This window comes from Schistocerca cancellata, chromosome 1 (assembly GCF_023864275.1).
Source record: "Schistocerca cancellata isolate TAMUIC-IGC-003103 chromosome 1, iqSchCanc2.1, whole genome shotgun sequence".
In the NCBI taxonomy this organism is placed as follows: domain Eukaryota; kingdom Metazoa; phylum Arthropoda; class Insecta; order Orthoptera; family Acrididae; genus Schistocerca; species Schistocerca cancellata.
This window is the reverse complement of record NC_064626.1, coordinates 507,194,445-507,482,802: the sequence shown is the minus strand read 5'-3', so window position 1 is coordinate 507,482,802 and position 288,358 is coordinate 507,194,445.

The following is a 288,358-nucleotide window of genomic DNA, read 5'->3' as shown; positions in this document are numbered from 1 at the left end:
AAACAGTAGTAGAGCTAAAAGTAAGATACAGGGAAATGTAACTGGTTAACCACTTACAAAAAAAAAATGTCTGAGCCAGTCACCCTATTAACACTTTTAGAAATAAGTTGGACAGCACATAAAACGATAGGACTGTAACCACACTCATTTCAATGTAATTTAAAATAGAGGTTAAACTTGCCGGCAAATCTGTGCCTGCCCACTCGTCCTTAAATAACTCACACTCTAGTAAAATATGGACCACAGTGATCAGTATGCCGCAAGCATCAAACACTGGAGGGTAGCTTCCGACGTAGACGCTCGCTTTTATAAAAGGTGCAGTATTTTTTATGTTTGCATATTTTATGACAATATATTTGTTAAGTTCTGAAAGCGAATCATTGTATCTACCTTGTCCTAGACGTATTTATCGGTTTCAGCATTAATTTGAAACGAGGAGAAGGGGGAGTCTTGATAAGGTGATGCAATTGATAACTGTCCTTGTAGCTGTCTACACGCAGACTTGAACCAGTCTTCAATACCTTTTTATGACTTGCAAAGTCCGATTACAAATTGTTGGACACATTTTTATGCACGCCAGCATTGGGGATCCAAATTATTGTTAGCGATACACGATCTAGCATTGCCCTATTAACGACTGATTACCAAAACCAGCTATGTCGATTTTAAAGCAGAACTTTTATTCATTTCGTTATCTTTATCAGAACGTCTTATCTTTCCTTATAATTCTGATGTTCTCATCAATTCCTTTAGTAAATATTTTTAATCATTAACTTTGAACCGGAGCAGAAGTATTATACCCTGCACTACTGACGTAAGTACGGCAGTGAAGTAGTGAGGTGTTGTGGGCAGAGTTCATAGAACCTGCCAATTTACACCACACGAGACACATGTAGAATTACTGAGAAATAACAAAGAAGTGAATGACTGGATAAATTCCTTGCCGTGTCTGCCGGAAAATGAATCACTGTACGAAAAAACGTAACAGACAGACTAATGGGAATGGGAGAACGCGCTAGGATTCGAAATAAAGCACAGAATAAAGAGATAGTTCGATTTCAGCAAATACACTCTTTGAGAAACAGTTGTGCTAAGATGACATCTGAAATCTTCTGCACTGCATAAACGCAATAATAAATGGCAACTGCTCTACATTGACCCATATAAAAATGGCTCTGAGCACCATGGGACTTAACGGCTAAGGTCATCAGTCCCCTAGACTTAGAACTACTTAAACCTAACTAACCTAAGGACATCACACACATCCCTGCCCCAGGCAGGATTCTAACCTGCGACCGTAGCGGTCGCGCGGTTCCAGCCTGTAGCGCCTAGAACCGCTTGGCCACCCCGGCCGCCGACCCATATAAGATCATTAGTATAACTGACCCTGGAAGTTGGCTTTTGGCTTTTCCAAGATTGGAGGAAATGAAAGTTTTATATGCCCACTAGGATCTCAAGAGGTATATAAATAGCTATTCACAAAGTTTTAAAGTTGAGAAACATCATAAAACAATATATATATTTATTACCAGTAAATTGTGAAATGTCATGAGAGATTTAAGGTTTTGTACATGTAACTACATTCTGTGGAGAGTCATTAATGTAGGTAGACTGTTTATCCTTGATTGAAGAATTATTTGTATGAAAGACTAAAGAGCAATCTGATATCCAAACATCTATTCTGTAGGCTACTTCTATTATTTTGTTTAGCGTGAAAAGACATGAAATTACGTTCTGAGATAGCAATGTCAATTCGGCTGTTTATTTACGTTATACAGAAACTATCTGTTGTGAGATGTAAGATTTCTATGTGAAAAAGGTTTATTGTTTCCATGATACTAATGTATAACCAGTATGAACACTATGAGCAAGACAAGCAGTTTATCTGAATAATACATGACTCTTGTGCTCTATGAAAAAGTAAAACGCACAAGCTGTAGTCTTATTAGTGGTTACTATAAATTATTGGATATAGGTTCCGCCTTTTATGCAAAACACTGTTTTTTTCCTTGTTACCCAAACATGGTTCGGCACTTCTGAGCCATCATCAGTGGGTTTTGTTTATCAAAGAACTGTAAAAAGTGAAGGTATTTTAGGTTATAACTGATCTAACAAAATGAGGCCTAAAGGCAGTTTTTGTTCGTTTTCGTTCTTACCTTGATTTTACGTTATATGGTTTTGAACGACCATCTGTATGGTGTCCTGCACTGATAGCTTGTTATCTGCAAACCAAACGATGTAAATGTGAATTTCATCGGCGAGTTAACACATCCCCTGATTTGGTTTGCAGATGGCAAGCTATCACTGCAGAACACCATACAGATAGTTCCGCAAAACCATACAACGCCAGATCAAGATAAGAACAAAAATGAACGAAAACTGTCCTTAGGCCTCTTTGGGTAGATCAGTTGCAGCCTAAAATATGTTCACTTTTAACTGTTGTTCGATAAAAAAAGCCACTAATGATGCCAGAGGGGTGCCGAAACATGTCTAGGCAGCAAGAAAAAACTGTTTAGCGTAAAAGGTGGAACCTATATCAAAACTTTTAACGAAAAAATTTAATGAAGCTGCAGTTTAAAAGATGGCTACTAAGACTTTATATTGGTGAGTAACGTGAATAGGTATGTATCTAAGAAATTTTCTTTATGTAAATGTGTTATGTTAAAGCAGTATTCTAAATTTCTTAACTTTGTTTATGTGGTAATTAATGTGAGAAACTTCAAAGCCTATTTAAGGCATTATTCTGATAACTTTATGTAGAATATGAAACGACGAACGTTTTAGTGAAGATGATTGTCTGTACACTGTCCAGTGATGCTCCATGTTTGAGTTTTTCATTGCTTTGACTAATTTCAAGTGTGATGTTTTTTTTTTTTTTCGTCGCACGCAGGTGTTTTCCGCGTGGTCTTGTGGCCTTGTGTCTAAATTTTGAAATAGTATAGGTTCGATATCATAATGAGTATTTAGAACACCAGATCGGCTTGACTGCTATTTACTCACCTTTACATGGTGTAATGATATACAAATTAGCCGCGCAGAGTGGCCGTTTGGTTAGAGGAGCTATGTCACGGATTGCGCGGCCCCTCCCGCAGGAGGTTCGAGTCCTCCCTCGGGCATGTGTGTGTGTGTGTGTGTGTTGTTCTTAGCATAAGTCAGTTTAAGTTAGTTTAAGTAGTGTGTAAGTCTAGGGACCGATGGCCGCAGCAGTTTGTTCCCTTAGGAATTCACACACACACTTTATACAAATTAAACTCTTTTGTAAAGGAGAAGACTGGACACATATACGCAAAAGAAAACATTTGTCGTTTCTAATTAGAATGTACAGAATAATTAAAATTATTTCTTGCCGAGATCCGTAGGGGCAAATTGGAACTAATATTGAGATATGTAAGAAACTATAACAAGCTACAAAGTGAAGGACTATATGGAAACTACAGTGAAATCTATACAAAACCATTTTGCAACTATCAGCCGATACGTGTTCCGAAAGTAAGGATTTAAACATGAACAGGGTGGAGTGATTGGTAGAAGTTGCTACCTGTGAGCGGACTATTTCGTTGACACTCAAAGGAAGGACAAACATTTTGCTTATCTGAACTATGTTCTGTGGGCAGTTGACTACTTGTGGTTTATGGTGTGAGATGCTGGATCTGCATAATCTCTTCATAGCGGCGACATCTTCGCATTTCTCACACGGGAACGTGGCTGCAATTTTCTGACTCCTACGGCGCCTGTGCATGCACGGCGACAAACCTAACTACGTGCCACAGACTTGTCTGTCGAGCCGACTGCCGCGTAAGTAGTGCCGCTTCGTAATTTCAAATCACATTATGTGCCAGTGATCGTAAAGAGAAGGAATAACATGGAAACTAATACGCGATGCGTGTTACAAGCATTTACAGTGAACTGGGGTGATAATGACTGCATTGTCTTGAACCGGTATCGCAGAACTTGGGTGATTACACCGCGACAATCAATTCAATTGTCTCCAAGCAATATGAGACTTAACATCTGAGGTCATCAGTCCCCTAGACATAGAAATACTTCAACTTAACTAACCTAAGGACATCACACACGTCCATGCCCGAGGCAGGATTCGAACCTGCGACAGTAGCAGGAGCGCAGTTCCGGACTGAAGCGCCTAGAACCGCTCGGCCACAGCGGCCTACTACACCGTGACGAAAAGTAATAACCAAAATATGACAAAATAAACAGAACGACTCTGTACAGTAATTTTAGCCAGATTCCATTCCTCAGTCGCTTTACTTACTGTCGACCTCACGTTAATGAGGTATACGACACGTTCCTTCAGTGAGATCCCTTTGTATTTAAAGAATTGGGCATTAATTCCATCTACCCTGTCGCAAGTGTTCTCAAATTTTTGCACTCTTATATCGAATTCATTTATTTCGATGACGTCTATTTCTGTTGATGGGAAAAATTCATATACTGCTGACGCCTGAGCCCAGAGATTTTTATAATACTGTTTCCATCGTTCTAAAGGGGACACGCCGCTGAACGAGCTGAATTTTTAGCATTATCTTCACCCTCATAGTGCAACTGATATATAAATGAGAGATAGCTCAAAATTCTTACACACAATTAGGGTCATTATTAAACCATTCCACAAAAAATAATTGAGAAATTTATTATATTTTGGTACTGACAACAATATTTATAATAGTATAAAAAACGGAACACTATTTCACTGCGATACCATTTTCTTAGAAAACCTTTAACCAGTATCTTGCAGCTATGTATTTGATCGTGATATCTATGGGGAAATTTCGCGTCATCTTCGTGGTGTAGCAATTTTAATGACCAGTAGTGTATGTTACTTGGCTGTACACATCCTGCGAAAGTTAATTTCGTCCTTAGGTTTTGCACGCCAATGTATTATTAATAGATTTTGACTACTAACGTTGTATGGTTGTTGAATAAGGTGAGGCTCCAGATAGCCTCAGTAGGACACTTCTCTGCCCTCGTCTGACCGATGCTTTGTTGGTGACCACGTTCAGTCTATGTGCCCACGCGCTAGCTGCGAAGCTGAGTACTGATTCGAAGAGGGCACAAGCGGTATGTCCGTATGACTGGTAGAGGTAGTCTGTACTGATTTGAATTTAGCCTCACCAGTTATGTCTTCGCGGAAATTCAAATTTTCATCTATGTGTACCGCAAATTAGGGCGTAACGTGTGCTCGTTTGATGTTTGTGTCCCCAATTTTAACCGAAGGATTCCTTTGGAGTGGTCCTTTCTGTAAAGTCTTCGTTGATCCATTATGGACCGTGGGACAACGGCTGGCATGTATTTCTTGATGCAGTAATACATCATAATACAGCCGTATGGATTGTAGAAATTAATTTTAAGAACTTCTTATGTACTACCAGTTTCGGCATTACATTGATGCCATCTTCAGGCCCCACACGTCATAGTCGTAAAAACGCTATACATGGAAGAAGCCATGAGACTGGATCCGTGAATCAAATCGTTACGCAACACAAAGTCTGTTAGTGTATTTCGCTAAGACACCATTTGTTACGTAAGGATTGATCGTTTATATGGAACTATTATATCGAGGGTGAACAGAGGTAGCCACCACTTACAGCGAATGTTCAAGAAGAGACCACTGGAAATAATTTGGAGGAAAGGGTCATCGTAGTTAGAAGCCAACAAATGAAGATGTCCAGCTATGTGACACCATGGGTAAGGTTCAGATATAAAGTGGCGGTGTTTTTGTTTTAGTTATATGTGATTAGACTTTCGAGTAGGTTTTTCTATAAGGTATGAGTCACTCGTTGCTAGCCGCATACCGTTGACTGTATTCCGGAAGAATTAATAAAGCGCTTGGAAGGCGGGTATGTAAAAACTGAATTCTTGTTAAGAGATTCATTTGGTAGTTCGCATTGTAGGTAAGAGAATGAAATAACGTGGAAAGCGCCACTGAGTATCAGAGAGAGTACACGTTAAGAAAGTATATAGAGTACAAAAAAAGAACTGTAGCTAATTTTAAAAGTAGGAATTATAATGACAACGATAATAAATTAATATTTATGAACTTGGTGTGACTTCGGTAGAGAAAGAAGTTTCGGTAACTAAGAAGTCATTACAATTTAAAGTTCCCAGATTTTACTTATGGGGGTGGGTTTTGCAATAAAGTAAGTCTTTAAATAAAAATTACGTTATAAATGAAAAGTGTCCTGAGATGTAGGTATTGACGTTAACTTCAAATCTGATGTAATGTCGCACACGGCTGTTAGTAACGGTCTTTGATTAAACGGAGCTTTGTAACTGAGACAAAGAATAAAGCTTGTACAAGCATTTCGTGGTATAAATTTATAAATAACTCTAATGTAAATTGTGATTCAACGGTTTTGTAATGTCCATTGATACCTGACTGGTGAAATATTGGTGGAATCGGTCCTTGTGGCATGGATTTAGGGCAAGATAAAGGTTTGTTCTCTGAAATTTGATGCGAGCGATATACAGAACTACTGTCAAGTATTATGCTGTTTCTTTTTCAGCGAAATACTTATAGTTTAGCTTGACTGACGATGGTTATTCTGTTTACTAGTTATGAGACCAAGTGTGATAAACTGTGGAAAAAGATTTTAAGGAATCCACTGTTTGCTTGATTAATACTGGCAAGGCATATTGCACCGTTCGTGTTGTTAGTGCTGATCACTTTGAGAGCTCTTAAAAATACGTAGCAGTTCCACAGATAATAATACCAAGCTATACTAATAAGAGCTTTCCGCCGATGAGTAATAACGTGTAACTTGAATACTTTATCAGAACTTTGTTTTCTTGGAAAGAATTAACTCAAAGTGGTCAGTTTAAGTTCAATACTTGTGGTGTAGTTACGTTGTGTATCGTTTTTTGTGTGTTGTGCAGGGTGACCAAGGCGTTCTCTGCTACAGAGTAGGAACATTTATTTTATATCTGTTGCCATTTAGGTATCTACACTGCGCAACATAGTTAAAGGATAACATTTTCGAAACCTCCTAATTCCCTCCCATCGAAATTCGGCTCAAAGTTGCCTATATCCGGGCCGCTGAAACATATCCCTTCAAAGTCACTCCCCAAGCTCCGTAGAGTTGGTAATATAACTAACAAACAAGTGAGGAACACGAGGCGCTGCGTCTTCTGAACCAATAACAGCACCGAACAAAAGCCGGTTCCGAAGTCGACGCTGTCACGTTGCCGGCTTCCGTGTAAACATTGTATGTTAGTGCGCAAGCGCCTGCTGTTGTGTTGTGTTACCGTCTGGACTACAGTTTTTGTTTGTTAAAAAGTGTCACCAAAACGATATCGTTCACCAATCGACAATCCGTTGCGCCGTGGAGTACCATTAAATAGTCAGGCTGTGGAATTGCTACGGAGGACGCCTGAGTTTTACGAGCAAGAGAAAGAATTTGTCTCCGTTCTTTGAAATGCGTCGATTCCTGCCGATAAAGTTTTAGAGCGTACCTCTAAAACTCCAGGACTCAGTGAAAGAGCAGTTATAAGGAAAGGTGTGCTACTTCAAGACTTACAAGACAGTCTAGTAAACCGTGAGGAATAAATCCCCTATGGGAGAAACAGTGTGTTTTTAAGTACTCCGGAAAAGAAGAAATAGCAGCCTCGTCCTTTCCAGTCCGATGCAATTCGTCGGCACATATAAGGATACTATAAAAGGAAAGAATACCCCACAATAGCGAAGCTGCTAATTTCTTTAAAAGAAAGTGAACTTTTCTCAGGGGGGAAAACGTCACTTAAGGTGAAATTAAAAAGTATGGGCTTCCGTTTCAAAAGTTTGATGGACGGAAACTGTTACTTGAAAACGCTCATGTCGTTGCAGCTCGTACCATTTTCTTACACACAATTGTAGGAAAGGACATACATGCAGACATATGGTTAGACGAAACCTGGGTCAACACTGGAGAATCAGTTGAGAAACGCTGGACAGATGATACTCCGAATAGCAGCGGTTATCAGCCAACAGGAAGAGGATCCCGATTAATTGTGGCCCATTGGCCCATGCAGGATCTGCAAATGACTTTGTGCCTGAAGGACTTTTAGTTTTTCGATCGAAAAAAACCGGTGACTATCGTGAGGATATGGACCACCCACGGATTCTGCAGTGGTTAAAAAATTTGATGCTCCAGTTTAGTGTTCCGACAGTGTTTGTGATGGACAATGCACTGTACCATTCAGTGATTTTAGATAAAATTCCCACCACTAGTGACCGTAAAGAAACTATGGTGCAGTGGTTGCAGGCGAGAGACACTGCTGCGGACATGAGCATGACAAGGCTGCTGTTATACTCGCTCGTAAAACAAAATAAGCCTGTGACGCCTAAATACATTGTAGGTGAAATCGCAAGCAAACGGGGACACCTGGTAATTAGGCTACCGCCTTATCACTGCTATTTTGATCCAATTGAATTGGTTTGGTGTGAAATCAAGGCGTACATTAAAAGTAACAATAAGACTCTTACTATAACAGAAGTGGAAAGACTGCTACGTGAAAGTCTTGCAACTGTAGACGCTACCTCATGGAGTTAAAAAGTAGACCATGTAGCTTAACTCATAAGAGATGCACAGACTACAGACGGCATTATAAATGAAAACGAACAATTAATGATTTCTCTTAATAATGATGATGATGACGAAGACAACAGATTCGGCGCCGATTCCGATGGTAGTGAAGGAGAACTGGATGGAATTGCGCCATTGACATCGTAGATTGGTGAGTGTAAATGTATACAGAATTAATTCTTTCTCTCTGCAATCGGGTAGGTTATGCATGTTTTGCTTTATTTCTTTCTATGAGTGTGAATAGCGTATTATTTGGTATGCTTAGGTTTCCATTATTATACGGCGTGCAGCTATTACGATAACAATCTGGAGCGACTCTTCATAGATATTGTCTTTAACTTCGGGTGTTTTTATTTCCCGGTTTCGTATACTATCAAACGCTTAGTCTCCGTCGTCGTTCTCTCCACTGTTATAAAAACGTACTTTGTAGCACTTAACGTATAAACGTTGATTGTAGCCTACATTTACAAAACGTATTTCGGAGTTGTGGGCGTGTGCGGTGGCAGCTATTGCAACCTCGCAACCGCAGTATAGCCAACCACATGCGAGCTGTGAAGTGACAAGCTTCACCGGCCCGGGTGTACAATCTTTATCTTTCTTAGTCCATTAAATTTCGGGCATGCAGCCGCGCAAATAAAATTTCCTCCACTGATATTTCGCCCGTGTATCGTCCGGCCATCCTCAGAGTGAGTCACAAGACTGACGACAAGATGCCAAGCGTGGCGTTATATGCTCCACCGCGGCGGTACTGCGCATGAGGGTCACAGATGCTGGTCAGCGGCAGAGAAATACACTTACACATGCGCCGCCTGTGGCGAAGGAGTACAGACATTACATTCGCTTATCGATGTCTGATCGGCGGCGGTGACACCATGACGACTTCTCTGCAGTTAAATTTCCCCAAGAGCCGGATTCCATGCTTTGTCCAAATTAAAACCATTATCTCTATTTAATAAATTATTAGCTAATCTAATCTCTATAGCTTCCTTGAAGACAGATTCCCAATAAGAAGAGGTGGAGATTAAAATCTTCACATCACTGTAACTCATGGAATGCCCTATATCAAGACAATGTTCGGCCACAGCTGACTTGTCTGGCTGTAATAAGCGTGTGTATCTTCGATGCTCCACACACCTCTCACAAACGGTGCGTGTTGTTTGACCTATGTACGACTTCTCACAATTTCCGCAGGGAATCTGATACACACCCGCTTTACGAAGCGTCCTTCACAGAGCCGAGTAAAGCTGCAATCTTCGTGGGGGGCCGAAAGATCACCTTAACACAGTGTTTCTCAAGAATACGGCCTATCTTCGAGGAAAGAGCACCCACATAGGGTAAAAACGCACTAGATCTGAAGGAATTACTATCTTCTTCCACATCACATACCTGCATTTTAGGTTTTGCATCGAATGCTCTACGAATTTGTTGCGGAGAAAATCCATTCGATTTAAAAATGCTCTTGAGGTATGTGAGCTCTTCTTGCAAATTGTCTTTATCGGATATACAGTGCGCCCGATGCACTAAGGTCTTAAGGACACCTATGGTCTTTGAAGGGTGATGGCAGCTACTGGCATGAAGATATAGATTTGTGTACGCTGGTTTCCGACATACGGCATGTCCTAATGTGCCATCACCTTTACGGTGAACGACAACATCCAATAGGGGAGGCAGCCTGTTTCTTGGTGCAAAAGCATGGCGTCCTTCGACCTCGCCCTCCAGCTCGGTGAGGCTTCAAACAGCAAGGTGTCTAGACATGCGAGGAAAAGGCCGCAGCTCAGAAGTTCATGTCAACTGTAAAATAGGTCAGTGATGTCACGTTGGCACCAAAACCCACCACAATTCTGCTCAACGCCGCTGTGGACGAGTCACACGCTGTGAGGGTCGTCACTTTTCTAATTACTGACATTTCACCCCTTATTTTGACGCCTCTGCGAAGGAAGGAACCGCGACGCCCAGCGGTGAAACTACGCTGTTTTATTACGTGTATCTGAGTGAAACATTTCAGGCAGACCACCGCTTACAATCAACCCGGTAAGGCCAGTGGATTTGGGATAAAGTACATCAATGAAACCACTCCTTCTCTTGGGGTGTTGATTTCCACAAATTCCGCGTCCGAAAACGACAGTTCACAGTGCGATGAGCAACAGGACGACGTTCTCGACAAATCTGGCTGCTACTGCCACCCCTTGAGCGTTTCAACCATACTCTGTAGACGTAGTGGCCCTTCAGCCTCACTGAACGTGATCTCACCCCTTTTGAGTATCGCGTGACAGCAGTTTTTGTTATACCATACAGGCTGTAACCACCAGCGACCGGTCAAAACCATACGACGAATTGTGAACGTGATCCGATGCAGATAAGTGTTTTATGCTTTTTAAGCCCTTCTTGCTCAGAAGAATGTCGAAAATTAGATGGACTCATAAGGCAAGAAATAAGGAGGGTCTTCAGAGAACCGTTTAGCAAAGGAATATATCGAAAACACTGAAAAGAAGAAGGGACAGGATGATAGCACATCTGCTAAGACATCACGGAGTAACTTCCACGGTACTAGAGGGAGTTGTAGAGGGTAAAAGCTGTAGAGGATAACAGATTAGAATACATCCAGCAAAGTTGCAAGTGCTGCTCTGAGATGAAGAGGTTGGCACAGGAGAGGCAAGAAGATCGGCGATATCCTCGATGCCAACCACTCAACATTCTTGAGCGCGTTAAAAATGTAACTGTTAGAAACTTCGATACCAATTCAGACCCGCAGTCGCTCTAGCGCCTGAAGATAGGCAAACTCCATCTAAAGACGTGGAAGGTATTGGCTAAACCTTAGGCGCCAAAACAGCCGCTAGGCTGAATTGGTGTCGAAGTTGGCGACAGGTACATTTTTCCTCTCTCCCCACTTGTTGGTCTTAGACGGATACTTTGTAATTTTATTGAGACACGCGTCAATATCGAACTCTCCCTTGATTACGCCACAAGATGGCATGACAAAAGAGGGATGAAGAAGCATAAAAATACTTTTCTACTTCGGATCACGTTCTAACTTCGTCAAACAGTATTGAGTGGTTTTAGTGGCTCGAGCTGAAAGGCTGCTCATCTTCGCGGACCTTACGGGATTTTGGCTACGCAGCTCAAAGGCGGGGTTCCCGTTTGGAGTTCACCAATGCCAAGAAAATTGCAGAAGGATTTACGTGCAACTTCCGCCAGTATAAATAACGAGAAGTAAACCATTAACTGACATCCTAATTCCCACAATCGCTGAGGTTTCCACTTGTAAACGTTAGCATTCATCAACTAACATCACTTGAATAAAAAAAATGAATTTAAATAAAATATGAATATGAAACATGAGATGTGTCAGTTCAGCAATAGACTGTCGCCGGCCGTAGTGGCCGAGCGGTTCTAGGCGCTACAATCGAGAACCGCGCGACCGCTACGGTCGCAGGTTCGAATCCTGCCTCAGGCATGGATGTGTGTGAACTCCTTAGGTTAGTTAGGTTTAATTAGTTCTAAGTTCTAAGGGACTGATGACCTCAGAAGTTTAAGTCCCATAGTGATCAGAATCATTTGAACCATTTTTGATAGTTCGACTCTTTCCCTGTATGTGGAAAAATCTGGGAATCTTTCTAGCCATAGTAATGCCTCATGGGAGACACGTCCCGTACGTGGTGTTGTGTCGGAAAATGGCACCATAATACTGAAGCATGAGAAGTAGCACATGAGGTTGCAGGACGTCCGTTACATACTGCTATGTCGCCAGAGTTCCCTCAGCGACTACCACCTGTGACATGGAGCCACAAATGGGTTCTCACACTATTACGCAAGGAGTAATGCTATTGTGCCTCTTCAAGACGCTGGATGAAAGGGACTTGGCCCCATGCCGTTGGCACTTTCGCCGACGTTGGTCATCCGGGACAGTATAGAACTGTGATTCATCGCTGAACACAATGCAACGTCATTCATCTGCAGTCCACGTCTCCCACTCACAGCACCACTCCATATACGACTCTGTTTAGCGTTGACGGCAGCCTACACATGGGATGCTAATTCCTGTCAGGCTGCTGCTAGTTCCCAACCAATGGTGTGGGATGACACAGAATATTGCAGGATGGCAAGTGTGGGAAGTTCCATGCCCTCTTTTGCACGTCGTCTCTCATTTTCATCAATTTTATTAATGTTTTATATCATTGCACGGTGGTAACATGCCGAATAAGGTTATTGTAATGAGAGTATTTGTACTGAGAGCTCAAGATACTTTTCACTTGATTCCTGTGCATGATGGGTTACTTCCCTGGGTGGCCTGTGCGAGGTGAGCACCGGAAGACGTGGCACACTGCGGTTCCGGTTGGGGGCTGCACTTCCGCGAATATACTGAGAGGGTCGTACATCAATGGGCTTAAGCGCCTGGCGCCGCGACTAACGCCGGTCGAGTTTTGCCTATTGCATGCAGGGCAAAACGACATGCAGGACGTCCGAGTGTCACCGTACTTTATGTATTTACCGCTCCGACGCGTCCGGAACGAAGACGGCTGGAACCGACTGACTACATTGTCCTCATGATTCTGAGAATATTTGTGGACCGTGCCCTGCTGGGCACGATTCTCTGGTGCCGGATAGCCGGTGGTCCAGGCATGTTGTTGTCGTAGCCGGTCAAACTGGAAGTTCAGCGCCCTCAGCTGAATAGCAGACGCATGATTGGTCAACTTAAACTGAGGCTAATTGACGTCATAAAGCCCTGCTCGAAATTGGAGGGAATGGTAGCTAGTGGCGCGAATGATGTTCTGAGACAGTGGGGCGGGGACTTTGGAATCAACACTGAATGCTGGTTCACGGTGTTCGAGGATAGTAGGGAGTTGAGCAATGTTGGCTTCGCTCTTGCACTGCGCGGGCGCAGGGCGTTCGGGAACTGATCTTCGTGGGAGTCGGACGGTCTTGTGACTTAGTCACACTTTTTCGGCAGAATTTAGAATTCTCGGTCAGCCTTCGAGGCCACGGATTGAATCAGAGTTGCTGCACAGCAGAAATCGGCGCCTACATCATCAGAAAGCTGCGTACCGACGATCTGCTACAGATTTCAGGATTGGTAAAGTATTCTGCGGCTCAACAGCACGCGCGCTCGCTTTGCTACAAGTCCACCTTGCCTGTTTCTCCATGTGATCCAGTTTGAGATCTCACTACTAATTACGATACTGCAGTATAGTCGGGAGAGTAATATTTGATACATTAGGACCTCCAGTCATTATCGTCAATCTATTGCATCACACTGTGCAAAATTAATAATCACACGTTACACACTGTCCGGCGGCGTTGCTCTTTACGCTATCCCAAGCGCCACGTAACAGTGATTACAGAAACGTTGGCTTACGAGGATCTGTTCGATCATTGTACCCCATTCTCTTTAACTCCCTACGCAAAGTCATTGTCCTAGCTCGACTGTTGGTAGTACTTTGGAGCTCACGAGTGACTGTATCCGCTGATATCATGCGTTTGCTGACAGTCACTCTCCACAATAGTGGACGGTCGCTGGTCATGAGTGCATGATATCTACCTGCATTTGTTTCAGGTGTAGTTTTACCTTAGAGTTTGTACTTGACAGTCACATCACCAGTAGCCGATCTGGGCAATGCTGAAACGTCCCTGACGCATTTGTTATTTGGGTGACATCCGGTGACTAGTTCACGCTCGGCGTCAGTGAGCTCCTCTGTTACTGTTTACCTACTTGCAACGTAATACTGCGCACCGCCTTTTATACGACGGTAAGTCAATTATTATCCGCAAAGTAGTTATAAAATTTTATTGTAATCAAATAGGAAACTTACAAAAACATAATTTTTCGACATAGTCTCCTTGCGTTTCAGCGCACTTGGTCCATCGTGGTACATGCTTCCTGATTCCCTCATAAAAGAAGGTTCTCGGTTGAGCTGCGAGCCAGGAATGCACCGCTTCTTTCACTGCTTCGTCCGAGGCAAATCGACGGCCCCTTAATGCCTGTTTGAGTGGACTAAAAAAGTGATAGTCAGAAGGGGCAAGATCGGGACTATATGGAGGATGATCCAGTACTTCAAATTTTTGGAGCGTTTCAGCAGAGTGGGCGGGCAGCAGTATGCGGACGGACATTGTTGTGCAACATCTAAACACCTTGTGACAGCAATCCTCGGCGTTTCCTTCGAATTACAGGCTTTAGCCTGGCAGTAACCATCTGACTGTAACGTACACTGTTTATTGTTGCGCCCCTTCCCTCATAATGTTCCAGAACTGGATCTTGTGCGTCCCCGAAAACCTTAAGCATAATTTTTCCTACTGACGGTTGGGTCTTGAACTTTTCCTTGCACGGCGAATTTGGATGTTTCCATTCCGTACTCTGCCGTTTACGCTTCGTCTCCTAATAATGGATACCTGTTTCGCCACCAGTGTTGATACTGTCTAAGAACTTATCCCCTTCGTTACCATAGCGATCCAAATGTTTTTTGCAGACGTCTAAGCGCGTTTGTTTTTGCAACTTTGTGAGTTGTTTTGGGACCCATCTTGCCCAAACTTTATGAAACCCAAGTCTGTTGTGGATAATTTCGTAGGCAGAACCGTGACTAATTTGCAGACGATGTGCCACTTCGTCAATAGTTAATCGTCTGTCTAAAAGAATCATTTCACGTGAACGATCAATGGTTTATTCATCTGTGGCGGTAAACGATCGTCCGGATCCTTCATAGTGCATAACACTTGTGCGACCATTTCGAAATTTTTCAATTCATTCGTAGACACTCGATTAATTTCGGCCCCTGATACGCCTTCAGACCACAAAAAATGGATCACTGAACTTTGCTCTTCTTTGGTGCAAATAGACAGCGGAGCAGCCATGATTAACAGCACGGCAGCGATAACGAAACTAACGTAGCAGCTTGAAAATTTCAAAGATATAACAACAAATAAACTAAGCATGTGTCATCAAAGTAAAACGACACTACTACCAAAATAAAAATTCTTCCAATCCATATGTGGCATACAGCAAACCAGTGATTAACAGTATTGGTTAAAAACAGTCTTGGTTGCAATTTTCTTTTTAACGACGCGTTTCGCCTTATTTAGGCGTCTTCAGGTTATCTACATAGAAAAAAGAGAACAAATACATCTATTTAAGAATCGCGATCGCGTTGTGCAGACTTGGATAACCTATAAGCATGTATAAACAGACCACCTATTGAAAGAGCAAATACCTTAATTTGGTATTTCTTAGAAGAATCCTTTAGTCAGTGTAGCCAAAGGGCATCGTCAAATATATCAGGCCAACATCGCCTTCGTTAAACTCAGTAAAAAACTAGAAATATAAAATAGTAAAATCATTACCTTTTCTAGATGGACGCGAGAGGCACCAAGATCTGCATAACGCGTTCCCGTTCACAGGAGCGAGTAACAGACTACGATGGGGGCTCAGGTAGTAAGCATAATGCGCCACAGCGTCGTGTGCCAGTACTGAAGCGTAGTACAGAATCACCTCAAGAGGTGGCGCTGCGACGCAGCAGTGATAAAACTGAGAGATCGTAAACTGGATATACATACACACTAAAACTTAATAAATGCAATGCATATAAAACATTGATATGACGGAATTACCGGGGGCAACACCTGTGCATAACTTACCCTAAAATTTTGACGTAGTAAAATATAAATGAAGGCGGTAAATTTAAAAAGAGAAAACAAGATGTATAATACAACACACACATACAGTACATAAACAGATTTTTCGTATCATATGCCACTAGAACTAGAACATTAAAAACACAGGACTATAATTTCAGATAAAGAGGACGCCCATATAAACAAAAATATAACTAAATTGCGGATAATAATTGACTTGCCCTCTTGTTAGCGGACAATTCCCTCATGAAACCTTGTGGTCAGTTCTGCGTCACATAGGGCGTCCGGATACTTTTGATCAGGCAGTGCATACGAACCAATTCGCTGCCATGACTTACGTAAGCGGTGGATAGTGTCACATCACCACCTGGTAACAGTTCCATTCCGTCCCCATCGCTCCATCCCGACCAGTGTGATGCTGTAAGAAACTCCAGCCTCGGTAGGCTCAACGGTACCGAGCAAACACCGTGTCATCCTCAGCCGATAGGCGTCGCCAGATGCGGATACAGAGGGGCATATGGTCAGCACACCGCTCCCCCAGCTGCTGTTAGTTACCGTGGCTACAGCCCCTACGTCTCGAACAACTAGCTCCTAAGTTGGCCTCACAAGGGCTAAGTGCACCCCTCTTGCCAACAGCGCTCGGAAGACCCGGGCGGCCACCCATCCAAGCACTAGCGAAACCTCATAGCGCTTAACTTCGATGTTCTGACGGGAACCGTTGTTACGACTGAGGCAAGGCTTTTGGCGCTCTTGTAAAAGGATAACCAATATTCTGTTCGGTGATGCTATTTCTGTTTTCAAAAATGGTTCAAATGCTCTGAGCACTATGGGACTAAACTGCTGTGGTCATAAGTCCCCTAGAACTTAGAACTACTTAAACCTAACTAACCTAAGGACAGCACACAACACCCAGCCATCACGCGGCAGAGAAAATCCCTGACCCCGCCGGGAATCGAACCCGGGAACCCGGGCGTGGGAAGCGAGAACGCTACCGCACGACCACGAGATGCGGGCTATTTCTGTTTTATATATATATGTGCTTGGAATGACATGGTGTTTTATTAGAACCAAAAAAATACAAACGTTCAAAAAATGTCCGACAGATAACGCTTCATCTGAATAGAACAGCAATAATTAGCATAACAAAGTAAGACAAAGCAAAGATGATGTTCTTTACAGGAAATGCTCAATATGTCCACCATCATTCCTCAACAATAGCTGTAGTCGGGGAATAATGTTGTGAACAGCACTGTAAAGCATGTCCGGAGTTATGGTGAGGCATTGGCGTCGGATGTGTCTTTCAGCATCCCTAGAGATGTCGGTCGATCACGATACACTTGCGACTTCGGGTAACCTCAAAGCCAATAATCGCACGGGCTGAGATCTGGGGACCTGGGAGTCCAAGCATGACGAAAGTGGCGGCTGAGCACTCGATCATCACCAAACGACACGCGCAAGAGATCTTTCACGCGTCTATCAACATGGGGTGGAGCGCCATCGTGCATAAACATCGTACGTTCCAGCAGGTGTTTATCAGCCACGCTGGGGATGATGCAATTCTGTAACATATCGGCGTACCTCTCACCCGTCACGGTAGCAGCTTTTCTGTCCAGCGCCATCTGTCGGACATTTTGTGAACTTTTTTTTTTTTTTTGGTTCCTATAAAACCCCATGACAACCCAAGCATGTGTGTCAATTTTTACCCGTCTATCTACATTTTCCGTAATTTATTAAGTTTTCAAATTTGTACTGACTTTTTGATCACCCTGTATATTTCTGAAGCTGATGGGGAATCGGGTTTGTTATTGCACTCTGCCGGTGTAGTAAAGGACACTCGAGGGTCTATGGGTTCACACCTGACAGCTGAAAGTGCTAGGCAGGTGCTTTCCATCACGGGACATGCTTGTGTTTAACGGTGACACAATAAGCGTCAGGTAGGCCGCTGACCTCCCTGTCTGCCGCTTACCTCACTTTGGTGGGAAAACTATCCACTTTGCGGCCTTTGTTGGCGGCAGTCGGGACGCAGCAGGGGCGCGGCGCGCTGGCGGGCAGCGGGCGACAGTCCCGCGGTAATCCCCGGCCTATGGGACGGGGCGGGGCGGGGCGGGGCCGCTCGTGAGAAGTGGGAGCGGCTGAAGCCGAAGCTGAGGCGGCGGCTTACGGCAGACATATTGCATCGCTTCAGGACCACCGGCCCGGAAAATAGAGTTTCGGCTTTTGTGCGCGCGCCGCGCCGGGCTGCAGAGGGGTTCGAGGGACGCGGGACGCGCGCCGATGGGGACACGAGGAGCCGGGCCGCGCCGGGCGGCTGCCACCTGCGCAGTACGCACCGCCGCCGGCTACCGACCCGCGGCCAAATTGTAGTAAGGGTTTCGGGCATACGAAAACTGTGTCCAGAGAAATTTGCTCCCATTATTACTGGTCACTAGTCCACCTGCATAGCTGTGTGGACAGCGAGGGCGACCCGTGCGGGGCCAGCCAGTCGAACTCTGGGTACTGCCAGGGATTTTTGCTTGGCAGAAGAACTGGCACGGGTGCACTCCGCGAGGCCCAGTGACGTCCCGGTCGAGGTGGCCGAGCGGTTCTAGGCGCTACAGTCTGCCTCGGGCATGAATGTGTGTGATGTCCTTAGGTTAGTTAGGTTTAAGTAGTTCTAAGTTCTAGGTGACTGATGACCTTAGAAGTTAAGTCCCATAGTGCTCAGAGCCATTTGAACCAACCCAGTGATGAGCTATCAGCAGCAGTTCCAAGGTCAAGAAACCCAATAACGACCAGGACAACGACAGTATGCTGACAGCATGCCCCTCCATACCGGATGTGGTGACGCCACTGGAATAGCTATACACGGCAGTCGGTCTGTCCCGATTCGCAACTCTGGGGCCAGAAGGAGAAACGTTTTTAAATTAAATTAAAAACCACGGCCTACCTGCACCCTGACAGTCCTCGGCTACCGGGAATACCCCCCATTATTAACAGACTACCTGTCCTCCGTAAGTCCTCGTCCGCATATATGAAAATTGCGTCCAGTGAATTTGCGCTCATATAAACATATGAGTATTTTGCGCCCAGCATTGCTGGAAACTATCCGTTCATTACGTCATCATTTACCAGCAACCTGACGATGCTCGTCTACCAGAAATGCTCTGTGTGTCCGCAGTGAGAGCCTGTGCCGCCATGTCCGAGCTGTGTTGTCGGTGCCATGCAAATTTCAAGCAACGGAAAAAAAAATCACGCTACCGGAAGTAGAGAGCCGCCAACGTTAGACATACTTCTATGATACGCTCTCTTAAGTACGCATATTTACTTGCGTAGTGTTGCTTTAACGTCTAAATTGTACTATTACTTTTGGTATGATGCGTACTCTGTCCTATTCGTAATGCATTGTAACCTTAACCTCTTTTTTCATTTTCTATTCTGTGAGATATTTCATGATACATATTGTGTCTTTTTAAGCTATATCTGACTTAATATACAGTTCTATAATGTACATTTTCCACTTGGCAATAATGACGACAACGATGTGCAGAATTATAATTATGAAGAAAGTAAGAGGAGGGACTATGTATAGCGTATTTCACCTCTATAGTTGCATGATGCTTTCAGTTAGTATAGCACAGTATTTATGTACATCACATACGATTATATCATATGCTGATCCACGTATTTAAAGTCTGTTGTGAGGGCATCCGACAGAAAATAAAATAAATTGTAATCAGTACAGGTAGTAAAAACTATGGCTTTGAATTCTTGTTCGATCATCTTCAGTTCTCTTCGCCAACACACCATCAGAGAACCCTGGGCTCTTGGACTAAACGGCTAGTTGCGGAATTCGGATATGTGGGGATTTCTCGACCTCTTGTTGCAAATTTCACTGGCCGCAGTTCACAGTACACCTCGCACTCCACCCCAATGCATGACTGGTTGAACAATCACTCTTACTACTTAGTTCATTATTTCATCCATTAGAAAAGTCTGATGAAAGCCTGCGATTGTAAAAACAATGTGTCTCTTTATGAAGTAACTCCCGCTGTCAGTCACAATTCTCTTGCATTTATTTGTTGCGCAGGCGTTTCGGGAAATGATACCAATTTTCAGTTGCAGGAAATAGATACGAGACTATCATGACTGGCAGCACTAGAAGTTAAATCATTAAAAAACCCTTATTACGACTCTAAGGCTATTCGTTTCGTGCACCGTCTTTGTTTGTGTGCTTATAGGTTCAATATGGAAGTGTCAATGACCATCGACGGTCATCATTGTGGTCACTATGAAGGTTACTCATACATCGTAAAGAGAACAATAGTAGACGGGACTGTGATATTTCCAAACAGATGTTAACGAATTTCCGAGGAAGTGTTCAGTTCAAACAAGCATCAGTGCAGTGATTCGGATGACGCTGAATCAGACGAGAAAGAAGACACAGGGGTAAGACAGTTTAATTAATAAAATATATCCTGAAGAGTTAGGTGACCTGTATGGTGTGGTTACTGGAATGCCAGAACAGCAAGCAACGAAGAAGAAATAAATCCACCGGGCCAAATCACACGAAAATCAAAAAGAACCTGAATCACTGCAAAACGGTTATCTTCGAGAAGGAGTTGTAACTACGAGTAACGCTAGCAATTCTCTTTTAACCCTATCAGACCTGAATTTTTAGTGGAGGGAGGAAAATTTTTCTTTGTGTGGTAATGCTCTTAGGTGATTTTTACTGATTTTAGGTACATTATTTATACAATAATATGTACCCGTTTTCAAAACATACTTCGTACATTCAGCTTCATTTTATGGACTAAAATAACTTGAAATATTTTGTGTTGCAATAAATAGCAAAGTGGTCATTAATAATTACCATGTAAAGTACCAATATGAATATTCAACTGTAGAGTGCAATATAGCGAACCAACCACACCCCTGTATTCAGGTGGCCACGAGCTGCTGCATATTGCTACATTGATTTGCTGATATTATCGTAGTGATGTGCAACGGTTGGTAGCGCTTGCGCATAATAAAAAGGTTGAGCATCCACAAATGCAGGTTTCCATTGGAAAAAAATACTTCTGTTGCAAATAAGACACAGTAAAAGTTAACGTACACAATCGTAGCCAGAGGGACTGAAAGCGTTAAGTGACAGCAACACTGGAAATAGGACTATATTTTTTAGTGGAAATGTGGGAATGGAGGCTGAAATGCTGTAATAAGCAGTTTTCTAAAATATATACCATTTACACAAACGTTAAAAATTCAAAGAACGAGACAAACATCAACCTGATGGCCTCTGAATTCATACCAAACAAAAGAAAAGAGATGTAGATGGGTTGAAAAAAATGAAAACACCGTGAGAAATGCGTGCTTGAGCATAAATGCAGATGCTAGTCAAGCCTGGAAGTTTCGCTGTTGTGTTTGGCCACGAGTGGCACCTGTGCAATGTCCTCCGTACGTTGTATACGTCAGTCGTGATCAGAACAGTGTTCTTTGGAATTGCGAGTGCAATATGTCGAAGCTAAATGATTTCGAACTTGGTCAAATAGTTGGTGCACGTGTGAAGGGCGCTTCCATAACCAAGGAAGCCGAAGTGTTCGGTGTTCTAAGAGGCACCGTGTAGTATGTACGTAGCACACAGGGAAAGTGGGAAAAACATCATCCGCTAAGTTTCAACGCGGACGAAAGTGTGTGTTGAGCATTCATAACGGACGGTCATCGAAGATTATTGTGACGAAAAATGAGAGCACGACAGTTGCAAAAGTCTCTGCAGAACTGAATGTCGCACTTGCGAACCCTGACAGGACCAAAATAACATTTGCCTGAAGTTCTTTTGGGAAATTACGGAAGACCTAAATCAGGATGGCTGGTTTAGATCGTCGTTCTTCCGAATGCGCATCCATGTGCTAACCACTGCGCCACCTCGCTCGGTACAGGATCTTGTATTTATACAATTAGAGACCATTGGAAGCGGTTTTGAGTCTCAACAAGTTTCTTCACCGTATGAGGTACGTACGGTAAATGGTAGGACAGATTTATTGTGTCATGTAGACGACATCACAGTTCTAGCAGAATCACAGGAAGAGATGGCAGAAACTATAGAGGACCTAGCGCAAAATGCAAGTAATATCGGGTTACGGATTAATGCGGAAAAGACTGAGGTAATGGAGGTGTCAAGAGAAAGCCCCTAATGACATAAAAATGGCTCTGAGCACTATGGGACTTAACATCTGTGGTCATCAGTCTCCTAGAACTTAGAACTACTTAAACCTAACTAACCTAAGGACATCACACACATCCATGCCCGAGGCAGGATTCGAACCTGCGACCGTAGCGGTCTCGCGCTTCCAGACTGAAGCGCCTAGAACCGCATGGCCACACCGGCGGGCCCCTAATGACATCCCTTTACAGGTAGGGATATGGAAATTTGCTGAAGTAGAAAGTTTGAAATACCTTGGTACATGGTTAAACAGGCAAAATAATTTAAAAGAGGAAACAAACCAACGTATTGTGAATGGACCTAAAACTTATTTCAGTCTAAAGCAGATAATTTCATCCAAGAATCTGTCAAATAAGACCAAACTTAAAGCATACAATGCCGTCATAGTGCTAGTGTTGTATGGGACAGAAACCTTAAGCATAACAATGAAGGATGAAGAAAACTTGTTGGTCTCCGAAAGAAAAATAATGAGGATATCTGGGCCTGTCCAGGAAGGGAGCTCGTGGAGACGTATAAAAAACAAGAATTATATGAGCTGATGAGGCAACCGAACTTCGTCCAGCAACTGAAATCGCGGAGAATAAGCTTGGCAGGCCACATTGCTAGGAGACCAGGCACCTCTCGGACAAAAGCCGTACGTATGGGAAGAACTGATGGTACCTGTCCAATCGGAAGACCCAGACACCGATGGGAGGATGAACTATAGAAAGACCTTACCCAGCTAGGAGTCTGTGACAACTTGATCCAAAGTGCAGAAGATCGCCGCCCATGGAGGAGCATTGTGAGGTCGGCGCATGATCTACAGGGTCCTCGATGGCCGGTTTGATTGATTGATTATAAGATACGATAATGTGTGTTTGGTGTTTCCATATTTTTGTCCACGCTCTGTATATCCGTCTTCTTCGCAATGTAATCGATAATACACGAGAATGCTATCTTAAAAAAGTTTGTAATTTGGTTTTCATGTTCTCCATTGTTCTTTCCGAAGATTTGGTCATGTGCTAAAATTTTGTGATACCTTCACATAGGAAGTAAAATAAAGTATGATCGCTTTAGACTGTAGACATTTTGATTTAAAATACCACATAAGTGCACTCCGGTCCTATACTCACCGGGTAAATTGGGGATTTCATACAAAGGGATCTGTGGAGCTTTCCTCGACCTTTCATGGGCGCACATTTCACTGGTCTCATTTTACAGGACACTGTCTGCCTTGGCTTGAACGGTGTTTTGCTATATTATACCGGATAGCAATTACGAGAGGTAGTCCTAAGGTTCTAATTATCGCATCGATAATATCAACCTGCGATCGTACTTGGTGATGGTGTTTCTCCTGCCCTACGTCTTCACCCTACACGTAAATGGCAAAAGTTTCCCCATGGTGGATCACCTGACGGTGGACTTGGTTGTACAAGTCTGCATTTTGGCTATTCCACCTTGAAAATCAACTCATCGATGTTCTGGAATTATTTGCCTTGCAGTGGTTTCTTGATTCATTTGCGGAGTCTCGGTTGTGGTAGGAGTATACCCCTGTGATGCGCAGTGCCAAGCTCTGGTCACCAAGAGAATGATAAACCACCTGAAATCGTCATGCAAATTAATTAAAAAAAAGGGCACTGTCGCACAATAGAAAAGTCTCATTTAAATGAATATTAACAGATATGGCCCATTTAACGATGGAACGAATGAGTATCACACCGCTCACATAGATATTTTAATGGAACGAGATACATTCTAGCTGTGAAGGGAAACAAATGATCACTATAACAATTCCGTTTATTGTCTTTAAACATGGAAACTATCCACTGATATATCGGAAAGAACTATTAACAAATCGACAGTGGATTGTATCTCTAAAGCATAACCTTCGTACACGTTGATGGGGAGGAAGAAACACAGTTGTATTAATAATTTGCGGACATGGCCAACTAAATGCAGAAGTTGTTAGTTAAATTTGCGTAGTACATGGAGAGTTGGAAGCGAACAATGTAAGACTGCCAGAACGCGCACTAAGACAAATAAGGTGGATGTGTGACTGTAAAACTTCGTACTAGGCACCTGAAGGGAGCGAATTAACCTCGCGTCTGAATGGCATCGGCGAGTGCGATGATGGCGCATCTTACCAAACACGTGGAGCGTGAAAGACGAAGGTTGCAGTAGTAGCGGCTGGAGACTACGATTTCATCCCTCTCTTTGCACTTAACGTTCAGGTACAGACGTACTTATAGTGGCGGTAAGGCTCGACTCATCAGGCATCTTTTAGCAAGTGTCTTTCTTGTTCTAAATTCCGCAAAGGCCTTATATGAAGTCTTTACGCCACCGGAGCCTAACGTGAGGTGTAATTTTCAAAACCCTAACAACAAGCTGCTTACTGTGCGAAAACCTCAAGTCGAGCGTTCCTATCAGAAGACTCTGAAACTCGGCTGTCCTTCCGGTTGAGCGGGAACTCGCTACCCAATGCACGCAAAGACTGCGTGTTCCGACTGATGAAAGATATGTAACTGAGTCAAGCAATCTCCTATCCTTTTCTAGGTCAGTCGATTGGAAGTGTGAAAATGGTGCAAGGAGACTCCTCCCACTCCCTGATATGATTCTGAAACTGACGAATGGCTTTTAGGCCGCAACTCAAAAGCATGTGAAATCATGGGAAGGAGACGCTAAGCTAAAAGGAATTCTGTATTCCGATAATTTTGAACAAAACATTAGCCTGCATGGACGTGAGCTCAGCGGTGTTTCTCACGGAGGATTAAGACAAGCAACACCTGTACAGAAGTTTTTTATCCGTCCATGATGGGCCTCCTTGCAGAATGCTACGTCTTTCAGAGAAACCTACTTGGCCACCGCCCGTCATGCTAGGTTTGCGGGGAGCCCAGTGAATGCGATTCTGGACGCCAGCTGAAACCCACTCTGTGGTTAAACAAGTTTACGATTCTGCTGTGTTCTCTAAAGTAGGGCCTTATCTTTCGCTATCCAGCCTTGCTCTCGTCTTTTGGAAGCCTGCACCGTACTACAGAAAGAAGGGCAGAAAAACAGTGAAATGAAAACAACCACTGGCGTTACGGACCGGGATCTGCAGTGTAAGTGAAAGACTAATGAATCAAGGGAATTAGAATATCATCCGCAGAAGTATGTTCGTATTAGTGAACAGTTTCAGAGGGCCACCTAACACAATAAAACAGTAGGCAGTGACTAGGTGCCACGGTAAGATAGAACGGGGGTTAGGCGGGACTTGCCACTGCAAAGAAGCAGGATGTGTCACTCTCCTATTAAGACTGAGATGGGGCGTTCCTGCAGCATTCCTTATTGAGTGCCTCGCGTTTCCACGTCAGGAGATGTAGGCAGAACGCACGTGCGACAGTTTACACCTGACGAACATAATCTGTTACCATCACATAATGAAATCCCAAAGGACACTCAGCTTCACCTGGTCGGGTGCTGGTTTTCCAGGACACCTCACACCTGCTGTTACTCCAGCCTAACCATAGAGAGAGTACAAATTTAATAAATTAATTTAAAATATGATCACAGATTCAGAAATAAACTGAAATTACAAGTTCCAAGAACGCAATCACCGGACAAGTACTTTCATATTAAGTAAGATGATAAACGTAATATGAAAAGTTTGCATGTCAAATCAATTTTGCTAAAGGTTCTAGACCTGCCGATGTGTTGCAGAAGCTTCAAGCCAGCAGATGATACGTTTATTTCGTGGTCACGCTTTCATTGAAGAACACGGTTCGTACTAAGCACCATCGAGTTGTCAGCACAATGGAAGAGCTAACTTAAAGCCTTGAAAGACACGAAACGACCCACCACAGGGAAGTATCGGTAGAGATCAGCGGAGACTCCCATGCAAGGTTGACGGCGACGGCTATTTTTTGACGGTAGAGAGACTCATACTACACTACTGGCCATTAAAATTGCTACACCACGAAGATGACGTGCTACAGGCGCAAAATTTAACCGACAGGAAGATGATGCTGTGATACGCAAATGATTAGCTTTTCAGAGCATTCACACAAGGTTGGCGCCGATGGCGACACATACAACGTGCTGACATGAGGAAAGTTTACAACCGATTTCTCATACAAAAACAGCAGTTGACCTGCGTTGCCTGGTGAAACGTTGTTGTGATGCCTCGTGTAAGGAGGAGAAATGCGTACCACCACGTTACCGACTTTGATAAAGGTCCGATCGTAGCCTATCGCGATTGCTGTTTATCGTATCGCGACATTGCTGCTCGCGTTGGTCGAGATCCAATGACTGTTAGCAGAATATGGAATCGGTGGGTTCAGGAGGGTAATACGGATCGCCGTGCTGGATCCCAACGGCCCCGTATCACTAGCAGTCGAGATGACAGGCATCTTACCCGCATGGCTGTAACGGATCGTGCAGCCACGTCTCGATCCATGAGTCAACAGATAGGGACGTTTGCAAGACAACAATCAGCTGCACGAACAGTTCGACGACGTTTGCAGCAGCATGGACTATTGCAACGTCCCCTTAGAAAAATTATACGTGACTGTGCTTAAACTGACACACAATATTTTTTTAGCGCAACGCAATCTGACTTTCAGAAATCCCTACAAACGAATGGCCCTGACTAACATTAACCTGTACCTTTCACAAATCACTTACCTCACCAAAAATCTTCGTTACTCGAACTACTGCAATACAGCGAGCGCTACTACTGCCAGCTAAATAAAAGATTCAAACTACTGAAGGCACTAACTACTGTAAGGCATAGTTAGCAAATGAAAGACTTTAATAGAGAACAAATAATGTATTTCCCTTAATAATCATAATATATATGCCATCCAGTCTTACAAATTTCAAGTCTCCGCCATTTCTCTCCCCACATCCACCACTGCTGGCGGCTCACCTCCAACTGCGCAACGCTACGCGCTGTTATAGAGAACAAACAATGTATTTACCTTAATAATCATAATACACTCCTGGAAATTGAAATAAGAACACCGTGAATTCATTGTCCCAGGAAGGGGAAACTTTATTGACACATTCCTGGGGTCAGATACATCACATGATCACACTGACAGAACCACAGGCACATAGACACAGGCAACAGAGCATGCACAATGTCGGCACTAGTACAGTGTATATCCACCTTTCGCAGCAATGCAGGCTGCTATTCTCCCATGGAGACGATCGTAGAGATGCTGAATGTAGTCCTGTGGAACGGCTTGCCATGCCATTTCCACCTGGCGCCTCAGTTGGACCAGCGTTCGTGCAGGACGTGCAGACCGCGTGAGATGACGCTTCATCTAGTCCCAAACATGCTCAATGGGGGACAGATCCGGAGATCTTGCTGGCCAGGGTAGTTGACTTACACCTTCTAGAGCACGTTGGGTGACACGGGATACATGCGGACGTGCATTGTCCTGTTGGAACAGCAAGTTCCCTTGCCGGTCTAGGAATGGTAGAACGATGGGTTCGATGACGATTTGGATGTACCGTGCACTATTCAGTGTCCCCTCGACGATCACCAGTGGTGTACGGCCAGTGTAGGAGATCGCTCCCCACACCATGATGCCGGGTGTTGGCCCTGTGTGCCTCGGTCGTATGCAGTCCTGATTGTGGCGCTCACCTGCACGGCGCCAAACATGCATACGACCATCATTGGCACCAAGGCAGAAGCGACTCTCATCGCTGAAGACGACACGTCTCCATTCGTCCCTCCATTCACGCCTGTCGCGACACCACTAGAGGCGAGCTGCACGATGTTGGGGCGTGAGCGGAAGACGGCCTAACGGTGTGCGGGACCGTAGCCCAGCTTCATGGAGACGGTTGCGAATGGTCCTCGCCGATACCCCAGGAGCAACAGTGTCCCTAATTTGCTGGGAAGTGGCGGTGCGGTCCCCTACGGCACTGCGTAGGATCCTACGGTCTTGGCGTGCATCCGTGCGTCGCTGCGGTCCGGTCCCAGGTCGACGGGCACGTGCACCTTCCGCCGACCACTGGCGACAACATCGATGTACTGTGGAGACCACACGCCCCACGTGTTGAGCAATTCGGCGGTACGTCCACCCGGCCTCCCGCATGCCCACTATACGCCCTCGCTCAAAGTCCGTCAACTGCACATACGGTTCACGTCCACGCAGTCGCGGCATGCTACCAGTGTTAAAGACTGCGATGGAGCTCCGTATGCCACGGCAAACTGGCTGACACTGACGGCGGCGGTGCACAAATGCTGCGCAGCTAGCGCCATTCGACGGCCAACACCGCGATTCCTGGTGTGTCCGCTGTGCCGTGCGTGTGATCATTGCTTGTACAGCCCTCTCGCAGTGTCCGGAGCAAGTATGGTGGGTCTGACACACCGGTGTCAATGTGTTCTTTTTTCCATTTCCAGGAGTGTATATATGCCATCCAGTCTTACAAATTTCAAGTCTCCGCCATTTCTCTCCCCACATCCACCACTGCTGGCGGCTCTCCTCCAACTGCGCAACGCTACGCGCTGTTCACATCCAGCTGCCCAACACTACAATGGCAGACAACAATGCAAACTAGATACAGACTGCACACAGCACAGCCAGTGATTTTCATACAGAGAGCGCTACGTGGCGGCGGCGTTACCAATATAAGAACCTAAACAGCCTACTTACACTATCAGCTCGGAGACCTCGGCTGCAGTTACCCTTGACGCTGCATCACTGACAGGTGCGCCTGCGATGGTGTACTCAACGACGAACCTGGGTGCACGAATGGCAAAACGTCATTTTTTTCTGATGAATCCAGGTTCTGTTTACAGCACCATGATGGTTGCATCCGTGTTTGGTGACATCGCGGTGAACGCACATAGGATGCGTGTATTCGTCATCGCCATACTGGAGTATCACTCGGCGTGATGCTAGGGGTGCCATTGGTTACACGTCTCGGTCAACTCTTGTTCGCATTGACGGAACTTTGAACAGTGGACGTTACATTTGAGATGTGTTACGACCCGTGGTTCTACCCTTTATTCGATCCCTGCGAAACTCTACATTTCAGCAGGATAATGCACGACCGCATGTTGCAGGTCCTGTACGGGTCTTTCTGGATACAGAAAATGTTCGACTGCTGCCCTGGCCAGCACATTCTCCAGATCTGTCACCAATTGAAAGCGTCTGGTCAATGGTGGCCGAGCAACTGGCTCGTCACAATACTCTAGTCACTACTCTTGATGAACTGTGGTATCGTATTGAAGCCGCATGGGCAGCTGTACATGTACACGCCATCGAAGCTCTGTTTTACTCAATGCCCAGGCGTATCAAGGTCGTTATTACGGCCAGAGGTGGTTGTTCTGGGTACTGATTTCTCACGATCTATGCACCCAAATTGCGTGAAAATGTAATCCCATGTCAGTTCTAATATAATATATTTGTCCAATGAATACCCGTTTATCATCTGCGTTTCTTCTTGGTGTAGCAATTTTAATGGCCAGTAGTGTAGGTAATCAAACTAGCGGAGACACTCTTTCCTCCCCGCTCTTATGCAGTTCTCTTCTCGTCCGCTTGATGTTGATTGGCCGGCCTGTGTGACCGAGCGGTTCTAGGCGCTTCAGTCTGGAACCGCGTGACCGCTACGGTCGCAGGTTCGAATCGTGCCTTGGGCATGGATGTGTGTGATGTTCTTAGGTTAGTTCGGTTTAAGTAGTTCTAAGCTCTGGGGGACTGATGACCACAGATATTAAGTCCCATAGTGCTCAGAGCCATTTGAACCATTTTTTTATGTTGATTGTTCGTGAAGACTGGTGCAGAAGTCTGTTGCCATCTTGGTCAGTAGCATGTTCTGAACTCTATCACCGTGGAGGCAGAAGTGCAGAATTTAAATGCAGGCGCATCGTGAGCATATGTGCTGGGTTACTGCTGGTACAGCGACCATGTCCGCCCGTAGTCGGCGTTCGGAGACGACTGCAAACATCACTCTGAGACAGTTTTGGTAAGCTTGTTCCATATGTGGCCTTTGCAACGAGTTCCGATTACTCCCGTGGCCAAGCTGTTTCTTCCCTCTTTTTCTCGGAAAAGTTTTACGCGCTTTGTGTGCAATTAAAATTATCCATGGTCTGGAACGAACTTCTTCATTATCAATTAATTTAAAGAGATCCTCTTCAGCTGTATATTTGATGATTCGGACTACGACGGGTATCGGGATGTTAAAATCCCATCTTCAGGAGTATAAAGCTGCAGCATACAAAGATGAGGAGGGGAAAATATAATGCAATGTATGTGTAAAAGCCAAAAGACCAGACTACAAACAAGGCGACTCACTTTCAGTATGAGGTAACACATAACATGTTGTCGTGCCAGTCAGTGCAAGGGCTCCAGATCACTGCATCCTGGACGTTAGTATAAAAAAGGGCAGGGCCCACGAATCAAACGGACCTAAACATGTAACGTCTGGGCGGGTAAGACGAAGTAAATGCAACCGGGAGCGAACACTGTACTCACGCTGATGGCAGCTGCACGTTATGAACGCCAACCATGTCTAAGTGGAGGGCCACGCCGGACGTCTGGAGGTACGGTGTGGCATTTGTGTCACAGGGGAAAGCCTACTTCTCTAGACTCCCATTGGTTTATTAATTGTCTTGTCTTGATCGTATTCCCACATTAGTATTATTTTGTCTAATGACTGGCGCTCAACCTCACCATGTTAATTCGCCATTTCGCTGCTCACATCTCTATACTTACATTTAAGATTTTTATGATGGTTTTTGTCCGCAGCTCGTGGTCTCACGGTAGCGTTCTCGCTTCCCGAGCACAGGGTCCCGGCTTCGATTCCCGGCGGGATCAGGGATTATCACCTGCTCCGAGATGACTGGGTGTTGTTGTATCGTCTTCATCATCATCATCATTTATCCACATTACTGTCGGAGGAAGGCAACGGCACACCACCTCCTTTAGGACCCTGCCAAGTACGGCGGTGAGGGTCTCCCGCATCGTTCCCCTACGCTCTCAAGAAGCATGGGACTTCATTTCTATTCCATGATGGTTTTTATATTTTTATATATTTCATTTTAGTCACATGAGGACCTAATTTACCCTTCATTTATGATGATTCACTTAGTATAGTTTATCTTACCATTACTTTTTATCATAGGTTTTACTGTCTTATCCTCTGTTTACTCATTTGGCCTAGGTACCATTGCCCTGTTGGCCAATGTGGCACATATTCCCTCACCGCCACGCCACGCTGTCTTATCGTGCGGAAGGGGAAGAAGAGGAAACTGCGAACAAAATGGTTCAATTGGCTCTGAGCACTATAGGACTTAACTTCTGAGGTCATCAGTCCCCTAGAACTTAGAACTACTTAAACCTAACTAACCCAAGGACATCACACACATAAATGCCCGAGGCAGGATTCGAACCTGCGACCGTAGAGGTCGCGCAGTTCCAGACTGTAGCGCCTAGAACCGCTCGGTCACACCGGCCGGCAACTGCGAACGCGCCGCATTTAAATGTCACTGTAGGGGCACTGCATATTGCTTGATCCTGAACGTCACACTCCTCAACAACACAGGTCACAAACAAAACAAATTTTCAGTATTATTTAATTATTTTTGGCGCTCTGAAAACGTAATATAACTTTTATCAGGTACAAACTGACGGCATACGTAGAGATGAAAACAATTTCACAGAGTTTGACACTCAAGTTGTGAGGTAATTGTGAATTATCTACTTTCGTAATCGGGAAAAGGCCTTTCACACAGATATGTCGATCGAAACATTGTAGCAGTTTTGCAACCTCATTGTGGAGACTTGGAAACTCTACCTGAGGAAAGCAAATTCGACGATCTGGGCAATTTTCATGTAAACAGTTTTACCATTAAAACTGGAATTACCTTGCAGGTCAATTACTTACATCTTCACAAGCGCAGGACCGATTCAGCTGAAACGGCAAACGGTGTCATAAAAGCTACACAATATCGCTTTGTAAATTATTTTCATTACTCAGAGTACGTACTGATAAACCAAAACATTATGACCACCTGCTTAACAGCTTGTCTGTCCGTCTTTTTAACGGAATACGTCACTGAGTCTGCGTTTCAGGGATCCAATAGTTTCATGGCAGGTTTGTGGAGGTATGTGGCATTAGGTGTCTACACACAGATCACGTAATTCACCTAAATGACGGGCCGTTGATTTGCGTGCTCGGTTTTCGTGACCGATAGCGACCCAGACATACATCAGGTGAATTTGGTAGCCGAGATATCAAAGTGAATTCGTATAATGCTCTTCTAACTGCTGTAGCACGGTTCTGTCTCAGACACACGGACAGTTATATGCTGGAAGATGACACATCAAGCGTTAAAGAATGCAGGTGGTTTGCAGCTGTCAGTGTGTCTCCGATTATTACCAAAGGACCCATGCCAGCGCAGGAGAATGTCTCCCCATAGCGTAATACTGCTCCCACCAGCCTGCATCCGTGGCGCACTGCATGTTCCGAATCGCTGTTCACCTCAGTGACGGCGTTTGTGGAAACGACCATCGATCTAGTGTAGCAAAAATGTATTCACCTGAAGAGCCGGCACGTTTCCAGTGATAGAATCTCGACGATCTCGTGCCCACTGCTATCATAAATGACGGTGTCGTTGGGTCGACATGTGAACACTGAAGGGTGGTCTGCTGCAGCACTCCATTTTCAACAACGTACGATGAACCGTGTGATCCGGAACCCTTATGCGTGCACCAGCATGGTGTTCTTTCGGCAGAGATGTAACAGATTACCATCTACCCTACTTTACAGAGCAGACAAGGCTAAGTACACCACGTTCTGTGATGAGTCGTGGACGTCCAACCATTTAGCGCCCAGTGGTAGTTTCACTGTCCTTATATCTCTTTCCTTAGGTGCTCACGGCAGTAGCACCTGAACGTTCGACAAGCTTCGAGATTCTCGTTCACAGGCTCTGCGTAATAATAATCTGCCCTTTATCAAAGTCGCTTACCGCAATGGATTTCCCCATTTTGAGCCCATAGCTTCGCTAGGGTGATGCTCCGTCCGTGTCTGCTCCGTTTACATACGGACTTAGCCCGCGTCACGTGCCCGCATGGCTACCAGGCGACATCCAATGTCGCGATGGGCATTGGACACATTGTTCTGGCTTATCCGTCTGTAGAGGTAAAGACCCTTAGAAGGACGATACTGTACGGAAGCGAATGCTGTCGGTCGTGGCCTCTGCCTGACTGCCGGTGACAACACAACCATTGGTGGTGAACAACTGGCGTACGACAGCAGTAGGGGTCGCTCTGGACGGGATACCTAAAGTGCAAAACTGCTTGGTCGGAAGTCCCACAGCATCTGCGGCACCTATAAAAGGGTTGGGAATACTACAGTCGCAAACCCCACGTAACGCTGCCTCAATTCGGAGTATTAATAAACTAGTGCCTTAAGACTTTTCTTGATCTGGTATAAGAACACCCGCTTCCATGATTTCCAGGTTCAAAGGGTACAAATTCAAATCGACCAGTAATGCGTTGATTGTCGTTGTTACGAAGTAAGTGCTAATCTGGACCAGACATGGTATACTCATGTGAGTGCTGAAGCTGGTTTTGCTTGTTCAGATGTGTGACACCACATGCTTCCATGGTACTTCACAACAGAGATTAAGATTCTTAGTAAGCAGCACAGAACATATTATAGTGAGGACTTACCTGTATGAAACACGGACATGAATTGACTGATACAATGTGGCAAGTAGCCGCGATCGCGACTACTGCATGGATCACCAGTGCTTCTTTTGGCATCAATTGATGCCGCATTTATAGCGGCGTTTTTTGGGTTTCGACATTAGATTCGATCGGGATCAGGTGGGGAAATAGAGTTTTATAATGGAACTTAGATGTATCCCTGCGAAATAATCATCTTTTTTAGGCTGAAAACTCCTGTTAAAGTTTTTTCGTGTCTGCGAGTTAAATTTGTGTTGTTTAGGCTCCATCTTCTACAAAACACACTGCGATTCTTTTTTCTGTTTACCTAGACTTGTTTCGACACCTGCACGCCATTTTATGCGGGTTTCGATTTACTTTTTGAATTACATTAATTGTAAAGTGGATTAGTACACGTCGGCCTGTATTTAAGCTTTTCTTGTGATTTTACTTTTATTGAATGTCGTGCTTTCATGGTATGTTGCGTCACTGGTGTGTTTTGTTGTTTGATTTTAGGCCTAAATACGTATAGAGGAGTGTGCCCAAAATCGAATCCCCATTTAGTTTTTGATTTAAAAAAAGAAAATACTAAAAATTATATTTTAAAACACGTAATATTTACATTTCACTCTTATAAAGTATAATTGAAAGTTGTTTTGAAACAAAATTCATGTTGTTGTTGTTGTTGTGGTCTTCAGTCCTGAGACTGGTTTGATGCAGCTCTCCATGCTACTCTATCCTGTGCAAGCTTCTTCATCTCCCAGTACCTACTGCAACCTGCATCCTTCTGAATCTGTTTGGTGTATTCATCTCTTGGTCTCCCTCTACGATTTTTACCCTCCACGCTGCCCTCCAATACTAAATTGGTGATCCCTTAATGCCTCAGAACATGTCCTACCAACCGGTCCCTTCTTCTAATTAAGTTGTGCCACAAACGTCTCTTCTTCCCAATCCTATTCAATACCTCCTCATTAGTTATATAATCTACCCGTCTAGTCTTCAGCATTCTTCTGTAGCACCACATTTCGAAAGCTTCAATTCTCATCTTGTCCAAACTATTTATCGTCCATGTTTCACTTCCATACATGGCTACGCTCCATACAAATACTTTCAGAAACGACTTCCTGACGCTTAAATCAATACTCGATATTAACAAATTTCTTTTCTTCAGAAACGCTTTCCTTGCCATTGCCAGTCTACATTTGGTATCCTCTCTACTTCGACCATCATCAGTTATTTTGCTCTCCAAATAGCAAAACTCCTTTACTACTTTAAGTGTCTCATTTCCTAATCTAATTCCCTCAGCATCATCCGACTTAATTCGACTACATTCTATGATCCTCGTTTTGCTTTTGTTGATGTTCATCTTATACCCTCCTTTCATGACAGTCCATTACGTTCAACTGCTCTTCCAAGTCCTTTGCTGTCTCTGACAGAATTACAATGTCATCGGCGCACCTCAAATTTTTGGTTTCTTCTCCATGGATTATAATACCTACTCCGAATTTTTCTTTTGTTTCCTTCACTGTTTGCTCAATATACAGATTGAATAACATCGGGGATAGGCTACAACCCTGTCTCACTCCCATCCCAACCGCTGCTTCCCTTTCATGTCCCTCGACTCTTATAACTGCCATCTGCTTTCTGTACAAATTGTAAATGGCCTTTCGCTCCCTGTATTGTACCCCTGCCACCTTCAGAATTTGAAAGAGAGTATTCCAGTCAACATTGTCAAAAGCTTTCTCTAAGTCTAAAAATGCTAGAAACGTAGGTTTGCCTTTCCTTAATCTAGCTTCTAAGACAAGTCGTAGGGTCAGTATTGCCTCACGTGTTCCAATATTTCTACGGAATCCGAACTGATCTTCCCCGAGGTCAGCTTCTACCAGTTTTTCCATTCGTCTGTAGATAATACGCGTTAGTATTTTCCATCCGTGACTTATTAAATTCATAGACCTTAGCAAATGTGAAAAATAGTTGCCAAAATCGAATCCCTTCTAAAAATAATCAAAATAGCACTAAATATATGTGAAAAATGTATGAATCAGATAAAACATAATTTAGTTTCAAAGCAGGTATAGTATAATACCTAATAGAAAGTTATAGACTTTCTGTGTTTTCTTTGCTGAAACCCAGTGCCCTGCTTGTAGGATGTGTTTGTAGCATTTCTTTCTGGCAGTTTGGTTTTGTGATGTTTCAGAAACGGATGAACCCACTTTTTCCAGCAATTTCGTCTTTGAAAGTCTGTTCGACTTTATTTCTTTCTGCCAATTGCACGGCCATTCTTCATAAGTCATTATGAGTAAGCCCAAAGGAATAGGCTTCCATAGCAAGACAATACTAAACCAGCTCTTCTTCAAGATCCGTAGCGAAAATTGTAGGTCTGCCTCTTTTTCTCTTTTGGTGCTTCCTCAAGCATACTATACTTCGAATGGAACGACCTCATAAATTTTGTTTTTGTAACATTAAGCTGTTTCTGGCCTTCTTCCGACCCATCTTCTTTTTGTAAACTGCATCAATAGCTTTAGTCATTTTAGAATTCCAGTTCTTTTTTTTTCCGACTGTCCCCACACCAGAGAGTAAGCAAATAACATCTAAATGAAACGGTTTTGTCATAAACGTTAACCTTAAACCTTACTATTGAAGAACAGGCATAGACTGAAAGGCTTAACTATCAGTATGTAGGAGAAATGATGAACTCTCTAGTACAATGAAAAATTTTCATCCGTTGCCAAAACATGTAATGGCGAACTAATAGGTAGCAAGAGAAGAAGACGACCTGTTGGCGGCCATTTTCCTATACTATTTACATATCTTTTGCACTTCACCATCACCTAGTAACACGTTTCCATACATGGAAAGAGATTCGGAAGTAAACGTATGCCAACAAACTCGTCGAGAAACACAAAAGAAATACGCTACTGGACATTAAAATTGCTACACCACGAAGATGAAGTGCTACAGACGCGAAATTTAACCGACAGGAAGATGATGCTGTGATATGCAAATGATTAGTTTTTCAGTGCATTCACACAAGGTTGGTGCCGGTGGCGACACCTGCAACGTCCTGACATGAGGAAAGTTTACAACCGATCCCTCATACACAAACAGCAGTTGACCGGCGTTGCCTTGTGAAACGTTGTTGTGATGCCTCGTGTAAGGAGGAGAAATGCGTACCATCACGTTTCCGACTTTGATAAAGGTCGGATTGTAGCCTATCGCGATTGCGGTTTATCGTATCGCGACATTGCTGCTCGCGTTGGTCGAGATCCAATGACTGTTAGCAGAATATGGAATGGGTGGGTTCAGGAGGGTAATACAGAACGCCGGTCTGCATTCCAACGGCCTCCTATCACTAGCAGACGAGATGACAGGCATCTTATCCGCATGGCTGCAACGGATCGTGCAACCACGTCTCGATCCCTGAGTCAACAGATGGGGACGTTTGCAAGACAACAACCAGCTGCACGAACAGTGCGACGACGTTTGCAGCAGCATGGACTATCAGCTCGGAGGCGATGGCTGCGGTTACCCTTGGCGCTGCATCACAGACAGGAGCGCCTGCGATGGTGTACTCAACGACGAACCTGGGTGCACGAATAGCAGAACGTCATTCCTTTCGGATGAATCCAGGTTCTGTGTACAGCATCATGATGGTCGCATCCGTGTTTGGCGAGATCGCGGTGAACGCACATTGGAAGCGTGTATTCGTCATCGCCATACTGGCGTATCACCCGGCGTGATAATATGGGGTGCCATTGGTTACACATCTCGGTCACCTTTTGTTCGCATTGACGGCGCTTTGAACAGTGGACATTAAATTTCAGATGTGTTACGACCCGTGACTCTACTCTTCATTCGATCCCTGCGAAACCCTACATTTCAGCAGGATAATGCACGACCGCATATTGTAGGTCCCGTACGGGCCTTTCTGGATACAGGAAATGTTCGACTGCTGCGCTGCCCAGCACATTCTCCAGATCTCTCACCAACTGAAAACGTCTGGTCAATGGTGCCGAGCAACTGGCTCGTCACAATACTCCAGTCACTACTGTTGATGAACTGTGGTATCGTGTTGAAGCTGCATGGGCAACAGTACCTGTACACGCCGTGCAAGCTCTGTTTGACTCAATGCCCAGGCGTATCAAGGCCGTTATTACGGCCAGAGGTGGTTGTTCTGGGTACTGATTTCTCAGGATCCATGCACCCAAACTGCGTGAAAATGTAATCCCATGTCAGTTCTAATATAATATATTTGTCCAATGAATACCCGGCTATCATCTGCATTTCTTCTTGGTGTAGCAATTTTAATAGCCAGTAGTGTGGTAGCAGTATTCGGCCAGAATTCAGAAACCAACGTTGACGGAGCCTTAAATGTCCTGGCAACCTAAGACAGACGATCATCTGTGGCTTGACGATGTAGAACAAAGTTTTGAAGCCATGAACGGTCGTCTCAGCGCGTTCACGGCTCGCGAGGCAGCTACTTAGTGGAGTTGAGTCGATAAGCGTCTGAAAGCCGGAAGCGGCGAGTCCCCGCTGGAGTGTTTGCCTGTTGCGCCAGACTGCAGAGGGCGCAGCGGGGGTTGCGGACCTGAGTACACACGGGCCGGCCGCTTTGTTGCGCCAAATCCTCTCGGTCGCCAAACTGTCAGAGCAGGCGACCGTTGAGTGGCGGCCATTCACCAGGCCTACCTTCCGACCCCGTCCGTCCTCACTTTGCTCGCGTGGGCGTAATGGCGTCCCCGGCTCAGACGGGGATTTAGGGGGCGACAAACTTTGGGCCGGGGACAGTCAAAAGAGGAAATTACCGGCGGGAAGAGCAAGGTCAGTGAACGAGTGGGAACCTGCTTCTGCAAGCATGTTGCCACTGGCGGTATAAGAGTTTCACCCGAAGCGGACCTGCAAGATGAATGATCAGGTCCTGGACATCGCAAGAGAATCACTACTAAATAAGCGAAAAGGTGAGAGCATTCTCTTTCTATGTGCCCCAGCTCATGTGAGATTGGTCTCCAATGACAAGGTCAACTAGCCGGGGAAGGGGGACAGTGTTTCTTACACTGTCATGGACGCCAATTCATAATCCCCCGATTTCAAGTTATTGATGAGGTAACTGTTCTATCAGGAATGAGCAGAGGATTGCCGCCTCTCAGTCTGCCATAAGTGCAGTACTACACAGAGATCTAAGTGGTAATTGAAAGTACACCCTCGTTTAGAAAACTTTGGGCAAACAGGATGCCGGTAACTACCTTCACTAGAGTGCACACGAACCACGTTTCAAGTTCTTCCCATTTACATCGCATAAGATTCAACGATAATTATTTCTGCGACTCCCAGAGGAAATAATAAGGACATGACACTGCTTACTCTTTTCTTGCAGTTTCTTTGAGGCGCAACAGTTATTTATGTGAATAAATAACATTATTTCTGCAAGAATCACTCTGTATTTTGTACACAAAACGTGTTTGCAGCAAAATGGCACTTTGTACACAAAATGTCAGTTTGCAGCAAAGTAGCGCAACAATTCTCTGCAACACCTTGTGAATTTGAAGGTGCCAGTTCCAACAAGAGAGTGCTCCTGTTTCATTACGTACGTAGAGACCAACTTCAAATATACAAAACCCTATTTTGTTCTCTAAGAGACTGTGACGTGTATACATGAAATTCTTGTTCTGTCTGTAGTTGCATAAGCTAACCTCCAGCAGTATCATTTCCAATCCATGCTGGACTTATTTCTTTTCTACATTCTCTCAGTCAATAACTCAGGTTTCCTTAGCTTTACGTATTGTAGCTATGCGAACGTTGTGAAGTAATTTTAAATCATTGGTCCAACTTTTCATATTGTAATTTATCTGTATATAAGTTTTATGTTCGTGCCAAGGTGTTAGCAAAGTGATTTAACAAACCAAAATGAAGTAAAAAAAGCAAAAGTTGGATTTTTTTTACTCTCTAAAGAGATTTAGATCCTGGCTTTCAACATGAGGTATTCTATAGCCCATATTTATGTTGTTTATTGTCCATATTTTGACGTAGGACGTAGAGTGACGCTTTTGTTAGATGCAAAGTGTGGTTCTACATCTGAAGTGCATGCCAGAGTCTGCTACCCATTGTACCACGTCTCAGGGATTCTTTCTCTACATTCACGTTTCACATGAGGGAAGAATGCCTGCTTAAATGCCCACTGTAATTGCTCCCCGTACGAAGAAATGTGTGCAGAGGCAACGGAAAAAGCATGCGAAGTTCACAAGAACGCGAAATCCCGAAGATTGGCTAAAATTTACAGACGCGCGAAATTTGGCACGGACTTCAATGCGAGATGCCTTTAATAGGTTCCACAACGAAACATTGTCTCGAAGTTTGGTAGAAAATCCGAAGAAATTCCGATCGTATGTAAAGTACACAAGCGGCAAGAAGCAGTCCATACCTTCGCTGCGCAGTGCCGATGGTACTGTTACCGACGACTGTGCCGCTAAAGCGGAGTTATTGAACGCAGTTTTCCGGAATTCCTTCACCAGGGAAGACGAATGGAATATTCCAGAATTTGAAACACGAACAGCTGCTAGCATGAGTTTCTTAGAAGTAGGTATCTTAGGGGTTGCGAAGCAACTCAAATCGATTGATACGGGTAAGTCTTCAGGTCCAGATTGTATACCGATTAGGTTCCTTTCAGATTACGCTGATACAATAGCTCTATACTCAGCAATCATATACAACCGCTCGCTCACTGACAGATCTGTACCTACAGATTGGAAAATTGCGCAGGTCACACCAGTGTTTAGGAGTAATCCATCGAACTACAGACCTATATAATCGACGTCGGTTTGCAGTAGGGTTTTGGAGCATATACTGTATTCAAACATTATGAATCACCTCGAAGGGAACGATCTGTGGATACGTAATCAGCATGGTTTCAGAAAACATCGTTCTTGTGCAACGCAGCTAGCTCTTTATTCGAAGTAATGGTCGCTATCGACAGGGGATCTCAAGTTGATTCCGTATTTCTAGATTTCCGGAAAGCTTTTGACGCCGTTCCTCACAAGCGACTTCTAATCAAGCTGCAGGCCTATGGGGTATCGTCTCAGTTGTGCGACTGGATTCGTGATTTCCTGTCAGGAAGGTCGCAGTTCGTAGTAATAGACGGCAAATCATCGAGTAAAACTGAAGTGATATCAGGTGTTCCCCAGGGAAGCGTCCTGGGACCTCTGCTGTTCCTGATCTATATAAATGACCTGGGTGACAATCTGAGCAGTTCTCTTAGGTTGTTCGCAGATGATGCTGTAATTTATCGTCTAGTAAGGTCATCCGAAGACCAGTATCAGCTGCAAAGCGATTTAGAAAATATTGCTGTATGGTGTGGCAGGTGGCAGTTGACGCTAAATAACGAAAAGTGTGAGGTGATCCACATGAGTTCCAAAAGAAATCCGTTGGAATTCGATTACTCGATAAATAGTACAATTCTCAAGGCTGTCAATTCAACTAAGTACCTGGGTGTTAAAATTACGAACAACTTCAGTTGGAAAGACCACATAGATAATATTGTGGGGAAGGCGAGCCATAGGTTGCGTTTCATTGGCAGGACACTTAGAAGATGCAACAAGTCCACTAAAGAGACAGCTTACACTACACTCGTTTGTCCTCTGTTAGAATACTGCTGCGCAGTGTGGGATCCTTACCAGGTGGGATTGACGGAGGACATCGAAAGGGTGCAAAAAAGGGCAGCTCGTTTTGTATTATCACGTAATAGGGGAGAGAGTGTGGCAGATATGATACGCGAGATGGGATGGAAGTCATTAAAGCAAAGACGTTTTTCGTCGCGGCGAGATCTATTTACGAAGTTTGAGTCACCAACTTTCGCTTCCGAATGCGAAAATATTTTGTTGAGCCCAACCTACATAGGTAGGAATGATCATCAAAATAAAATAAGAGAAATCAGAGCTCGAACGGAAAGGTTTAGATGTTCGTTTTTCCCGCGCGCTGTTCGGGAGTGGAATGGTAAAGAGATAGTATGATTGTGGTTCGGTAAACCCTCTGCCAAGCACTTAAATGTGAATTGCAGAGTAGACATGTAGATGTAGATGTAGGAGGTGTAGTATATTCCCAGATTCCTCAATTAATGCTGATTCGTGAAATTTCGTAATCAGACTTTCGTGGAATCGTTACCGTTTATCTTCAACTATATGTAAGTCAGATTTCTTTTAGTAATTTTACTGAATTCTCCTAGGTCAAACAAATCCGCGACAACTTGTGGTGCCCTTCTTTGCGTATTTTCGATATCCTACTTCACTCGTGTTTGGTATAGATTCCACACAGTTGACAGTATTCTAAGTTGGATCTGACGAGTGTTTAGGGGGTGATCTCCTTCATAGACTGACTAGTTTCTCAGTATTCAACAAAATCGTCAGGGATACTTAACATGTTGAGCAAGTCATTGATTCTATTCAGTACATTCACGAAAAAATACTCGTTTACGAAACTAAGCTTACTGTTTTTGGACATATCCTTCCAGGTTTAAGATCAGTTCCAATCCCTCGGTTCTGAGGTTTTCTGGATGGTTACCTTGCTTCAAGGCTACTTCCGGAATTGTAAATATCCTCCCAAATATTCCCAAATGAGATTTGCCACGCCCCACTACCAGCTGGCCTAGTATCTGGCTGAAGAGTCCCTGACTCTTCGGTGGGTCATTACTCCAAGGGAACGCCCCTACCTTTAGAGATAGGGAATGAAAAATATTTTAAAAAATTAGAAATATCTTAGTAACCTACTAACGTATTGAGGCCTTTCACCTGTATTATCTACAACTGAGTCTATGTGATCATCCCGTTTAACACAACCACACATTGTTATACCCTCTTATTTGTATGATTTGACTGGGATCCGATTCACTGATATTTTGTCAGTCGTACTACTTTTTTTTATTTTAGGACCCAACTTTATACTACTGAACTGATAAAGGAAGCTGTCAGAATCTGCACCACTTTGAAACCTTATCGACATCCGACAATATTTGTATAGCTTTTCCGATTATACTTTAAGAAAGATGATTTCACGAACTGGAGAAAGTCTGAGGTTACAGTCAAAACTGGTTACCATGTCATTACTGTACAATATGAACAACAGTTTTCCCATCGCACTTCCTTGCGGCACCCCTCAAGTTACTTCCACATTATTCGATGACTTTGTACCCAAAATAACGTGCTGCGTCATTCCTTCCAAGAAATAATGCATTCAACAACGACTTCTTGTAATACTCCGTATGACTGGACTTTCGTTAACAAGCGTTGGTGCAGTATTGAACAAAAGGATTTTTGGAACTCACAAATTTTGTATATGTCTAACAACATGTTATTTCACAATAAAGTACAAGTGCAGCAAACTACAAGAAAACTCAAGTAAATTTCTGATATGAAGAAAAGAGATGTGCAACAGAGAAATAAATTGACAGGGTGGTGAGAAAACAGTGAGAAATGATAAAGTAACTCTTTTTAAGAATTGTATTTCGAGCTTGCTAAATCCTGTGGTCCGGCCAAACGGCGTAGAAAATTAATGTCGCATAACTTAGTGAACTTTAGCAGGATTTTATGATGCATCTGCATGCAACTGAATGGTTATTACGATGAATTTTGTATTATTTTAGACATGCCATGCCAGATGGATCGAGAAGTACTGATAGTGGTGGTATAAGCACGTGCTCCTTATCCTTATTCTGGATGGCAGTGGCAGAGGGATTCACGGCACATTGGATGAGCAGCTGTTACTGACCACAAGGTGGCTGTAGCAGAGACTAGTTCCATATCTCACCTACGGTTCCAGCTTTGTTCATCAGAAGTTACTTGTGGGATGCTTTGCCGTTCTCCTAGTCCGACCCCCCCTCTATCTCTCCCTCCCTCTTTCTCTCTCTCTCTCTCTCTCTCTCTCTCTCTCTCTCCCCCTCTTCACCGCACACTGCACAAACCACTTCCGGTAGTATACTGTAAAGCACTAACTGGAAGAATGGATAGAGGGAAGTAATGTTTAAGGGAAACTGCAGATTCTGCCTTGGCCACAGTGACGCTCTGATACGACTTCTTTGCCAATGTGGAATATCCCATCTACTGGAGTGTATCAAACAGACATATATAGGACCAACCTCGGGCAGCACGGTGTGGTCAGCGTTTTATTGTGAGCCCAAAAAGCTTGTAGATTTGAGCAAAATTTGTACGACTAAAGTACAGAAATTCTTAACTGAACTGAACTGTCTGATTTAGTTTAGTGAATAAGTTATCGATTACTGAATGCTAAAACTTTAATAAAGATTTTCGATGTATTCCTGAGACAAGAATAGGCGGAAGGCGAGTAATATTGTTCGCTAGCTACGGAAGTATATTTGGTACCATATATTTTAATTCTGATGTAACTCTTCTCAATTCGTGACTATTAACTTCCACCTAGATGGCAGTAAATGCCAAAGAAAGTTCCTTTCTCACGTGTTTTCTTGATGGGACTGTGTCTTTAAATAGAGCTAGCAGGACCATTCAGTCTCACTTTGGTCAGTCTCCTGAAGGAAAGCAACTAACGTCCTTGCCGTGTAGTCAATGTAAACCACAATGGAAATCGTACGAGGCGTCACTTTGCCGAAATTCTTGTTTCTAGAGCCCACGTATTTAGAGGGTTAATCAGAGCCCATGTTGTTAATAGTGACGTGTACTATTCAAGAGTTCTATAAAACGCCAGTAATAGACGCTATCGGAAGAAAAGCCTCTGATCCCCGATGTGCAGTTACACGCCGAAATGTGTGTTGGGTAACACGCCGTGATGTTCCAGTATCACTTCTCACTGTTCGCATATCTCTCTTTCTCGACCCTACAGTGCCACTGTAAACACATAAGATACTCATATTTCTACCTATCTGTCTAAAATTGATTGAAACAGCCTCACTGGGGCTAACATAATAAATTTCTGGAGGATAAAATGGCTCCAAAATGCCCTAGAAACATGTCAGCTGTTACTCTGTATTATTGAGACTATCCGTAGGTTTGATCAACCTCGCAAGATACAGTCAACTCGCAACCGACTGAGAACTGAACATGGAAGACGTGCAGACTCATCTTCTAAATGGTGAATGCTGTCCTAACCAACTTGCAACTGCAGCGTTCTGAGGCAGGACTGTCCAACAAATCAGGGAAGAATGTAGCAACAGAGCATATAAAGGCGGTTATGAGGAAGTTTTGATGGCAGTCCCAAATTCTATCGAATATACGAGGTGTGTTCAATAAGTAATGAAACCCATTTTTTTTTCTCAGATAATTTCAGTTGAAAAAAATGAAGAATTTTTTGTGGAACGTCGTGGAATATTACCGCTTTAGCCCTTATGATTTCATGAAGTTCCTGTGGGACTAAACGTAATCTTCAAAAGGGCGTCTGTAACGGGATGTACGTTCCAAGCGGAGAGATGTAATGGAGTTCCTTTTGGCGGAAAACCAGGTCATCGCAGATATTCATAGGCGCTTGCAAAATGTGTACGGAGGCCTGGTAGTGAACAAAAGCACGGTGAGTCGTTGGACGAGATGTCCGTCATCATCGCAACAAGGCCGTGTAAACCTGTCCGTTCTCCCACGTGGCGGCCGAACGCTTACAGCTGAGACTCTTGTAATGCTGGAATATGCTAACATTTTCGTTCGAGGTGATCGATGGATCATAATCGAACATCTCGCTGCCCAACGGGACGTCTCTGCTGGTAGTGCCAACACACTCGTCCAACAGTTGAGGTACTCAAAGGTGTGTACTCGCTAGTTACCTCACCGCATAACAGAAGACCATAAAGAACAACCAAGGACCGTCTGTGCTGAATTGCTTGCACTTTGCGTGGACAATCGAGACAATTTTTTGTCGAACATCGTCACAGGCGATGAAACATGGGTTCATTACTTTGAACAGGAAAGAAATCAGAATCCACCACATCTCATCCGAAGAAAAAGTTCGAAGCCGCATCCTTAGCCGATGAAGACATGACAACGGTCTGCTGCAACTCTGATATCCTCCCTAGTGCTGCGACGACCAACTCTGAAGGTCATTGTCTACCCTCAGAAAACTGAAGAAACGACTTCGACGTGTTCGTTGCTACAAGAATACAAACGAACTTCTCCTTCCCCACGACAGCTCAAGTCCCCACACAACTCTGCTCACCCGAGAGGAGCTCACAAGACATCACTGAACTGTTCTTCTACAGCCACCCTGCAGCCAGGAGCTCGTACCTCCCACCATCGATCTCTTTGGCGCAATGAAGGATGCACACCGGGTTAAGCAGTACGTAGATGTTCTACTACGTGATTACTCTGCTATTCACAATAAAGTGCTTGGCAGAGGGTTCAATGAACCACCTTCAAGGTCTCTCTCTACCGTTTCACTCTCGAACAGCGCGCGGGAAAAACGAGCATCTAAATTTTTCTGAGTGAACGCTGATTTATCTTATTTTATCGTGATGATCATTTCCCCTATGTAGGTGGATGGCAACAGAATGATTCAGGAATCGGAAGAGAAAACTGGTGATTGAAATTTCATGAGAAGATCCCGTCGTAACGAAAAACGCCTTCGTTTTAATGATTGTCACTGCAAGTCACGTATCATGTCTGTAGCACTATATCCCATATTTCGTGATAATACAAAACGCCCTTCTTTGAACTATTTCGATGTCATCCGTTGGTTCAAATGGCTCTGAGCTCTATGGGACTTAACATCTGAGGTCATCAGTCCCCTATAACTTAGAACTACTTAAACCTAACTAACCTAAGGACATACAATGTAGGCTTTCACGGCCGGCGTTATCTTCAGTTAAAACTTCCTGGCTGAGAGGCCGTGGTCGATGCATAAAATTTCCATGTAACGTTTCGTCTCCATCTGCGGGAGACATCTTCTGAGGTCATCCGGCTACTAAGGACATCACACACATCCATGTCCGAGGCAGGATTCGAACCTGCGACCGTAGCAGTTGCGCGGTTCCGGACTGAAGCGCCTAGAACAGTTCGGCCACCGCGGCCGGCCCATCCTTCAGTCCCATCTGATGCGGATCCTACACCGCACACCAATACTCCAGAATAGGGCGGACAAGTATGGTGTAAGCAGTCCCTTTATCAGACCTGTTGCACCTTCTTAGGTGGCTGTAATTTCGAACCTTACAAGCACTCATCCACATACTTTGCCGTGATTTACAACCGGAAGTAGTTATAATTTGATAGGTTTTACTTCGCATATTTAAATATTGAAAGAAGACTGACATTGTCACGTACACCTTGTAAATAGTTGTTAACGCTTATTGAATTAGAGGTGATGGATTGTCTTTATTATCAAAATGGCGTAATGAATGATTGCCTATACTAGCAGAGCTTGGAATGCCAATGGAAATGAAAAGGCAGCGTAACTCAGGCCCTGGGTGGAAAAGCCCGCACAGGTGTGTCGGTCCCGCTAAAAACAGGAAGTAGCCCAAGACAGACGGTAGGGGCACCTGAGCGCTGAATCACAATACAGCGGCGGCTCGACCGTATTGTAGCTAGGCCGGAAGGGTAACAGGAAACCCTGAATATCTTGGACACAGCAGAGAGAAACAAGAAAGCGTTACCTCGCAGGCTGGGTTACTCTGAGGAGCGTACCATTGTATGCATTAATAATTAACTGAGATAGGTATTTCCTTGCAAACTTTCCGTGCTGGACGACAAAACACTAAGATGTTGTTGGTCAGAGTTCGGAAGAATCTGTAAAGAGGGAGAATATTCCATCGTTTCAAGAATATGATTCGCCAACTGCAGTTACGAGGGAGGGGAGCAGAGCTTTGTTGGGAAGCCAGCGGTGAAGAGATAGAGGTCTTCCGTTTTTAGCGCCTGTGTTTGACCGTCGCTTAGTATCAGCTTTTGTTGATACAGACAGACTTGCTGTCTTTGCTCTCAGGAGATTTTATAGTTAGAACGGTTAGGCACTGTTGCGAACTTATACGATTCTGGACTTCGCGTCCGGGTAGGGAGTCGCCGTTGAGTACCTACGCAGCGTTCAGTGATTGAGAGCACTTCCTCTGTCTACACTCGCGTAGAGACGTTATCTGAATTCTGTCCTTGTGGCTGGGAGCTCACGTTTCATGTCTATAGAACACAGAAACGAGAAGACAGTATTAGATCATACTAGTCAGAGGATCGCCTTCTGCCGTTCTAGTGTTTGAAAGAGTTTTTTATTTTGTGCCTGGAGTTTTTCCATCGTCGCAGATGTGTATGAGAACCATCACTCCAACGCACTGGATGCAGTACGTATGGTGATATTGCTAATTGCTTTGGCTTATCGGGGCTATAAAGGTAAACAGCTGTGTTCACGTAAGTTTTATTTCCACTCTGAGGTTGCACACCACTGTAAATCGTCTTTGAGAGTATTGTCTTCTAGTGTTTGGTACTTAGATAATGCTTTTTTTTTTTTTATTTAATAGAGGTGGAGCCCCTCACGCCCACATCGGCGTGATTACCAACTCAAAAGGTCTACTGCCGTCTCTGCATAAGGGTTACTTTTCACTAGAGTGAGGTGTCGCAGGATGTGGGTACTGCGATGTTTGCGTACGTCTGGTTGAGGTTACCATTAATACGCGCTCATCTGGAGATAGATTGGGTCGAATTCGAACGAAGGGTAGCGGTTTGAAGGGAAAAAAAGTGCCAAGGCAAGAGCCAAGGGAAAAACCTCTGCGATAGTTAGGTTGGGTGGTAAGAGCAGTAGCGGATGTCTTGCTGCCTGCGATAGGTCGTGCAAGGGTAGGCTTTGTTAGTAGTGGGTATCATGCATGTCGATACCTTCACATTGTGCGGTGTTGTTGCTCGGCGGTTGCCGCTGGGTGCCGGTGTTGAACTCTCGATCAGTGTCACCAACCTGAAACAGTTAGGTTTATCTTTGTTTTTGTGTCCGATAGGTCATATATCGGATTCACAGTGTAGGGTGATGTTGGCGATTTGTTTGTGCGTCAGTGGGCGAGCTCGTCCGTTTCCTTGCTGTGGATTGTTGGTCGGCTTTAGTAGCAACTGGTATTTCCAGTCAACGTTGCTCATATGCAGGGGTTGGCATACGTTTGTGGCTTGTTGGTGTGTTTATCTTGCCATAGGTGGTTATGCCCTAGCTAGCAGTGTCTTTGGCCGCTTGTGCTTCCACCTATGGTTGTGATCGTGGTTTCCGAGAGTAAGGATGAAAGGATTGTTTGAGTGTCTCGAGATCCTGTATAGTCGTGTGGCGTGTTTTTTTGAATACTTCCTTATTAGGTGATGTCAGTCATCCCTCGTTATTTATATTAGATCGTGTAGCTATAAAAAAGGGCAGATTTGGGCAATTGATCAGTAATATTAGTTAGGAAATTCATTTGTGTCTCTTTATGTCCATTGGACATTGATATATAAACATTTGTAACATATGAAAGGGGTTTTAATCTACATTAAATGTATAAGCCGAATCGACATTTATCATTTTGTGCTTACTAGTTCCTTTACTCATTCATTTAAGTAATTTACATGTTAAAGAGCCGCCTGGAGTAACATCTTGGAAGTGTTCTGCCAATGAATCGCAGTCTTTGGTTTGCTCCACCCACATTTTCTATGTGATCGTTCTAATTTAGATTATTTGTAATTGTAATCCCTAAGGTTCAAATGGTTCAAATGGCTCTGAGCACTATGGGACTTAACATCTGTGGTCATCAGTCCCCTAGAACTTAGAACTACTTAAACCTAACTAACCTAAGGACATCACACACATCCATGCCCGAGGCAGGATTCGAACTTGCGACCGTAGCAGTCCCGCGGTTCCGGACTGAGCGCCTAGAACCGCTAGACCACCGCGGCCGGCTAATCCCTAAGGATTTAGTTCAATTTGCAGCCTTCATATTTGTGTGACTTAACGATTAATCGAAATTTAGTGGATTTCTTTTAGTACTAACGTGAATAACTTCACATTTTTCTTTATTCAGGGTCAATAGCCACTTTTCGCACCATATAGATATCTTATCTAAATCATTTTGCAATTCGTTTTGGTCATCTGATGACTTTACAAGATGGTAAATGACAGCATCACCTGCCAATAATCTAATAGGGCTACTCAGATTGTTTCCTGTCGTTAATATAGATTAGGAACAATACAGGGCCTTGGGGAACGCAGGATATTACTTTTGTTTCACTCGATGACTTTCCATCTATTACTACAAACTGTGACCTTTCTGGTACTACAAACTGTGACAGGAAATCATGAATCCAATCGCACGACTGAGACGTGGTTCCTTAGGCATGCAGTTTGGTTAGAAGACGCTTGTGAGGAACGGTGTCGAAAGCCTTCTGGAAATCTAAAAATGTGGAACCAGTTTGACATACCCTGTCAATAGCACTCATTACTTCATGAGTATAAAGAGCTAGTTGTCTTTGACATGAACGATGTTTCTTGAATCCGTGCTGACTATGTGTCAATAAATCGTTTTCTTCGCGGTAATTCATTATGTTTCAACGCAGTATATGTTCCAAAAAGATGGGGAAATTATTGTTACAGCAGAACGTTGGCTCTGACCTCGACAGGCCCTCCCATTAATGTGGCTGAAGGCTGTCGCAGTGAACGGAGATTATTGGATTTTGTAGCTAAAAAAATGTGAAATAGTGTGGTGTACTGGAATCCTGAATAAAACCGAGCTGCTTTCAGAAACTAAATGTGTTACATTACTTTTTGAACGCCCCTGATGTACTAGGACTAGATTTTTCTTATGATTAGGTATTAAGTGTACAGAAATAATGTAATTCAGCAGTGAAAAATACTTAGAAGCCATACGCTAAATAAATAAATAAATAAAAGCGTTGCTATTTTGTAACTTAAGGAAGCTATATAAGGTATTGAAGCTACAACGAAGTCATTTTGTCAGCAAATTTTTCCGTCTATAATATGGATAATATGTGACTAAAACGGCACTCCTGTTGAACATCTCGATGACGGTGCTGCTCATTTCTTATTCCAGTGAGTGATTCAGGGATGCGTTTTGTTTTGAGTAATCTCTGATAAGTAGGGCTATATTACCTAACGAATGAAAATTTAGAAGAAAATATGACAGACAGAAATGTTTGAAATAATAACGTATTTATGTAACAATTCGTCAACCTCTGAAAAACGTCTTGTAAATAAGAATGAAAGCGCTTGAATGCGACATAAACACTGGCGAGCGAAAACATTATGACTGCTACCCACAGCGAGACTGACTGCTACATGGTATAGTGGCGGGTACTTGTCGCAATAACGGAAATATACAAGCGGAGCAAAAACGCAAAGAGAATCGTTCTAGCGACGATACGTGCCGCAAATGGCGAAAACCACTAACATGAGCGACTTTTGATAAGGGCAGAACGTTGGTGCTTGGGACCGAGCATCTGGGTAAGGGAAGCCACTCGACTGACTGCGTGCTACTGATTATCTACACAAAGTGGTTGAAGGACCATGAAGCCACAAGAGAGCGACAATGTATTGGACGTCCTCGCGTCATCGCAGAATGTGGAATTCGGAGACTCTCCCGCTGTATGAAGAACAGCCCCGGATCTACAATATTTCCGAACAGGGGAAAACAATGGATAGTGGCGCCTCCCACCCTCACCCTCGAGCGTTTGAGATAAGACGTCAAAAATTTTAAAAAGTAATCGATTTATCAAAAATATATTCATTTTGTAGCGCCCATCGTTATCAGGAGTGTGATATGTAAAACATGATCTGTGTTAGAGAAAATGTAAGACATGTTATTTGGACTTAAGTGTGCCAAAGTGTAGTCGCAGACCTCTTCACACAGCATTCTTCTATCGCACATCACAGTATTTAGCTCTGTCGAATTCAAACGTGTGTGTTGTGCAATGGAACCCATCAAGAGTATATTCAGGATAGTGGACATCAAAATGTCCTGTGGTGCCTCTCCTGCTCCCAGTCTGCCGGTTTGACGTCCTACCCCACCCCCCAAACCCCGTAAAAAAAATCACAATTAATACTGGGTGGAATTATTTGCGGCCGGCAGAATAAGATGGTTCAAATGGCTCTGAGCACTATGGGACTCAACTGCTGTGGTCATAAGTCCCCTAGAACTTAGAACTACTTAAACCTAACTAACCTAAGGACAGCACACAACACCCAGCCATCACGAGGCAGAGAAAATCCCTGACCCCGCCGGGAATCGAACCCGGGAACCCGGGCGTGGGAAGCGAGAACGCTACCGCACGACCACGAGATGCGGGCGGCAGAATAAGAACTCTTCAGAAAATTTGCGCTTTCCATTGCATACTAGCTAGTAACTTTCTCTTTTGTGTGACATAAAATTAAATATAGGGAATGTAAGAGCAGTAAAGGGAAGACACAAGCAAGACAATACACATTTCTTCAGCCTTAAGGTCCCAACATTTTTTCTCTCTAATCATACTACATCTTTACACTGCGTGCTTCCTTTCGTGCCAAAGAACCTACTACCTCATCGAAGTTCGTCAAACGTTTTGCCACATGAAAAATCAAAATGTCGCTGTCTATACCGAAAAAATACTTTAGTACGAAAAGTACCCAAGACTTGTGTAGTTTTTCGATCTGATTTAGTCTATTTTCTCATTGCCTGCATAGATAAAACGAGATAGACGTTTCTAATGTTGAAGCAATTGTAACACACGCCATATAAGCGAGACTGTTTTGGCATAAATGTTAGTTTTTAAGTTCCACATATTCATAAATATCACGTCAGAATTCACTGAGTACCAATGTCAAATGTCTGTTAGGCCTATTACAAGCAAAAACTTTGCACGAAAATTGTTTCACATTTCATTCACATGCCATAGTTTATCAATCATGAGATCTTAAAGTAGTAATAGTACGAAATTTTTATATTGTATAAATTTTGAATCTTCATATTACATATAATTTGTGTGATTTCCCCATTTCTTTTCATTTCTCGTTCTAACAAACAATCATGTCATCACTAATTCTGTTAACTATTCCTGCAATCATCAAAACTTATTCTCCGGATAACTTAATTAGCACTGCCAGAATAACCAGTTTACTTATCCCGCATTTATTCCCCGGTTAGGCGTCATTAAGTATTCGTACAACGAGTTTTCCACGCTATTCTGAGAACAGAAGCGACTGCTAACCGGCGATTGTAGAAGTGGCCGTTAGTAGTGTAGCGAGGCGGAAAAAAATTCTGTCAAAATTTCATGTTCACCGAGTAGATAACACGTAATCTTTATTACCTGTTATTCCAGTTAGTCTTATATTTCAACTCTGATAGTCTGAATCTATGGATTTCGCTAATGTTTATGACAATGATTTTCATTCGCATGCCCAGTCATAAAGAAACAGCAGTTGTCACTCAGGGTCAGCGGCCTTGCCGCAGTGGTAACACACGTTTCCGTCAGATCACCGAAGTTACGGGCTGTCGAGTTGGACTAGCACTTGAGCGGGTGACCATCCGGTCTGCCGTGCGCTGTTGGCAAACGGGATGCACTCAGCGCTTGTGAGGCAAACTGAGGAGCTACTTGATTGAGAAGTAGCGGCTCCGGTCACGTGAAGTGACATACGGCCGGGAGAGCGGTGTGCTGACCACATGCACCTCCATGTCCGCACCCAGTGACGCTGTGGGCTGAGGAAGACGTGGCGGCTGGTCGGTACCGTTGGGTCTTTATGGCCTGTTCGGACGGAACAATTGTCATTCACCTGTTCGACTTTATTCAGCTCAGCTCGTGTATCTCCGTCCCCTTTCGCCTGTGGTAACGCCTTTTTATTTTCAGAAGCGACGGGGATTCCCCTGGAAGAACCATCACTCACCTATGCACACATTGAAAAATCAACTTTATTCGTTTAGAAATCAACTTCGAATGCGTTCAAAAATGTTCAAAAACCAAATGGGCGCGTTTCAAAATCATGTGAACCATCGACAGACCAACGTGCGCTTGATGCCAGGCGCTTTGTGATGCAAGGTTTTTTTCTTCAAGAACATTATATTGGCTCCCTTTGAATACCACTGTTTGCCATCCCCCCCCTTCCCCCCCTGATAAAGAAGGATAGGCAGCTATACTGGTAGATCGGAAGACAGAGTATAATGCTGGTAGAGGCATCAGTATTTGAGAGCACACCTTTCAGCACACATTGTGGATCAAGGGCCTCTACGGCAGACGATTTTACGCATTTCTTTGTTAAACCAACGACATCTTCAATTACAATTGCAGTGGGCACGGGATCATTGAGCTAGCACTATGGATCGATTGAAATGTGTCAGCTGGTCGAACAAATGACGTCTATTGTTGCACTAGGTCCGTAGTCGTGTCCTGACACGCCATCATACTGGCGAACGACTGTGGGAGACACGGACACTGGTCTCTGGTGGCAGTATTACGGCATGAGGGACATTCAGTTGTGTTTCCATGACACCTGTGGTAGTAACCGAAGGCATCACGACTGCTGTGGACCACGTGAACATTTTCTGCGGATCAATTGCTTCGCTTCATGCTTGATGTCTTCCTTGGCAGTGATGGCCTCTAATTCCTCAGAGATGAACCTGGCGGAACACCCCCGAGACGCTATCGGGCGACAGGTTCGCGCTCACGTAAAACTGGCCTGTAATTTAAGGGAATTTCCTGGCCAATGCGTAAGCCTACAAAGCATTTGACGAATCCATGTCACGCAGAAGCGCTGCTGAGCTACTGTCCAAATGTGGACCGACCCTTTCTTATGCGTGAGTCATACTGTTTTGACGGATCAGTTTGCATTCTTAAAGTGCAACACATACTGCAGACTTTATTAGGTTGGTAGGTAAGTTCGTAGTGTTTTTGTTTTAGATGTTGGCATTCCGGTTGCTATGGCTTTATTTTTATTTGTAGCTTACTGTTGCTATTTCAGTTTACACGTTGTCATTTTGTCAATTAGAGTTAGTGAGTGGGGCTGTGGATGCTAGAAAATGGAGTGCCAAGTGGAGAAATTGGAACATTTCCGCCATATTCTTCTGTAAAGAGTTCAGTAGGGGGGTGACAGCAGCTGAGGCAGCAAGAAGCATTTTCCCCGTTTATGGGGTTAATGCACTGTCAGAGCACGGAAAGAAAATGGTTTTCTCGATTTAAGGAGGATTGTTTTGACATTAGTGACTCTCCACGTAGAAGTAGACCTCCAGTGTTCAATGAAGATCATTTAAACTTATTAATCCATAATGGTCCGCGTCATTGTCGTCGAGAACTGGCAAATGTGTTGAACTGTGAACATTCCACCATCGTGCAACATCTGCATGCTGTGGGAAAGGTTTAAACATCGAGTGTATGAGTATCGTGTGCGTATCATTGCTTGCTCATCAGCAATTGGCTCAAGAAGAACGCTGACAATTCCCAACCTCTATGGTAATTGGTGACTAGAAGTGGTGCCTTTACACTAATACAAGGAAAAGAAAAGAGTGATTGAGTACAAACAATGTAGAAACTCCCAATAAAAATACCTGCTCGTATCCACAAAAGTTAATGTTATGCATTTGGCGTAACAGTGAAGATGTTGTGTACTAGGAATTGCTTCCCCGAGATGTAACCATCACTACTGACATTTATTGTTAATAACTTCACTTGAAAATGGCATAAAAGGACGATACCTGGGTCGTATTAAATAAATAACTACACAGTCAAATGGCGGTGTGATCATTAAAAGAAATTATTCACCTGATCGTGTGCTCTCATATTTTAAGCTTTTCCACTCTCTGTGGAACAATCTTCAAGGAAATTCCTTTCCCGGATGAAAATACGCTCCGAACACGGCTCGGAGAGTTCTTCGCCTCAAAACCAGGTGATTTCTACAGTCGCGGAATCGAAAAGTCACCCCAGCGTTGGCAGACTGTTGTGAGCAGTGAAGGAGAATATACCGGGTGATCAAAAAGTCAGTATAAATTTGAAAACTGAATAAATCGCGGAATAATGTAGATAGAGAGGTACAAATTGACACACTTGCTTGGAATGACATGGGGTTAGAGCCAAAAACACACAAACGTTCAAAAAATGTCCGACAGATGGCGCTTCATCTGACCAGAATAGCAATAATTAGCATAACAAAGTAAGACAAAGCAAAGATGATGTTCTTTACAGGAAATGCTCAATACGTCCACCATCATTCCTCAACAATAGCTGTAGTCGAGGAATAATGTTGTGAACAGCACTGTAAAGCATATCCGGAGTTATGGTGAGGCATTGGCGTCGGATGTTGTCTTTCAGCATCCCTAGGGATGTCGGTCGATCACGATAAACTGGCGACTTTAGGTAACCCCAAAGCCAATACTCGCACGGACTGAGGTCTGGGGACCTGGGAGGCCAAGCATGACGAAAGTGGCGGCTGAGCACACGATCATCACCAAACGACGCGCACATGAGATCTTTCACGCGTCTAGCAATATGGGGTGTTTTCTTTTGTTCTAATAATACCCCATGTCATTCCAAGCATGTGTGTCAATTTTTACCCCTCTATCTACATTATTCCGTGGTTTATTAAGTTTTCAAATTTATACTGACTTTTTGATCACCCTGTATTATTGATGACTAATGTCTGTGTTATGTGTTTCCGTTGTCTTAATTAAACTTATAGAAAAGCGCTGCGAACTTGTACACCAACGCAATAGTATTCTGAACCACGGTTAACACATAAAGCTACAGACTGTGTCGATCGACAACTCACCATTGGACTTCTGACTTTCACTGAAAGTACACCACTGCAAAGTCCCTATGTCATCCGTACATTCTGATGTAACAGTGACAAGCTAGTGCATAGAATGCCTTTTTCATCTCTTATATCTGTCTGTAGCTTTCATTTCTCAGTTGCTAGAAAACAGAGAATTGTCCTTGTTTGCTATAAATTTCAAGTGCAGTCGCGCTACTATGAAGTATACCCACAGAAATATTTTTGTCACGTTTTTGAACAGGGCAGTGATGTGATATTCAGAATTTCGACAGTAGTACTATTTTTAATTTTTCATGTGATTTACTTGAATATATCTAGCAGTCGAGTTCTGTAATGCTGAGTGCCAAGTAATAAAAGCTTCTGCGATCAATTTTGTTCCTATGTTCTCGTACCGAAAAACCCATTATGGAACCTGTAATCATATTACCGTAACATGTATTTGTAGACAAGGTAATTAACATGCGCCTGTGCAATGGCATACGAAAGAAGCGGTCTAAGACACTGTTGTACTGTTGGAGCTTAGTATGCATGCGCTGTCATACGAATCAATTGTTCATTCCTTTTTGTTTCAGTATTGATCCATAGCGATATGCACCCAATACCCTACGACAAAAGCACCTAACACAAGCACTTCACGTAAGCACATTAGACGCATTACACAGATGAAAGAGAGGGATCATAATTTAGTTCTTTTGTGTAATCCACGAACGTCACAGTTTGTGAGTTTATTTGTTCTCCCCGACAGAAAACTGAGAGAACACTAGCAACCCATGCGCAACGGCATTTTGTAAAGTGGAATGCGGTCTCCACACTGGGGGAGTATATTGCCAGTTCTCGAAGTAGGAGGTGAGCGTCCTTACTCACATCATCTTGCATGTAAGTCAGACATTATTAATGACAAAGAAATAAGAAAATTAAATTCCATGCGAGATATTCCTGCCAGCTATGAAAAATCAGCAGTGGACACGCAATGTAATCCTGTACAACACGCTACTTGGGCATAAATCACACAAATTTTTCGCCAACATTCTGCTTTAGGTGTCTGATGCGGTTGATAAGGAAAAGCGATGGCATACAAATTAAATACTTTTCAGAAGTGGCTGAAATAAAAAAATACTCCCATTTTAAACAAAATATGTGTAAATCTATTGACTTAGAAAACCGTCTTCAAGAAACAATTTTCAGTTAACACCTTACAAGAAAGTCAATGTGCATATTTACAACGGTTAATCTAGAAATTGTACCATTTTATACGTCTAGAGTAACGCTGATTACAAGATTTTTCTCACTTTATTGTGTAGTTTGCTATGCTCAGATGAGCCACGTTGTTGATATTTCCTATTGACTTGTATTAGTCCCTTGTGACATTTGTTAGCGTTTGACAGGATGGTCTACACTATATATTGCTTAATGCGAGAAATGTGTGCACGGACGATTTGCTAACGTGTGTCCTGTTATCAGTGACGTTGCAATTACTAAACTTCGTAATTTTCTCTGGTTTCCTGGAACTATTATATACAACAGCAAATCTAGCCTTTTCCATGAAAAGAGCAGATAATGTGAAAGTGAAAATAAAAAGGAGAGTGGGCGGTGGTTCCCCACTTTCAGTACCTTACATTGTAAAGATCGACACAGGAAATCTTCCTGCCGCAATACATTAGCTCAGCATTTTTTTTTCTTTTTTTTTCACACAGGCACCGTCGGGCTCTTCGGTACCGACTGACTGCAGTGTCATTCTCTTCCAGTGGCGTCCTTGGATGCGAAGTGGAGGGGCGTGTGGTCAGCACACCGCACTCCTGGCCGTTGTCAGTTAGTTTTCGTGACCTTCAACCGCTACTACTCAGTCAAGTAGCTACTCAGTGAGCATGGCTAGGCTGAGTGTGCAGTCCGTTCGAGTCCTTCTTGACTGTACAGGGAATTGAACAATGCACCTCCGCGTGGTAGCCGCATATCAGTATACAAAAACATTAAGTTGTGATTTACACAAAGTTCCATAAGGAGGACTTCTATTTTTATTTTTATTTTTATTTTTTTTTTAAGTCGTCGGTCTTCTGACTGGTTTGATGCGGCCCACCACGAATTCCTCTCCTGTGCCACCCTCTTTATATCAGAGTAGCACTTGCACGCTACGTTCTCAATTATTTGTTGGCTGTGTTGTAATCTCTGTCTTGCCCTACATTTTTTATCCCCTGCACATCCTTCTAGTACTGAAAAATACGTATGTGAACCATTTCACAATGTTTCGCTAAAATTTAACTTCATTTGCTATGTCCTTAGCTCCTAATACTCTCGGTGCATTTACTAAACATGCCCGGAGGAAGAGTCAGCAGCTGAGTGTGACCTTATCAGGAACAACGTCAAGTTTGACATGTATATGTTTTACTCGCAAATAAGTCAATTTATTAAATGGTTCAAATCGCTCTGAGCACCATGGGACTCAACTTCTAAGGTCATTAGTCCCCTAGAACTTAGAACTACTTAAACCTAACTAACCTGGGGACATCACACATATCCATGCCCGAGGTAGGATTCGAACCTGCGGCCATAGCGGTCTCGCGGCTCCAGACTGTAGCGCCTAGAACCGCACGGCCACTCCGGCCGACATTTATTAAATCTCTGTCATTCTCCTACCTTCCCCACACTTGACTGTGATGTCATAGTTGTTGTACTGCTATCCTTCTTTACACTGTCATATATGCAACTCAGTATTATACAGTGCATTAATGGTTATCTTTTAATGGTGATCCTGGATTAAACCTGTATCTTGTACATTGAGTTAAAGCTTAATTGAATATATTTATATCAACTGGGTAACAATCATAATATACAGAGTGATCCAAAGCTCCATTAACATTTAAAAATGCATTAAGTCACGGAATAATGTAGGTTGACCCCTCACCATGAACCATCGCCCTTGCCGTTAGTGGGGTTGCTTGCGTGCCTCAGCGATACAGTTAGCCGTATCGTAGGTGCAACCACATCCTGGGGGTATCTGTTGAGATGCTAGACAAACGTGTGGTTCCTGAAATGGGTAGCAGTCTTTTCAGTATCTGCAGGCAAGGTCTGGGTGATTGAATGACCTGGTCTTGATATAACAACAACCAAAACGGCATTGCTGTGCAGGTAATGCGAACGGCTGAAAGCAACGAGAACATGCAGCTCGTTGCCCATGCAGCTCTTCTGTACGACTAAATGTTGATGGCATACTATTGGGTAACAAATTCTGGAGGTAAAATGGTGCATCATTCGGATCTCCGGGCGGGAATTACTCAGAAGGACGTCGTCAACAGGAAAAACAAACCTGGCGTTCTCCGTATCAGAGCATGGGATGCCTAATCCCTAAATCACGCAGGTAGGTTAGAAAATTTAAGAAGGGAAATAAGTTAGATGTAGTGGAATTAATGAAGTTCGGTAGCAGCAGGAACAACGCTTCTGGCCAGGTGACTTCAGTGTTATAGATACTAAATCGAATAGGAGTAATACAGGAGTAAGTTTAATAATGAATACGAAAATAGGAATGCGTGTCAGTTACTATGAGCAACACAGTAAATGCATTATCATAGCCAAGATAGACAGAAGCCCACATCTGTCGTAGTAGTACAAGTTTATATGATGAGATAAAAGAAATCATTCAGATAGATAAGAGAGACGACTGGAATTTGGTAGTAGGAAAAGGAAGAGAAGGAAAAATTGTAGATGAAAAAGGACTGGGGGAAAGGGATGAAACGGGATGCCGCCTCGTAGAATTTTGCACACAGCATAATTTAATCTGCGCTAACACGTGGCTTAAGAATCATGACGGGAGCTTGTATACGTGGAAGAAACCTGGAGACACCGGAAGGTTTCAGATTCATTATATAACGATAAGACAGAGATTTCGAAATCAGATTTTCAACTGTAAGACATTTCCAGGAGCAGATGTGAACTCTGACTCCTATTTATTGGTTATGAACTTTAAATTAAAACTAAAGAAATTGAAAAAAGGTAGGAAATTAAGGAGATTGGAGTTGGATAAGTTGAAAGAATCAGAGGCTGTTGCGACTTTCGGAGGGAGCAATGGGCAACGACTGACTAGAACGGGTGAAAGGAATACAGTAGAAGACGAACGGGTGGCTTTGAGAGACGAAATAGGGAAGGCACCAGAGAATCAAATAGGATAAAGAGACAAGGGCTAGCAGAAAACCTTGGATAACACAGGAGATATTAAATCTAACTGATGAAAGAAAATAATATAAAAATGCACCAAATGAAGCAGGCGAAAGGAAATACAAACTTCTAAAAAATATGATTGACAGGAATGGTGAAGCAGAAATGGCTAGAGGACAAATGTAAGTATATAGAAGTGTGTAATACTAAGAGGAAAAACAGGTACTGCCTACAGGTAAATTAAAGAGACCTCGAGAGAAAAGCAGTTACATCAATATCCAGAGCTCAGATGGGAAACCAGTCATAATCAACGAAGACAAAGGTCAAAGGAGGAAGGCGTATATAGGGGGTGTATACAAGGGAGATGAAATTACAGGCAATATTATAGACGCGCGGAGTAGCTGTCCCGTCTAAGGCGCATTGTCACGGTCCGCACGGCTCCCCCCGACGGAGGTTCGAATACTCCCTCTGGCATGGGTGTGTGTGTTGTCCTTAGCGTAAGTTAGATTAAGTAGTGGGCAAGCTTAGGGATCGATGTCCTCAGCAGTTTGGTCCCCTATGACTTTACCACAATTTTCCAAACTGCAGTATTATAGAAATGGAAGAGGACTTGGATAAAGAGAAAATGGGAGAGACGTTACTGCGAGCAGAATTTGACGGAGCACTGGAAGATCTACTTCGAAACAAGGCCCCAGGAGTAGAGGAAATTCCGTCAGATCCACTGACAGCCTTGGGAGAGCCAGCCATGATAAAACTCTTTATCTAGTGTTCAAGATATAGGAGGTAGGCGAAATAACCTCGGATTTAAAGAAGAATATAGTAATTCCATTTTCAAAGACAGCAGGTGCTGACAGGTGTGAATATCATCTAACTACCAGTTCAGTAAAGCGTACTCTCTGGAGAAGAATGGAAAAACTGATAAAAAACGATCTCGAGAGAGATCAGTTTGGATTCCGAAGAAATATGGCACACACGAAGCAGTACTGACCCTACGATTTATATTAGAAGATAGGTTAAGGAAAGACAAACCTTTGTTTATAGCATTTGTAGACTTAGAGAAAGCTTTTGACACTGATGAGTGGTACTCTCTTGGGAATTCTGGAAGTAGCAGGGGTAAAATACAGAGACCGAAAGATTATTTACAAACCAGACGGCAATTATAAGCGTCAAGGAGCATGAAAGCGTTGCAGTGACTGAGGAGGGAGTGAGACAGGGGTGTGGCCTATCCTCAATGATATTCACTCTGTACATTGAACAAGCAGTAAAGGAAAATAAAAGAAAAATTTGGAGTAGAAATTAATGTTCTGGGAGAAGAAATAAAAACTTCAAGCAATACCCATGGCATTGTTATTCTCTCAAGAGACAGCAAAGGACTTGGAAGAGCAGTTGAACGTAATGAACAATGCCTTGAAATGCGAAATTACAACGAAAGCCAGACCTTTAGCTGCTTACAGGCGTCGATAAATATCGACGGGAATAGTTGGAAATGTCCGTCGCGATGGGACTCGAAAGCAGGATCTCCTGCTTACATGGCAGGCGCTCTATCTGTCTGAGCCACCGAGGACACAGAGGATAGCGTGGCTGCAGGGACTTACCTCTGGCACGCTCCCGGTAAGACCCACATTCCCAACTTACTACCCACACACTACATTTGTAGTGCCCCTGTCCACTATACTCATTACTCGCGGCAGTCTATCTACTAATTCCTGTATGAGTTGGGGCAATTTGAGTGCATCTGCATCTACCGCGCTATTCCGAGAATATAACTTAAAATGACTGCTAAATGGGGAGCGTACAAGTAGTAGAGGCAACTGGTAGTGCAGCGATCTGGCAAAAATTTTCTGTCAAAATTTCATTTTCTTGGATACGCTCAGAAGATAATATGTAATCTTTCTTCTCTGTTAGTCGTTTATTTCCACTCTGGTCTGAATCTATGGACTTCACTAGTAATTATAACAACGCTGATCATTCGCATTCCTAATCAACCACATAAACAAACAACGACTGGCATGCACACGTCCGGGTTTATACTGCTCAGTTTGTCTAGCCCCTTCTCATTTTGTCAGCGGGAAAGTTTTTTATTTCTAGATGCGACGAGGATTCACCTGTCAGAGACATCATGTACACTATGCACGCATTCAAAAATCAGCTTACTATTCGTTCAGAAATTAACTTAGACTGTGTTCAAAAATGTTCAAAAACCATCTGGGAAGCTTTTCAAAGTATATGAGTAATTGATACACCAACATACGTGGAACAAAGGCTTTTTCTTCAAGGACATGAATTTGCCGCCCCCCCCCCCCCTGATCCGGGCCTGATGATAGACGAGTTTGGGTGGCAAAAATTAAAACAAGGGCGTTCTTTGTTAAGGCAAAGATCTTTTCACGAAATTTCTATCTCCAAATATCTCTAAATATTTTGTTGAGAGACGATACTGGTAATAAAATAAGAGAAGTCAGGGCCCTTGCAGAAAGATTTAAGCGTTCTATTTGCTTGCTCAGTGTTCAATAGTGGAACAGTAGAGAACTAACCATGCCAGATTTGTAAATAACCACGCCGAACCTGAAACCATATGCATTTGTGGCACGTTAAAGGTGGAAGTGAAGGTAAATTAATTGAATAACGAACTGCGGCCACCCCCAGAACCAAAACCCTGTATTTCTGTTTACTGCGTTTGGAAGCTGAAGTACCTCAATGAACTCTTTACACTCTCGTTTCTGTATGTACATACGAGCTCCAGATGCTCCTATAAGATTTAAGTCTGTTGTTATAACCAAAATACGGTAAGTTTGTGACAGACAGACTGCAGTGCTGGTGGTCGGCTGTGACGGCTTGCAGACAGCCACACCTGACAAAACAGGCAACGTAGTGAGCAAGTGTTTCTCGAGAAAGCACTGCGAGTGGATGGCCGCTGGCCACGATACGCTACTCGCTGAAAACTCAATTAAAAAATAATTTTAATCGGAATACGAGAAATAACTAAGTGCGTGCTGACAATCTAACCTCACTGAAAATTTGGAACGACCCACAAGAGGTGGTACGTGAGTTTAATACCACTATGATCACATACGTAACGGAAGAGCAGAACACTTACAGAGATGTTATCGTACAGGAATATAAGAGGAGTACGGTGCGGTACTGGTAAGTCAGAAAATACACTCCTGGAAATGGAAAAAAGAACACATTGACACCGGTGTGTCAGACCCACCATACTTGCTCCGGACACTGCGAGAGGGCTGTACAAGCAATGATCACACGCACGGCACAGCGGACACACCAGGAACCGCGGTGTTGGCCGTCGAATGGCGCTAGCTGCGCAGCATTTGTGCACCGCCGCCGTCAGTGTCAGCCAGTTTGCCGTGGCATACGGAGCTCCATCGCAGTCTTTAACACTGGTAGCATGCCGCGACAGCGTGGACGTGAACCGTATGTGCAGTTGACGGACTTTGAGCGAGGGCGTATAGTGGGCATGCGGGAGGCCGGGTGGACGTACCGCCGAATTGCTCAACACGTGGGGCGTGAGGTCTCCACAGTACATTGATGTTGTCGCCAGTGGTCGGCGGAAGGTGCACGTGCCCGTCGACCTGGGACCGGACCGCAGCGACGCACGGATGCACGCCAAGACCGTAGGATCCTACGCAGTGCCGTAGGGGACCGCACCGCCACTTCCCAGCAAATTAGGGACACTGTTGCTCCCGGGGTATCGGCGAGGACCATTCGCAACCGTCTCCATGAAGCTGGGCTACGGTCCCGCACACCGTTAGGCCGTCTTCCGCTCACGCCCCAACATCGTGCAGCCCGCCTCCAGTGGTGTCGCGACAGGCGTGAATGGAGGGACGAATGGAGACGTGTCGTCTTCAGCGATGAGATTCGCTTCTGCCTTGGTGCCAATGATGGTCGTATGCATGTTTGGCGCCGTGCAGGTGAGCGCCACAATCAGGACTGCATACGACCGAGGCACACAGGGCCAAGACCCGGCATCATGCTGTGGGGAGCGATCTCCTACACTGGCCGTACACCACTGGTGATCGTCGAGGGGACACTGAATAGTGCACGGTACATCCAAACCGTCATCGAACCCATCGTTCTACCATTCCTAGACCGGCAAGGGAACTTGCTGTTCCAACAGGACAATGCACGTCCGCATGTATCCCGTGCCACCCAACGTGCTCTAGAAGGTGTAAGTCAACTACCATGGCCAGCAAGATCTCCGGATCTGTCCCCCATTGAGCATGTTTGGGACTGGATGAAGCGTCGTCTCACGCGGTCTGCACGTCCAGCACGAACGCTGATCCAACTGAGGCGCCAGGTGGAAATGGCATGGCAAGCCGTTCCACAGGACTACATCCAGCATCTCTACGATCGTCTCCATGGGAGAATAGCAGCCTGCATTGCTGCGAAAGGTGGATATACACTGTACTAGTGCCGACATTGTGCATGCTCTGTTGCCTGTGTCTATGTGCCTGTGGTTCTGTCAGTGTGATCATGTGATGTATCTGACCCCAGGAATGTGTCAATAAAGTTTCCCCTTCCTGGGACAATGAATTCACGGTGTTCTTATTTCAATTTCCCGGAGTGTAAGTTCTCAAAATTATGTTTTTCCTCCTTATCTTGAGCTTAGATCTTACGAATGAAAAGTTTATATTGGTCGCCTGTGCACCGTTCTGGCACAAAATAAGACCAAAATATTGAAACTGTGAAGTTGGTGTGATTCACCAAAATATTAGGACATGCTCAACGTGAGTACTATTTACGTTAGAAAATATTAAGTTATGCCAAATACTGAGAGAACTCAAAATTAATCACTTAAAATTATGAAAATAATGCCAGTGCAAAAACGAAAAAATGTAGCTGTATTATTATGATGTAATAAACTATTACTTATGTGACAGTATAGGGTATATTAGGATATTACAGCATATTCTATATGCATTATACTGAAAAATTACTAGACATAATCAGAAATTACCTTTATTTCTCGAAGACATGATGACAATGAGATAAAAATCTTCCTTCAATCACATACTGCCACTTGTTGAGAACATGCAGCAACGAAAGCACGTAGTGTAAAACATATTCCACAGTCAGGGGCTGCGCATGTAGTTTATTCCCTGAGCTAGAAAAAATAAGAGTTGGATGTAGGATATGTGCTACTTTAACGATTGAGGAGGTTATACAGGGTGGTAATAAATAAAATGCATCTACTCACGGAGGTCCAATGTGGGCTGTAATTATCGTATGGCAGCAAAACTTGGTAGCTGTTCTAATGAGTTAATGCAGAACCGATTTAAAGTAGGAAAAATTAGTTCCAGTTATGGCCACCAGGTGCAAATCTGGCTCTGCGAATGTAAGAAGACATATATAGGAATGTTTACGTATGTGACTGTTTAGGAACATGACGTGGGTAGAAAAAGTCAAATAAGTGAGAGAGGCATACTAACGATTTTATTGATAACTGCCGCTTACAGGATCTGTTTAACACGAGCACCGAGGACGTCGACGAGATGCTGTACAACGACAGATTAGCACGTGGTGACCTAAATTAGAACTAATTTTTGCCCAGCGCAAATAGGTTTCGCATTGACACATTAGGATATCTACCAAATAGGTGCCATATGACAATTACAGCCCATACTGCTCTTTAATTATAACCCCTTGAACAAGGGTGCAAATGTTACCTACTCCTATTCACTTGCATGCAGATCTTGTCGGTTGAGGGTGCAAACTAGCCACACTAAGAATTAGGAGTTGGATACATGCTATTTAACCACTGAGTAAGTGTGACTGTAAAATGTACTGCAAATTGTGTAGACCAGTGGTTGCGAACAGGTGGTCCGCGGACCCCCAGGGGTCCGCGAGCTATGCTATTAGAATGCTATTAGAATAACAAATATGTTACATATTTTTCGTATGATAACAGATTTTTTTGTTTTAGCCGCTTCCTGCATGAGCAAAGCTTTAGCGAACGCAAACGTCTGCGTCTATAGTGTAAAGAGATCGGCAGTGAGCATGAGCAACTTCTTATTCATACGGAAGTAAGATTGCTTTCTCGAGGTAGGATCTTGTCAAGATTTTTTGAACTTAGAGACGAGGTTCGTGTCTTCGTTCTTGACACAAAGTACGCGGATTTTCTCACTAACTTCTCTTGGTTTTGCTCAGTTGCGTACTTAGCTGATGTGTTTGAACACTGCAATGTGTTAAACTTGAGTTTACACGGAAAAAATGTAGACTGTTCCAAGTTGAGGATAAGATTAGTGTTATGGTCAAAAAGTGTCAGATCTGGGCGTCAAGGATAGAAAACGAGTCACTAGGTAACTTTTCTACTTTAAAACAATTCTTGGAGTCATCAGAGGAGAGTTTGCCTCACCACATCAAGATCAATGTAGCCGAGCATCTACGCAGCCTAGCCACCACCACTTTTAGAGAGTATTTCTCTGAACCTGACCCTGACGACAGATGGATTCGAAATCCCTTCAGCTGTGAAGATATAGACAAAATCCAGGGCCTCACTGAAAAAGAGCAAGATCAACTTGCGGATCTGTCCAGCTGTGGTACGATGATAAACATTTTCGTCGATGATAAAATTACAGACTCTGGTCATCAGCACGCAGTGACTACAAGAAACGTGGAGATAGGGCAATGAAAAAGATCCTTCCATTTGCAACCACATATCGGTGTGAGCAAGCATTTTCTTCCATGTGTTTCATGAAAAACAAATACAGGAATCGGCTCGACATGCGGTCGGATTTCAGAGTGAAAGTTTCAGGTTTGGAACCTAATATTTCAAAAATAATGGACTCAAAGGTCAGATTCAACTCATCTCATTAAGAACTGAAAATTAAAACTAACTGTATAGTGATGGAGTACTCTTTTGTAACTGTATTTTTTCAAATGAATAATGCCTTGTATGAAATTAGTGTTTTCTTATTTTCCACACATGTCTGCTCAATGCAATCTCAGGTGTAGTACACTTGAAAGACCCAGACACTCAGTTTTAATTTTTTCCTGCCATTTTCAGTTCATAGTCAGTTTTTATTTTTTTAAGGAGTTTGTTATAGTAAACACCCAGATTTGAAGACAAAGATTTTGAGCAATAATCGAAAATTTAACAATAACAATGATGGCTAAATTGAAAAAGTTTTAAGCTCAATATTTTTTCAGTAGTGAATATGTCAATGTTTTTCTAAGTACCAGAATAGAAAACGTATAAAAAGACTCTTAATTTGGCTTTTTTAGGTACTTGATACTGTGATATGACAAGGTACCAATCATGCTCGATGAGGTAGTCCTCGAGGAAATTTTGTTGGGAACCCCTGGTGTAGACCACATGAGTAAGAGTGGGAAGTAGTCGTCAGTGGCGCATCGCTCGAGTGCCACACAACGCACAGTAGCACACAGAGTGTAGAACAGGCCGGCTGGCTGGGGTGGGTGGGTGAGTCGAGTCGTCGAGGTCTGGGAGCGCTGCACGGGACGAGCACAGTGGTAGGGTGGGGGGGGGGGGGGGAGGGGGCGCCGAGGCTCTGCACCGGGGCGCTTCCTGTTTGCAGGCCGGGACGCAATCTGGATTTGCGGTTGATTCCTGACGGGCGGCCGTAATCCGGGCCGCCATTCACGAGGCGCAGCTTCTAAATCCAATTACAGGGCCGGCCGGGCGCGCCAAATCCCCGCCCGGCTGCGAACAAGCACGGCACGGCAGGGCGGCCGTCACGCCGGCACCCACTGCTCACCGCTCAGCGCGCTGGTCTTCCAGAGTACGGCCGCTGCCGGAGACGCCGCGCTACGCGCACGCGAACAAAATACTGTATGCCCCCAGTGCTCGACAATAATTACGGACATTTCATCAGACACTTCAGCTCACTGGACATCTCCTGGAGACATGTACCAAAACAGCATTAGTGATAACAGTAGTGCCACAGACAATTGTTAAAAAAGCGAAAAGCTTATGTTGGAACAGTCATTCTTTAAGAAGAATAAATACGACACCTGACAAAAAAGTCAAGTACACAGATGCGAAACGTGATACGAATTTAAAATACAAGTGGTGAGTGACTTCATGATGTTACTTAATCGAGTCACACTTACTACGCTCTTGCTAGTATGAGCCCACTTATCACTATGACACTTCACCCACTCTGGCCTGGATGAATGCAGTGATTCGGTTGAAAAGGATGTCATAAAGTTACTGACTCTTCTCCTAAAAAATTTTGTCTACAACTGTCGTAAATGGTCCTTTTTATTGCGGATACTGCACTGTAACCGAGTTGATGACTGACCTAGTCCCACACCTGTTCTGTCGGGGACGCCTGCTCTGATCTTTCTGGCCACGGGTATAGCTCAACATTACGCCGACAATTCTTAGAGACATGTGCCATATGTGTGTGAACATCGTTCTGTTGAAAAAAGGCACCATGATACTTCATGTGAGAGGTAAACATGTGAGGACACAGGATACCCGTTAAGTACCGTTGTGCCGCCAGAGTTCCCTAAATCAGTACCAGCCGTGACGGAAGTCATATCCTAAGGCTCCCCATCCAGTGATGCCTCTGCAAAATGTTGGAAGAATGGGTCCTCTTCCCATCAGTGAACACAATGTCATTCGTCAGCTTCCCATTCACGGCACCACTCCAAATACAGCTGTCTGTACGATACCGCAGCGCCTGCGTCTTTAAGAAGAACGATGCGTGTCCGAAGGCACATTGCGTCATTCATCTTAACGACACACGCACTGCAGTATATATATACGTCAATACCAGACAACGACTTTAAATTAAAATGTCCTCTTCTATACAGGAATTACATAATGTGTATACAATAATAAGTTGTGACCCAAGAACGACACCGGCCGGAGTGGCCGAGCGGTTCAAGGAGCTTCAGTCTGGAACCGCGCGACCGCAACGGTCGCAGGCTCGAATCCTGCCTCAGGCTTGGATGTGTGTGATATCCTTAGGTTAGTTAGGTATAAGTAGTTCTAAGTTCTAGGGCACTGATGACCTCCGCTGTTAAGTCCCATAGTGCTCAGAACTATTTGAAACAGCCAAGAACTACGACACATACATATCTGGGTGTGGCCGTAAATCGTGCAAATATCCAATGCGGTTAATGCGATCGCTCGCGTAAGGCGGGAAACCAGGTTTCGAATCCCGGTCCGGCACAAATTTTCACTATCGTTATTCCCTTATACAACTGATTGTTGTTCGTATTCGCAACTGCGAACAAATTTATTTCATTTCATAGCGGCAGTAGTCGCCGCAGTGTCTGATCCTTTGGACATGCATGCATGTCCCAAGGAAAATTGCATCTTTCTTAACAACGCATGCTCTGTAATATCGCTTATATATCGGACAGCGACTTTCAATGAAAATTTACTCCGCTGTACGAGAATTACACAATGTTTGTAAGAATACAGGTTGTGACACAAGAACGATGATATGTGGAAGTTCGGGTCTGACCGTGGGTCGTGCACGCCTAGCCAAAGCGGTTAAAGCGATCGCTGGCGTGAAATGGGAAACCCGGTTCGAGTCCCGGCCAGGCCCAAATTTTCAGTGTCGTCGTTCCCTTATATAGCTGACTGTTGTCCGTATTCGCAGCTGCGAATACGTTTCATGAACAGCCCTTTGTGTTGTGATAACGGGAACATGCGTATGGGGTACTAATTCCACAGTCCTGCTGCTACTTGTCTCCGATCAATGGTGCAGGATCACAAAGGATGCTATATCAACTCCAATACTTGCTCTCGTGTGCATGCACGCCTGTCAAGGGATTACGATGTACAGGTCGCACGACACAGTGATCCTCGTTTCTGCTTTGGTCCACTGCAACCTTGACGACGAGCACGCCCACCCTCACCTTCCCACGCAGTCCCATATCTGGCCACTGTCACAAGTAAGCTACAGTGATGAACCTTTCAATCTACGGCAGGTGCTAACACACTGGCTCACACAATGACGTGGTATCTCCGTGTTCTTCACAGTGAACGCTCGACGCCGGCCGGTGTGGCCGAGCGGTTCTTGGCGCTTCAGTCTGGAACCGCAGGTTGGAATTGTGCCTCGATCATGGATGTGTGTGATTTCCTTAGGTTAGTAGGGTTTAAGTAGTTCTAAGTTATAGGGGACTGATGACCTCAGATGTTAAGTCCCATAGTGCTCAGAGCCATTTGAACCATTTGAACGCTCGACGTCTGATCCTTTTCGTACCCGTTAAATTTCCTATCAGATTTGCTAACAACTCTGTTATGGACCACACTAATACTCTATGATGGCCGTTCTACCTGTCACAGAGAACGACAATTATAATCATATAAACACTCGTCAGCCTTGTGTATGTGTACGAAGTGATATTGACATCCAACCACGTCTTCTGGGAACATCAGTATGCAGACTATATATTTTAGCTATTCTGATGTGGGTAAATCATATTCGTTTCAAAATTGTCGTCAAATATAGAGCTTCGAACTGTGATTACACTAAATAGTTTCATTTGAACGCAAAGTTTGTAGAACAGGGAAGAGTTCTTCCAACTTAACACGGTTGTCATGTCTAATACAGAGATTTGGTCAAATACCGAAGCAGAACGGTCTTTCGCTGTGACACATCCAGGAACGGTCATACTAATTTGACGGTAACTCCTCTCAATTACTGCCGTTAGCCAGGAGAACATCATGGGGTATAGTAGTGAAACGTCCCCTTAGAAAAATTATACATGACTGTGCTTAAACTGACACACAATATTTATTAGCGCAACGCAATCTGACTTCCAATAATCCCTACAAGAGAATGGCCCTGACTAAATTAACCTATACGTTTCACAAATCACTTACCTCACAAAAATCTTCGTTACTCAAAGTACTGCAATATAGCGAGCGCCAATACTGCTAGCTAAATAAAAGATTCAAACTACTGAAGGCACTAACTACTGATAGGCATGGTTAGCAAATGAAAGATTTTGATAAAGAACAAACAATGTATTTACAGTGTTCAAAAGTCATAATACATATAGCAGTTCACGACATCCCATCTTACAAATGTACTGTTTCTGATGGACACACTTCCAGATCACCCGCTCTCAAAAATCCGCCATCTCACTTCCCCACATCCACCACTGCTGGCGGCTCACCTCCAACTGCGCAACGCTACGCGCTGTTCACATCCAGCTGCCCAACACTACAATGGCAGCCAACAATGCAAACTAGCCACAGACTGCACACAGCACAGTCAGTGATTTTCATACAGAGCGCTACGTGGCGTTACCAATAAGAAAACCTAAACAGCCTACTTATAGTAGACTTCGTAAATACCTGGTCTCGCTTTTTTGAGCGGTTCACTTGACTTACGCATTGATGTACTGCAGTGAGCAATCTCAATTCGTAATAATATTTAACGTATTTCCTTCAGCTGTGGTACGATAGGAAACGATTCCTCATTCTCTTATATTTCTTTTCACCTAATTCCGTATAGATGGTTGCTCAGCATCGTTCCTGCCGAATTACCTGCACGTGTGCAGCTTTGATCAGGAAAATAATTATGGAAACGGTAACCGGTTTCAATAGATTATGATCGTATTCAGAGCGATGTCTGAAATACAGATAATACTACAACTTAGAGGGACAAGAAACAACAGAAGTTAAAAACTAGGACCAATAAAACAGGACCAATAATATAAAGCAAAATTATTGAAATGATGTAAACCTAAGACCATGAGCGGGAGCGGTGGGCCGTGGACGATCCATTGTGCCAAGACACAAACGTCAAATGCTGAATATTGTGAGTACGCGATGTTCAAGTGGTAGTAGCTCCACCCAGAGCCTGCCACATGACATGGGTAGGAGCCAGTGAGGCGAAACATAGGTTAAAAACGGGTCATCAGTATTTAAGTTATAAATTCGCGCATTAAAATATAGTTATTGATTTCTGTTCTTACTTTCTATCATTTGTTTTTCTGATTAACTACTGTTATAGCAGTTAATGCTGATGTAATTTAATGCGTTAACGTCGGGCAGTACGTAAAAATACGAAGCAAATCGTAGGAACACGACCGCAGTAAAGATAATGACGCCTTCAGTTGTCATGGGACAGCGTGAAGTGTCGGCATGATACATCCCCAATAAGCTGATGATAAACCAAAGGAATAATTGTGACAGGCGGGCACTGTCTGTGGCTATGGAGACAAAGTTTCGTTGAACCACTGATGTGCCAAAAAGCGGACATCGTTGGCCTCCTTGGAGATGAATACAATTGATGAGCTGCCAGTAACTGATGAACGAAAAAATCATAGTCCTGAGACGCATTTGCTGTAATGTAGACGTCACGCCAAACTTGTAGTGGCGACAAGACAACGCCGCTGGACACATTGGAGATGTGAAAATCTGTGAACAAACCAAAGTATGCCGTTTAAAAAGAAGTTGGCTGAGTACCTGAAAGCAGAAAAAATTTACCAAGGGTCAAAAGCATTCTGCTAAAAACAGTTGTCCGTGAACTTGCCTGTAGAAAAAAAAATATGAACAGACAAAAAGAATCAACATGACCACTAATTGGAAAATACGTATAATTCGAGACAATATACTGCGGTGACAAAAGTAGTGCAGTATCTCCTAACATCGTGTCGGACTTCATGTGCCCGGTGTAATGCAGCAACTCAACGTGGCATGGACTCAATAAATCGTTGCAAGCCTCCTGTAGAGATACTTAACAATGCTTCCTCTATAGCAGTCCAAGGCAGCGAAAGTGTTGCCGGTGCACCATTTTGTACTCGAACTGATCTCTCGATTATGACCCACAAATAGTCTACGGGATTCATGCCGGTCGATATGTGTGCCCAAATCCTTCTCTCAAATTATTCAGAATGTTCTTCAAACAAATCACGAACACTTGTGGTCCGATGACCTTGTACATTGGCATCCATACAAATTGAGAACATGAACTCCTAACGTACCTATTTACAGTCATTGATCCGCTCAGTTGGAGCAGTGGACAGAGTCTATTCCATGTAAACACAGCCCACACCATTATGAAGCCACAACCAGCTTGCACAGTTGTTGACAGCTTGGGTCCATGGCTTTATGAGGTCTGCGCCGCACTCGGACCATACCATCAGCTCTTATCAACTAAAATCGGAGCTCATCTGATCAGGCCACAATTTTTCAGTCTTACATGGGTCAACTGATGTGATCAAGAGCCTAGAAGAGGTGCTGCTGTAGATTTCGTCCTGTTAGGAAAGACACGTGGGTGGTTCGTCTGTTGCCATAGCCCGTTAATGCCAGATTTAGCCGCGTCGTCCTAACGGATTGCATCGAAGAACATCCCACATTTATTTCTGCCATTATTTCATGTAGTTTTGTTTGTCTGCTAGCACTGACAGCTCTAAGCAAACACCGCTGCTCTCGGTCATTAAGTGAAGGTCGTCGTCCACTGCGGTGTCCGTGGTGAGAGATAATGCCTAAAATTTGGTATTCATCAGCACCCTCTTGACACTGTGGTCATCAGACTATTGAACGTGGAACGGTAAGTGGAGTTATACGTTTGAGGCATTGTTGTTGTTGTTGTTGTTGTAGCCTTCAGTCCGGAGACTGGTTTGATGCAGGTCTCCATGCTACTCTATCGTGTACAAGCTTCTTCATCTCCCAGTACCTACTGCAACCTACATCCTTCTGAATCTGCTTAGTGTATTCATTCATTGGTCTCCCTCTACAATTTTTACCCTTCACGCTCCCTTCAATACTAAAAAGGTGATCCCTTGATGCCTCAGAACATGTCCTACCAACCGATCCCTTCTTCTAGTCAAGTTGTGCCAAACATTTCTCTTCTCCCCAATTCTATACCTCCTCACTAGTTATGTGACCTACCCATCTAATTTTCAGCATTCTTCTGTAGCACCACATTTCGAAAGCTTCTATTCTCTTCTTGTCCTAACTATTTATCGCCCATGTTTCACTTCCATACATGGCTACACTCCATACAAATACTTTCAGAAATGACTTCATTTCGGAAAACGATTTTCTAAATGAAGAGTCCAAAGCGTCTAGATCCATCTACGATTCCACGTTCAAAGTATGTTAATTCCCGTCGTGCGGCTATAATCATGCCGGGAACCTTTTCACATGAATCACCTGACAGCTAGGCCAGTGCACTGCCCTTTTGTACTTTGTGTACTTGGTACTAAGGCCATCTGTATATGTATACATCGCTAGCCCTTGTCACTTCAGCGTATATATGTACGGGTATGGATCATGGAGCCTAAGAATAAAATGAGACTAAAAAATGAGTAAAAAATACAAGCTTTCCCATAAACATAAAATCTGATAAAAAGGAGAACACAAAAAATCACGAATTTTCCATAACAAGTCATCGAGAAGATCATAAGAATGTTTTTCTCTGTGGTTCAACTGCTTATTTAGTAAATAAGGTGGCTGTTTCTTGTAAATTGCATCATTCTCAAATTTTTCAAGGATATTCCGAATGTGCCATCTGAGGGCATTGCGCTGAAATCTTATTTTGGATAGAGCTTTCGGAAAGATAATTTTACGTGAAGTGTTGGCAAAACAATGTTTTAATACAAGCAGTATCTCTAGTGTGTTTTGTAAAACGGATAAGGAAATCACAGCCAGTTTCCGAATGCATTGTCTATGGCAGTCATCACAAAGAACTTTATAAACACAAAAATTGCAAAAATTGGAGCATTTGTTATCATAACTACCAGTCGTTTGTTTGTTTGAGCGTGTTTTGCAGAATATTATTAGTACAGAAATTTAGAATGATGCTAGGATTTTTAAGAATTTTCTTATCCTGTCGGAATTATTACCGATGTAAGTCTTTTCAGTAAATTTTAAATTAGTTATGTCAAGAGAATCTATTTATTTTCGTGATTTATGATACAAAACATTTACTTTATTAGTACCGATAATTTTGGCCCTGGCAGTCTGTTTAAGATTAAGTATTTCTTTTTTTTATTTCATCTGACTTTAGCAGCAATTTTAATATTCAATGGAGCACTGCTCTTTTATATTTGAGTGGAAAATGGTATTTATGATAACATCTGTTGCAGGTGGTTTTCCATGAATGGAGAACTAATGTTTGCCTTCATGTTTACGAAGATTACGATCAAGAAAATTGATTCTTCTGTCATTTTCACGTTCTGCACTGAATGAAAGTGAACATTATTTAAAAATTTAACTAATAACTCCGTTTCAGCCTTTGATCCTTTGTAAAACAACAAAGTAACTTCAACATATATCGTATAATAAATGGATTTGCTGCTAATTTTAAGATGTTCGAGGATTTTCTTTAAAAAATTTAATTTCAGCGTGGCTGACAAACATTTGTACTAGAGCACCACCTAAAGGATTCCCATTTCCTAATTCATCTTTCTGAAAATAAATTTTATTATTAAAAGGAAAAAAATTAAAAGCAAGTTTACTTTCAAGCAGTTCAAATAAATCAATTATTCTTGCTGTACTCAAGATTTTATGTCTTAGTATCTTACTTTTAATTATATGTATAGTATCTAAAATTAGTATCTTGGCTTGTAAATTTGTTACATCTAATAGGACAAGTCTAGCACCTTCAGGGACACTTACGTTATAATTTTTAGGGGAAATTCAGAGCTATTCAAATTACTAAAATGTACTTCATAAATATAAACTGATCTTAAAATATCACTAAGTTCTCTTCAATTGTTCGTGATTGGACATACAGGCACATTTTGTTGAGTAACTGAAACTTGGATGACTGCGGTTTCAAAAGTTTCAAAGAAATCTTCTCTCGTGGCAAAAACAAAAATTAGTTATAATTAGCTTTTTAATTGTAGTTTGAAATTTAGGTGTTGGATTTTTATTAATTTCCATGGAATCATTTCCATAGAAAAACTTTAAAGTTTTGGAAGTAAATTCATCCTCTTTAGCGATTACTGAGGCATTCCGTTTATCTGATTTGGCTATTATTCCGTTACACTTTTTACAAAGCGAAAATTATTATTTCACTTGTGTTTGATTTTGTCTTTTGTAATAAGTGTTTTGGTTTCTAAAGCTTTTTCACACACGTCAGACTTGCTAAGTTTTGAGGACTTAGTTGTGACTTTGACAGCAGCAGTTGTGCACTTGATACTGATTTGGCTTAAATTGGTGTCAAATTGCATTTCAGGCCTTTATTTAGCCAGCCAGTTTCAGCTGTAGTGACATTAGCAACATTGGAATAAATACTGTAATATGCACATTATTTGTACAATGCTGAAAAGTTCTATGTTGTTGAGAGTCAAAGAGTTAATTTACTCGAATAGTTTCTCAGCAGTAATGTCACAATAATAGTATTCTTTCCACCTTTAAGTCTGAGAAACTTGGAGAATAATACGCGTAAAGTTTGATTACTTAAAAGCCAAAGCAGTTTACACAGTTCGTAATATAAAATATCTTTAAATCTGTAGGCCTGCCTAATTTTTTATTTAATCCAGAAAAGGCTGTTCTTTTGTAGCACACAAGAAAAAATGTGAGAAATCTGTACAATGTTAAGTTTCACGTATTTCGTAACTATAAGCCGAGCTCCACATTCCTTATTGAAGTTGATTTTAATGTTAAGTTTCATGCTTTTAGTTCCGATCATCTAAATTGACTAGGCAGTGAGTTATTAATTCTGGAAAACATGTTGGTATTTATTTCTTTTAATTTGCTGCTAGGTTAGAAATCCATACGCTTCTCCACTAGATTACCACGTGTTGTCAGAATGGAACTGAGTATCCCACTAAATAGTCGAAACTTTTATGCAAGTGATCACAGCGATATTCCTCGCTTACTTTTATATGCCGAATGGATCCTGCTTTTCACCTTGACCAACAAGCATATAAACCATAGCCCATGTCTGTAACTTGATAGCTATTATGTGTATAATACAGTTATTCGTCATAGAGTATGAGAATCGGAGAATGAATTTCTACATGTGTAGGTATTTCTAATGTTTAACTTTTTTGTGACCATTCTCCCTCATTTCGCATTCTCTCAACCTCCCTCGGAATGTTTTCCATGTGCTTTTATAGCAGAAGTAAATGCTGCCTATTTCCTCCTACTGTGCTTATCCTCTGCTCCCTACCGCTGTCCCAAACAAGACGCTGGTCCTTTTGTGTGTAAGCCAATGCTTCCAGTGGATCCCATTTTTACGTTCATTAAGGTACACTATATTTAATTTAATATCAAGAGAGGGGAGCGAACATGAGCCATGTGTTTCCTACGTAGAGCATGGGTACTTTGTACTATAAATGTTTTGTGAATATATGTAGCACATCCACCTCCATTATATATATATATATATATATATATATATATATATATATATATATATATATATATATATATTGTCGTAAGCGAAACCCCTCTTTTTTTCAGTGGCATTACCGATTTCCATCTGCTTCCATATATTACACCAAGATCACCGACGGGAGATGAATATGTGTGTCCCAAGAGATAATGAAATCAGCTTAGGGGATATTTATTGAAGTGAACCCCGATGTCTAACTTTGTTGTGGCGTCACTTTTACCTAGACGCTTGTCTCAGTTCGTCCAAGTTACCTGTTGCGCAAATTACCTGGCCATGTTTCGCATTGCAGTCTTGTACGAAAAAAGCATGTCTAATAATTACTAAATGTGACGTGAGCGGAATGAGGCTGTCCTATGAGAGGCGGAATTAATGATCACAATCCCAACTCATGAATAGAGGCATTGAAAAGAACCATATTCTTAATTCTGGCGTCATGCATAGGAGCGATACCAAAGGATGGTATACTTACCTTCAAGTGTGCCTGATGATTATTTCTACATGTTTATATACACTGGGGATGCAAAACGTTACGGCCATCTGCTTAATAGTGCCCACCTTGGAACGCAGTACAGCAGCCACTCTGCATGGTATGGCCTCGACAAGCCGTTGGCGAATTTCCCGAGGTATGTGACACCAGATCATACTCAAAGATCACGCGATTCCCGTAAATTAATGGCCTGTGGCACCCTACGGCGATGTAATTATGTTCCACCTAGTTCAGATCAGACGAAACTGGTGGCCAAGGTATCAATGTGAGTCAATTATCATCTTACTGAAACCAGTTTAGCACTACTTTGACGCAAACAGGTATCCTGCTGGAAGATTCCATCACTATCAGAGAAGACATCAAGCTTGGTGGGTTGTAGCTGATCTGCAACAATGTTCCCGTAATCCGCAGCTGTCGTGTTGCTTTCGATTACTGGCGCACATTGCATGGAACTCCAGTCGAATGTCCCCCACAGCATAATATTGCCACAGCCCCCACAGGCCTACGTCTGTGGCTTGGTGCATGTTTCAAGCATGCGTTTGGCTGAGTGATGGCAAATCTGTACACTGCCATCAACTCAATGTGACAAGAAAAGTGAGTCACTCGACCATCTGACATATTCTCATTGATCAACAGCCCTACTTTGGTGATCCGGGGCCCACAGATATCGTAACTGGTGGTATCCTTTGGTCAGCATGGGTACACGTAGGTGTTATCTAAGTTATCTACTGCAGAATCCTATGTTCAACAGCATCTGCTGACAAAACGTGCCTGCACCAGCATTGTAGTCTGTCGTCATACGTGCCACTGATCACCGCCTATAATGCTTTAAAGAGCGAACCAGCGTTCTGTTTACACGTCCTGTGAAGAGGAGTGGACGCACACCTTGTCGTATATAATTGGTTTCGCCGTCCTAGAGATGTTCAAGACAGTAGCACGAGAACAACTGGCCAGTATCTGCTTGTTCCCAGATTCTGGGCCATAACAACCCATGATTTGTCACAGTTGATGAGTATTACCGTTGTCCCTGTACGCTCCTGTTACCGTGTACATCCCGCTTTCCGGCCTCATCATCCTCATTTCCCAGCATTCTTAGCGGATGGAGTCTCCTTAAATTTCCTTTTTCCAGAACTCGCCACGTCAGAAAAAAATCTATTTTGTAGACCTATAAGTTCTTCTTATATTTAGCACTATCATTATTGTTGTTATTGCCATTACTACTTTCATGATGATTGTTACTATTATTATTATAATTAGTATTACCATTATCACTATCAGTGGCAGCATCTGTAGTAGTACAAGCACCGCCAGTGTTAACTTTATCAGTTCCCATAGTCGGCATTATTTACTCACAGTGCCACTTCACACACTCAAATCATTTCAATACTATTTTTCATATTACAATTGTTATTTCTTATGCAACTATGATGTAAGAAAGGAACTGTACGTGAGGAACCCTGGCCCGATATAAGAGAGGGCCTGATTACCCTAATCAAATCAAGTTAAACAAACAATGAAATATATATTCTTCTTACTATGTCACGAGGCTGCTCTATCAGCAGGTGGCATTTAATCTCGCAATGGGCAGTGCTCATATTGCGTTGGCTCACCGGTGTATGTACTAGCAACACAACAACATGGACGTCTTCAGTCTCTAAGCTTGCAACAGCCGTCCTAAAATTTACAGTGCTGGTGTACGTATATTTAGGTAATAATTAAAAATCATTCATGAGTTTATAATATCTAAAATTACCTCGTTATTTTTCCCAAGTCAGTTCAGAGTAAAGCCTTCAGCTTTCGCCCATCTCCATCACCACTGCCTGTAACAACTGCCTGTCATAGTAACTGACGAACTGGCATTTAATGACTAATTATTCGCCTTTGTTTGGACGACTTTTGTCATCGGCACGTCTTGTTGTCAGAGATAGTGTTGATGCCTGTGACGGTGATGGCGCCGCGGTTCCCGTTGTGTAAACTCTGTGAATGTTTCTGAGTTCTCTCAGGCTTGAGAGCCCGCAAACTGATAATAATTGGTTGCTGCAAAGAAACTCGCAGATCTTTTTTGTCTTCCAACGAGAGCGGAAATGCGAGTACTATTGCAAACCCCGCCATATGTGCCAAACTGACGTCAGGATGTCGTACCTTGTCAAGGCAAACGCACTTTAATTGTTACATCAAGTCATAAGAAACTGGAAAAGGAAAAAAAGGGAAAAAGAGGAAAACGAAGCTAAGAGTTAGAAAGGGGCCCAAGACTGAGTGATAATACTGAGATGCAGTTGTGGTGTATTCCAAACGAAAAGAATAAACATTATTTGAAGAAACCACTGAACTGTGACACAGACCCATGGTATCAAGTTTTTTGTAATCAACCGTGGATTGGTCTTCCTCAGAAGTGTATGAAGTTGACTGGAAAGTCACTAAAACCCACCATACATTCATTTTTGTAGAAAATTAAAATAATTTTGTGAACAAGCGCTCAATCATCTTTTCTAACATGATGTTTTGCATTCGTTTTTGTATAAACTTAACGCAGTTTTGTTAGCAAGTGACCAAGAATCTTCTGTAACATGTTTTATAGACTTTCTGTATAAAATTGGGGCTGTTTTCTGAGCAACTGGCCAGTTATTACGTGTAGTGTGTGTAGTGTTGTTTTACGTAACAATGCGTAATAGTGTGTGTAATGTGTGCAGTGAATGGGAGTGAGAAATGAATGAAGAGTGTAATACAAGACTTTTACATTGTTAAATATCTCTTTGCAGAACAGCATTCCGCACTAGGAATAAACTGAGTAAGATAACACTATTTGAAACATACTGGTTGATTACATGTTCCATAGGGCACATGCCCATGAACGATAGTTTATTGAAGTGACCTAGAACGAGTTAATTTGCAGAATATTTATACGCAGTTAGCTTTAAAATAAATGGAAGTGTTATTTTTTAGCCCTGTGCATGTAACTACACCCAAAAACGAGATAGCCCTTCTTATTTTATTTATTTATTTATTTATTTTTGAGCCAATCATTTATCGATGAAAATTATTCCATGGAACAGAAGGAGTGGTACAGAAGAAGAGACTTTGTTTTAGATTTAAAACTGCTTTGCTACCTGTTAGACACTTTGTTATTGGGGAAAAGACCAAAAATTTTTGTTGCTGCATATTGAACTACTTTCTGAGCCACAGGCAGTTTTAATATCAGCTAATAAAGATATTTTTGTTCTTCAGGTGTTGTTGGTATGGATATCATTGTTCTTCTCAAACTGTGAAGGTTTATTTATAAAGAAGTTTATTAGTGAACGTTTGTATTGTTATTGGGCAGTTAAAACGCCCAACTCCTTGAAGAGGAGCCTACATGATGACCGTGGAAGAACACCGTATATACCGCTCGCTTCTGTGCAGTCAGTACTTTCTAAGTGATGAGTCGGCCCAAAAAGTTATTCCATTAGGCATCATTGTGCGAAAGTATGCCAAATATGTCAGGAGGCTGAGTCGTTTGTTTCCAAGATCAGCAATTGTGTGAAGAGCAAAAGTATCTGAGGTTAATTATTTCAGCAGTGTAGTGATATGTTCTCCCAGTTCAAATTTTCATCAGTATGCGAACTGAGAAATTTGGAGTATTCTGCCATGTGTACTGACTCCTGTTCATGTACCACATCAATTGTTGATATGACTCCCTTTGTTGTACAGAACTGAATAAAGCGTGCTTTCTCGAAATTAAAGGTGCCTCATGTGACGGCAATGTTTCACGCATCTGTCCTGAACTGTGCGAATCGAACGGCCGATGTAAGCCTTCCCCCAGTGAAACAGAATTCTGTATACGCCAGCCTTCCTAAGTCACAAATCATCTTTGACAGATCTGAGTAGTGGCTTATCTTGGAAGGTGAACGGAACACACTCTTAATGTTAAAAGTCATTTAACTTCTTTCAGTCTTATACGATCTACACCGTACAGCGAATGAAGGTCACAGGTCTGCTCCACTTTATGCACCTCCGGGGATTGTCCAAATATCATAGACGAATCTATATCTGAGAGTATCCATTTTGCTTAAACACAGCCGTCAAATGTGCAAGTTCCTCGGATCAACTTTTCGCGTCGGAAGTAGCATAAATTCTGTGTGTCAGAGGTCTAAGGACGCAGTTGTATTGGTATGATGGATGGCAACACTTAACGTGTAGATACCGATCAGTATGTGTCGTCTTTGGGTGGACTCTATGTCCCAGCGTATCTTCATATTTTTTTGTGAACATCGAAGCTTCCCGTCGCTTTCGACCACCGTGGTAAATTTCCGTGATGAAAACAGATGAAGTGGTAAAATAACTCGGTTGAGAGCATCACGACCATAAGGTATGGCAAAGAAGGTATGATCAGCACATCCCCAGAAGCACGTCACGATGGATGAAAAGCTGAAGTCCTAAGTGCCCTATCGTCGACGTCCTCCGTGAATGAATTGGCAACTATGGATGATAAAGGACTACCCACAGCCACTCCGTCTTTTTGTTAAAAAATATTGGCATTAAATAACAATTTCTAGACTTCGCACATGACGAAATAGTTTCACCAATCCTTCATCCAGCTTTTTTACGAATCAGACACAAGGATCCTTCCAGAGGGACTCGTGTGAACGGAGGTACCATGTCAATACTCACAAGTAAACCCAAAGGCTCCAATCCTCTGCTATCGAATAAAATCCACCGAACTGGAGGGCCGCGGCTCGTGGCCTAGTGGCTAGCGTTGCTGCCTCTGAATCACGGAGTCCCGGGTTCGATTTTCTGCCGGCTTGGGGATTTTATGTGCCTGGGGGCTGGGTGTTCATGTTGTCCTCATAATTTCATCATCAATCGTGCAACTGACTAGAATGGACTTTGTGAAGATTGGGACTTTGTACGGGCGGTGATGATCGCGCAGTTGAGCGCCCCACAAACCAAACATCACCGTCATCGAATTGGGGGAATGGTTTTCGGCCCTTGCCAAAATATGGATTAAGAACAGATGATAAATATTTTGGCAGGTAGTAAATGGTTGCACAAAAATTGATAATTATAGGGCGAAAGGTTACTCTTTCCTTATGTGTCTTTGTCATACCATACAACTGGGTGAACAGCATCATCAGGAGAAACTGGCGAACAGTGATAGGGAAAACTGGTTTCACCTGAAGGTGGTGTCCTACGTTTCATGTCGCTTCGCTCTTTCCTTCCAAATAGCTGCTCTGACATCTTAAAAACGCATGAACGCTTATGTAAATTATTAGCTGCAGTTTCTACACATTTTTGTAAGCGAATATACACACATCAAAAGATGTTTTGCGCACCCCAGTTCCCAGATCTCCTGAAGATAGACGTTGACTGTGGATATTGTATCACAGACACATTCCCTTTGACTGTTCAGAGGTGTCACTAAATCCGCCCAAAGATGTAAACAACGATGCACGACCAGCGGCTCTTAGACGGAGGGGTCCGACAGCCGATCAGTTCCAGCCATTCCACCAGACAGGAGGTACACGGCTCGTGTTGTCTGTAGTTTAACCATGCCTAGACGGTCAATACCGCGGTTCGATCGCGTCCGCATTGTTACTTTGTACCAGGATGGGCTCTCAACAAGGGAAGTGTCCAAGCGTCTCGGAGTAAACCAAAGCGATGTTGTTATGACATGGAGGAGATACAGAGAGACAGGAACAGTCGGTGACATGCCTCGCTCAGGCTGCCCAAGGGCTACTACTGCAGTGGATGACCACTACCTACGGAGTTTGGCTCGGAGGAACCCTCACAGCAACGCCACCAGATTGAATAATACTTTTAGCGCAGCCACATGACGTAGTGTTAAGACTCAAATTGTGCGCTGTACGATGCGCAACTACCCGACGTCCACGGCGACGCTCATCTTTGCAATCATGACACCATGCAGTGCGGTACAGATGGGCCCAAGAACATGCCGAATGGACCGCTCAGGACTGACATCACGTTCTCTTCACCGATGAGGGTCGCATATGCCTCCAACCACAACAATCGTAGGAGACGTGTTTGGAGGCAACCCGGGCAGGCTGAACGCCTTAGACACACTGTCCAGCGAGTGCAGCAAGGTGGAGGTTCCCTGCTGTTTTGGGTTAGCATTATGTGGGACCGACGTACGCCGCTGGTGGTCATGGAAGGCGCCGCAACGGCTGTACGATACGTGAATGCCATCTTCCGACTGATAGTGCAACCATGTCGGCAGCATACTGGGGAGGCATTCGTCTTAACGGACGACAACTGCGCTCCCATCGTGCACATCTTGTGAACGACTTCCTGCAGGATAACGACATCGCTCGACTAGAGTGGCCAACATGTTGTCCAGAGATGAACCCTATCGAACATGCCTGGGATAGATTGAAAAGCGCTGTTTAAGGGCGATGAGACCCACCAACCATTCTGAGGGCTCTACGCCGAATCACCGTTGAGGAGTGGGACAATCTGGACCAACAGTGCCTTGATGAACTTGTGGATAGTATGGCACGACGAATGCTGAGGACGTGCTACTGGGTATTAGAGATACCGGTGTGTACAGCAATCTGGACCACCACCTCTGAAGGTCTCGCTGTATGGAGGTACAACATGCAATGTGTGGTTTTCATGAGCAATAAAAAAGGCGGAAATGATGTTTATGTTGATCTTTATTCCAATTTTCTGTACAGATTCCGGAACTCTTTGAACCGAGGTGATGAAAAACTTTTTTTTGATGTGTGTGTTAATAGTTAATGCTTATCTAGTTCCACTTTATTCTTTTGTTGAGGTACGAAGCCACAGTAATACTGAATGTTCGTAGAAACGGTAGAGTTCCCACTAAGAAAATGACGATTTTTCAATTCATTATTAACAGCAATTTTTATTATCATGTATAAGTAACTGCAGTTATCTTCCTTTTAATGTTCTACAGATTTCATATATTGATTTGCGTGTCATTATTTGTTTTCCATATATGTATCTACTCTCCCCTCCTAATCCTGAAACTGAATTTCACATCGGATATTATTTTTATAAACTGTACTTCTTGTGTCTGCCACCTTATCATAATACGCTATTTATTTCCCTATTTTCGCTTCTTCCACTGGGTCTTTTTGTATACACTGTCTGATTGTTGATGTATTACCTTTATTCGCGTTTATTCCTTTTTAGTGAAAACCTTGTCAGTAATCGTATTCTACTATAAGTTGAATGAATTAATACAGTGTTTTAAATCTATTTTTCGAGTTCCTGTGATAAGTGAATAGAAATTACTTTTTATATTTCGTGTTTATAACATAGCGCTGAATACTTTCGCCTGGTCTCAGTTTGCTGGAGGATGCTGACTCGTTTCTTGGCTCCTTCATACAATTATTTGTTTACTTTACATAGACCGTTTGTCTTGAATGGAAATTCTCCTACTGGGTGACAACGAATATGCACTTAAGGTTTATTTAGGACATCGTACACATCCGCTACTTGTTCTTCATTTCTCTGTTCATTACCCCGGGCGTCAATGGAATGAACTAATACGACGAGCCACCGCTAAAAACACTGTTCCTTTAAGTCCATTTACCTAAAAAGCTCAATGACCGTACCCTCCTCTCAGACCATTTGTTCATCAATATACCATCTTCTCACCATAGCTTTAGTAAGATTAATTACTAGCTATTACAATGCCAGTAAGATTATTTCAAGTGATTTTTCATCACCAGTGTTCTAGTATCAGCCGTTCAGCATGGGAACCTGTTATGAGGTCATCCTTTCATGCTTGTCTACACTTGTTATGCTGTCTCACAAACAAGTATTAACAAACTCTTACTTGAGTTGTTAGCATTATCTACTATTAGTTCTATATAAACCGTAAAAAAATCTTTTCTTCGTGTGTTATAAATCTATTTTGATTTGTTTCTGCCCTCTTGCGACATATGCTTCAGATTTTTGTTTGAAAAAATCTAAACAGCTTTCAAATAAAACCCATGATGAAAGTAATATCAAATGAATAAGTGGTCCACTGATACCCATTTTAACAACAGTAGTACTGTTCTGAAACCTCCCTTACGTAGTCGAGGTAATAAAAAATACCTGCTGTGGAAATAGTCGAGCATGAGTTATCCATATCGAACGATAGTGGTGGATGAAACTTTAATCGATTTTCTTTGACTGGATATGGTAGGAGCGGTGTTGTGGTTGATCATAAGTTCCTGGGTGATTGTTTAAAGTTAGAAACCGTATCTTTCCACAGTGTATAATCTTATGATGATCATAATACCACAGTACGATGATTCGTTCGTCAACCTGTGTATTTCTTTTCCTCTATCTCTGTAGCATTTGCTATCATTAGCATTATGTTGCACTTCACACACACACACACACACACACACACATACACACATACACAAGCCCGCTTGATTGGACCAACTGTCGATGTTTCTCTTGTCCCGACGACACAGGTTTCCGTCGAGAGTAGCGTAAACATTACATTCCTATTGCCTCGACGGCGCGAGTTTTCCTTTGAGAGTAACATACACATCCGGGTAGTCGGTCTATTCAACAACCACAACAACAACAGTACAAAAAGGTCTGTACTCGATGTATTCTTATTACCCCTGATGCCTCGGTAGATAAAAAAAAAGGTCACTGAATTCATGTCATCGAGATCTGCTATTCTGGCGGAAAAAATTTAAGGAAGTAGCAAATTTAAAAAACGTTGATGCCTGTATTTCCGTTACTAATAAATTTGCAAGAATGAACTGCTGTTAGAAAAATGTATTATTATTATCTTGAGCTGCTGGTAAAATACTTTATTTACACAGCCAGTTTCAGTCGACTGACCATTATCAGGTCAGCATCATGTTAGGCGAAATTTAAAATAGTTTTCGTCATGTGATAAAACTATGAATAATACTCTGTTAGCATATACTAATATAAATTACGTCATCAATCTATAAAAACTGTGCATGTTACCATATGACACAGTGTGTTATTCATCGAGTTATCAGATGACAATAACGATTTTATACTTCACCTGAAAGGATGATGTGAATACTTTTATGAAACTGATAATGGTCAGACGGCTGAAACTGCTGTTTGCTGTTTGTTTCATGATTTATTGGTCACTTTTGGTATAGATAAAAATTCGTTACAGAAGTCTCACTGGGTGAAAAGTAATACGAGATGAAAAAGTTAGGCTCTTCTCTTTGTGTCCGCATCTCGTGGTCGTGCGGCACCGTTCTCGCTTCCCACGCCCGGGTTCCGGGGTTCGATTCCCGGCGGGGTCAGGGATTTTCTCTGCCTCGTGATGACTGGGTGTTGTGTGATGTCCTTAGGTTAGTTAGGTTTCAGTAGTTCTAAGTTCTAGGGGACTGATGACCATAGATGTTAAGTCCCATAGTTCTCAGAGCCATCTTCTCTTTGTACATAGACATCTACTCTTGATTCTTTCACCTCAGTGAATAATACTCATACTTCAAACAGGAAAGATGCCTAGTAAGTACAAAGTAACAATGCAGCTACATCTCTAGTGGACTTGACAGCCAATAACACTGCATTACATTTATATTTAATGATTTCAGTGTGCAAGCATGTGAACTGCATTGTATAACACTAAGTGATGAAACGTTCTTAGCTAATCTGGGAACCTGTCATTGCAGCATAGCTTCTGATACTTATTCAGTTGTTCGAATAGGTAGTCTAGTGCAGTGCTGCCTGATGAAGCGGGCGACTTGGGTTATGCTCTCGGCGGTCTCAGACGATGACAGTGCAAAACTTCTCACAGTTCGCCGGCCAGCGGCCCGGGGCGGAAAAACGAAGACATTTAACCAACGCACAATGGACTGCTGTGTAGTTACAGAGTGTCAGCTCGGATTGTTTTGCTCTGAGGTGGAGAATACAAAGTAGGAATGAGAGGAAAGAGGCAAGCGCGGAGAAAGGAACAAGGGAAGCGCAGAGAACAGGACGAGCGAATAGGGGCGAAGCAAAGAAGGAAAAAAAAAGAAATAAAGCTTTTAAAAAGCTATCGAAGTGGAAGCGGGCGAGCGGCCGGGGCGGCACCTCCAATTTATTGAAGTCCTGCAGGCGCAGGGCAGGCGGCCATATTTCAATTCGGAGCGCGCGCGGTCCGATTCTCGCTTGTTTTCGTAATTTATCACTCGGGCTCCCAGAATACCCCGCGAGAAAATGAGAACAGAAGAAGGCGGGAAAGCGCCGTCCCGCAGGAAGTTTAGCCTCGCGAGTGTTAATTTATGACAAGTGCGTTATTACTCTTGTTTATTTATTTCTCGTAACAGGAGTTGTTTCGTGAGCGCCGCGGACGGTACAGTCCGTGTGCGCCCGCATCTTGCCCCTCGGCTGCGACCTCTCGCGTCCGCCTGCAATTAGCCAATCGGCTCTGTACACAACAAACGTGGGAATCATTCCGACGTAAATCATCCCGCGAATAGTCCTTCTTCGATTGTCTGCGTCGCGGGGTATTAAACTCAAGGAAAATGCAGTCGAGATCTCTGGGTATCATCCACGGCGCACCGCATGCGAGAGGTGAAGAGTTGCGTCGCGACTGTATCGTGCAGCTATAAATTGTTCGAGAGTTCTTCGTGAGTGAGACAAAGAAGGAAGACAAAAAGAGAGGTGAACAGAGGGAAACAAAGGGTTCCGCACACTGCAGTGAGCCAGTAACAAGAACCTCGAGACAATGGCCTTAACATGTACGGTGCACTCGAAATAAATGTTTATACTGTTCAGGTGAATATTGTGGAGTCCATGTTAACTCACATGTTGATGAGCCTGCATCCAGTACGTAAATTTAATTAAAAGTATGTTGCAGAAAACAACGTTTCGAGGTTGTGACGAGAAGTACATAAATACAGAATCAACGTTTCTAGAGGAACTGTCAAAATACCGAGACGCTTATGCTGTGCATACGGAATTTTGACCTCCCGCTATTATACAATGTATTAGTACAATGTCACTACAAATTAATTGTACCTAGTTTAAAATTAGTAGGCTCTTTGCTCTCGTTTTAACCTCACGTTTCTTTGGCGTCTTGGCCTGCGTTTACTCTGCAGTTCGTTAGAGGAGCGAAGCGTCCCTAGTTGATGGAAAAAAAAGCGCAGGTCACTCCCGGTTTCCAGAAGGGTCGTCGAACAGATATACAAATCTGTATACCTCTATCTCTGTCGTCGGTCTGTTGTAGAAATTTTTAAAATCTTTAATGCTTGCGTATTACGACGTTTCTGGAGACCGAAACTCTCCCTAAAATCAAATATGGGTTCCGAAATCAGCGATCATCTGTATTTATTTCAGTGAAGAATGTTGGTGCTACTTCTAGTTGCTAAACGTTTTGTGGAATGAGAATTTGAATACATTGTCTTGCTTCTTCAACTGAGCCGTCGAGTCCCCCTCACTCTTTTTTTAATTTTTTTTTTTTGCTGCTACTTTTAGAAAGTGACTGTTAACAGTAATTGCAGCTTATGAACTATTAGCCACGACGTTGTCATTTAGTTTAATTGTTATGATATGTTGTACACTACCTGGTTGTACAGTCTCCCGATTCACAGTGTCCCGTACATTTCTACGCTCATTATCTGCATATTAATCACTGTCAGGACATGCACATTTCTAGACATTGTAACCACTCTTCTTAAAATATTGCAGTATTTTTTGTACTACACAAGTAATGTATCCTGACTTACTTCGACCTTTATATACGTTTCGTCTCATATTAAATTTTATTCCTTTCGTTTTATATAGCTTACTTATTTTTTAGTGAGCTTTCTGGATAACTATTTAGGAAAGCTTTTTTCAAGTACTGTCACAAATGTACTATGGAATATACTGAAATTCGCATTAGGATACTTCCCTGTATATACGAGGTGCATTCAAGTTATAAGGCCTCCGATTTTTTTTCTAATTAACTACTCACCCGAAATCGATGAAACTGGCCTTACTTCTCGACGTAATCGCCCTGCAGACGTACACATTTTTCACAACGCTGACGCCATGATTCCATGGCAGCGGCGAAGGCTTCTTTAGGAGTCTGTTTTGACCACTGGAAAATCGCTGAGGCAATAGCAGCACGGCTGGTGAATGTGCGGCCACGGAGAGTGTCTTTCATTGTTGGAAAAAGCGAAAAGTCACTAGGAGCCAGGTCAGGTGAGTAGGGAGCATGAGGAATCACTTCAAAGTTGTTATCACGAAGAAACTGTTGCGTAACGTTAGCTCGATGTGCGGGTGGAACAGCACACGCGCAGCCCTTCCCGGACGTTTTTGTTGCAGTGCAGGAAGGAATTTGTTCTTCAAAACATTTTCGTAGGATGCACCTGTTACCGTAGTGCCCTTTGGAACGCAAGGGGTAAGGATTACGCCCTCGCTGTCCCAGAACATGGACACAATTTTTTCAGCACTGGCGGTTACCCGAAATTTTTTGGTGGCGGTGAATCTCTGTGCTTCCATTGAGCTGACTGGCGCTTTGTTTCTGGATTGAAAAATGGTATCCACGTCTCAACCATTGTCACAACCGACGAAAAGAAAGTCCCATTCATGCTGTCGTTGCGCGTCAACATTGCTTGGCAACATGCCACACGGGCAGCCATGTGGTCGTCCGTCAGCATTCGTGGCACCCACTTGGATGACACTTTTCGCATTTTCAGGTCGTCATGCAGGATTGTGTGCACAGAACCCACAGAAATGCCAACTCTGGAGGCGATCTGTTCAACAGTCATTCGGCGATCCCCCAAAACAATCCTCTCCACTTTCTCGATCATGTCGTCAGTCCGGTTTGTGCGAGCCCGAGGTTGTTTCGGTTTGTTGTCACATGATGTTCTACCTTCATTAAACTGTCGCACCCACAAACGCACTTTTGACACATCCATAACTCCATCACCACATGTCTCCTTCAACTGTCGATGAATTTCAATTGGTTTCACACCACGAAAAATTCAGAAAACGAATGATTGCACGCTGTTCAAGTAAGGAAAACGTCGCCATTTTAAGTATTTAAAACAGTTCTCATTCTCGCCGCTGGCGGTAAAATTCCATCTGCCGTACGGTGCTGCCATCTCTGGGACGTATTGACAATGAACGCGGCCTCATTTTAAAACAATGCGCATGTTTCTATCTCTTTCCAGTCCAGAGAAAAAAAATCGGAGGCCTTAGAACTTGAATGCACCTCATACACCTTATCCCTTATCACCTCTTTCAACTTATTCTTAAAATATTGTATTTCTTCCCATTAGCAAGTCTCACTGCTTTGTATGAACATGCTTCAGAGCTGCAAGCTGCTACGTTATTTCCATTAGTTGTGTATCGTCACCAGACAGTCCATTAATAATTGGGTACTTGTTAATTGGTTCAGCTTAAACACTGTCTACAAAAATGTTATCATTCAGCGTCTTGCTATCTTGCTGCACGCAAGTTGGAAAATTTGCCACTGAAATCAGATTGAAACAGCCAAATAACGATTCCAGTTAATTTGGGCAGTCAGAATTTTTCAAGAAATCCACATTCAAATCTCAACAGATACTGTTTGTTCATTTCTGACAGTTACCTCAATAATGCATCCGTACTTCTCAACAACAGCTGAAAGTTTCTTAGAGGGGACCTGTAGGCCATTACAATACCATTATAATACAAGTGAAATATTCTACAGCACATGCTTCTGGGTTTTGATCCACACGAAAACTGGTTGTATAGATATTTTTGACTTTGCGTTAATTTTTACATATGTTGCAACTCGTTCTTTCACCATGTTAACTTTGTACGAAAATGATGCTAGCCCATAATCCCTTACATTTAACTTCACTGCCCCTGTGGGCACATAGTATTCAGAGAGGAACAGAACGGGTACCACTTCTAAATTTTCCCCGTTCTTTTGTTGTTTGATTACACAATTGCAGCACGAATACATGAAACAGTAACAACCTTAAATATGTAGTAGTATGCTCACGGAGCGATTTAAAGTGGAACCAACACATAAAACTAATCGCAACTAATGCATTTGCCAGACGGACATTCACTGAAAGAATTATAAAGAAGCGCAGTCAGCCGGCCGTCGGAGCCGAGCGGTTCTAGGCGCTTCAGTCTGGAACCAAGCGGCTGCTGCGATCGGAGGTTCGAATCCTGCCTCGGGCAAGGATGTGTGTGATGTCCTTAGGTTAGGTTTACGTAGTTCCAAGTCTAGGGGACTGATGACCTCAGATGTTAAGTCCCATAGTGCTTAGAGCCATTTGAACCATTTTTGAAGTGCAGTCCACCCACAAACGAGGTAGCTTACACAACCCTCGCGCCAAGCGCCCGTACGCCAGTCGGGGACTTCAGAGCAGAGATGGCAGTGAATAAGACGTCAGCCAATTACACGCAGACCCACCCGTCTCTAGGACGACAACGTGAGTGCAGCGCCATCTACTCGAAGAGAACATAATCGCTGCACCCGATTGGTTCGCCGAGTTCTACAGCAGCGAGTTCACGAATAGCATCACTAGTCATTTCGCTTCTACGATGCAGCATTGTCTATACTCAAGAGATTTCTGATTTTATCTGTCACCTTTTGCCTGCGACGCATCTGTATTTCACGAAGTTAAGTATTGCAATCATTTCCTTTTGTAATAAACTTCATTAACACGAATTGCTTGAATTGTTGACTGGTGATCCAAGGAGCAGGTTTCCTAGACACCTTACATTTGACGAATAGGCAGGATACAATATCTCGTTCGACCAATACTTGATTACTGCTGGAGCAGATACGATTAATTGAGGAAATAGATAATATCCAAAGAAGAACAGTGATTTTCGTTACAGGTTCGTTTAATGAGCGTGCGATGCTCCACTGGTTGCATAAGAGGCGTCCTGCAGCTCTGTGTGGATTACATTTAAAATTCCGAGAGCGCTCGATCCCACCAGAGTCAACTAATGTATTGCTTCCTCCTACGTGTATCTCACGAAAAAAATCGTGAAGGCAAAATTAAAGAGATTAGTGCTCATATGTCGACTTACCAATGCTCATTATTCCAGCGAACCATTCATGACTGGAAGCGGAAAAGGGCATTGACAATGCCACGCAACGTACCCTACGTTACACACCGTAAAGTGGCTTTCGGTCCAGTAGATAGAGATGAATTTCTGTAGTTCAAATGGTTCAAATGGCTCTGAGCACTATGGGACTTAACATCTGAGGTCATCAGTCACATAGAACTTAGAACTACTTAAACCCTACTAACCTAAGGACATCATACACATCCATGCCCGAGGCAGGATTCGAACCTGCGACCGTAGCGGTCGCGCGGTTCGAGACTGAAGCGCCTAGAACCGCTCGGCCAATTTATGTTTTGACAATACTAACACCAAGCGATGTGGCGCAGTGGCTAGCACACTGGACTTTCATTCGGGAGGACGACGGTTCAGTCCCGCATCCGGCCATCCTGATTTAGGTTTTCCGTGATTTCCCTAAATCACTCCAGGCAAATTCCGGGATGGTTCCTTTGAAAGAGCACGGTCTACTTCCTTCCCCGTCCTCCCCTAATACGATGAGACCGATGACCTCCCCCAAACAAACCAACCCAACACCAACCCACATACTAACACACATTATTAGGTGGAAGGTTGAATTCGCAAACCTTTACGTGGAAGTCAAGATCTATGCATAATGGGTGGTGGAAAAACTGTGTTTAGGAAACGGAGATTTCATGAAAATCGGTTTACCAACAAAGGAAGCAGTTTGAAATGAAGACCATAAGCTCTCAGCTTCAGCATCGAAACTTGGGACAGGAAACTTGTACAGGTGCATAAAGGATGTTGATATGGATTCCACTGCATTCAGACTTATTGATTTTGAGTTTCTCTGCCAGGCGATAAAGTTTTCATGTTCATGTGTTAGCTGTAAAAATGCAGAATGCATGGATGTTGTTGACGAAAGAAGAGCGAGAATAGCTTGTGATTTTAAATTAATTTGTAATTCGTGTGGCTATGGATTTTCATTTTCCTCCTCCAAAAAACTGACACTGATATCTCTGAAAGCAATTTTAAGTTAGCATATGGTCTGAGATGCCTTGGAGGGCAGGGAACGAGGTAAATTATTGTGTGGTTTTCTGAACGTACCTCCACCTTGTGCAAAGTCCCAAAAATAAATAAAGAAATGTCTGATGCTGCACGTGATAAAGCCATAGCTTCTATGAAGAAAGCAGTGGAGGAATTGGTTTAAATAAGCTAAAAAGAAATAAATCCTGGGTTAGATATTCATGACAGTGAATCTCCTACAAATGTTACTGACCTGTGTGTGTCTGTAGATGGTACTTGGATGAAAACGGGTCACACATCTCTGTATGGAATTGCTCCTGCTATGGGTATTGTCTCAGGTAAAATTTTAGATGTAGAAATTATGTCTAAATAGTGCCACCAGTGTGCACCAAGGAAAATGTCCAACAATGAAGATAATGAGCAACTGTGGCAAGAAAAGCATGCAGTAGCATGCTCTAAAAATTATAGTGGCTCAGGTGGGGACACGGAGGCTGGTGCAGTTGTGAGGATGTTCTCCAGATCTGAGGACCTGTGTCGTGTTAGATATACTGAACTCCTTGGTGATGCGGACTCCTCTACGTTCAAAGCCGTAACAGATAAAAATCAGTACAATACAGCAACAGAACAGGTGGAATGTGCTGGTCACATCCAAAAGAGGCTTGGTGGTAGACTTCGTCGCTTGGTGAAAGAGAAGTAAGGTGAAGTATTTGAGGACGGAAAACCACTAGGAAGAAAAGGCGTGCTTACTCTGAAAGAAATTGATTCTCTTCAGTTACTTTATGGGAGAGCTATCAGGAAAAACACACATAATTTAGAGGCAATGAGGTGTGCTGTGTGGGCAATTTTTTTCCACTATCTATACACTGACCAAACACCAGTACACAATCTGTGTCCGAAAGACAATTGGTGTAAGTCCAGCAATAGAAATGAGACAAATTTACATAAACACTCATTACCAGAATGTTTTATGAATGTATTTAAGCCCACATTCAGGTTTCTTGCAAACCCTGATTTATTGAGGAAGTGTCTTCACGGAAAGACACAAAATGCAAATGAAAGCCTCAGTAATTTAATTTGGATTAGGTGCTCAAGAAGGACATTCTGTGGACTCGAAGTATTCAAAATAGTTGTCTATGATGCAGTTTTGTTTTACAATAACGGAAATAGAATTGAAGTGCTGAAGAGTGTTGGTATAGACCCGGGTGTGTTTACAACAAAAGCATTTTACACCATCGCGAGAGCAGGGTCAAGAAAGCGAACACATCAGTGTCTTACCTGCAAATACAGGCCATGCAGATTCGAAGAGGGGAGAAGAGAAACCTAGAGGATGAGGAGTATCAGTATGGAGGATTTTAAATTTAAGGTAAGCTTATTACACGTGGAAGTATGAGAAGAAAATCTTTGAACCTCATTTTCCCTGTTTTACATTTTTTGCGTTATTAGATGCCTTTTCTTAAAAAAGTATATGCGCTAATGCTAAAAAATTTTCAGGAACTGTTCGCAACGTATTGCTGTGTCCCTGGAACTAAAAAATACGAGCTCCCCTAATTACATTCTGATTTTTAGATGATTGTATTTAAAAAAAAGTAAATTTAGGATGCGTATAATTAGAAACTCTGTTAATGATACAATTTGTACCATAAATTAATAATTGTAGTTCAGTGGTCTTATAACCACCTCTGGACACTACAATAAAATTTTCAGATTAATTGCTTGATTTGAATTTAAGTTATGGCTTTTTCAAAAGACAATAAAAAATTAAAAATTCAAATTTCTGGAAAAATATTAATCCTTCATATTTTATTATGTTTTCCGTCAAAACACAGCTCTTTTGCTTTACACGTGCGAAATTTTAATTTTGTACATTAATCAATATGGCTGTAATGATTTTTTAAATAAATGTTTACATTTTCCGTTACATCACCCCTTAAGTTGTCCAGTTGAAATCAGTTCAGAGAATCCATTAACTTAGTCCTGTAAATTCAGAACCCTATCTTTCTTTTACAGTCACTGTGCGATGGTTCCTAACGCTCGTTACAGAAATTTTTATGCTGACACAGAAAAGATCCTTTTTGTAAGAATTGTGTTAATGTCAAATGGGAGCACATGATACTACAAACGTTCACACAATAATTTATTATGTTAAGACCAGCTGATTACTACATACATTCACGTTACTGATTTTAACATATTATTGCCCTCTTCAGATGTGATAACGAGCCTGTGTGATAGCTTGACGCTTAGTATACTATCTCATGATGCTCACCATACATATAACTGGAGTTTATACATCATGACGAAACTGCGTGTGAATTAATTATCATATCTGAAAATTACTAGAACGTGTTAAAACCAGTAATAAGGGTGTATGTTGCAGTTAGAAGATCTTGACATAATAAATTGACATAGGAGGAAAGAGATTGTTACAGATCATTCCCACACTGTCCAAAATACTTTTGTGAATGTGTGACTTCATTGACCTATCTGCTCCAGGTATTCCATCACCAAATTTTTACGATTTCCACTGTTGTCACAACACATTGTTAATCAGGTACACATGTGACGATGTGAGTGTACACATCATGTGGAGCTTCTTCTAGTTTTCCACAATTTAGTGAGAGTGCTGTTTTTGATCAAGCTAAACAATGTATTTTTTTTTTTACCAGAGATCAGTAGAACGACCATAGAATTTGAGTTCCTTCATGTCTCTATGTATAACTCCGTTCTTGGTTTCTGTATCTGCATCAACAGTTTCAAGAGAACATTTTAGAGCTTCATGGCCCTTATTAACTGATACCCTACCCCTGCCCCCACCACATTCCAGGCAAATTGTTGGCGTAATGCATCGCAAAGGTCACTACTTCACAATAACGCAGACAAAATAGAACGGGAAATTGTTAAAGTTGAACAGAATCAGTTTCTATAGAATAAAAAATGAGCTGTTGCAAATGTGAACAACTATGTCAAATTAAGAAAAACTGTTTATCTAAAAGAAATTTCTGGTCACCTACGACCATCTAACCACGTCTTTATTTCCAACATACCCCTTGACCATATGACCATTTCCTGCAGAAATATCTTAATAAAAGGTGTACTGAGCGTTACAAGTTATTCCTTTTCACAATTTCCTAATATCATGCAAAATTAAGTGAGTGAGCCATACACATATATTGTATTTACTTCCCTGCATAGGTTTTTTTGTGATTTGGTGCCAACAAATAAACCAGCAGCTTGTGACATTAGTGAGCATTTAATAATTACAATAAGTTGTGTTATGACATACAGAGCATATAGTGGGTGATTAGTAATCATAGCTGTGCATTACATGTAGTACATTGCACATTATGCATGTTTCAAGCTAACGTATGTTAAGAAAGAAACTTTAATTATAGTGAAAGCATCTAACCAAATTGTTTCCTGTTTAATTAGTGAAAGTGTCAAAGATAAAATTGTTCCTAATTAATTATTCAACAAACCTGCATCTGACTGTGTCTGTGAACTTGTTTCTTGCACTCCTCCATTTTGCCAGAAATGCAACACGTATTTGACACAGAAATCAAGTTTAAGAGAATAATGCCGTTTGTGCAATGGCATTAAGATGGTACTGAAAAATTAACTTCTGGCCCTGATGTTTACTTAATGAAGTTATATCTTGACTTGAATAATACCAGTTGTGCAATGGCATAAAATTATTTATTTGAAATAACTTTGCTCTGATAACTTTAGTTACACCAAAATCGATTTCAAACCATGAACTGCACATATATATTGCATACTCATTTTCTTTACGTTCTTTCATTGGTGGGTAACTTTACTTTACTACTCACTTTCATATTCAATACAAACAAAGGATGTGGATTATGATTCAGTCTGATAGATTTAAATTCAATGTTGATCTCTCTCTCTCTCTCTCTCTCTCTCTCTCTCTCTCTCTCTCTCTCTCTATATATATATATATATATATATATATATATATATATATATATATTAAAATTTTAAGTCATACACAAAAACTGCCATATATATATATATATATATATATATATATATATATATATATATATATATATATTAAAATTTTAAGTCATACACAAAAACTGCCATTTCCAATATCTTTGTGGCGCGAATCACTCTTACAAAATAATTTACAAAACGCTTAATGTGTCAAACCTTGGACATATAAATCCTAACTCTGAACATTATCTAACAAAAACCATTCTGAAATCATTGTATATCTTCTCTCATTCGATCAGGGTAACTGCGCAGCGAGCGCGACTTCTACCTTAAAGCTGTCACCATACGTCTGCTTCCTCGGGGCACCTAGCCGCAACTCACGAGTTTTTTACTGTGCGCGCCCGGCTCTCTTAACCATCAATGATTTCAATAGCTACAATCTTCATCTTGATATCTAGTAGTCCTGTATTTCTGTACGAAGTGTAAAAAGAAAAAAGCTCCCAATGAAGAAAGCATCAACTTTTAATTTTGGTATTTAAGATGATAAAAGAGTTAATGAAGTAACACTTGTATGGCGTAAATACTACAAACATAATGTAACAAGATAACTCTTTGCATTACATTTGCATTTGTATGTGACTGCGTATTAGCAATTTTGTAAGACATTTTTTGCCCTCACTCGTTAATAAGTACTACTTCTAGTCACAGAAGATAACTGGTAGACTCGAAAGGGGAGGCCACGACGTTGGGATCACAGATTTACTACAGACTTAGTACGCCTTTAGTGGGCCGCCAAAACAACATAATGTGCAAGTAGTAAGATGCACTACTGTGGCAATTCCGCGAAAATCGCAAGACTAGTTTTTCGCGACTATTATATAACTGAGTGAATAGATCAACGATGAATTTGAACAGTTGTCATTGGACGTCCACCCCGAAAAAATGTGACGAACAACGAACAAAATTAGATCTAAAAAAAAAGAAAAAATTGTGGTTAGCGTTCGAATTCCCTAAGACGGCCGTGTATGAGGCGACGGTTCGACTCCCATTCAAACTTATTTGTATTCTATATTTTTTTCTTCACTGGTCATGTTTAATTATATCACATTTGAGAGGTAATATAATGAAAAGAACCACGCTTATTTGCATGAAGTTTTAGTGAACTTCATGTTATTTGACTACGTACTATTTTTAATTAAAGTTAATTGTTAGAAAAAACTTATTTATAGCTATCGGCAATTAAATGAAGAAACGCATAGGGTTTTCTTGAAAATGTATGCCTGTTGTGATTTGCGAATCCCTTGTACATGCGATCTGGTAACGTACCCGGAACTACTTTGCACATCGACCCTTCGAGCTGCAGACACAGAGGTAGGTCCCATTTGGCAGATAACGTGCGTAGCGGTGAGACGTTAGTAGTGTTGAATGAAAGAATAGTTTTTGAATATCACAGTAGTTAGACTTGTAGTACAAGTTTGAGCGGGACTCGAACTGTCTGCCCATACACGTTCGTCTTACGAAGTTCGAAGGCTACCCACTTGTTCTTTCTTTCTTTTCGGTTTGTTACAGCTACAGTCAGCTACAGGTTGGAGGAAGCATAGTGGGCAGGGTTCGAGTCCCGAGACCTGATCACGATGCCTCCCCCTTCCCGCCGCCTTGCTCACCCTCACATTTCTCATATTAATGTTACCTACTTATTTGTTTCATTTTTTTGTACACATTTATACAGAGGAAAAACAAATTAAAAACTAGCCCACGCAAGGTGACAAAGGATGGCAGGCAGGCCGAATCGAAGTTGTAGGCATGTCATGTATCATTCCGAATCGGCGGGAACCTGCCACGCTGGGAACACACCAACTTTGTGGAGGCGCGGCAGAAACGCTGTTCAGATAATTGGCAACATACGCACGATAACGGGAACTGCGTGCAACCTGCGCATGTGCAGTCTGAAAGTATTGCCAAAAATCAACGTACGAGTGATGAGCATCTCTATACAGATATGCCGAAGTCTGGCCCTTTATCCAGAGAACCGCCCGAGACTTTGCTGCAGGAAGATATTCCACCGCTGGGTAAAGAAAACACTCTAACATGCAGCGGCACTCGTAGAAAATACGTTACCACTTACCCCCTAACAACCAGACATCCGAAACGGCTATACAGCTCAGTCGGTGATGATCATCGTCGACTCTACGACAGGCGGCGCAGCTGGGAGAGTGCGCGAATCTCATGGCATGGAGCCGATGATTAGTTGGATACTTCCCACAGGAGCCGGCCGGAATGTGCGAGCTGTTCTAGGCGCTACAGTCCGGAACCGCGCGACCGGTACGGTCACAGGTTCGAATCCGGCCTCGGGCATGGATGTGTGTGAAGTTCTTAGGTTAATTATATTTAAGTAGTTCTAAGTTATAGGGGACTGATGACCTCAGAAGTTAAGTCCCATAGTGCTCAGAGCCATTTGAACCACTTCCCACAGGTCGCATAATGCCAAGTCGATCTGATATGCATCGTAAAGAATCTGTGATGAACGTGACACCAAATTGCAGTCCACAGCAACAATGGGAAATTGCGTTCTACGACGTTACAAGCGACACCACGCAGGAAAAGGAGGTAGAAATCATTCGCCCGCGACAGGCGCGTTCATGGTAGATCGGTCCGAGCATAACTGGTTTCCACGAAAAAGGCCACGATGTGTGCAAAACGCGGGCCTGATGCTACTCACTGGGACCGACGGGGAGAGGGATACTGGCACAAGGACGGCAAGTAAATGGTGCGTAATGGAGGCCTCGACACTGCGCCATTTAATGCATCGTGGCCACGTAAAGTGCTGCAGCACGATAGCGGACGTTCGTAAGAAAAAATGGTTCAAATGGCTCTGAGCACTATGGGACTTAACATCTGAGGTCATCAGTCCCCTATACTTAGAACCACTTAAACCTAACTAACCTAATGACATTACACAAATCCATGCCTGAGGCAGGATTCGAACCTGCGACCGTAGCAGCAGTGAGGTTCCGGACTGAAGCGCCTACAACCACTCGGTCACAGCGGCCGGCGTTCGTAAGACCAAGCCCTCCCGCACAAGAGGACGAGCGAGTGGTGAGTGTGTCACAGCGTACTTTGAAGATGTGCCTAGCCGTCAGAAAATGCCGCTCGATTAGAACCTCGTATAACAAACGGCAGCGGTAGAATGTGCATTCAGGTAGCCAACACGCTTCATCGACGAGGCGTATGGAGTTGTGACTGATCGCCATATGGCTAATTCTAAAACCTTGACGAAAGCTGACTGCGGCTGAACGGCGCGTTGACGGCATAAGAGTGAACCGAAGATAGCGGAGATGTTGGACAGGACAGGGGCGCCAGAACTTCCGGGGACAGCACCGTGGCCTTGCGCACGTTCATCACACTCCAGCAGCTTTCCCATGAGCCATGATGATGTCGAGATCCGTGCGACCTCCTTCCGAGAACGAAGCGGCAGCATGAGGTCATCTGCATCTGCATGACATCGGAAGGTGTGACCGCGTAAGGAGAGTACAGACACCTGCGTCATCAGCAGGCTTATGAATGGCTTCAGCGCCACAGAATGAAGGTACAGCGACAGCGGGTAGCCTTGTCGATCCGACCGTTGAATCGGTAGCGCACCCGCCACACGCCCATTGACCTGAACCAACGCGTGCTGCTAAAGAGCCGCCGAAGAACGCTGATGAACCTGGTAGGGATGCCCATGTGTTCTAAGACAGAATATAGTAAGAAATGGAACACCCTGTGAACCGCGCTGTCAAAATCTACGATGATAATCGCCGCACGAAGTCTGCACGCCTCTGCCGAAGCAATCACGTTACCACAGTCTCCGTTTGCTGTCTGGACATTGACTGTGCCACCTGGCATAGTTTGCGCGGCGGAGTGGACATGTGGTAAGAGGGGTCTGCAGCGCGCCGCTAATAACCGCACAAATATCTTGTAATCATTATTTAATAAAGTGATACGGCGTCAGTAGCCCGTAGCAATTCCAGGCTTCGGTTTATTATAGGGAACAATAATTCCTTCGAAAAAGACTGGCGGAATCACAGCTGCAGACGTGATCAGTTCATTATACATCTCCGTCTATCGTGTAGACATGAGACCATAAAACGTACGATAAAATTCAGTAGGGAGTCTGTCGATGCCTGGTGACTTGTACAGCACATCCCTGAAGATAGCGGTATTGACTTCCTCGGAGTTGAAAGGTTCCATTAACGTAAACCCCTCCTCAGTCGTCAGGGTGCGTGGAACGTCCACGGCGATAGGATCGTAGTCCAGGACGGCTCACATCATCGGCACGTTAGACTCGGCGATAATGTTCGACAAAGCTATCGACTACGTCCGCTTGGCAGGTGACCCACTGCGCACGATGATCTACGTGTTCGGTGACTAAGTTTCGTCTGCGACCGTGCACAACATGATGCGTGGATGGGCTCTCCCGCTACACTCCATCAGTTTGCGGGCACGCATCACAGCCCCCTGTAGATTCCGGCTAGTAACAGCTAGTAGCTTCGATTTAATCATGCTGCGTTCAGTTTGAACTTTCGGTTAAGGTGGCTGGCCATCAAGGTCGCGGAGGGCGCTGAAGTAGAAGTCCGCAGTGTCCCTGTGCCAAGCGGCCACCTCCATGTTGGTCCACCCCCGGTAGCTGAATGACCAGCGTGACGAATTGTCAGTTCTCTAGGCCTGGGTTCGATTTCCGGCTGGGTCGGGGAATTTTCTTCGCCCAGGGACTGGGTGTTGTGCTGTCCTCATCATCATCCTTTGATCCTCATCGCCTGCAGGTCGCCGAAGTGGCGTCAAATTGAAAGACCGGCACCCGGCGAAAGATCTGCCCGACGGGGGGCCCCAGCCATACGAATAAATAAAACCTCCCTGTTTAAGTGATAAATGTGCGCCGGAGCATCGGTTTGGCATATTTCAGCCACTAGTCCATGACGGATGTATAGGATGGGAGACGCCATACGAATCTTCTCCACGTCATAGTGATACATTGGTGACAGTCAGGTTCTTGCAGACGCTGAGTGTTGAGTTTCCATGTTGCTCGACTCCTCCAAACCACCTGGCGGGAAACGTGCGATATACATATGTACTCTGTATAGTCAGAGAACGCCAACAACCAGCGCTCGACATCGAATACTACATCAACCAGTCTACGGGAGAGATAGATGCTGTTTAACCGACTAGCCGAACGGCTCGTGTAAAACGTGAATCCAGGGTCGTCAGCTTGCCGTACCTCCAAGGTATCCAGCAGCGCTAGATCACGAACAATGAGACGCAGCTCCTGGCACGGTGTAAAATTCTGCCATTGATCTTTCCAGCCGAGGACGCAGTTAAGGCCCCTCCAAAGAGACGGTTTTCATGGCGGTCTAAGAACGGTGGGGCAATCTCCTCCGCATAAAATCGTGCTCTTTCACGCCGACGTCAGTACCAGAAGGAGCATAGACATTAATGATAAGCGCCAAGTGAATCGTAAAAGCCATACCTTTGTCAGATGGAAGATACATGATGTCGTCAATCAGGATGCCTTCGCGTACATAGACCGTCATTCCGCGACCAAGGTGATAGCCATGAGAGGCATAGAAGTCGTATCCTGCTACCGCGGGAAGCGCAGCTAAATGCACATCGTGTAACAGTGCAATGTCTAGTTCCGAAGCCCATGTTACATGGGCTTCGCGGACACCGTTAACATTCAGTGTAGCGATATGGTACGCGTGGAGCTGTGCCCTACTAGGGTGGGGGGCTGCGGGTCGCTGTTGTGAAGATGCGGGGGCATTCGCCTACAGCCAACCGGAATGGCCACGCAGTTTGAGAAACCATCTCACGGATTGCGCGGCCCCTCCCCCTGGAGGGCATGTGTGTGTGTGTTGTTCTTAGTATAATTTGGTTTAAGTAGTGTGTAAGTCTAGGGACCGGTGACCTCAGCAGCTTTGTCCCTTAGGAATTCACACACCAGGCAGCAGGAGCTGCCGGTGCCACTCGCACGGCGGCGAAGTTGACATCAGCAGGTCGCTTCTCCCCTAACGTTGCAGACTCCTGTACGGCACCTGCTGTTTCTTCAAACTCGTCCGTCGCGGTAGCTGAGCGGTCAGCACGACGGACTGTCATGCCAAGGGGCCCGGGTTCGATTCCCAGAGAGTCGACTATGGACTCACGTTCGACATCAGCGTCGGGCACGGGCGCAGCCGGAGCAACCACCGTAACTCAGGACATGGCTGAAGTCACATAGTCAGTCAACTCGTCCGCAACTGGTTCAGGAAGGAGCGTAAGACTATTCATCAGTTGTTCATTTGATTTCGAGAGCTGCGGGTCGGCCGGTGGTGACTTGAGCGCCGTTGTATATGTGATAGTAAGTACCGTAGACGACTAGACAAGTACCAAGCCTCCAGTTGGTAGCTGCGTTATCCGTCGCTGCAGACATTCAGATCTGGTGTCACCCTCTTTTCCGCACCCAGAACAAGTTCGCGGCTGTCCGTCGTACATGATTACGGCCCGACATCAGCTGATAGTCAGATGAAACGGAACACGGCTGCGGAGATCAATTGTGAACTAACGCATCCCGTTAAGAACAGGGCCTGTACGCAAGTGGGCCCAGCGTTCTGCATTATGATCATTACCGGAAAGCCGCTACGACGTCCTCTGCAGGTGTGAAATGGCAGTTCGAACACGCGAATAGTTCTAACGCCTTATCCTGCATTTTCGACTTTGGCCACACCGACGTTGCCGTCAGCTTGCCGGAAACTGTGTCCCTGTTCGGTCGCGTTCAAAACGCGTTTGCACCCAGTGTCATTCATCATTTTAACGTAGCCGATTTTGCTGAGACCGGAGAGGTGGATATCCAGAAGTTCCGATGGCGGGACCTCCTCCTCCTCCCCACGGAGGAAACATTCCAAACCTAAGGCTTTCGGTGTTGCATATTCCGGGCCGGCCGAAGTTTCCGTGCGGTTCTAGGCGCTACAGTCTGGAACCGAGCGACCGCTACGGTCGCAGGTTCGAATCCTGTCTCGGGCATGGATGTGTGTGATGTCCTTAGGTTAGTTAGGTTTAAGTAGTTCTAAGTTCTAGGCGACTGATGACCTCAGAAGTTAAGTCGTATAGTGCTCAGAGCCATTTGAACCATTTTGCATATTCCGGGCAAAAGTTGAAACGTGATTTAGATTTCCTGAACTTATTTACCATGATGTCAGTGCGCGTGCCCATGCGTAGGCTAAGTCGTGACGTAAACAAACACGAACTCACAGGGTCCGCAGACGGAAGCATGGCACGTCCACTCTCGGCGGCCTCTAAATCCAGACTATGCCACTTGACCACCATCAACTCTAGCGTCCGGCACCCACGCACAGTTACAGATTAGACTCGTAAAGTTTCTCTTGCAATTTTCTCGGAATTGCACTTTATTACTTGCACATTATGTGTTTTAATGGCTACTAAAGGTGTACAAAGTTTGAAGTAAATACGTGATCCCAACGTCGTGGCCTGCCTTTGCAAGATACCGGGATATTTTCAATTCATAGATGTTATCTACTATTTTTGTTGCTGATTTTTACATAGACATACGATCAGAAATTGCAAAAACATTGCTGGAACTACCTCTGTGGAATACTTCAGTCTTCCAAGAAAGACGGTGATGCTGTGGAAGATTGAGATCTGTTTTGATAATTGATGTTTTATGGATTCCCTGAACGGGGAGCAGAAAAATTCCACCTTCATCATAATTTAAAGAGTGAAACTATCAGCACCAATGAAGCAAAAATCTGGTAAATTATTATTCCGCTCTCTCTTTATTTTAAGTGCATACTGACAAGATCCTTCTCTTGATTGAGAATTATACTCATTGCTAAATAGCACATAATGCTGGAGAAGTTGCTTTCAGAAACTACAGACAGCTTCTGTAAAAAATTTCATAACTTACGAAGATAGTATATATCTGATGGAATTTCAACGCATTTCATCTCTAGGCACTGTAGATGTAGAGTCATGCAATTACCAAATGCTCAGTAAACGGAAATCTATTTATAAACAACCTGTCAATTGCTCTCTTGGTCAATTGCACTGTTGGTACATACAGCTATTACCAAAGATCTGTTTGAAATTGACCCAATTTATCATAAGTGTATCTAGATGCAGATTTAATAGAATTGAACTAACTAGTTGCCCTCTGATTTTGCTGAGTAAAAGTGTCTTAGCCAGTTAGATTCTTAGGGTAGCCGTCCTGCCAAATATGGAGTAGGGTTCTGGATGTGTTTATAGTTTCGTAATAGGACAGTGTTAAATTTATATGAAATGAATCTCCGTTAAATGGAAATGAAATAAAAAGTCAAGGGGCTTCACCTGTCAGTTTACTAGCAAAGAGTTTGTTGTCCACAAACTATGTTACTTTGGGAAGACTGCTACTGTTCATTTTTGGGATATGATCCTAATTCACTGTAATTTGTTTTGCATTTCATTTTTATAAGAAGTTCCTCTTCTGCAAAATGTGTATTCTTCTTACATTAATATATGCAATGATAATTATTTTGGTGGTTTAATAATACTTTCAAGCTCTAGAACAAAGAAATACATAGAAGGGGTTGGTAACTGGTTCCATTTAAGCTTAATATTTTCTGTCTTAGACAAATGGCATTTATGTGTTAGTCGTAATCATAGCTTTTTTTATACTCCGAAACTATTGATTCTTCGTATAACTTAATTTGAATGGTCGTGTAACACAAGTTTTTAGGTAATTTATTTATTTGCAAACTGTCATATACTTTAATAGTGTCTGAAAACTCTTAGCGTTGTTTCACTTTCAAATAGCTTCGAATTTATCGGTTGAAAATAGAAATTAGGTATTATTGTCGCTTGTAACTTTCTTAGTGCTGTATTAATGTTCTGACAGGTGTTTCTTGCAATCGAAGCACCATTGAAGTCTTGGTTTTGTCAACGATATCAAAATTTTCTCCATGCGAGCTAACAGTGCTATTTGTCTGTACGACTCGGCTAAAATCTTTATAGAGTTATGAGGCGCCAGTCTGTGTAATCCCTTCTTGAATTATCTCTTACTTGCATCATACCTCATTAAATGTTTTGAAAAAAGTCTTTACCAGAATACAAGTCATTTCCTAGCGGATGTCGTCAATACCCGCAGACATATTCAAATTTAAATTAACAGTTTTGACTATTCCCCACTCTGTGGAGAACAGAGGAGAAAATGATCGCTTCTTATATTATAGCTGGTAGAGAATATTAATTATTTGATACAGCTACCTTACATGTGAATGCTTTTTGTCCTGAATGACAGACCAAATAGGTTTTTTGCAACGAAATATGCAAATTTATTTGCACCGCTTTGTCACAAGTCAAATGTTGTTAAAACGTTTTCCAGAATGACTTCCTTTCGTTTTTGTAATCTCAGCAATAAGTTGCATGTTATTCAAGCTTAATTTTCATGTCTTTTTCTGTCGCTTCTAGACTTCATTGAACTTACAACTCTTCAGTGGTCCTCATTCCACCAGATACACTATGTGATCAAAACTATCCGGACACCCCAAAAACATACGTTTCTCATGCTAGGTTCATTGTGCTGCCACCTGCTGCCAGGTACTCTATATCACGACCTCAGGAGTCATTAGACGTCGTGAGAGAGCAGAATGGGGCGCTCAGCGTAACTCACGGACTGCGAACGTGGTCCGGTGATTGGGTGTTACTTGTGTCACACGTCTTTGCGCGAGATTTCCACACTCCTAAACTTCCCAAGCTCCACTGTTTCCGATGTGATAGTGAAGCGGAAACGTGAAGGGACACCTACAGTACAAAAGCTTACAGATTGACCTCATCTGTTGACTGACAGAGACCACCGACAGTTGAAGATGGTCGTAATGTGTAATAGGCAGACACCTGTCCAGACCATCACAGAGGAATTCCAAACTGCACGGGGATCCATTGCAAGTACTATGACAGCTAGGCTGGAGGTGAGTAAACTTGGAATTCATGGTCGAGCGGCTGTTCGTAAGCTACACATTACGCCGGTAAATGCGAAATGACACCTCGCTTGGCGTAAGGAGCGTGAACATTGGACGTTTGAACAGTGGAAAAACGTTGTGAGGAGTTACGGATCACGGTACACAATGCGGCTATCCGGTGGCAGGGTGTGGAAATGGCGAAGGCCCGATGGACGTCATCTGCCAGCGTGTGTAGTGCCAACAGTAAAATTCAGACGTGGTGGTGTTAAGGTGTGTTCGTGTTTTTCATGGATGGGGATTGCACCCCTTGTTGTTTTGCGCGGCACTATCACAACACAGCGATTGCATCTTTCAACACGATCGAGCACCTGTTCATAATGCACGGCATGTGGCGGAGTGGTTAGACGACAGTTAGATCCCCGTAATGGACTCGCCTGCACGGAGTCCTAACCTGATTCCTATAGAACACCTTTGGGATGTTTTGGAATGCCGTCTTCGTTCCATGCCTCACCGACCGACATCGATACCTCTCCTCACTGCAGCACTGTGAGGAGTGGGCTGCCACTCCCCAAGAAACCTTCTAGCACCTGGCTGAAAGTATGTCTGGGAGAGTGGAAGCTGTCATGATGGCTTAGGGTGAGCCAATACCATAATGAATTCCAACATTACCGATGGAGGGCGCCATGAACTTGTAAGTCATTTTCAGCCTCTTGTCCGGATTCTTTTGATCACAAAGTGTAAATGGGATATCTAACTGTTTTGTTTTCTGCAGTCTGTGGAAACAGAATGTTCAGCTTTACTTATAATATCCAGTAGCAAATAAAATTTTTAATAGCATAAATTTCATCCAGCTACACAATATTTAGTCGCATCTCAACTGTGCTGACACCAATAGGATTTTTGCGATTTTCTGTTGCTTGCCGTAATGATACAGTACTATATTGTATCTGAGAATGTCGTAAGTTTATTGTAGTTGGGAAGTAGTCCGATCCGAATGTATCCGTTAACTCGCACTTCCTTGACCCTTGTGCGGAATGGCGTGCAGTACACTGCTGCATCCATTTTCAATAAGCTACCACAAGAATTCGAAAATATTAGTAGCAATCCACGCGCTTTCAGATCCAAAATAAGAGTTTCCTCATGGGATACTCTTTCTATTCTGTCGAGAAACTCCTTGGAAAATTGATGCCTGTGTTATATTGTTTATTGCGGTTATATAAACTAACGGCATCTCGATTTTTGGATTCATAGATACTTTATGTTATCTATTATTACTTTTCTATTGTAATTTAATGTACTCACTCGTACCATGACATTGGAGATTTGGTCATCAGTTTGGTTCTATGGAATCAGACTTGTGAAACGGAATAAATAAAAAAAATCATGCAATCTTACATTATGTGTAATTGTCAATCATTTCCATTCGTTTGATTGATTCCTGTTTTATTCAGATTCTGTTTTTCATTTTGTCTGTCTGGCGACCACATTATTTCTACTGTCTCTTTTCCCGATCTTTAACTGCCATCCAATGCTCCTGCACTCGCTTCCGCCTTCCCTGTCTTCATCTACAATTTTTCCTAGAAACCTTTGTGCGGTCGTAATTTTTGATGAAGCGCACCACGCTCCTAGATATCTCTAGGAAAAATTTCCAGTTCTAGTAGATCTTGTTCGACTTCTTTAACCATATCCCTTTGGTTTTCTGATCTTCAAAGCAGGTTAATATCTTTTTAAATTTCCTTCCTAGGCTCAGTCGTGTCACGTGGCCATAGAATTCAATAATTTTTTGAATCGTTTCACTTATCATTTCCACGTGTTGATGTAAGTCGTACTTGTGATGCTTTTCGTACTTGATGTTTTCTTTAATGGGACCCACGATTTTTCTCGAAATCGTTCTTTCATCGACCTCAGTCATCTCCATTAGATCTTTCTAATCCACTGTTAGTCTCTGCTGCATATAGAGCCTTCGATATAGTAATGGTGGAGCAGTGTGTAACTTTGGGGCTTAAGGATACAGATCGCTTATTGTAAAGGCCTTTAGTTAGTTGGTAGGCCGTTTCAATTTCATTAATGGGTGCTACAAAGGCGTCTGTTAAGGCAGACTCTATCCATTCATCTAGTTATTTAATCTTTCTGGCAGCCTAATTTTACCGAGTCTGTGCTCCATTTCTTAGTGCTGTCTCTTAGTGCTGATTTTGTGTTTGTCATAATGTTCGTCTTCTCAAAGGTGATCTGAAACGCAGCCTTCACTGACTGTGTCTTCAATTGGTTACGTTGTCTTGCTGCCTTTTATTTATGGATCTGGATCATCCACATAGGCTAGACAGTCGAGTGTAAGGCTCATATACCTATATCTTAGCCTTTATCCTATATTATTCCCTGAATTATTCATTTTTTTCCGCCATTGTCGGATGACTTTTGTAAAATGCAACTAAAGAGCAGAGGCGGTAGTCCACCTCCTTGTCTCACTCCTGTGCTGATTTGAAAGACATCAGACATCTCTCCTCTGAACATCACTGTGGAGGTGGTGCTGGTTAGATTTTCTTGAATTATCCCTATTATTTTGTTATCTAAGCAAAACTCTTCAGGGATTTGAAATAGGATGGTTTAATCATCTGATTCTTACGCCATCGACTAAGTTCATCGCCGCGCGGGATTTTTTTTTTTTTTTTGGGGGGGGTGGGGGGGAAGCCTTGCTCAATCTTTACCAACAGATTATGAAACGCCCGCATCACCTCACAGATTGTTTCTGATGTAAATTATCTAGCGTTTAGGAAGTTAATCTTGGTCGCTTCATTTTTCTGCAAGTTCCATTTCAGCCAAACAACATCTCTTAGCTGTACTGCTGCATCGATTCTTTGTGCTGCCAAGCATGCTTTCTTCATTTTATAAGTGGAGAATCTTCTTAGCTGCTATGACAATAGCGACTTACTGTTGTTTCCAGTTCTTCGGATTTAAAATTGTCAACTTTTGGATGAATTCTTTCTCATTCCCTAGCTTGACTCAGTCGAACTTATAATTTTTAATGGAAGTAACCAACTAGGTAAAACTTGGAATTAGTCTAACTTTGGTATTGGAAAGGTAGTAATTCGCGTCTAGGTTGGCATTTCTCAGAACCTTAATGTTCTGAATCTGTCGTTACGCTTTCCGTGAAATGGCGACATGGACATGGCCATTTTCGAATTCACCGAGGTTGGACTTTGGAGATGTCCAGGTATTTTGTTTTCTGGGCAGGAATTTGAAAGCAAGTGACTTTGGAACCAGACTGGATGCTATGCGTAACTCCATTGCGGGTGGTTCTCCTGTAAGGTGGGTACTTTCCAGTAACTTTCCAATATTTTCTTTTCTCGTCAAGCTGGGAATTGAAATCCCTCAGTAGAATGATGGTGTGTTAGTGCGGTATCTTCGATAGGATATCTTCTAGCTGCTCCCAAGATGCGTCTAGATTGTTTTTATCCGCCTGATTGATTGGCGTATGTAAGTTCACGGTGTGTAAACTATATTTATTCACCGAAAAGACATAGTAAGCCTCACCTGTTAGGACAGGGGAAGCTCACCATCGAGCTCAACATCTTACTTATTTCAATAAATCCAGTGATTAGCTATGAGATGGTTTTTATTACATGTTTACCAGTCATCGTTTCGAAGATTCTACGACATTGTGATGCAAAACAACGTTCATCGGAGAATGTTTCCTGATTTCTACGATCAGTATCTGGTATCGGGACAAGACATCAATGAGTTGCATCATTTTGTCGGCCTTAAGAAGGGAACTTGTGTTGAAAGTAGAAAAATGGTTCCGGCATTTGTGTCTGGAGTCTCCGATATCTTCGAGCATGTTGGCGCAGGCTCCGCAGAATACGGAAGCCTGCTTGCGACTTTTAAAATGACAGTGTATTGGTTACCACTTAGGGTAATAGCCACTGCTGAACTTTCCTCCATAGTTGTGATAGTTGAAAATCTGTAGACTGGGAACAGTAATGTTTCACACCGACCAAGATACTGCCAAGTCGCACACTGGAGAAAGTCCGATGTTTGGTTTCCGTCGAAGTGTCTTGTCCGGGAGAGCCGGAAGAGCTATTAAAATTTTATTCCGCTCAAGATCGCCAGAAAGCAAGCGAGGACGCTCCCGTCCCCTATCTGCCACCTGTTATGCCCCACGCGGAGGTACCACCTCTCCCCTGCTGCGACAGCTTGGTAGGTTCATTGTGATTTGTGTTTTATTGTAGTTCTCCATTCCATACATATTTGAGTTAGTGGCCTATATGTTTATCTTTCGGAGTAGACTGTATTCCTTATAAAGTGTAAAATATCAGTCTATTGCACTACACAAGTTGCTCATACAGACAGCAGCGTTGCAACAACACACGTATACCCTTTTCACTTTTTTTTGTCCTAATTTAACTTACATACGTTTTCTTGATTTGTGCTTCAAAGTATTGCTGATGTGTCTTTTCTTTATGTTATGTCTCTTCGTTGGTCTAAAGTTGCCTTCATATTGCGTTAATGAACATGCTTTCTGTGACTGCTAGTGACACATTGTTCCAGCCGGTAACGTACGAGACACCAGACTGCAATCTCCTGTAGTGGTGGACCCGGACGGAAACAGTGAGAACTATTACTACTATCGTGGGAGAAGGTCGTAAATAATATTATTCAACCAGAAATCGAATGTCCAACATAATGTGGCACACAATGTTATTAACGGATGTGCTTCATTTCTCTGATATTTCGACCGAGTATCACTTAGTGATACTACACTTCTCGGCAAAACTTAAGGATGAGATACACTGAAGGCCCAAAGAAAATGGTGCAGCTACACGCAGAAGTGCCACAACAGGACGTGGCATGGACTCGACTAATATCTGAAGTAGTATTGGAGGGAACTAACACCATGAATCCTGCAGAGCTGTCTATCAATCCCTGAGTACCAGGGGGTGGAGATCTCTTCTGAACAGCACGTTGAAAGGCATCCCAGATATGCTCAATAATGTTAATGTTTGGGTAGTTTTGTGGCCAGCGGAGGTGTTTAAACTAAGAAGAATGTTCCTGGAGCCACTCTGTAGCAATTATGGACGCGTGGGGTGTCGCATTGTCCTGCTGGAATTTCCGAACTCCGTCGGAATGCACAATGGACATGAATGCATGCAGGTGATCAGACAGGATGCTTAGGTACGTGTCATCTGTCAGAGTCTTATCTAAACGTGTCAGGGGCCCCATATCACTCCAACTGCACACGCCCACACCATTACAGATCCTCCACCAGCTTGAAAAGTCCCCTGCTGACATGCAGGGTCCATGGGTCCATGAGGTTGTCTCCATACCCGTACACCACAACCCGCTCGATGCAATTTGAAACGAGGCTCATCCGACCAAGCAACATGTTTCCAGTCATCAGTTGTCCAGTATGGGGGTTGACGGGTCCAGGCGAGGCGTAAACCTTCGTGTCATGCAGTCGTCAAGGGTTCATGAGTGGGCATTAGGCTCCGAAAGCCCATATAGATGATATTTCGTTGAATGGTTCGGAAGCTGATACTTTTTGATGGCCCAGCATTAAAATGTGCAGAAAAAATTTGGAGAAGGGTTGCACTTCTGTCACGTTGAACGATTCTCTTCAGTCGAAGTTTGTCCCGTTCTTGCAGGATCTTTTTCCGTGTGCAGCGATGTCGGAAATTTGATGTTTTACCGTATTCGTGATACTCACGGTACACTCGTGATATGACCGTACGGGAGGAGACGCAGTATCCCATCGCTCGTGCGCCGACTATAACACGACGTTCAAACTCACGTAAATCTTGATAACCTGCCACTGTAGCAGCAGTAGCCGATCTACGAGGGTAAGTCAATTATTATCCGCAATTTAGTTATATTTTTGTTTATTTTGGTAGTACTGTCGTTTTACGTTGATGACGCATCCTTTGTTTATTTGTTGTTATATCTGAAATTTTCAAGCTGCTAGGTTAGTTTTGTTATCGCTGCCGTGCTGTTAATCATGGCTGCTCCGCTGTCTATTTGCGCTAAAGAAGAGCTACTTTCCGTGATCGGTTTTTTGTGGTCGAAAGGCGTATCAGGGGCCGAAATTCATCGAAGACTTTTAGTAGAGTACGGGAACAGTGTTTTGCCACAATGTAGTGTCTACGAATGGATTGAAAAATTTCGAAAGGGTCGCACAAGTGTTACGCTCGATGAAGGAGCCGGACGACCGTTTACTGATTAACTATTGACGAAGTGGCACATCGCGTGCAAATTAGTCACGGTTCTGCCTACGAAATCATCCACAACAGACTTGGGTTTCATAAAGTTTGTGCAAGTAGGGTCCCAAAACAACTCACACAGTTGCAAAAACAAACGCACTTGGACATCTGCTAAAAACATTGGGATCGCTATGGTAACGAAGGGGACAAGTTCTTGGACAGGATCATTATTGGTGACGGAAATATGGATCCATCATTACAAGCCGGAGAGTAAACGGCAGAGTATGGAATGGAAACATCCAAATTCACCGTGCAAGAAAAAGTTCAAGGCCCAACCGTCAGCAGGAAAACTAATGCTTACGGTTTCTTGGGACGCACAAGGTCCAGTACTGGAACATTATGGGAAAAGGAGCAGAACAATAAACAGTGTATGTTACAGTTAGATGCTTACTGCCAGGCTAAAGCCTGCAATTCGAAGCAAACGCCAAGGATTGCTGTCAGAAGGTGTTGTGTTGTTGCACGACAATGCTCATCGCATACTGCTGCCCACATTGCTTAAACCCTCCAGAAACTCAAATTTGAAGTAGTGGATCATGCTCCAGACGGTCCCGATCTTGCCCCTTCTGACTATCACTTGTTTGGTCCACTCAAACCGGCATTAAGGGGCCGACGATTTGCCTGGGACGAAGCAGTGACGCAAGCTGTGCATTCCTGGCTCGCAGCTTAACCGAGAACCTTCTTTTATGAGGGCATCAGGAAGCTAGGGCCAAGTGCGTTGAAACGCAAGGAGACTATGTCAAAAAATGCTTATCTTGTAAGTTTCCTATTTGATTACAATAAAATTTTATAACTACTTTGCGGATAATAATTGACTTACCATCGAAAAACCTGCGCCAGACACTTGTTGTCTTGTATAAGCGATGCCGACCGCAGCGTCGTATTCTGTCTGTTTACATAGCTCAATATTTGAATACGCATGCCTGTACCAGTTCCTTTGGCACTTTACATAACGTTACATCTGACAACTGGGAGGAAATGAACGAAATTGCGGGAGAGTGACAGAGGTCTCCCAGTCGTGTACAAAAAGTTGGACGTCACATGGCGTGAGGTAAGTGTGAATGCAAATGAAGGTAATTGAAAAGGCAATGTGTGTCACTCAGCGAGCGTTTACTGTGTATTGTGGTGTTGTGCTTCATTACATGTCTCGGAGACAACATATGGTTGGCAACACATGGGAAAGAACCGTTGGGAAACTGGAAGAAGGAGGAAGTGTGAGGAGTGTAGCCCAATAATGAGGTATTGCTGACAGCATTGTTTTACGTGCGTGGGTAGCGTCCCGAATCACACACTGCTGCTGAAGGAGAGGATGTAGTCCACCACGGTCAAATACAGCAGCAGATAACCACTACATTGTGGAGCAGGCAAGAAGAGACCCACGTCAAACAGTGGGTGCAGTTGTAATCACATTTAAAAGGACTGTAAAAAACGCAGTATCACGCTCCACAGCTGCACGGCAAAAGCATGGCGGTGGTCTCTTTGCCCGACAACCAGTGCGTTAGATTCCCCTGACCACCACACGTCGGCGGAACCGTTTGAGATGGTGCCAGGAGCACAGGGTCTGGACCAACGATTAGGGGTGTCGCGTGCTCTCATAGGATGAGAAAAAAGTCAGTCTGAGTAGTGATTCTGAACGTACCCTCTTATGGCGAGAGAAGGAAACACGTCATGAACCTAACATTGCCTAACATGATGGTTTTTATGGTCCAAGTGTTATGGTGTATGGAAGCATAATGTTGAATAGGTGTTCCGAACTCCAATTTTTGATCACGCTACAATCACCGGTCAACGTTACTGTGACATTATACTCCTTTCCCGTGTGCGTCGTTTCAGTACTGCATTCGCCCCTGACTTCATTTTTGTGGATGATATTGCGTGACCCAATAGAACGGCACAAGTGGAGGAGCTCTTGAAACGAGAGGATATTCTGCTAATAAACTGGCCTACCCGTTCCTCCAACTTAAATACAACAAACAAGTGTGAGACGATTTGGGTAGTCATACTGCAGCACGTTAACATGCACCAACGAGCATGCAGCAGTTATCATCAACGATGATGGAGGAATGTGTAAGGGATCCGTAATCCCACGAACATAGATATCAGTATCCGACACCCAGGTCGATACCAGACAGGAACCGATTGTCGAGTGCTGCAGGAGGCAGTGACACTAGTGTCGAGTGAGAAGTAGTACTGGAGAGACGGGCAAGAATGGTGGTGGAGTGAGCAGTAAACAGTAAATTCACCGGAGTGTGACAAATGAGCGCGTCCCCCTAATCGTCGTGGGGCTGACCCTCACCGATACCGATTCGCGAGTGATATGAAACCAAAAGTGACAAGTGCCGAATTACGTGTTTCGCGTCAACCGCGTCGGCCAGCAACAACCAGGGATTGCAGTGGGGATTGTTGCGAATGTTAAGCATCATCAGTGCGTGTGACGAAGTACTTAAAATCGGCAACCAGTAAAAGATATAACCGTAATTAGAAGTGTAAGGCAACTGCATCAGAATTTGTGTGCTCGTAGAAAATACAATACAGTTTGTACATCGCAATATTTATGTTTTTTTAATAATAGACAAACTCTCACTAATTAACTATTCCGTCTCAGAACAGCAGCACTCGGTTGAAATACCCCAGCAGGAAAACCGATAGCCTTCATTCATTAAGCACACGGTCATATAATAATTAACTGTTTTGGCGGCTGCGGTAAATCACACAAAACCCAATGAAGGTCAAAACGGGGGTTTTCACCTGGCAAGCCCTTCCATGAGAACTCCTTACCTACGTTGTCGCAAGAGTGGGAGCACGTTTCAGAGCATCTGTTGCCGTGCGTAGTGATAATACACAGTATTAAGAAAAATGTCCCGTCTTTCTTATGGGTAATACCACTGCAACTGCCTAAAAAAATCGTCTTATTGACAGTTTTTTTGGGTGGAAGGATAAGTGATAGAGAAATAATAATGGGAGCAGTTTTCGAGCATGTTTTTAAGTATGTTACGAAAATTTTTGTCGAAAAATGTTAATGGAGAAACTGCTGCAATTCTCCCGTGGAGTGTTTAATTCGAGACTATCTGCTGCACACACTATAATTGGTGTCAATTTGAATCAGGAAAAAAGAAAAAAATGTGTACATAATCTGCATGAGTGTAGCTAGTAGTAATGTATGATATTTCAGAAATATTAATTTTTATGCAACTGGCTAGTGTCTGAATAAAGTCGTTCAGTTTTCACTAAAATGTATAAACATTTGTTAATAAATATTATTTAAAATAACTATTCAAAAATCCCCTACGTGGTTCACTTTGAAATGTTACTTCGAAGTTATGGTTAATTTTTCAAGTGTTATGTTTGAAAATTGGAATTACGCTGTGTACCGCTTTGAAAAGTCATCTTCCGAGAAAAAGGCGTTTGAAGTTTTGAAATATGTTATAGACATGAACAAATGACGGACCTACTTTCAGGAGACTCTTACTACTATCTCAAGACTGGCCTGTCGTTCTGTTGCCGTCATGATTGAAATCATATGCACTAGTTTATCATAGAACGACTGAAATATCGGTCGTGGCAATTCCATGAACGCACGAAACTCTACACTTCCGTTTATCAGTACTCCAAGCAGCCGCGTTGCTAGGAGGATTCATTGGTTGATTTCATATGCGTCTAAACTTGCTACTGGGGGTAAAATCGTCTGGACAGTTTCGACAGCTAATGTTTACTGTGAAGCCTACGTCTCGAGGATTTCGTTTTCGCCACACACTGCACGTTTCAAATTTCACGTGTTGAGATGCAACAGGGAAAACGGCAAGAAAATTTATAATCCTGCAATTCAATCCGTAATTCACATCAAAATCTTGGTCACTGTCTTTCAGTTTCTTAGCAGAGGATCTAACTCTTCCCGAACAGTTGTCAGCCTCATATCTATTCATTGGGCGCTTTGATAACGTACTGCTTCGAGCCACATTGGATACGACGTATTCGTATCTTTTATGCCCTAGTACACTTTTTTAGCAGTCACTCTTACTTGAAAGACAAACCTGTAAGACCACAAATAAACTATAAAACGTCAATATTGCACACAAAAGTTAAAGACTCGAAGCGAGCTAATGTACTGTTGTTCTGAAATGCTTCAACTAGAAGCAGACACGCACAGTTAGGCCGTTTCGGGTCATCCGATGCACTTGAGGAGGAGCTTGGAATTCCATAATCTATTTTTTTGTGGGATTAGACTTCTTACCTCATATTTTGTAAGGTCCAAAGCATCTTTTAAGTCAATAAAATAAAGACTTATTTTCTTGAAAATTCTACAATGGTGACTCACGATAACAGTGTAATTATTGTCTTTGAATAAACGTGTCATTCCTTTGGTCTCATTGCATATTTCTCCAGTTATCTTCTTTACTATACTGTAGCAATTATTTCTATGTATGCTCCAAGCTAAAGTGAGCTGTATGAATTGGCAGTGACTTTCGTCCTTAAGTTTTCCTCACCAGCTTATTAATGGTATACGCTACTGTGATTGTCTTTCTTAACTCTCTTTGCTGAACAGAATTAATCTACCGCTCCACTAAATAGCACTGATAATCATATTTGCCAAAACTTTTTTTAAACACAACTGGTCAGTGCGAACACCAGATGTTGAGGATTCGGTAATTGTTTGTTCTACGATTTTTACACATGCTGCCCTGCAGGATCTTACCGTGATTTCCATGATTCGAGTGAAACTATCATCACCATCTCCAACTGTCACTGTCAATACAATATGTATGGCAGATGTTGATGATGGATGTATCGGATTAGCTGGTAGATCGATGACTGTGTACTGAATATCTACATGAGCTGTCGTGAAGTGTAACCTAACATGGATGCATAATCACACCATTTGAGGGCGAGAGGGTCAAATCAGTAGTGAGTTCCTAGAACTCGGAAGGCGAGTAGAAGTAGATCGGGTACTGGCTGCTAGGTACTACCTACTCTATAGCATCGGTGTTAGTATTCTACATATCTAAACTACTTCCTGTCTTCTTAATGCATAACTTGTTAATTTTAAGCATTTACGTTTCCTAATTACCTTTAAGTATTCAAGTATTTGACGCTATAATATCGTTTAGCTTTGTTCAAATAATAAGAAATCAGATGAGATTCATATTAAGTATACTTAAAATTTAATATTGTCGAAGTACTTCGTGTCTTAGTAAACAGGTGGCAGGTAATTTCTAAATGGTAGCAAATAAAATAAAAATAACATTAAGTACTAAATAACTCTCCAGTTCAGTACAAGACCTAAAATATCTTAGGAGCTATGTAACTGAGACGTATCTTCTTCCTGTGCGATACAGCATTTTCTCTGTAATTTGTAATTGGCTGAGAGACTAGGGTAGTAGACGTCACTTTGCTTTGCGGAATTCGGTGGCCGCTTGTACATATGGGTACTACAGGTGGGCTAGCGTCGATGATGGAATTTCTGCATGAGGAGCATTTACACTGACCAAATATGATGTCTGGTTCTTCACTGATGAAAATTTAAAGTACCTGTAGATGGATCAGGTGCTTCTAATTCCTACAACAGCAACGCCTCGCTGAGTAAGACAGTGCTACATTATTATTCCGCGCTGTACAGATTTTTTATGTTTTCTGTACAGACCTCAAATAACGTGTCAATGAAGGCTGTAAAAAACTGAGTAACATCGTATTTTTTTCCACAACGCAGCAGATATAGCGACCGAAATACTCACACGCAGGACAAACGTAATGACGGCACGCCAAACAACAGCTTAATTTTCTTCCAGCCTCACCATGACAATACACTACCGAAAATAGTATGCAAGGACAAAAGGCCCCACATTTTAGCTCTAAGTATCGGATATCGTTGTGACGCATGGAGGATATCGACGAAGACCAACACTGTTGTGCCTGTGGGCTTTAGTGTGACTACAAAGGCACTGTGACGGTCCGAGGTTGTAGGAAATGGCTCTGAGCACTATGGGACTCAACATCTTAGGTCATAAGTCCCCTAGAATTTAGAACTACTTAAACCTAACTAACCTAAGGACATCACACACACCCATGCCCGAGGCAGGATTCGAACCTGCGACCGTAGCAGTCCCGCGGTTCCGAGGTTGTAGGAGCTCCGACCTCTTGTGACATCTTGTATTGGTGGCACAGAACTATTCTTTCAGGTCAACGTTTCATATAACTTAGTTGACAAACGATTTGCTGTTATGTGAAAATATCACTCGAAAGCTGAGCTGCAGGAACGTATATGGTCATTGGAAAATGTACTTATTCCACTACAAATGCGTTCGAACAGTGCTCTGGTTTGACAAGCGAAAATACTGCCTTTCGTAGCTCCCATCCTTCACTCAATCTCTTGTCCTCAAAACTGTTAATTTCTACTCGCTTCTCCTGCTAATTACTTCCCTTACATTTGAGAGCAGCGAGGTATATGCGTACAGCTGTACAGGCTGTCCCGTTATGCTGAACAGTTTCTTCAGTCTCCTTCTCGAAGCTTCCGTGGCGTCACCTGAAGCCGTACACGCGGCTATGGTCGTAATACACAAACTCTTAGTGCACGAAACAAATTACTCAACCTATTGCTCCGAAAGTTAAAGAAGTAACTTTTAGTGGCGGATCTGAATCCGTTTTCTCCGCTGATGCACTATTAATACGTCCAAATAATGGTAGCCAACCTCGTTTTGACTCGTAGGACAGGATTAAACTAATTACCGCTCACAAAGTAATGCACACATTGTAGCTGTCTAACTGCATTCAGAAGGGTGACTGAATCTGGCAACTAGACTGAAAAAATAAAAAAAGGAATAAAAGGCCTCTTGTTAGCTCGTCTGGAAAACCAGAAACTGAATACACAGAATTCCACTCCCACACATGGGACACACTCTTGACTTTTAAATCCTTGTACGATTTACGTATTGCAGAAGCAACTTTATTGATCAGTACAGTTCACTAACTATCGACTTCAGAACTGTCTTCTTCTTCTCTGACTTTTCCCACTAAATGGTAGTAGTTTTCTTCTCCCAGTAGTCTCGGCTACTCTAGTCTAAAGACGTTAATTGCTTCCCATCCATTTGACAATCAATATACAGGGAGTTATAAAGCGACAGTGACAAACATCGAGCGGCTCTAGAGTATCTTTTGAGAAACAAATTGACTATAGGAAAACTTGTCCATAAACATCAAGTTATGGGCGGCGGATGTCACGATCGCCATTGGAGAGGATGCTGCTAGCTGCTGCATGCACAGGACTTGTCTCGTGTGAATGACATGTTCCATGGCGTTGCTGGATGACGGTTCCGGACACGGTTATCCATCTACAGTTTAATTTTCTCCCGTATACTGAAAAAAAAACAGGTAATTTAAGAGGGTTCCAGGACAAAAATAACTGCGGATGGAAGCCTGTATCCGAAACAGTTATCCATTGAGGCAACAGAACACCGCATTCATAGGAGACAAGACCTGTTTATGCATCAGCCAGTTACATCTCCTCTAATTGATATCACGGCATTCAGTTGCGTTGACAGAGCAGCAAACAACAATACCAGACGTTCCGCCTACGGTAAGTTGGCGCACAAAGTAACGTTTGCTGCCGAAAGGGTGGTGTAGCTGCACGTGCCGGCACTTATGGCATCGACACCCTGTAGCGAGCGTCTTTGGATGACATTCCGAGACACGGGTACCTATTCTCAATTTATTCCTCAAGATACCCTCAAAATGGTTCAAATGGCTCTGAGCACTATGGGACTTAACTTCTGAAGTCATCAGTCCCCTAGAACGTAGAACTATTTAAACCTAACCAAATTAAGGACATCACACACATCCATGCCCGAGGCAGGATTCGAACCTGCGACCGTAGCGGTCGCGCGGTTCCAGACTGTAGCGCCTAGAACCGCTCGGCCACTCCGGCCGGCCAAGACACCCTCACAACCCCTCCAACTTCTTCATCATTGTCTTGTAACACCTCCCCCCCCCCCCCTGTATAATTGCTAAGACAAAGGTGGCCATCCCCTTATGGTTCTCCTCGGGGACTATATTAACACCTTCTTAATTCATTTTGCCCATAATTTTAATACGTGCAAACCACTGAAGTCTTTTATTCTCCATGATTCTCGTCATGGACTGTGTACTCACATTTTTTCCCTGTATTTTACATATTTTGATTCTGTCTTCACATGTGACCTACTGTCATTTCCTCATAAAATCTAATACTATTAACCTTCTTTTTCATACGTGGCTATATTCCTTCACGTAAGTTGCTATATTCTCAATAATACTATGGAACATCCTTATTTTGGTGTGTTGACTACTAATACTGTTCCATATCAATCACTGTGCGGACTTTGTCCTTTGTTTACCCGTCATTACTTTGGCGCCGGACGGGGTGGCCAAGCGGTTTTAGGCGCTACAATCTGGAACCGCGCGTCCGCTACGGTCGCAGGTTCAACTCCTGCCTCGGGCATGGATGTGTGTGATGTCCTTAGGATAGTTAGGTATTAGTAGTTCCAAGTTCTAGGGGACTGATGACATCAGATGTTAAGTCCCATAGTGCTCAGAGCCACTTGAACAATTTTTGAACTACTGTGGTCTCAATATCGTTGTCACCAGTTGTCGTCAATGGATATAGTAGATACATAAAATGTATTCGCAGTTGCGAATACGAACAACCATCAGCTGTATGAAGGAATGGCCACAGTGCAAATCTGTAGCGGACCGGGACTCGAAACTGATATTCCCGCCAGACGCGAACGGTCACCTTTACCGCTTTGACGTGCACGATTCACGACCAAAACCAAACTTCCAAATTTCGTTGTTCATGCGACACAATCGGTACTCGTACACGGATTATATAATTTTCGTAAAGGTGAGGACATTTTAATTGAAAGCCACTACCTGGTAACGGCGAATAAATGCGACACTGCAGTGGCTGTGCTGCTAAGAAGAACAATGCAGTGATCTGGCAGAAGTAAAGCTGTGAGGACCGGGCGTGAGTCGTGCTTCGGTAGCTCAGATGGTAGAGCACTTGCCCGCGAAAGGCAAAGGTCCCGAGTTCGAGTCTCGGTCGGGCACACAGTTTTAATCTGCCAGGAAGTTTCAATGCAGTGATCCTTCGCCGGCCAAGGTGGCCAAGCGGTTCTAGGCGCTACAGTAACCGCGCGACCACTACGATCGCAGGTTCGAATCCTGCCTCGGGCATGGGTGTGTGTGATGTCCTTAGGTTAGTTAGGTTTTCGTAGTTCTAGGTTCTAGGGGATTGATGACCTCAGAAGTTAAGTCCCATAGTGCTCAGAGCCATTTGCAGTGATCCTTCATGCTTGCATCCATATCCGAAGGAACTGTGCATCGTTCTAGTTAACAACACTAACACTGCAATATCAGATACAATAAAACCTAAATATTAAAAATTTTCACATTTTGTAATATTTCAGCTTCGAGAACTAAATTCGTCCCTTCTTTACCAACACTCATGCACTCTGTCTTTCCAAAATTAAGTTTTGGATCCCTATTTGCATATTGTTTCTGTAGGGTATCAAACATGAATTCCATATCTTGTCTGCTGCTTGTGGACAGTACTTGGCCATCGACAAAATGTAGTGAAAGCGTCAGTTGGCTTGGGTTGATTTGGGGGAAGAGACAAAACAGTCAGGTCATTGCTCTCATCGGATGGGGGAAGGATGGGGAATGTAGTCTGCTGTGCCCTGTCAAAGGAACTATCCCAGCATTTGCCTGAAGCGATTTAGGGAAATCACAGAAAACCTAAATCAGGATGGCCGGACTCGAGATTGATCCGTCGTCCTGCCGAATGCGAGTCCAGAGTGCTAATCACTGCGCCACCTTGCTGTCCAAGTAATGTACACATTTCTGAACACTCTTTGTACCTAGACTCCAACGCTTGTTCTATTATATATGTTAAAATGTAGTTGGAATACATTGCAACATTGCTTTGGGCCTTTGGAGCTTTTAAAGCTTTCTGTTTCACGTATTTACTTTTGCTTCTGTAACTTTGTACACTCGCAAAGCAACACTTATTCCATACTCTTAGTCTCTTCATGGCAGGCGTAATCTCAGATCCAGGGATACTATCGTATGCTTTTTCCAAATCCACGAAATTCACGTGTACTTCACTGTTATTAGCTCTGTTCTTTATCCTGATACTTTAATCCAAATTGATATACCAGCCCTAAAGCGACTTATTTTCTCTGAGAAATTAATCATGTACTTCAGAAATGTTAAACATCTTTTTAAATAACCATCTATGCCACAGAGCCCACGCAGCTTGGCTCTTAGACTCTTGAGGTCCGTCAGCTGATTCCTCAATCAGCTCCACGGGAATAAAACAGGCATTTTCGTTGGTGATATCCTGCGGCCACAAATGACAATCCTGAGCGAAGTGTTACTTCTGGCCTGGACTTCTCAGAAGTTTATTTCCAACTGATGCTGGAAGACACATGCCGCCACAGAAAGCCATTAGCTCTTAAGGAGGCATAGTGTGTTCTAAGCACAAACCACTTTAGGAGGATTACGGAAAGACCAGCCCTTCACCTCCACTTTCCATGAAGCCGCCTTCCACCGGAATACCAGAAACCAACTCTGGTGTCCCAAACTGCCAGTAAAATAACACAATGGTGAGGCTACATGCTCAGTATGCTTCATTAGTTTCAGTCTGCAGATCTCAAATTCAGGAGGTGTTCATAATGCCGTACACGTTTCAGAATATGACTTAGTTACGATTGTACAAGGGCGTGCTAAAAAGTAACTCCTCCCAAATTTTATGTGAAAACTCTTAAAACTTTTTAAATAAAAAACAGTATTAAAGTCCTATATCTTCAACTCATTTATCTTTCAACATAGTCAACTTGGCAACGAGCACATTTTTCCCAAAGAGAGACCGGTTTGTTGATATCGCCACTGCAAAATGTTAGAGTTTTTTGACGGAACCACAACTTCACCTCTGCTTGCAGCTCCTCTTCGCTATCAAAACGAAGTTTTCTAAAATTTGTAAGCAGATGGACATCCGATAGGCCCTGGTCGGGACTATATTGGGAATGATCGACAGTGAACCCAAGGTACCCAATTGTTGCAGATGTCGCAGCGCCAGTGTTTGCTCTGAAATTTCCGTTCTGAAGAAGAAGATGTTCCACGTGTGGACAAACCCTTTGTATTCGGGCTTTCACTTTTCTGAGCTGTTTCTCATGCACCGACATATACCAAGGAAACTGGTATAGGCACGCTTATTCAAATACAATCTAAACAGGCAGACTACGGCGCTGCCGTCGACATCGCTTATATAAGACAACAAGTGTCTGGCGAAGTTGTTAGGTCGGTTACTGCTGCTCCAATAGCAGGTAATCAAGATATAAATGAGCTTTAACGTAGTGTTATAGATGGCGCACGAGCAATGGGACACAGCATCTCCGTGGTAACGATGGAGATTTTCCCGTACGACCATTTCACGAGTGTATCTTGAATATCAGACATCGGCTAAAACTTCAAATGGCCGACATTGCTGCTGCCGGAAAAAGATCCTGCAAGAACGGGACCAAGGATGACTGAAGAGAATCGTTCGACATGACACAAGTACAACCCTTCCGCAAATTGCTGCAGATTTCAATGCTGAGGCATCAGCGAGTGTCAGCGGGCGAACCTTTCAACGAAACGTCATCAATATGGGCTTTCGGACCTGAAGGCCCATTCGTGTACCCTTGACGACTGCATGACACAAAGCTTTACGCCTCGCCTGGGGCCGTCAACATTGACGTCGGACTGTTGATTACTGGAAAGTTGTTGTCCGGTCGAACGAGTCTCGTTTCAAATTGTATCGAGCGGATGGACGTGTACGGGTATGGAAACAACCGCATGAATCCATGGACCCTGCATTCGGCAGAGGACTACTCAAGCTGGTGGAGGCTCTGTAATGGTGTTGGGCGGGTGCAGTTGGAGTGATAAGGGACCCCTGATACGTCTAGATACGACACAGACAGATGAGACATACGTAAGCATCCTGTCTGTTCACCTGCTTCCATTCATCTCCACTGTGCCTTCTGACGGAGTTGGGCAATTCCAGGAGGACAATGCGACACCCCATACGTCCATAATTGATACAGAGTGGCTCCAGAAACTTTCTTCTGAGGTTAAACACTTCCGCTGGCCACCACATGCCCAATGAACTTTATGGAGCGTATCTGGTATGCCTTGTAACGTGCTATTCAGATCTCCACCCTCTCGTAGTCCTACGGATTTATGGACAGCCCTGCTGGATTCATGGTGTCGATTCCCTCCAGCACTACTTCAGACATTAGTAGAGACCACGCTACATCGTGTTGCGGCACTTCTGCGTGCTCGCGGGTGCCCTACGCGATAGTACGCAGGTGTACCAGTTTCTTTGGCTCTTCAGTGTAGTTACGTTACGCACCGCCATGTTACATGCCACAATTCAGAGCCCTCTAGTTGCAGAAGGTTGCAACTTACGCCAGAGAACCAGAAAAGTCGACTGAATAATATACATCTCATGTAATACCTCAACAGAAACTAAGAACTGAATAAAAACTCAGAGTCATTACTTTTCAGAATGCCCTCATAAGAAACACAAGAAGTAGCACACTGTGGAAGGTCTACGTAACAGTTGTGTACTACAATCAAAAGTTTTATTTCAATTTTTTTTGTTTTCCTGTCATTAGTCTTTTGACCTATTTGATCCGGCCTGCTACGAATTCCTACTGAGTCAACCTACCCGTGTCGGAGTAGCAATAGCAACCTACGTCGTCAATTATTTGCTGGGTGTACTCCAGTCTCTGTCCTCCTCTACAGTTCTTACCCTATAACGCTCCCTCTGGTACCATGGAAAGTAGCCCCTGAAGCCTTAACAGCTATTGTGTCAGTGTTCTATATATATTCCTTTCCTCAACGGTTCAGCTGAGAACCTCGTCAGTTCTTACATCATCACTCCACCTGATTTTCAACATTCTTCGATTTCAAATGCTTCGATTTTTTTTCTGCTCCGATTTCATACGGTCTAAGGTTCTTTAGTTACGGTCGTATTATTGTATAACCTCGTGTTCTCTGTTGTAACAACATTGGAATATTTATATTTTCCGCGTAACGGCATAATTCCACACACTGTCAGATGCTAAGTACATTCCCGTAGATTTACATCACAGTGACGCATTTTACTAACAATACCACTTTAGGAAATTGTTCGTCTCTGTAGGTCAGTGGTAAGTGTTTCTGGCTGCTATGTGGAGGACCATGGTTTGATTGCTGGTACTCCAAGGGATTCTTCCTTGGTGGGTGGACGGGAATGGTGTGCACTCAGTCTCGAGATGCCAAGTGAGGAGCTACTGGAGTGAAAAGTAGCGGCTTCCGGGTCAAGAGAGCCGAGAACGGCCGGCCGCTATGGCGGCGGTCTTACCTCACACCCACCAGTACCACGTGTGACGCAATTGTCAGTGGCTGACACCCCAGTCGGTCGGCCTGTTCATCTCATTAGGTCCACCAAGCAAAGATTTGCTTTTTACTAGTACTATAAATTGAAGTTGATTGGGTTTTCTCGCATATTTTACATCAGCTATTCTTTCCTTTGCAAATAATGATACAAAATATTTTTTAAGATGGCATAGTAGAAAATATTTGAGTCACAGGCGGAACCGAGCGAGGTGACGCATGGGTAGCACACTGGACTCGCATTCGGGAGGACGACGGTTCAAACCCGCGTCCAGCCATCCTGATTCAGGTTTTGCGTGATTTCCTTTGAAAGGACACAGCCGAGTTCCTTCCCCATCCTCCCTTAATCCGACGGGACCGATGACCTCGCTGTTTGGTCCCCTCCCCCAAATCAACCAACCAACCAAACCAATCACAGACGAAATGTAAACCTTTTTACACTGAGATTTTTCGTCTGGTGTGTGGTACAAAACCGCTGTTGAACCGTCCGCCCCGGTAGGTGAATGGTCAGCCGGCACGGTAGCTCATCGTGTTCGGTCAGAGAGCTGATTGGCCTCTGTAATAAAAAATACTGAATGGATGGAACAACAAACGAACTTGAAAGGAACAGATGTCATGTGACGTCCGCAACGACCAAACATAACGATCATCAACGAACAAAACGCAAAAAAACGTCAGGGTGACGGACTGCCGTCCTAAGGGACTCGGGTTCGATTCCTGGCTCGGTCGGGGATTTTCTCCGCTCAGGGACTGGGTGTTGTGCTGTCTCCATCATCATATCATCCGATCCGGCGCGCAGATCGCCCAGTGTGGCGTCGAATGTAATAAGACCTGCACCTAGGCGGCCGGACCTGCCCCGTAAGGGGCCTCCCGGCCAATGACCCCAAACGCTGATGTCCATATTCTATTGCTGAACCGTTTTAACAGGACTTAGAGAACATAAAATAAAAATAAGATTCATTTGTACGTCGTGTTTACTAACATCTGGTTACTGGTCGTAAACACTGGAAGTGCCTCACGACGAGATATCTGAACCGGAACTAAGATTCTTGACCGTGTTACGAAAAGTATTTTATACCCAACTAAGTGTGATAATAAAGTATAGGGAAAAGATATACTTACATGTTGTGAGAAACATAGACTTAATCTCTTATTTGTACTGACCGAATTTGTAAATTCATGAGTGACTGAATGAAATGTATTAGCAGTATCAAACGTAGTAGCAGTATTGGAGTGAAAACCCTCCTGTCGCTAAGGCGAATGGAGTGCTTCGTTTTATCATATGACTGTAATATCTTCATACCTTGTAATGGGCATCGATGCGAAATACGAACGAAGGATGGACGAGACACACGATACCAACGCAGGGGATATTATGCACGTCGAAGGTGCCCAACGCATGAGACACGTCTCCATTGTTGAGTAGGCACTGGGCTTAAGAATTGTCACCATGTTAAAAATATTCCATGAATACTCCAATTCGGGGAAAATTAATTTTACTAGAGTCAAGAGCCGTGGCTATCGACATGTTAATGACATGACTCACGGGTGACTTTCGCGGGCTGTAACAGAGAGTAGATAGGCCGCAAGCGTAGAAAATTATTCATCATTTGGTTGTGATACAAGAACTGGTGAACGGGCACAACATCAGAACCACCACTCCTTGCTATGCGGTACAAATTATAGGACCCTATAAATGTATCACTTATCACTGCATGTCACAGTGTGCAGAAATTAGCATTCCGTATTAAACGCCACCAGTAGACGCTTGAATCATATAGAAGTCAGCTGTGCATACGGGTAGTATTGTAAATGTCGACGACAGGGTACGAGTACTCCAAAAACAGGGGCTATTCTTCCCGCTTACTAACAAGGCATGGATTATATGGAGGAGAAATTATCGTGAATTGGGCTAGATATTGACATGAGATAAAATGAGGACTCTGATTGGTCTACTACGGTATATTACTAGCCAACAACACGGAAACATACGCTCCCGTAGCGTGCATTCTTTATCTACTACTACATCTACATCCATACTCCGCAAGCCACCTGACGGTGTGTGGCGGAGGGTACCTTCCGTATCTCTATCGGTTCTCCCTTCTATTCCAGTCTCGTATTGTTCGTGGAAAGAAGGATTGTCGGTATGCCTCTGTGTGGGCTCTAATCTCTCTGATTTTATCCTCATGGTCTCTTCGCGAGATATACGTAGGAGGGAGCAATATACTGCTTGACTCTTCGGTGAAGGTATGTTCTCGAAACTTCAATAAAAGCCCGTACCGAGCTACTGAGCGTCTCTCCTGCAGAGTTTTCCACTGGAGTTTATCTATCATCTCCGTAACGCTTTCGCGATTACTAAATGATCCTGTAACGAAGCGCGCTGCTCTCCGTTGGATCTTCTCTATCTCTTCTATCAACCCTATCTGGTACGGATCCCACACTGCTGAGCAATATTCAAGCAGTGGGCGAACAAGCGTACTGTAACCTACTTCCTTTGTTATCGGATTGCATTTCCTTAGGATTCTTCCAATGAATCTCAGTCTGGCATCTGCTTTACCGACGATCAACATTATATGATCATTCCATTTTAAATCACTCCTAATGCGTACTCCCAGATAATTTATGGTATTAACTGCTTCCAGTTGCTGTCCTGCTATTTTGTAGCTAAATGATAAAGGATCTATCTTTCTGTATATTCGCAGCACATTACACTTGTCTACATTGAGATTCAATTGCCATTCCTTGCACCATGCGTCAATTCGCTGCAGATCCTCCTGCATTTCAGTACAATTTTCCATTGTTACAACCTCTCGGTACACCACAGCATCATCTGCAAAAAGCCTCAGTGAACTTCCGATGTCATCCACCAGGTCATTTATGTATATTGTGAATAGCAACGGTCCTATGACACTCCCCTGCGGCACACCTGAAATCACTCTCTCTTCGGAAGACTTCCCTCCATTGAGAATAACATGCTGCGTCCTGTTATCTAGGAACTCCTCAATCCAATTACACAATTGGTCTGATAGTCCATATGCTCTTACTTTGTTCATTAAACGACTGTGGGGAACTGTATCGAACGCCTTGCGGAAGTCAAGAAACACGGCATCTACCTGTGAACCCGTGTCTATGGCCCTCTGAGTCTCGTGGACGAATAGCGCGAGCTGGGTTTCACATGACCGTCTTTTTCGAAACCCATGCTGATTCCTACAGAGTAGATTTCTAGTCTCCAGAAAAGTCATTATACTCGAACACAATACGTGTTCCAAAATTCTGCAACTGATCGACGTTAGAGATATAGGTCTATAGTTCTGCACATCTGTTCGACGTCCCTTCTTGAAAACGGGGGTGACCTGTGCCCTTTTCCAATCCTTTGGAACGCTACGCTCTTCTAGAGACCTACGGTACACCGCTGCAAGAAGGGGGGCAAGTTCCTTCGCGTACTCTGTGTAAAATTGAACTGGTATCCCATCAGGTCCAGAGGCCTTTCCTCTTTTGAGCGATTTTAATTGTTTCTCTATCCCTCTGTCGTCTATTTCGATATCTACCATTTTGGCATCTGTGCGACAATCTAGAGAAGGAACTACAGTGCAATCTTCCTCTGTGAAACAACTTTGGAAAAAGACATTTAGTATTTCGGCCTTTATTCTGTCATCCTCTGTTTCAGTACCATTTTGGTCACAGAGTGTCTGGACATTTTGTTTTGATCCACCTACCGCTTTGACATAAGACCAAAATTTCTTAGGATTTTCTGCCAAGTCAGTACATAGAACTTTACTTTCGAATTCATTGAACGCCTCTCGCATAGCCCTCCTCATACTACATTTCGCTTCGCGTAATTTTTGTTTGTCTGCAAGGCTTTGGCTATGTTTATGTTTGCTGTGAAGTTCCCTTTGCTTCCGCAGCAGTTTTCTAACTCGGTTGTTGTACCACTGTGGCTCTTTTCCATCTCTTACGATCTTGCTTGGCACATACTCATTTAACGCATAATGTACGACGGTTTTGAACTTTGTCCACTGATCCTCAACACTATCTGTACTTGAGACAATACTTTTGTGTTGAGCCAACAGGTACTCTGAAATCTGCTTTTTGTCACTTTTTCTAAACAGAAAAATCTTCCTACCCTTTTTAATATTCCTATTTACGGCTGAAATCATCGATGCCGTAACCGCTTTATGATCGCTGATTCCCTGTTCTGCGTTAACTTTTTCAAATAGTTCGGGTCTGTTTGTCACCAGAAGGTCTAATATGTTATCCCCACGAGTCGGTTCTCTGTTTAACTGCTCAAGGTAGCTTTCAGATAAAGCACTTAAAAAAATTTCACAGGATTCTTTGTCCCTGCCACCCGTTATGAACGTTTGAGTCTCCCAGTCTATATCTGGCAAATTAAAATCTCCACCCAGAACTATAACATGGTGGGGAAATCTACTCGAAATTTTATCCAAATTATCCTTCAGGTGCTCAGCCACAACAGCTGTTGAGCCAGGGGGCCTATAGAGACATCCAATTACCATGTCTGAGCCTGCTTTAACCGTGACCTTCACCCAAATCATTTCACATTTCGGTTCTCCGTCAATTTCCTTCGATACTATTGCACTTCTTGTCGCTATAAACACGCCTCCCCCTTCACTGTTCAGCCTGTCTCTACGGTATACATTCCAATCTGAGTTTAGGATTTCATTACTGTTTACGTCTGGTTTCAGCCAACTTTCTGTCCCTAGTACTATATGGGCATTGTGACCGTTTATTAATGAGATCAGTTCTGGGACCTTTCTATAGACGCTCCTGCAGTTTACTATTAGCACATTAATATCGTTATTCCCTGTTGCATTTTGCCTACTCCTACCTTGCCGCGTCTCAAGAGGCGTCTCGTCGGGCCTAGGGAGGGGATTCTCTAACCTAAAAAACCCCCATGTGCACTCCACACGTACTCCGCTACCCTTGTAGCCGCTTCCGGCGTGTAGTGCACGCCTGACCTATTCAGGGGGACCCTACATTTCTCCACCCGATAGCGGAGGTCGAGAAATTTGCACCCCAGATCTCCACAGAATCGTCTGAGCCTCTGGTTTAAGCCTTCCACTCGGCTCCAAACCAGAGGACCGCGATCGGTTCTGGGAACGATACTACAAATTGTTAGCTCTGATTCCACCCCGCGAGCGAGGCTTTCCGCCTTCACCAATTCCGCCAACCGCCTGTACGAACTGAGGATGACCTCTGAACCCAGACGGCAGGAGTCATTGGTGCCGACATGAGCAACAATTTGCAGTCGGGTGCACCCAGTGCTCTCTATCGCCGCCGGTAGGGCCTCCTCCACATCTCGGATGAGGCCCCCCGGCAAGCAGACAGAGTGAACACTGGCCTTCTTCCCCGACCTTCCCGCTATTTCCCTAAGGGGCTCCATCACCCGCCTAACGTTGGAGCTCCCAATAACTAATAAACCCCTCTCCCCGTGTGCCTGCTCGGACCTTGCTGAAGGAGCAGCCACATGTCCACTCACAGGCAGAGCGGGCGATGCCACACGGCCAGCCTCCACATTGACCCTCCGCCTCGTGCGCCGCGAACGCCGCTGAACCCGCCACTCCCCTTGGGGAGAGGGTGGCCCAACCGCGCCCGGTACCCGCGAAGATGCCTCGACAGCAGGGACAGTGTGTGAAGCATGTAACACCTGGGGTGTACCCTGCGACGCACCAGACTCCCCACTGCCGCTACACTCTGAGGCAGCAGCCTGAAGACGGCTGACCGCGGCCATCAACACGCTCAGCTGTTCGCGAACAGTGGCCAGCTCCTCCTGCGTCCGTACACAGCAGTCACACATCCTATCCATCCTAAGGAATCAATTTACTGAAGAGAGTTGTTCAACCTTTAACTAGACTGCTAATTCACTAAAGGCGGCTGTTTATTCACTAAACTGAGGTTGCTAGCCACTTCTTGTAGAAAACAATGAAAATTGCACTACCTGTCTCTGGACTGTATTGAAAACAAACACTAGCACTACTGGCACTATGGTTGACTAAAGGGACTCTCTCTGACTGTATTCAAAACAAACACGAAATCTATGGAACACTATTAATAGCACCAGACAATTAAAGCTTCCTAAAAGCAAATACACACGGAAGAAGTGACAAGTAAGAAAAATACAGTTAATACTTAAATTAAGGTAGCTCGCTGCACAGCAGACGTGAAGCAGACGGCAGTTACGACTACACTGACTGACTATGGCTGACTAAAGGGACTCTCTCTGACTGTATTCAAAACAAACACGAAATCTATGGAACACTATTAATAGCACCAGACAATTAAAGCTTCCTAAAAGCAAATACACACGGAAGAAGAAGTGACAAGTAAGAAAAATACAGTTAATACTTAAATTAAGGTAGCTCGCTGCACAGCAGACGTGAAGCAGACGGCAGTTACGACGACACTGACACTGACTATGGCTGACTAAAGGGACTCTCTCTGACTGTATTCAAAACAAACACGAAATCTATGGAACACTATTAATAGCAGCAGACAATTAAAGCTTCCTAAAAGCAAATACACACGGAAGAAGAAGTGACAAGTAAGAAAAATACAGTTAATACTTAAATTAAGGTAGCTCGCTGCACAGCAGACGTGAAGCAGACGGCAGTTACGACGACACTGACACTGACTATGGCTGACTAAAGGGACTCTCTCTGACTGTATTCAAAACAAACACGAAATCTATGGAACACTATTAATAGCAGCAGACAATTAAAGCTTCCTAAAAGCAAATACACACGGAAGAAGAAGTGACAAGTAAGAAAAATACAGTTAATACTTAAATTAAGGTAGCTCGCTGCACAGCAGACTTGGTAGGCTGGTTTTACTTCAGCAAGAGAGCAGCCGAACATAATACGCATGAAGGTTCCTGATGGACCATCTGGTCACGTGACCTCCGTACTGTCTAGTTCATCTCGAACATGTAATGGCTCTTTATTTACGTGACCATTACGGCACTCCAACCCCAGTTCTCGATACCAGTAATATCGTACTACTTTTCTGCGAAATAACAGACATATTTTTGTGACAATATTCACATTTGGTTTTATTAGTGTATAGGTACTCCGATGTATCGATATATTACAGTGATATGGTTCTTGTGTGTATTCATTTCTGTGAGACTGTCATAATCTTTGACTTACTTGTAACCGTTTTGGCTCGAATGCGCACAGAGCAGTCTTTGTTTCACTTTGCAGAAGTTAAGTTATTTCGCTTTGTAAAAGAACAGTCAGTCTTGTGTTTGGTTAAAGTGGAAATTAAATATATGAAGATTTATACAAAACTGTTTTCTTGATGATGTGACAGTTAAGAAGAAGCATATGTGAATTTACAAGAAGTTTAATAAAAATGTGGATCGTGAACACCAAGTCAAAAATTATTTCTATCATACCATTGTTCTGATCTGGTATTGTTTGATCATTAAGAATTTCCTGAAAAACGCATTTGTTAGGTCTTCAAATATTGCTGAAATACAGATCTGGATCTTCTAGCAGTCAAAGTGGAATCACCCTAGAATCAACAAGATGAGCCATAACAACTTCGACGAAATCTACGTGGGAATCCATTCAAGTTAAGAGCCAAAATTAATGACTTTTTTACAGTGACTTCATTATTTCCATTCCTACGATACCATCCACAGTCAATAACTTTGTTGTTGGCCGATAAAGCGAACATATGCTGCGTGAGCATCATTATTAATTTGATTTCTAACCTACTTTGCAAGTGGTGCTATTGTTAGAAACACCACTGAGCAACATTTGTGTGCTGTGTACCCAGCTCCAGTCAATCACGATGAGTTACGAGTGGCAGTTTCGTTACCTCGTGGAGTTAATTAACGGTACGTCGTTGCTGTCAAAAGGGTGAAAGTGGATGCTTCACGGTATTAGTTAGATTTTTCTAATTCAGCCACTCATGCACGTAGATGTAGGTGTGTAACTGAAGCCTTCGATAGCACTTTGCCAGCCCACTGTTACCCTGTCACCTTTTTACATTACCTTGGACTACAGTACAAATGCCTGTCGCCACAAAGTACGTTCCAATAAATAACAGATATAGAGGAAATGTATTCGCAATTGCAAATATTAACTACCATCGGCTGTGTATTATATTTATGAAAATTTGTGTTGGTCCGCTACTCGAACGCGGATCTCCCTCTTTACACGAGCGGTAGCCTTAACCACTTCGGCTATCCGTGCACGAATCACGGCCAGACCCAGATGTCATCCATGTATGAAAATCTGCACTCGTACGTTTCGCAGATTTCCGTCCAGGAAGGCCATATTTCTTTGAGAATCGAAGGCTTGGTATTGGCGAATAAATATGAAACAGCGGTCAGTGACTGGTGATTAAGATGTAGGATGCTGTGTTCCTTCATAGATGCATGCAAGTGCAAACGAACATCGTATCGAACATCTTAATAGCACAGGCACTGCTGTTTCGTAAGTAATATAGACAAAAAAAATATTTTCACTGCTCTCTTCTCTTTCTATGTACGACGCCTCATGCCAAAAAACCCTTGAGTCACAGTAGGAAGCCGTCAAATGGTACCACTAGATTCACTGATGGATGCGAAGGTCCATTACTGAATGTTGCCGCCGGGTAAAACAGCACAGTGGTAGATGTGTGGGACGAGCGCGTGGACCTGGACCACAGAGGGCCGGCGGCAGCTGGAGTCGCCAACACGGGGCGAATTAGCGGCGGGACGTGCCCGCTGCCGCCCCCGCCCCGAGTCCATAAATCAGAGCGCAGCCGCCGGAGGCGCGGGGTGGACCCGCATCGACACATTCCGGCGTAATTGCGAGCCGCACCACTGTATGGAAATGCGCCGCGTGAACGCCGCCCGCGGGCGCTTCGCACTCTGTAAATAAACACGTCTCCTCCTGCGTGCACGCACTCGCACGCACAAACACACGGGCGAGCCGGCGCGATTGCTGTCTGGCCGGCTAATTATAAGCCCGGCACCCGCCGCCCGGCCCTTTCAGCCCTTGTAATTACTGCGCCAGCCTCCCCCTCTCGCCCTGTTCGCCCTCTTCGCTCCACCTTCCGAGAACAGTGACGTAGCTATCCTGCATCACACCCCTGTTCAGAGCCAGAAGGGCGCTCTCCAATACAGAAGTTATTCATATCTCAATGACGTTCAGAGTGTTTGTCCTATGTATGCTTCTGTGCATGCGTATGACAACTCACTGTGGTTTCCAGTATACCCTATGTTTCTGAGTATTGTAATCTTACAACAGTGTTGTGGAAGACACGCTGCAAACACAGAGTAACGAAAGTCCGCAGAGATGCTGTGGATATTCTTTAATTCCAAGAACGTCGTATGACGCAGAGTAAACTACTACAATTCCAAGTTGAAACGGCTGCACGGATTTGGAAGAAATATGGAATGGAATTAGCTTGTATCCTGAATTAACACACAGGCTGCTTTTAAAACCGTACAAAACAAGATATTTAATGGTTTGAAAAACATAACGCGAAATGTGGAACAATAATAGTTACTCTCAGAAAAAGTCGTTTGCTTTTTGACTTTAGAACTGTATCGTATTTGTGACAGTACTTTTGTTGTTTAACGTGTCCTATACAAAGCGATTCAGGTAACGAATATAATGCTTATACAATCCTCTAAGTGTTTTATCCTTACGTCCATACAAGCCCGTTGCATTTTAGCTGCTGAGTGTCAAGCGTATCTTATAGCTTCTAAAACGCTCGAAGACTCATGACGACGGTGTCATATAAATGCTGTATGACAGAGACATGTCGTGCCTTTACATGGAAAATATCGTAGGCTTTTAATGTGGTTGAATTTCATTACGATATGCGTGCGTGTCTGCTGGGAACAGGCACGTACATGAAGGCGGATGACGTTGTTACACGAACAAATGTTATACAATTTGCGTGGCAGCGAACCAGGAATAGCTTATTTTATACCTTCGTCGAGTTAATATGTTTGTTACTACTTCATGCTGAAGCGGCTGGACGGATTTGGATGAAGTCTGGAATGGAGATTGCATGTACCCTCAATCAACAAGTAGGCTTCATTTCTTTCGAAAAAACAAAAAAGAAAAACACTGATCTCCTGTGATAGTCAACGTGACTTCTGTTTCCGCTGGATGCATAACGTGACTAAAAAGTAATCCATGGAAGTTAACTATCAAATATATGCATTAAGTTTAGTGTAGAGTTTAGCTTTTCATCTCTTTTGACAAATTTTTATCTCTCTTGACAAATCATATAAGTTTGTACATAAATCTAGAACAGCAGAGATACTGTAATTCTGTAGGATAAACTCCATATCAACGTAACTGATGCATAACCTGCAAGCACCAAGATTGTGCAGTGGCGCCATGTTACGCAACACAAAGCTGAGAAAGCATATCGTGCAGACCACCATCACCACCGGCCACGGAAGTAGAGACAGTACTAATACCACAAATTCCGATCCATCCCAACAAAGTTGCCTTTCCAGTTCAAATGCTTGCACTTCTCTACGAAAGTGGCCGCCTCAATCACTATAAATAAGAGTCAAGGACAAATGTTAAAAGTTTCAGGTTTTCATCTGGACATACCGTGTTTCTCGCACACGTAGCTCTCCGTCGGCTGTTCACGTGTATGGAGGACCTGAAATCTCTGCATATACGAAGAGAATAAGAAGCCTCGCAACGTTATTGGCAGAGACATATTACAGTAGGTCTCTGGCTCTCCATACACACCAGGACAATTACAATCTTTTCCGTACTCGACAAGTCGCAGACAGTCATGGCATTGTAAACAGTCTTCACGGGTTTGGTACCGGATCGCCGTGTGCAAATTCCACAATATTTCCTCGGAGCAACTGTCCGACATCTTCAGGTGGTTCAACCTTGCTGGTGGCCAGGTACGACTGACTGTATCCGCACGTCGACACCTCATTTCCAGAACACGCGCGCGATGAATGCACAGGCGGGGAAATCGCACGTGTGCAATGATCTGCAGGTAGATAATGCTTTACTCAAACGCCCTCTGCCGAAAATCGCAGAGGCTCTCCTGCGCATGCCCTGTACACTACGTTTACCAACAGTGCGGCCGGACGTTACTCACCAAAGACCGTACTAGGCCAATGTTATGACAGGTAGCAGCAGCAGCAGCAGCACTCCGTCTTCAGGTCACAAGTGGCCCATTGGAACCATCCCACCGCCGTGTCATCCTCAGCTAAGGATGCGGATAGGAGGGGCGTGTGGTCAGCATATCGCTCTCCAGGTCGTTACAATGGTTTTCTTTGACCGGAGCCGCTACTAGTCGGTCGAGTAGCTCCTCAATTGATATCACGAGGCTGAGTGCACCCCGAAAAATGGCAACAGCGCATGACGGCCCGGATGGTCACGCATCCAAGTGCCGGCCACGCCCGACAGCGCTTAACTTCGGTGATCTGACGGGAATCAGTGTATCCACTGTGGCAAGAGCGTTGCCTTATGACGGATCTGTTATCGAAAAATCTTGATTTTCGCGTCGCGATTTTACAGCAGCCACTGCTGGGTTCCAGGCTGTGCTCAGTTGAAATCCCGCATCCCCGTTGATGAGATTATCGGCTGTCTAGATATGTACTGCTTCGTTAATGACGCAATCCCTGAAAGATGAGGCCGCGGATAAGACTTCCGTCTTTTCATATATCATGCGATGTCCTGTTTCCGCAGTTGCCGACATTTCCGGTTAACGAAGGCGTGTATGACGCTGATGTTCATCGCAGCGTTCTTGTGTTGTGCGACATGCCTGTCCTATATATGCTACCCCACATTGGCAAGGAATCTTGTATACATCACATTTCCTCAGGCCAAGATCATCCCTAAATGGTTCCAATGGCTCTAAGCACTATGGGACTTAACATCTGAGGTAATCAGTCCCCCAGACCTAGAATTACTTAAACCTAACCAACCTAAGGACATCGCACACATCCATGCCCGAGGCAGGATTCGAACCTGCGACTGTAGCAGCAGCGTGGTTCCGGACTGAAGTGCTTAGAACCTCTCGGCCACAACGGCAGGCGTTCATCCCTAATTCTTGACGACGTGGCACCAAAAACGGCAAAAGGACCAAAGTGGTGGGTGTCTTCGTATCTTCATTCTGCTCCATAGACTGAATTCGCCTAGGCCTGAATGCATTATGTATCTGCCTCTCAAAATGAGCGTTTTGTCGGAACACTGTCTTCAAATGCTTTATTTCACTCTACAGGTTTTCACGATCAGATACCACATGTGCTCTATGAACTAACGTACGTAATCCACTACCGGATTGTGCAGTATGATGATTTTTTTAACAAGAGGTGGAGCCCCTCCACGCTCACACTGGCATAATGGCCAAGGTCTACTGCCATCTCTGCATAAGAGTTAGTTTTTACTAAAGTGAGGAGTCGCAGGATGTAGGTACTGCGATGTTTGCGTACGTCTGGTTAAGGTTAACCATTAATTCGCGCTCTTCTGCAGATATATTGGGTCGAAAGTCGAACGAAGGGTAGAGGTTTGAAGGGAAGAGGAAAAAAAGTGCCAAGGCAAGAGCCAAGGAAAAAAAAAAAAAACCTCTGTGATAGTTAGGTGGGGTGGTAAGAGCAGTAGCGTATGTCCTGCTGCCTGCGACAGGTCATGCAAGGGTAGACTTGGTCAGTAGTGGGTATCATGCATGTCAATACCTTTGGCGGTGTGCTGTGCTGTTACTCGGCTTCTGCCGCTGGGTGGCGGTGGTGATCTCTCGGTCAGCGTCAGCAAACCTGTAACAGTTAGGTTCATCATAGTTTTGTTTCCGATAGGTCATATATCAGATGCACATTGTAGGGTGATGTTGGTGATTTGTTTGTGCGTCAGTGGGCAAGCTCGTTGGTTTCGCTGCTGTAGCCTGTTGGTCGCCTTTAGTTGCAGCTGGTATTTTCAGTCAACGTTGCTGATATGCAGGGGTTTGCCGACGTTTGTCGCTTGTTGGTGTGTTTATCTTGCCATAGGTGGTTATGCCCTAGCTGGCAGTGTCTTTGGCTGCTTATGTTTCCACCTATGTTTTTAAGGATGATGATAGCTTGTGGCCCGCTAATATAGGTCTGTATGCGTTGGCTTGCGGTAGACGCTGTGTCGCAAGGTTGCATCAACTTTTCTTCGTACCAAAACATCAAGAAAAGGTAAAGTACCATCCTTTACCACTTCCATTGTGAAGTTTATATTCGGATGGAGCGAATTCAATGCTGAAGAAACATAGGTAGAGTATCAAGTCCATCTGGCCACACCACAAATGTATCATCCTCATAACGCGGCTGACTGTAGTGCTTTTTCTGAATTCGCTCCGTACGAACATAAACTTGATCCGGCGACAAACCCGTGAAGACTATTTACAACATACCCGCCGGGAAATATTGAAGAGTTACAGTCATGATATTATTTGATCCTTTCATGGCACATTTTGTAATCCGCTAAGAGGTCACGTAATATTTGATCCTTAAGTAAACGAGTGTATAGTGAGTGACATGTATTCTGTCAGCTTATCCAATGGCCTTAAAATTCCGTAATTTTTTTTCGATGTCACGCGTTTTACTGGGCCATAAGTGGCTCGCGCCTCATTACTTCCAAGAGATCTTTTGCGATGGCACACACGCCTGTATATTGGGTTTCGGCCTTAACTTTTTTTTATAAACAACTGTTTAACTGCGGGTAACATCGCGGGACGCAGCTAGTCTAGCACAAACTTGAAATTACCGTTACGCTACCTATGTAGAAACTGAAGACAGAATTTTGCACAATATTATGAGTGGTTCTGGACCCGCCAGGATATCAGAGTGCATTAGCCCGCCGCTCCTGGGATTCCGGGAAGTGCACCGCCGCCGCATCGGATCCGCCCGGCGGGTTAATGGTGAGGGCCGGTTGGATGTCCGACTAGATGAATACCAGGATAGTATCCGCGTCACGCCTCAAACATGTTACAAACGTACTCGCACTTTAATATGGGATAACAGAGGATGCGACAGAAGAGGTACACAAACTCCGTCCCAGCGGAAATTTTGTGGCTACGGGAAAGACATCCGATCACCTCTGCCACTAAAATTTCCAAATCCAGAGTAACGTGCCCAACCTGTGAAGGCTAGAACAAAGAAGAAAGACTGCCATTGGTTCTGATTACAAAGACGGGCTAGTGGAGATACAGTTGGATAGTTGGGGCAGTAGTACCGAGATTCGTAACCAAGAATGTTATACCTACCGCTGCTGAAGTCTTACCGCTCTCGTCCAAAGTCCCTATGTCACTTATGCTTAAAATTGCAGAGATAGGCTATTGGTGCTAATTTAAAACTCTACATGGGGGAAATATGTGACTTTTCATAGGCAAGAATAGTGAAAAAACCCTAAATGACAGAAACAGGCTAGTTGTTCCATGCCCGAGGAGATATGGAAAGGAAATTTGGTGGGAAACACAAGACTGCCACATTAAATTGGTGTGATTTCGCTGAAGCCATTTGTCTTAGGTCAAAAAAAAAAAAAGGTTAAAATGGCTCTGAGCACTATGGGACTTAACATCGGAGGTCATCAGTCCCCTCGAAGACAGAACTACTTAAACCTAACTAACCTAAGGACATCACACACATCCATGCCCAAGGCATGATTCGAACCTGCGACCGTAGATGTTGCGCGGTTCCAGACTGAAGAGCCTAGAACCGCTCAGCCACTCCGGCCAGCGTCAAAAAGTCGACAACAAACTTATGTATAGCAGAAGTAACTGGATTACAAATGCGCTATGGATTGCAAATTTACCCACAGACAGGGAAAAGCAGATCACCTTTGTTGGAAGGGCACTTACACAGCCTGAAGTAATATCTTGTGCGGGCATGGGAATGTAATAAGACCGCTGCTGTTCATTTGATGCATTATGATCTACATGATAGTATTGCTTGCAATTTTTCTCAGTGATGTGGTTATCTATGAGAAACTCCCATCAGGTAAAAATTGCTCCAATACCCACTTAGATGTTAACGGAACATCTACTCGGTGCAATTTATGACAACGTGCTCCTCGGTGAAATAACTACCATTCAGTTAAAACAACGATCGTTATAATCTAATTTCTGAGCCATATTTACGGTCACTTTGTGGCAGTGATAGAAAGATAATCATACACATGATATTCAACGTATTGTGGGCTCATAACTGTTCGTCGTAAACCAACTCTTGAACAGCACAGTACTAAACTGATTGGGACTGACGGGGTGTGTTTAAGTAGACGACGTGTTATGCCTAAGAGTCCTGTCATCTGTGCGTGACAGCCAGTATCTTTTAGTTACATACTATTCATATATACACACAATTCTAAGCTGTGGAATTCTTTTCAGGAGAACGAATGCACTATATATGAACACAGTTAATAGACTGCAGAAAAGGACCATAAAAATAATAACCAAAAATAGTTTTCAAATTAATTGTAAAGATCTGTCCAAAACAATGAAGATTTTAATTATTCCATGCGACTACATATGCCAATTAGTGGTGCCGCGTCGTTCATAAAAAATGACACTGATAATTACTGCACGAACAGCTCTGCCGATGATCACAGAACAAGGCATAGACTGAACTTACTCCTACCAAGACAGAATAAACACAAAACTTAGAAACGCATTTTCTAAAAATAAGTAAAGATGTACAGTAAATTGCCCAGAGAGATTAGATTACTAAATTAACTTGTTTAAAATCGCACTTCAACTGTACGTATTGAGCAAAACACACGACAATTTACCAAATGATCATAAGACATTATTTCTTTTTCAAGGTTGAGTAACAAGTACACTGTTTTTGTCTTGGTGATATGGCACAAAAAGTCCACATTAAATGTTGAGTAACGAATACTGCCTTTTTTATGTGGAACATACAATACAGTCCACTGCAAACCATACAATTTATAATACTAATACCTTACCCTTCTTCTGAGCGCAACATCTCTCTTATTATTCAAGCAAGCTCAGTCAAATTTTCAGAGTAGGCAGTGGAAGCCTTTGGTGCACAGAATGGAAACCAAACATTGTCACTTGGTCCTGATGTCAGTTGACAGTGTGTGTTGTCTTACATTAGAAAGTAGTGTGTGTGTGCGTGTGTAGTCTACACTGTGCGTGGCGTACGACTAGGGGTAAGAAATGAATGAATAGTGCAGCACTAGCGTTTTACATTATTAAATAACGTCTTTGCACAACAGTATTGTACACTAGGGATGAACTGAATGAGCCAGCACTGTTTTAAACAAACTGGCCTTATATTCGGAAGGCTACAGTTCAAGACTTCATCCACCTATTATTATTTAGGTTTTCCGTGGTTTCGCTAAATTGCCTGAGGAACCATGATGGTTCCCCTTTTAAGGGGGATTGCTTTCCATCGTTGTAAATCTAGACATTTACGCACATAAGTGACTGAATATAAGAGTTATTGTTCTTGTTGTCCTTAAATTGTAATTCCACAACCTGTACAATATCCTCGTAAAAGTGATATACGTATTAGTGAAACTCCTCCTATTACTACTGCTACTAGACAGCTGTTTGCAGATGCGAGGCACGATATTTATTTGAGGTTCACAGATAGCAAGCAACCGATTGGAACTGATACGTTTGAGATGTAATCACAAGAATTTAAGTTCATTTTTTGTAGAAACTATTCAGCATTATTTTTTTGCTGTTTAATTTTCTTCAATTTGGTTAATGATTTTAAGAAATTTTGAATTTTTTTCCACAAAGTTTATGATGTAACAGCATATTTAGCAATGTGCAAAACGCGAAAAGGCATACAATTTGACTTTGCGCTGTGTCATAATTGTTTAACGCTACACTTTGTTCTGTGTGCTAATGGTAGTAACGACCGGTTACTGTTGTTACACATGGTCGGCTAATAAATAATTACAGAAATAAGAAAAAGTTTTTCGGCTTTGTGCTCAAGTCACTGTGTAAAGAATCCTAATTTTTCACCTTCTATTGCGACAGCTTTTCATCCTTTTGAGTATACATCCACTTCCCAGAAGAAGGCAACCATAAGTAGTGGCCGAAATACTGGACAATTTTAATCAATAACGTCGGTACACATGCACGAAGAAATAGTGAAGAGCTGAGCATGGGGTTTCAATAAAATTCTTAAAAGCAAGTGACACAATGGTTTCTTCGTAAAAGACGTGGCTCATGTCGTTCCCCTTCATTGTTCAGCACGAGCTACTGAACCGTCGCAGAAACCACATTCTCGACGTAACGTTAAACCCAAATCGATTTCCGCTCTTCTTCTTCTGTTATTGAAAACTTTTTACATGCTGAAAACACAGACTGGTTACCAGCAATAGCTGTAGCCAGTCTCACTGCTGTATGCTAGTGCTTCGACATTTGAGCTGAAGGTATCGCGTTCGACCTATGGCAGTGGAAGAAATTTGATCACTAGCATATGGCTGCAAAGCAGATGATAAGGTAAAACGGTACGATGGCGTACATGGAACGCACTGCATTGCCTTGCTTAAGGATATGGTGTCTTCCGCCCTGTACTACATTACTAGTCATTAACATTACAGTATCAGGAAGGTTAGAAAGTTACCAAATTTTGCTTATTGTGTGTAGTAAAAGGAATACATAAGCAAATCTCTTGGTCATCTAAGTCCATCCGTCAGCGGCATCTCCGCACTGGTAACGCCGATCCCCGTCAGATGAACGAAGCTAAGCGCTGTTGGGCTTGGCTAGCACTTGGATGAGTGGCCGTCTGGGTTTGTCCAGCGCTGTTGGCAAGCGGAGTGCACCCAGTCCTTGGAGGCAAACTGAGGAGCTACTTAACTGAGACCTAGCGGCTCAGCTCTCGTAAACTGAAGGGAGACAGGCGTGCTGACCTCATGCCCCTTCATCTCCACAACCAGTGACACCTATGAACTGAGGGTTACACGGTGGTTGGTCGGTACTGTTGGGCCTTGATTGGATATTCTGACGGAGATTTGGACCTATTTAGAGCGCGAAGTTTAGTACACAGAGCTGCCATCTCTGGAAGCGATAACCCCTCTAGCCCAGGAGGACATCGAGTCGAACTGAGTTTGGATGTTCAGTAAGGGGTACTTCATTCCATGCTGCTACAACTCTGTCCGATAGGTCATCAGAGTGGCTGATGAGTGGTGGCGTGTGGGGCTCTCAGCAACGCATGACAATACGTTTTCTGAGTGTAACAGATTTGGAGAACGTGATAACCAGGGCAACAGCCCAGCACCCTCTTCATCGAAATAGTTAAGGACGATACGGGCAACAAATGGCCTTTGGCTATCTTGCTGAAAGATAACGTCACACAGACCTCGATAACACAGCACCACTAACAGCCTAAACACGTCAGAAAAGTAACAGCAGCTGTCAAATTTATAGTCTACGCTAACCATAGGTGTTTATGTTGTATACTCATTGGCATCACACCGGTTGGCGGGCCTTTGTGGCCATGATGAACGTGATCTGATCTGACAATGTTCGTTCTCCACACAAGGATACATCTGTAGTGGTGGCGTATGAAGAACCTGGACACGTCTGAAAGAACGACGCGTTGCCATTTCTGTGTCGAGTGTTGTAGTTGTATGCGCTCCCGTCACCGTGTCTCTGTCAGTTGCCGCGTAAAGTGAAGTCGCCATATTGAGAGTCCGTGGTGCTCCAGGTGGACAACGAGATTTTCAAAAAAATGGCTTTGAGCACAATGGGATTTAACTTCTGAGGTCATCAGTCCCCTAGAACTTAGAACTAATTAAACCTAACTAACCGAAGGACATCACACACATCCATGCCCGAGGCAGGAGGCGACTGTAGCGGTCGCTCAGTTTCAGACTGTAGCTCACAGCCACTTCGGCCGGCCGAGATTTTCACAGTGGTGGTATTGAACCATGACATGTGTATCAAGATCTGTCATTTCGTTAGAAATTAGTGTGATTGTGCCGGCCAATAAATTGTTTTCGAACTCACTTTTGTTAATCCATTGCCCCATTTGCGGGCCGTGTCTTCGTTCGTTTCTGCTCCGCTAATATATTACGTTGGTGCATAGATTCGTAGTATTTTTCCCTAAGTGTAATAAGCACAACAGATTTATGTAAGAGTTAGTTCAGTCGTCAGTAACATGTTCTTGTTCATTATTTACGAATGTGCCAACGCTGGGGTAGCTTTTAGATTCCGCGACTGTAGGAAACACCTGGTATTGAGGCGAAGAACTCGTAGAGTCATGTTCGGAGGACATTTTCATCCGGTAAGGAAGTTCGACAGAAAGTGGAAAGGTGAAAATCTGAGGCGGCAAGATCAAGTGAATAAGGACGCTGGGTGACTTCCCAATCCACATTCTGTATAGTTTTTTTTGTCAGTGTAGCAGAATGCGGGCGGGTGTTATCGTGGAGTAACAACACTTCACGCAATGTTGCTGGTCGTTGTTCTTGGATCGCGCCTGTAGGACTCTGAGTCGTTGGTAAACGTCAGCAGTGATGATTACACCTCGGGGAAACAATTCGTAGCACACCATATCGTCGCTATTCCAACAGATGCATAACGTTATCTTTGGTTGATGCGCGCAGGTCTATGTACGGGGAGTTCCTGTTTGTTTAGGCCCAAACATTCCTTATTTTTCTTTATGTTAGCATAAAGCCACCATTTCTCGTCACAAGTAACGATACGGGATAGGAATGGTCGATGTTGTTCACGGGGCATCTGTTGCCGAGTAAGGATAAATGCATCTGCTGATTTTTGTGCTTTTGGCTTAGAGAATGCGTTGCTCATGCACCGGGCTCCTGAACCTTCCCCATAGCATGAAAATGTCGCACAATGGTGGAGTGACCACAGTTCATCACATCTGACACTTCTAGAGTACGCTGACGTGGATTATGGTGGTTTAATGCGTTTCAACGATCTTCCTTACACCTCGGAAGCCTTCCTGAACGTGGAGAGTCACTAACGTCAAAACGATCCTCCTTAGAACGAGGAAACAATTTTCTTCCCGTGATCGATCCAATGGCGTTACCTCCATACATGGCGGAAATGTTTCTGGCTGCCTTTGCTGCTGTCACCCCTCTATTGAACTCAAATAAGAGAATATATCCGAAATATTCCTATTGCTACACTTGGCACTCCATTTAATAGCGTCCAAATCTCCAATCACTATCTCCAAACACAATACGTAAACCCTAATAGCACTATTTAACAACAAATAAAGAATGACAATTGATAAACAAACCCGTAACAACGGAATACAACATGCAATACAAAAGCGCTACAAAGTTATACATCAACCTAATACTTTGCTTACAGTGTCACAGGCCCACAGACACACCAGGCGGCATTTAATCGCGCTGAAACTGTGGTCATAACGTTTTAACTCATCGGTCTATCAAGGCAACGACCTGTAGAAGCCACAATAACACAATATAGTCTATTGTATAACATTTCACATCTCCCTTCTAGTATCTGCTAGTCACAGTCTGGCTTTCACTGCAAGTTGGCGCTCGGTAAAACACTCGGTAATTACCGGAGGGTAGCAGTGCCCAGAGTCTTCTCAACCTACTGTGATTGGGGACAAGAGAGAAAAATGATAGTCTGGTTGAAGATAAAATACAAGCACCTGCCACCTGGGCAAAACAGATGAAAGTACAGTAGAGAACTATGTAATTAGGCTTGAGTATGCCGAAATATAACTGCTTTGAAAGTAAATTTTTATGCAAGACTGATAAATACTGTACTGTAGAGGAGTGTATAGAAAGGCATTGTAAATTAATGAGATCAACCTCAACAGGAAAGGACTGCCAAGTTACAAGTTGTGAAATTGGGTTTAAATAAAGCAATCATTACTGATACGCAGCTGAACAAGCTTGAAGACCCACTGTCGTTTGGTTTGTACTTCTCCTATAACGCTGAAATGTTCCAACGATGGGGCGGTCATGATGAGGATACGAACAAAGATATCCGATACTGTCGCTACTTCTACATCTACATCTACATGATTACTCTGCAATTCACATTTAAGTGCTTGGCAGAGGGTTCATCGAACCACAATCATACTATATCTCTACCATTCCGCTACCGAACAGGAAAAACGCGGGAAAAACGAACACCCAAACCTTCCTGTTCGAGCTCTGATTTCTCTTATTTTATTTTGATGATCATTCCTACCTATGTAGGATGGGCTCAACAAAATACTTTCGCATCCGGAAGAGAAAGTTGGTGACTGAAACTTCGTAAATAGATCTCGCCGCGGCGAAAAACGTCTTTGCTTTGATGACTTCCATCCCAACTCGCGTGTCATATCAGCCACACTCTCTCCCCTATTATGTGACAATACAAAACGAGCTGCCCTTTTTTGCACCCTTTCGATGTCCTCCATCAATCCCACCTGGTAAGGATCCCACACCGCGCAGCAATATTCTAACAGAGGACGAACGAGTGTAGTGTAAGCTGTCTCTTTAGTGGACTTGTTGCATCTTCTAAGTGTCCTGCCAATGAAACGCAACCCTTGGCTCGCCTTCCCCACAATATTATCTATGTGGTCTTTCCAACTGAAGTTGTTCGTAATTTTAACACCCAGGTACTTAGTTGAATTGACAGCCTTGATAATTGTACTATTTATCGAGTAATCGAATTCCAACGGATTTCTTTTGGAACTCATGTGGAGCACCTCACACTTTTCGTTATTTAGCGTCAACTGACACCTGCCACACCATACAGCAATCTTTTCTAAATCGCTTTGCAAGTGATACTGGTCTTCGGATGACCTTACTAGACGGTAAATTACAACCTAAGAGAACTGCTCAGATTGTCAGCCAGGTCATTTATATAGATCAGGAACTGCAGAGATCCCAGGACGCTTCCCTGGGGAACACCTGATATTACATCAGTTTTACTCGATGATTTGCCGCCTATTACTACGAACTGCGACCTTCCTGACAGGAAATCACGAATCCAGTCGCATAACTGAGACGATACCCCATAGGTCCGCAGCTTGATTAGAAGTCGCTTGTGAGGAACGGTGTCAAAAGCTTTCCGGAAATCTAGAAATACGTAATCAACTTGAGATCCCCTGTCGATAGCGGCCATTACTTCGAATAAAGAGCTAGCTGCGTTGCACAAGAACGATGTTTTCTGAAACCATGCTGATTACGTATCAATAGATCGTTCCCTTCGAGGTGATTCATAATGTTTGAATACAGTATATGCTCCAAAACCCTACTGCAAACCGACGTCAGTGATATAGGTCTGTAGTTCGATGGATTACTCCTACTACCCTTCTTAAACAATGGTGCGACCTGCGTAATTTTCCAGTCTGTAGGTACAGATCTATCGGTGAGCGAGCGGTTGTATATGATTGCTAAGTAGGGAGCTATTGTATCAGCGTATTCTGAAAGGAACCTAATCGGTATACAATCTGGACCTGAAGACTTGCCCGTATCAAGCGATTTGAGTTGCTTCGCAGCCCTTAAGGTATCTACTACTAAGAAACTCACGCTAGCAGCTGTTCGTTTTTCAAATTCTGGAATATTCCATTCGTCTTCCCTGGTGAAGGAATTTCGGAAAACTGCGTTCAATAACTGCGCTTTAGCGGCACAGTCGTCAGTAACAGTACCATCGGCACTGCGCAGCGAAGGTATTGAGTGCGTCTTGCCGCTTGTGTACTCTATCAGAATTTCTTCGGATTTTCTACCAAATTTCGAGACAATGTTTTGTTGTGGAACGTATTAAAGGCATCTCGCATTGAAGTCCGTGCCAAATTTCGCGCGTCTGTAAATTTTAGCCAATCTTCGGGATTTCGCGTTCTTCTGAACTTCGCATGCTTTGCTTTTTCCGTTGCCTCTGCAACAGCGTTCGGACCTGTTTTGTGTACTATGGGGATCAGTTCCATCTCTTACCAATTTATGAGGTATGAATCTTTCAATTGCTGTTGCTACTATATCGTTCAATTTGAGCCACATCTCGTCTACATTTGCATAGTCACTTCGGAAGGAATGGAGATTGTCTCTTAGGAAGGCTTCTAGTGACACTTTATCCGCTTTTTTAAATAAAATTATTTTGCGTTTGTTTCTGGTGGATTTGGAAGAAACGGTATTGAGCCTAGCTACAACGACCTTGTGATCACTAATCCCTGTATCAGTCATGATGCTCTCTATTAGCGAGGTCGAGTGTGTTTTCACAACCATTTACAATTCGCGTGGGTTCGTGGACTAACTGCTCGAAATAATTTTCGGAGAAAGCATTTAGGACAATCTCGAAAGATATTTTCTGCCTACCACCGGTTTTGAGCAAGTATTTTTGCCAACATATCGAGGGAAGTTTGAAGTCCCCATCAACTATAACCGTATGAGTGGGGTGTTTATTTGTTATGAGACTCAAATTTTCTTTGAACTGTTCAGCAACTATATCATCGGACTCTGGGGGTCGGTAGAAGGAGCCAATTATTAACTTAGTTCGGCTGTTAAGTATAACCTCCACCGATACTAATTTGCACGGAGTATCTACTTCGACTTCACTACAAGATAAACCACTACTGACAGACACGAACTTCAACCATTAAACTGTTAGTTACGGTTTAAGCTTCGGTAGAAGAACCTACAAGCGATACCCACTGGTCACCACAACGAAGATCTTTGAACGTTATGCAACATTGTATTAATAATTTGGCAACTGCGCACAGTGGAAACACAGACTCATTCAACGAACACCTTAGTGTATTCCTGACTGTCTTTGTTAAACAAAGAACACCTAAATATGTGAGAAGTTGTGGGATGTAGGGTTCATAAATGGAGGTTGATTTCAAAAATTATTGAACTGTTATTCAGATTTGAAATCCACCTGGCATTTTACTTCAATGTTAATCCTGGCGAACTCTAAAATGAAACTAGCACAAAAAGTGATGAGCGATACTTATATCTGTAAAATGCACCGTTAGCGTGGGACGAAGCGAATGATAGTCGGCGCGGGACAACTCTTATGAAATGTATGACAAGAATGCTAAGTTATTTGCTCTCAGACCAAATTCTCTTTGAGTGTGGCAGCAGGCTTCTAGTCCATCTGACGAACATAAATGTGCCTCGAAACAGGAAATAGGAGGGAACGTTGCCACCGTTTCTCTGATATGGCGTACAAATACGCATAGAAAATATCTAAGGGTGGTACCGAGCTTGAACAGTCGTTTTCACGGAAGGGGAGACAATACACAGGATTGCTCGAACAGAGAGTACTGTTGAATTTCTCGCGTTTCATGGGAATGGAGACGCAGCAGTCTTATTGATTTAATTCTGAGTAGATACTAGCTACATCTCAAGTCGGCACTTGGGGAGGGGGGGGGACGGGAGGGGGGAGCTAGGGCACCGTTGCTGTCTTGTGCCAGGGACTACGTCTCGGAAACCACAACTTCAAAACGCGCCTTGCTTTCTTGAAGACGACCCCAGAATGCCACCTATTTGATAATCGTCTTGTCTGCTGTACTTCACAGTCAACACGGCATGCCTTAAATTCGCAAATTCGCATGAAAACATTTCAGTCACCAGCCAACAGTCTTTTCTAACATTCCTGATTGTACATCATCCACGTATGTTAACTATTAGTGATAAGTTTTGATAAAATATCTACAAAAAAGGAAGGCGAATGCAAGGCTCTTTCAGATGATTCTGTCAAGCCAGAAAGTTAGCTGTGGACTGTGAAAACTGAAACTGTTGGTAAGAGGATGGGGCTAGACCTGGGAGTATGGAGTATTTTTAATGTTTTGGAAGCCGAATGGCGACTTGTAAGTAGCTATAACAAGTTCCAGTTACGACCCTGTTAAAAAGCTACATAGTAACTACACTTAAATCGTTTTCTAGAAAGAAAACTGCTATCTTTCTTTCCCTGTGAGCTAGGAGGGTGGGGCGCCCCCACCCCTACCCCGGTGCCCTCGGCTATTTGCTCCCTTGCCTTAGCGTGATCGAACAATTCGAGACTATAATACAACATATATTTCAGCTCGTCACCGGCCGGCCGCGGTGGCAGAGCGGTTCTAGACACTACAGTCTGGAACTGCGCGGCCGCTACGGTCGCAGGTTCGAATCCTGCCTCGGGCATGGTTGTTTGTGATGTCCTTAGGTTAGTTAGGTTTAAGTAGTTCTAAGTTCTAGGGCACTGATGACCTCAGATGTTAAGTCCCATAGTGCTCAGAGCCATTTTTTTCAGCTCGTCACGCTCTCTCGATAGGCTAGAGTAATTATGTGCGAAAACATCTTTATACTACCAACCTGAGTACTCGTATTAGAATACTAGTTGTCAAGTTCGCGTTCTTCAATAAAATTAATGTCAAATTTCTTCCATTTACAATACAAATTAAAATAATGTCGGAACAACCACGATATATGTACCGGTATTTTCATTAGTCAATTAGTTTTTATCCTATTTGCTAGTAGCAGAAACGAGTAGTGTTTTGTTCCATTTGATTCGTTAGAACTAGCACACAATGTTTGCAACTAAATTCAAATGAGTACCATTTACAGTCCTCTAAGTAAGAGCGTGATCGTCATTGCACACAGATGCTAAATGATATTGACTTAGTTCTTTCACAATCCAACAGAGGGAACCTTTGTCCTTTATGCAATGTCCATAAAGAACTAGTTTACTTTGAATTCTTGACTGAGATACACAAGAAGAAACATGAGTGCAGTTTAAGCATCGCTTTTAGCAAAGATTTTTGTTGCCAACTGCCAACCGTTGGTCGTCGATTGGATACTGCAGGAGGACAATGATACGAAGCCCAGTAGAAGTCTTTGCTGCGACTGGGAAAAGGAGAAAACTGTGCTAATACTGGACTGTACCTCAAAGTCGCCTGATGCTAATCCAGTAGTAATGTACGGTCTTACACAAAAAAGTTGTTGCAAGGAAAAAAAATCTTCACTTTTAAACAGATGTCGACGCAAATTCGACACATTTGGTGGTTTTTTTCCACAAGAATAGGCGGAAAATTTAGTTTCACGCATGCCTCGGAGATGTCAAGCTATTATCGACGCTGCGTTTGACTAGATGTATTATTAATTGTAGCTGCATTTTTCTTTTATTCTTGTATGATATATGTATATGTTTTAGTTTGTTGTCAAATACATCTTTCTACTGATTAATCGCACCAGGATCTTACATAACAGACTGTGTACGTAATGAGTTGATATACAGTTTTGTTTGTCCTTGAAATGGACACTCGACAGCCGATACTTTAGCTTCAAGGCTTGGCAACAGGTCCTTGCCTTTTGAGCATCCTACGGCCTAGCACGGATCATGCTGCGCATGCAAGCAATAAATAATTCTCTGACAACAGCCATCTACATATTACGATTGTATTCTGAATCTGTAGCTGAATAAATTACATTCAGCGTCTACGTGAGCTGAGTCGTTAGAATGCACAGTCACTTAAAGTTACGAAGACGTCAGCTGCAATTCTTAACCTGAGATTTGAGTAGCGAGAAAGAATTTCTGAATTCGCAACCTACCGCTTCATAGGTACGCAAAAATGGCATACTGGATACGACAAAAGCCGTACGATGAGCTACAGGTTTTCCAAAGCATGACAGCTCCGACATTTCAGTAGTAGAACAATATGACTGTTTCGCTATATTTGTCCAAAAGAGTCGGTGCTCTTTCTCTAACCTGGGACGCATGATACCTTTGGTCGTAACATACAGGGTGGGCCTTATGTCAATTGTTATTAGCAACCCTTAGATTTCGTTTTTCCCAGCACAGTGGCAGTCAGTTGTGAACTTCACTAGTGTGTAGTACCCCTAAGTCCCTTATCACTAACACCGGCCGAGCGGTTCAAGGCGCTACAGTCTGGAACCGCGCGATCGCTACGGTCGCAGGTTCGAATTCAGACATATGGAATGCTGTGTGTTGTACAGAACCGAACAAGAGTCAGATATCAGGTTTTGCAAAACTTTGGAGCGACGAAGTGACTTTTGAAGCGAATGGCAGAGTGAACCGAAACTTCTGCCTCTACTTAGATTCCATAAATCTACATGTGGCGACGTAGACAGAGTTAAACTCTCTTGGTATGAGTGTAAGGCCAAGTATTTTCAGCGGATGGCTAACCGTGCCTTATTTTTTTAACAGTACAGTCAATTTAGTAAACTGTCTTCATATTCTTCAAGATGTGCTGTTAGAACTGGGAAACAATACACTTTTTGAACAACTACAGCCGGTTGAGGAGCAGCTGATACGGCAACAAGATGGGGCACCTCTGCATGCTTGAGTTATTGTTAGAGGCTTTCAAAATAATATCTGTGATGAATGGTTTGGCGTACGGTGTACAATTTTATGGCCTCCACGATTCCCAGATATCACACCCATGGATTTATCTGTCTGCGGTAGGCTAAAAAATGAGGTTTACTCCGTCAACATCTGTGATATTGAGCATTTGAAGGGTCGATTCTAATTAGAATTTGAAATCCTACAGTCATGGAAGATTTGTGACAAAATTAGTAAATCATTGTTGAAAAGATGCAATGTTTGCTTAGAACAGCAATAGCAGCACAGAAACCAATTTGAGCATCTTTTGTACTTTCAATGTTCTCTACGTGTTATGTCTACGTTGCTAATAAATTTGTATTTTCATTAGTTTAGTATTATTGCACAAAACTAATTTTTGACAACTGACTTATAGCCCACCCTGTACTATTGAGAAGACTTGCTTAGTTTACAAACTCGAGCAAAATATCATTTGTACTGCAAATAGTAAACAGACAGACAAACAGTACGTGATAGTATCGTCTATATTTTGTTCATAAAATTATGAATAAAATATTGTAATCCTAAAATAGTACAGATTATAATACTAACCACTTTATTTGACAGAAAGTAAAACGATAGCACTGGCGACAGTGAATTTCACAGAAATACGTATGGGTGTCAAAGAAGAAATTGAGTTTGTTCAACACAGAGCCATGTTTTTTTATAAATATGTATTTGGAATAAAAAGCACCGACAAAAGGTGAACTTCAGCCACAAGATAAATATCTGTTCGTATTGCTATTCTGAATACTAGTGTATCTTGCGTTTCGATGAAACGATTAAACTGGAGTTCGATGCCTTCACAAAATTATTTCTTCCCGCCGTTTATTTGATAAAGAATTCTTTTAAAGTTAGTAACGGTTTGTAAGGATTCTGATCCTTCACTTTCAGTTGTTTAAGAGCAAGCAATCGTATTCACCGTAGCCATACATCTCTTGACTGTGATCCAACTAAAGAACGACACAAGAAATAATATAAGACTTTGTTGGACGATGGCCCATAACGGTTTAAGCCGTAGAAATAACTATGAGAAAGCCTTATACCAGATGCATGGCCGGCCGCGGTGGCCGAGCAGTTCTAGGCGCTTAAGTCCGGAACCGCGCGATTGCTACGGTCGCAGGTTCGAATCCTGCCTCGGGAATGGATGTGTGTGATGTCCTTAGCTTAGTTAGGTTTACGTAGTTCTAAGTTCTAGGGGACTGATGACCTCAGATGTTAAGTCCCACAGTGCTCAGAGCCATTTGAACCATTTGAACCAAATGCATGTTGCACTTACTGGATGCTTCAGAAGGAACCGGACGTAAGGCTGGATCGAGTAGTATCGTCAGTTCAACTGACCTGAAAGCGAAGTCGAATCTTTCGGAAGCATAAAATACTAGAATAGAAGAAGGGGCAGGCTAAATTTACGCTTGTGGAACAACACACTAAAAAACCACTACGAAGGTTATTATTCGAATAGGGCGGAAATCGGTAGATGTACTGTATATGTATACACAAACAGGCGTTTAGAATTTAAGAACAATTGGATGATTCCAGAATGAGATTTTCACTCTGCAGCGGAGTGTGCGCTGATATGAAACTTCCTGGCAGATTAAAACTGTGTGTCCGACCGAGACTCGAACTCGGGACCTTTGCCTTTCGCGGGCAAGTGCTCTACCATCTGAGCTACCGAAGCACGACTCAAGCCCGGTACTCACAGCTTTACTTCTGCCAGTACCTCGTCTCCTACCTGCTAGTTCTCCAAGGTTCGCAGGAGAGCTTCTGTAAAGTTTGGAAGGTAGGAGACGAGGTACTGGCAGAAGTAAAGCTGTGAGTACCGGGCGTGAGTCGTGCTTCGGTAGCTCAGATGGTAGAGCACTTGCCCGCGAAAGGCAAAGGTCCCGAGTTCGAGTCTCGGTCGGGCACACAGTTTTAATCTGCCAGGAAGTTTCAATTGGATGATTTATTGAAGAGGAAGAGCTTCACAAATTCAGCAAGTCAGTAACGCGTTATTCCACCTATGGCCCTTACGCGAGCACTTACCCTGCTTGGCACTGATTGACGGAGTTGTTGGATGTGTTCCTGAGGGATATCGTGGTTCAAAATGGCTCAAATGACTCTGAGCACTATGGGACATAACTTCTGAGGTCATCAGTCCCCTAGAACTTAGAACTACTTAAACCTAACTAACCTAAGGACATCACAAACATCCACGACCGAGGCACGATTCGAACCTGAGACCGTAGCAGTCGCGCGATTCCGGACTTTAGCGCCTAGAACCTCTCGGCCACTCCGGCAGGCGGATATCGTGACAGACGCTGTCAGGTAGGAGTAGATAGTCAAAGTGCTGGCTGGAGGGCCCCGCCCATAATGCTCCACACGTTCTCATTTGGGGAGAGATCCGATTATCCTGCTGGCCAAAGTTGTGTTTGGTAAATACGAAGACAAGAAACTGTCGCCGTGTGTGGGCGGCCCTTATCTTGCTGATATGTAAGCCCAGGATGACTTTCCACGAAGAACAACAAAACGGCACGTAGAATATCGTCTACGTGCCGCTCTGCCGTACGGGTGCCGAAGGTGACACGTATTCACTCGTCACCAGGCCTCAGTTCGAAGCTGGACTGATCTCTGAAGACAATTCTACATCAGACAAAGGGATTCCAGGCCGAAAGACGTGTCTGGAGACGCCCAGGACAATGGTAGGATACCAGCCTATCTGTCGCTCGCCATACTGCTCAACAACCGGAAGTGTAATCTCGGGTGCCATATCTTTTCACAGTAGGACCTCTTTGGTTGTCACACGGGCGTCCTTACAGCACAGCGGTACGTCAAACCGATATTGTGCTCCCCGTTTCGTTGCCTTCGCAGCGATCCTAGGCTTCCATTTCAGCAAGTTAATGATCGCTCGCTCTCGCCGAGACTTTCTAATGCTTGTCTTTTTACTTGCCAAACCTTACCTTGGCCAAAAGGTCGCTGGATCTCTCCCCAAGTGAGGACGTTTGCAGCATTATAGGCATTTTGGCGACCTAACGCGCCAGTTAGAATTAGGCAGGATACACGTTAGGACAACGTCCAGCCCCTCTATCAATCAATGCCTAGCCGAATAACTGCATCTGTAAGGGCCAGAGGTGGAGTAACGCTTGCTCAATTTGTGAAGCTCTCTCTCTTGTTTTTTTTTCTTTTTTTCTCTCAAATTTTAATCAATTGTCTGTTTGTACATGAGTATCACTTCTACCGATTTCCGTCCCATTACAATAAGTACTTAAAGGTGCGTTTCCTTTCTTACTTCCTGTTTTTTGTTTGTGTACGTAGCATGAAAGACGACGTGTTCTAAGCGCAACAAAGTCGCAGATACAGCGAACATATCCCATTACTGATACGGACCTCGCTCACGTGAGACGCCTGTCTCTATTAGGTTAGTAGATGTATTACACTACTGGCCATTAAAATTTCTACACCAAGAAGAAATGCAGATGCCGACGGGTATTCTTTGGACAAGTATATTATACTAGAACTGACATGTGATTACATTTTCACCCAATTTGGGTGCATGTGTCCTGAAAACTCATTACCCAGAACAACCACCTCTGGCCGTAATAACCGCATTGATACGCCAGGGCATTGAGTCAAACAGAGCTTGGACGGCGTGTACAGGTACAGCTGCCCATGCAGCTTCAACACGATACCACAGTTCATCAAGAGTAGTGACTGGCGTATTGTGACGAGCCAGTTGCTCGGCCACCATTGACCAGGCGTTTTCAATTGGTGAGAGATCTGGAGAATGTGCTGGCCAGGGCAGCAGTCGAACAGTTTCTGTATTCAGAAAGACCCGGACAGGACCTGCAACATGCGGTCGTGCATTATCCTGCTGAAATGTAGGGTTTCGCAGGGATCGAATGAAGGGTAGAGCCACGGGTCGTAACACATCGGCAATGTAATGTCCACTGTTCAAAGTGCCGTCAATGTGAACAAGAGGTGACCGAGACGCGTAACCAATGGCAGCCCATACCATCACGCCGGGTGATACGCCAGAATGGCGATGACGAATACACGCTTCCAATGTGCGTTCACCGCGATGTCGCCAAACACGGATGCGACCATCATGATGCTGTAAACAGAACCTGTATTCATCGAAAAAATGACGTTTTGCCATTCGCGCTCCCAGGTTCGTCGTTGAGTACACCATCGCAAGCGCTCCTGTCTGTAATGCCTCAAGAGTAACGGCAGCCATTGTCTCCGAGCTGATAGTCCATGCTGCTGCAAACGTTGTCGACTGTTCGTGCAGATGGTTGCTGTCTTGCAAACGTCCCCATCTGTTTACTCAGGGATCGAGACGTGGCTGTACGATCCGTTAGAGCCATGCGGATAAGATGCCTGTCATCTCGACTGATAGTGATACGAGGCCGATGGGATCCAGCACGGCGTTCCATATTACTCTGTTGAGCCCACCGATTCCCTATTCTGCTAACAGTCTTTGGATCTCGACGTACGCGAGCAGTAATGTCGCGATACGATAAATCGTAATCACGATAGGCCACAATTCGACCTATATCAAAGTCCTAAACGTGATGGTACGCATTTCTCTTCCTTACACGATGCATTACAACAACGGTTCACCAGGCAACGCCGGTCAACTGCTGTTTGTGTATGAGAAATGGTTGGAACCTTTCCTCATGTTAGCACGTTTTAGGTGTCGCCACCGGCGCCAACCTTATGTGAATGCTCTGAAAAGCTAATCATTTGCATATAACAGCATCTTCTTCCTGTCGGTTAAATTTCGCGTCTGTAGCACGTCATCTTCGTGGTGTAGCAATTTTAATGTTCAGTAGTGTAGTATTCTGTTCCACAAGGGAATGAAGGCAGACAGAAAACCTTGGTTGTACTGAGTAGATGTAGGCTAAGTGGACAGAATATAAGATTACCCCTTATATGAGCCTACCGCTCACTTTGGAGCACAGCCGCGTGTAGTGGCCACACGGTTTGAGGCGTCATGTCACGGATTGCGCCGCCACTCCTGCCTGAGGTTCGAGTCCTCCCTAGGGCATTGGTGTGTGTGTTGTTCTTAGCATAAGTTGGTTTAAGTAGTGTGTGAGTCTATAGACCGATGACCTAAGCAGTTTGGGCCCTGAGGAATTCACACATTTTTGGAGCACTGTAGGCGTTGAAAAACTGGTGCCAGGCAACCCTATGGCCTCCACTGCTAACCTATTATGGCAGTGAAGTAGTGTGTTTGCGCGAATCGTTTGTATGGAATCGGCTCAGTAAGAAGGACTGACAATAGACGTGACAGAATGTCAACAAGGAACTATCGTGTTCTGGCGTGTCCATAAACATAACGTGAATCAAGTTGTCCTAATTGTTGATGTATCATTATAGACGGCGCAACGTGTCGGTATGGAATGGTGTACCAATCACAGCCATTGAACACGGAGTAAGTACAGTTGTAAGAACCAGCAGGGGCTACAGACGAAAGTCACACCGTGTCAGTGACAATCGATTTTAAATCGCTGCTGTTAGTGAACGGACACTGAGAAGGGAACAATATTCAACAGACGTTGGTAGTCTAGTGTCCTGCAGAACAGTGTTGCTCACAGCAGCCTGTAAAGCTACACGTCTTCAGTGGGACAAACACAGAAGTTGGGGGCTGCAACGTCAGGCACATAATGGGGCCCCTTAGGGTTATGGCTGCAAGGGAGGGGAGGAAAACCAATGTGCACTCCGTGTGCATACCGGGGGGAGTCATTCCAGATGTGGAAAGGGTCCTTCCGGATGCCATGATGGGTACAGGGTGCACCCATCTGCAGGTGGTGGCTAATGTCGGCACCAGCGACGTGTGTCGCTATGGATCGGAGGAAATCCTCTGTGGCTTCCGGCTGCTATCTGATTTGGTGAAGACCGCCAGTCCCGCTAGCGGGGTGAAAGCAGAGCTCACCATCTGCAGCATCGTCGACAGGACTGACCGCGGACCTTTGGTACAGAGCCGAGTGGACGGTCTGAATCAGAGGCTGAGACGGTTCTGCGACCGCGTGGGCTGCAGATCCCTCGACTTGCGCAATAGGGTGGTGGGGTTTCGGGTTCCGCTGGATAGGTCAGGAGTCCACTACACACAGCAGACGGCTACACGGATAGCAGGGTTTGTGTGGCGTGCACTGGGCGGTTTTTTAGGTTAGATGGCCTCAGGCAAGTACAGAAAGGGCAACAGCCTCAAAGTGTACGGGGCAAAGTCAGGACATGCGGGGACCAAGCACGAATCGCTGTTGTAATTGTAAACTGTCGAAGCTGCGTTGGTAAAGTACCGGAACTTCAAGCGCTGATAGAAAGCACCGAAGCTGAAATCGTTACAGGTACGACAAGCTGGCTGAAGCCAGAGATAAATTCCGCCGATATTTTTACAAAAGGTACACACGGTGTTTAGAAAGGATAGATTGCATGCAACCGGTGGTGGCTTGTTTGTCACTGTTAGTAGTAGTAGTAGGAGGTTTTACTCAACAACCGAGCTAGGTTAATAATTAGCTCCTTTTACCGACCTCCCGACTCAGCAGCATTAGTGGCAGAACAACTGAGAGAAAATAGTCTTAGGTGGAGATTTCAATTTACCAGATATAGACTGAGACACTCAGATGTTTAGGAGGGGTGGTAGGGACAGAGCATCGAGTGACATTATGCTGAGTGCACCATCCGAAAATTACCTGGAGCAATTAAACGGAGAGCCGACTCGTGGAGATAACATCTTGGACCTACTGATAACAAACAGACCTGAACTTTTCGACTCTGTAAGCGCAGAACAGGGAATCAGTGATCATAAGGCCGTTGCAGCATCCCTGAATATGGAAGTAAATAGGAATATAAAAAAGGAAGGAAGGTTTATCTGTTTAGAAAGAGTAATAGGAGGCAGATTTCAGACTAGCTAACAGATCAAAACGAGTGTTTATGGAAAAAGTTCAAGGCAATCGTAAAATGCATTTTAGACAGGTACGTGCCGAGTAAAACTGTGAGGGCGGGAAAAACCCACCGTGGTTCAACAACAAAGTTAGGAAACTACTGCGAAAGCAAAGAGAGCTTCACTGCAAATTTAAACGCAGCCAAAACCTCTCAGACAAACAGAAGCTAAACGATGTCAAAGTTAGCGTAAGGAGGGCTATGCGTGAAGCTTTCATTGAATTCGAAAGTAAAATTCTATGTACCGACTTGACAGAAAAGCCTAGGAAGTTCTGGTTTTACGTTAAATCAGTAAGTGGATCGAAACAGCATATCCAGACACTCTGGGATGATAATGGCATTGAAACAGGATGCCACGCGTAAAGCTGAAGTACTAAACACCTTTTTCCAAAGCTGTTTCACGAAAGAATGGCTGACATTGAAATAAGTGTCCAAGGAATAGAAAAGAAACTGAAATCACTCAACAGAGGAAAGTCCACTAGACCTGACGGGATACCAGTTCGATTCTACACAGAGTACGCGAAAGAACTTGCCCCCCTTCTAACAGCCGTGTACCGCAAGTCTCTAGAGGAACGGAAGGTTCCAAATGATTGGAAAAGAGCACAAGTAGTTCCAGTTTTCAAGAAGGGTCGTCGAGCAGATGCGCAGAACTATAGGCCTATATCTCTGACATCGATCTGTTGTAGAATTTTAGAACGTGTTTTTTGCTCGCGTATCATGTCATTTCTGGAAACCCAGAATGTACTCTGTAGGAATCAACATGGATTCCGGAAACAGCGATCGTGTGAGACCCAACTCGCTTTATTTGTTCATGAGACCCAGAAAAAATTAGATACAGGCTCCCACGTAGACGCCATTTTCCTTGACTTCCGGAAGGCGTTCGATACAGTTCCGCAATGTCGCCTGATAAACAAAGTAAGGGCCTACGGAATATAAGACCAGCTGTGTGGCTGGATTGAAGAGTTTTTGGCAAACAGAACACAGCATGTTGTTCTCAATGGAGAGACGTCTACAGATGTTAAAGTAACCTCTGGCGCCAGCCTTTGGTGGCCGAGCGGTTCTAGGCGCTACAGTCTGGAACCGCGCGACCGCTACGGTCGCAGGTTCGAATACTGCCTGGGCATGGATGTGTGTGATGTCCTTAGGTTAGTTAGGTTTAAGTAGTTCTAAGTTCTAGGGGACTGATGACCTCTGAAGTTAAGTCCGATAGTGCTCAGAGCCATTTGAACCATTTTTTAACCTCTGCTTGCCACAGGGGAGTGTTATGGGACCATGCGGCTTTTCGTGGATGATGCTGTAGTACACAGAGAAGTTGCAGCATTAGAAAATTGCAGCGAAATGCAGGAATATCTGCAGCGGATAGGCACTTGGTGCAGGGAGTGGCAACTGATCCTTAACTTAGAGAAATGTAATGTGATGCGAATACGTAGGAAGAAGGATCCTTTATTGTATGATTATATGATAACGGAACAAACGCTGGTAGAAGTTACTTCTGTGAAATATCTGGGAGTATGCGTACGGAACGATTTGAAGTGGACTGATCATGTAAAATTAATTGTTGGTAAGGCGGGTGCCAGGTTGAGATTCATTGGGAGAGTCCTTAGAAAATGTAGTCCCTCAACAAAGGAGGTGGCTTTCAAAACACTCGTTCGACCTATACTTGAGTATTGCTCACTAGTGTGGGATCCTTACCAGGTAGGGTTGACAGAGGAGATAGAGAAGATCCAAAGAAGAACGGCGCGTTTCGTCACAGGGTTATTTGGTAAGCGTGATAGTGTTACGGAGACGTTTAGCAAACTCAAGTGGCAGACTCTGCAAAAGAGGCGCTCTGCATCGTGGTGTAGCTTGCTGTCCACCAGGTTTCGAGAGGGTGCGTTTCTGGGTGAGGTATCGAATATATTGCTTCCGACTACTTATACCTCCCGAGGAGATCACGAATGTAAAATTAGAGAGATTCGAGCGCGCACGGAGGCTTCCCGGCAGTCGTTCTTCCCGCGAACCATACGCGACTGGAACAGGAAGGGGAGGTAATGACAGTGACACTTAAAGTGCCCTCCGCCACTCTCCGTTGGGTGGCTTGTGGAGTATAAATGTAGATGTAGAAATTGGTCAGCAGCTGGGTGGAGACACGCTTTTGATTATTTTAATATATGCTATTATAATGAATTAATTGTTATTGCAGTATTACTTTTTTTATTGTTGCAAACATTTTGGATCTCCTTCAAACAAGCTGTCAGGTGATGGACTCTGTGACTGAGTTCATTTAGGAAATCGGCTTCAGGAGAGTAAACAATCATTTAACCACAGACAGTGTACAAAAAATGGATAGAATGTGGGGTATGGTTGAAACAGATAAGGAATATTGATCGAACTGTCTTTGAACTGCTATAAAATGAGAACAGATACTGGCGTCACGGTCTATAAAGAATTATACTCGACATAGGGTACCAGGCTCAGCGTAGTATGGCCTCAAGAGGAACCAGCAACAAGCTCTATCAAGACAACAATGACAATTTTATTAGTTTGTATGAAAGACAGGAAAATCTGACATTATTTTGCAGCTATGTTTAAGGCAGGGAAAAGCTTAAGAAATTCATGACCATTATCTCGGAAAAACATTCAAAATGAATTTATAAATTTGCTCACTAAAAATTAAAAGACAGCATTGTTAATTGTGTTAAACAAAGCAAATATTTTTCAGTCATTCTTTATTGTCCTTCTGATAACAAGCCACATTGAAGAAATGTCATTGTTTGCTTTGTAAAATTATCAGAAGTTCAAAAAATGTGTGTGAAATCTTATGGGACTTAACTGCTAAGGTCATCAGTCCCTAAGCTTACACACTACTTAACCTAAATTATCCTAAGGACAAGCACACACACACCCGTGCCCGAGGGAGGACTCGAACCTCCGCCGGGGCCAGCCGAAACTTATGAGAAGATGCAGTGACTGTAGAAGAACACTTCCTCGGCTTCCTGAATGCCACTTCAGCAACAGCATAAATCCTGTTGTCGAGACTAGATCACCTAGGTGTCGATATTCTTTATTACAGAGGCCAAAGTTACAATAGCGGCTCAAATATGAAAGGTCATCGAAGTGGTGTTCAAGCCCGAATACTATACGTAATCCTGGAGCATTTTATACACCATAAGCTAGCCACAGTCTTAAAATTGTGTTATCAGACGAGACAAAATCTACAGCAAAAGCAATCACATTCTTTGGTGTTATCAAAGACTATACATTGTCTCTGATACATCCACTCAGAGATGGGTAATCTTATTGAACAGGATACCAACTTTAACAGTGAAGAAACTTTCAGATGCTCAATAGGAAACAAGGATAGGGAGTGTCAAAGCTATAAGAAGCCAGACAGAGAAGTTAGACGTACCCTTCTTGAGGTGAGCAAGATGGCCGCTGTGGCTGAGTGCTTCTAGGCACTTCAGTAGGCAACCGCGCTGCTGCTGCGGTGGCAGGTTCGAATCCTGCCTCGGGCATGGATGTGTGTGATGTCCATAGGTTAATTAGGTTTACGTAGTTCTAAGTCTATGGGACTGATGATCTCAGACGTTAAGTCCCATAGTGCTTAGAGCCAACTGAACCATTTGAGATGAGTAACAGCTCTAATGAATCTAAAACAAAGAAGGAAGCACACTTGCTTGCTGTCAATGAATGAGGAAACTACGAGTTTATTGTAGGCACTGCACACTACTGGCTATTAAAATTGCTACACCACGAAGATGACGTGCTACAGACGCGAAATTTAACCGACAGGAAGAAGATGCTGTTATATGCAAATGATTAGCTTTTCAGAGCATTCACACAAGGTTGGCGCCGGTGGCGACACCTACAACGTGCTGACATGAGGAAAGGTTCCAACCGATTTCTCATACACAAACAGCAGTTGACCGGCGTTGCCTGGTGAAACGTTGTTGTGATGCCTCGTGGAAGGAAGAGAAATGCGTACCATCACGTCTCGGACTTTGATAAAGGTCGGATAGTAGCCTATCGCGATTGCGGTTTATCGTATCGCGACATTGCTGCTCGCGTTGGTCGAGATCCAATGACTGTTAGCAGAATATGGAATCGGTGGGCTCAACAGAGTAATACGGAACGCTGTGCTAGATCCCAACGGCCTCGTATCACTATCAGTCGAGATGACAGGCATCTTATCCGCATGGCTCTAACGGATCGTACAGCCACGTCTCGATCCATGAGTAAACAGGTGGGGACGTTTGCAAGACAGCAGCTATCTGCACGAACAGTCGACAACGTTTGCAGCAGCATGGACTTTCAGCTCGGAGACAATGGCTGCCGTTACTCTTGAGGCATTACAGACAGGAGCGCTTGCGATGGTGTACTCAACGACGAACCTGGGAGCGCGAATGGAAAAACGTCATTTTTTCGATGAATACAGGTTCTGTTTACAGCATCATGATGGTCGCATCCATGTTTGGCGACATCGCGGTGAATGCACATTGGAAGCGTGTATTCGTCATTGCCATACTGGCGTATCACCCGGCGTGATTGTGTGGGTTGCGATTGGTTACACGTGTCTGTAACCTCTTGTTCGCACTGACGGCACTTTGAATAGTGGACGTTACATTTCAGATGTGTTACGACCCGTGGCTCTACCCGTCATTCGATCCCTGCGAATCCCTACATTTCAGCAGGATAATGCACGACCGCACGTTGCAGGTTCTGTACGGGCCTTTCATGATACAGAAACTGTTCGACTGCTGCCCTGGCCAGCACATTCTCCAGATATCTCACCAATTGAAAACGTTTGGTAAATGGTGGCCAAGCAACTGGCTCGTCACAATACGCCAGTCCTACTCTTGATGAACTGTGGTATCGTGTTGAAGCTGCATGGGCAGTTATACTTGTACACGCCATCCAACCTCTGTTAGACTCAATGCCCAGGCGTATCAATGCCGTTATTACGACCAGAGATGGGTGTTCTGGGTACTGATTTTTCAGGACATATGCACCCCTAATTGCGTGAAAATGTAATCACATGTCAGTTCTAGTATAATGTATTTGTCGAATGAATACCCGTTTATCATCTGCATTTCCTCTTGTTGTAGCAATTTTAATGGCCAGTTGTGTAATATGGTATTATCTTTTCTTTGCCATTAATGCAGCAAGTAAGGTACTTTAAGTAGAAAATATGGAGGTTTAAAAGCAGCAACTAAATCCCTCGGAAGCTTGACGAAGTTTGAGAATTTCCATGAAGAGGGTTTTGTTAATGCACAAATAACTGTGAAAGAAAGCTGAAAGTTTGCAGGTTGAGCTAAACGTTTAAGAAAAGAGCATTTTTAAGAAGACGAAGCAATTTCTTAATGAACGTGACGTTACGTGTTGTATGGCACAAATTCCAGTGGAAGAACGGAAAAGTGTTTTTTTTCCTACCGTGTCGTTGGCACAGTATTAAAAAGTATGAAAGAAAGGTTTGGGCAAGAGGCTAAGTGTTCCCAAACATTCGGTTTTTCTTTGCTCGAGAAAGTTTAAGACCCATACAGAACGAAAAACAGAAAATACTATGTAAAAAATAAATCTAGAAAAACTAAGTGTAAACATAAACAGCGAATGTTCAACAGACATTTTTGCATCGGAACTTTTTTGACAGAAATCAAAGAGTTCAAAGATATGGTGCCCAAGGATATTTAAACTCCAGTGCTAATACTGAAATACTTAAATGAAATTGGAAATATATTCCCCAACATTCATATTGCCTAGACAGTTTTGCTAAAAGCGGCAGTGACCGTCGCCTCCGCTGAGAGGAGTTTTCACGTTTGAAGCTGATCAAGAATTATTTCAGGAGTAGCATGTCGCAAAACTACCTGTCTTCCCTTGCCCTGTTGTCAGTAAAATACGACGTGGTTCCAAAATTAAATTTTGATGGTCTTCAAAAAGCGCGGAAAAGATTACTTGTGTAAAGTGTGAAAAGCAGAAAACCCGCAGTGTCGATAACTTACAAATCGCTTAATTTCATTTGAATATAGGGTATAGTGAACTGATAAATATATCTGTGAATGTATCCTAAACAATATCTTTGAGTGTTATTTGAAGTTGCATTTCGTTAATGTCGAAGGATTCCCACAGGTAAGTTAGTTCTTATAATATTTTGTTAATTACCATACCTATTAAGATTGCTTCTCCCACGCATAATTTTCCTATCACAGTAGTAGGTTCGCTGTAGTAATACTCTTTGGACACGTTCGTAGCAAGTCGACGACGAAACTTAAAATTGTTTTAAAGGTGGCAAAAAGATAATCTGTATTCATGGAGGGTTCGAGTGGGGAAGGGTGTGTGTGTGTGTGTGTAAATGACGGATGTGGAAGAGCCCCACAGCAAAGAGCCCCGCGCGAGCTAAGGCCAACTCTGGATGTATGTCCATTATCAACAGCGCCAGTGCTTGTGTGTTTAACAAGTGCCAAACGTGCTCTCCTGCAGCAACGCCAAGTTACTCAGAAACGTGGAGAGCTTCTCGAATCAGAGCCACCGCGACAACTGAAGCTAGGATGTGAATCCTCGCAGCTTAGCAAATCTGGACATGTGCTTCCGTTTTATTACGTTGTCGATATTGCTCGGTGTGACGTCGGAATCCAGGGCGGAGCCGGTACGATTTATGAGACCCCGTAAGACACGGCGACGGTACGCCGCGCCGCCCCTGCACATTCCGCGTCCGGCGCCCTCTAACCCCCATAAAGCCGGGCTGCAGCCGCCCGGGCCGTAAAGCTGTTCTAACTTTTATTTACCAAACGATGTTAAATTGCCAGCATTAAAAAAGGGATGCCTAACCGTAAAGGGGAGGGTAATGAACGTGTAAAGCGCTGTAAGTCCCATGTCTAGGTTTACTTGTTAACGATGCCCTATAATAATTCTTTACGCAAGTTCTTAAGTTGGCAATAGTGCAGACAAAAATTCGTTTCTGAATAAGACGACAAAAGAACTAAGCATATTCTTGTTCTAGTTTTATCACATATAGAGCTCAACAATGAACATCAAAATTAATTTTTGCTTCCTGTTCAGTAAGTTAGGTGAAAATTAAATCTTGCTGCTGATATTTCTTTTCCCTTGATGCTACATCGTTATGTCTTAGTTGTAAAAGATGACGTTGTCTATGTCGACTGCTACGGCTATAAACGTAATCCAGTCTGAAGTCGGACAGGATAAGGGAGGGTTACGAAAGCTATTCTAGCAAAGTAGACAGGAAAACTCTTGTGAGGTTTTGAAAGTAGGAGACATGAACTGGGAGGAGTGAAACTTTGAGGTCAGGTCGTGAGTCTACATCAAAATAAACATTGTTGACCGGCAGTTCACACTTAAGTGCCTGGAAGAGGGTTCTTCGAAACACCTTCAGACTATTTCTCTAACGTTCCACTCTGTAACAGCACGTGGAGAAAATGATACTTAAATCTTTCTGTATGAGCCTTGAGTTCTCTGTTTTATTACCACGATCATTTCTCCTTATGTAGGCTGGCGACAACAAAATATTTTCACATCCAGAGGACAAAGTTCATGATTGGTATTTTGCGAAAAGTTCTAGCAATAACGCAAAACGCCTTAGTCAGTAAGAACGCGGTCTATCGCGCAATTTAATGTACCAGGAAGTTCCCGTATGGAGTAGCATCGAATACCTCCCGACATTAATGGAGTCTAATAGTACTTGCATCTACCTTCCTCTTCCTCTTCCTAAAATCTTCGTTGTGATGACACCATTACCAGATAGTACTGACGGAGTTCTTAAATGTTCAAATGTGTGTGAAATCTTATGGGACTTAACTGCAAAGGTCATCAGTCCCTAAACCTACACTCTACTTAACCTAAATTATCCTAAGGACAAACACACACACCCATGCCCGAGGGAGGACTCGAACCTCCGCCGGGACCAGCCGCACAGTCCATGACTGGAGCGCCTTGGACCGCTCGGCTAATCCCTCGCGGCTCTGACGGAGTATATCGCGCAAGTCCAAAGAAGGGGAGCACGTTTTGCATTATAGCGAAATAGGGGAGAGAGTGTTACTAAAGTGATTCAGGATTTGGGGTGGAAATCATTATAACAAAGGCGTTTTTCGCTGTCTCGGATTCTTCTCACGAAATTTCCATCACCATCTTTTTCTCCGAATTCGGAAACATTTGATGAGGCCAACACAGGGAGAAACGATCATCGTAATAAAATAAGGGAAATCACAGCTCGCACGAAAAGATATAGGTCTCCGTTTTTCTCCGAGCGCTGTACGGGATTGGAATAATAGGGATTTTTTTATGCATTTTACGTACATGTATCGTACAGCAAATGCGAAACATTGCAGTGGGCTGTTATCGTAGTTTCTACTGAAAGTTAAGTATCTTATTTCCGAAACAGCGCTCCAGAAACATCCCAGACTCTCACTGAGGAGAGATTTCCCAAGATAAAGGCATATATTTCCTAAGGTGTAAGATTATTTGAGCGAAAACGAAACAGATGTAAAAAAGTAAGTAAAAAAAATTTTTAATACAGAAATAATCGCCATAGCTGTTAATACATTTATCCCACCGTGAGAGAAGATAGTTGATGGTTTCAGAGAAAAATGTTTGCTGTTGCCTGCGGAACAATGATCGTACAGAAGCGTGTACCTCTTCGTCCGAAGCAAATCGATGGTCACGAATGTCTTTCTCCAGGGCTCCAAAAATGTTGAAATCGCATGAGGAGACATCGGGACTTTATGGAGATTTGTAAGGGCTTCCCTCTGACTCTTCTGCAAGATTGGCAATATGTGAGCCGTCCTTCTACTTTTCAAAGCATCCTTTGCATTGAAATCTGGAGATTCTTGACTTAATCTACCAGAATGTTCCTCATAGCACCTCCATCTCCTGGAATATGGGGTCACTTGTTAACAAAAATCCTCGGTAAAAGTTCACTTCCTATCCGTGTGCGAAATTACTCATATCTTTCCCAGGAAGTGAGTATACGACTAGACAGCCCATCACCAACAGAAAACCTTCAATTATATAGTGACATAATGTACGAAGTGTACCAGAAATCGCAGGACTTAGTGGAATATATATGGGTGCCTTCAAATCATCGTAGGGAGAAAAACAAGGATAAGAAATATTTCAAGTGCTGAAAGGAACCTCAGATTTTTCTGTAGGCTCCTTACCTGTACTGGAAACCTTAATGAATGTAAGTCACCATCAGCCTTTAGGTTTCCAAGTACCATATTCTTTCCCATTAGATGTCAGTTTTATAGCGTCTAAAGCATAAAAAATGGAATTCTAAAACATGCAAGCTAATCTTGGCAGTCGTTTGCATCAAGGCGTGAAATTCAATTAGACAATAAAATCCCTGTGCGCTAAATCGCACTGCAGCAGCACTCATAAAGAAGAATTCAATATTACTGCTAAAGAAGCCATTAAACCCCCGAAAGATAGATGTCAAACTTTCGGCTCCTCTGGCCACACGAAATGGCTTTCTACAAAGGCAAGGGAATTTGGACGTATCTCAGTTATTGGGGGAGGGGGGGGGGATAATATGGCTGTGCTGTGTTCAGGCAATAAATTCTTGTGGAGATGGAATTCACGATGTTCACCTATCCAGATTCCTCCTAATCGCTGTGTGCTGTAAGAGATTCAACTACGAAATTTTTCCGATTCATCTTCAACAAACTGGAATTAATTTAGTTCCGTGCTGTGACTGCGCTTGAATTACACTAGGTCACATCAACCACATCCTCGTTGCATATGAAAAATCTGAGAACACAGATAATCTTTTTTGCAACAGTTACGTTGTCTGAACGTAGAGTTTTCCTCAAGAGTAGCCGTCCTACCTTCTTTGAGTAATCCCGCATATAATATAATATTTTTAGGCTGCAAAGACGCCTCTGAAGTAATAGTGCAGCCATTGGAGCTGTGTTTACAACCATTTCATGTTAATGTGTATTTTAAGTTGTCTCAAGATAGGAAACCAACTTTTGTTTGGTATTGTTCCTATTCTTTCCGATTTATTTCTTAAATTTATAGTGTCAGATAAACTATTTTAGTCAAATTACCCTAACAATTCGATACGTCATGTCAAATACCTCGTATGTGTGTACATTTATATTTCTGCTGTAACACCATGGTTCATTAATCCATGCATACTATAAAAGTCATGTATGTGTGCATGTACGTTCCACATCTCCTCCTGAACCAATGGTTCGATGTCAACCGTGTCACTTACTGTCTGGAAACAACCACTGTGGATGTGAGAACCACCTGCGGCTCAAAGCGGAGGTGGTGCGATAGAAAAAGAAGTGCCGCGCGGGATTAGCCGAGCGGTCTGGGTCGGTGCAGTCTTGGACTGTGCGGCTGGTCCCGGCGGAGGTTCGACTCCTCCCTCAGGCATGGGTGTGTGTGTTTCTCCTTAGGATAATTTAGGTTAAGTAGTGTGTAAGCTTAGGGACTGATGACCTTAGCAGTTAAGTCCCACAAGATTTCACACACATTTGCACACATTTTTTAAAAAAAGAAGCGTAGCTCATGACGCACAAATAGCCAGACTGTATACATCAAGTATTTGTGAATGAGAGCACTTGGTGACTTGCAACCAACTCTGGACGTAATGTGAAACCTTTACGAGACTATTTTTCGTAGACATTCCTCGCAAAATGAAGAAAGGAAAAAAGTTGATCCGTCACTACATTGTCGCTGTTGATGCAGTAAAACTGCCGCATTTATTACTTCTTTACTACTAACGCTATTTGCAGCACGTTTTACAGACAGTATTCACATGGTCCCTGAATGCACCTGCAAAACTATATCATTGTATCAGGAGGTATCACGTCATAAGCATTAAGCCACGTGAAAACTAAACTTCAGGGCGAAATTCTCTAGAGATACAAGTGAAATATGTATACTAATATGTTCGGAAAATGTTAAACATACACCGAAGAGCCAAGGAAACTGGTATAGGCACGCGTATTCAAATACAGAGACATGTAAACACGCAGAATGCGGCGCTACGGTCGGCAACACCTATGTAAGACAACAAGAATATGGAGCTGTTGTTAGATTGTTTACTGCTGCTACAATGGCAGGTGATCAAGATTTAAGTGAGTTTGTATGTGGTGTTACGATCGGCGCACGAGCTATGGGGAGACAGTATCTCAGAGATAGCGATGAAGTGGGGATTTTCGGGGTACGACCACTTCACGAGTGTACAGGAATATCAGGAATCCGGTAAAACATTAAATCTCCGACATCGCTGCGGCCGAAAAAAGATCCTGCAAGTACGGACCAACGACGACTGAAGACAATAGTTCAACGTGACAGAAGTGCAACCCTTCCACAAATTTCTGCAGATTTGAATGCTGGGCCATCAACAAGTGTCAGCATGTGAACCATTCAACGGAACGTCATCGATATGGGCTTTCGGAGCCGAAGGGCCACTCGTCTTCCCTCGATGACTGCACGGCACAAAGCTTAAAGCCTCTCCTGGGACCGTCAACAATAACATTGGGCTATTGATGACTGGAAACATGTTGCCTGGTCGGACGAGTCTCGTTTCAAATTGTATTCAGCGGTTGGAGGCAACCTTATGAATCCATGGACCCTGCATGTCAGCAAGGGACTGTTCGAGGCGGTCGAAGCTCTGTGATGGTGCGGGACGGGTGCAGTTCGAGTGTTATGGGACCAGTCATACGTCTGGGTACGACTTTGACAAGTGAAACGTACGTAAGCATCCTGTCCGATCACCAGCATCCATTCATGTCTATCGTTCATTCCGACGAACTTGGGCAATTCCAGCTGGACAATGCAACACCCCACACGTCCAGAATTGCTACTGTATGGCGCCAGGAGCACTCTTTCGAGTTTAAACATTTTCGCTGGCCACCAAAGTCCCCAGATATCGACATTATTGAGCATATCTGTGATGCCTTGCAACGTGCTTGTTCACCAGAAGAGATCTCTACCCCCTCGTGCTCTTACGGCATGATTCATGGTGTCAGTTCCCTCCAGCATTCCATCAACCATTAGTCGAGTCCATGCTACGTCGTGTTGTGGCACTTCTGCTTGCTCGCGGGAGCCCTACACGATATTAGGCAGATGTATCAGTATCTTTGGCTCTTCAGTGTATGTGACATGTTCGCACACGGTCAAAGCCATGAGTAAAAAGCTCGCTCTAAACCCCTGGGTCGATTTTAGCCAAACAGTTTACACATGTTACTTGCTGTCTAGAAGAAATACTGTGCCAAGGCAGAAACAGAAATCTCCTATTGAGGTGGAGGTGAAAACATGAGGATAGAAGGGGAAGGAGGAGATGAACAGGCAGAGAAGGAGAAGGAGGAGATGGATAGGGGGAGGAGGAGATGGACAGAAAGGGTGAGGAGGAGAAGAACAACAGTGACAAAGGAAGGAAGAGATGGACAGAGAGAGAGCGAAGAAGGATATGGACAGAACAGGAAAGAGAATTTTGACTGAGAGAGGGGTAGGACAAAATGGACAGGGAGAGGTAGCGCAGGAGTAGGAGGACTTAGCAGGTGTAGGAAGAGATACATCGAGAGAATAAACTGGACTTTGGTGTGCAGGGGTGATAACAGAGGGGAAAGGAGGAGATGGAAAGGATAGAAACATATGAAAGGATGGGGAAGGGGCACATGGACTGAGAGAGGGGAAGGAGTAGGTGGACAGTGAGAGGAGTGAGGAGCCGAAAGACAGGGGAAGGAGGAGATGGACAGTGAATGTCCAGAGATAGGTGGAGGAGGAGATAGACTGATAGAGGATCAGGAACAGATGGACAGAGAGAGGGGATGGAGGAGGGGTACAGAGAGTTCTGGCAGGAGGAGATGGAAAGAGAAGCGGAGGAGGTGACAGTCACAGTCAAGGGGTAAGGAGGAGATAGAATAATAGAAGACTGGAATACGTAGATACCCAGTCAATACCGGGTACAAAATGGCTGGCTCTGAGCACTATGGGACTCAACAACTTAGGTCATAAGTCCCCTAGAACTTAGAACTACTTAAACCTAACCAACCTAAGGACATCACACACACCCATGCCCGAGGCAGGATTCGAACCTGCGACCGTAGCAGTCCCGCGGTTCCGGACTGCAGCGCCAGAACCGCTAGACCACCGCGGCCGGCAATACCGGGTACTTGGCTAGTATTATTACATTGTTCATCTACAAGGTGTACAACATTCGAAGCTTTAATGAAACAGATTGGTTACACATGTATAATCCAAAGTATTGTCCATCGCTTGCCACTACTTTCTCCCATGTTTTGGGCAGTGTACGAATCCCGCTTCGAAAAAATTGTTCATCTTTTAAAGCGATCCACGAATCGATCCAATTTGTGACTTCTTCTTGAGATCGGAACTTTTGGTCAGCCAGGCCGTGCGCCATTGATCTAACCAGGTGATTGTCAGAGGGAGCAATGTCTGGAGAATACGGCGAGTGGGGTAGGAACTCCAATTTTAACGTTTCCAAGTACGTTTTGACCTCTTTTGCAACGTGGGGTCGAGCGTTGTCGTGCTGCAAAATCACTTTATCGTGCCTCTCGCTGTATTGCGGCCGTTTGTCTTTTAATGCTCTGCTCAAACGTATTAATTGCGTTCGGTAACGAGCACCTGTGATTGTTTCTCTTGGTTTTAACACCTCATAGTACACGACGCTGAGCTGGTCCCACCAAATGCAGAACATGATCTGGGAGCCGTGAATATTCGGTTTGGCCGTTGACGTGGAAGCATGGCCGGGATATCCCCTTGATTTTTTGGCTTTAGGGTTATCTTAATGAACCCATTTTTCGTCCCTGGTCACAATGCGATACAGAAATCCCTTACGTTTTTGCCTCTGAAGCAATTTGTAACCTCCCAACAGTATATATTGCATTCTCATTTATTGTAACCTCCCAACAGTAATGAATATAATTATATAATTCACATTCAGCGTAAGCTACCGACAGATAAATTCCGTAACCTATCAATAATAAGATGTGACTAATCTCTCAATAAAATTGTGGCTTACTTATAACCTTTCAATAATTAACTGACTGTCAGTCTTAACTGGTAACTTTGGACGTCAGCAGTGCTGTGTCATGGCCCTGAAAGATCATTCTGAATAAATTGAAAATTCTTACCTAAATAAGGTCGCCAGATGACGCGTATATATCTGCTCCTATGAGAAATTTGTCTGGCACAGCCCAGTGCAATGCTGGCCGATAGATTTGTCATGTATAAAAAGAAACAACTGATTTTTCTTTACAATAATCGGGATGACCATGGATTGGAGAAATTAGTAAATTCTTTAAATTCAGATGAATGATTGCCAAACGTTAATTTTTATAAGGAAGATTATTATTAAGAGATTTTCTTAAAAACATTTACATGAGACTTGATATAACAATAGTACATATGCGCGAAGCTGCTTTTACCTCATACTGTATCGCTCGGGCTCCGCCATCGCTCCCCACGACCGGCCCAGCCAACTCGACACACACCAGACTGGTAGCTACTACTTACTCCTACTGCTACTGACACTGCTCTTACTGCATACAACACTGCTCTCTGGTCTGAGATTCTCTTATAGCTTACATATCGCAGCCAGCGCATGAGCAGTTCATCGAAATTACATCTGCTCGAGTGCGCTAGCAACAAATTCCTTAATCATGGACCTCTTACAAACTGTTCGCAAACACACAAACGCCGTTCAACGTCTCTTGGTTTCAGCTCACATGGGACCCAAGTTCCTTCTTTCTAAATCTTGCCCATAGCCTTGAGACGTTTTGAAATGGCTTGCTGTGTCACTCCCACTAATCGTGTCAATTCTTCTTGAGTTTGACGCGAGTCTTCACTCAGCAATGTCTCCTATTCTGCATCTTCGAAAACATTCTCTCTTCCACCACTATGCCGGTCTACGACGTTAAAATCACCGTTCTTAAAGCGTTGAAACCACTCACGACACGTTCTTTCACTATTAACGTCCTTACCATACGTACTTGAGAGAATTAGATGAGACTCAGCGGCTCTTTTTTCATATTGAAACGAAACAGTAACACCTCCCGACGAGAATTAGGCTCGTAAATTGACATTTTCAATCAAGAACAGCTTTATGATGCAGACACAAATCGACTAATGTTTGAATGAGGTTATGTTGACCGAGGTCCAAGCTAACTGCCTGACGTCTGCGATTTGTTTGGCTCTGAGCACTATGGGACTTAACATCTGTGGTCATCAGTCCCCTAGAACTTAGAACTACTTAAACCTAACTAACCTAAGGACATCACACACATCCATGCCCGAGGCAGGATTCGAACCTCCGACCGTAGCGGTCACGCGGTTCCAGACTGAAGCGCCTAGAACCGCTCGGCCACACCGGCCGGCTGCGATTTGTTCCTTTCGACCGCTACTTACCGTTGTCGCCACCTATCGGCAAAAGGCGGAAACAAACTTGTACACCTTGTATGTTTTCCATTAAATTTACCAAACCTATTGTCCAAATTTTTAATTACATGTCAGTCTAGAGAGACTTAAAAGGCCACTTGTTAAACTCGTATTTGTATGCCTAATATTACGTTAACAATTTCTGTTTTGTTCCGTATATCAACTGTTTATATGTTAGGTGCATTAATGGCCGTTAGCTGCCGTTGACCAAATAAATAAATAACCTATACTGTTCAGTGTGTACATATTGGTCTTGCTTGTGTAAAATTCCATCTCCAAATAATTGCTGCAGCCAGTAATTGAAATGCTGTGAGTAGCTCTCGCTGTATATCTTTTTCTTTTTGCTGGTTCTTTAATTTACGGAACAGACACAAAGCGTTCAACTGAACCACGCTAAGGATGGTGGTTTAATTTTACCTCCATCTCACTAGTGATTCCATGTGTCAAAGAATGCCGGCAGAAGAGGGCACAAAAGTGTTAAGGATATTACAGTCGTGCTAAGCAAACCCCGTACTGGACGTTAGCGGGCCATTACCATGGCCTGTCTTCAGATGGTACGAGACGAGAAGTAAAGAGATTTCAACAGTCTCTAAGTTAGCGCAGCAGCAAGAGATTTGTTTCCAAGACTCACTCATGTCTTTGTTATTCTGTCTACCTATCGGCATAATCATTTCTGTTCATCTGCCTATGAGTCTAGTTCGCTGGCAAAGCTACTACGACCGCCGTTGGAATATTAAATCCGAAATTATCTGACTCGACACTCGTATGTATGCCATAAATCATTCATTCCGGAATACCTTAGAATGCTTCCCAAAAAGTTGTTTGATCGTAGAAGCTGGATGTTGACTACGTACAGACACTAATGTCTTATTAATTTAACCGATTGAATTCTATGTAGGTGAGGGACGAATAAAAGTGAGAAAATACCGCACCAACGTTCTCACGACCCGTACACGAAGGCAGAGCCAGGAGTTACCAGTCGACGACAAGATGAAAAGGTCGAGCTCTGGTTCGTCACCTCCATATTTGGACACTGCCAGGGTATTCACTGCGGCCGATTGCACAGCCCTTAGGCGTTAACCGGACGTCAGGTGCTTCCTCACTCTCCTGCACTTAGCCTTTTGTCGATAACACTTATTTGCTTGCTTTACGACATCGTATCTCGCACGGCTGCCTCATTCTACCACTGGCTACGTGCAGCCATAGTCGTAAAATTTACGACACAATTTCCTGTTTAATTATCTCCATATGGCCCCTACTCCGCGTGATGTATCTACAAATTAGTTACAGTAATGTGTTCTTGATGAGGGTACCGCTATATGCACATTTTGAATATTTACAAGAGGGTTTAAAACTAGCAGAAACTGTACGTGAAAGCGTTGAACGCTTCTCATTAGACACCTCCTAATACTTGTTGTTAATCTGTAAGCAAAATCACAAAGCTTCAACCTGCTGCTCTCTTATGATTGGTTGAATTGGGATCGAAGGGTTCGTTTTAGCCTAATAAATATGTCATAGTTGTACTTAAGTACCTCGGCTGCTATCGTTGGTTAAACGCATGCACTATCGTTGGCAAGGCTGGACCAGCTGATCTCATGAACTTCATACTGTATGTGTAATGGAGCAGAGGTCCCTACAGTGCTAAAATTCCGTCTAACCTGAAAGGCGTCTTGCATTTACGTGGCGGCCGGAGTGGCCGAGCGGTTCTAGGCGCTACAGTCTGGAACCGCGCGACCGCTACGGTCGCAGGTTCGAATCCTGCCTCGGGCATGGATGTGTGTGATGTCCTTAGGTTAGTTAAGTTTAAGTATTTCTAAGTCCTAGGGGACTGATGACCTCAGAAGTTACGTCCCATAGAGCTCAGAGCCATTTGAACCATTTTTTTAATTTATTGTTTTCTACTTACAGTTATCATTATCACTTGTACGCGATCGCTGGTATTTGTTTTCTGACTTCTGCGTTCGTGCTGTGCGTCATATATGATGGAAAGTTTGATACTTGAATTTGAAAGCTGTTAATCACAATAATAATTATCATATCTGTGATGGAAGTTGGGGTATAACCGGACAACTAAGGAGAAATCAAGGTAATAATGACAAATTGCGCCATTGGGACTTTAAATTTATTTCAGTGAAAGATAAAGAAGGCTTGAAGAACATATATGAGCTATGAGGGCTTGTTTTTGATGGTTTGAATTATATTTAATGCAACTCAGGACTGTGTAATATATGGTTATACCCCTTAGCTTGGAGCACAAACGAGCAATGTTATACTTTACCTCTGAGGCCTGGTACTCATTCAAGTCATCTTCAGTCCACCCTGTACAATCCTCAGGTACTCCCTTCTCACACTTTAAAATACTTTGGCATTCCGGTCAGAACCTCCGGTGGCAGTGGCCAAGTTTGCGTGAAGTGTGCTTGCTTGGATGAATGTGTGCTTCTTTGCTGAGGAAAGCTTTGACCGATGGCTGCATATGTAACAGTCTTTTCGTCGTGCCTGTCTGCAATTCAGCGGGTCATCTTTACGCTGAGCAGCAATCTGTCCTACTCCTTATAATGTTGTTATTCCAACCTGGAGTTCCCATTGTTTGATTTTGCCCAATCATCTGATTTTCTGGTTAACGAGTAGGTCCCTTTACAAAGAAGACAAAGCGTTTCGTTCTATTCTTCAGAAGAGATGTTTGCCTCACACGTCTTTAGATTCTTCTGAGTCTTTTTTGTGGTGTAGACCCAGGATCCCTCAACAAGTTAGTTGTCATGTCGGGAAGATACTTTTCTTGCGCTGAGCTCATTTTTGCAGGGAGACTCCTTGACCACGGTGCATTTTCCTCTTCACCCAGTTGATAATGGCCTCTCGTAATGAGGAATTGCCTTTTCGCTTTCCGGTGATGCACTGAATGAAAACTGCGTTTGTACAGCAGTTGAAGGACCAGGAAGTGGAGAAGAAGCAGTGGCCCTGTTGTTCTGTATGTAATTACTAAATTGTAGTTGTTAAAATGTGTACGCACGAGTAGCGTTCCGTGAAAAGCATGTATTTCTTACGTCACACATGTAATTTGTATGTCACGAATTCACGGGTTAATATCAGGTAGTTCCGGTTTTATTCCATTGCTTCTATCCGGTCTTACCCCACCTGTACCTTACCTGTTAAATTCCTTATGGATAAGAAAAAAGGTAAAGCGTCGTTCAAGACGGCATATCTTCATAAAGCCTGATAAAAGTGTTATTCATTGCAGTACTAGTTTCACCTTGTAAAACGACGGTGTAAGTCCCTCACAGAACACAAGATATCACAAAGTAAGATAAACAGTCACTGTGAATGAAATTCCTTTGTATGGTGAACGTGTCACCGTATGGTGTCGCTTCACGGCTACGTTCAACACTGGCCCATTCTTTTCTTAACAGGTTGGCGCTCAAGGACCAAAGACTTGCCAGCAATTTTGCGATGTGCTTCGCCAGCATGTCATACTCGTCCCACAGGAGAGAGATGTAATGAACTCGACAGTTTTCATGCAAGATGGGGTTCCACCACACATCTCTCGTGACGTTTACTTGCTTCTCCGAAACACATTTGGAAACGATCGAATTATCAGCCGGTTGTTTCCAGATGCTTTGCCAGAACGATCATCTGATCTCACTCCCTGTGATTTCTGGTTGTGCGTCTACTTGAAGGACAAGGTTTACCAGGGGAACATTCACACATGTGTTGATCTGAAGCGCAGCATATCAAGAGAGGTAGCCAGAATACCTACGGACATGCTTCGTTCTGCTGAGCAGAATGCAGTCCTGCGCTTTCAGACTCTTCTGGCCACTGATGGTCGCCATATTGTACCAGTGTGGTACCGGTATGTAACGGCATGATGTATCGTAGCAGCACAATAAAAGTGTTTCAGTTGAATTGAGTCTCCATTATTTCTCTTCCCCATGTCCTTGATATTAATACTACCAAGTTTGGTACTTGTACGGTAATTAGTTTCTGTGTTATAACGTGTTAAGTAGGGAAAGTTTAATTATAACCGCCCGGTATGTTCAGACTTAACATCCATTGTTCGGCAGGTGGCTAGTTTTCGAAGCGTGATACAGAATCGAGTCTTCATTAATTCATCCAAATACCGCCTCATCTAGTAAAATGTTTACAGCGATTTCAGATGTATATGGAAATCCTGTTCATTTCTATCTTTTGTGGTGATCCACTATACGGCATGTGTCATGCACGGACGATTGTGTGCATCATTGCAGCAGTGTTCTAAATGACGTAATAATCACTGGAATCAAAGTTGTAATGTCTATTCATAATTGTGTGGAAAAGTTAAATTCGTGTTTAAGGATGCTTTTATTTTCACGACACTGAGTGCACTTTGCAACCTGCGTCTAACTGCAGCACGTAACTTCATGCATTATCTGCCTTAAGCAAGAATACCACCCGCAGTCAGCCACTGTTACAATCAGTTATGTGTTTCAGTGCAAAGCTTCTGCCATTTCTTTGAATGCTTCTCAGGTCAGGAGTTAATTTATCACCTGAGGATTCAGAGAGAGCCGGTGGCTCATTACCTCATGTATAACATAATTACTATGTCTTTAGGTTATAGACTTATGAAGAGAAATGGTTAGGATAATAGACAGAGCCACAGATATTCTTTGCACGTAACTTGTCGATACGGTGTGTTACCTAATAGTTCTTGACATCAGATTATGATCTTTTTACGAATGAGATTGATGGCAAAATTCATTCTGATCTTCAGTAATGCTCCACATTCTTTATTTGATCTAAATTAGTTGTACCTATTCTTCTATATGTATCCCTCTTTTAAAATTGCAATCAGATAAAGTTTTTGGAAAGACTGACTCAGCATATAGGAAAGACAAAACAACCTTCGGTGTAATTAAAAGCAAGGGTGGTAACATTAAGAGTGCAACGGGAATTCCACTGTCAAATGCAGAGAAGAGAGCGGATGTGTGGAAAGAGTACATCGACGGCCTCTATGAGGGGTAAGATATGTGTGATGTGATAGAAGAAGAAACAGGAGTCGATTTAGGAGAGATAGGGGATCCAGTATTAGAATCAGAATTTAAGAGAGCTTTGAATGATTTAAAATCAAATAAGGCAGAAGGAGAGGCATAACACGAAGTGCCGGCCGGAGTGGCCGTGTGGTTCTAGTCGCTACAGTCTGGAGCCGAGCGACCACTACGGTCGCAGGTTCGAATCCTGCCTCGGGCATGGATGTGTGTGATGTCCTTAGGTTAGTTAGGTTTAATTAGTTCTAAGTTTTAGGCGACTGATGACCTCAGAAGTTAAGTCGCATAGTGCTCAGAGCCATTTGAACCATTTTGAACACGAAGTCGGCGTTCCAAAACATCCCAAAGATGTTCTATGGGACTCAGGTCAGGACTCTGTGCAGGCCAGTCCATTACAGGGATATTACTGTCGTGTAACCACTTCGCCACAGGCCGTGCATTATGAAAAGGTGCTCGACTTTGTTGAAAGATGCAATAGCCATCTCCGAATTGCTCTTCAACAGTGGGGAGCAAGAAGGTGCTTAAAACATCAATGTAGGCCTGTGTTGCCGCGCAAAACATCAAGGGTTGCAAGTCCCTTCCATGAAAAACACGAACACACCATAACACCACCTCCTCCGAATTTTACTGTTGGCGCTACACACGCCGGCAGATGAGGTCCACCGGGCATTCGCCATACCCACATCTTGTCATCGGGTCGCCACGTTGTGTACCGTGAGTTGTCACTCCACACAACGTTTTTCCACTGTTCAACCGTCCAATGTTTACTCTCCTTACACCAAGTGAGGCGTCCTTTTGCATTTACCGGCGTGATGTGTAGCTTATGACAAACGGCTCGACCATGAAGTTTTCTCACCTCCCGCCTAACTGTCATAGTACTTTCAATGGGTCCTGATGCAGAATGGAATTCCTGTGTGATGATCTACATAGATGTCCGCCTATTACACATTACGACCATCTTCAACAGTCGGCGGTCTCTATCAGTCAACAGACGAGGTCGGCCTGTACGCTTCCTTCACGTTTCCACTTCACTATCACGTCGGAAACAGTGGACTTAGGAATGTTTAGGAGTGTGGAAATCTCGCGTACAGACGTGTGGCACAAGTGACAGCCAATCACCTGACCACTTTCGCTCTTTCACGATGTCTAATGACTACTGAGGTCGCTGATACTGATTACCTGACAGTAGGTGGCTGCGCAATACAGCTAACATGAAAAACGCATGTTTTTGGGTGTGCCTGGATGCTTTTGATCACATAGTGTAGAATTTGTAAACCTGCAAAGACCGTTAGTCAGTGTAAATGGTGCAAGATGTTCGAAATTGTGAGAAAAGTAGGGGTAATATATTGCGAGAGATGGGTAATATGCAATATGCATGAGAGTCAATAGGGAATAATAAGAGTGGAAGACAAAGAAAGAAGTGCTCGGATTAAAAAGGGTGTAAGACAGGAATATAGTCTTCCGCCACTTCCGTTCAGTCTGTACATCGAAGAAGCAACAACTGAAATAAAAAAAAGGTTCAGGAGTGGAATTAAAATTCATGGTGAAAGGATATCAATGATACAATTCGCTGATGACGTTGTTGTTTTCAATGGAAGTAAAGAAGAATTACAAAATCTGCTGAATGGAATGAACAGTCTAATGGGTACAGAATATGGATTGAGAGTTAATCGAGGAAAGACGAAAGTAAAGAGAAGTAGCAGAAATGAGAACAGCGAGAGACTTGACGTCAGGAATGATGATCACGAAGTAGATGAAGTTAAGGAATTCTGCTACCTAGCAGCAAAATAATGGATGACGGACGGAGCTAGGAGGACATCAAACGGAGACTGGCACTGGCAAAAAGAGCATTCCTCGCCACGATAAATCTACTAGGCTTTAATTTGAGGAAGAAATTTCTGAGAATGTACCTGTGGAGCACAGCATTGTATGGCAGTGAAACATGGACTGTGGGGGAAAACCGGAACAGAAGAGAATCGAAGTATCCGAGATGTGTTGCTGAATATGAAATTTGAAAATTAGGTGGACTCATAAGGTAAGGAGTGAGGAGGTTATGCGCAGAATCGGAGATGAAAGGAGTATGCGGAAAACACAAAAGTAGACGGGACTTGATGATAGGACATCTCTTAAGATATCAGGGAGTGACTTCCATGGTACTAGAGGGAGCTGTAGAGGGCACAACCTGTAAACGAAGGCAGAGATTGGAATACATACAGTCAGAAGACTGACGTCTCAAAAAAAAAAAAAAAAAAAAAAAAAAAAAAAAATGCTGCTACTTGCAGACTCATTTATCAAAATCTGTAGATAGCTGTGTGTATACATAAGCGTGCACGTTGCGTGCACGAAATCCTCAGAGTGCGAGCCCATTTGCATAAAAATGTTCAACCTCCAGGACCTTGTCTAAGTGGTCGTTATTCGATCATCAGTTTCTGTTTCTTGCATACTAAATGATAAGCTCTGTCTAACGAATATTAATTCCTGTGTGTTATGAAATACAGCACTGTTTCTTTTATCACCTCCGTGGTCGACATTGCGACGTTTATCTCTAAGCATTAGGAGCATTAGACGGCAAGAACCGAGAGAGATGGTGACGTATAAAACACTGGGCTTGTATTCTAGAGGACGACCGTTGAAATATGGATCCGGCCACCATATTTAGGCTTTCGGTGATTTCTCTAAATTTATTAAGGCGAATGCCGAGATGGTTCTTTGACAGGGCACGGCCGAATTCCTTCCCCATCCTTCCCTAATAGAGCTTGTGTTGTGTGTCTAACTAACTCGACGTCGGGACGTTAAGTCCTTATCTTTTCTACGCGGGGAAGGTACGCAGTGTCACATAGTTCCTGGGCCCTCTCCTGTGTTACATTCCTGTCGTCGTCGCAGTGTGTCTTTGAGTGAGTGCCTGCGACGCATTTAATCAGACAAGCAGCGGCTCTCTTCGCCTTTCTGGGAATGTGTCCCGCCAACATTTCGGTAAGTTATCTCAAAATGACATAAATTAGATAAAGTACAAGAGGCTCCAGAATAAATAATGTTTGATCTTCGAAACTGGACTAACAGGGTTTGGACAGGGAAAACACGGCATGCGGGGTACGCAGTCTCCTTTCAAACGCCAGTGTAAAACTATGGATGAATCACATCAACCTCATTAGAAGTGTGGTTTATTTTATTATGCTCGACACGAAGAATAGCAAAGAGGCCTTCAGCATTCTAATTGTGGCGGTTTAGAATGCCTTGACTGCTTACACCACGCTTGTCCACCTTATTCTGGAGTATTGCTGTGCGGTGTGGGATCCGCATCAGGTGGGACTGACGGAGGACATCGAAAAAGTTGAAAGAAGGGCGACTCGTTTCGTATTATCTTCAAATAAGGGAGATATTGCCACAGACATGATACATGAATTGGATCATTAAAACAAAGGCGTTTTTCGTTGCGACGGGATCTTCTCATGAAATTTCAATCACAAGTTTTCTCCTCCAATTGCGAAAACATTCTGTTGGCACCCACCTACATAGGGAGAAATGATCATCACGACAAAATTAGAGAAATCAAGGCTCGCACAGAAAAACTTAAGTACTCTTTTCTCCCGCGCGCTGATCGAGAGTGGAGCGGTAGAGAGACAGCTTGATTGAACCCTCTGCCAGGCACTTTATTGTGAATAGCAGGGTAATCACGTAGATGTAGATGTAGAATTAGGAATATACCTAAGATTTAACCGGCAAGGGGATAACAAATACTGGCGCATAGTTCCTGAGAACCAGACTTCTAAGAAGCAACTTTTTTAGGAATGAACTAAGCGAGTATAGAAAAGATATTAACAACTGTGACAGTGACAGGTGCCAATAGATGTCCCTTGAACCTAAGCGGAGGGAGTCAAGTGCCTGCTGCGGTTTTCTCAATTTAGGTTATTCTTACAAAAAAAATGGTTCAAATGGCTTGGAGCACTATGGGACTTAACATCTAAGGTTATCAGTCCCCTAGAACTTAGAACTACTTAAACCTAACTAACGTAAGGACATCACACACATCTATGCCCGAGGGAGGATTCGAACCTGCGACCGTAGCGGTCGCGCGGTTCCAGACTGAAGCGCCTAGAACCGCTCAGCCACAACGGCCGGCGGTCATTGTTACAGTCAACAGTCTTGGCCATCAGTACCAGATATGTGGATGACAGGGGTCACTGCGGGCCTATCGTGGATTTTTAACAACGAATTGATCAGCCATAGTACATAAAATCATTGTCAATTAGAAGCAACACCTGGAGAACAGTTAGTTAGTCTATCCAAAACTGTCTTCTCACTATTAAGGCATTAACTCTATCGTCAAGTGGGTACCTATGTTCGCGGCGTACCACAGGGTGCAGAATGAACGCAGTTGCTAGAGTGGTGAAACATGGAGAAACAAGGGAAGAAGGTCGTATACAGTAACTTTAGTCAACTTTTTTTTATTCGAGTCATCGATCTTCCGACTGGTTTGATGCAGCCCGCCACGAATTCCTCTCCTGAGCCATCCTCTTCATCTCAGAGTAACATTTGCAGCCTATGTCCTCACTTATTTGTTGGATGTGTACCAATCCCTGTCTTCCTCTGCAATTTTTACCCACTACAGCTTCCACTAGTACCATGGATGTTAATCCTTGATGTCTTAACAGATGTGCTGTCATACTGTCTCTTCTTCTTGTCAGTGTTTTCATATACTCCTTTACTCATCGATTCTGCAGAGAACCTCCTCATTTGTTACGCTGTCAGTTCACTTAATTTTCTTCTGGACCACTACATTTCACATCTTTCTATTCTTTTCCGGTTCAGTTTTCCCACAGCCGACGTCTCCACTGCCATACAATACTGTGCTCAAAAAGTATATTGTCAGAAAGTTGTTCCTCAAATTGAGACCTACGCATGATGCTAGTGTACTTCTCTTTTTCGGAATTCCCTCTTTGCCGTCGTGGGTCATTTTGATGCCTAGGCAGCAGAATTGTTTAACTTGTTCTACCTTCGTGATCACCAGTTATGGTGTTAAGTTTCTCGATGTTCTCATTTCTGCTACTTTTCGTTACTGTCGTCTTTCTTCAATTTATTCTCAGTCGATATTATGTACTCCTTAGAATTTTCATTCTAATTCAACAGGTCCTGTAACTCTTGTTCACTGTCACAGAGGATAGCAACATCATCAGTGAATCATAAATTTTGATATCCTTTTACCTGTAGTTTTACTCACATCCCTCGATCTTTCTTTTGTTTCCGTCGTCGCTTCTTAGGTTTAACAGCAGGACCGAAAGACTACATCCCTGTCTCCCATGTTTTCTAACCCGTGCACTTCAAGGTGCGCCAACTAAACATCGTGCAGACTGGTGGATGGTACGAGTACGTGGTGACGTGGTGACGTATCTCATCTGAGCGCATCGTTCAGGCAGATGGTGGAGGCACTCGCGTCTGAAGATGTTTACTTGAAAGAAAATGTGACCTCTGAGATGACTGCCATCGTGTCTAACTGGAGAACGACGCAGCAACCTGATCAAGCATATCAGTTCGTTCTTCTACAATATATACACTCCTGGAAATGGAAAAAAGAACACATTGACACCGGTGTGTCAGACCCACCATACTTGCTCCGGACACTGCGAGAGGGCTGTACAAGCAATGATCACACGCACGGCACAGCGGACACACCAGGAACCGCGGTGTTGGCCGTCGAATGGCGCTAGCTGCGCAGCATTTGTGCACCGCCGCCGTCAGTGTCAGCCAGTTTGCCGTGGCATACGGAGCTCCATCGCAGTCTTTAACACTGGTAGCATGCCGCGACAGCGTGGACGTGAACCGTATGTGCAGTTGACGGACTTTGAGCGAGGGCGTATAGTGGGCATGCGGGAGGCCGGGTGGACGTACCGCCGAATTGCTCAACACGTGGGGCGTGAGGTCTCCACAGTACATCGATGTTGTCGCCAGTGGTCGGCGGAAGGTGCACGTGCCCGTCGACCTGGGACCGGACCGCAGCGACGCACGGATGCACGCCAAGACCGTAGGATCCTACGCAGTGCCGTAGGGGACCGCACCGCCACTTCCCAGCAAATTAGGGACACTGTTGCTCCTGGGGTATCGGCGAGGACCATTCGCAACCGTCTCCATGAAGCTGGGCTACGGTCCCGCACACCGTTAGGCCGTCTTCCGCTCACGCCCCAACATCGTGCAGCCCGCCTCCAGTGGTGTCGCGACAGGCGTGAATGGAGGGACGAATGGAGACGTGTCGTCTTCAGGGATGAGAGTCGCTTCTGCCTTGGTGCCAATGATGGTCGTATGCGTGTTTGGCGCCGTGCAGGTGAGCGCCACAATCAGGACTGCATACGACCGAGGCACACAGGGCCAACACCCGGCATCATGATGTGGGGAGCGATCTCCTACACTGGCCGTACACCACTGGTGATCGTCGAGGGGACACTGAATAGTGCACGGTACATCCAAACTGTCATCGAACCCATCGTTCTACCATTCCTAGACCGGCAAGGGAACTTGCTGTTCCAACAGGACAATGCACGTCCGCATGTATCCCGTGCCACCCAACGTGCTCTAGAAGGTGTAAGTCAACTACCCTGGCCAGCAAGATCTCCGGATCTGTCCCCCATTGAGCATGTTTGGGACTGGATGAAGCGTCGTCTCACGCGGTCTGCACGTCCAGCACGAACGCTGGTCCAACTGAGGCGCCAGGTGGAAATGGCATGGCAAGCCGTTCCACAGGACTACATCCAGCATCTCTACGATCGTCTCCATGGGAGAATAGCAGCCTGCATTGCAGCGAAAGGTGGATATACACTGTACTAGTGCCGACATTGTGCATGCTCTGTTGCCTGTGTCTATGTGCCTGTGGTTCTGTCAGTGTGATCATGTGATGTATCTGACCCCAGGAATGTGTCAATAAAGTTTCCCCTTCCTGGGAGAATGAATTCACGGTGTTCTTATTTCAATTTCCAGGAGTGTAGTTGTCATTTCTACCTTCAGCAAGACAATCCACCACACTATCGCTCATGAACTGTTTTAGATTCCTTTGAGCAACACTGCTTGGATACTGGGTCATCTGGCCTCAGTCCCACTGAGACCTTCTTGGCAGCCATGAAAAGAGATGTGCCGTGCCTGGACCTAGCCCCAGTCAGTATCACAAGGCGGGCAGCAGAACGCTTTCTGAGTCCATCAGGGCAAAGGAGGGTACTGTACGCTCTTAGGAGGTTGCTCATGTTGATGTCTGCCTACGAACAGCTTCTACTCTAGTAACACACAATTTATTGTGTAAAACTTGTGAAATCAAATTAGAAGAAAAATTTAATCATGTTAACATTTTTATTAAATTTACCAAAATATTCAAAGCTTGATAGACCGAAGGTTGTCATTAAAAAATTTTGTTTCAAAATTACCGATGAAATTTTTGTAGCTTAAACACTGAAGAGGATCAGTCGGCTACACTTTGTTTCTCTCCTTCGTCCAGTGTTTCCACTGTATTCAGGGACTCTGACTCACATCCAAGGCTACATTATGAACGACTGATTTCTTTTCCTGCACCCGCCTCGTTTTCTATGTTTAAATGGATATAAGTTTTAATGACAGTGTTTGTTACTGCTACCCGCAGCATTCCGAGTCTGAATAACATTGTCAGCTAACTCTCATTCATTGTAGTACTTTTGAAAGCTGCTATTCTTCGCTTCTGTGATTGCACGGTCGGCTATAACTGCAATGCGGACAACTTAGAATAGATACTCACGAATTTCCTAAAGACGTTTGGCATGGTACCCCCACTGCAGACTGTTAACGAATGTATGGGCATACGGAATAGATTCCCAGACATGTGAGTGAGTCGGGGACTTCTTAAGTAATAGAATGCAGTACGTTGCGCTCGACGGTGAGTGTTCGTGAGAGACAAGGGTATCGTCAGCAGTGTCCCAGGGAAGTGTGATACAACAGGTCTTGTTATCTATACACTTAAATGCTCTCACCGATGGGGTGAGCTGCAGTCTGTAACAGGGTGAGTTCGGCAGAATTTCTACTTGCTGTAAATGTAGAAAGATGTAAGTTAGTGCGGGTGGGTAGGAAAAGTAACCGTGTAATATTGGAATACTGTGTGAGTGCTTGGCAAAGTTTTGTTATTAAATATCTAGGCGTAACGTTGCAAAGCGATATGAAATGGAACGAGCGCGTAAAGTTGATAGCAGGGAAGGCGAAGAGCCGAATTCGGTTTGTGCGGAGAATTTTAGGAGAGCGTAGCTCACTTATTAAAGAAACCGTGATAGAACATAAGTGCGACCCATTATTAAAAATTGTTTGAGTGGTTGGGAAGACATGGAAGTAGCTCAGAGGCAGGGTGCTAGATATATTACCGGTGGCTTCCATTAACACGTGAGTATTGCGGAGATGCTTCATGAACTCGAAAGGTATCTCTGGAGAGAAGATGACGTTCTTTTCGCGAAATACTATTGAGAAAATTTAGAGAACCGTCATTTACAACTGACAGCTGAACGCTTTTTTGCCACCAACTTAAATTTCACGTAAGAAATGTGAAGGCAGTAGAAGAGAAATGAAGGCTCGTACGTAAGGCATATACAGGGTTATTACAAATGATTGAAGCGATTTCACAGCTCTACAATAACTTTATTATTTGAGATATTTTCACAATGCTTTGCACACACATACAAAAACTCAAAAAGTTTTTTTAGGCATTCACAAATGTTCGATATGTGCCCCTTTAGTGATTCGGCAGACATCAAGCCGATAATCAAGTTCCTCCCACACTCGGCGCTCACTGCAGGCCGACCCGTTGATTTCCCCTTACAGAGGCATCCAGAAGCTTTAAACTGCGCATACCATCGCCGAATGGAGTTAGCAGTTGGTGGATCTTTGTTGAACTTCGTCCTGAAGTGTCGTTGCACTGTTATGACTGACTGGTGTGAGTGCATTTCAAGCACGACATACGCTTTCTCGGCTCCTGTCGCCATTTTGTCTCACTGCGCTCTCGAGCGCTCTGGCGGAAGAGACCTGAAGTGCGGCCAGCGCTCTGGCGGCAGAAACCTGAAGTGCGGCTTCAGCCGAACAAAAGGAAGTGTGTCGTGACCATATGGCAATGAATGGAGCTACAGTGAATTTATGAAATCGCTTCAATCATTTGTAATAGCCCTGTAGATAGTCGATTTTTCTGTAGCTCCATTTACGAGTTTAACAGGGAAGGTAATGACCAGTAGTGGTACAAGGTACCCTCCGCCGTGCACCATACGGTGCCTTGCGAATATATATGTGTAAATGTAGATGCAGATACCCATGTTGCATTCCTGGTAGGTCAATGATTTCTTTTCCTCCTGAACGAATGAACTCATGTGTTTCATGGCTGGTGTGACCCTTCTCTGATTACGACACTGATAGATTACATCACAAGTGCCGTAAGTGCAGCTATCCTGTGTAAGCATTTCTGATGCATATGTGTATTGTAGGGATAGTCTGTTGCTGATAAGAGAAAGTGCAGGGTGAAATCTACTCCTCTTGCAAACGCGTCGCTGTGCTTAACGTGTTGATTGGGTGGACAGATCATTGTCAACATGGTCACCCCCACCCCCTCTCCCCCTTAGTCCAGGAGAGACTGCGGAGAGGACAGGAATTTAACCTACGACATTGGCGTACACTACGGTAACCATAAATTGTAGAAAACATGTGGCTCACAACAAGTTTTCAATACTGTCAGACCGGTTAATTGAAAGAACACAATTGGTACCACATTACAACGGGCGAGGAGGACGTCGAACTACACGGATTCGATACTTAACAATGTGCGGTGTTTACTAGAGTGGATGAGGCGACTGTATTCAGTACTCGAGGAGCTGCACGTGAACTGAATGTTTCGCAGACAGCTGTGTGGCGAGTAATATAAGAAATCTTGGTCCACCCTATATCCACATTAAATGCATGTTTAGACTCATGCTGTCTTTAGACTTCAGCTAATGGTTCTTGGAGCGCCGCACAGGCTGGCATCACTTTACCGAGCGTGCACTCTTCACGGATGAAGCCTGCCCCACCAGAGACAGGATGGTAATTAGTCGCAATACTCGTGTTTGTGTCGATGACAATCCCCACTATCGTTGTGAAGAGCCATCAACTCAGTATGGCAGACAACATGCAGGAAGGCTTAGTCAATGATTACGTAATAGGCCAGATTTTTCTTTCTCCTTGCTTAAATGCACCAGCGTACACAGTGTTTATCTTGGAAAATATTCCACCTGTTGTTCATCAGTGGATGTGATTCCAACGCGATGAAGCCCTACCTTACTCTAGACTCTGCGCTCGTGAACACCTGGTTCAGACATTCCCTCAAAAGTGGATAGGCAGAGGCGGTGATGTTTTGTGGCCAGCATGTTCACCTGCTGTCACCTCACTTGATTTATTTTTGTACAGCCATGTGAAAATCTTATATACGAGTCGTTTGTCATGTGATGTCCTTAGGTTAGTTAGGTTTAAGTAGTTCTAAGTTCTAGGGGGCTGATGACCTAAGATGTTAAGTCCCATAGTGCTCAGAGCCTTCGTTTGTCATGTCTGAAGAGGATCTGCTGGGAAGAAGTCTCGCTGCGTGCGACACTTGAAACGTCTCCTTTGGAAATTTTATGAAATGACTGTGCTGGTAAACTTCTACGTTATTTGATTTTCAAACAGCTGAGTAAAACTGAAGGTACTCAGACATTTCTCTCTTTACTTATTCTGATCAACACTAAACTGACACACAATATTTTTAGCGCAACGCAATCTGACTTTCAATAATCCCTACAACAGAATGGCCCTGACTGACAATAACATATACTAATATTTCATTGTAAAAATACAGCAACCAGCCACTTTTTAATGCGTTTTATTTATGCCAATATGCATTTCGGGTTTGCACCCATCTTCAGCTGGCAAATTACATGGATCTTCAGTTACTATAGTAGTACAATCTCGACAGCAGTTTGGATGCTGCAGCAGGCCTGTGCAAAAGCAACGATTCCAATCATTTACTTCAATTTCGCGAGTTTAAAGTTACGCACTATCAGTTGTTCATTTTACTTACATTCTCCTCTCCTTGTTTTTTCTTAGCTTTTCTTCTTTCTTGCAACAACACAAACACTTTTTATCACATATTTTACACAGGCGCACTGCGTTATCCGCCATGTTGTCGACTGACAGTTTTTGTTTACATACAAATGGTTTATCTATGGACAGAGTTATATTTTTTTTTCGAAAGTTTTGAGGTTATAAGATAAGCTACTGTTTTCTAAACATTGACTTGGGTGACAGACGTATTCTAAGTACAATGTATACAATTTTTTTTTGTAGTATTGAAGATAATAAAGTAACATAACACATTTATACAACGCAGTAATTCATACATTTACAATATAACAAAGATAGAATTAAGATTTTTATGTTTTATACTATTACATGCATTTGTTAGGTTTATATTAGATTATGTTATTACTTGATTGTGCTTAGTGAGTGGTTTGATAAGTAGAGTGTGGAAGTTTTTCAGAAATATTCGGTTTGATAGCTCTGTTTGGTCGTTAAGTATGTCAGAAGTGATGCATGTTTATGTGAATAAATTTCGATTTCTTCTAGGAGGTTCATTCTTTTTCCTTTGTTGGCTAGGTGGAGAACTTGTAGGTTATGGGATATGTCTGTTACTTGATGTTCTTCTTCTGCTACATGTTGGGCAAATGTGGATTTATTTAAGTTTTTTAAACGAAGAGCATCCATGTGTTCTCGAAACCGTATGCTGAAGTTTCTCCCTGTTTGGCCTATGTATGTTTTTGGACAAGAGTTGCAGTTAAGTTTGTATATGTTTGTAATGCCAGCTGAAGATGGGTGCAAACCCGAAATGCTTATTGGCATAAATAAAACGCATTAAAAAGTGGCTGGTTGCTGTATTTTTACAATGAAATATCATTATCCACGGCCACGGAGCTCAACAGTCCAAATATAATGGACAAATTGTTAATAACATATACCTTTTATGAAACACTTACCTCACAAAGATCTTCGTTACTCTAACTACTGCAATACAGCGAGCGCCAATACTGCCAGCTAAATAAAAGATTCTAACTACTGAAGGCACTAACTACTGATAGGCATAGTTAGCAAATGAAAGATTTCGATTTAGAACAAACAATGTATTTACCTTAATAATGTTCAAAAGTCATAATATACATATCAGTTCATGATATCCAATATTTCAAATTTACTCTTTCTGATGGACACACGTCCAAATCATCCGCTCTCAAAATTCTGCCATCTCTCTCCCCACATTCACCACTGCTGGCGGCTCACCTCCAACTGCCCAACGCTACGCGCTATTCACATACAACTGCCCAACACTACAATAGCAAATATTCCAACAATGCAGACCAGCCACGGACTGCACACAGCACAGTCAGTGATTTTCATACAGAGAGCTACGTGGCGTTACCAACATAAAAACCTAAACAGCCTACTTACACCTGTTCAAACGACACAGGGGATGTTAGCATGGGCACGACACTACAGCGTCATTAACTTCGTCTTAAGAGTACGAGTAGGAAGTTATTCGAAACGTTGCCTCCAGACGAAGTAACTACTAGGCTAAGATTCAAATGGTTCAAATGGCTCTGAGCACTATGGGACTCAACATCTTAGGTCATAAGTCCCCTAGAACTTAGAACTACTTAAACCGAACTAACCTAAGGACATCACACACACCTATGCCCGAGGCAGGATTCGAATCTGCGACCGTAGCAGTTCCGCTGTTCCGGACTGCAGCGCCAGAACCGCACGGCCACCGCGGCCAGCACTAGGCTAAGAACAACGAAGTTTTAATCAAAGAAAATTGCTGAGAAGGCCTACGTTCTCTTATATCATACTGCGTAAACGTCCCATATCTATGAGCTTATGTTTGCTGCAGCGATAGTATTCCTTTTTTTTCGGATATACGGCTCCAACCAACGTCGGTAGCGCCGATCGCTGCAATGGTTGAGGCGGCTCTGGCGTCCGTTGTTTGCTAATATGTTGGTGAGATGTCGTATCACGTTTCAACAGGGGATGAGCGGCAGTTCTCAGGAAGCGGAACCGCAGCCACGCCTAAAAGCCGTGAAACTCATTTAGCGGACGTTTAGGCCGCAGTGGGCGCCGGCCCAGCGTAGACAAAGCCCCCGAACAATGTCCGGCATTAGTCGGGTCTCACTTTTAGGGGCCTAATCTGATTTGGAAAGGCGATTCATTTGAAAAGGTTTTTTCTCTCCCATTCTCGACAGTCATCGACGGTCAATTAATCATCGAAACCGAGTGAGGGGATAATCTCGTATTCCATTATCCTCTCTTCTAATTTGAACTCTGGACGAGGCTTGTCCGCGGGGGAGAGGGCACACGCTGGAGAGTGGGCCGTGGGATCAGTTTCTGTTAAATCACGCACGTCCTGCCGCGACTGCTTAGCTCGTATGCTCCTACACCATTCTGCTACCGCCTGAATAACATCTTCCATCCTCTGTTGCACATACACAGCACAGATAACATTTATGGTTTCAAGATCCGCGGTAACTGATTCACGTATATGTTTCTCGTAATGCTCCACTTTGTAAAAATAATTATTGGCACTTTTCATCAGTTCCCATGTTAAAAGTACTTCGACCAGAACACACTGCTTGTCAAGTGTTGTGGTTGATTAGATAATAAACAACAACCACAAAGAAAAAATATATTTACCACTTCCGTACTTTTCCATTCAGCTTACGTTGTAGAACGTATTTGTGGCATGCTTATGTGATGTCTATTTAGCAGAAAATGATATGACAAGAAGGTTAAATGTCGCCTTGTACTAGTGAACAAGTTTTTGCGTTAATTACAACATTGTTTGACGTTTTACAAGAGAATCTCAGAGGTTGAACCTCTTCGATTTTCTTGATACATAATAAGTTCTGAAGGTAAGTGATCAAATATCGTTTTTATAAAGCAGCACGACTCCCTTATCAGAAATACTTGAAAATTGCCTTTAATGATTAAAAAATTCTCGGCCGCTGTTAAGAACAAAATATTCCAAATAAATTAACATAATTCTCGGTAGCTCCCGAGACAGGCTAAGAACCGGAAATGACGATGATGGCAGTGACATCTGATGGAACAAGAAATTTGGGTCAACCACAATAGCTTACAAAGAAAGTGCAGGCTGCATTGAGATAATATATACGGTGTTAAAAAAATCCAGTATTTCAGGGGATGATAATATGCATTAAAACAAAACAAAAATGTCTTATGACCATGCGTCCTACAAAGCGTACATTCTGAGATATGACATATGAACAACTGTTCATAGAGGTGATCTAGTGATGTCATGCATTATTTGTAGACCTACAGACTACTATCCGCTAATTAACGTCAATTTCAACCCCTGGCATGGAATACTGAGAGGCAGGAAGGCATCACGAACATGTGGTTGCGGATATTAGAACCGTTGTTGCACTGGCGCTCCGTGTCATACCAGGGTCAACAGCATGCTGGAATACAGACGTGCAGTATCGATGTAAACATTAGTTGGCTCAATGGTCTGCAGTGAGTTGTTCCGTTTACGTTGCGTGATTGTACAGTAGTCTTGTTACATCTGTTTGCGTTCTCATACATGTCTCCGGGTGCGTACTGTGATGTCTGGCCTTCTTACAGGTCAAGTTTAAAGTACCTGTTAGTGCGATGTTTGTGGTGTGGTACTACATGTTTTCTCTCTTGCAGATACTCTGATACAGCCTAGCAATGGAGACCTTTTATGCCACAAGGGAAATGGCAGACACGATTTACTGCTACGGTTTAGCAGATAGAATTAATCTGAGAGCCCTTGACCTGCACACTGAATGATTTTCAGCATGCAGGGTACCATCTTTTAAGCTGTTCAACCGATTGTTCCAACGCGTCAGGAGAAACAGGTTCCGTAGCACCCAACAAAGTAAACAGTGCAAGGCGTCGTTCAGTTCACACAGATGAAATGGAGGATCGAATTCTAGATGCAATGGACGAGAAGCCTGGAACCACTGTGCCACGAATAGCAGCAGGTGAAGGTGTTAGTCATCCTCTGATGTGAACGGTACTTCACGAGCCTTCGTTGTACCCGTACCATGTTCATCAGGCCCAGATCTTTAGGGCACTAGGTCATCCTGTCAGAGTACAGTTCTGCGAATGGTTCTTGCGGCAGTTTGGTGCAGATCCACAATTTGCCTCCAAGATATTGTTTATTGATAAGGCAGCACTTACACGAGATGGCATTGTAAAATATCCATAACCATCACGTGTAGGGCGATAGAAATCTCCCTGGAGTTCAAGAAACAAGACATCAGAATCGCTCTCAAGTTGGAAGATAGGAGACGAGGTACTGGCAGAATTAAAGCTGTGAGGACGGGTCGTGAGTCGTGCTTGGGTTGCTCAGTTGGTAGAGCACCTGCCCGCGAAAGGTACAGGTCCCGACTTCGACTCTCGGTCGATGTGCCAGGAAGTTTCAATGTATAGGTAGGCGTTCTTGGCGATAGATTACTAGGGTCATACATTCTACCACAGAGAGTAACTGGGTTGTCACCACTTTCTGGAGAAAGTGCTGCCTATCATGCTGGAGGATCTGCCTATCATGCTGGAGGATTGCCATGTCAGGACCGACTACAGATGTTGTTCATGAATGATGGCTCACCTGCGTTTTGAGTCCACACCTGATGAGGATATTTGAAAACTTATGGACTGGTCGGGGGATTCCATGCTTTTGCCTGCTCGTTCCCCAGAACTAAACCCGCTAGAGTAGTTTTTATGGGGACACATGAAAAACTGATCTATGCCACTCCAACGACAGTGTGCAGACACTGCACAATTGTGTCTTCCGTGCATCTCAGCACATTCAGAACCCACCATGGCGATTTTAAGGAGTGTGTGAGTTTACACTTAAGGACAGAGTCATGCTTTTATATGAATGGACATCATGTTGTGCACCTCCTCTGTTAGAATGTATGATAAGTAGAAACCATGGTTGTAAGACTTTTTTCTTGTTTTGATGTGAACAATAATCCCCTCAAATACTGTATAGATTTTTAACACCATGTATACGAGAGACCAAGTTCTATAGAGAAGAAAATGACATACATCACAGTTCATGACTAATCATTATATGTACAGTTTAAGTAACAAAAATTTGGAGGAGGCACATTCACCTACAAGAAATCTGAACAAATCATTCATATCAATAACATAAATATCACATGTTTATTTTCTTCTTAGATGCTTCAAATTTTTATTTTAGGGAAAAACTTACATTCTGCGACAACTGACCTAATTGTGCAACTTAATTTCTGTAATTAGATTTAAAAACAAGTCAAATATGTCGTGGTTAGAAAAATAAAACGTTATCTTTCTCCTGTAATTTTCGGGTTTGCAGACGGATTCCGTCAACATTCTGCCACGATATTTCGGCCCAGAGACGTTCGGCCACCCTCAGGTGAGTAGACGAAGTACTGAAGAGACATTTTTTTTTTCTTTATTGAATTTCAATTCCCCCCGAAGGGGGCGGGCTGGCAGCAGTTTAGTATGCCGCTCTTCAGCCTACAGATTTTGTGACAAAGATGAGGAGAACAAATAATAACAAAAAACAGGCGATAAAATCGGAGACTTAGAGAGTAACAAGGCGAAAAGAAATCGTAGAACTTAAAACAAACAACAGAGGGATGATGATGCTAATAAAAATACATACGAAGCAGACAGGGAAAACAATAGACAAGTAAAAAACACGGCGACAGTCTGGATTCTGTTCGCAAAAGACATAAAATTCACACCTAGCGACAGCATGGTTTCTGTTCGCAACACGAGAAAGACAAACAACACTGAATAGTCACTGGAACACTGCACAAAAAAGTTGGCAAATGGGACACCACAGTCGAGAGCAGGTGGGGGGAAACTGGACCGAAGAGGGGATGAAGAAACATGTGCAGTCATGGTATTTATAGCGAATTCGACGCATGTGAGTTGTACTGGCGGTTTACGGCGCATGCTTTTGGAGGTGACATGCGCGAGGCAGCCAAGTTGTGTGTTCTGCCCCCAGTGGTGAAGTAAAAACAATCTAATCGCTGAGTATCGATTGAGTACTTCGATTCCGTTGTGACCGCATAATTTTAATAATTGGATCCCAATTTTTATCCAGCTGAAAGCCGTTATCACTATTTATTAAGTTATCATCAAGCCGTATTTACACGGATTCTTTAATGACAGAGTCCCAGGTGGAAACCGGTGCTAAAATTTTGGTATTATTGTATTCCATTGAATGTCCCATGGAAATGCAATGTTCTGCACCCGCTGATTTTAAAGGTTGCCGCTGACGGGTGTGTCTTTCGTGTTTTACACAGCGTTCTTGGACCGTTCGTGTCGTCTGACCTATATATACAGAGCCACACTCACAGAGAATGCAGCTCGTGGTCGTGCGGTAGCGTTCTCGCTTCCCACGCCCGGGTTCCCGGGTTCGATTCCCGGCGGGGTCAGGGATTTTCTCTGCCTCGTGATGACTGGGTGTTGTATGCTGTCCTTAGGTTAGTTAGGTTTAAGTTGTTCTAAGTTCTAGGGGACTGATGACCATAGATGTTAAGTCCCATAGTGCTCAGAGCCGTTTTCACAGGGAATTTTATAAACACCCGTCTTCCGCAATTGCAGATCGTATTTAACGGATCCGACTAAGGCCCTGCTCTTTGCTGGTGGAAGGAAGATGACATTAATATTATTCTTTCTAAGCAATCTGCCTATTTCAGAAGACACGTTCCCGGCATACGGAAGGAAGGCAAGTGATTTATAGTCGTCATCAGTGTCCTCAGAGCGTTGCTTCTTGTGGTTATAATTGTGCGTCGCCATCCGTATTTGACGCGAAGGATAGCCATTCTCTTTAAAATCCTTCTCGAGATGCACTAGTTCTTCGTGAAGGCTGTCAGCGTCCGATATTACATGCTTCCGATGAATGAAAGTGCGAAGAACACTGGCGGTTTGTGCTGGGTGATGGCAGCTGGACGCATGAAGATATAGATATGTATGTGTGGTTTCTTCTGTACACCAAATGTCCCGAATACCCATCATTCTTATGGCGTACTAACACGTCTAGAAAGAGTAAAGTCCCTGAAAATACGCCGGGAAAATTTCAGCAGTCACATCAGATACCTCTACGTGGAGGTGATGGTTCAGGATATCCACAGATTTGATAAATTACTTGAGAAAAGAGCCAGGTTACTGCGCTCACTTAATTTCTTATTGAAATATAGAGACAATAACTTGATTGCAGTGTTCCCTAGAGTTGTTTACTTTACTAACAGTATTGCTGCGAATAAGATTAAGAGCAGGACAAGTATGGCCTTGGTTAAAGAACGCATCCCTTCTACACGTCGAGAGTTAGAGATGATTTCCAAGGATTTATTTTATTTTCATCTGAAGACTGCGGCAAGATGCTCCTCCCTTAGTTGGGATTGGATTGATGTCTAACATGGTCCAAGGCGGACTGGGCTCACAAGGATAGTACAAATAGCAAAGCACTAAGTTTAATCGTCTCGCAACACGTAAACTGCAAGAAGCCCCTTCTGGACGATCCGTTGTGAATCTCACGGAGAAATCGTTTGACGATGCGACGATGTCAGTGCTTGCGAAAGGTTTAAACTTTCCTCCTACACCTTCTTCACCTCCTTTACTGGATTCCATCGGCTCTATTGAGGAGGCTATTAGACCTCTGTCCGCAGATTCTGCAGACGAAGTTCGACAGGAATCGTGTCGTACCTTGCTGAAATGGGCGCCGGAACGGAGTAAAGTCTCTCCAGCGGAAAGAGCTGCTCTTCGCAACCTCCGTGAATATAATGGTACGGTCGTACTCCCTGCTCCTAAGGGTAATGCTACGGTCCTTTTGACAAGGAAAGCTTACAACAAGAAGATAGATAATGAACTAAGTGATTCTATCTACTGAAAAATCGGGAAGGTCCCAAAGAGTCGTATAACCCGAAAAACTGCTACTCTTTTAAACGATAGTTCTTTACCTAAAAAAGTTATCAAGAGGCTGAAACCACACAGTGCTGTTCAACCAAGACTGTATGGGCTGCCCAAGATTCACAAGTATGGAGTTCCACTTGTAAGTAGGCTGTTTACGTTTTCTTATTGGCAACGTTACGTAGCGCTCTGTATGAAAATCACTGGCTGTGCTGTGTGCAGTCTGTGGCTGGTTTGCATTGTTGTCTGCCATTGTAGTGTTGGGCAGCTGGATGTGAACAGCGCATACCGTTGCGCAGTTGGAGGTGAGCCGCCAGCAGTGGTGGATGTGGGGAGAGAGATGGCGGAGTTTTGAAATTTGTAAGACTGGATGTCATGAACTGCTATGTATATTATGATTTTTCAACACTATTAAGGTAAATACATTGTTTGTTCTCTATCAAAATCTTTCATTTGCTAACTATGCCTATCAGTAGTTAGTGCCTTCAGTAGTTTGAATATTTTATTTAGTTGGCAGTAGTGGCGCTCGCTGTATTGCAGTAGTTAGAGTAACCAAGATTTTTGTGAGGTAAGTGACTTGTGAAACGTATAGGTTAATGTTAGTCAGGGCCATTCTTTTGTAGGGATTTTTGAAAGTCAGATTGCGTTGCGCTAAAAATATTGTGTGTCAGTTTAAACACAGTCATGTATAAATGTTCTAAGGGGACGTATGACACTACGGGTGACAGCGACTTAATATTCGTGCTTCTACTTACTCGACTGCAGAACGTCTTGCCTCCTTACTCAAGTCGTATGTGGGTAAGTGCTGCCACCTTATAAGTAATTCCAAGGATTTTATCAATCTTTTCAAGACTGTTAAGCTGAGCAAGTCGGATTTAGTAGTTAGCTTCGATGTGGTCTCACTTTTTACCAAAGTGCCTTTATTTGACTCATTACATCTTGTTGGTAATTTGTTCAGTGATGATTTAATGGCTTTGTTTGAACATACTCTCTCCGCAACTAATATTTTATTTAATCACGAATTTTTTGAACAAACTGACGGTGTCGCCATAGGGAGTCCCTTGTCCGCTTTGGTGGCCAATTTTTTTATGGACGACTTTGAGGAGAAAGCCCTTGAGTCGGCAGTCTTAAAGCCTACTGTTTTCTGGCGTTACGTAGTTGATACTTTCGTTGTATGGCCTCATGGCAGATAAGAACTAGAAAAATTCCTTTGTCATTTAAACTCTTTACATGAAAACATCAAGTTTACTACGGAGATTGAGAAAAATGGAACTTTACCCTTTCTAGACGTGTTAGTACGCCATAAGAATGATGGATCTTTCGGACATTCGGTGTACAGAAAACCCACACATACAAATCTGTATCTTCAGGCGTCTGGCTGCCATCACTCGCACAAACCACCGGTGTTGTTAGCAATTTAATTCATTGGGCGCATGTAATATCGGATGCTGATAATCTTCACGAAGAATTAGTGCATCTGGAGAAGGTTTTTAAAGAGAATGGCTATACTTCGCGTCAAATACGGATGGCGACGCACAATTATAACTACAAGAAGCAACGCTCTGAGGACACTGATGACGACTATAAATCAATTGCATTCTCTCCATATGACGGGAACGTGTCTTCTAAAATAGGCAGATTACATAGGAAGAATAATGTAAATGTCATCTTCCTTCCACCAGCAAAGAGCAGGGCCTTGTCGGATCCGTTAAAGACGATCTGCAATTGCGGAAGGCGGGTGTTTATAAAATTCACTGTGAGTGTGTCTCTGCATATATAGGTCAGACGACACCAACGATCCAGGAACGCTGTGTAAAACACGAAAAACACACCCGTCATCGGCAACCTTTAAATCAGCACTAGCAGGACATTGCATTTCCATGGGACATTCAATGGAATACAATAATACCAAAATTTAACACCGGTTTCCAGCATCTGGGACTCTGTCATTAAAGAATCCGCGGAAATATGTCTTGCTGATAACTTAATAAATCGTGATAACGGCTTTCAGCTGGATAAAAATTGGAATCCAATTATTAAAATTATGCGGTCTCAACGGAATCGACATGCTCAGTCGATTCTCAGCGATTAGATTGTTTTTACTTCACCACTGAGGGCAGCACACACAACTTGGCTGCCTCGCGCATGTCACCTCCTAACGCGTGCGCCGTAAACCGGCAGTACAATTTGCATGCGAGGAATTCGCTATTAATACCATGACTGCATCAGTCTCTTCAGTACTTCGTCTACTCACCTGATGGTGGCCGGACATCTCTGGGCCGAAATATCGTGGCAGAATGTTGATGGAATCCGGCTGCAAAACCCGAACATTACTGGAAGAAGAAATACTCTAGGAAAATTTCAGAAGTCACAGGAAACGTTATGTTAGAAGAAGTTAAAAACAATTCATGTTATTAAGAAAGACGATTATGTTTTGCGCAAACAAAATGTAACATGGTATAATTATTTTCAAAATGAATTGCTTGCTGTAAATAACTTGAAGGATGCATTGGTAATGGTTAAACTACACAGCAATCTTTGTAAAACACTATAACTCGGTTTATTTCAGTAATATAAAAGATTTTTGGAAATAAGTGCCTAGTACACAAGACTTATACAGGTAAAGCTCATAGTTTGAATTGGTTAGGGACAACTACCTTACTTATACAAAAATTCCTCATTTATTAATGGATAAATATGTTAATTAACAAACATTGACCATAATTTTTAGATAGGATTCTCTTGTTAATTTTTTTCTAACCAAATGATTTTGGTAGTATTAAAAATAAATTAAAATTTTGTACAAAAATGCAAAATATCAAACTGAAAATAAAACACTCTTTGATTTTCAGAGAATGAACTACTTTATTGATGTATATACGTTTTTAATTTAACAGTGAGGTATTTTACATGTCTTTACCACATTGTAAGTTGTTTCTGTTTGTCCAGTTATTAAAGTATTTCATATAATATAATTAGAAACATAATTTAATATTTCATAATTAAAGTTTATACTTGATATAAAATGTAATTTAAATGTAAATGAGAAAGTTACTACAAGCAGCTTAACAATTAATGGCATTTACATTATGCAATCAATACTTTACATGCCTTTATCAAATTGTAAGTTATTTCTGTATGACCAGTAATTAAAGTAGAATATATAATTTACTTTAAAATATAATTTAATATTATATAATTAAGATTTTTATTTGATATAAATTATAATTTACATGTAAATGAAACACATTACTACAAGCAGCTTAATTACATTTTCATTATGCATTCAGTTGCTGGTGACTGTATTTTACATATACTTATTAAATTGTAAGTTATTTCCTTATGACCAGTAATTAAAGTAAAAATATAATTTAACTAAAATGTTGTTCAATATTCTATAATTTAAGTTTTTGCTTCATATGAAACATATAATTTCCATTTAAATGAAAAGCATTACTACAGGCAGCTTAACAATTAACGAAATTTACATTGTGCATTCAATTACTAGCAGTTATATTAATAAACACAAAGTTTATTGACAGCCACTGGAAATCATCTCATCATTAAAGATGGTTCTCTTGGGTATTTTTGAGAAAAGCATCTTTTGATTTAGGACATCGATGTCAGAACACTCTCCTCCAAATTCTATAAGCATGAAAAAATTTCTTGGAACATTATTCACAAAGTTTAGGAAACCGGAATTTGAGACAGACTGCAGAACGATCCTAGCGGCCCCAAACGTACAGTACATATCGCGTAAGAGCTGCGAAAACAAGGTAAGTGAAGTCTTGTTCGGAAGCCTGCAGTCTCTTTTTCCCTTGCATCATTTACGACTAAAACAAGAAAGGGAATGATTAGCAGTGGTATGAGGTACCTTCTGCAATGAATTGGGTGGTAGTTGTGTTCCCCCTTTTTTTGTTTTGTTTTTGAATCATCAGTCATCTGAATGTTTCGATTCATCCACACACCATTCCTCTCTTCCGCAAATCTCTTCATGTTAGAATAGCGCTTGCATTCTATGTCCTAAATTACTTGTTGGGTGTATTCCAATTTTTGCCCTCTCCTATAGATTTTATTTTCTAGAGCCCCCTGCATTACCATCGAAATTATTCTCTGATGTCTTAACACGCGTCCTGTCCCCCTGTCCCTTCTTCTTGTCAATGTTTTCCGTATGTTGCGTTGTTCGCCGGTTCCGCAGACAGCCCCCTCATTCTTTATCAGGTGACTTAATTTTCAGATAGATTTCTTTCTCAGATTAAGACCACTGCTTGACTCTAGTAGCCAAAATGGAAATGAGCGTATGGCATCGTTAGCTGGGAGGCCCCATTCGGAGAAGTTCGGGCGCCAATTGTAAGTCTTTTTTCGGTCGATGCCACATTGGGCAACTTGCACGCCGGTGATGAGGATGACTGATGATTAGGACAACGCAACACTCCGTCCCGAGTGAAGAAATTCTCCAATTTGGCCCGGAATCGAACTCGGGCCCGCTTGCATGGGATGAGAGCACGTTACCACCCAGATAATCATGCGGACTACGCTAGCAGGCTTCTCTTGTCCAGGAATGTCCTCTCTGATGTGCTAATGTGCTTTCTGCTTTCTACTTTTTTGTGCTTCTTCCTTCGACCAGGAGATGGAGAAACAAAAAAGGATTTATGTAGCTGTAGATGCGGATGCAGATCCCTAGAACGGGCTCTGGTGACCTTAAATAGGTCCTGTGTGTGTGTGTGTGTGTGAGTATGTGTGTGTGCATGTGTGTCTGTGTGTTTCTACGTAGAGTGAATCTGGAAGAGGAGGGGGATGACATGAAGATGCATTACAGAAAGAACGTTATCAGTGCACGATTTGCCCTGAGGATTCCTTGTTGACAGCAGCAGTTTACTGTGAGCTGTAATTCGAAAGCACTGTTCTCTTCCAGAAGCGTTAGTACTAGTCAGACTGCTCGTCACACATGCGCTCTGCTTGTAAGAGTCTGGCAGAGCTCGTGAGCTGCGTCAACAGGAGATGGGTGATGCACAGTGCTGGTACGGCGATGGCCCGCCGGCGGCGCTGGCATCGCGATGGCGTGGCTACTGTGCGCTGGGAGCCCCGCTAGATAGCAGATAGCGCCGCGAGCGCCCCGGCCACGCCGCGCCACAGGCAGCAGGCAGCCGAATCTGTGCGCCCATCTCGCGCTCCCCATTACCATACGGCGCGGAACGAGACACAGCTTTGTTCCCGCGGCCGAGAGCCTGGGGGCAGGTCAGGACACCGCCTGCCGTGCTCGCCTCACGACTATAAGAGCGAGACATCTGGCGGAACTCCCGGAACTCGACGTCTGCCTCTTATCGTCCCACTCCCTTGAATAGACAGTCTGCACTGTTTTCCTTAAATGAAGGGAAAAAAAATTCTGTCTGACGTGGTGAAACGTGGTAGACAATTTAATGCATTAGTGTGGAGTCGATCTACACTGAGGAAAAAAGTTCCAATTTCGGCCACTTGGTGCAAATCTGTTCCTGTGACTGCAAGAAAGACATATAGAAATATCTCCATATATAATGGACTACGAACGGAACGTGGCGGACAACGTAAAACAAGCGAGTAAGGCATAATTCGGATTTTATTATTAACTGCCGCTTAAACAATTTGCTTAACGTTACCAGCAGAGACGTCGGTGAGGTACAGTGTCATTTCTGCACATGGTGACCAAAATTGGAACTAATTTGTTTCCAGCTTAAATCTGTTCTGCGTTACCGCATTAGTATACCTACCAAGTTACGCTGCCATACGATAATTAAGACCCACACTGGACCTCCGTGAGTACCTGCAGTTTCATTATAGCCGCCCGATATGTACGAGCTATGTAGGAAATGAAATGAAGATAAGAACTAAGGTTAGAGCGGTGTATAGCCGAATCACAAAAGTCGTACCGCGAAAGGATCGACAGCGATATCGCTAGTGGTTAATGTTATTTGTGAGACCAAGAAAGTACTTTGAATCTCCTTCTCCCAAAACAGATGAAGCTTAGTTCCATAGCAATCTCGAAGAACTGATACCTAAGTAGGTAAGTGTCTGGTGAGGAGTATTAGATGCTCATTCTGGAGATGAGCACATCATTGACAACTACTGTCGTTATATGAAATCTTCACCTCTTGAATCGACATGAGAGCCAACGAGAGTACTTTAGGAAGCGTTACACGGGTCGCGTAAATTGTCAGGAGAGAATCCTTGTACCGCGTTTCTTGGATACACAGTCCTCCTGCGGCACACATAACAGATGCATCACAGTGTGGGAGCGAAATAGTACGGCAACTGTAAACGAACACCAAAGTAGAAGTACGTGGGACAGGAAGATTCTTTTCGGGAAAACGTCTAAATTTCACACAGATCCACCGGGAAGTTGTGGCAGTATGTGGACCAAATGCAATGTTCTGTGCAGCCGTAGTGAAATGCTGTCAACAATTTCACAGGCCACACAAACCTAGTTGACGGTGATCCGGACAGAAGGCCTTTGACATTGACCACAAACGATAGCGTGAAAGAAAATCGGGAAAGTGATTCACAGTAGTCCCTGATTTTCTGACGTCGATGACGGTCACACAGCGGTTTTCAAGTTGCTTCGAAAAGTAGGAGTGGATTTCTATCGCCGAAGAACTGAACGATTGACTGAGAGTTCCAACCGTTGTCTACAGAGTGTGTCTGTGTCGTCGTTAAGTGTAGAGCAGCATCCAATAAAATTTCTTCGCCTGCCATATTAATGTGAATATTGCTTTTTGATGTCGCCTTGTATATGGATATCAATGACGCCATATCTGTAGGTTTGTAAAGCCACATTTTCACGAAGAAACATACGTCGTTCGAAGTGAAGATACATAATTATTAGTACAAACAGTTCTTCTTGCAGTTGATTCCCCTTAGCAGGGTCTCCACTGATCTGCAATGTGCTGCCTCCAGTGTCGAGCGGTGAGTGGCAAGAGATAAGGTGATGACCTCTCGCCGGATCACGTTCAGGAGGACATGGGCATGGGGGAGCTTGGTGCCAACTGCAGCAATGTTTTTGGTAATTAAGTTTCCAATTGTGATATAAAATATTGTAATTTATTCAATGAAATCCTAGTTTCTTCCCAGTTATGAATATCTATTCAGTATTAATACTTCCAGTGATATTTACCACATTACAGAAATATATGCTCAAAATAGTGGTGTGTTAACATTTGCCCCTACGTGAGATCAGTTGCAAGACACGTCGAGTCAGTTGTAATATATTCATTTTGGGCAGATAATTATATTATCTTGATATCTGCTTCAATTTTTTTAAAATTTATGTCATTGTTTTTCTATGCTGCATCTACTTTCATTTTAATGTTGTTATTTAACACTATTGGCCAAAATTTCCTATGAATCCTACGTAATATTACTTTTACGTTCAGTTCTTGGCTGATGTACGATTGTATGTTCATTCCATGTCATTGCTATTGTATGCTGTTCAAATGGCTCTGAGCACTATGGGACTTAACATCTGAGGTCATCTGTCCCCTAGAACTTAGAACTACTTGAACCTAACCAACCTAAGGACATCAACACATCCATGCCCGAGGCAGGATTCGAACCTGCTACCGTAGCGGTCGCGCGGCTCCAGACTGTAGCGCCTTGAACCGCTCGGCCACTTCGGCTGGCATTGTATGCTGTAGCTCCTTTTATTTTTACGTTGTTATTTTCCACTAATGACCAATGTTATCTAGATTTTTGTTACTTGTCCAACCATGCACAAAAAAAATAATTTATGCTCCTAATGTTATATACAGGCAGTCAATGTACGTATGTTTTACTATATCTATTTTAATCACAAATGTTTTGTAAGAAAAATTTATTCCTAGTCCCGACCCTGAGATTGGTCCCTTCCGCCTTTACGTGGCGCTCACCTACTGTCGTCCCCTTCCCCTCTCCCTTCTTACACTCTCCCAGCAAGACGACATTTGATTTGGTGTCCAATACAGTTGGAATTTTACAGTTTTTGTTTTGTAATTATAAACGACATACAGATCGTGTTTTCGTCATTTTCGTGGGATTACAATAAGCGTATTTAAGTCTCATGTACAGGGCTATTATAAATGATTGAAGCGATTTCATAAATTCACTGTAGCTCCATTCATTGACATATGGTCACGACACACTACAGATACGTAGAAAAACTCATAAAGTTTTGTTCGGCTGAAGCCGCACTTCAGGTTTCTGCCGTCAGAGCGCTCGAAAGCGCAGTGAGACAAAATGGCGACAGGAGCCGAGAAAGCGTATGTCGTGCTTGAAATGCACTCACATCAGTCAGTCATAACAGTGCAACGACAATTCAGGACGAAGTTCAACGAAGATCCACCAACTGCTAACTCCATTCGGCGATGGTATGCGCAGTTTAAAGCTTCTGGATGCCTCTGTAAGGGGAAATCAACGGATCGGCCTGCAGTGAGCGAAGAAACGGTTGAACGCGTGCGGGAAAGTTTCACGCGTAGCCCGCGGAAAATTGGCTCATGCCACAACTGAAGACCGACAGCGCCGACTTCATCTTTCAACAGGATGGTGCTCCACCGCACTTCCATCATGATGTTCGGCATTTCTTAAACAGGAGATTGGAAAACCGATGGATCGGTCGTGGTGGAGATGATGATCAGCAATTCATGTCATGGCCTCCACGCTCTCCCGGCTTAACTCCATGCGATTTCTTTCTGTGGGGTTATGTGAAAGATTCAGTGTTTAAACCTCCTCTACCAAGAAACGTGCCAGAACTGCGAGCTCGCATCAACGATGCTTTCGAACTCACTGATGGGGACATGCTGCGCCGTGTGTGGGAGGAACTTGATTATCGGCTTGATGTCTGCCGAATCACTAAAGGGGCACATATCGAACATTTGTAAATGCCTAAAAAAACTTTTTGAGTTTTTGTATGTGTGTGCAAAGCATTTTGAAAATATCTCAAATAATAAAGTTATTGTAGAGCTGTGAAATCGCTTCAATCATTTGTAATAACCCTGTATAACTGCTCACCAGTACTGCAACCTGATGATGTAGTTTTCTTCCTGAACGATGCAACTACCATAATGATTCAGTTTTACATTATCTTATGGATAAGATAGATTACTCCATACCTATACATGACATATTCACCCAAACCTTGGTATGTTTTCACATAGCACTTTGTGGTTTAATAGCCATTAATTACTAGTATGCACTACGTACTATTTGTGGTTCTTTACGGATTATTTTTCAGATTGACTCGATGATGATGTATATCGAAACACGTAACTGCTAAAGAAGGCATCGCACAAGCTATGACTTCTATATATATTTTTAGCGTCCATAATAGCACTGATACTACCTTCAGACCACTGATGCTTATCATTGGCATCGTGTATAAATGTGCCACAGGATTCATCGACTGCACAACCGACTCTGTCCTTTTTCGCTCCAAATGATAAACTATTGTTTGCACTATACCTGAATGATTGGCTGTGTACACAGGTTTTAAAGGATAACAAGAAGCTTCTTGTTCATTTCAGTTACTAATTCCTCTATGATATTACCTTTAATGACATCTCCTCTACAAGTTTACGTGAGATAAACCTCGTAATTTTTCAACTTCCTTTTCTGTATAATCTCATGAATCTTTTTAACCAGGTCGAATGAGGCTGGAAATCAGTACTGTTGATTTCATTTGCAATGCAGAGCGCCTAGCGTCTAAGATCTCCCTCGGTATTGATACATTAACTCTCGCGAACAGTCCTAAATCTTTCGAATAGTTTTTCTTTCACACTTTGTCGCGCTTCATTTTAGCGCATATTTCGCTCTTCACGTAACTACTTCTTCCATTTATACAATTTATGTTCATATTTTATGAAAAGAAACCGGCTTTGCACTCTGCTTAAGCTTAAGCATTTCCTCATTCATTCCTTTGGCCAAAAATTGTGTAGTCTTTCCTTCGTCACTGGAAGCTATTGATATACATGTTTTCTTTGGGCTTGGAAGCTACTCCATCTCTTTTTTGGACTTTAATTAGCACAAGAATCATCGTTGGGACCACAATTCACTGAACTTCCCGAGTTCTTTCCTATTTCTTCTAAAGTTATCACAGTTTCTAACGAAATGTCCAAAAAGTTAACTAATAAATAACACATAGGTAGATCTTCAAGAGAATTAGGTGATGTCGATTCCATACCACGTTATTCATATTTTATCTTTGCAAGGTTGAAAACAATAATTGGATTCCACATTGCTGTGACACTCTGGAACCGGCACAAAGACATATGCTATTAGCAAGCATATGCCATTCTTAGCACTTGGCGATACCGCAAAGGCAATAGCTAATTATTATGGATATTAAATGATTTGCAGATTCGAACGAATAGTAATTGTTAACAGCTGTGTCAGAGAAACTATCAACCGAAAACGAAATTCGCATTACTAATTACGATCGCATTGTGCTGTGTTACCTGTTTACCGACCTGCCATCAACCAAGGATAGTTAGCGCTGCGTATCATATGTGCTGTCTGCTACAGCTACCCCAGGGGTTTATAATTCTCCAAGCGCCTGGCGAGTTAGGAATTTGACAAATTTCAATATTCTTTTTTTTAAATACTGCAGCTGAAATTTTGACGTCGTTGTTCTTTCGGCGTATTTTCTCTATATAAAAAAAATGGGGCTGGTTTCGACACGTTGGATTGATCAGTTCCTTTATAAATTGTGACGAAACGTCGACGTACCGATATACTCCGCCCACAAGCCATGGCCAACCCATGGATACCGACCGAGCGCCGTATCATCTTAATGGCCAATGGCGTCACTGTATACAGTACGGAGCGGCGAGGGGTGAGCGCACAGCCAATAAGTAATATATATTTGTTTACGACCGCTACGGTCGCAGGTTCGAATCCTGCCTCGGGCATGGATGTGTGTGATGTCCTTAGGTTAGTTAGGTTTAATTGGTTCTAAGTTCTAGGCGACTGATGACCTCAGAAGTTAAGTCGCATAGAGCTTACAGCCATTTGAACCATTTTTGACTGTTGATGTTATAATAAATTATTATTTGTTTTTACGTCTTAAACATATTAAAATTACTTATAGTATATTTCATAAGACGCATTTCGCTTTTACGTATAAAGTACCTAGTGTGGTCAATCTGAAAATCTAGATACATTTGGATACAGACCAGTTTGGATACAGCCCATTGGAAAAAAGTCAAATATGGTCCAATTTATTAAAACGCTCTGGCTGGAATGTGGGGTAACAGCTGTCTCATTTTACCCTCCTCAGTACCTTTAAAAATCTTACAAAAATTTTGACATGTGAACATATTTACTCTCTTTTTAATTTCCACCTCACTTCTCATTACGACAAGCTGCCCTAACTAACTCACCTACAGTGCGCTGTACGTCTCTCATGCCCATCCACTCAGAATTTCCCAATCTCTGTCACTCATTCCTCTGAACTCATTATCATGCACTCTTTGCGTCTCTCGAACTGACGTTCTCGCCTGTCTCACAGCCACAGTCCCCCTCATTCCATCCTATTACTGATGCCCCTCTTACTCTCAGTGCATTCCTTTTGCTCTCTCTTACTGATACTATATCATTCATTCCTTCCCACTGCTGCTGTCTCTTCTCACTGCCATTATCTCTCTCTTTCTTGTTGTCATCGTCTCTCTCTCTCTCTCATTATCGTTTCTCCTTCTCTTTATTCCTTTCCTTCTCTTTTCAATAGCATTGTTCTCTCCCTATCTGCTATGTTCCTCTGCCACTTTGTCCCTCACTCTCACATTGCCATTGTATCATTCGCTCATTCTGTTCCTCTCTCTACTGTCTTGCAGTATTTATTACTTTCCAGCTATCACTGTCTCCTTTTCTCTGAGCATATAAAAGTGCGAATGTGTTCGCAGGCCAACGTTTTTGTGAAATCTTTTCAAGGTGCTGAGGAAGGCAGAATGTGGCACCTGGTACCCCAATTTTCAGTCAAGGTCCCTTAATAACGAGGAACATGATCATCTTTTTTTCGCGCTCGTTTCCGTGTCACTCGCATGAAAAGAGCACACTGCACAGGGCAAAAGAAGCCATATAAACGACCTTTTGCATATAATGAGGTGACAAAATCCATCAGATACCTCCCAGTATCGTGTCAGACCTAATTTTGTCAGGCGAAGTGCAGCATCTCGACATGGCATGGACTGAACAAGTCGTTGGAAGTCCCCTGTAGAAACGCTGCCTCTACACCTGTGACAAATAGCAGCATCTGAAGGTGTTAGTCATCCTCTGGTCAGGGTGGTATTTCATGAGGAGGTGTTCAGCGCGTCCAGGTCCTCAGGGCACAAGAGCATCATACCATCCACAATTGCAAATGTGTTGCCGGTGCACGATTTTGTGCACGAACTGACCTCTCGATTATGTCCCATAAATGTTCAATGGCATTCATGTCGGGCGATTTTAGTGGTCAAATCATGCGCCGTAACTATGGAGAATGTTCTTGAAACCAGTTGCGAATAACTGAGGCCCGATGAGATGGCGCATCGCCATCCATAAGAATTTCATCGTTGTTTCGAAAGATGAAATCTTCTGTACTGCTAATAGTAGACGTTCCACTGAACTCCAGACAAATACCTTCAGAAATAACTTCAAGGATTTTGAATTTAAATTCGATGTAAACAAATTTCTCTTTCAGAAATGATTTTCTCACTATGGCCAGTCTACACTTCATATTCTTTCTACTTAGACCATCATCAGTTATTTTGCTGCTGATATAACGAGAGTCATCCACTACATTTAGTATCTCATTTTCTAATTTAATTGCCTCAGCATAGCCTGACTTTATTCGACTACATTCCACCACCTTTGTTTTACTTTCGCTGCTGATCGACTTTTAAGGCCACCTATTCTTTTCAACTGCTGTTCCAAGTGCTTCGACGTCTCTGACAGAATTACAATGTAATCGTGAAACCTCTAGCTTTCTTTTCTTCCTCTCAACTTTAATTCCGTTTCCTGATTTCTACTTGGTTACCGTTACTGCTTGCTCAGTGTAAATATCGAATGACATCGAGAATAGGCTACAACCATGTCTCACTTCCTTCCAAAGCACGGCTTCCCTTTCCTATTCTTCGACTCTTATATCTACAGTCTGGTTACTATCCAAGTTGTAAATGACCTTACGCTCGCTGTATTTTGTCTCTGGTTCTTTCAAAATTTCAGAGACTCTATTTCAGTCAACATCGCGAATAGATTTGTCTAATCTACAAATTCAGATATTGTAGTTTTGCATTTCTTCAATATACCTTCTAAGACAGAGGTTCCCAAGCTTTCTGGAGACCATTACCTCTGACTGTATTCAGATACCTATTCTTCCCATCCACCTCCCCCCTCCACCCAAATCAGCATTAGCGCCCAAGTGAACTTGAGAATACAAAAGCGTTTTCTTATTTTTAAAATGACGAAAGATAAATGACATTTAGTGTTTGTGAGTATTTTATGAAGCCAAGAACTAATGAGTAAATGAGACAATTCGTACTGCTTATTTCTAACAACCTTTTGTTGCAGAACGAAGGAGCAATTCTCAGTGCAGCCCTAGTACCACCTACAACCCACTCTCAGAAAAGGAAACTAACTATCCATATTGAGGGTAGACACTTGTTACAAAACGTGCCTCCTCTGCCCCCTTCCTCTCCCTAGCGACACTTGCTTCATCCACATCCTACACCATCAGTTAGAATCAACCAAGTTAAAATGTGCGCCCTTTATTAGGGCTTCTGTTGGTCAATCACTTAATTGCTCGAATCATTACCTCTGAAATGGCACAGAGTACAAGGCTTCACACAGACCTTGATTTGCCAGACCACTGTCTCTAGTAATACTAATAACAATAATAATAATATCATCAGAACCAATCCCAAAAGGTCTTAGTGGTCATTTGGATATCACTGGTATTAATAAAATATCCATCTGCACAATTAAAAAAGATCCGCTTTACTTGGATCTGCAAGAATCGCTTGACTAGTGTTAAAGTACTACAACACCGTGAACTCATCTGTTGTGTTTAGTATTATAAACAATGTGTACACATTAAAGACAACAAACAAAATAAATAATGTTTGTAAGTAATATATGTATAACTAAGAAATTTACTGATAAAGTTTCGGTAGAAAAAAAAAAACGTATAAAATTTATAGAAACGCGCAAGCTTCCGGCAGAAGGGTTGAAGGGGAAAGTTGTGTAATAATAATAATAATAATAATGCTGTGTAGGGAGAAATTAGTTCAATTATTGTTGCAAAGTGAATAATTAAGCAATTTATGATCCACTATAGTAACTACCAACAACTCGGAGACAGTATTTTCATTAGATATTTAAGGGGATAGGACGTCAAATGGGCCGACTTGGGGCAGGAAAGGCACCACAGGACATTTTAATTTCCACTGTCTATAGTTTTACAAATAAATTCATAAAACTTTAACAGCATGACCAGGAAGGATTCAGGATTCATACTCATAGCAGTGGAAGCTCAACAACGAAACAAAACACTTTTTTTACGTGCGAAATGTCATCATTTTTTCACTTACTGATGGCTGCATTTGTTCCTATAGGTATACTTTTCTTCCTAAGTCAGAGACATTCTTCAGTGACTTTTGCACAGCATACAACCCATAGTTACAGGTGTGTGAAACTCTAGAAGTTATTTAATTTATGAAAAAATGAATGAACTGTTACATTTTAAACTTAATGTTTAGAAAAAATTCAAGTTTTATAGTTAATTATCTCAATTTTTCACTGTTTTTTATTAGATTTGGAAAAATTCTAGAGTTTCATACACCTGTGACTACTGTTTGTATGCTATGAAAAATTCATCGAAGAATCTCTCTTACTAAGGAAGAAAAGTGTACCTATAGCAACAAATGCAGCCAGTAATAAGTGAAAAAATGATGCAATTTCACATGTAAAAAAAGGTATTTTGCTACGTTTTTGAACTTCCACTGCGATGAGTGTGAGTTCTCAATCCTTCCTGGTCATGGTGAGAAAGTTTTATGAATTTACTTGTAAAAGTATAGACAGTAGAAATTAAAATGTCCTGTGGTGACTCTCCTGCTCCAAGTCGGCCCGTTTGACGTCCTACCCGCCTTAAGGTGCTGATACTAGATCAAGGATATTCTGTCTCGACTGGTGCAGAGCTAGTAGCAACCTAGCTGAAGAAAGCCTCGGTCGCTTGTAACCACTACAGAAGTCATTCGTGAGCGGCGCTAACTTTTCTCAATATTATTATTTTTCAAATAGCACGGGCAGGCCTGTGTGGGTTGCGAACGACACGCGATTCGGCGGCGTATTAAAGCCAGTGAAAGCGCCGGCCCGTGTCGTTCCGCACTGTGCCGCGACAGAGCCGTGCATAAATTTGCGGCGGTGCTCACGCGAGCTGATGGATACGAGCCGCTGCTGCCACTGTGCGCCGGTAAATCAGCGGCGAGCGTGACCGCGCCGAGTGCGGCAGCGGGCGGGCGCAGACCTGGCCGCCGCCATTAGGCGAGTGCGTGGCGTGCGCGCCTCCGCTAATCAGGCCGGCTCTGATGAATTAGGCGCTATCATGCGCCCGCGGCCGCCGCGACAGAAATGGGCCGCCGGGAAACGAATGGCACACCCGCAATTAGCGAGCTATGACGGGGCCGCCCCGTATTCGACCGTCGCCCCAGAAACATTCATCTACCTGATCTTATTACTGCTGCTAACTGACTCACTAGTCCTGTGCATTCGGTCATCCAGACCTGAGCTCCCAGTCATGTGCTACGTGCATATGGACACTTAATCGGGAACGCTTGTAAACCAAGACTACATTCACCAACTGCGACATAATCGCGTGTACAAACAGTGATCCAATACTGTAAAATGCTTTTTGTAAGTAGGCTGTTTAGGTTTTTATGTTGGTAACGCCACGTAGCGCTCTGTATGAAAATCACTGGCTGTGCTGTGTGCAGTCTGAGGCTGGTCGGCATTGTTGGAATAGTCGCTATTGTAGCGTTGGGCAGTTGGAGGTGAGCCGCCAGCAGTGGTGGATGTGGGGAGAGAGATGGCGGAGTTTTGAGAGCGGATGATCTGGACGTGTGTCCATCAGAGACAGTAAATTTGTAAAACTGTATGTCATGAACTGATATATATATATATATATATATATATATATATATATATATATATATATATAATGACTTTTGGACACTATTAAGGTAAATACATTGTTTGTTCTTTATCAAAATCTTTCATTTGCTAACTTTGTCTATCAGTAGTTAGTCCCTTCAGTAGCTAGAATCTTTTATTTAGCTGGCAGTAGTGGCTCTCACTGCATTGCAGTTGGTCGAGTAACGAAGATTTTTGTGAGGTAAGTGATTCATGAAAGGTATAGGTTATTGTTAGTCAGGGCCATTCTTTTGTAGGGATTTTTGATTGTCAGATTGCGTTGCGCTAAACATATTGTGTCAGTTTAGTGTTGATCAGAATAAGTAAAGAGAGTAATGTCTGAGTACGTTCAGTTTTGCTCAGCTGTTTGAAAAGCAAATAATATAAGAGGTTTATCAGCACAGTCATTCATTAATTTTTCTAAGGGGACGTTTCATTTTTTATTCCAGTCTATGATCACAAATGAATTCTTTACACCGGTTTCAGTCTGTAATGACCATCCTCAGATCTAAAATATATAAATATATACATCTAGTGAGCAGTGTGTCTTTTAACATAAAACAGCATTATGTCACAATATACTGTCATACACCAGGGAAATGTACAGATAAAATATGGTGTAACGTACCTTTTTTACACCATGTCCTAAACTGATACGGCCATAATGGCATCGTCACATAGATTTAAAATATGGTGTAGAATAGGCCACATCGTCCACATAGTGATTATTGCCAACTAGAACTAGCTACTGAGGTACAGTAGCATCCAGAAACCTGTTTGCTTACACCATCCCTAGATTTCGCTACTGTGGGCTTGCTTATACGTAGTCATCATTTACGCAAAAACATAATCTGATAAAAGCACATTAGATAAAATGCATGTAGCTGACTTATTAAAATTGATGATTATCATAGTTTTTTTTCCATTATTGTATTTCGATGCCCCCCGAAGGGGACGGGCTGGCAGCAGCTTATTACGCTGCTCTGCAGCCTACAGACTTTTTAAAACGTAAGAAAGAAGATAAGAGACAGTAAAAGCAGGCGATAAAAAGGTGACTGAAATTGTAAAACGGCAGAAAATTGTGGAAAACATAAAGCAAAGGGTTGGCAAAGCTAATAAAATACACAGAAAGCAGACAGGGAACATAGTAGACAGACAATTAAAAACATGGTGACAGTCTGGTTTCTGTTCGCAAGAGATATAAAAATCACACCCAGCGACAGTATGATGTCCGTTCGCAACACTTCGGAGAAGACACACAACACTGAACACTCACTGTAAACACTGTCTAAAATGTCGGCACAAAGATAACACAACATAGCCGAGGGTAGGGGGGTGGGGGAAACAAGGAGGGAGGAGAGGAAAACCGAAAGGGGGGGGGAACCAAAGGAGGGAGAGGACTCATAAGGGGGGGGGGGGCAGGGCAGACGCGAGAGGGAATGTTAAAAGGCAGAGGAGGGAAATGCAAAAGGACTCGGGGGAATTATCATAGAAACCAATTGTGATACATTAAAATATGAATGCAATTACTCATGTAAGATTATTAAAAGAAAATATATAAAGAGTATAGGTCTGACCCTTTTTTATGGTAAATTTACGGTCAACAACTAATATAGCGTAATACATTGCCTGTCGCAACCTATAAATTGCTTATGAAAGATAAAATGTCTATATGACAGCTGAAAAAAGAGACAGACCAATGAACAGCGCCCTCTGTTGGGTCGGCCGCTAGGATCTTATGTAGGTGCGCACCGATCGTAAGAACTTAACCAATAGAGGGATTTACATACATCGTGACATGTCTCCCACAGAAAACGTTTAAACAACATACAAGTATTCAATAAATAAAATTATATAGCTTGACTGTACATTCCATAAGTAGGTAGGAAATAATCAGTTACAGGATTATAGCGACTACTGTGCGGGAGTAAGGGAAATGCCTTCTGTTCTCAACATAACTCATCAAGTAAGGCTAGGTATAAATACGCGAGGCATTATTTGGTTATCTCACCCTCGACCGTCGCCTCTCCTGGACCCCCCCCCCCCTTCACCGGACGATCCAAGCCAAGGCATGCTTCCGACTCCATCTCGTCAAGCTCCTTTCCAGTCGTACGTGGGGTCTGGACCCCTCCACCATACTCCACACCTATAAATCCCTCATCCGCCCTATCCTATGTTACGCCCATCCTGCTTGGATCTCCGACCCCCCCTACCTTTTACAAATCCCTTCAGATCCTTGAACGCCATGCTCTCCGCCTCGCCTATTGCATCCGTCTCCCCTCCCCCACGCGGATCCTGTACGACCTCATTCCATTCTCCCACCTCCTCCTTTTCCTTGAACAGATACGGATCCTGTACACCTCCCGAAAACTCGATCCTCCTCACCCGCTAGTCTCCCCCATCCTCTCCCACCCCTGCCCGCTGCCGCACCTGTATTCCCACGTCCCACCCGGTCTCCATCTCTCCACCCTCCTTACCCTCTCCCAAGGTGGCTTCCGCCAGCTCACTCTCCCTGATGATGCCCTCCTCTCCTACATCTACCCCTCCTACCAACTTTGATCCTCCCTCCCTCTTACTGTGTTTGCTCCTTTGGGCACCCTCCCTCCCTTCTCTCCCCCTTCCCTCCCTCCTCTATTTCTCCCCGCTTCTCCCCGGGCTTCCCCTCCCCTATCCCTCTACTCTTCCACCCATCTCCTCAGCCATTGGCATCTTTGTTCTCCCCCCCACCCCCTCACTCTTCTTCCCCTCTCGGCAGGCCCCAGACTCGCACACGCTACGTGGACATTCGCGCGCCGGAGATCATCGCCATCACTGTCTCGTGTGTGCCGTCGTGTTTAGTGTTCAGTGTTCACCGTCGCACTCCATCGTTCAGCTGTGCCATCGACATCTTCAGTGTTTGTGCGTCGTGTCAACAGTTTGTAGTGTGGATCATCGTCGAGTGTGAACGGCTCCGTGTTTGTCTTTATGTGTCTACTGTTTTATTACCCACCGCTATGTAATTTATGTGTATTCTTTCTGTTGTTTCTTTGTCTGTTCTATGGCTGAAGTGCAGCGTAACATGCTGCTGACAGCCTGCCTGTTTGTGCGGGTTTAAAAATAACAATAAAGAAAAAAAATTGGTTATCGTAGAATCACAGACTTGCCCGAGAACTCCAGTGGAAGGTTCATGACTGGAAGCAACACACGTGGGAACTCCGAATGGACAACTTTCTATTACGCACCAAAGATGAATGGCGAATAGTTAAAAGTCTCAGACAGCAACAGCCCCCCAAAAGGGCAATTCAAGGACCCCGTGAGCTCTTGTACGACTCACTGGCGCAGGCGGAACTGTATACGGATACATACCAACAACAGATGACCACGCCCCCCACGGTGGATGGAGATGATAAACTCCACCGTGCAGAGGAGGACACAGCGGCGGAATGGGAAGCTATTCGGGACGCCCCGACTAACAATATGCCCCGGCTGACAACGGCGGAGGAAATTCGGAGGATTATCAAGTATAGCAAACACACCTCACCTGGAACAGATAGAATCAGCAGTACGGAATTGAAACACCTACCGAGAAAGCCTATTGTGCTTCTCACCCAGATAGTGAACAGCTGCCTCAGGACTGGATATTTCCCATAGACATAGAAGATTGCCAGAATAGCGCCAATACCAAAACCGGGCAAGGATCTCTCACACCCTGACAGCTACAGACCCATAAGTTTACTGCCGACGCTGGGAAAGGTACTGGAACGTGTCCTACTGAAACTCATGCTGGACGTCCTTGTGGCACACAACATCATCCGACCGGAGCAGTTTGGCTTCCAGGCGAAGCTATCGGCTGAGTTACAACTACTGCGCATCACGGAATCTATCCAAGAGAATTTCAACAAGAAAAAACATACCATTGGAGTCTTTCTCGATATAGAGATGGCTTACGATAAAGTATGGCGATGCAACTTGATCGTCAAGCTCCGATGTACCACTCCCCTACCAAACTGCTATTTAAAACTTCTCGACAATTTTCTTCAGGATCGCAGATTATATGTTCGCATTGATGACAAGAATTAAACAATACGGCCTGTCCTTGAAGGACTTCCACAAGGATCGGTCATATCTCCACTGCTGTTTAATTTATACATTAACGACCTCCCGACGGTGCCACATGTTACTGCCAGTTTCTATGCCGACGACACAGCGCTCCTGACTGCAGGCACCAGAATGGACCACCTCGTCACACAGATGCAGCGCCAAATAGATTTAGTGGACCACTGGACCCACAGGAACGAAAAACGGTCAATGCAGAGAAAACATAAAGTTATTGTCTTCACACGTCGGAGACCCATTGTCAATGAACGCCTACGGATATCAGACCAGCCACTCCCCTGGGCAACAATGGTAAAATACCTTGGAGTGCATCTGGACGCCAAACTGCTGTATAGTCATCACATTATGGAGAAGAAGACGTCTGGCCTCAAAATGCTAGGAGCTCTCCTCCCATTTCTGAAGAGCTCGTACCTCAGCCAACGCACGAAACTCCAGTTGTACCACGCCACAGTCGAACCACCTATTTTGTATGGATCGACCTCTTGGGGTACTACGTGTGCCACTAACTACAAGAAGTTACAGGTTGTACAAAGCAGATGCCTACGATGGATCACTGGAGCCCAATGGTGGATCCGGAATCATGATATTCATCGAGCATTAAGCGAATCTTACCTCTCAGACAACGTCAAGGAGAAGGCACGAACCTTATTTCGGAAGTTGGACATGATACGTGACAGTACACCACAACTCACCACAGTAGGTACGGTAGAACCCTTACGCAACCACAAATATAAAGTACCGAAGGCGATAGTATTTGAGCCTCCGTAAATGATATCCCTACGAATTCTCCATAATTTGAGGACATAAAGTCCTTTAGCACTTCTACACACATGTTTTCAAACACACACCAAAAGCAGCGAGTTAAAGGACCCTTCTGTGTGCCCAAACTAAAGCTGAAAGAAGAATAAATAAATAAAGAAAAATTTTTTACCCTTATCATTCCCTACAGAAGTAAAAATCAACGAAGTTGATCAGACTTCAGCACCACCACCGCACACACACACAAAAAAAGTAAAAAGAATTGGTTATCGTAGTATGTTATCAAATATGACAGTATATTGTGATACATATTGCTGCTTAATGTTACAAGACACACTGATCAATAGATGTATATATTTTAGATCTGAGGATGGTCATTGCAGACTGAAACCGGTCATCGTCTAAAGAATTCATTTGTGATCATAGACTAGAATAAAAAAAGCATTTCAAGACTAAATTGTTTCACTTCAGGGACACCCGCAGTGCTCCGAAAGACTTAAGGACGAGATAGACGACGTAACATAAACTATTATCAACTCGGTGGAAACGATTAAAAGAGCAGGAGCATGTTGACAGAGCCTTCCCAGTCGTGCACAGAAAGTTAGATTCCACATGATGTAATGTCAGCGTTGTTGTTGTTGTGGTCTTCAGTCCAGAGACCGGTTTGATGCAGCTCTCCATGCTACTCAATCCTGTGCAAGCCTCTTCATCTCCGAATAACCAAAAAATGTTCAAATGTGTGTGAAATCTTATGGGACTTAACTGCTAATGTCATCAGTCCCTAAGCTTACACACTACTTAACCTATATTATCCTAAGGGCAAACACACACAACCATGACCGAGGGAGGACTCGAAACTCCGCCGGGACCAGCCACACAGTCCATGACTGCAGCACCTAAGACCGCTCGGCTAATCCCGCGCGTCTCCGGATAACCACTGCAACATACATCCTTCTGAATATTGGTCTCCGTCTACGATTTTTAGTCTCCACGCTTCCCTCCAACACTAAATTGGTGATCCCTTAATGCCTCAGAACGTGACCTACCAACCGATCCATTCTCCTGGTCAGGTTTTGGCAGAAATTCCTCGTCTCCCCAATTCTATTCAGTACCTCCTCATTAGTTATGTGATATACCTATTTAATCTTCAGCATTCTTATGAAGCACCACATTTCGAAAGCTTCTAAACTAATTATCATCCATGTTTCACTTCCATACACAGCTACAATCCATATAAATATTTTCATAAAGGACTTCCTGACACTTAAATCTATGCTCGATGTTAACAAATTTCTCTTCTTCTGAAACGCTTTCCTTGCCATAGCCAGTCTACATTTTATATCCTCTCTACTTCGATCATCATTAGCTATTTTGCTTCCTAGATAGCAAAACTCATTTACTATTTTAAGTGTGTCCTTTCCTAATCTAATTCCCTCAGCATCACCTCATTTAATTCGACTACATTCCATTATCCTCGTTTTCCTTCTGTTGTTCATCTTATACCCTCCTTTCAAGAGACTGTCCGTTCCGTTCAACTGGCCGGCCGGGTTGGCCGAGCGGTTATAGGCGCTAGAGTCTGGAACCACGCGACCGCTACGGTCGCAGGTTCGAATCCTGCCTCGGGCATGGGTGTGTGTGATGTCCTTAGGTTAGTTAGGTTTAAGTAGTTCTAAGTTCTAGGGGACTGATGACCTCAGAAGTTAAGTCCCATACTGTTCAGAGCCATTTGAGCAGTTCAACTGCTCTTCCAGGTCCTTTGCTGTCTCTGTCAGATTTACAATGTCATCGGCAAACCTCAAAGTTTTTATTTTTTTCTCCATGGATTTTACTTCATATTTTTATTTTGCTTCCTTTACTGGTTGCTCGATATGCAAATTGAATAACATCGGGGATAGGCTACAACCCTGTCTCTCTCCCTTCGCAATCACTGCTTTCCTTTCGTGCCCCTCGATTCTTATAACTGCAATTTGGTTTCTGTAGAAACTGAAAATAGCCTTTCGCTCCCTGCCACCTTCTAAATTTGAAAGAGATCACTCCAGTAGACATTGTCAGAAGCTTTCTCTAAGTGTAAAAATGCTAGAAATGTAGATCTGCCTTTTTTAAAACTATGTTCTACTCGTAAGGTAAGTCGTAGGGTCAGTATTGCCTCGCGTGTTCCATCATTTCTACGGAATATAACCTGATCTTTCCCGAGCTCAGCTTCCATCAGTTCTCCATTCGTCTCTCAAGAACTCGTGTTAGTGTTCTGCAACCCTGACTTACTTACGTGATAGTTCAGTAATTTTCACACCTGTAAATACCTGCTTTCTTTGAAGTTGCAATTATTATATTCTTCTTGAAGTCTAAGGGTATTTCGCCTGTCTCATACATCTTGCTCACCAAATGGAAGAATTTGGTCATGGATAGCTAACCCTAGGGGCTATCAGTAGTTCTAATGGAATGGTGTCCACTCCAGGGCCCCTATTTCGACTTAAGTCATTCAGTGCTCTGTCAACTGCTTCATGCAGTATCATATCTCCCATTTCATCTTCATCTACGTCTTCTTCCTTTTCCACAATATTGCCCTCAAGTAAAACACCCTTGTATAGAACCTCTATAGACTCCTTCCACCTTTCTGCTTCCCCCTCTTTGCTAAGGAAAGGTTTTCCATGTAAGCTCTGATATTTACACAGGTGATTCTCTTTTCTCCAAAGGTCTCTTTAATGTCCCTGTAGGCAGTGTCTATACTACCCTAGTGATATATGCTTCTAAATCCCTACATTTGTCCTTTAGCCATCCCTGCTTAGCCATTTTGCACTCCCTGTCGGTCTCATTTTTGAGACGTTTGTATATTTTTTCTCCTGCTGCATTTACTGCATTTTTATATTTTCTCCTTTCATCAATTAAATTCAATATCTCTTCTGCTACCCAAGGATTTCTACTAGCCCTCGTCTTTTTACCTGCTTGATCCTCTGCTGCAGTCACTATTTCATCTCTCAAAGCTTCCCATCCTTCTTCTATTGGACTTCTTTCCCCCGTTCTTGTCAATAGTTCTCTATTGCTCTCTCTGGATCTCTCGTCAGCATCTGACTCTTTCAGTGTATCCAGGTCCCTTCTTCATAAATTCCCACCTCTTTCCAGTTTCTAAGTTTTAATCTACAGTTCATAACCAATAATTGTGGTCGGCGTACAGTTGTAAAAATTCTGTAGCTACCGTAACTACCGTCAGTATGTGCAGACTGCAGTAGCTTTCCTAATAGGTTAGGTTAGGTTAGTGTTGTTTAACGTCCCGTCGACAACGAGGTCATTAGAGACGGAGCGCAAGCTCGGGTTAGGGAAGGATGGGGAAGGAAATCGGCCGTGCCCTTTCAAAGGAACCATCCCGGCATTTGCGTGAAACGGTTTAGGGAAATCACGGAAAACCTAAATCAGGATGGCTGGAGACGGGATTGAACCGTCGTCCAGCCCGAATGCGAGTCCACTGCGCCACCTCGCTCGGTAGGTTTTCCTAATAGCATTGGTCAGTTAATGTACAGTTACCTGTACATTTGGTCTGTTGCACGTCTAGCGGGTGTTACTTCATAACGATCTCTAGTCGCTTCTGTCTGGAACCGCGCGACCGCTACGGTCGCAGGTTCGAATCCTGCCTCGGGCATGGATGTGTGTGATGTCCTTAGGTTAGTTAGGTTTAAGTAGTTCTAGGGGACTGATGACCTCAGAAGTTAACCATTTTTTTCATAACGAACACTTTCTTTAATTATGCAACCACTGCCTTACTACACTCCTGGAAATGGAAAAAAGAACACATTGACACCGGTGTGTCAGACCCACCATACTTGCTCCGGACACTGCGAGAGGGCTGTACAAGCAATGATCACACGCACGGCACAGCGGACACACCAGGAACCGCGGTGTTGGCCGTCGAATGGCGCTAGCTGCGCAGCATTTGTGCTCCGCCGCCGTCAGTGTCAGCCAGTTTGCCGTGGCATACGGAGCTCCATCGCAGTCTTTAACACTGGTAGCATGCCGCGACAGCGTTCACGTGAACCGTATGTGCAGTTGACGGACTTTGAGCGAGGGCGTATAGTGGGCATGCGGGAGGCCGGGTGGACGTACCGCCGAATTGCTCAACACGTGGGGCGTGAGGTCTCCACAGTACATCGATGTTGTCGCCAGTGGTCGGCGGAAGGTGCACGTGCCCGTCGACCTGGGACCGGACCGCAGCGACGCACGGATGCACGCCAAGACCGTAGGATCCTACGCAGTGCCGTAGGGGACCGCACCGCCACTTCCCAGCAAATTAGGGACACTGTTGCTCCTGGGGTATCGGCGAGGACCATTCGCAACCGTCTCCATGAAGCTGGGCTACGGTCCCGCACACCGTTAGGCCGTCTTCCGCTCACGCCCCAACATCGTGCAGCCCGCCTCCAGTGGTGTCGCGACAGGCGTGAATGGAGGGACGAATGGAGACGTGTCGTCTTCAGCGATGAGAGTCGCTTCTGCCTTGGTGCCAATGATGGTCGTATGCGTGTTTGGCGCCGTGCAGGTGAGCGCCACAATCAGGACTGCATACGACCAAGGCACACAGGGCCAACACCCGGCATCATGGTGTGGGGAGCGATCTCCTACACTGGCCGTACACCACTGGTGATCGTCGAGGGGACACTGAATAGTGCACGGTACATCCAAACCGTCATCGAACCCATCGTTCTACCATTCCTAGACCGGCAAGGGAACTTGCTGTTCCAACAGGACAATGCACGTCCGCATGTATCCCGTGCCACCCAACGTGCTCTAGAAGGTGTAAGTCAACTACCCTGGCCAGCAAGATCTCCGGATCTGTCCCCCATTGAGCATGTTTGGGACTGGATGAAGCGTCGTCTCACGCGGTCTGCACGTCCAGCACGAACGCTGGTCCAACTGAGCGCCAGGTGGAAATGGCATGGCAAGCCGTTCCACAGGACTACATCCAGCATCTCTACGATCGTCTCCATGGGAGAATAGCAGCCTGCATTGCTGCGAAAGGTGGATATACACTGTACTAGTGCCGACATTGTGCATGCTCTGTTGCCTGTGTCTATGTGCCTGTGGTTCTGTCAGTGTGATCATGTGATGTATCTGACCCCAGGAATGTGTCAATAAAGTTTCCCCTTCCTGGGACAATGAATTCACGGTGTTCTTATTTCAATTTCCAGGAGTGTAGATTTCCCTAAAAACTAGAAGCCGTAAAACCGTCTTGAAATAGTGAGGAACTATAAGGAGCCAAATAACTTACGCAACATTCTTCTTCTACGTAGTTATCCTCCGGTCTGTTACTTGAAAATAAACAGGAGTTATAGCAAAACTGAAACTATCCATGTTTAATTTAAGTTTTATGCCAAAAATCGTTGATTTTTATTGCTAAACAGATGAAACAGACTGATACTGTAGCAAGAATAAAGAAAACAATACAGATTTATCACATAGCGCTAGAGAACGCAGTTTCCTCTGCAAAAAGGTAAAACATAAAAACAGCAAAACAAAATTATATCACACATCGCTTCAATACTCCGTCAAACTTAAATAAAAGATGTTTCTGTTATTCATAAATAATTTTCGCATTGGTGAATAAGAACAGGAAACTCTTGCCTTTGATGATGATGAAGAACGTTCTATTGGGGACAAAATAACAACAACAATAATTATGTATATTTTTATGTTTGTGTATGTAAACTGTGCCTGCATCCAATGTAATTGCTTAGGTTACATGAAAACGAGAAGTTACACGATCAACTAACTTTTAATTACATATAAAATGCAATTTATATTCTGTAAGGATACAAAACGCCTACGGTCTTGCTGCTGTGGTAACACTGGTTCCCGTCAGATCATCGAAATTAAGTAGTGTCGTATTTGGCTAACACTTGGATGTGTCTGTCACTGTCCGGGTCTGCTGAACGCTATTGGCAAGCAGGATGCCCTCACCACTTGTGACACCAACGGAGGAGCTACCTTAATGAAAAGTAGCAGAACCGGCCACGAAAACTGCCAACGGGCAGCACATGCCTCCACATCCGCACCCAGTGACGTATATCGGTTGAGGACGAGTTGTCGGTCGGTCGGTAAAGTAGGGTCTCCCGAGACCTGTCCAGACGGAATTGGTTAGTTAAGGATATACACTGATCAGCTGAAACATTATGACCACTGCCCACTGCGACACTGCATGACACCTGGTGGCGTTCGGGCACATGGAGCAGTAACAGAAGTACATGAGGGGAGCAGACACGGACGGAGGATTACACGAGCGAAGATATGGGCCGCAAATGGGGAAATCCATTGAAATAGGGGACTTTGATAAAGGCCAGATTATTATTACGCAGAGCCTATGAACGAGTATCTCGAAAACGGTGAAGCTGGTCGTAGTTTCGCATGCCACTGCCGTGAGCATCTACGGAAGGAGATAGAAGGACAGCGAATTACCACTAGGTGCTAAAATTTTGGAAGTCCACGACTGTTCTTAGAACGTAGGGTTTGGAGGCTTGTTTGCTCTGTAAAGTAGGGTGGCTGGTGGTCTGCGGCATCCCTGCCGGAAGAGCACAATACTGGTGCACGCAGAAGCGTTTCGGAGCGCATCGTTCATCGTATATTGTTGAACATGGAGCTGCGTAGCAGATCATCTACACTCCTGGAAATTGAAATAAGAACACCGTGAATTCATTGTCCCAGGAAGAGGAAACTTTATTGACACATTCCTGGGGTCAGATACATCACATGATCACACTGACAGAACCACAGGCACATAGACACAGGCAACAGAGCATGCACAATGTCGGCACTAGCACAGTGTATATCCACCTTTCGCAGCAATGCAGGCTGCTATTCTCCCATGGAGACGATCGTAGAGATGCTGGATGTAGTCCTGTGGAACGGCTTGCCATGCCATTTCCACCTGGCGCCTCAGTTGGACCAGCGTCCGTGCTGGACGTGCAGACCGCGTGAGACGACGCTTCATCCAGTCCCAAACATGCTCAATGGGGGACAGATCCGGAGATCTTGCTGGCCAGGGTAGTTGAGTTACACCTTCTAGAGCACGTTGGGTGGCACGGGATACATGCGGACGTGCATTGTCCTGTTGAAACAGCAAGTTCCCTTGCCGGTCTAGGAATGGTAGAACGATGGGTTCGATAACGGTTTGGATGTACCGTGCACTATTCAGTGTCCCCTCGACGATCACCAGTGGTGTACGGCCAGTGTAGGAGATCGCTCCCCACACCATGATGCCGGGTGTTGGCCCTGTGTGCCTCGGTCGTATGCAGTCCTGATTGTGGCGCTCACCTGCACGGCGCCAAACACGCATACGACCATCATTGGCACCAAGGCAGAAGCGACTCTCATCGCTGAAGACGACACGTCTCCATTCGTCCCTCCATTCACGCCTGTCGCGACACCACTGGAGGCGGGCTGCACGATGTTGGGGCGTGAGCGGAAGACGGCCTAACGGTGTGCAGGACCGTAGCCCAGCTTCATGGAGACGGTTGCGAATGGTCCTCGCCGATACCCCAGGAGCAACAGTGTCCCTAATTTGCTGGCAAGTGGCGGTGCGGTCCTCTACGGCACTGCATAGGATCCTACGGTCTTGGCGTGCATCCGTGCGTCGCTGCGGTCCGGTCCCAGGTCGACGGGCACGTGCACCTTCCGCCGACCACTGGCGACAACATCGATGTACTGTGGAGACCTCACGCCCCACGTGTTGAGCAATTCGGCGGTACGTCCACCCAGCCTCCCGCATGCCCACTATACGCCCTCGCTCAAAGTCCGTCAACTGCACATACGGTTCACGTGAACGCTGTCGCGGCATGCTACCAGTGTTAAAGACTGCGATGGAGCTCCGTATGCCACGGCAAACTGGCTGACACTGACGGCGGCGGTGCACAAATGCTGCGCAGCTAGCGCCATTCGACGGCCAACACCGCGGTTCCTGGTGTGTCCGCTGTGCCGTGCGTGTGATCATTGCTTGTACAGCCCTCTCGCAGTGTCCGGAGCAAGTATGGTGGGTCTGACACACCGGTGTCAATGTGTTCTTTTTTCCATTTCCAGGAGTGTATATATGTTCACGTGTTGACCCAACGACATCGTTAATTACGATTTCAGCGGGCACAGGACCATCAGAATTAGACTGTCGATCAGCGGAAACGTGCCGGCTCTTTGGGCGAATCACATCTTTTGCTGCACTAGGTCGCGAGTCGTCTTCACAAACGCCGTCATCGATTTGGACGCCGGCTCTAAACGTGCAGCGCGCCACGGACACAGGCTGGTGGGAGCTGTATTATGCTATGGCATACATCATCCTGCGATAGCATGGGACCTGTGACAGTAATCGAAGACACGCTGACAGCAGTGAACCACCTACAACCCTTCATGCTTGACGTCCTCCCTGACTACGATGTCATCTTTCAGCAGTGTAGTTGTCCGTGTCTCGTAGCCTGGACCATGGTTTGAGGAACATTAAAGTGAACTCACGTTGATGTCTCAGCGATCAAACTAGCCTGATGTAAATCCTAAGGAACCGTTCCGGATCGCTATCGGTCACCATCACCGCGTACGCAAGTCAGCGGTCAGTTATTTAGGCAAATTACGTGACCAGCGCTTAGACATCTAATGAACCATACCTCCAAAAACTACCAACAAACTGTCAGGTCCATGATATATAAAATCAGTGATGTATTTTGTTCCAAAGACTGACAAACAAGCTATTGAGCAGGTGATCGTACTGTTTTGCCTCATAGCATAAAATATAGACTGGGGAGAAGTCGTCGGCTAGCTGATTCTCTGTAACATATTACGTTTTTCCCTAACAATTGTGGGCAACGGCCTTAACGCAATGTATACACCGGTTCCCGTCAGAACACCGAAGTTAGGCGCTGTCGGGAGTGTCCGGCGCCTGGATGCGTAACCATCCGGGCCGCCATGCGCTGTTGCCATTTTTCGGGTGATACCAATTGAGCAGCTACTCGACCGATTAGGCGCTTCAGTCTGGAATCGCGCGACTGCTACGGTCGCAGGTTCTAATCCTGCCTCGGGCATATGGATGCGTGTGATGTCCTTAGGTTAGTTAGGTTTAAGTAGTTAAGTTCTAGGGGACTGATGACCTCAGATGGTAAGTCCCATAGTCACAGAAAACTATCATAACGACCGGGAGAGTGGTGTTCTGACCACACGCCCGGCCTATCCTCATCTGGAGTTGAGGATGACACGGCGGTCGGATGGTCCCGATGGGTCACTTGTGGCCTGAAGACGGGGTGCTTTTTTGGTGCTAACAATTCTACCAATATTACTGGTAAACCTACCATTTACCACGTCATTTATGTAGTGAACCAGAACTACCGAACCGTAGTTTTGATAGCGCCACATGAGGCTGGTCCCTCAGCACGAGGTCACTGAAGGAACGGGAAAAGGTTGTGTGATTAAATCAGTAAGCATTTACGGAACAACGTTGTGGTATTCTTCATTGCAACGTAGATGACTTCACACGGGGAAAAATCGTCGGGATATTGTAGGACGGAATGTGAGGATTGTAGCCGCGGCTACCCAGCGCTGTGTTACGTGCGTGCGGAGCATTGCGAACCACAGGCACTGCTCCCTGAAGGAGAGGAAGTGGTCGACCATGGCAAACTACAGAAGCAATGACCTCTACAGTGTGCAACACCCAAGAAAGGATCCACGTGAAACAGTGGGTGCAATAGCAAATTAATTTAACAGGACTGCAATGGCACGGCAAGTGCATAGGGGTGTCCTCCACCAGTTTGTTGTGCTCTGTTGACACCCACACGTCGGCGGGCCGTTCCCGATGGTGCCATGATCATACGGACTGGACGACCAGGGAGTGGGATCACGTGCTCGTGTGGGGTGAGTACAGAGTCAGTCTGAGTAGTGATCCTGCACTTACCCTCATGTGGTGAGAGTAGGAGCGTGTAATGTCCCCAGGAGCATTGTCGAACAAGGTCGTTTAAGTGGTCTAGGTGTTTCGTTTGGGTGGACATAATGTTGCATGGGGCATTGACCTCCAAACCTTTGAACACGGTATATTCACCGGTAAACGTTACTGTGACACTGTACTCTTTTCCCACGTGCCGCATTTCAGAAGTGCATTCGGCTGTGACTTCAGTTTTCTGGGTTACAGAGCGCGACTGCATCCAGCAGCGCAGGTAGAACGAGACCGTATTTGGTGAATGGACTGGATTTACATCCGATTGATCACCTGTGGGATCTGTTGGGGGGGGGGGGGGGGAGAGAAGTACTGCAAAACGTCCACGTGAGTCAACGGCCTTGCCGCACTTGTCAGCAGCGCAAGTGGAGGAATGAGCCGTTCTACCTAAAGAACTCTTTACCAGCCTTGTGGCAAGCTTAGAAGCACGTTACAGAGCATGACGTTTCGTCCACGTTAATCACACACACTATTAAGAACCACGCCAAGCCTTTTTTGATGTCCAGGGGCCACCATGAATCGTGATGGCTTCAGTGTAGATGATGATGATGTTTGGTTTGTGGGGCGCTCAACTGCGTGGTTATCAGCGCCCGTACAATTATCCAATCTTTGCTCAGTCCAATTTCGCCACTTTCCTGGATGATGATGAAATGATGAGGACAACACAAACACCCAGTCATCTCGAGGCAGGTGAAAATCCCTGACCCCGCCGGGAATCGAACCCGGGACCCCGTGCTCGGGAAGCGAGAACGCTACCGCGAGACCACGAGCGGCGGACAAACTTCAGTGTAGTTACGGTCTTTGAATAAAAGTGTCATTTCTGTTCATCGAACTTCGTATTCCTTTCAGTTACTAGTACTTTCGGTACTAGACTATTGCAGTTCTTTCTGAGTATTTCCCAAGTTTCATCGCATTATGTTAGTTGGCACTGAAACAAGTGCGAAAGTTTCTTTCGTCCTTAAGTTTTGCAGAACTTCGTAGTAAGCTACTTAGTTGCATGTCCCATATATCACTTGAATGGTTTTTGTCTAGAAATGATATGGAACGTGTCAGATCAGATGATAGATAAACAATATTATTTTTAACATCAATCGTTTCGACATTAATAATCACACTATATCTCTCAGTCCTACTCATACAACTACACTGTTTTCTCTCTCTCTCCCTCCAGTTCTTTAAAAAATCGTCTATGGAATAGAACAAGTTGGCCTGGAGAAACAATTTTATATTACATTTAAAACTACTTTTGCTACATGCCAGACATTTTATTCTATCGGTAAATAATAATAAACATTTTTAGTGCATGTTGCACACCCCACTGAGCCTCAGACAGCTTTAATAACGGGTAATAAAGGTAATATTTCTTGTACTGTTTTATGTATGGACATATCAATTCTTCTCATATAGTAATAGTTTACTCATGATGAACTTCCTCATTGAATACTGCCTGACAATAAAGTGAAGTACCCAGAGGGTAGGAGGAAAGGAAACGAGACTTCACGCATTATTTTAGTGTTGATTAAATAGAATCAAATTTACAAATGACTTGGCAGTATAGTTAACACTATGACGTTGCACCCCTCTGGCCTAGACGTATGCCCTGAGTCGATGGTAAAGGGTGTCATAAAGCCACTGTAACCTCTCTTGAGGCAATCAGAATCGCAACTGTTGTAACTGTTTCTTGATATCCTGCGAACTTGCACTGGGACGGCGATGAAGTCCGAGCTGATTCCGCACACGTTCTTATTTTCTGGGGACAGATCTGGTGATCTAGCTAGCTGTCGTTGATCTCAATATTACGAGGACAGTGAACGAGTATTATCCTGTTGAATAATGGGACCGCATAACACATTGAACGATAGGACCGCATAACACGTGACACACGAGGATATTTGCAACATGCACAGCTGCCATACGTAATCAGAAGTCATATTAGATGGCTGCCCACACTACGACGCCTCGTGTACCACCAGTGTACCTCTCCAAAGTCTTGGAAGAATGGGTCCTCTCCCTAGGTTGCCCCACACTTGCCACCAAAGGTCATTTGGCGTAGAGCGGAACTATTTTCCGTCGTTGAACATAAAGCTGTGTCATTCATCAAAACCCCTGTATCCCACTCAAGGCAGTCTCTAAGCTCAGCCGTTTTGCGTTGTAGTGTTAACGGCAGCAACGCATGGGATGGTAAATCCCTTGTCCAGCTTCTGCTAGTCTCCCACCAATTGTGCCGAATGACAGAGCACGCCACAGGGACTCCTTTACTCGTTCTTGTATCGGAGGTGCAGATATGAAGGGGTTACGATGAGATTTGGTTTGAACTGCGCGGTCATCAGCGCCCGTACAAAGTCCCAAGTTTTATACGGTCCAATTTTTTCAGATTCCAATCTAGCCACTGTCACAAATGATGATGATGATGATGAAATGATGACAACACAAACGCCCAGTCCCCGTCAGAGAAAAATCTCCAACCCGGCCGGGAATCGAACTCGGGACCGCGTGATCCAGAGGTATCAACGCTAGCCACTAGACCACGGGCTGCGGACATGTGAAGAGGCTACGATGTCGTTGGTGTGCAATACGGCGATCGTCCCGTGTGGCGCTGAGACGCGGTAGACCAGATGGTCGACCAGAACCTTAGCGACAAGTATGGCTTCCCTCATGTTTCCACGCCGTCCAGCACTGGGCCACTGTCCTAATTGAATGCATGACAAATCTGTACACTGCTGTATTCGATCCTCTTGCCAAACGTGGAGCGACAATGAGGCATCTTTTGTAATCTGTCAGGTACTCATAGTGACGTGTCACAGAATTACGCAGCATCTCCGTATCCTTATCATTTATGACTCAACATCTGACATTGTCTTGCTTCGTATGTACTCTACAAGGTCTGGTAAGAATACTAAACATACCACACTAATAGCCTTCGGTGGCCATCCTACCTGTCACAGAGAACTGAAACTTCAATCATTTACGTATTCCGCCGAAGGCGTGTACGTGTACAAAATTATGTTGACATCCGAACATGTACACAGGGTGCTCAGGCAATATGTATATTGTTAATGTGATGTTAGAATGCCTACCGCTTACAAGCTGACGGTGGGTGCCACACCAAGTATTATTATTACAGCTCGCTTTTGTGCAATAAATATTTTCTTAATGAGTAATCAGTTACCCAAGAAAATTATTCCACGAGAATTTCTTGAGTACAAATTAGCAACATATTTTAGTAGGTTGATCCGTTTGTTTTCAAGACCACCAACTATTCGAAGAGCAAAAACAGCTGACGTTAGTTGTTTGAGCAGGCTCAGTAGTATGTTTCTCCGAATTCAAGTTATTATCAATAATTAGATTAAAAACAGCCGACCAGTTGCAAAGGATAAAGTAATCAATACTTGTAAGCTGCCCCCTGTCTTGTGAACTGCAACTTGCATGTTAATAATAACTGCTTATGCCCTGGAATACATTCCCAAACAGAAAAACCATTCTTAAACTGTATCTCGATCTTATTTGGATGGTGTTAGGGAGAGCAAAGATACGCGAAAGTGTAACAAACATGGGCAGATCATTTACTAGTGATGCGTTAATGAATACTGAACATGAATTGCGAATTGTGAGTTCCTAGTTTCAATATTTCAAAGGATGGTGAAAATCAACTAAGTCGATTTTGTAGATTCCAAAAATATCCCTTAATAGCAGTTGTTAAAAAAATGGTTCAAATGGCTGTGAGCACAATGGGACTTAACAATCTGTGGTCATCAGTCCCCTAGAACTTAGAACTACTTAAACCTAACTAACCTAAGGACATCACACACATCCATGCCCGAGGCAGGATTCGAACCTGCGACCGTAGCAGTCGCGCGATTCCGGACTGAGCGCCTAGAACCGCTAGACCACCGCGGCCGGCCAGCAGTTGTTAATTATTATTTAATGACCTACAAGTATTTGTCTTTTGAACAATACTGATATGGACAAGCTGTTCCTCTTCTCCTTCAGAAAACTTCAGAAAAAACCGCATCTGTTTCAGATTTACGCTATGATCTGAAAAAAAAATTACCAGAAATAAGTGCTCTTAGCGTCCCTGAAATATTACTTACTGAGTATATCAGTTCTTTGAGCGGTTTGATCCAAAATTATGACATGGGTCATATAACACATGGCAAGTTTGTTGAGCCGTGCACGTACTCACATCGATTCCGGGCACTGGTTCACTCTCTGGGTTCGTTCCCCAGCGACGACCTAATCTCGCTAGGGGGCAGAATTGCGCCGGCTTGAAGGGAATTTTAACGGGATGCGTGGCTCTCTTTGTGTCTTTTCTTGCTGACTGTTCTCTGCGCTATGAGGGCTCGCTCACTGGGGAGAAAGGTTATTGCCATGTGGTGGCTGACGGCTGTTTATCGCGGGAAGTGTGCCGTCACCATTTGAAGATTCATTGAACAACGAGTCGGTCACTTCTAATTTCTGGTGCTTTGATGGATGGATTTATAAATTTTGTCATATGTTTCCGCATTCTTAAACATTTAGTGTCAAAGAAATTTTTGAGTTATTTTTCCGAATACCTCTGGGCTAACTGCTTAAATGTCTGAGAATTCGTATTTGCTAAAATTTTAAAATAAAAATATAAAAAGAAGTGTTTTAGTCTTCTACGCCCAGAATGTTACTCGGAGACCCATGCTCCTACCATTTGATTTGTATTTCATGTAAGGAGGAAACTGCTACTGATTAAATAAATTAAAATAGCCTGAAGCTATAACTGAAAACGAAATCAAGTATACAGTTGAGCCATGCTGGGTGTGTACATGCACTGAAATGAACTATCTTTAAATGTTTTCCGAGCAATATCTTAAAACCACATGGGGAAATACAACGTTTAAAGTGAGATAAGCTGTTTGAAATTAGTTGCGGTTTAAATGGATCTCACGTGCTAGAGAATAAGTGCGTGCTCCAATGAGTACCAATCTGTACACCTAACCCATCGAATGAGCCACCAGCCAGCAGGTAGCGGAACCAGACAAAACTAACGCCTCGCTTTGCGACTGGTTGACTAGGGCTCAAATACGTTAGCGAAGAGACCATAGCATATTCACCGTAACACTGATACATGCCTCCCGTGCTCTGCAGTTGACACACTGATCCACAGGCTCAAACACAATGCGTATTGCAAATTCAGGAAGAATAAATAAAGCTGCGTTGCATTAGGCATACTTTCAGTACGTTTGCCTAAAACTCTAACACACACTATTCCGTTTACTGGCACCTAGTCATGTGCTAGAGTAATTGCTTTTTTGCGGTGCGGACGGAATACCGCACTGCAAGAAATTTCGAGACCCAATGATTCTCTTGTCGTCTTGAAGGTAGCTGGCTGACGTCACAGGCGACTGGCAAACCGCCCTACACGGCACGTCAAAATGCGGCAAGCCTCGAGTAATGACGAGTCACTCTGCCTCGTGATGGCTGGGTGTTGTGTGCTGTCCTTAGGTTAGTTAGGTTTAAGTAGTTCTAAGTTCTAGGGGACTGATGACCATAGATGTTAAGTCCCATAGTGCTCAGAGCCATTTGAACCATTTTTTTGACGAGTCAGCTGCGGCAATCATCGGTGCATGTGTTCGCCGCCAGACAGCGTTGTGAGAATGCTTCACACAGTCAGGATCTATGGCCGACTAGTAGCCAAGGCGTCAGCGAACAATCCTGAACAGGGAGCGGCAGACATGTGTGTCTAGTCACACAGATTCCTGCAGCCAGCCGCTGACCACAATCATCGGGGTCCGAGATTCGACGCTGCCGTGCTGCCCACGAAAAGCAGCGAGCCAAGGCCAGATCGCCTCCGGCTATAGTGACCACAGTCACCCCTACATAGTGATGTGTATGTCACAATATCTTTGTAAGACACACCGGGAGAGGTTGGGAAGTGGTTAGCACACTGGGCTCGCATTTGGGAGGACAACGGTTGTGATCTGCAACGGACCATCCAGATTAAGGTTTCCCATGATTTACGTAAGTCGCTCCAGGCAAATACCGGGATGGTTCCTTTAAAACGAAAAGATAAATTCCCGGTCTTTAACTGATCAGAGCGTGTGCTCCATCTCTAATGTCCTCTTTGACGATGGGATATTAAACTCTAACCTTCCTTCCTTCCCTTTCTAGACACTATCGGTTCCGTTCAACTGTTCTCTCAAGTCTTTTGCCGTCTCAGATAGAATTCTAATTTCATCAGCCCACCTTAAGCTTTTTATTTATTCTCTCTGAACTTTAATTCCGTCTCGAAATTTCTCCTTGGTTTCCCTTACAGCTTGCTCAATGTACTGACTGAATAACTTAACTCGTCTTACTCACTTTTCAACAACGTATTCCCTTTCAGTGCTTTGGCTCTTAAAAGTGCTCTCTGGTTTCTGTACAAGTTGTAAATAGCCTCTTAAAATTTCGCAGAGCAGTCTAGTCAACACTGTCAGAAGCTTTCTCTAGATACACAAATGTTATAAACCTAAAGTTTACTGAGGTTAACCTACTTTCCAAGATACGTCATAGAGTCAGTATTGCTTCATGCGTTCCTACATTTCTCCGGACGCCGTACTAATGTTTTCCGAGATAGGCGTTCTTCTGTTAATAGTCCGTGTCGTTATGTTGCAGCCATTACTTATAGGATTCATGTTTCTATAGTATTCACACGTGTCTTCTTTGAAATTGATATTTTTGTGTTATTCTAAAGTCTGGGTGTATGTCACTAACCTATTTCAATTTGGTGTTGTTTGGAGATTTGAGATACCGTATGTCCCATGTACAAAGCGTACCAAAACTCACCTTGTAGTGGGCTAAGTCAGTTACAGATGTGCACCAATCATTTTGCTATACATGAACTTTATGTTTTTCCTAAAGGCTTCACAAAATAATTGCATTTCTCTTAGCTGGAATATACCTTTTGAGACACGGCGTCATCATCGTTCCGTTTGTTTCTCGAGGAAACAACAATTCGTTTTCCTTAAACGTTGGCATTGTTAATTTGGATGGGAATGTTTGTCTTTGTAGGGAGGACCCTAAAATGAGTGATTTTTTAGTGAAACAGAGTAATGGATAAGTTCTTAAAATGGTGATTAAAGATTTAAATGTATTAAACTGAGATAGTGATTAGAGCTTCTCGTTAACCCATAGTTAGTGTTCTATTTCTTTCTAAACGCGAGAACAAATGAGTATTTATGGAAGTTAGGAAGGAAGTTAAGTTTAGGTCAGCGGAACTAGGGCCTGATTAGATCTGTTGTAATGGCTATAAAAACTGCTTCATGATGAAAACCATCTCCGCAGTGTTGGTTGTTCACGACGGAATGTCTAACTACCATAACATATCAGATTAATCGGTATATTTTTAGTGTTTATTATTTTTCGATTCTTTTTAATGCCTCTGCCTTCGTGTTGTATTCGTACACATAAGGTTCGTATTACCTTCAGTTTACTCTTATATATTTCTTTCTTCGGCTACGTCTCACTTTTATACAACTTGGTGTCCTAATTAGTCTAGTCAAATTAGGCAGAAAATCATGACATTTAGAAAAAACAAGCTGAAAATTGGCAGAAACGCCCAGTATGATGTCCAGATCAAAATCACGAAACTTCTCGAAATTCGTCTGTTGGAAAAATTCTCCATCTTAGACTTTTAGAGTTTTAAACATAGTAACTGATCAAACGTCCCACTAGCGTCATTTTTGCCCCAAAATGTTTGTCTTGCCGTCTAATAATACCGAAAATAAAGATAAAAATATAAACGCTAAAGTAATCGGTTGTACGGTGTTAAGATGTTAGTTTATATTCAAAAGACGGGTCACAAAGAGTTAAAATCCAGTACATTTCGCAGAATATTTGTGTTATGTCCTTGTGTCTAAAAGCAACAATAAACACTCGACAACCCTTCTAGTGTCCATGTCTACTGGCATGGTAGTTTCCTGTGTTTCTTGTGATGAGGCTGTTTACGTTGGTCAGCGAATCAGTAAAGTCCACTTAAAGAGAAAAAAATAAAATAAAATCACAACTCTTGCCTCTGTCTCCAAAACAAGATCAAAGACACGGTCATCGAAATAAATCCATATCTACAATTTCATCGACTGCCGTGTGTTGTACGCAACGATGATGATCTAGGAGAACACCTGAAATACGAACTAGCAACAAGTTCTCTTGCGCTGTTTGATGGAACTAATATGTGAAAAGGTATAAAGTCTGCATTTATCGACGTCCGTGAAGAGATGACACCACCCAGTTGGGTCGTGTCCAACAAATTACTGCCAAATCTGTCTCCAATATGCCAGTAATCACTTCGGTCGAAACGTCACTGTAATCTCTGACGGTTACGACTCTCCAAGTATCAAGGATGAAGAACACACCAAAGGAAGCCCGCCCGACTAGCCGTGAGGTCTAACGCCCTGTTTCCCGAGCGGGAAGGCGTGCCGGTCCCCAGGCACCAATCCGCCAAGAGGAGTAGGGTCGAGGTCCGGTGTGTCAGCCAGCCAGTGGATGGTTTTCAAGGTGGTTTTCCATTTGCCTCAGCGAATGCGGGCTTGTTCCCCTTATTCCGCCTCAGTTGCACTATGCCGGCGATTGCTCCTCAAACATTGTCTCCACGTACGCGTACACCATAATTACTCTTTGAGGCTACACTCGTCTGGTATGAGACGTTCCTGGAGGGGGAGAGGGGAGGGGGGGTCCACTGCGGGCCGAACCGCGGCGGTGGCTTGTTCCGGGGTTGTGGCCCACTGAGGGCTATGGCGGGACGAAGCCACTCCGTCGTTTCTAGGTCCCCGGTTCAAAACACAGTACACAATACACACACTACACAAACCAATTGATACATGAGGGTAATAGCGACAGAGGCAATAACTGAGGACGCTGCACCGACATCTAAAGAAGCATTATTGACTAATGTGAAAAACAAAATGCGCTTCATCTCCCTTTTGAGGAGACACCTGACAGCATTCGTATCGAGTTTACCATCTTCATTAACTTCGTCTAATATAAACGCAAACCCTCGAATCTGTAATTGATTCGCATCATTACCTTTAGGTTCAAGTACAGATGGGAAATCATCATCCGGAAAAAGAATGGGGATGGGGCGTGCATACCGGCCAGCTTAAAGCCGATTTCAACTGAGAAGTAACCAGCATCGGAGAGTGGCCGCTAAGCTCGCAGGTTCGAATCCTGCCTCGGGCATGGATGTGTGTGACGTCCTTAGGTTAGTTAGGTTTAAGTAGTTCTAAGTTCTAGGAGACTGATGACCTAAGCAGTTAAGTCCCATGGTGCTCAGAGCCAGCATCGGAATCAGCGCTTCAAACTATATCCTGCAACTGTAACACTGGTTGCGAAAACAAACGCGTATGCAGCAGAAGTGGCTGAAGTTATGCAAGTATGCGCGGCTGCTGTGCTGGCAATGGGTGCACGTATCGGATGGACTTAGCAGACTCTGACGTGGAAGAGTACGTCGAAACTTTGACGTGTTTACATAAAAACGGTAAATAGCCATAAAATGTAAAAATTCCCATCCTTAATTTTTCTGTTTTTATAAAAGCAAACCTAATGCTAGTTTTTTTCGTATAATGTTTTCCTATCAATTTTTGGCCAGTGAGTTAGCACTGGTTCGCCGTACCATTCGAACTTATAAGAACTCTGCCCACTTTCATATGAAATCATGCACAATTTTTGCTTTTTTCACTTTTCGTGTACATTGCTGAAATTATATTTTGTTTTTACTTCAACAAAGTGTAATCAAAGATTACAAAAGCTCAGGTCAATTTTTCTCAACACTAGTTAAATCGAAGTGAATGTTATCGTTTTTTGAAAAGCAAAGCTGTACTATAACAATAATTTTATCGTTTTTTGGTGACAAAACATGGTTCTCAGCACTATGGGACTTAACATTTGAGGTCATCAGTCCCCTAAAACTTAGAACTACGTAAACCTAACTAACCTAAGGACATCACACACATCCACGCCCGAGGCAGGATTCGAACCTGCGACTGTAGCAGTCGCGCGGTTCCGCACTGAAGAGCCTAGAACCTCTTGGCCATCGCCGCCGGCTTTTTGGTGACAGCGGCACGAAAACTCATTAATTTTGGGCAAAAATGAATCGAACCGAACGCTTATTTCAGTTACTATAATTAAAACTCGAATATTCCAAAATGGCGGCAGTCTTTTCAAGATGTCAGATTTTCTCCAAAGTGGATTTTTTGGGGACTTTTAGGATTTTGATCTGGACATAGTCCTCAACGTTTGTGCCACGTTTTTATTTTATCTTATTTTTGAATGTCTGGATTAATGTCTAATTTGATTGGACTAAATGTGTAACAATTTCTTCAGAATTCAATATCCGGTACAAAAATTTGATTTTTCAGTGAAATCCTTGTTTTTTCCATCTCTTGTAGCTTTAATTGTGGGGCAGCAGAATTTGTTCATTTCTTATGCTAATCTTCTCTCCAGTTATGATTTAAAACATACTGTCATTCACTTTTCTGTGCAGCATGTCGTGTTTATCTTTTTCTCAGAAATCCTGAGTCTGCGGGATGGAGGCAGTGCGTCCTACTTCTATTTCTTTATATGCTTCTTACCTTCAACTATACAGAGAGTGTCGTCTGAAAATATTGGAACTGATACAGATTAAAAGGCTCAAGAACTACGAACATGAAATTTCGTAAGAAAGAGTTTGAGAAAAGAGAAAAGTTAGTGCTTACAACTGCCACTGACTATATAAATGAAAATATTGGATGACATACTGTTAAGTAAAGAATGCGCTGGAATCTTACATTTACAGTTCACATAGCCAGGAATATAAACTTACGAACTTGGAAGAAAACATCGCGAAAGAGGTAGGCCAACAATGGGAGAAAATTTGTTTCAGAGGTACGAAAAGATGATAACTACCAAGGATAAGATAAGTTATAGGAAGTTTGGATATTACTGTGGAGAATGAGAAGAAAAGAACCTAGCTAACTGGAAACTCGTCCCTTAATAGACGGATGAGTGGAAATCTTACAAAACCTACAAACGAACGAAGATGAATGCAACGATCAAATGACTAGCAGCTACTTGTTTCGTGAAGACGTGCAAGATATAATAATTGTTCAGAAGGAATCAGCTCTGAGTAGTATAAACAGCTCAGACGCGTAAATGGATTTGTACACGAAGCTAAAAACGTCAGTCTTATACGCTCACGGCAGTGCTGTGATATTTCTTCTCGTGGAAGTAAGATGATACTTCATGAGAATGCAGCCTTCCTTAGCGAATGTTACTGCTTAAATATTTTTGGTTTGTATTCAGGGAAACAGACTAGCCTTTTACGCATCGTTCCTGAATTTTCTGCCGTTTTCATATGGTGCGTCCTCTATTACTTTAGATTCTTCGCTTTCCTATGATACAAAACTGTAAGGAGGGGTGTTTAAAAAGAATATATTGCTTTAAAAAGTTAGCACTTCTGACACGTGATGTAACGTAAGCTACCTAGAGCTGAAATTAAATGTCTAAACATAGAGACTGTGTGGTTGTAAGTCGATGGTTTTATCGTTTTTTTTAGATTTATTTTAAAGAATGACGCTAAACGAAGACTTAAAAAGTGCGACAGTCAATGAAAATATACGAAAATATAGTTGATAGAATTTTTCCCCACTGTTATATCCGTCGAGGTGCGGTATGTACTTTCGAGTGTTAATTCTATTAGAAAGCTAGCTATGGCCTAAATTGAATGTTTGAATCTTCTGCAGTTTCGGTATCTGTTGATCTCAGCTACCTAGCAACGGCCAGACAATAGAAGCTGTTCTTTTAGTTCTCTGCTAGGATCGCTCTGCTCCTAGTCGAACATACATCGTTCGCGAGCACAGTCACTAGCGCCTTGTTTCCTGTTTGAAAGTTTCACTTTCCTGGTGACATTTTTTACTGTGCTTCGACTTAACTGTGTGTTAAACATCCTTTTGTGTATGTGGTGGATGGTAATTATTTGTTGGAGGCGTAGAATCGCCAAACTCCTATCCATAGCACAACGTGATTTGTCGAATTTTATTTACAGCGTTCGTCGGACCCGGGACGTACAAGAACACAGTATGAATCAACGCAACAGCGAAGCCCTTTCAGCCAACAGCTAGCACTCGCCAGTCACGAACCAAACAACGAAACTCTAACATGGAGAATACGAAGACAAGCAGCTGCTTAACAAGTTAGATAAAGTACTAAACGTATCGACCAATCGATCTGCAAGCGATACATAGATGGCTTTTACACTGGTGCAGTCGAAACACTGCCAGCTGCGTCGGCGACCACAGTGAGTACTATCAGCAATGCTCCTCCCACCAACAAGTATACAAGTATGAGTTGCATAACAGTAGTTCTTTTGTACTCGTTGTGAAGGGCGCAGATAAAAATATCAGCAGACTATGAGTACAGTAGATGCTGTAGCAAATAGGGTGGTGGATAACATTAGCTTGCGGCTTGCAGAACACAAATTGGCGCTTAATTGTAATGAAACACGGTACATGTAGTTTCCGACATGGCACCCTTATAAAAGAGAAATTACACTGCCAAATGTTGATCAAATAATTAGTGAAGTTCGAACAGTATATTGTGTTACGACTGAAACTCACTTGGAACTATCACATATAGGGTCTTACGAAGAAACTAAATTTGTAAAACCTCACATCGTCAGCTGACGGAGACACAACTATCTGTGTTACTTACTATAAATTTTAATTGTCTTGATCGCAATACTGACCACTAGATTACAGCCCTCATAACTACGTAAACAAATAAAAAAAGGTCTTTCAATAAATATAAAAATCTCCTAACAATATTTAACGTATGTATTTTAAATATTTTCGGAGGCTACAAGTGGCCTACTCTTTTCGCAACCGGAGTACCATAGCCAGTAGTACATTTAGACGCTGATTTTGTGAAACTGTACCATATAATCAACAATGTCATGACCCGATAATTCGTTTTGTGACGTTGTCTGACTTCGAGAACAGAAAAGAAAGAATCACAGCAACATACACTGAAACGTCCCCTTAGAAAAATTATACATGACTGTGCTTAAACTGCCACGCAATATTTTTAGCGCAACGCAATCTGATTTTCAAATATCCCTACAAAAGAATGGCCCTGACTAACATTAACCTACACGTTTCACAAATCACTTACCTCACAAAAATCTTGGTTACTCGAACTACTGCAATACAGCGAGCGCCACTACTGCCAGCTAAATAAAAGATTCAAACTACAGAAGGCACTAACTACTGATAGGCATAGTTAGCAAATGAAAGATTTTAATAGAGGACAAACAATGTATTTACCTTAATAATCATAATATATATATAGCAGTTCATGACATCCATTTTTACAAATTTCAAAACTCCGCCATTTCTCTCCCCACATCCACCACTGCTGGCGGCTCACCTCCAACTGCGCAACGCTACGCGCTGTTCACATCCAACTGCCGCTGCCCAACACTACAATGGCAGACAACAATGCAACTAGCCACAGACTGCACACAGCACAGCCAGTGATTTTCATACCGAGCGCTACGTAACGTTGCCGATAAGAAAACATGAACAGCCTACTTACAACACCTACAATTAATCGCGCAGTTAGCAACTGACAGGCATAGTTTGTAAACTAAAATCCAATCCAAACTATAGTGTACAAATGATCAGTTTATAGCTGAACACAGAGAAATTCAGTCTTGACCCTTGCTTGTAATCACAATACTTTAACAAGAAAATGGTTAATTGTTGATAACACCGCTCCAGATCATTTGAATAAAGACGTGAGTCGAATGATTTAATTTATATGAGTTAATACGATTTTTTTTCTATTGTTTCGGCCTGCTATGGCCCACGAAGATTTTTATTTCTTCCCTGATTGTGTTTTCCTCTTTTGCCAGTAGATTTTCATTTTCGATGACTGTGCTTCTTTTCTATGTTTTGACCATTTGCAGGCAGGACGCGGAACTGGCGTAGTAAGCGAAATAAGGTTTTTAGTAATTTTTGACTTTTTCTCTGAAAACTTCTCGATCCTGAATATCATCAAATGAAATTTCAGCTTCCTGTAAATTCTTTTTAACTTGGCTTGCCCATTTTGAATACGATTTTGTTTTTGAAATTGATGAATGTATGCGATGAGTAAGTCTCTGGGGTTCATTCTTTCCAGATGACCAAAAAACATCATTCTCCGCCTCCTCATGCTGGTAACAGTGTCTTCTGTATGTTCGTATAATTCACAGTTGTGTCTTCGGCGGAATTCTCCGTTTTCTTTGATAGGGCCAAGAATTTTCCGCAGAATTTTTCGGTCTTTTATTTCAAGTTTTCGTAGTGGTCCTTTCTTGGTCATGTTTAAACATTCTGATGCATACAAAGCTGACGGTCTAATTACGGTGTTATAATGACAAAGTTTTAGGTTTAAAGACAGGCTTTTGCTTTTGTATAAGTCTTTGCTCAGATGAAAGCATCTTCTAATTTAGAACACCTACTTTCTACAGCTGCATTTTCTGAACCGTCGGGTGTAATTATTTCACCAAGATATTTAAATTTCTTCGACTGCTTGATTTTCTTTTGTTGTATTTCAATATGAGGAGGAGCGTGTTTGATGAGTGTGATGAAATCAGTTTTGTTACGTGCTTTAGGCCAGTCTTAGCAGCAATTGATTGTAGGCTGTACACTTGAACCTTCATCAATATTATTTGCAGTGAGTGCCAGGTCATCAGCAAAAGCCAAACAGTTTCCACTGAGGCCATTTATTTTGTGTCCAATTTGAATCCCATAACCTGGCGGTACGGTTGTTTTCCACTCTCTGACTATATTTTCCAGGACACAGTTGAAAAGCAATGGAGAGAGCAGGTCACCTTGTCTCACCCCTGTACAGATTTCAAATAGTTCTGATAGTTCGCCTCTCAACTTGACCTTTGACACTGTGTGGCGCTTATCAGATTGATTGTTGTCATATCTAGACCAAAGTCGACAAGGGTGTTCTTTATTGTTTCACGATGAATTGAGTCATATGCTTTTTGAAAGTCGACAAAGGTCACAACAAACGTTTTTGATCTTGATTTGGAGTTTGATATAACAGATTTCAGGTTATGGTCCTGCTCTGCACAGGATCTTGATGTCATGAAACCAGCTTGATATTCGCCCAATTGTTGATCTAAGACTGATTTAGCTGTGTTTAACAACAGTCTGGAAAAATTCTTGTACGTCGTTGGTAGCAAAGAGATTCCTCGGTAATTATTCAGATCACTCTTATCGCCTTTTTTATGAAGTGGGTGAATAATTATAGGGTCCAATCTGGAGGTAGAGTTTCAGTTTATTACGAAATACTGAAAGGAACTATACCACGTTCTATGCAAGCTATTTCGAGGAGATAACAGCATACACACACTCTGTAGGAAAAATCTGCCTTGAAGCTCTGCATTCAGGAAACATCTTCAGAAGCTACCTTTTCTCCTGAAACTTATACTTGCAGAGAATGGGGTATTTATCACTGTTAATATAGGGAAACTGTTCACGAACTGATTTATTATCTACAAAATTTTTAACCATCGAATCGGCAAAAGAGCCGAGTCAACAAAGATAGAAAAAGGTCGATTTGGGGAAAAAATAGTGTGGTCATAAAATGTTTGTGGAGTGGTAGGAGCGAGTACAAGGACCAGGAACGAGATACTAAAATCCCCTGCTAAAGAACTTCGCGAAGGGGCGGGGGGGGGGGGGAAGGTCACTTTCTTGGGTTTTCCTTGAATATCACGAAAACCGTGCATTCCAGAGAAATTATTTCCCGGTACCAAATTAAGCTATATTAAATTTCCTATAAAAAAAGGTTTCCGGGCTGCAGAACATGGAAAATCGCAGCTTACTGTATATACAGTGTTTTACTGTATACTTTTAAATGAAGTGGATTAAGCACAAATATTCAATGTGTGTATCATGTAAGTGCAAGAGAGCCGTGTTAAAGAATAAATTGTGTTCAGGTGTGTAAGACGGTGGCGGGTGTAGAAGTGCCAGTGAAGGTACGTCGGCAGGTTGTGGTCATGCACTTTCCTCCTTCATAGGTCAGCAAATTGAGGAGTGAGCATGTGCTACTCCACCTGCATCCACCCCACTACGTTACGAGAAGCTACTGCGGGATGTTTCACAAAGTACTACAGACCTTTAACAGCGCGCTTTATGAATCACTGGTCATGCAGTGTGGAAACATGCTCTAGGGTGCACAGAGTGAGTTAAATATATATGGAATGGAGAATTGAATTACTGATAATACTAACACAAGAAAGTCATGTACATAGTATGTACATAAATCTCTGGGCATTTTCCTACTCTGATAGAGAGAAAATTGATTCTTAGTCATCCTCTACGGCGGCTATAGCGCTCTTCCGGGAAAGGCCGCTTCCCACACAGCAGTTCTGCTGCCTTTTAGTTTTCCAGACAGGCTATGTGTCTCCAGCATTTCCTGTACAATTCTTTCATGTGAGCAGACTAAATAACGTCACTGAGCTCTTGTTTACATAGTGTAGATATTTTCAGGTTAATCAATGGATACTTATTTATAGTTATTAAGGGTGGCATCACATAAAGAAATTCAACACGTGGAGTTGACAACGGTCTAATTGTCTACCATACAGAAGAGCCCGTCCCTAGCTGGACATTTTGTCACTATGTATTCGACAACATCGACTTCATCGCCTCCACTATCACTGGCTGCAACACAATTCACAGCTTGAGAGACATCAAATTCATCGTTTCAGCCTTATCTCGTCCATCATCTGAAGAGGCATGGGCTTTCAGTTGTTGCCTCTGCAGCAGAAGTTGGTCAACTAAATGTTATGAAACTTCATATCTCTCACAATAAGTCAAGCAATGCATTACAGCTGATTACTGTTCCATCACACACACACCTTGGAAAATACACTATCGATGAGTGATAAGTGGCTCCACTCAGTGCAGTCTACTATACAAATGCCAGCAATACCTGAATGGAAGAGGTTTATACAGTCTACCAGTAACACCATTAATGGTGAGAGAAGTGTAGTAACATTCTGGTCATTCGATAATTCACCACCAAGTGACTACGACACAATTACATGGCTTTACAATATTCTGTTAAGGATAGATAACAGCAAGGTGCCACATTTACCAATCCAATTCCTTTCCCGCCAACAATACAAATGTCACTGACAACATCACACATACAAATTATACACCTCTCAGCCATTATTTGTACCAATATATTTCACATAAAAACTCACATTTTTGTGACTCACCACTTTTCTGGCGTGCTCGATATGGCTCGCTAGGACTTCCTCTCGTGAGTCATTCTTCTCATCTCAGAATATCAGTTGCAACCTCCGTCCTCAATTCTTTGTTGGACGTATTCCATTCTCTCCATTCCTCAAGCTGGCTCTGAGCACTATGGTACTTAACTTCTGAGGTCATCAGTCCCCTAAAACTTAGAACTACTTAAACCTAACTAACCTAAGGACATCACACACATCCATGCCCGAGGCAGGATTCGAACCTGCGACCGTAGAAGTCGCGCGGTTCCAGACTGAAGCGCCTAGAACCGCTCGGCCACTGCGGCCGGCTCCGTTCCTCTAAGTTTTTACCCTCTACATCTCCCTCTAGTACCATGGAATTACTCACTGATGTCTTAATAGACGTTCATAAAGCAACTTGGGTCTCTCCGGATGGACACACCCGAAACCAAATTGATCATGTCCTTGTAGATCGGAGATGGCACATAAGTATAGAATATGTTAGGACTTTCAGGGGAGCAGACTGTGATTCTGATAATTTTCTTGAAGTTGCCAAAGTTCACCAACGGCTGTCAGTAGCAACATCAAGGTGTCACAATGCAGAACTTGTTAGGCTCGACACTGACAAGCTAAATGATGAAAACTTTAGAAGAAGGTACATGATAGAAATTTCAAATAGGTTTGATGCTCTCAGGACACACTAAGATCAAGACAAGGATGTAAATAAACGGTGGATCACTGTGAGGCATAATATCATAGAGGCAGCGAAGGTCACAATAGGTACAATTAAGAAGAACAGGAGGAAAGCGTGGTTTGTTGAGGAATACAAGAAATTGGTAGGGCAAAGGAGAAAAGCGCAATTAGATTGAGAGAGAATGGGAGACAGAAAACGAGATGTGTTCTTGAACATGAGAAGGGAAGCTGGTCGTCGGCTATGGGCAAAGAAGAGGGATTATGTCAACAATCAAATTCAAAAAAATGGAAAGAAACAGTAAAACAAAAAACATTAGGGAACTTTACCTAGACATAAATGGGTATAGGAAGGGGTTCAAGGCTAGGAAAAATGCACTTAGAAGGGATGCCGGAGAATACTGACAGACCTCAGTGCTATATTAAGTAAATGGAAGGCGTATTTTGAGCATCTATTAAATGTACACTAGGAAGCAGGAAATGAGCAGGCGTGCGAAATACATACAGCAGAACCCCAGATACCTGAGCCAACGTTAAAGGAAGTAAGAGATGCAATCAACAAATTGAAAAACCATAAAGCACCAGGATCAGATTGCATCACTGCCGAATTAGTTAAAAATGGGGGACAGAAATTGGTGGAAGTAGTTCATAAAGTGATAACTAAAGTATGGAACTCAGAGATGATACCTGAAGAGTGGCAGGAGTCGATTCTGATCCCAATGTTTAAGAAGGGCGACAAAATGGATTGTAGTAATTATAGATGGATATCGCTATTACCAGTATGTTCCAAAATTTTCTCGAATATTCTGCTAAGCAGGCTTACACCATATGCAGATGAAATTGTGAGGGATTACCAAGCTGGCTTTCAGAGGAACAGATCAACTATAGACCAAATATTCACCCTGCGTCAAATTTTGGAAAAGAAATGGGAATACAATAAACCAGTTCATAATCTTTTCATACATTTTACAAGAGCATATGATTCAGTACTGCAATCAAAATTGTACAGAATTCTTTTGGAACTTGGAATGCCATAGAAGTATGTTAGACTTATAGAAGCGAGTTTGAAAAACACAAAAGGTAGAGTATGCGTGGGGAAATTGAAGTCAGAAGAATTTGTAATAAAGAACGGACTTAAGCAGGGAGATGCCCTGTCTCCGCTACTTTTTAATTTAGTCCTAGAATATATTGTTCGAATGGCAGCAGATAATTCAGAGGGTGTGGAGTTAAATGGAAATATTAAGATATTAGGGTATGCAGATGATCTAAACATCAGTAGCGATAGGAAAGAATGTGTAACAGGAAATGCGAATGCGTTAATAAGGCTAGTGAAGATGTAGGTCTAAGGATAAGTGAAGACAAAACTAAATACCTGGTTACTACTAGAATACCAACGGCAATAGATCAGGAAATGTTAAGAGTTGGAGACATGCAGTTTGAAAAAGTGAACACATTAAGTATCTAGGGGTGGACATCACTTCGATAAATAGTATTGAATACGAACTGAAGAAGAGATTACGGGCGGGAAATGCGTGCTACTTCTCACTGAATAGATAACTTTCATCACAGATATTGTCTAGGACTTTAAAGAATAGAATGTACAAAACTATTATTCTACCAGTTATGCTGTATGGGTGTAAGATTTGGTCTCTCACTGTGCAAAATGAAAAGCCGTTTCGAGTATTTGAAAACAAAATTTTGAGGAAAATTTTCATAGCAAAAAGGGATGACATTAGCGGAGAGTGGCGAAAACTGCACAACTAAGAGGTTCACGAAATCTAATCAAGACCTGACATAATCAGTATTATTAAATCACGTAGGCTGCGATGGGCGGGTCATGTAGCTCGAATGGATGACGGCAGGGCAGCGCGCAGAGTACTGGTAGGGCACCTAGAGGGAAAACGTCCTGTGGGGAGACCGAGGCGTAGATGGGAGGACAATGTGAAGGCTGATTTGAGGAGCCTAGATATTGAAGGTGAATGGAAGGAAATAGCCCAAGACAGGGACAGATGGCGAAAACACGTTGGTGCGGTAATGGACTCTCTAGTCCGGTATGACCAGTGTGTGTGTGTGTGTGTGTGTGTGTGTGTGTGTGTGTCTTAATAGACGTCCTATCTTCCTGCCTGTTCATCTCATCTGTGTTTTCCATATATTCCTTTCCTTGCCGATTCTTCAGAGAACCTCCTCATTTATTGCCTTATCGGTCCACCGAATTCTCACCATTCTACTGTAGTACTACATCTCAAAGTCTTCGATTCCCTCCTGTTCCACTTTTCCCACAGTCCACATTTCACTACCATACAATTCTATGCTCCAAACGTATATTCTCAGAAACGTCTTCCTTAAATTAAGGCTATGTTTGGTAGTAGTAGACTTCTCTTGGCCTTGGCTCACTTTGTAACGGCAAATAAGTACCCACTGATTAATCTGAAAATAACTGCACTTCATAAACACGATTTCAAAGAAGCTACTTTGTCTGCTCGCATAACAGAACTGGAGAGAAAATATGAGGAGCTATAGTCTGTATCTAAACTGAAAAGCGAGCAGTGCTCGTGGCGGAAAAGTCGCTTTCCCCGGAAGAACGCCACAGCACTGTAAGAATGATTACAAATCAGTTGACCACTAATAGTGTACAACAGTGTTCAGAGATGCACGTAGATTCTGTCCCTATGCGTTTTTTTTTGCGTTAGTTTTTTTTTGTAACTTATATCTGTGATCTATGTATTGTTAACGCACTTTGTGGAAAATTAACAACCCAGGGCATGTCCGCCCACGGTGTGCCAGTGATCCATAAGACTATGCGGAGTGTCAGTACAACGACGTGAAACAGCCTGCAGCAGCTTCTTGTGACGTTGTGCGGTGGACAGATTGGGGAACCATGTGCTCGCTCCCCGGTTTGCAGACCTACGAAGAAAGGAAGTGCATGATCACAATCCGGTGACGTATTCCCTCACATTTCTGACTCGCTGCCCCTCCACCCTCCTCCTCCACCTTGGTACACCGCCAGAACACAAGTTATCCCTTAGTACGCACTTAGACGTGGTACAAGCATTTATGTTAGTTCTTAACCCACTTCGTCGAACAGTAAACAGTAATTTTATACCATTAAAACCTTATTTTTAACAATCTGTGGTTTTTCTATCTACTGCCATCGCGGAAGCTATTAGTCTTAGAGAATAAATAAATATAATATTTTTTGTAGGAAATTTAATGTAGTTTAATTTTTTATCTGGCAACATTTTCGTTACAATCAGTAGCTTTATACTGACAAAAGAAAAGAAACATAAAAAGTTAGATTGAAACGCCTCCTTACTCCTCCACTCACTCACTCCAACCACTATTCGAAAATTTGCGACTACACGATTTTTTCCCGTAATTTTCCTTCGTTGAGTGGACTAGGAGGTGTATGGTCGCAACAGGTATGCAAAAATGGCGTCAGACATGGATTACCTAACAAATACTTTGGAAGCGATGCAGGAATGCAGAAATAGGTAACACCAGAGTCAACCGGATTTCTATATTGCCTTGAAATCAAACAACAGTGGGATTGACAATACGCATGAGACGAAAGTCGAAAGTGTAGCTATCACAAATACTACAGTTTGGTAAACGCTATTTCCACCAAAACATAAATAACCTAACGTGTAGGAGAGAATGACGAAGTTGAAAGCGTAACATTTTGGACTGAATGAGTGCAACACGATTCAGTACTCAGTTTCCAACTTACAGAAAAACACGAAGACCCTTGAGCTTTTGTAACATATCATACCTAACTATCGGTTCAACCTGAAAATTTATCACAAGTTTAACACATGAAATGTTAATTGTGTGATACAAGATTTCCATGAATAAAGTGTTTCAAAATCTTAACTATTACAGTCACTGCAAAAAAATGAAGCAAACTCATTAACACTCCGATCTATTGCAACTATCCCTGAACTGCTACCACCCCTCGCTGAATGACCCGGAACTAAGTATGATTTTAAGCAACTCTAACGTATGGCTGAAGCAAACCGCGAAGTTCTGTCAGTGGTTGGAAGTATGCCTAACTCAACGCAGATAAGCACACTACTCGGCAGTGTCTCAAGAGACACAAAGAAACTACACTACATATCGATCCCGATTACTGACTGACTTTGCGAATGTTTGCAAAGACCAGATCGCAAATTCAAGAAACAAAACTAAAGCGAGAACTGAAAGTGCCGTTTAACGCGAAATTTTCGAGGTTTTCACTGTAACTGAAAGAAAGGTTTGTGTTTGTTTCTAGGTCTGAGGATGGCTGATAGTCAGCTGAAACTGATTATCATGTAATTGTCACTATATTATACTGCCATCAAGACCAAAAAGATTTATAAAAAAATGTTAATTTACTAGAATTTTTATCACATGAATAATTTTCATTGCCTGTGACAGAGAAATTAGAAAGCTTGTCCATGCGGCATGCGTTCACCTAATGACGTTCTATAGTATCATATTTTGGCTCAATTTTGTGCATCCAGGAGGAACATTCACAGCTCAGGAAAAGAACATTAAGAACGCTGTCACACTTCGATCTCTTCCTGTCGGCCATATTATAGCCTACACGAAGATACCGCACTGAGGCCGCAGGTAGCTCTGAATGAACACCCACCGGTTGACTGAGAAGAGTGGCCGAGAGCTATAGGTATTGAGATCTGGCAGTGAATAGAAAATTTGTATCCGATATAATTTTTTCAGATATTTTTGGTTTTGGATAGCATCATTGTTTCCTGTGGATTACGGTTATTAAACAGATATTTACATTAGCAGACTTGCCTCACTTACACCATGATCACTTGTGAAATCTGTCGCATGTTCAGCTAGAACTGCTACGTGGGAAGTATGTAAAAGTGTGCTACCCATACCCATAATGAAGGGTACAAACTAATGTATCCCAACCAGCCTTAATAGACTGCTCTCATCCGTAGGAGGTGATGGCCAGGTAGCAGAAGTGCGACCCCTATTTTTCTGTCCAACCTCCGATCGGTGGCAACATTAAAACCACACTGAGAAACCGATGAAGCATTGCACTGCTGTGTTGCATCAAGTAGGCCCGTCTACCACGTCACGTCGCACTTTTCAGCTCTGGGCGCACAATGAGCACGTAAAGATGTTTAGAAAATAGTGTCTTCTCTCGAGTGTCAAGCCCTCCTGTGGTGTTTCATGCAGCCCACACGACCTAACTATTACGCGTTTCCTCCATCATGTCAAATCTCGCAGTTGCAATAAGTACGCTGCTGCAACCTTTTCCATGGGAAGTGTTTGATCACCGACGTAGACTTGGCTCCCTCTGATTTTCATCTCTTCAATTACAAGAGCCGCTAGCTATGAGGACAGCATTTTCGCACAGACAACGAAATGCAAAAGGGAGTAGGTCATTAGCGGAAATTAGAAGCGACCGCCTTCTGTGACGAGGCTCTTGGGCAGTTGGTACGACGCTACGAAGAATTAAGTCAGAGCGGCGGCTACGCGGAGAAATAGAACCCAGTACGTTGTCCTCGATGGTGAGTGTTCATCGGAGGTGAGGGTATCATCTGGAGTGCCCCAGGGAAGTGTGGTAGGTCCGCTGTTGTTTTCTATCTACATAAATGATCTTTTGGATGGGGTGGATAGCAATGTGTGGCTGTTTGCTGATAATGCTGTGGTACGGGAAGGTGTCGTCGTTGAGTGACTGTAGGAGGATACAAGATGACTTGGACAGGATTTGTGATTGGAGTAAAGAATGGCAGCTAACTCGAAATACAGATAAATGTAAATTAATGCAGATGAATAGGAAAAAGAATCCTGTAATGCTTGAATACTCCATTAGTAGTGGAGCTCTTCACACAGTCACGTCGATTAAATATTTGGGCGTAACATTGCAGAGCGATATGAAGTGGGACAAGCACGTATTGGCAGTTGTGGGGAAGGCGGATAGTCGTCTTCGGTTCATTGGTAGAATTTTGAGAAGATGTGGTTCATCTGTAAAGGAGACCGCTTATAAAACACTAATACGACCTATTCTTGAGTACCGCTCGAGCGTTTGGGATCCCTATCAGGTCGGATTGAGGGAGGAGATAGAAGCAATTCAGAGGCGGGCTGCTAGATTTGTTACTGGTAGCTTTGATTATCACTCGAGTGTTACGGAATGCTTCAGGAACTCGGGTGTTTGTCTCTGGAGGAAAGGAGGCGTTCTTTTCGTGAATCGCCACTAAGGAAATTTAGAGAACCAGCATTTGAGGCTGACTACAGTACAATTTTACTGCCGCCAACTTACATTTCGCGGAAAGACCACAAAGATAAGATAGGAGAGATTAGGGCTCGTACAGAGGCATATAGGCAGTCATTTTTCCCTCGTTCTGTTTGGGAGTGGAACAGGGAGAGAAGATACTAGTTGTGGTACGAGGTACCCTCCGCCACGCACCGTATCGTGAATTGCGGAGTATGTATGTAGATGTAAGTAGATGTAGATGTAGAAACACTCTAGCCAAATTAGAGCATTGGTATATGCAAAGCTGATCTAAATTTAAATTAAAGGTGCTCATTGTGACGAAATAGGGAGAATGATATTGGGCATACAAAGGTATCGTGTATTTTTACAATATTTAGATGACTATCATTTATGTCAATAGCTAAGTTACTATATAAGAAGTGGAGTGAGTCTGCAAAGGCACGACATGTTTGACGCCAATGAAACGATGAAACAGTGGTGAGTTGGGACTACAATAGTAGAGATGAAATTGATATTTCTGCATTAAGTTAACCACCAAAGGAATAGTGTGTAGTTCGTCCACCATGTCGTCAGTGATGACGTATGGCAAATTCACAGAAATAATCAAAATATTACACAAGTGGAACAAGAACTCAAAAGTAGAAAATGAAGATTTGCCAACTAAAATTCAAAGGTTAAAAAAAATTTTTTTATTAATTTCATCAAATAAATACACTATGAAGTTACCATATGGAGTTTGGAGGAAAAAGTGTTGAATCTGCAAGTTCAAGGCCGGCCGGGGTGGCGAAGCGGTTCTAGGCGCGACAGTCTGGAACCGCGCGACCACTACAGTCGCAGGTTCGAATCCTGCCTCGGGCATGGATGTGTGTGATGTCCTTAGGTTAGTTAGGTGTAAGTAGTTCTAAGTTCTAGGGGACTGATGACCTCAGATGTTAAGTTCCATAGTGCTCAGAGACATTCTTGAGAAGGCTACATCCCAAAACTAATACGAATAAGGTTTTAATATGCTATCATGTTTTTATAACCGATCTGCCAGCCACGCCTCCATCAGTTCAGTTTTTTTTTTTTAATCCCGTACGTTCTAGTACAGTTAGGATTGTAATAGCACATTGGGACACTGATAAAGTTCAAAATTTACATTGTTTTTCATTACTTATGTGTAGTTCGGTGAATATGAGTGACACTCAGATTGAGTGATTGTAGTTTTAAGTGAAATTTTGTTTTATGCATTTTAATATTGACCGTTTTAGCCGTAATTTTGACCGTTTTTAGCCGTACTCGTAAGGTCACTGGTCTTCGTCTTATTCTTCAGCGTTTGTCCCGTAATGCAGCGATGTGCGCCCTTTTGGGTCTCGTGTCCGTAACAGCGCAGGAAACTCCGAATTGTCTGCGAATTTCTTAATTTGTTACATAATCATTTAGTGTCGCACGCTACGTGCACCCAAGTATTCTCGGTTCATTTACGGCAAGTCGTTGCTCTGCTTCTTTTGTTGCGAGGGCAGTAACATCACTGTTGAGCGCAGTAAAATCACACACACACACACAGACACACACACACATACATACACACACAGACTTTTATGAAGAACATGCACCGTCCAGAATAAAGTAGTGGGTTCTATTAGCAAAAATTCCTTCGGTCAGATTTTACGTCACGTTCCGAACAGGGACCCTATGAACATAGCCATCACAGCACGCGTGTTAAATCTGAATGAAATTTACTCTCACTGCTAACTCGTCTGTAAGACGAATTGCTGGGGAACGGTTAGGGTGGGCCAGCGTAACCTCTGAGCTATATGTCAAGGGCAGATCGGGGTAGTGGCTACCTGCGCGCTTCCTCATTTACGAGCGAAATGTATTGGTTAAGCGTCGCGTATTAGGAGAGATTGGATCGGCCCATTAGGGCACGGGCGGGCAGCACGCCGAGCATCCATCACGTGGCAGGCGACAGAATCAATCAGGGCCGCCGCTGGGCGCCGCACGAGCTTCACACGTCCCTGTCTGTGCACCGGCGCAGCCGGAGCCCGCTGCGGTCTGCGGCAGCCGTGAAACGATAGGCGCGCTTCCCGGAATGGCGCGCTCTACTGGCAGGCGGATATTAATAACTACCCGCTGCTAGAGTTCCGAACACGTCGCCTTCACAATGGACTCATTCCTGAAGTCCATTGTCAGATATCAATACGAAACCGAGCTAGGCCATGACTCCTAAGTGAAAGGAATGAATCTAGTCGTGACTGCTATTGACTGGCTAGGGATTAGTTTTCTGCTGAAAACGTATGGAAAGAGGTTTTATACTCGTTGTTGTTGACAAACACACACAGCGGGACTGGTCGTACTCGTCAATCCACATGCTCAAGAGTTTAGAGAAAATATTATTTCTGGCGCGGGTCGGGTGAGAGGGTTGGGTTGTTTGGGGGAAGAGACCAAACTGCGAGGTCATCGGTCTCATCGGATTAGGGAAGGATGGGGAATGAAGTCGACCGTGCCCTTTCAAAGGAACCATCCTGGCATTTGCCTGGAGCGATTTAGGGAAATCACGGGAAAACCTAAATCAGGATGGCCGGACGCCGGGTTGAACCGTCGGCCTTCCGAATGCGAGTCCAGTGTACTAACCACTGCGTCACCTCGCTCGGTGTGTCGGATGAGAGCTCAGCGATTTACCGGATGGTCAAAAAGTCAGTATAAATTTGAAAACTTAATAAACCACGGAATAATGTAGATAGAGAGGTAAAAATTGACACACATGCTTGGAATGACATGGGGTTTTATTAGAAACAAAAAAAAAAAGTTCACGAAATGTCCGACGGATGGCGCTGAACAGCCAAACTGCTACGCTGATATGTTACAGAACCGCATCATCCCCAGCCTGGCTGATAAACACCTGCTGGAACGTATGATGTTTATGCAGGATGGCGCTCCACCCCATATTGCTAGACGCGTGAAAGATCTCTTGCGCGCGTCGTTTGGTGATGATTGTGTGCTCAGCCGCCACTTTCGTCATGCTTGGCCTCCCAGGTCCCCAGACCTCAGTCCGTGCGATTATTGGCTTTGGGGTTACCTGAAGTCGAAGGGTATCGTGATCGACCGACATCTCTAGGAATGCTGAAAGACAACATCCGACGCCAGTGCCTCACCATACGCTTTACAGTGCTGTTCACAACATTATTCCTCGACTGCAGCTATTGTTGAGGAATGATGGTGGACATATTGATCATTTCCTGTTAAGAACATCATCTTTGCTTTGTCTTACTTTGTTATGCTAAATATTGCTATTCTGATCAGATGAAGCGCCATATGTCGGACATTTTTTGAACTTTTGTATTTTTTGGGTTCCAACAAAACCCCATGTCATTTCAAGCATGTGTGTCAATTTGTACCTCTCTATCTACATTATTCCGTGATTTATTAAGTTTTCAAATTTATACTGACTTTTTGATCACCCGGTATGTTAGCCTAGTTTTCAGGCAACGGTTGAGCAGAGGAAAGAGTGTAGAACAGTATGTAACGTTACTAGTATTTAGGCGAGCTAGTCGGCCGCCTAGTGTTGGTACAAAATAAGATGAATTTGTTGTACAGGTGAACGCTAGCGGGCCCAGGGCTCAGGGCGGGCCGTGTCAGTTCCGGCTTCCAGTTAGGTACGAGCAAGGCCAGGTACAAAGACCAGCAACATCGCCGGAAACAGGGAAAATCCCAGTACGGGAAATTTTGACAGCTGTCAGTCGCATGGCATTTTTGCAGGAGACAAGACACGGCTGAATCTAAGGCAAGCTGAAAGATAGCTACTTACTGAGAGTCTATAATAATTCGCATCAAGCACTAAAGCAGATCTGAATACATGAATGAGGCGCATCCAATGACACAACAATACTTTAATATGTTTAAAATTACAGAAGTTAATAATTCACAGGAAATGACCAATTTCACAATGAACCTCTGCATTAACAACTTCTAAATAATTCATGCGATTTCAACAAACGATATCTCAAGAGGATATCATTGCACTACAGTTATCATCCCAAAAAGCTACTCATATGTATTTCATTTATTGACATATGATGTCTTTTACACCTTTTTTTATTATTCAAACATTTGTCAGAATATCATACTCTCCACACTTACACAGCAAATGAATACAATACGAATACCTTACATACTGTTATACTTGTTTATTTATTTAATGAACATTTTAATGTTTTGACTGAAACTTTATTCAAATGTTGATTCCAAGTGAAACAAAAGATGCTCTGTCAAGAAAACATAAACAATTGTTTAAATAAAATTTAACGACAATTTATTTTTATTTAACGTGAGTGCACTTGCACAAGAATACTAGATTATTTATTTATAAACAATCCTTCATTTGCAATTATTATGAATGATGTGTGACCGAATATTTAAAAATCAAGTGACTCTGAGCACTATGGGACTTAACTTTTGAGGTCCTCAGTTCCCTGGAACTTAGAACTACTTAAACCTAACTAGCCTAAGGACATCAAACACACCCATGCCCGAGGCAGGATTTGAACCTGCGAGCGTAGCGGTCGGGCGGTTCCACATTGTAGCGCCTAGAACCACTAGACCACCCCGGCCGGCGAATATTTAAAATATTTCCTTGTTTAAGTATTCTTGTAATATATTAGTTTAGTCCGGGAAGTGGTCATGGTGAGTCATATCATGTTTGTAGAACGTAAGAACGATGTATTCTTGGTGGGGACGACCTTGGGCCAACGGAAAAGCAGACAGAAGCGGAACACTACGGGAGACAAATGGTGTCGAGGATTTTTCGAGTGAAGAGCTGAAGCGAGCAGTTTTAGACACTTTTACATGCGTTCTTGAAGAAGGCAGACCTGTGTGCGATATTAGTGCTTTAACCGGTCGTGTGGCTGATAGGTTCTTCTGGGTGGCGAATGCCCGCTACGAGGCTTTACATTTTACTTTACATCGCGAAGAAGGGGGAGATTTTGTGTGGAGTTCTGGAAGGATGCAGAGCTGCCTGCATTAATGAGTGGTATTCGATTGTGGAGTTGATGATTCTGAACGCGGTATTCGATTGTGGAGGTGACTGCTTGTGGACGGTGAACGGAAGCTGCCATACCTTAACTCCTGAAGGGATTTATATTTCGAGAGGTCTGAATGTGCTCCACAGTACGACTCTAACTTTTCCGCTTGATTTACTATTCTTTGCATCACATGTGTTAATTTGCACATCATCATGTTAAACTCTGAACTGTTTTCAGCTGGACACTATTTCGTATATTGTGATTACGAAGTAGACTTACTTTACAGGTATCTCCGATGACTATTTAGTTTGTGGGTGTTGCTACATTCTCGTAACGCCCGCAACGTAACTTAACTGCATTTGATAAAGGTATTTACTATCGTTATTTCAAATGAATATCATACGATCACTTCCCATTTAGTTGAGATGCCCTTTCTATAATAAACATTATTCAGCATAATTCTCTGTCGTGTAAATCAGCTACAGAACTTAGAATAGAACTCTTGTTATTGAATTAATCATTTATCTTTTATTTTATATTCCTGCGTGATTTATTACTTCGCAATTCTAGACAATGCATAGACTATTTAACTGCAGGATCACAGCTACAGGTTATTATTTGCAGCGAATTAGCTGCGGTACATGAAAGTAGACGTGCACGGCTCGACCCTATGACTTCATCGAGCCATTCCTTATAAACAGAGCCGTGCAGAGACCAAGCACCTATAAAGTACGAGTAACCTCAGATAAAGTCGCAAATGGTTTCCTTGTATGGACTGCTCTTCAGAACGTCAAATACTCAAAAGTAATCGTTAGATAGCAGGAGGTTTTGGGGTCGGTTCCCTACGTTACTTCACTTTCTTCATATACCGGTAACCGTTTCGCGTAAGCCACCCTGCACTTTCTATTTATATCATTCCTAAGTGTGAAGAAATCGAAAAAGATGTGATTGTTGGAAGGTCTGATTCAACATACAGAAAAGTCAAAACAACCTGTGGTGCAATTAATAGCAAGGGTGGCAAAATTAAGAATGTAACGGAAATTGCACTATTAAATGTGAAGAAAAGAGCGGGTAGGTAGGAAGAGGACACTGAAGTCCTTAATGAGGGGGAAGACTTGTCTGATGACGTGAAGACGTGACAGTAGTCGATATGGAAGAGATAGGGGATCTAGTATTAGAATCAGTATTTAAAAGAGCTTTCGAAGACTTAAGATCGGCCGGCCGGTGTGGCCGAGCGGTTCTAGGCGTTGCAGTCTGGAACCGCAGGACCGCTACGGTCGTTCGAATCCTGCCTCGGGCATGGATGTGTGTGATGTCCTTAGGTTAGTCAGGTTTAAGTAGTTCTAAGTTCTATGGGGACTGATGACCTCAGAAGTTAAGTCCCATAGTGCTCAGAGCCATTTGAACAAACGTAAGCCATTTGAACCAACTTAAGATCAAATGAGGCAGAAGGCATAGATAACATCTCATCAGAGTATCTAAAATCGTTTGGGAAAGGGCAACAAAATGACTATTCAATTGATGTGTAGAATGTATGAGTTTGGTGATATACCATCTGACTTTCGGGAAGGCATCGTCCACACAGTTCAAAAGAGAGGAAGACCCAACAAGTGCGAGTATTATCGGACAAATAGCTTAACAGCTCATGCTTCCATATTTATGACTAGAATATTCTACAGAAAGTTGAGGATGGATTAGATGGCCATAATTTTGGGTTTACGAAAGGTAAAGGCACCTAAGGGGCATTTCTGACGTTTCCACCGATAACAGGAGCAAGACTAAAGATGGATCAAGACACGATCATAGGATTCGTTGACCCGTAGAAAGTGTTCGACAATGTAAAATGATGTAAAATGTTACAAATTCCGAGAAAAATAAGATTAAGCTATGGGGGAAGACGAACATAAAATATGCACAAGGGCCATAAGAAAACAAAAAGAGCGGAAGAACAAGAACGAAGTGCTGAGATTAAAATATTTGTGGGACAGGGATGTAGTCTTTCGCTTCTAATGTTCCATCTATACATAGAAGAAATTAAAGAAAGGTACAAGAGTGGAATTAAAATGCAAGGTGAAAAGATATCAAGGAAACTGAAGAGGACTTATAGGATCTGCTGAATGAAATGTACAATACAATGAGTACAGAACATGGATTGAGAGTAAATCGAAGAAAGGCGAAAGTAATAAGAAGTAGCAAAAATGAAAACAGTGAGAAACATAACATCAGGATTGGTGATCACGAGTAGGTGAAGTTACGGAGCTCTGCTACCATGGCAGCTAAATAACCCATTATCGCGGGAGCAGGGAGGAAATAAAAACCAAATTATCACTGGCAAAGAGGGCATTCCTGGTCAACAGAAGTCTGCTAGTATCAAACATTGGCCTTAATCTAAGGAAGAAATTTTTGAGAATATACGTTTGGATCACAGAATGGTATGGTAGTGAGACCTGGACAGTGGGAAAACCGGAGCAGAAGCGATTCAAAACATTTGAGATGTGGTACCACAGAATAAATTAGATAGACTTATAAGGTAAGGAATGAGGAGGTTCTCCGTAGAATCGGCGAGGAAAGGAAAATATGGAAAACAGTGGGAAGAAGAAGGGACAGGACGGTCGGACGTGGAACTAGAGAGAGCTGTAGAGGATAAAAAGTGTAGAGGGATAAAGATTGGAATACATCCAGTAAATAGTTCAGGACATAGGTTGCAAGTGATAATCTCAGATAAAGGGATAAAGAGGTTGCCACAGGAGAGGAATGCGTGGCGGGCTGCACCAAACCAGTCAGAAGACTGATGTCAAAGAAAAAAAAAAGTGTTTTGTGTTTCTGTTCTCCTGAATTTCCCTGACCAGTTTCTTACTTCCTCCTTTCGTCGACCAATTATATTTCTTCTGTTTTCTCTGATTTCTTCGCAGTTACGGTCTTTTTACTTCTTTTAAAAGATAAGCTAACGCACAATTGCCTAAGTATTTCCACTAAAATTAATTTAAAATAGTTATAGGGACTGATCTCTACTGAAATGATAGATGTTCAATATGATTGCACAGATTTATTGTCGAAAGGCACAAGGGTGAGGCCGGCCGAAGTGGCCGAGCCGTTCTAGGCGCTACAGTCTGGAACCGTGCGACCGCTACGGTCGCAGGTTCGAATACTGCTTCGGGCATGGATGTGTGTGATGTCCTTAGTTTAGTAAGGTTTAAGTAATTCTAAGTTCTAGGGGCCTGACCTGAGAAGTTAAGTCCCATAGTGCTCAGACCGATTTGAATTTGAACACAGGGGTGAATCTCGATGAACAAACATACGAGGGTAAGTCAATTATTATCCGCAAAGTAGTTCTAAAATTTTTATTCTAATCAAATAGGAAACTTACAAGAACATCATTCTTCGACATAGTCTTCTTGCGTTTCAACGCACTTGGTACATCGTTGTACAAGCTTCCTGATGCCCTCATAAGAGAAGGTTCTCGGTTGAGCTGCAAGCCAGGAATGAAACGCTTGTTTCACTGTTTCGTCCGATGCAAATCAACAGCCCCTTAATGCTCGTTTGAGTGGACCAAGCTAGTGATAGTCAGAAGGGCAAGATCGGCACGATATGTAGGATGATACAGTACTTCAAATTTGAGTTTCTGGAGCTTTTCAGCAGTGTGGGCAGCAGTATGCGGACGGGAATTGTCGTGCAACAACACAACACCTTTTGACAGCAATCCTCGGCGTTTGCTTCAAATTGCTGCCTTTAGCGTAGCAATAAGCATCTCACTGTAATGTAAATTGTTTATTGTTGGCCTTTCCTAATAATGTTCCAGTACTAGGCCTTGTGCGTCCCAAAAAACCGTAAGCATCAGTTTTCCTGCGGACGGTTGGGTCTTGAACGTTTTCTTGCACGGCGAATTTGAATGTTCCCATTCCATACTCTGCCTTTTACTCCCCGGCTCGTAATGTTGGATGCATGTTCCGTCACCAATAATGATCCTGTCTAAGAAGGTATTCCCTTCGTTACTATAGCGATCCAAATGTTTTTTGCATTTGTCCAAATGCGTTTGTTTATGCATCTTTGTAAACTGCTTCGGTACCCATCGTGCGTAACACTTGTGCGACCATTTCGGAATTTTTAAATCCGTTCGTATACACTCCTTGTGGCAAAATACTGTTCCCGTAATGTACCGAAAGTCTTCAAAGAATTTCGGCCCCTGATACGCCTTCCAACTACAAAAAACGAGTCACTGAACGTTACTCTTCTTTGGTGCAAACAGACAGCGGAGCAGCCGTCATTAACAGCACGGCAGCGATAACGAAACTAACGTAGCAGCTTGAAAACTGCAAAGACATAACAACAAATAAACAAAGCATGCGTCATTAACGTAAAACGACAGTACTACCAAAATAAACAAAAATATAACTAAATTGCGTAGAATAGTTGACTTACCCTCGTAAATAGCTCTTCATTACGAGGAATACAAAAAGGACTATGGTGCAGCTGACATCTTAGTTCCAACTTACAAAGTGGATAACGTTATCTCACTATACTAAACTGTATCGACAGAGATTGTGAGCTGTCAACTCCTCACTAGTGTGTGGTGTTACGGCTGCTGGTGTCTGAAGACGTGAACACTGTAAGCGGTGAGAAATCCAACTCCAATATTCCCGTCAAGTAGGAGCAGCACAGTGCTTACCATGCACGACCGGGAGTCCACTGTGCGAGGGACTATAGCCGCTGCAGTGGCTCGACCGAAATACTACAGCTTTAACTGCTGAATACAGTATCCGGAACTGTGTCTCCAAAGCAGACACGAAACTACAGTGCCACGTGAACCTGTACTCTTGGTCAGCAAATTCGTTCATATTTACCTCAAGAAAACTAACACTGAATTCATGATGGATTTAGCGGCTACCACACAACACTTACACTTTCGTCTGATAATGACTCTCTGTCAGGCAGTATGTTTACGACTCTCCTCTCTGTCTTCCTCGAACTCTCTGCCCATGCTCCCTATAACTAATTTCACAAAACAAACTCTGCACTTCGAGTTCCTTGTAAAAGCACAATCCACCGACAGCATTGTACGAGAGATGCTTTTCGCCGATTGCACATTTTTTAATACTTGGTATTAATATTATCCAACAGAGAGACAGATTGTTTTCCACCAATCTTCTCTCTATTGCAGCATCAAACAGGTGATCCCTGGTATCATCTCGACGTCATAGTCAGCTCACTATTCAAGACGCAGATTCACCATTCGCTGGAGAATACTGGCTTGGGAGCCAACGCGAACCTCAAAAACTTGTGGCGTGTCTCGGAGCGCCTGTGTGACGGACATCAAACCGAGGTTTTTGTTTTCATAGGCTGATATGGCGTTTTCAAGAAGGCCCACAGGAAAACAATGTCAAAGCTAACTGCGAAAGCTGAGGCACAATCTCTCCTACTAGCGTTCTGTTTCGTTCTGACTCAGCAAAGAAGTACTGGAAGATGAGGCTCGTGTCCCATTAAGTGTGCATCACTTGATGGACACTGGCGAACATCCTGCTGCTGTAGGCCTGTCTGCCACTATTCCTCCCTCAGCAAGGAAGCGATGACCAGGACTCCTGGCACATCGCCCTGGACATCCCAGCTCAGTCCTTGCATTCGCTAAATTGCTAACAATAAAGTGGCTGTCCTGCTAACTACGCCTCGCTGAACAGCAGCCTTAACTGTCTCATGAGGAAGACAGGCTTCCAACATGAGCACAATTCCTTCACCTTAAAGGACCGCATGCAGAGTTAGATTACAATTAACATTGTGCCTAATATTCTATATTATTCAATGAATTGGTCACTGTGCCTCCTTAAAGCTATAAAAGTGCCCTAGACTGCATATGATCCGTAATTGTGATTAATTAGGTGAAAGAAAGGTGAGCCCAAAGGACTTGCCACTTTTCAGCATGTCTTCTCATCCTGTCCTTTCTTCTTTCCAGTGTTTTCCAAATGTTCCTTTCTTCGTAGAGTCTGCGGAAAATACCCTAATTCGTTATTCTATCAGTCCACCTAAATTTAAACATCCTGCCATAGCATTACGTCTCGGACACTTTGATTTTTTTTTATTTTTTTTATTTTATTTTATTTTATTTTATTTTTTTTTTTTTTGCGTTCTCCCACAGCCCACGGTTCACTTCCACTCAATGCTGTGCCCCAAATGCAAATGTTCAGAAAAGTATTCTTCAGATTAAGTCCGGCGTTCGATACTAGCAAGCTAATTTTGGCCAGGAATGTCCTTTTTCATTGAGCTAGTCTGCTTTTTTTGTCCTCTTTGCTTCGTCTGCTATGGGTTATTTTGATTCCAAGTAAGCACCATTCCTTAACTTTGCTTATTTCCGGATCACCAATTCCGATGTTACGGTTCTCGCTATTCTCGTTTCTGCTACTTCTCAGTACTTCTATATTTTATCGGTTTACTTGTCAATCCACATTATGTACTCATTAGGCTGTTCATGCCGTTCAAAATGTACTGTAATTCTTCTTCACTTTCACTTAAGATAGCCATGTCATCAGCGGATTCTACCATTGATAACCTTCACCCACGAATTTTAATCCCACTCTTGAACGTTTCTTTTGCAAAATTTTAAGTAGCTTAACGCTTTCTTCAAGGCCGACAAAAATCTATGAGCATGTCTTGATTTTTTAAAGTCTTGCTTCGATTATCAGACAAAATATCAGAACTACTTCTCTGCTGCGATTGCCTTTCAGAAAACAAACTGATCGTCATCTAACATATCCTGAATTTTGTTTTCAGTCCTTCGTATGTCATTCTAGTAAGCACCTTGGATGCATGACCCGTTAAGATGATTGTGGGAAAGTTTTCGGTCTAATCTGCCCTTGGTATCTCCAGGATTGTGTGAACGATATTTTTCTCAAAGTCTGATTGTGTGCCTTCATATTCATAGACGCTGCATACCAATCTTGAACAGTTGTTTGATTGCCACTACACCGATGATTTCAGACCGATGACCTCAGCAGCTTTGTCCCTTAGGAATTCATACACATTTGAACCCCAAGATTTCAGAAATTACAAAGGAATGTTATCTATTCCTTCTACCTTATTCGATTGCACATCTTACAAAGCTCTGTTAAATTAGGTCTCTAATACTGAATCCCCTTTGTCTTCCTTATAGACACTAAGTTCTTCCTCAATTAAGTCATCAGACAAGACTCATCCGTCCCTCATCTAATCCTTCCTTTCATGGAGACAGACCTTCAATATAATCTTTCCACCTGTGCGCAATATCATCTACGCTGAACATTGGAATTCCCATTGATCCTTTAATTCTGATACCGTCACTTTTAATTTCGTGGAAGGTTGCCTTTCGATAACCAATTTTTTTCGATGTCTTCACGTTTCCTGCAGAATTTTTTTCCTTGATGGTTCAAATGGTTCAAATGGCTCTGAGTACTATAGGTCTTAACTTCTGACGTCATCAGTCCGCTAGAACTTACAATTACTTAAGCCTAACTAACCTAAGGATATCACACACTTACATCCCCGAGGCAGGATTCGAGCCCTTTCCTTGATATCCTCGCACTTTCTATTCGTTTTATTCATACGTGACGTATGGTTCTGTATTCCTGAACTTCCCTCAGCGTCATTTTAATCCTCCTTTTGTCGATCATTCGAAGTATTTCTTCTGTTACCCAAAGTTTCTTCGCTGTTACGTTTCTTTTACCTATACACTTCTGCTCAGTTTCTGGGGTTGCCACTTTAGAGACACCCATTCCTCTTCAACCGAATTGTTTAGTGTGATATTTACTATCGCAGGTTGTACAACCTCAAACAACTTTAAACATATCTCATCAATCCACAGTACTTGAATGTTCCACTTCTTTGCACACTGATTCTTCCAGACGTTTCTCATAAACTCCAGCCTACTAAATGGTAATCCGACTCTATATCTTCTCCTGGGTATCCTTAAAATCCAATATCTGATTTTCGAGACTCTCTCTGACGATGATGGAATCCAGCTGCGGTCTTGCAGTCGTTTTCCAAGCATGTCTCGTCCTCTTATAATTTTTGATCAATGTATTCGCTGTTACTAGCTTACGGAAGAAATGCAGGAGTAGGTTTAATGATGAATAGGAAAATAGGAATGCGGGTAAGCTACTACAAACAGCATAGTGAACGCATTATTGTGGCCAAGATAGATACGAAGCCCACACCTACAACAGTAGTACAAGTTTATATGCCAACTAGCTCTGCAGATGACGAAGAAATTGAAGAAATGTATCATGAAATAAAAGAAATTATTCAGATAGTAAAGGGAGACGAAAATTTAATACTCATGGTTGACTGGAATTCGGTAGTAGGAAAAGGGAGACAAGGAAACATAGTAGGTGAATATGGATTGGGACTAAGAAATGAAAGAGGAAGTCGCCTGGTAGAATTTTCCATAGAGCACAAATTAATCATAGCTAACACTTGGTTCAAGAATCATAAATGAAGGTTGGATACATGGAAGAAGGCTGGCGATACTGACAGGTTTCAGATAGATTATATAATGGTAAGACAGAGCTTTAGGAACCAGGTTTTAAATTGTAAGACATTTCCAGGGGCAGACGTGGACTCTGACCACAATCTATTGGTTATGAACTGTAGATTAAAACCGAAGAAACTGCAAGAAGGTGGGAATTTAAGGAGATGTGACCTGGATAAACTGACTAAACCAGAGTTTGTACAGAGTTTCAGGGAGAGCATAAGGGAACAATTGACAGGAACGGTGGAAAGAAATACAGTAGAAGAAGAATGGGTAGCTTTGAGAGATGAAGTAGTGAAGACAGCAGAGGATCAAGTAGGTAAAAGACGAGGGCTAGTAGAAATCCTTGGGTAACAGAAGAAATATTGAATTTAATTGATTTAAGGAGAAAAAATAAAAATGCAGTAAATGAAGCAGGCAAAAGGGAATACAAACGTCTCAAAAATGAGATCGACAGGAAGTGCAAAATGGCTAAGCAGGGATGGCTAGAGGACAAATGTAAGGATGTAGAGGCTTATCTCACTAGCGGTAAGATAGATACTGCCTATAGGAAAATTAAACAGACCTTTGGAGAAAATTGAACCACTTGTATAACTATCAAGAGGTCAGATGGAAACCCAGTTCTAAGCAAAGAAGGGAAAGCAGAAAGGTGGAAGGAATATATAGAGGGTCTATACAAGGGCGATGTACTTGAGGACAATATTATGGAAATGGAAGAGCATGTAGATGAAGATGAAATGGGAGATACAATACTGCGTAAAGAATTTGACACAGCACTGAAAGACTTGAGTCGAAACAAGGCCCCGGGAGTAGACAACATTCCATTGGAACTACTGAAGGCCTTGGGAGAGCCAGTCCTGACAAAACTCTACCACCTGGTGAGCAAGATGTATTAGACAGGCGAAATAGCCTCAGACTTCAAGAAGAATATAATAATTCAAATCCCAAAGAAAGCAGGTGCTGACAGATGTGAAAATTTCCGAACAATCAGTTTAATAAGTCACTGCTGCAAAATACTAACGCGAATTCTTTACAGATGAATGGAAGAACTGGTGGAAGCCGACCTCGGGGAAGATCAGATTGGATTCCGTAGAAAGATTGGAACACGTGAGGCAATACTGACCCTACGACTTATCTTAGAAGCTAGATTAAGGAAAGGCAAACCTACGTTTCTAGTATTTGTAGACTTAGAGAAAGCTTTTGACAATGTTGACTGGAATACTCTCTTTCAAATTCTGAAGGTGGCAGGGGTAAAATACAGGGAGCGAAAGGCTATTTACAATTTGTACAGAAACCAGATGGCAGTTATAAGAGTAGAGGGACATGAAAGAGAAGCAGTGGTTGGGAAGGGAGTGAGACAGGTATGTATCCTCTCCCCGATGTTATTCAATCTGTATATTGAGCAAGCAGTGAAGGAAACAAAAGAAAAATTCGGAGTAGGTATTAAAGTCCATGGAGAAGAAATAAAAACTTTGAGGTTCGCCGATGACATTGTAATTCTGTCAGAGACAGCAATGGACCTGGAAGAGCAGCGGAACGGAATGGACAGTGTCTTGAAAGGAGGATATAAGATGAACATCAACAAAAGCAAAACGAGGATAATGGAATGTAGTCGAATTAAGTCGGGTGATGCTGAGGGAATTAGACTAGGAAATGAGACACTTAAAGTAGTAAAGGAGTTTTGCTATTTGGGGAGCAAAATAACTGATGATGGTCGAAGTAGAGAGGATATAAAATGTAGACTGGCAATGGCAAGGAAAGCATTTCTGAAGAAGAGAAATTTGCTAACATCGAGTATAGATTTAAGTGTCAGGAAGTCGTTTCTGAAAGTATTTGTATGGAGCGTAGCCATGTATGGAAGTGAAACATGGACGATAACTAGCTTGGACAAGAAGCGAAGAGAAGCTTTCGAAATGTGGTGCTACAGAAGAATGCTGAAGATTAGATGGGTAGACCATGTAACAAATGAGGAGGTATTGAATAGGAGTTGGGAGAAGAGAAGTTTGTGGCACAACTTGACTAGAAGAAGGGATCGGTTGGTAGGACATGTTCTGAGGCATCAAGGGATCTCCAGTTCAGTATTGGAGGGCAGCGTGGAGCGTAAAAATCATAGAGGGAGACCAAGACATGAATACACTAAACAGATTCAGAAGGATGTAGGTTGGATTAGGTACTGGGAGATGAAGAAGGTTGCACAGGATAGAGTAGCATGAAGAGCTGCATCAAACCAGTCTCAGGACTGAAGACCACAACAACAACAACAAGGCATGACCTTCACTATTTAACGTGATATGGCAATAACAAGTGCTGGTTATACCTTATTTGTAGCGAAATGAAATTAAAAACAGGCAAAGGTCTACATACAGCAAACAAAAGTGTAATTTAATCCACTGATCCATCTGAAGATGAGCGAGTAAGCCCTCGAAACTCATCGGGGGAAGAATCAAAAACCGACGGACATAAATAATCGTTTAAGTTATCTTTTATTGTTATAAACAATCGTAGTTTCCTAACCACAGTCCAACATGGACGGCATACGTGGGCTGGGAAAAAATATGAAGACCCACGCTTGAACATAAGTGCTTGCTTCTACATAAACGCAGATGCTAGCAAAGCCTGCATGCTGTGGTGTTATATTTGACCACGAACGGAACCTACATAATGTCCTCAATACTTGGCAAGAGACAGACATGGTGAGAACAGTGTTGTCTGTAGTTGTGAATTCATTATTTCGGAGCCAAGAGAATTCGAATGTGGGCAAATTGTTGGTGGCCGTATGGTGAGTGCTTCCGTAACAGATGCAGCCGTAGTAATTGGTGTTTCAGAAGATACCATATTGAATATTTTCACCGCATACAAGGAAAGCGAAAAAATAAAACCCTGTGAGTTACAACTAGCGCTAAAGTTTGTGTTACGTAATTGTGACAGACGGTCATTTAAGAAGACCCTGACGAAAATTAAAGGGCGAATGTTGCAGGAGTCACTGTGGTACTAAATGTTGCATTCGAGAACTCTAACAGCTTCAAAACCTGGACTATGGGGCAATGGAAGAAAGTCTTTTGGTCGGATGACTCATATTTCACTTTGTTGCGGAATTCTGGTCAAGTTTGCGTTCCAGGAGCGAAACATGGAAGATTTTGATGATGATTTGGGCACAGATATAGACGTACTCCATGGGTCCCATAGTTGCACTAATGCCGAGGGTTGTGTGACCATTTTGGCCACCGTGTTGTACAAAGTTTGTTCTCCAATGGTATTGCTGTGTTCCGAAACGGCTGGCCGCCGTTCACACAGTTCGCATCGTCCAGGAGTGGTTTAGTGAGCACGAGGATGGATTGTTGCACTTGACCTCGTCACCAACGTCACCAGATCTCGATGTTATTGTGTCTTTCTGGTCTACTTTGGAGTGAAGCGTGAGAGATCGCTATCCATCTCCATCATCATTACCTGAAGTAGTCACTTTTATGCTGGGAGAATGGTATAAAATTCAATGGAAAAACATAAAGGACCCGTTTTAGTCCATTCTGCGACGACTGGAAGTTGTTTATATTGATAAAGTTTTTCCTACGCCGTACTAATCGTGGTAATGTGTTTTTGGTGTTTCCGTATTTTTATCCTGCTGTCTGCAATTTCACGTGAACTTGGTTTGGCAATAGCTCTTAAATCAAAAGACAAGTGGTTGTGGAAAGCTGTGTATCCCTGAACAGCTGTGTCTAATAAGCTATACTGAAGTTTGGACTAACCTTTGATACAAACGAGTTATTATTATATTAACTATTATTACACATTATACTAAATTTTTCTCCATTTTATTGTAATTAAACAATATATTTTATTTATATTGAAAAGTTTTATGTATTTCGTCGTTATCGTTATTAAAATACTGTTGATCAGTGACACACTCAAAGTAGGTGTGACGGCCAGTTATATTTGGAAAGGGGGAGGGGACTGTAGCCCCTCCTTCCCTCACTCCACACGACGGAACCCTGGCCCGGCACCTGCGCCCGGCTGGTTCCGTCCCGTTTCGCCCCGACAGCCCTCTGAGGTCACGGCACGCCCTCCTAATAGCAACAGACAGCCGGGCGCCCGCCGGTCCTCGGCTCCTTCCGGTAGCAGCGGCCCAGCCGCCGCCAAGACAAATGCAAATCGCGATAAGGCGGCGACCCGCGCTTATCGGCGCAGCATCTCGCCGCCGCCGCCGCCGCCGCCGCCGCCGTGTGATTACATTTCTATTTTATGGGCGTTTATCTGGCGCACAATAACAGGGATTATCCGGCCAGATTGGCTGCCGCGGCGGCGGCCTCACCGTGTGTTTAGGGCTCGGCCCGTCCCCCGACAGACACACCACTCTGCCCGCCGTAGCCCTGCCGTCTGCGCTGCCTCTCACTCGCTCCGCCGAGTACCGAGATTTATGGGACCTTGCTCCAACTCTCGCCTTCTGCAACGAGGAATGACCCCGAGCTCCTCTTTCTCTCTCGCCCTGTTACACCCACGAACCTACACACACACACACACACACACACACACACACACGCACACACCGCACTGTCTTCTTCCAAGTCGCGACAGCGGCCAACAGATGAAACCTGATAGCCAATTACCCGTGTGGAGGGGCCCTCAAATATTCCCGAATACAGCAATTACTTGTCCTACATCCTCGGTACGTGACGCTATCGGAACGACCCTTCGTCTTACTAGCGATGTCGGCTCCCGTAATTCCTGACACCCTGCCGTGACAATTAAATTGCTTCCTAATTTTATGTAACGGAGAGAGGGGCGGTAAATCTCGTAGCAGCGAGATTGCCTGTAACTCTCTGCGGAAAGTGTCGGTGGCTGCACCGTAAGTCAAGACACGTACGGATTCCGAAAATAGAGCTCGCGTGTTCCGTGACTCCGGCTGTCTGCAGACTGCCTGCTATCACATAACCGATACCTCTTTGGCTCTGCGTGACAGGTTCATCTGAAGCCAAATTTACGCCGTTAGAAAGGATAAACCTCTACAACCCTAATCTAGCCCAATGCGGACTTATCGTTTTATTCATTCAGACTCCCAATCACAGATTGCAAGGGGTGGTTTCTACTGTTGACCATAGTCATCTTCAAAAGTTAAATGTTGTTTTATAATGAGTTTTTGTATGACGTACGAGTAAAACTGTGATTATCTTCTGGATAAACCAACAATAAATAATAATTACATCAGTAACACTATCTCTCCTATATAACAGGAATGAAACACAGCATACTGTTGTAGATAGAGACATGCTGAATGAAGCGCGTTTGGCTGGCAAGAGAGCATTCCGTGAACCCTGGCGCCATACTGTCGAAAGATAAAACTGAATGAAATACTGTTCTATGCAAAGGCTGTTAGTGACACCAAAGTTAGTCTCTACACATTCACAGACGAGAGAGGAACAGAAATCGAGTATAACAAAAAAAAAGCAGAAATCGTTAAATCTGTTTTCAAATGTTTCTTTGAAAACGAAAATTCAAGAATATTACTCCAATTTCATTCTCGTATTACTGAAAAGTTGAATGAAATAGGTATCAGTGTCAGTGGCATCCAGAAACGGTCAAAAAGTTAAAGTGGAACAAGGTGTTCAGAAACCGATGGAACACGTGTCGTTATACACCCAATTTGAGGCTGAGCAGTCGCTCTGTTAACTAAAATCCATCGCAAATCCCTCCAACAAAAAAACGTGCCCAGTAGTTGGAAAGAAGCACAGGTCACACCCATCTACAAGAAGGGGTAGCAGAAGTGCTCCACAAAACTGCCATTTTCTGATCTTGACATCCATTTGTTAAAAAGTCAAATGGCTCTGAGCACTATGGGACTTAACTTATAAGGTCATTAGTCCCCTAGAACTTAGTACTACTTAAACCTAACTAACCTAACAACAGCACACACATCCATGCCCGAGGCAGGATTCTAACCTACGACCGTAGCGGTTGCGCGGTTCCAGACTGTAGCGCGTAGAACCGCTCGGCCACCCTAGCTGCCACATCCATTTGTTGTACAGTCTTAGAACATATTCTGAGTTCCAACACAACGAGGTATCTCAAACTGAATGACCTCTTCCAAGCCAAGCAGAGTGGAAAAATCGATTATGTGAAACTCATCTCGCACTTTTCTCACATGATACACTCAAAGTCATAGTTCAAGGCAGTCAAATAGATGCATTATTTCTTGATTTCCAAATGGATTTAATTCAGTACCAGTGTCAAAAGAACGATAGCATAGCGTAGGAAGTGAAATTTGTGATTGCATTGCGGATTTTTTGGTAGAGAGGGAGCAGCAATTTATCTTGGAAGGAGAGTCATCGAAAGATGTAAAAGTAACTTCCGAAGTGCCGTTGGGAAGTGTATTGGGACTCTTGCTGTGTGTTAGTGACCTTGTAAATAGTAACCTCAGACTGTTAGAAGATGATACAATCATCTGTAACAAGTACAGTCTGAAAGAAGCTGCACAAATATTGAGACAAATCTTGATAAGATTTCAAGGCGTTGTGAATTGAATATTGGCAACTTCCTTTAAATGTTCAGAAATGTGAAATTACATACTAAAAAAAAAGAACGAAAGAATAGTAGTATACTATGGCTATGATATCAGTGAGACACAGTTGGAATCGCTAAACTCACACAAATATCTGGGTGTAGCGATATGAAGTGTAACTATCACATTAGCTCAGTAAAACAGGTTGCGGACTCTTGTTCATTGACAGAATACTAGGAAATGCAGTCAGTCTACAAAAGAGATTGTTTGGAAATCACTGGTGCGGCCCATCCTTGAATACTGCTGAAGTGAAAGCGATCCGCACCAGATAGGACTGACAGAGCGTGTTGAATGTATACACAGAAGAGTAGCTCCAATACTCACAGGTTTATTGACTAGTGGGAGAGTCTCACAGAGGTGTCGGAAGAACTGAACTGGCAGATTCTTGAAGATAGATAGAAATATCCCGAGACAGTCTTCTTACAGCTTGAAATGATGATTCCAGTAATGTATTGCCAATACGTATCGCTCACATAGTGATCGTGAGGACAAGATTAGATAAATTACAGTACGCACAGTGGCATCTAAACAGTTATTCTTCCCGCACTCCATGTGTGAACGCAACAGTGGAAAACAGAACAGTGGAATGTTCCCTCTGCCAAGCAATTCATAGACGTCTGCAGATTAAGTATGTAAATGCAATGTAGAACAATTTCAGTTACTTCAATTCAGATGTTGCTGTATACGGAGCCTCGACAAATCTGAAGAGCAATTCTTGTGATACCATCATGAGTAAAACTGAAACTGTCGTCTGCGTGAGCAAACAACGAAAAAAATTACTTCAACATGGCCGCATCTCCGCAACTTCAATTACAGCAGACTCACGATCATCTGGGTTAATGCGAAACCGAGACCGCACGGATAGCCGAAAGACACAGATAATCCCAAATAAAATTGGGTGTTACCGGAAACTATTATTTGCCATATTAAAAAAGAAACCTATATCTCACAGTACTTGCGCGTAACTCACCGGAATCAGATAACTTCTGTACAAAATTTGATTTTGGTTCTATTTTGGGAAGTAACAATCCAGTCTCGTCTACCGCACGACGATTTTCATTTTCCAGAGAGTCATAACTGCAGTACAGGGTGATTCAAAAAGATTACCACAACTTTAAAAATGTGTATTTAATGAAATAAACATAATATAACCTTCTGTTATACATCATTACAAAGAGTATTTAAAAAGTTTTTTTTTCACTCAAAAACAAGTTCAGAGATGTTAAATATGGCCCCCTCCAGACACTCGAGCAATATCAACCCGATACTCCAACTCGTTCCACACTCTCTGTAGCATATCAGGCGTAACAGTTTGAATAGCTGCTGTTATTTCTCGTTTCAAATCATCAATGGTGGCTGGGAGAGGTGGCCGAAACACCATATCCTTAACGTACCCCCATAAGAAAAAATCGCAGGGGGTAAGATCAGGGCTTCTTGGAGGCCAGTGATGAAGTGCTCCGTCACGGGCTGCCTGGCGGCCGATCCATCGCCTCGGGTAGTTGACGTTCAGGTAGTTACGGACAGATAAGTGCCAATGTGGTGGCGCTCCATCCTGCTGAAATATGAATTGTTGTGCTTCTTGTTCGAGCTGAGGGAACAGCCAATTCTCTAACATCTCCAGATACTGTAGTCCAGTTACAGTAGCACCTTCGAAGAAAAAGGGACCAAAAACTTTATTGGCTGAAATGGCACAGAAAACGTTCACCTTAGGCGAGTCACGTTCATACTGAGTTGTTTCCCGCGGATTCTCAGTGCCCCATATACAGACATTGTGACGGTTGATTTTCCCGTTAGTGTGGAAAGTTGCTTCATCACTAAACACAATCTTTGAAACGAAAGATTCATCTCTTTCCATTTGAGCAAGGATAAAATCACAGAAATCGATTCTTTTAATCTTATCAGCTGCAGACAGTGCTTGAACCAATTTCAGACGATAAGGTTTCATAACTAACCTTTTTCGTAGGACTCTCCATACATTTGATTGTGGAATTTGCAGCTCTCTGCTAGCTCTGCGAGTCGATTTTCCTGGGCTGCGAACAAATGCTTGCTGGATGCGTGCTACATTTTCATCACTCGTTCTCGGCCGTCCAGAACTTTTCCCTTTGCACAAACACCCATTCTCTGTAAACTGTTTATACCAACGTTTAATACACCACCTATCAGGAGGTTTAACACCATACTTCGTTCGAAATGCACGCTGAACAACTGTCGTCGATTCACTTCTGCCGTATTCAATAACACAAAAAGCTTTCTGTTGAGCGGTCGCCATCTTAGCATCAACTGACGCTGACGCCTAGTCAACAGCGCCTCAAGCGAACAAATGTACAACTAAATGAAACTTTATAGCTCCCTTAATTCGCTGACAGATAGTGCTTAGCTCTGCCTTTTGTCGTTGCAGAGTTTTAAATTCCTAAAGTTGTGGTATTCTTTTTGAATCACCCTGTATAATACTCTATGTGATCAAAAGTATCTGGACACCCCCAAAAAACATACGTTTTTCATATTAGGTGCATTGTGCTGACACCTACTGCCAGGTACTCCATATCAGCGACCTCGTTAGTCGTTAGACATCGTGAGAGAACAGAATGGGGTGCTCCGCGGAACTCAATCAGGTGATTGGGTGCCACTTATGTCATACGTCTGTACGCGACATTTCCACACTCCTAAACATCCCTAGGTCCACTGTTTTCGATGTGATAGTGAAGTGGAAACGGGTAGGGACACGCACAGCACAAAAACGTACAGGACGACCTCGTCTGTTGACTGACAGAGACCGCGACAGTTGAAGAGGGTCGTAATATGTAATAGGCAGACATCTATCCAGAACATCACACAGGAATTCCAAACTGCATCAGGATTACTTGCAAGTACTATGACAGTTAGGCGGGAGGTGAAAAAACTTGGATTTCATGGTCGGGCGGCTGCTCATAAGCCACACGGCACGCCGGTAAATGAGAAACGACGCCTCGTTTGGTGCAAGGAGCCTATACATTGGACGATTGAACAGTGGAAACTCGTTGTGTGGAGTGACGAATCACGGTACACAATGTGGCGATCCGGTGGCAGGGTGTGGGTATAGCGAATGCCCGGTGAACGTCATCTGCCAGCGTGTGTAGTGCCAACAGGTAAAATTCAGAGGCGTTATGGTGTGGTTGTGTTTTTCATGGAGGGGGCTTGCGCCCCTTGTTGTTTTGTATGGCACTGTCGCAGCACAGGCCTACATTGATGTTTTAATACCTTCTTCTTCCCACTGTTGGCGATTCCATCTTTCAACGCGATCGAGCACCTGTTCATAATGCACGGCCTGTGCAGGAATGGTTACTCGGCAATAACATCCCTGTAATGGACTGGCCTGCACAGTGTCCTGACCTGAATCCTATAGGACACCTTTGGGATGTTTTGGAACGCCGACTTTGTGCTAGGCCTCATTGACCGTCATCGATACCTCTTCTCAGCGTAGCACTTCTTGAAGAATGGGCTGCCATTTCCCAAGAAACCTTCCAGTACCTGAAATGAAATTACTCAAGGCATATTTATAACGGCTTTAATGAAAATTAGTACAGTCTAGGAGCAATGGTAAATATGACGAACTGACGACAGCCGCTTCCATCAGGTGTGATATATATGGTTTGTGATGGAAGTGACTGTTATTCCAGGGTCTGCTGTCAAACATTCATGGACGTGTTTCAAGGAGGAGCATTGTGACATTAACCAGTAAACTGTAGAAGGGTCGAATGTCGCACCGAGATAAGAGAGGTTGTTCATACAACCGTGAATATGCTGAGAACGATATTCTACTGACAAAGAAACACACAACGTGTATGCCAGGAGTAGAGAATCATTATAATAGAAGTAAGTCTTGTAAACAATACCTCACTTGTGGTCTTAATATTAGTCTCTTAAATTGCTCAAAGCATTTAAAATCTAATATCCACAGAACGAAGTTAAAGAATTGCAACATGGAAGGAATTTTTTAAATAGCATCCTAATCTATCATTTGGAAGATCAAGCTCAGATACTTGTAAGAAATGTGACCTGTTGCACCTTGAAGTGAACGGACACTCACCAGGCAACACAAAAGCTTAGAAATCAGTAGAACTGCATCACAGGAATGCAGAAAGCGCATAACGAATATGAACAGTGGAGCGACTTCTTCGTCTATGCCTGGAAGTAACACTGGAACATTAGCATACGATAAGCACCAAATATTGCTTGTACCAACTCTTACACACTCAGACATGTTCTACTTAAGCCAACTTTCTTGTTACAAACTCCGTTTCATGCTCATGCAAACAATGAGGCAATAACGTGTTAGTGGCATGAGTACGAAGGACCTCATAGCCCTGACAACGTAGTATCTTCACTATTACCTGTCCTGAATTACGCTAAAAGGAAACTTACGATTAGGAGTGAAAACTGCTGTCCACAAAACAAAATACGTAGTGTTTTATGGCCTCTTTGACAGTACAATACATAAGTATCTAGTTTAGTGATACAGTTTACCATTGGTAATAGTAATTTTGCCTTAATAGAAAAGCAAAAGAAGGTAGTTAAGGTAAGTGCCTCATGATTTACAAGAAGTAATTACCTCAGCACGCTCTTCTTTACCATTCTACACCTTCAGGACGGAGGTAAAGACCTCACTGAATTCATGGCTGCTTCTGATAAAGTCATCAACGCAACAAAGCCACACATTAGCTATTCTTTACAAATTAAATCACGTCACCTGTAATACTGCACACCAAAAATACATTCAGTGCCACTGAACAGTAAGAAAATGTAGACGTCCTGAAGAAAGGTAAAACTGTTGACGGTGTCATTCATATACAACTTTCAGTAGAGCAATGTATTTCTCAATTTTCTTCTGAAAAAAAAAAGAAAAGGAATTGCTCGCTATGGTACCATTTACACGAACCACCGCTGGTAGTTTTGTACAGATTTGTGTGATGATACTGCGAAACGATGGTTTTTGTTTCGTGTAGTTTACTTGTCTTAAGAAATTTATATTTAAGTATATTTTGTCAATCATTATAGAATAAGGTAACGTGTAAACCACCTCTTGCTCTCAAGTTCTTAATTTTTCTTTTTTCTAGACAATTCAATGAATTTTTTGCTGGACTTGCTGTATAGTTTATATTCCCTGGATGGTAATAAATGTTGAATGCTATAAAGTGTGTTTACTAATTTCGTAAGTCGTATAATACTGATTTTTAGTTGTACCTCAAAATATTACGTTTCGTCTTTAACACATTTAGAATGTTAGATCTTCAGTTGGTGTCACAGGCAGTCTGTCCCATAGGAGAAACGGAAGATTTGTCTCTGTTAAGTTTCATAGGAAGGTCGATTTTGCCCGAGGCCTGAAACTGAGTGCATCTCGGTCTTCTTCGCCGAGTACAAGTCAGTGCCTTTGCTCTCACATATTGTCTCTAGAAGCGACCATTGTACAAAATTTCTGACAACAGGCGATCATGAGCCAAGTATCACCCAACGAGTGCCATGTTGTTCCTCTGTCATTCACACCAATGAGAGTTTAAAATTATGTATAGTGGTTGTTAGGGATATAGGTACGGATGTTGTAACAGTTGGTACCTTAACATGTATCCTCTTCAGTGTTCTAGTTGCTTTTTTCTCTGCACATAACAGTCTTTCCGTAAACACATCACATAATTTACTACCTGATATTTTCTGCATCGTCGTAACAGCGCTGCGAAGTGGACGACATATGTCAGTATAGACTTTCCGTTTTTCGTCCACGTGTTCATGCTACAATACCTGACCTGCTGCCAGGGGGCAAATAAACATTAACGGCATATTCGTTCAAAAATGGCTCTGAGCACTATGGGACTTAACATCTGTGGTCATCAGTCCCTAGAACTTAGAACTACTTAAACCTAAGTAACCTAAGGACATTACACACATCCATGCCCGAGGCAGGATGCGAACCTGCGACCGTAGCGGTCGCGCGGTTCCAGACTGAAGCGCCTTTAACCGCGTGGCCACACTGGCCGGCGGCATATTCGTGCCATGCGTACTTGCAGGTAATAAGCATCCCAAAAACCTGCTACTGATAATAGCTGTAATTGTTAGTCTGCAAATGAAGTCAATAATTATGTAATTTTGTTCAGTACACTGTCCTCAGTGATCAATAGAAATTGTGAGCTTATGCTCGTAATACCATTTGTACAGGGTGGTGAGAAACAGTCTGAAAAGCCTGTAAGGGTGTTGCAGAGGAGGCAAAGCGTTGCGCTGTTTCTGAGCTATTTAGCACTGAAGTTAGCTAATCAGGTGATCACATGTGCAAATTCAAGCAGCCGCCAGAGTCAGTTTTGCCAAACTTATTCTTCTTTTGGTTCCCCCTCTTAGGTTAATTTATCACTTCTGGAAAAGACACATTTTAACTCGTAATTAGCGGTTGAACTGCTGGTTACTCATAGACCGAAAGATGTCTGTGCATTATCACGTTTCAGAGCGTGGAAGTGCTTGAATGTGGGCACACAACAATCTGGTTGGCTGACTTCAGTACTAACTAACCTGGAAACAGCGCCAAGTATCGAATTTTTTTCTTAGTAATTATTTCTCAGCATTATCTCCCCTGCTACACTCTTTCAGAATGTTTATGACCACTCTTTATACCTAACATTGCTCTTAATGCGATTATGAATAGCGCACGCCCAATTTTGGGACACAAATTTCATTAGATGAACGACTAATCTGCCAGTTGCTCCTGGAGGAGGAGCAGTCTGTATGAATAAAAAAAAGTCTGGTATTGGAAACCAGATGACCGGTTTATATCCGTCCTTTTATGTTCTGAAATAGTAGCAATGGTGTAGCGATCATTTAACAACCTTTAAATTCGCACCACTTAGCTGTGGGCTTAAAGATATCTCTCGTTCTGTAAGTAAACAGAGGGATCGTTGGCCAGAGAAGGCATACGTATTTTACTTGAATAGCAGAGGTTGGTAGGTACCATGTGAGACAGAGTGACTGTTGAAAGGTTTAGCATGCTGCAGGAGCATAGGCGCCAGTGGTTACGAAATAACACGCCACTCTCCCTCGAGGTCCGATTCAGGTCAGATGGACGTTGGTAAGTTACAGTAGCGTCGTGGATTGAAGACGTCCGAATGTGAGATTCGATATCTGGAGTTAAAGATTTCTAGTCTTTTCCAGGCGAAGATTGTCCTGGCAGCGCTATTAAGATATTTTTTCGTTCTGCGGTTTCTAATTTACTGAATTACAGAATGAATCCTTGTAGTTGCTACCGAGTGTGGTTATTTGTTTTCTGATGCCTTTTAGTATAAATTAGGACCATACATTTTTCTCTCAATATTTTCATTTGAGTAACATTAATGCTGTTGCACCACGAAGTAATTTACTGCGTATAACTGCTTAAGATTGAGACACTACACACTCCTGATGCAAGAGGCCGCAGAAAAAGTTAAGACCAGAGTCAACTGAATGGTGTTACGCTATCGCTGCCTGCTCACAAAACAAAAACTGCTGCTACGACATCAAGTAATTTCCACATCGCAGGGCTGGCCAACGGATCAAAGTTGTAGTAACAGCGAGACAGCAGAAAGCAGAGGCACTCTAACATTGCTGACCTGATTGTTTCACATCAATGCCGTAGTTTTGTTGTGGCTTACGTGACATTATCTGATGCTGTAACAAAACAAGGATGGGCCAAGTCCGTATAAATACTCGTCATTTTAAGTCAAAGGTATAGCGGTCTGCAAGTCACCAGTCCCACAGCGGTGTGCGACTCTGTGAGTCTAGATGAGTTAATCAGTCACCACCTCCAGACACTTTTGCTGCAAGCTGCGGCCCTGCTGCTTGCGCCAAGTCCGAAGGTGTGGATTTAGGGCCGTCCAACCAGAAGGTCACTTTGGGGCCAACTTCACCTGCTGCCAGGCTCCTATCATGGAGGTCTACAGTTCGAGCGGTCTGCAAGTCACCAGTCCCACAGCGGTGTGCGACTCTGTGAGTCTAGATGAGTTAACCAGTCACCACCTCCAGACACTTTTGCTGCAAGCTGCGGCCCTGCTGCTTGCGCTAAGTCCGAAGGTGTGGATTTAGGGCCGTCCAACCAGAAGGTCACTTCGGGGCCAACTTCACCTGCTGCCAGGCTCCTATCATGGAGGTCTACAGTTCGAGCGGTCTGCAAGTCACCAGTCCCACAGCGGTGTGCGACTCTGTGAGTCTAGATGAGTTAACCAGTCACCACCTCCAGACACTTTTGCTGCAAGCTGCGGCCCTGCTGCTTGCGCCAAGTCCGAAGGTGTGGATTTAGGGCCGTCCAACCAGAAGGTCACTTTGGGGCCAACTTCACCTGCTGCCAGGCTCCTATCATGGAGGTCTACAGTTCGAGACCGAGGTCATGCAGCCATTTAGTCACCATTGCCCGTGCAGGGAAACTCGTTTCTTTGTGCCCCTGCTGGTGTGAACAGCCACCGCTCCTGCTGTGAAGCCCTATATCCACCCCACGATTCTGTACATCTGTGCACGTTATGCCCTTGGCGGCTGGGCAGTCTGTGTTGGCGTACTTTCAGAATCGCTGCCGTCATCACCACCAACCTCCAGGAACTGCAAGTCCATGGCAAGACCTCCTCACAGGCGGTAGAGAGCTCATGTCCTGGGAACACTGACTTGATATTTTAATGGCAATTCATGTGACTGCTAGGGCATTCACTAACCACTCTACCTACTACCCTGCCCCCGGTGGTGGACTATTTGTGCCATGCGCGTGCCACGTCCTTGGTGCTCAGATATCGGTAGTCTCCGCCCTGTATATGTATTCGCCCTTTACTGGGAAAGTGGAGGAGCGTGAGTAGCGGTGAGCTGGGATACAGGGTTGTGCGCGACAAGCAGAAGTGCAATGTTGGAGTTCCGGTTTTACCTGGGACATACGAGTGCTCCATTGTGCCGAAAACAGCTGGAAGGCGGTGGCCTAGTCTGTGAACTGTTGTTGACGTCATCATGCCGTTTGCAGTTTAACTGTCAACTACTCCACTGTGTGACCCAGAACTGATGGTTCTGCTTGTTCCTCAGATATTCTGTTGTGAACGCAGCAGCTTGTTTGTATATTTCTACCGTGCTGTGTGTAGCTTATTTATCAGACCGATATTCACAATTTTCGGCGAACGAGGACTGTAATTAGGACTTTGATTCCTACTTATAATGTTACTGTGTGTGGTAGCTTGGTTTACTGTGTACGTAAGGCCGCACTTATAGTTAAAAATTTTTGTAAGCTACTTGTCCAACGTATTATCTATTCAGTGCTTGCCAGCCTTGTATTATTTACTGGTGTTTTGAATTTGCTTAGAGTAGTGTTTAATTCTGCTTGTGCGTGTGTGTGTGTTTTACAGGACAGATTAGTCCTTGCTTATTACCTTATTTATTGAATTCAAGAGCGAAACTGGAAAGCGGCCTCACTATGTGCTCTAGTTGGTCTCGTGGCGTTCATGAGATGGCTTTTTGTAACGTAAATTCCTCTTATATCTGTGTCAAATTAAGATATTTGTGAGACAGCTGGTCAGGTGAAACGTCCCCTTAGAACAATTTATACAAGACTGTGCTTAAACTGACACACAATATTTTTTAGCGCAACGCAATCTGACTTTCAGAAATATTAACCTGTACCTTTCACAAATCACTTACCTCACCAAAAATCTTCGTTACTCGAACTACTGCAATACAGCGAGCGCCACTTCTGCCAGCTAAATAAAAGATTCAAACTATGGAAGTCACTAACTACTGATAGGGATAGTTAGCAAATGAAAGATTTTAATGGAGAACAAACAATGTATTTACCTTAATATCATCACAAGTCATAATATATGTAATTTCAAAACTCCGCCATCTCTCTCCTCACATCCACCACTGCTGGCGGCTCACCTCTAACTGCGCAACGCTACGCGCTGTTCACATCCAGCTGCCGCTGCCCAACATTACAATGGCAGACAACAATGCAAACTAGCCACAGACTGCACACAGCACAGCCAGTGATTTTCATACAGAGAGCGCTACGTGGCGGCGGCGTTACCAATATAAGAACCTAAACAGCCTACTTACATAAAGAAAACATAAACAGCCTACTTACACAGGTGATTCTAGTATATCCGCTTTGTTTGTTGTTAGCTATTTGCAGAACTAGCCATCTGTGTAATAAATATACTGCAGTTTTCTTTAGTTTACCATTTCTGAACGCCAGTCTTAGTCAATTCTTTCCGTATATTTGGTCGGCTACTGCCCTTGTCTGCTTGTTTGTAAGCCCCTGTGATTAAGTGTTTGCCTTGGTTTCGCATTCTGTATTTCAACTATATATGATATCGTCCACGGGGCGTTTATATTTACATTTAGTTTCCCTTATGATATATGTTCCAGGCAGTTTGCCGTGAAGATCTCACGAACCTGGTATCTGGTGTTTTTGACTGGCCACTGCGCCTTAGGCTGACTGTGTTTATAAGCCTGAAAGCCTGACTGCCCATGGAGGTGTGTTGGGAAATAAGTTTAAGGTCCCTTAGAATAATTACTAATGGGCATCTTGTATTCTTAACCGAAGTTTCGTGTAAATCCTAAAGCACTTCAATGCATTGTAAAACTTGTTTGCATGACAACAGGTCGTTTGTTCTGTTATGCTGTTATTAAAGTTTTTTGAGTAGTGAAATATTGTTCACTTAAGAGTGATCACTGTTGCTGTAAGCTGGTCTATAGGAGCGAGGCATCTTGTTCCTTAATGAGATTTGTATCCAAAATTTAATTATCCGACAGGACTTCGTCATGTAACCGTTTGTGCAGTAGCTAACTGTAGTTATTTGTTTGATCAATTGAAGTTCGTTACTCGTAATTGTCTGTTAATGAGCCGGACGGTGTAGCCGTGCGGTTCTAGGCGCTTCAGTCTGGAACAGCGTGACCGCTACGGTCGCCGGTTCGAATCCTGCCTCGCGCATGTATGTGTGTGATGTCCTTAGGTTAGTTAGGTTTAAGTAGTTCTAAGTTCTAGGGGGCTGATGACCTCAGATGTTAAGTCTCATAGTGCTCAGAACCATTTGAACCATTTTTTTCTGTTAATGAGCAACACCATATGGCATTTAATAAATCTTACTGCCACTGTTTCGCATTTAAAATTATTTTGATAAGAAAGGACACGTGATTTTATTTTGGGTCTGCCAAAGTAAGCGATTTGATTTTCCTCTCGTTTTTGAAAGAAAAATTATCGCCTTGCGCTCATGTACTTTAAGAAGTGTCTTTGTTTATGGGATGAGCTTTAGGATTATCTCCCATATTTACCAGTCATCAGTGCTCCCATTATTAAATTGTGTATTTTATAATTTAGAATATTCTGTTGTTTTTTGATAATAAACTGCTGTTTAAGTAAACGCAGTTTTGCTAACCAGCATCT